Source organism: Aedes albopictus, chromosome 3, assembly GCF_035046485.1.
Source record: "Aedes albopictus strain Foshan chromosome 3, AalbF5, whole genome shotgun sequence".
NCBI classification, from domain to species: Eukaryota; Metazoa; Arthropoda; class Insecta; order Diptera; family Culicidae; genus Aedes; species Aedes albopictus.
The window spans coordinates 226126654-226356413 of NC_085138.1; the positions used below are offsets into that span (position 1 = coordinate 226126654).

General features: G+C 41.5%; 4 protein-coding genes across 4 annotated transcripts; all 4 read left to right on the plus strand.

Annotated features, from left to right (window-relative positions):
• The first annotated feature begins 296 nt into the window (after window positions 1-296).
• On the plus strand, window positions 297-142911 carry LOC109397782 (zinc finger imprinted 3). Its single transcript, XM_062859231.1, has 3 exons — window positions 297-1241; window positions 133313-133634; window positions 141365-142911. Exons 1-3 carry the CDS (start codon window positions 1234-1236, stop codon window positions 142598-142600), a joined length of 1566 nt encoding a protein of 521 aa, XP_062715215.1. The 5' UTR covers window positions 297-1233; the 3' UTR covers window positions 142601-142911.
• Window positions 75093-109252, plus strand: LOC134289397 (uncharacterized). Its single transcript, XM_062855122.1, has 2 exons — window positions 75093-75140; window positions 108446-109252. The coding sequence occupies exons 1-2, from the start codon at window positions 75093-75095 to the stop codon at window positions 109250-109252; spliced, it is 855 nt and encodes a 284-aa protein (XP_062711106.1).
• Window positions 120692-126771, plus strand: LOC134291468 (uncharacterized). The gene is made up of 2 exons (XM_062859230.1): window positions 120692-125404; window positions 125631-126771. Exon 1 carries the CDS (start codon window positions 120737-120739, stop codon window positions 122672-122674), a length of 1938 nt encoding a protein of 645 aa, XP_062715214.1. The 5' UTR covers window positions 120692-120736; the 3' UTR covers window positions 122675-125404; window positions 125631-126771.
• A 42587-nt stretch (window positions 142912-185498) lies between the features above and the next one.
• On the plus strand, window positions 185499-188219 carry LOC134290638 (uncharacterized). Its single transcript, XM_062857813.1, has one exon. It carries the CDS (start codon window positions 185499-185501, stop codon window positions 188217-188219), a length of 2721 nt encoding a protein of 906 aa, XP_062713797.1.
• The last annotated feature ends 41541 nt before the right edge of the window (window positions 188220-229760 follow it).

The window sequence follows — 229760 nt, forward strand, 5'->3', positions numbered from 1 at the left end:
AGAAGGCATCTTGCCGAAAAAGCAAACCACGATTGGCTATCGTTCTTTTTACTGTACACAGCCAGTCTCTACTACATACACACACACTCACCAAGCAACCTGTTGCGCAACATACTGCTGTTCGTGTGAATTCGGAGCCGGTTCCGAATATGATTGATTTGATCACTGGCGGGTATTTTATCCGGATCTTTTAACATTAAAAACTGTAGAATACATGAACCAGTGGTAGCTTTTTTATATAAAAATACGATTTCAAAAACTAAATCATCAAACTCGCTTTTGGTCCACGTGTACAACATGCCGGCACTGATAACGTCGGAATGTAAACAAAGCACATAGACATGCGCGCCTAGCTGTTGGTCTCCCCTCCCCAAAAAGGAGGCATGGTAAGAAGCGACACGCACACACAGCCACATGCGATCACGTCCATCCAGCCAGAATCGGATATGGCACGGACTACTGACTGGCGTGTGCTGCATGGCCAATGAAGAGGACGATTGTCACTTCTTCATTCTTCTGTCGGCTGTCGCAGCAGAAGCACGCGTTTTCGGGGTGACTACATGTGTTTCGTCGTTTGAAATCTATTTTGGGGATTGAGTGTGTTTCGAGTGATTCGAAAAGATTGCAAATCGTGACAATTATACTTTGGGAAATGAGTGCAGTTAATACAGTGATAGGAGTGAGGAAATATCAAAATGATGGTGATGCGCAACGGTGAATAGTTTCTTGATTAGAGCATATCGTCCACGGTGTGGGTGTAGTCTGGTGAAGAAAGAAAATAATACTCATTCATATTCAGCTCGCTTATCCGAGCGACGTGACGGCACTGCAAATTGGAAGAAATTTTCATTATATAGGTGTGCAATACCGAAGAGAATATAAGCGAACAAGTGTACCACTATATACGACGGTGAAGACGACAACAACGACGGACGGTTTGTCCGGGATTCATGATGGAAGCTCGTGCAGGGGCGTGATTTAATTCTAGCGACCATTACCGGCACCGAGACTTTGCCAACGTCGTCATTGGAGCTGCAGCGCAAAGAAGGACGACGTGACGTGATCATTACGGTCCGAAGGTCGGAGGTGATTCAGGCACGGATATTCGATTTAAAGAAACAGCGGCTCCAGTAACCTGTGATCAGCGATTTCCAATTTGATCCGTGCGTATCAGGCGCGAAATTACTTAGCTCGGAGCCGTGCGAATCGTTCAGTCGGCGACCAACTGCTGCAATGAACACGTAAGTGATTTTGAGCTTCAATATCCGACACATGATGTTTATTTTTAACAGGTATTTTTTTATATCCGTGGTTTGGATGGTGATGCACTCACTTCTTTGGCATTGAGGAACAAAACCGCGATGGTTAAATAATTGAACATGGGAGTTCTATGGTTAGTCAGAAACGATGAATGGGTATTGGAAAAATAGGCTTACTCTTCTACTGAGCTAGAGCACTGAACTAAGACGTGGATCCATTCGTGATCAGTAGTTAGATGAGTCACTAGCAGCGTTACGTAACAAGTATACAGTGTGTGCATTATATTGACAGATATTTAACTCAATGATTGCACATAAATTTGACATATTCGCATACACTAAAACTACAAATTACGCTCATGGTTAGGGTGGCCTACATTTTGCCTAGAGTATAAATTTTCTCACAGGCATCGGATCACTTTGCGGTCTTCGACAAAGGGTTTTGGAATATAGACACCTACAATAATACTAAAGGGTTTTATCATTAAACGCTTACAGCGCCACCTAGCGTCAATAATTGAAAACTTTAAATTTCTGCATACATTTGGCCACGTTTTCCAATACAAACTTCAAGCACTTTGAGCGCCCCGTAGCTTCTGGGTGAGGGTCACCCTACTCATGGTACTAATCAATAATTATAACATGATTTAAAACTCAAAGAAGACGTCATCCTGAGCAAAGTGCGATTAAAAATTAGGGTAGTTTTCTGTGTTGATTAGCTCGTACGGAGTAGGGCCTCCGCAGGTGATTTTTCCGATGCGAAAAAGGTGTAACCACTAGCTCCAGAGCAGGCCTCAACGCTGATCAAAGGAGGGAAATTTCCCAGCTTTCCAACGCCAAAGGGGAAGTCGCAAAAATAATTAAGTCTCAGAGCCAACGACGTTAAAATTAGTAGACTCGAATTCATGCAACAGTAGCACTATATGGCATCGGGGAGGCAATCAACAACAACGGCGTTAACAACAACGATGATAACAAAAACGACAACGCCAACAACAACTATAAGAACGACAAAAACAACAACAGTACTAATAACGGCACCAAAAACAGAAACACAAATAACAATGGAAGGGCCAATAACAAAAATGGCTACAACAACAGAAATGGCAACAGCAAAATCAACAACTTCCCATCGGCGACGAAATTACAAAATATTCTGGCATGGCTAGCCGAATGCCTCAGTATGCTGGAGGAATTTTGCGAAGGTTTGGTTGACTCATCCTGCCTGGACTTTTAACGAGTGATGTTCTCCACATTGAAAGAATCTATGCAAGCAGAATTATTTTGGTTGGTGGCTCCGAGAACCCTACACCCAGCGGGGCATAATGGACACCCTTGCATATTTTAGGAACTTTGATTGCATCGACCAGTTAAGTAATTTGCCTACGGAGATCAATACCACAGATATAATACTCCATCTTAGACGAGTTTACATAACATCAAAGTTAATTAAATAAAATTTAGGCTACAATAATCGGATTGATTTTTTCCAAACTCTCTAAAACGCCTAACACTATGCAATGCGCGTACATCCATTCGTAATTGCCAGTAGGGGGATTAAGGGCATAATGGACACCCGGGGCGAAATGGACACCCCTGTTTTTGCCGAAACCGTTGACTTTTATGTAAAACTTTCAATGCATAAGTGTAAAGGAACAAATCATTGTTCTATTTTTCAAAAGTACCATTTATATTCCTTCAAAATAACTTAAATATCATTGAAATTGAAGTATGTTTTTCATATGGTGGATTTCTTATAATTTCGAAGCAGCAGCAAATAAGTTATTACGAGTGATTGAGTGTGTCCACCATACAAACAAGTGAATTGTTAGCTTATCTATATGTATACGAAGATTTAGCAATGGATGAAGTAGGGGGATTAGGGGCATAATGGACACCCTAAGCAAATGAGTATGTTAGGCCTGCATAACAGACAAAAACTTAACATATTATCAGTTGGCTTACAACTTTAACTTGTTTTCTACGTATTTCAATCATTTACAGCTGGTAGAATGTCATTATTGTGAAGAAATAATGAATTGAAAACCGTGTGTTTTTTGGAGCTGGCAGGAAAGGTACGGGGCGAAATGGACACCCATCGGGGCATAATGGACACCCCAGCATATTTTATGCTGTATCTTTGAGAATATCGACCAGTTAAGTAACTTGCCAACGGAGATCAATACCACAGATATAATACTCCATCTTAGACGAGTTTACATAACTTCAAAGTAAATTAAATAAATTTTAGGTCAAAATAATCGGATTGATTTTTTTCAAACTCTCTAAAACGCCTAACAGTATGCAACGCGCGTACATCCATTCATAATTGCCAGTGTTCATTTCGCCCCGAATAGACTACAACATTTAAATTGCTATTTTCAGTAAGTTCTGATCAAAAATATAATACTTCATCCATTGCTAAATCTACGTATACATGTAGATAAGCTAACAATTCACTTGTTTTTGTAGTGGGCACACTCAATCACTCGTAATACCTTATTTGCTGCTGCTTCGAAATTATAAGAAATCCACCATATGAAAAACATACTTCAATTTCAATGATATTTTGGTTATTTTGAAGGAATATAAATGGTACTTTTGAAAAATAGAACAATGACTTGTTCCTTTACACTTATGCATTGAAAGTTTTACATAAAAGTCAACGGTTTCGGCAAAAAGAGGGGTGTCCATTTCGCCCCGGGTGTCCATTATGCCCCTAATCCCCCTATTATATTTTTGATCAGAACACACTGAAAATAGCAATTTCAATGTTGTAGTCTATTCGGGGCGAAATGAACACTGGCAATTATGAATGGATGTACGCGCGTTGCATACTGTTAGGCGTTTTAGAGAGTTTGAAAAAAATCAATCCGATTATTTTAGCCTAAAATTTATTTAATTAACTTTGAAGTTATGTAAACTCGTCTAAGATGGAGTATTTTATCTGTGATATTGATCTCCGTTGGCAAATTACTTAACTGGTGGATATTCTCAAAGATATTGCATAAAATATGCAGCGGTGTCCATTATGCCCCGATGGGTGTCCATTTCGCCCCGTACCTTTCCTGCCAGCCCCAAAAAACATACGGTTTTCAATTCATTATTTCTTCACAATAATGACATTCTACCAGCTGTAAATGATTGAAATACGTAGGAAACAAGTTAAAGTTGTAAGCCAACTGATAATATGTTAAGTTTTTGTATGTTATACAGGCCTAACATACTCATTTGCTTAGGGTGTCCATTATGCCCCTAATACCCCTAATTGCTGTTTTAAGTAAATTCTGATTAAAAATAAAATACTTCATCCATTGCTAAATCTTCGTATACCGTCAAGGCACCATTCACCGTGGATCTAAGAGAATTCGGGGCAAATAAGGGCTGTCATTTGACACCAGTCTTATTAACATTGTTGGTGCCGCTTTTAATTGCCTTCATTATAGGTTAAAATTAAAGCAATATCCACAGAAGTAGAAAAATTTTCACAAAATTTGGTGATATAGTACAATTAGTAAAGGGTAGTAGGGTCGCCTAATTCCGTGGTAGGTCACCATTCACCGTGGTAGTAGGGACCCATTCACCGTGTATGAGAAATTTTATTCTACTTTGTTTAAAAATGATCAAAACAACCCAGCCAAGGAAATTTACTTTGTTTAAATTCATTTCAAGTAATAACTTGCAAGATTTTATTTGAAAACGAATGTTTAAATTTTCGATTTTTTTCTAGATATATGGGACAATATGGGGCACGGTGAATGGAGACCATTGATTTTTAGGATACCCATTTACCGTGCTTTTTTGTTTCAATTAAAAAGTACGAGTAATCGTACTTTCTTGTTAAACTTACTTCGGTAATGCAAAATACATACCTGATATGTGAAATTAATTGCTTCCTGGTGGAATAAAAACGTTACTACATATAGTTTATCGCTTAAATCACCTTAGCACAGTTTTCGTTTTTTCACTATGAATGCAGTGAACGAGCAGAAACCCGCTTCATGTAAACACACTTTAGTGTCAAAATGGTACTTTTAAATGTTTCTAATGAGCGTTTTGACATGGTAACAATACATTAGTGTTGTGTTGGTGAAATTGAAGGGAAATTGTCATATCATTCAATCATAATATGGAAATAATGAAAAAATATTCGAAGACACACGGTGAATGGAGCCCCCACGGTGAATGGCGCCTTGACGGTACATGTAGATAAAGTTCACTTGTTTTTATAGTAGACACACTCCAACACTCTTAATACCTTATTTGATGCTGCTTCGAAATTATAATAATTTCACCTATGTTAGAAGTCCTCAAATGTTTATCACAATCAATGTAAAACAACTGAACAACTTTTAGCCTGTGAATTTTACAACATTTAGCCTGCTTACAGTTCATGCCTTTTTGAGCACGCCTACCTCTCTGTTTGGGAGCAAGTGATTTGATGAATTTTTCGTAATACATACTGTTTGTGGGTAACAAAGCTAATTGGTTTTTGTAAATCTCGCAGCTTTTCTGTCGCCAGCGGAAACGGTTCCGTCGAAATTGGTTTCACTGTCAACCTCTCTCCTTTAGTTTCGACATAAAACGAGAAATTATCTGTATCTGCTTATTTCATATTTATAAAGCACTGTCTTTGGATCATCTGATGTATATTGAAAGAACTGATCTCTCTGGTTTTTATATTTTCTACAGATGAATAAACTGTATTTAGGCTACTTGGGCTGTACCATTTTGCATAAGTCTGCAAAGATTTATCGTTTTTGTTCTTCAATGCTAACGTTTGATCTAAGCTTTCATAAGCGTAGCCACTACCCAAGCTAGGCAATCACAGCACAACAAACAGCAGCAGCAATAAAACCGAATCTATCGATTGAAAAACGCCTAAGGCGGGGGTACACAGAACAGAATACATTGTGAAAATCGCATAATGCGAAGCCTAATAGGTGAAATTTTAAACTAATTAACAACATCTTCATAATCCCACCCATATTTAGTCTCAAGTTTGAGACTAAAGAAAGGCAGCTGATTGCCTCGGAGAAACACAAGGTCCACTGCGCCGCCATTGCTCCGGTTAGTGCAGTAAGGATAAAGTTCAACCAAGCAGCCGCGTCAGAGAACAAAAAAAAATCATTATTTTTGCAAGGGTTCACACAAAATAAAAAGTAAAGTGCCAAAACATTCACTGCACGCACGAGGTTTGACTGATTCGAATGAATAAGAGTTAAACAAGAATAAACAGAGTAGATTTTTGGTTTGCAAATAGTAATTCTGTATTTCATTTGTCACTGTGTCAGGTCGTCACTAGAAGTCAATGCTCTATATCGATATGTCTAATTCAACTTTGTAGTTCAATATGATTAATATGCTAATCTAATAGAGTAGATGACCCGCAGGGAGTGCGTTCAATGTTGATTGTTTGGCACCATCGTCGAACAAATCTCTTTTGCAAGTTGATCACATTTTGGTTTCGCGAAATCAAATTTAAACAGCCCTTGTGAGGGCTACAATTCTGAATTTTCTGCAAGACTTATTACCTAGTTCTCCTAGAAAGTGTCGACATACCAACCAACTACTACGAATGCGCCGTGTGGAAATTAATGATCAACAGTTACTCTTGAGTGAAATCTCTATCGGTAGTTCTGAAAAGGACTGAATGGTAAATTGGTAGGGAACTTGGCATCAGTCTTGGAAAGTTGATGGCCATGGCTTTCCTCTCGCCGATCGGTTTCGAATTACTTCTTCTAATTCTTCTGCCTTTTCACCAACCAACGTGCCCTTATCGCCGAACGCCGTTCTTCAGGCCCGTCTTGCGGTGTACTTCTGTACACCCTGTAGGGACGCCTCGATGCGCTCATTCAGGATTTTAATTGCAGCAACAACAATATCGTTTCCCGGGGAATGGCCTCCGGTTGCCCCAGTCTTTGGAGGCCCACGGTCTCTTGGACTTATCATGGACATCAACTGGGAATAATTATTTACTTCATCAGCGCTAGCTCGGTTCCGCGTGAATTTAAATTTTGACATCGGAGACAGCCCCATCGTCGAACAAATCTCTTCTGAAAGTTGACCAGATTTCGGTTTCGTGAAATCCAATTTGAACAGTTACCGAATTCTCCTAGCAAGTGAAAACACGTGAATACCAACATTTCAAAACCTACTAGTACGAAGGCGTCGAGCAGAAATTAATGATTAACTCTTGAGAGAAATCTCTATCGGTAGTCCTGAAAAGGACTGAATGGTTAATTAATAGAGGACTTGGCAGCAGTCTTGCGAAATTTACGGCCATGGCAAAATTGTTTCAAATACTTATGGAAGGAGGAAGAAACATGAAAGAGTATTCGCAGCAACAAACCTTCGCCGTTCCTACAGTTCTAGGATATAATAACCCTTCTACAAGAACCATCACACTATTGAATCCAAATCATCGCGATCCAACGTCACCCTTTCGTACAACGCATAGGGTTATACCCACCAGGGTGCGATGACGTCACGTTTTTGATTCCCGCATCTTGTACCAATCTTTAGGGAACTCAAATGCATTGTCAATGGGGGAACCCAATTGATGTTGGCTGCAAACAATCCTTTTGGGTGGGAATAGGGATGTCATATACGTGGTTATACCCTTGTAATTTTTAAAATGTTTCAAAAGTACCTAGTGTTAATAACTCGGGAAGTACTAATATACTGCTGATAAACGTTCAAAATTTCATTCAATTCGGTTCTCTGGTTTCTGAGATATGGCAGTTCAAAAATAAGCTGTCTGAAAAATAGTGTTTTACGAAAACGATTCTAGTTTCGTGAAAGAATTACTAATCGAGCTCAAATTTGTTCCAATGCTACACATATAATAGGTTGACAAACAGTCAAAATTTGAAGGCTGTTGATGCTTTCTATGAAAAGTTACAGTATGTTGAACTTTTTTGTGAGAGAAAAAAATGTTGCATATCCCAAACATTTTGGCCACCCCACATAGACACCCCTGCATATTTTAGGCTATAACTTTGATTACATCTCCCTGTTAATCAATTTGCCAACGGAGATCCATCTTTGGGCTTGTTCACAAATTTCATAACGCTGAAATTTGCGTTTTTGCTCACCCACCCACCCCTTCGTTATATGTTTGTAACGATTCGAATACACCCACCCACCCCTTTTCGTAACATGTAACGCAATTTTAAGTACCTATTTTAAAATGATAAAAACATGTACATTTCTTTAGTTTTAGCCGTCCATCGCAGTGTTTATCTGTAAGTAATTATCATACCTATATGGAATCAAACTATTACGTGATCCACGCTATAAAACAAATCCGCATTAGAGTAACTAAGGGCATTATCGGCAGGTTTGTTCTCTTCGTTTCTCAGGTTTCAAAAAAAAACCGTGACGAAGAGAACAGCTGTTGAAAATGCGTAAGTACCCCTTTTACAAATTAAATTTTATGTTAAAAATATATGCGATACATTTAAGCATTCTAGTAGGTACGAAGTTTCTGCATTATATAATTAAAAATAAGAATTAAAAGGAGACTAGACTAATAAAGAATAAAACTATAAAAGTTCTAAATGTATGCGCAGGTGATCCATCATTTGTTTTAATAGAACTGTAGTTTATTTTACATTGCTCTGGTATTTTTTTCAGTAATTATAAGCTAATGTTTGTTTAAAAACGTTGTTTATTTCGTTTGATATACATAGTTCGTTCAGTATGATAAAAAAAAAACTTAACATTTCATAGGCAATTTCTTCAGGCCACTAAAAAAATTCTCGACTCCAGAGTCACTTATGGATAGTTACCTACAACTTCATTCGACGCTTACAAACTCCCATGGATTACTGAAATGCTGCTCCATAGTTACTGTAGGGATGGCATGTGTCTCCTCTGCCGAATCCACGTGCTCAACGTTTTCAAAATCAAGTAACTCCTCGTCCAACCATTCTGCTTCCCATTCTTCATCATCACTCTCAAAGTTGGCGTTTTTGCAATAATTTTCCTTGGCTTTCGTTTATCTGTTTTTCGTCCACCGTGAATCTTTCGGTGGTTTTTCAGCAGTGTTGTGGAGGCGAAGTAAAGTTGACAATCGGAGCAAACTCTGGTCGGTATTTTATCAGTGACAGATGGACAATAGTGATCATATGCCAACTCTGAGCAATCAAATAGAACAATAGACCGGAACAGAGTAGTGAATTTTACATTGGATTCAGATTTCGTTTCAACTGAACCATCTGCAATGTCTACTACTGCAATTTGTGGTTCATACGTCAAAGCAAGTGGAGCTGGCAAAAATCTGTTTGCGAAATACGTTCCGTATTTGCTGCGGAACGGAGAGCAGCAAGACTCATCATTGCATTTAACTATTTGTAGCAGGTACTGAGATGTCCGAACATGATTAGCTCTCCAAACTTCATCAACTGTCTTCATGTCGCACTTGTCAATTTCGGAGCATTCCGGCACGATGTATTCAGTAGAGACCTCGTATCTATCTATCATCACTTCGTTCCATACATCAACCAGCATTTCTCCTGCGTTTTGGAATTTTTTTTCTTTCGGGTTCATCATCAATTGTCTTGCCTTGGGAATTCAAATGTGAGCCATACCTATCGTGGGGTAAAATCAATCCGGATAGTTCATGGCTTAAAAGAGCCACCCTTCTTTCCACCGGATTGAAGGCCGATCTTCCAGGGGCATTTGTTGCAACGAAATAAGCATCAAGGTCATAATTTTGAAAGTGATGTATGGCTACATCGATGCACTTCGTAAAACGTGGGTTTTCGTCTGGGCCACCGTCAACAGTGACAATGCAGATTGGCTTCACAGCTCCTGATGCTGTCTTCATGATGGGGTCGAATGAGGATAATTGAAGAAGATGACTGAAATCCATAGCATGAGCGTACGCGGTTGATCTAAAGTGCTTAGCGGAACGGATTGCAATGTAGGTCGGACCAGAAGCAGTCACAGCATTCGGATCTCCAAATCCATTCTTTTGACGTAGGACTACGTCTCTCTTTTCTATACCGGGTGTCATTCTAAATTTTCAGAAATCGGCCGCGTTACGTTTAAAGTGGAGATTTTGAGCGTTAATAGCTCAGCCATTTCTTGTTGAATTTTCAAAATTTTGGCACCAATCGATTGCAAATCTTTACACCAATTATGTCCAATAATAATATTTGCTGTTTTTCAATAACAAACTATTGAAAAATTGGGAAATGTGAACCCATGTTTATTCCAGCCAATCACGATCGAGCACATTTTGGATGCTCCCGTCGAATATAAAAGCTACTGCTTCTTCGCATCTTCCCTCATTCGTCTTTGTCGTCTCGAGGTGAACGCATCGAACGAGAGCGGCCCGCTTTCTTCGTTTGCGTTTTCGCTCATTATTCTTTGACGGCCGTGTTGGCTCGGCGTCGGTGGTTGTCGGCAAGGGTGCTGTTGCACATTCGCCTTCTAACCGTCTAAAGCGGCAGACGAAGGAAAGAATACGTTTCATCGATTGCTCGGCAGTAGTGGCAGAGGCAGCAAAATCCACAGAAGGATCCGCGATAGACGAATTTGCGAGTTGCGTCGCTGTCCTCGGGGCTCGGCCCTTCACCGATTGATTGGCGGCGGCGCATTGATGATAGCATCAGGAACATCCAGGGCAACAAGCGGCGGGCCAATTTTCGACGGCGTGCAGCATTCAGCACGGACAAATCCAACACGCATTACGTGGCATAATAAATTCATGTCATTTTTTGTCTAAAATCGTCCAATATTCAAACGGTTCTTTTCAGGACCATAGAAAATTATTCATCAAGAGTTGTGTATCAGATAATTATTTCATTCCATCATCGATCGGTAAAAGTGTGGTGCAACCGAAAAGTGAAAGATTGAGTGCTTGGTGGCCCCGCAAGAATGACGATGCCGGCCACTAATGGTTCCATCCGGAATTTATCAACCCTATCCGAACCATTTTTCGTGAAACATCGATAAATTATAACGTTGTTCGAATTAAAATGATCTTAACCTTCCAATATTTTGATTACTTTATTCGTTAAATGGAAATTTTCTCATTTCTCGGTTGATTAACCGTTTCAAGCGTCTGGTGCATGCGGGGCGGGTCATGCAAATGAAATATACTGAAAAGCCAGCCGAATGGGAGGAGCTTCATCTGCTAATCTAGGGGCATAAAAGCTGCTCCCTCTGATTTCTTTCGTCATTTTCGTTGGATCAGTCAAGCAGGGTGGATGTCACCTCCACACCTGAGCAGTACCCAGCGGCGACTCTCGGCTATCGTGCTGATAGCGTCATGAATCTTATCCACGGCAGAAAGCGGCCTACCAATTTTCGGTGGCATCCTGCAGGATTAGCACGGAGAAAACCAACACGCATTGCGTGGCAAGGCGGTTTCATGCAATTTTCTTCCTGAAATCGTTGCTTTATCCAACGGTCCTTATCAGGATCACCAAAAAATGATTCTTCAAGAGTTGTAAATCAGATAATTTTACTCCATCAATAGAGAACAGTGTGGTTCACCCGAAAAATGAATGATTGAATTGCGGCCACTAATGATTCCAACCGAATTCAGCAACGCATTACCCTATCAGAACTATTTTTCGTAAAACATTGTTTAACTCTAACAATTTTCGAATTAAAATGATCTAAATCTTCCAATATTTTGTTTACTTTAACGCTTAGTGAACAAATTTCTCATTTCTGGGTTGATTAATCGTTTGAAGCGTCTGAAGCATACGGGGCGGGCCATGCAAATGAAATATTCTGGAAAGCCAGCCGAATGGGAGGAGCTGCATCTGCTAATCTAGGGGTATAAAAGCTGTTCCCTCTGATTTTTTTCTGGATTCCGCCAGACTGAAAAAATGTCGAATGTCGGGTTAAAGTCGGGTCAATTTTTATCGAATGTTGGGCCACTGTTGGACCAACATCGATCAACTATTGGGTCTATGTTGGGTTTGGTGGCCAACATCAAAATTGGTGAATGATAGGTTGATGTCGGGTTTGACGTCATCAACTATGGTAAAAGCTTTGAACCTACAACACCACAAATTTATGCTTCCTAGCTGGGGCTCAATTGAATGATGTGCCTTGACTGAGGCTGGAGCTGAAAATTAGTAAAAGCTCAGTCTTACCCAACCAATCCCAATCAAGCATAGTTCTGTGAGGCGACACGACGAAACTTATATAAGAGGTGCACACACTCAGTTCGATCATTTCATCGGCACACACAGCAGCGGACGGACAGCGCCGAGCGGCAGCAAGATCCCAAAAAAGATCCGCTTCAACGGATGAGCAAGCGGGTGGCACCGCCCTCTGTCCAATGAAGCCTCGATTCTTTTCGGATCTATCGGCAGTGGAGGCAGCAGCGGAAGCAACATCCAAAGAAAAATCCGCCTCGGCAAACGAAAATTCGATTGGCGTCACTTTTCGTTTGCCGGGGCCCCGATTCTTTCACGGATTGTCGGCGGCAGCAGCAGCAAGATCCCAAAAAAGATCCGCTTCAACGGATGAGCAAGCGGGTGGCACCGCCCTCTGTCCAATGAAGCCTCGATTCTTTTCGGATCCATCGGTGGTGGAGGCAGCAGAGGAAGCAACATCCAAAGAAAAATCCGCCTCGGCAAACGAAAATTCGATTGACGTCACTTTTCGTTTGCCGGGGCCCCGATTCTTTCATGGATTGTCGGCGGCAGCAGCAGCAAGATCCCAAAAAAGATCCGCTTCAACGGATGAGCAAGCGGGTGGCACCGCCCTCTGTCCAATGAAGCCTCGATTCTTTTCGGATCCATCGGTAGTGGAGGCAGCAGCGGAAGCAACATCCAAAGAAAAATCCGCCTCGGCAAACGAAAATTCGATTGGCGTCACTTTTCGTTTGCCGGGGCCCCGATTCTTTCACGGATTGTCGGCGGCAGCAGCAGCAAGATCCCAATAAAGATCCGCTTCAACGGATGAGCAAGCGGGTGGCACCGCCCTCTGTCCAATGAAGCCTCGATTCTTTCCGGATCAATCGGTGGTGGCGGCATGGGTGGCAATGAGTTATACCAAAATGGTCCTTTTAAGGGCCCCAAAGCTTCCGAATGAGTTATTTGGAGTATTATTCTATTATTTCTAAAAATTCAACTAATTCTAATTTTTTATAGTTTATCGATAAAGTTCAAATTTTATACTAAATATACACCGCTGTTTGGGGCCTATATAGCTAAAGCTGTTAAGGCGCGGATATCCAGCATGGCCATGCTGAGGGTGACGGGTTCGACTCCCGGCCAGCCCAGGAATTTTTCGTAAATGAAATTTCCTTGGCTTTCTTGGGCATAGAATATTGATATTTTTGCCCAAATGCCCACGCGGCCTATTGCTTGAGGGAACGATGCGCCGCGGATTTTTCTCCTTTTACCTGGTTCTTATGGGACAATAAAATTGTTGCGTTCCTCAAGCGCGGTACGTCATTAACACACAGCAAGGCAGCATTAAACATTTGGAATACGCCACGCCGGTGTTTCGTATACAAAGGATCTGACAATAGTTCGTGCCAGCCACACGATATACACATGCAAAATGGTCATTAGCAGAGGAAGCTTTCAGTTAATAACTATGGAAGTGCTCATAGAAGAAGTGCTGAGAAGCAGGCTTTGTACCAGTGGCGACGCAACGCCAAGAAGAAGAATACGCCACTGTTTACTGAAATTAATCTACAATAGCCATTACATAATGTTGGTAACGTGTTGAAAAATTCAACAAAATTTAATTTTCAATTGCGATAAAATTGCTACAGACTGATTTTCTAGTGAGTTCCTAACACAGACTTCAATTTCGTGCACCAACCCACAGACGAAAGGAAATTGGCGGCAACTTTGAGGCTATAAAAGAGGCCATCACATTTCGAACGCTGTCCAGTTTGACTTCAACAGTTGACGAAGTAAGTTCGGAAGGATGTCCCAACATCTGCGAGCAAAGTACCGTGCGAAGTATCGCAAGCGGAAGCGTGAGATGGAGAATTCAGACGAAGAAAGTGAAGTGTCAGTGTCGCCTAGACCTGCTATGACGAATGCGGAACGCATGAGGGCATACAGGTTGCGAAAAAAACTTGAGCAGGAGGCTGCTAGTAATTCTGCGGTGGTTAATTCCGGTTCTGGTCCGGTTGTTAATCTTGAACCGATTCCGGGTAGAAGTACCGATCCGGTGAGGTTTATGTCGATTCCTATTCGGAACATTCCAGAGGACGTTTCGCTTCCATATCGCGGTAAGTAACCACAATTTGATCATCGTATATAGTGTTGCCGAGGCTACCAATTGAGCCCCATATAAAAAGTTTAATTTGTGGTGTTGTGGGTTTAAAGCTTTTATCATCATTGATGACGTCAAACCCGACATCAACCTATCATTCACCTGTTTTTATTTTGGCCACCAAACCCAACATAGACCTAACAGTTGTTCAATGTTGGTCCAACAGTGACCCAACATACGATAAAAATTGACCCAACTTTGACCCGACATTCGATAATTTTTCAGTCTGGCGGAATTTTGCAGGGTTTATCGTGTTTCGTGACCAGCTAGTTATTTGAGTGACAATCCATTCAATTGACAAGGATTCGCTTCTCATTTGATAGTTACTGTTGGTTACTGTTCAAATGAATGAGATGATTTTCGCAACACTGGACAATACTGATCGTATGCGTGTTTTCGATTATAATTTTTAAATGTATTCAGTTGTTTAACCGATGTTATCTAAACGGTAACGAAAATGGACAAAAGATTAAAGATGTTTGAAGCTGTTTTGACAAAATGCAAATCAGATGCATGAGGCTCGGAAAATGGATCAAGATGTGGCAAAAGATATGCTGAATATTTTTGTTTATCAAGGGGAATGTGTATAACAAGTGTTTAGGAAGACTAGCTTTCATATTCTTACAGTGTATTTTAGACATATATGATCTAAAGTTTGCGAATATTTATTACCCACATAACAGCAATATTTTCATTGGGTAAACATTAGCGGAAATATTTAGCGCATTCGTGATTTAAACGAATATTTTTGGAATTTCAAATTAGAACTGAAATTTTTACAATTGTAATATCGTTTTGGGATCATTGCTAAAAAAAACTCTCATTTTTTAGAAACGACTCCATCTCTCATTCGAAATGAGGTCGAACTGGGCGTTGAAGCCGAACAATATCAAAACCATGGTAAGTTGCATTATAAATTCAAAAATTTACTTTATGCATTCACCACAACCCCATTCGCATAAACTGTTCGATATAAAATTGATGGAACATTTACTCAATTTTTATAGATATTGTTCAACCAAGTTTTGAAGAGGATGAGTTTGATCAAAATCCTGCTTTAAGTCAGGGTGAGTTGTGTGTGCTTACTATATATTTCGTTGTGTTAACAAAATGTTGTGAATTTCATTTTTAGACGATAACCCGTCTGGTCTTACACAAGATGAACCAAATTTCGATCGAGCCGATCGAGAGTTCATCAAACGGTTTGTTGAAAATAAATTTGGTGTCGCATGCAGTGTGTGTGACAGACTTTGGTTCATCAACGATCTGAAGACTATCTCTGAAGCTGCAGGACAAGTGCTATTACAGGCTGGTCATTTCGAATCGGTTGCAAACTTCAAGGCATGTCAGACGTGTCGGAGTAGTTTGCAAAGAGGGTCAGTGCCGACATTGTCCTCGTCGAATGGTTTCGTGTATCCCTGTTACCCACCAAATCTTCCGCCGCTAGACCCCATCAGCGAGAGGCTAATCTCCCCGCGATTGCCGTTTATGCAGATTCGGCGACTGCGTCAAGCGCAAGGTTTGATTTTTGTTTATTCTATTGTAGTTCTTACGATTTTCAAAAATATTTTCCGAAATTACAGGCAGCTATACGATTGTAGGACAAGTAATTAACGTCCCAGTAGATGTTGATGAGATGGTTAGGGTTCTTCCTCGCGAGCTAGATAACGATTCCGCGTTTAATGTGTGCATTAAAAAGCACTTGATTCATAAATCTAGTTACTTGTCTGGATTTGTCAAAAAGTCTGTAGTAAATGCTTGGCTAGATTACCTCGTTACTACTCCACTATATCGACGAGAGGGTGTGACATTCAACCGGGAAAGATTGCACACTTTTGATAGTGAGCCTCAATCTTGTACATTGCAGGATGAGGATTCGATTCGACTTGATGTCATAGAAGCGCACAATGACACCGAGTTATTTGCCGGTCAGCAACAGCCACTTATGTGGAACGAGGATAAGTGCCTTGAACTTGCTCCGGCACAGAACCGAAGACCGGTATCTATTGTGTACGATGAGAATGCGGAAGAGCTCTCATTTCCAGATATCTATCTTGGACATCCCAGAGTATTTAGAGCAGGTACTCACGTAACACCGTTCATGAAAGCTACTAGTGAGTTGCGAAGGAGTGACAGACGTGGTGCCAAGCCAAGCCATTTGTTGTATATGGTAATGAAAATCTTGCGCCTTCGTGTTACTGAGGGCTTACAACATACATTCAAATGTATGGGAACGGCAAATGTGACGCGACGTCAGCTTAGCGACAAGAGTTTCGTAGAAAGCCTCATGGAACAAAATCTATCGTTCATGAAGTCGATTCCGAACTCAGTTCAGTACTGGTATCAACGAAAGCAGGACCTTTTCGCCATGATACGACAGCTGGGGAAGCCCACAATGTTCCTGACATTAAGTGCCAGTGAAACCCAATGGCCGCTGCTTCTCCAACAACTTTATAAGCTCTCCAGTGATTATAGTGGGATCGACTTGACTGATCCATTGAAAGACTTGAACGCTCAACAGCGGGCGACGCTGGTTAACGATGATGCCGTTTCATGTTGCCTATATTTCAACAAACTTGTTGATGTTCTCATGGCAATTCTATCTTCACCGAGGTTCAGCCCATTTGGAAAGCACTTTGTTGTTGATTCCTTCAAGCGCATCGAATTCCAACATCGTGGCAGTCCACATGCACACATCATGCTGTGGTTGGCAAATGATCCCGATGAAAATGTTTCCGAGTTTATGCCTGCTACGATGGATCTCATCAAGAAAGTTTGCTCTATCAACTCCGTGCACTTGCCGGAAACAATCGGCAAGCAGATCCATCACCACACACGCACGTGTTATAAACGCAATGAAAAGCGTTGTCGGTTCAGCATACCTTACTGGCCAATGAATGAAGAGCGGTCATTGATTCCTCTCACTGCCGATGATAATCGGCGTGATAAGTTGAGGAAGCGTGCCTTAGAAATGAGAGAGATTTTGGAAACTAAGGCATTTGATACATTGGAGGAGTACCTTGCTGACTGTGAGTGCACATACGACTTCTACCTGGACGTACTTCGTTCCTCGATAAAGCGACCAACAATTTTCTTGAAACGAGCCATGAGTGAACTTTGGACGAATCCTTTCAACCCATGGATCGCCCAAAAGCTACGTTCCAATATGGATCTTCAGTATATCCTGGACGTTTACTCCTGTGCATGTTACTTGGTTGATTATGTCAATAAATCTAATCGAGGCATAAGTGGACTGCATCGTGAGCTTATTGCTCTGCAGGAAGAATATCCCGATCAGGACTACACCGCGTTGCTGAAGAAGGTCAGCTTAAAGATGCTCAATTCCGTAGAAATGTGTAGTCAGGAAGCTGCATGGGTACTACTGCGTCTACCTATGTCTGAAGCTAGCAGAAAGGTTGAGTTCCTACCAACGATGTGGCCACATGAGCGAATTAGATCCAGAAAGCATCATAAGCAAATGGACGAAGAGGGAATTGATGAAGATTCAACCGACGTATGGACCAAGAACATCATCCAAAGGTATGAAGAGCGTGAAGACTTGGAGGATGTTTGTTTGGCTGATTTCGCTGCTCGATATTCTCAATGTAGAGGTACGAATAGCTACAAAGCTCGTAGCGTTCCACGGATAATAAGGTGGCGCAACTATAGTATGAATGAGTTGGTTGAATACAAGCGTGAATCTGTACTTCTCTTTCTTCCATTCAGAAACGAGGTTTGCGATATACTTGATGAAAATAAATTTCTTCAACTATATGATGCGCACGAAGCCGAGCTTTTGAGAAAGCGGAGAGAATACGACCGTGAGCTTAATCTAGAGCAGACTGTCGAGGAATACCTACGAACCTGTGAGAACGAAGAAGTCGGCGCACAAGAGAGCACGGCCAATGAAAAACATTCCGAGTTTGTGCGGACAATTGCGATGGAACCGAACAACGACGACATCGAATACTTGCCCACAGGAGCGCTGAATGCAGTGATTCGACAGCGTGCCAACGTCATGTCTAAACAAGACTACTGTTCGATGGTGCGGGCAACCAATGCCGAACAGCGAGATCTAATCTTACACATGATCGATGGACTGCATAGCTACAGCGAAAGCAATAAGCCATTGCAGATTTTTTTTACCGGACCTGCTGGATGTGGCAAAACTTTCACATTGAGAATACTAATGGAAACCATAAACCGCTTCAGTCAGGCTCACAATGCCCAGAGGAATGCGTATGTAGCATGTGCATCGACGGGGAAGGCAGCCGTTGCTATTGGAGGAACGACGGTTCACTCGGCATTCAGGATCACAATGTCACGAAGAAGTAACTCTAAACTCAGCTTTGAAATGCTGCAGTTGTATCGGAACGCATTTACGAACATAAAAGCGGTAATTATAGATGAGGTAAGCATGATCGGCGCGGATGTTTTGAATACTATACACACCCGTCTTCAGGATATTACCGGTAATTATGATGATGCGTTCGGAGGAATAAACATTGTGTTCTGTGGCGACTTACGGCAACTACCACCAGTTAATGCGAGACCAGTTTACAAGCCAACTGGTAATTCTTTCCATGGTGCTGTTCTTTGGCAAGCGCTGGATTTCTTCCCGCTAGTCAAAGTTATGAGGCAGACCGATGTGGAGTTTTCCAGTATCCTGACCAAAATTGGTAACGGTCAGCAAATGACTGCAGAAGAAATTCGATTAATCGAAAGTCGATTTCGGACAGTCGAGTGGTGTAAACAGAATGCACCAAGAGCTATAAGACTTTACCATCGCAATGTGGACGTGGAGCAGTATAATAACGAAGCGCTGAATGAGCAGGATGCACTGGACTGTATCGCCGATGACGTGTTTGCGGGATACAAGGATGCTGGTCAGTTAGCAAGCTCTTAGCTTAGCTTAGCTTAGCTTAGACTGACTGCACACATCTATGGTTGCTATTCCGTGATTGACCCGAATCAATGACAGTTGCACAATGAATCAACTGAATAATTGACTGGGAGTGGTCAATATTCTCACTGTGCACGCTTCAGAGACTCTCTTTAACAGTACAATAACGGCGCCGGCCACGTCCTTGCAGTCAGGTTGGAATAGGGAAGGAATATTAGTAACAACCTTTGTTAAGTGAAGGCCCGCGTTTACCGCTGCGACTCCACCAAAGGCTGCAGGAAGGAGTGTTTGTTAGTAGGAAAGGTATCGTTGGGTCTGGATTCACTTTGATAAGTAATATGACCTTCGTGTCATGCTGGTTGCCGCGCTATTGTTTGCTTTACGCGGAAAACAAACAATCGACCACCCTCTTCAGGTGGTCGCTTAATATTTACTGTAAACGACGCGAAAAAATATTAATTTAATACGCTATTATTCGCTTCACTCGGAAAGCAAACAATCGATCACCCACGTCAGGTGGTCACTTAATATTTCGAATCAAACCGCGGAAGCTAGTCGCCAAATATTTAACTGCAAATAACACGACCGAACATGCAAGCTGACGCATTATTGTTCACTTCATATGAGAAGCAAACAACTGATCACCCACGTCAGGTGATCGTTCAGTGTTGCTACAAAAGACGCGACACAACAAAATGCTCATTTCCGAATAGGGAAAAAGAAAAATCGAACGACCGAAGCAAAAGCGCGCGACACCGGCACCCGGACAAAACCGTATCACACACTGATGCGCGCTGGGCCCACCGCCGTCGAAATGCTCACTTCCGAATACAAAACTTACTAGAAAATTAATCGAACCACCGAAGCAAAAGCGCGCGGCACCCGGACGAAATCGTATCACACACTCGATGCTGGTCAGTTAGCAAGCTCTCGCACCAAACTCTATAAGATGAGTGTCGTGGAAACTGGTGGTTTACCATATTTACTGCGTCTTTGCATTGGTATGCCTTACATGATAACTACCAATGTCGATGTGGAAGATGGCGTAGTAAATGGTGCGATTGGTGAGCTGAAATACGTGGAAAAGGATGATGATGCTCCAGGACAACCGATCGTAAAGCTTTGGTTTAAGTTCGAGAGTGAGGCTATTGGTGCGACTTTGAGAATAAGGTCAAGACCAGCCGTTTATTCAAGACCCGGCATCTTGCAACCCGACTGGACTCCAATCGTTAAGCGATCTGCTAACATCAAACTGAGCGGCATCATAAAATGCAAGCGCATTCAGTTTCCGGTTGCTAGTGCCTGTGCGTTGACAGTGCATAAGTCACAAGGCGGCACGTTTCCCGAGGTAGTTTATCACTACGAAAAGGGTCAGGATCAGCAATTGGTATACGTTGGATTGTCACGGGTTACATCGCTGCAAGGGCTTTATCTGACAAACCCAACCAATTCATTCAAGTTTCACCACGCAAAAGGTAGCAGTTCACCGAAAATGGTAGATTTGCGGAATGAGTTGCAGCGCTTGGGTAACCATCAATTGCGCACGATTGGAGCTGAGCTAAACGAAACATTGGAGAGAAGCGGGAATGCCACAACAGTGATGAGCATCAATGTACAAAGTTTGAACGCTCATGTTGCTGATATCACTAGTGATCGAATTTTGACTAGCGTAGAGTTCCTGGCACTGAGTGAGACATGGCTAGATGATCAAACCACAGTTGCGATTGAAGGCTACAACTGCATCATCCAGTACAAGCGTGTTGGAGTTAGAGCAGGTGGCGTTGCAATTTATCAAAAGGTTACGGCATCCACCATCGCAGCTCCTCACACAATTCGTCAGCTAAGTGAAAAATACGACGAAGAGTTTTCCCAAGTGAACAATTTTGGGGACATATGTGCAGCTGAAATACTAGTAATGGGGTGTAAGACATTGCTTGTATCGGTTTACATCTCACCAGGGACAAGTACAAGGAATATCAAACTATTCATGTTACGAAAGTTGTCCCATTATGTCATGATGGACATGCCCATGGTGGTAACTGGGGACTTTAATATTGACGTTTCCAGACAAGAAAACATAAATTTCCTTGATTTTATGCAGAAACATTTGAAACTATGCCTCGCGACTCTAAGAAATGAAGCAACCACATTTGGTGGGTCTTGCATTGACTTAACATTTACTAAAAGCGTAAGCGTAGAGTGTAAACGATACTGCTCCTACTTTTCATATCATCGTCCTATGTTGTCCTTGCTCGCTATGGAAGAACTTTAACCATCAAACATCAAATTTACTGAATACTGCTTCCGCTTCGCTGACCAAAAATGGAATGACCACATCCGACATCTCTACGTTCAACCTCTTAAACCTCAACAAGCTACATGATGAATGACCAGAAACGCTCATCCAAGGAATGCATCAGCCACAACATACAAAACGGTCCTTTTCAGGACTACCAAACGGTCCTTTTCAGGACTACCAAACAAATCAACAAGAGTTGTTCAGAAAAAGAATAATCCTACATTCGTATAATGCACCCAAGCAATGCATCAGCAACAACATACCAAACGGTCCTTTTCAGGACTACCAAACAAATCCACAAGAGTTATTCAGAAAAATAAGCCAACATTCGTTCGACTTCTACTTTCCGAACATAAAACCATGGATTCGTTACTCTGACCTATAGACACTACATGAAAAGACACGAAATGTTCCAATTGGAATTCCAAATTTACTGTCAATGTCATTCCAATCGAGTAGGATACCTGTCAAATGCGCTTTAAAGACATTGCTCGGCAGCATCATCGTAATGATACGGGAATCATCATCACCAGCAACAATCGCCAGATTTCAAGTCTTTAGCATATAGTGTCTTTACTCTGGCCGTTATTTTTGCTGAATAGATACACGTTTACTTCATCTGTGAGCCCCAAATTCTTTATTATGCGTTAAAAATTAGTCCTACGTCAACACTGCGGTTATGTCTCAGACATTACACACTCCTAGTTTTTTATCTCCAGACCTGCGGGATTTGAGAACACAATGTAATAATGTTTTAATGCGAATTAAAATTTTGTATTCAAGAATTGCAATGTTACTTTTTTTCAAAACAGCGAGTATACAAATAGAGTAACACTATGAAGGCAGAATCATATTATCAGGCTTTCGTACTGAATTCGTGCACAAATTCTACTGAGATACATATCAGGGGTAGTCTATTATTGTTATTTATTATAATTACAAAAATGTACCCCAATTGCGTAGTTTGGTAGTTGCTACATCGTTAGGTCATTTTTTATTATTATGTTTAAATAAATATGTGAAAAAGTTAATCATGCAATATTTCGAAGAATTCAATGGATAAGCTTTCTTTTTTTATCCTAAACCATATTATATAAATACATACCTGCGTAGACAGATGGAATGAGCTTATCCCAAGTAACAATTTCACTGCTGATTGGTTTTGTTTGATTTTTATTAGGGTTTCATTACAGCAATAATTAAAACTCGCAGTTTTATGACTGCTTTCGTGAAAACCATTGATAAAATGTTTTATAGTATACTTGAAGATATCCATAAAGACAGATTTTAAGAGCAAACAAAACTTTCCGATTTGTAAACCTTCTGGCAATCATTATTACCACAATAAAACTGTTAAAACTCTCAACAGATGGCGATCCGTTCGATTAGTAACGACATCTGTTGGTGGAAAAGCAGAACTACAACATTTCTAGGTTTATTGCGGTCATCATAAAAGTAAATTTGCTTTCGTTTTATTTTCGCTGATTATGGTTGTCGCCATATTGAAGAATTAGCTAACGTGAATGTAAAATAGTTAATTTTGCTCAAATTACCAATGAATTGATAGTTTACCACCATTTCCATAACATGCTCACATAAATAAACTCTCTCTACTGAGTTTGCTTGTGATTCGAGATAGTTTTACTGAATAAAGAAATTGATTTATTTCATTCCAAGATGATAATATTCACTATTTTTGAAGCGCATTAATTTTATGATTCTGCAACCCCAATATTCACGGTAAAATTGAATGCGCATAAGTCTACCAACACAATAACAACTAAAATATTACTTTGAAATGACCGCTTCTACTTGATGTATCGTCCTGAACTTTACGTGCCATCGAAGAAGCTTCTCTGCAGCTCAGTATGTCATAGTTTTTGTTAAAAAAAAACAACAACAATCGAGAACGAGAAATTTTTCTACTAGGTTTTTAAACGGTTTTATTGCTACTCTTAATGCGGTTTGCGAATGCTCTCCGAGAGTGGTCCACTTAGCCGGAAGATGCTCTTGAAGAAGTTATCAAGAGGTTTTGATGTATAAATCAGTTTTATTGCAATTTTTATAAAATTGGTCATGAAGATCTCTTGTAGAGCCGAACAGAACTTCAAATGTTACTTGGGATGTTTCTCCGCGACTACCCAATCATGATCTGGAAGACGGACTCGATATTCCATGTGCATCAATATGGGGGCTTGGTGGGTGGCCGCGATAACTCCCAAAGGAACACGTGCCTTATCATCCTGGCTTAAACGTGCCACATCCTCAGGACCCATGAAGCTGGCTACTTCATCCAGTCTACGAATTGTCGCTGCACAAAATTTAGTGTCATTATGATTTTTGTGTGAGTCATTACTAGCTCGTATAAGCCGAACCGGTACAGAGTTGATGTGCTTTTTCGCTTCCGTAGTATTTTTCCTTCTAGGCATCAACCGATAGTAGACATACGACCGTGACATTGTGTATCCAAGCTCCCTAAAAAATTACGCATAATTCAGTGAGAAAATAATCAAAATAGTTGGCTCTTACTTCAAGTATTACTTACTTCAGACTGTTGACCAATTCGTCCAACGTTTTCACTGTCCTCAGTTCATCGAAACGCCGCTTCTGCTGAGCAGCCGCACCATACTGTGCAATATCTATTATTGCTTTCATGTTTTGATCCTGGTCCTGCAGAGGAGGCCGTCCGGGGGATTGATGACATCGTAGTTTCGATGCTTTTACTGGATCGTTGTCCATAACTTCATCCCGTTCACGTTTTTGGCGTTGTCGGTATTTGTGCTGCCGTTATCGTCCTTTCATCAGCTTTTCCAGATCCTTCTCTAGTTGTAGCTTGTCCTTTTTCAGCTGCTTCATCTGGATACACTGGTCAGCACTCAGCATCTCGTTGTCCTTTCGAACTGCCAGGCCTGCGAGATCCGTGTTGACGATCTCCAACTGCTTGCGAATTTCATCCTGTTTTGATGTGGAAGCACAGAGATGACTTCCTGTGGACAACAAATTCTCTTTTGCATCTGCAATGGTTGAACCCGCAGATTCTAGCTTGTCCAACTTGGACTCAGCGCCGAGGTCTGCAACATCAGTCGAATCTGAGCGGCGTTTGCGAGGACCGTTGTCACCAGGGCTCGTACTTTCCGGAACAGACGTGAAAAAACGAAAGTTTCGTTCTTTGAACTTTTTCACCTACTTTTTTAATTCGTCCATCTTCACCGCAAGTAGTTCTGCAAACGATTCTTTTGCTTTGATGCTTTTCCAGAACTCGCTGCATTCTAACTGCATTCTGTTTTATCAAATGGCTTAAAGTGATTGTGTGTTATTGTTATGCTACATGTTCCGGAGTGGCCATATTAGTTGATACAGAATTCAGCGTATCGTTTCTGACTTAGTCATTCGAAATCATGAAGTTTGATAGGTCGCACAACATGTTTTAGATGAAAACCAGAAGTGTTCCCAATGAGGCCCCCGCGGAACCTGTCACGATGATCCGGATGGGTCAACTTATTCAAATCTGATTATTGCAGTTGTGTTTTGTTGTTCGCAATGAAAATTCAGCTGAAAATCGATTGTTCAAACACAATTGAACATGAAATAATCGTTTTTAGCTATTTCGAAAAATTGACGAAATGCGAGTATTTTGAAAATGAGTTGTTGGGGATCGGGTACGTGAAGGTTAATAGTTATAAAGGGTGACACGGTCAAAATTTGGTCAAGGGAAAACGGTGAAATCGTTTATTTAAAAATCAAATTAAATTTCTTTTTCAAGTTCAATTAGTATAAAATTCAGGAAAAATATTCAGTTAGGCTTCCGCTTTTCCAAATCCGAATTGCCGGGCCTTACGCTTGACCCCCTGCCAACAGATTTTGTTTAGCCACCTTGTCCACCTTCTTCGCCGCATAAAGCCAGTTTGCCTTGAACTGCTGCTCGTCCTTAACAGTTTTTTGGTCTTCTTTAGGTTCCGCTTGACAATAGCCCAGTATTTCTCAATTAGGCAGAGCTCTGGCGTGTTGGGAGGGTTCTTGTCGTTGGGAACCACCTGCACGTTGTTGGCGGCGTACCACTCCATGGCCTTTTTACCGTAATGGCAAGATGTCAAATCCGGCCAAAACAGTACAGAACAACCGTGTTTCTTCAGGAAAGGCAGCAGACGTTTGTTCAAACACTCTTTCACGTAAATTTCTTGGTTGACAGTCCCGGAAGCTATGAAAATGCTGCTTTTCAAGCCACAGGTACAGATGGCTTGCCAAACCAGATATTTCTTTGCGAACTTTGACAGTTTCATGTGCTTGAAAATTTCTGCTACCTTTCCCCTTCCTTTTGCCGTATAAAACTCCTGTCCCGGAAGGTGCTTGTAGTCGGCTTTGACGTAGGTTTCGTCGTCCGTTACCACGCAGTCAAACTTCGTCAGCATCGTCATGTACAGCCTCCGGGATCGCGCTTTGGCCGTCGTATTTTGTTTTCCATCACGATTTGGAGTCACTACCTTCTTGTAAGTCGATAGTCCGGCTCGTTTTTTGGCTCGATGCACGGTTGTAGACGATACACCCAGCTTATTTGCGGCATCTCGGAGAGAGTGGTTAGGGTTTCGCTTGAAAATACCGGCAACTCTCTTTGTCGTCTCAGCGGCTTTCGGTTTTCGATTTCCCCCCGATCCAGACTTCCTGGCTGTCGACAAACGTTCCCCAAACACTTTAATTACATTTGTAACGGTTGATTTGGCAACTTTTAGCGATTTTGCCAACTTTGCGTGCGAGTAGCTCGGATTTTCGCGATGCGCGAACAAAATTTTGATACGCTGGTCTTCTTGCTTGGACGGCATTTTGACAACTGAAGAGTGAATTCCAAAATCAAAATAGGAGCAACATTCTACACACACACACCTTCAAAATGAGCGGTGTTCAGGTAGGTTTTTTTAAATGCAAAATTGAACGAAATACGTCAAGTTGATATTGACCAAATTTTGATCGTATCACCCTTTAGTACAAAACTACAAATAAGAAAGAATGAGTTTTCCTATTGGTTTTGAAACCAATAACGAAAACACCATCAGCCATAAAACACACATGCCATTAAAGATTGCCAATTCTCGTTCGAATGTCAGAAAGCTCAACCACAATAATCTCATGCATCACCCCTTCTTCCCATTTGCTGATCCTGATTCCCATTCTGAGCAAACACATACTTAAAATTATTTATGAGTTTAATCCGCAATTTAATAACTTAAAATGCCTCCCCCTGGGGAGGGACATATGCTTCGACCGGAGAGGCTTGTAATCTGGTACACATGATTCAATTCGGAAAAACATAGCACATCGGCGACCACCACCGCCGAGAAAGGGTATTTCGGTCGGCGCCCAAAATCAACCCCTTGTTTTTGTGGTTGTAATAAAAAAGATTTGTATTTTCTCATGAGTGGTAGCCTCTAGGAATCACAAGTAAAGGATTATGTGGGCATTAGGTCACTTGTGAGGGATTCAATCAAATTTAACCCACGAGCGATCGCGCTGTTGTATTTTGTACAACACGTTGAAAAAATCTCGCTTTTTGTACTCAGCATTAGCGTGGTGCTGACGCAGGTAGTCAGCCGCGCGAGTTACGGAAGGTTAAAAAAGTAATTGAATGAAGCTAGGTTTGGGCTGAACCCGACTACAGTTACGCATGTCTACCGCAACCGTTGGTGAAACATCTGCAGCCCCCAAATAGTACCTATTTGGCACAAAATATGCAATTACCTCGAACCGGTCATCGGAAATCATTATGTCACTATTATTCGATCAAACCCTCTAATTCGCATTGCAAAAAAGTAACGTTCCCAAGTCTGGGGCATCATTATCGCCCAAACGGAAACGAAGATTGAGCATCGAAGGAAAACCAGACGAAACAGATTCATCTAACTCCAGTCTGTGCGCGGTGGGTCGATGCAGTCAATGACGACGACGACGACGGTGCGGTGCTGCAGTTGGACCGAGTTCGACAAGAATGCATTTGTGAACCATCCGTGCATTATAGTGGAACTTGCAGTCATCGATACGGTCCCCTCAATCAGAGGGCAGATCAATATAATTAGCAAACATTTTTAGGACCTTGACCAGGTACGCTTGGGTGCAATCATTGCAAAAGTCAGGAGAAACCTCCATTCACAAACGAACGATGATAGGGAGATCAGTTCTGACATTGATCTCTGTGCATTCATATGGATCTTACTGCTAAGAAAGCATTTTAGTGATTCGTACATAGTAGGATCACAGTGCTTATAGTAATCCGATGTTTCCAATTTTAACATATTGGCTAGCAAATTACTATGTGAGTTAATTGGTTGATTCCCATGTTTTTGTTTGCTAACGTCTAACAAAATAATATAAAGTTAAGCAGAATTCTTAAAAAAAAAACACACACACACACAAACACACACACACACACACACACACACACACACACACACACACACACACACACACACACACACACACACACACACACACACACACACACACACACACACACACACACACACACACACACACACACACACACACACACACACACACACACACACACACACACACACACACACACACACACACACACACACACACACACACACACACACACACACACACACACACACACACACACACACACACACACACACACACACACACACACACACACACACACACACACACACACACACACACACACACACACACACACACACACACACACACACACACACACACACACACACACACACACACACACACACACACACACACACACACACACACACACACACACACACACACACACACACACACACACACACACACACACACACACACACACACACACACACACACACACACACACACACACACACACACACACACACACACACACACACACACACACACACACACAAAGAGTGGGTAATGTCTCAGACATAACCGTAATGTTGACGTAGAACAAAGCCAGGAATGAGGTTCCGACTTTTATATCATTACTAGCTGACCCTACGTGGCTAGCCACGTTTTCGTTATTCCGCAAATTGTCTTAATGACTTAATGTTTAAATGTTTGATATGCGTTTTAGGTTTATCTTCAACTTTATTAAGAAACTATATTTATTCCTCTGAAGTGTTCTACTACTTTATTTATCTTTTTCTGGCCGAATTCAAACAGAAAACTTTTAAATGCGCTATTTTTCGTGGTAAATACTGGTTTGGTTCCTACGAAGAATGCTCGGGAATGTTCACGAATCTTTAAATTCATATTCTTATCCTCACAGGAATATTCCTAAAATCCATTCGTATTCGGAACAGATAACTTCTGAATATTCCGTTATTTTTCAAAAATGTTTGGTGATTGTATTATACATCTGACAATGTTTGGGAAAATTCCAAAATCATACGTATCTTCATCTTCTCCGATGAAATTTCCAGAAACTTCTCCGATGAAATTTCCAGAAATTTCTTAAAAGTCGAAGGAAGAAGTTCAAGAACATTCAATTTATATGTCTCTTCATTCCTTCGAAATATATCCTAGAAAATCTTCTTTTTCTTGTTTTTGGAAACTTTGGAAATTTATTCCAATTATGAAAAGAAAGCATGCTCAATTAATTCCTCCGAAGAGTGTTCTAGAATGTTCTGGAAACTTGCTTTTCTTCTTCCGCAAGCTGTAGAAGTTTACAGTTTTTTTTATGCGGGAGATACGTACCGCGTAAAAATAAAACTCAGTTCAAAATTCAAAAAACCACGTAAAAAAGGTCTCACCATTCTCGACGAATCATGCAAAAATAAGACGATGATTTTTTTTGTATGGAGTTTTCATTTACGCGGCCGCGTAAATGAAAACCGCGTAAAAAAAGACCTGACTGTATTGTTATCCAATCTGAGAACTTTCGAATATGTATCCTATTATGCTTGGAATCTTAAAAAAAGAAAAATCTCAAGCACTCGTGGAAAGTTCTGGAACAGTATTTAAAACCTCATCATTCCTTCCTTTTTTGCTTTTTCTTCTTATTATTTTTTCTCTAGTTCATACAATGCTGCTATATGTACGTGAAATATTTCAGTGAAACTTTGCTAAGCCTGGCGGGAGCACAGACAGACAACTCTCTGTTTGATTTCATGCAGCCCTATTTTGATGCAATTGTTTTTGATGTTCTAATATAAATTAAGAAAATTTTTAACCATCAAGGAGATTCTTAAAACTTCTAGAATAACAATTCAGGCCAAACATGTCTAAAGGTCCTATCTGCAGAAGAGAGGTTCTCTTTGGTTTCCCTCTCTTTCGTTAATATCTCAGCTGTTCATTTGAATTATGATTATCTCCTTGCATAGAACGATGTTCAAATCAATCGCCTTTTGATTTGTACTGCAAAAGTAGTTGAAAAGTGTACCATTACATTGCAATAATTGAAAGAGAAAGTGAATAAAGAGAGCCTCTCAAATGCAGATAGGACCTATTGAAATGTTCGGCCTGAATTGAGGAAGCTTCTTCTCAGAAGCCAGTGTATCAATAAATATGTGAAACATTTCACTCAGCACTTGACTTATCAGAAGCGCCAGAATTTATTCTATCATGAATTTACTTTTTAACCCTAGACGACTTTTGTAGGGTTTTTGTTCATTGAATGGGTGAATGTTCTAGAAATGAAAAACGCCTGAAGGTATACTTCCAAGTACACACCTCGAAAATTCAAGAAGTTAGATACTCCACAACATTCCAGAACGTTCTAGGAAGTTTAAGAATTTGTAGGTTCCAGAACATTCTAGAATGTTCTCTTGATTATTATATCTGAAGAGGTCAATAACTTCCAGAAAGTTCTCGAAATTTTCAGAACCTTGATATAGCAATGGTGAAATATTTCAGTGAAACATTTCAGAGCGTGACGGAAGGACAGACAACTCTGGGCTTTTATATATATGATGGGCCTTTTCATTTGACATCTTAAAGCAGCAGATGACAGGTCCTTATTGGCACCTGTTGTTCAATCTTTGTAAGCAAATGCATACACGGATCTGTCACATGAAAAGGCACAGTGTATTTTGTTATGGCAATGTCGAAACCAAGGCACGCATGCAGATACACAGTTCAAATAGGTGAAGTAATGTGTTGAGTAAAGTTGTTATGTGATCCTTTTCGCTAAATGCATTCATAAGATGTTGCCTAGTTTAGGAATTATTTAATTTTGAAGATAAATGTTCAATCAACAGTTCTTTGAAAGAATTTTCATCGAACGAATACAATTATTAGAATATTGAATGGCGTTAGATCATAGCTTCTCAAACATCGTTTAGCGATGCAATTCCAACCGCTTGCAGACACACTTCAACCTGGGGGTCGCAGAAGCAATGTTTGGAAAACGAAACGTTAGATAATTTTGATCGAAGTTTCACGTGAAATGTTCTTTTTCTATAGAATGAGAAAATCTGCTGATCAGATACCCAAGAGGTGGTTCCTCGGGCTATGTAGGTTTCGGCCCACTATAAACACAATAGGCCATATGAATAAAACTGAGTAAATACTTTTTACGCAGATCTTTGTGAAGATTCAAAGAGATTTGCTCTACGGCTTCACAGAGATTTAGTAAAGAGTAATTACTCAGCTTTACCGTAGGGGTATGGAACGGTAGGGGACAGTACATAAGAACTCTCTATTGTTTTGCGTACCACTATCATCACCAACGATATCAAGTTCTTTTTCGGTACTACAGCGTGGCTGGATCGGAACCGACCGACAAAATCGCTCACCTGTAGACTGACAGAAGGACCAAATGTTCGTGAAGGTTCGCTGGCAATTACAATCCGTCAGAGTGCTCACCTGCGGGAGATTGTATATTTTTTTGGTTCCGTGTCGGGGGTAAGCACCAATTTAGGCTTCTCCCAGGTTCCTAACCGCTCTACATCACACTACAGATTAACCACCATTTCCAAAACCACACTGAAACTTATTCTTCCGTCACCAAAGCCATTTTGCCAGAAATAATAATTTACGAGTTACGCATTCAATTCTAGCTAATTTAATTTATTAATCTAATTTGACGCAAACGCGTTTACAAATTAATTTATTATTCTAACAATCGACCATGTGCGTCCTGTTCGCACGAGAAAATTTTCACTTCTATCTTTTCTAATTCAAATTTAAACCCACTTGCTGCGATTGCGGCTCGCGTGGTTCGTTAGTTGCCACGGCAACCTGTTCACGTGGTCGCGACGATTGGGTCGACGTCGGGCGTCGGCAGTGCTCGAGCAAAAATGGTTGTGTCGCAACACTCGATTGGGGACTACGAAGGTGATGATTTTGTTTGCGGTTTTCTGTGAGAAAGTGAAGGAGAGAAGATTTTTTGCTTTTTTTTTCACTCATACTCCCATAAGAAACCCCGTAGGAAGAAAGAGTGTTTCGCGGCTCATCAACCTTCGTAGTCCCCAATATTCAAGTCACGCGATCAGGGTACGAAAAACGGATCACGCCGAAAAACAAACGCTTTGTCCTGAGCGGTGTTGGTAACAAAGGCGCTCCGCAACAAACGCATGTCAGGCGATGAAAGCAATAAAACAAATATCGCTCGCCTTGCGTGTGCCGATGTTCCGGCTTTTCTGCTGAAATTTTCGACCCACATCATCGAATTCATAAGCATTTGGACGAATTAAGACTCCTGCAAACCTCAGAGTCGAGTTTCAGTTGTAAAATAATGCGAAAATCACGATCTGAATAGAACGAGACAAATATTCCTACCGTTTTTGTTGTGAACAAACTCGGGAGCGATTTTGTCATCTGCTAACGAAAAAACAAAGCGTTGTTGCCGTGCCTTCTTTGTTGCCTATTTTTCACTTGCAGTGCCATATTTTGCGTACATACACTGCACGCGATTGTTCCTCTAATGTTGCGCTGAACCAGAAGCAGTGATGGAATTACTCTCATAGTCATCATGAAGTAGTTCGCGAGTGTAAATCCAACACAATGCTTACTCACGATTCCGAGAGGTAACAGTGTGTGAGTTTATTCGCACCCGCCTGCTTCGTGAGTAAGAAGCAAAACAAAAACAGAAACACTCATGAGTTTTTATTCGTGAATAACTAGTGGAGGTGCGGGAAGTGAATTTTATTGTGGTTATAATAGCAAATCCAGTGATCATCCAACATAAACTAATGCTTCATGCTTCATTGTTTCTGAAAAGCAGCACAGACAGTCGTTAAAATGCGTTTTTCGTCAAAATGCATAAAACTCACAAAGCTTCGCGAATCACATGCGAGTGCTTCGTTCACTCACGAATAAAGAAGTGCGAGTATTCTCGGGCCCCCGTTGTTTGTTTTGGTTTGTGTCTGCTTAGCTGCAATCTTCAACATTTTCCATCTCTGACCAGAAGAGCTATATCCGGAAGCTATTGGCCAGGTTTGGTCTGGAAGATGCGAATCCGTCCAGCATCCTGTTGGATCCCGGCCACCTATATCCAAAGGAGGAGACACCGCTGTCCAGTTTGCCAGCTTAATTGGTGGATTGTTGTACGTGGCAATGTGCACTCGCCCTGATGTTGCAGCAGCAGATTCAATTCTTGGACGAAAAACTAGTTGCCCAGCATAGGGTGATTGGGTGGCGGAAAGCGTATCCTGCGGTACTTAAATGGTACTATTGATTGATGAACTGATCCTAGGGGCAGACTCCATTCAACTGGAGTTATTCGTAGATGCCGACTGGGCCGGCGACACCAAGGATCGGAAATCGACCACGAGCTATCTGATCCGGTACGCAGGTGGTATGACCGGATGGTATTTCAAGAAGCAAGAATGTGCGAGTTTAGGAAGTTTAGAAGCCGAATACGTTGTGATAATAGGAATCTGCAAGGAATCATCCTGTATTCAACGCCTTTTCGACGACCTGGGAATCAAGAAGCAGCTACCCGTAACAGTTTATGATGAATTCCAGTGAACGGCGTTCGAAACACGATGATACAAGGTTCCATTACGCTCGTCTGTTGAAGCAGCAAGGAATCATCAGTCCACCATACCTTCCAACAATCGAAAAGATTGCAGACATGATGCCCGGATTGCAGCCAAGATTCTTCCTTCGAGGACTAGTGTTGTCGAAGATGATCTAGATAGCGAGAAAGAATCGAAACAATCACAGATTAATGTTTGATTTAAATAAAATTCATTCCTCGTGTTCCTCGGTGTCATTGATTAGCACCCTTTTCTGGAAGTAGCTCTCCAGTATCCGGCATAAGCTAACCGGGACTCCTAGGTAGTGTACGGCACACTCGATGGCGTCATAGCTGACGCTGTTGGCTGACTGGCTGCCATATTTGAACGTCTGCAACTATGTCCTTAACGTCCAGCGTGACTACCGTGCAATTTCTCGATATAGACCATCAGCCTTGACAGAATGATCCGTTCCGACAGTTTCCCGGCAGTGTCCAGAAGGCAGATAGGTCTGTAAGCCGACGACGGGATGCCAGATGGATTCCCGTTTTTGGGCAGTAGAACCAATCTTTGTATTTTCCACCTCTCCAGAAATTCACCTCTGTCTAGACACATCTGCATAGCCATTCTGAACATGTCAGGGCTAGCTTCGATGGCCGCCTCAATGACCACTGTCAGATGAATTCGTCGTTCGTGACCGGGGCAAAGTCGCTTTGGCCGTAAAGATCGGAGGCCCATGGTCTTATGTCGTGACGCAGGAACAACGCTTCTCTCTACGATCTTCTGCTGCATCTCTAAGGAGCACACAGGAGTGCTGTGACGTGCTCTTCGTTTCGACCATGACAACCCTGTAGGCATCACCCCAAGGGGCCGTGTTGGCTGCCTGGCAGGGATTTTCGAAGCACGCCCGCTTATATGCCTTATCTTTTGGCACCGTTCCTACTGTAGGTTTTTGTCGCCTACGTTCGCGAAATCCACGTTCAGTCTAGCCATGGCTTCAAGTAGAGCCCAGCCTTTCGTGTTAGTCGAGCGGCTGCCCCACTCAACCGTCCAGGCATTGAAGTCTCCACCGATGACCACGGGGCTCAATCCCACTAGTGCGCTTGATAGTGAATCTAGCATAGACGAGAACTGGTCTATCGGGCACCTGGAAGGGGCATAACAACTGCAGTAGTACCGTAATCCGGGGTAACATTGATCAGAATTTTCTATTTTTCTTGAATAACTAGCTGACCCGACGTGGCTAGCCACGTTTTCACAATCCCGAGAATTATGACGATGGCTTAAAAATGTTGGTAGTTATGCATTTTTTGCTTATCTACAACTTAATTCAGTAACCATATTTATTCCTCTGAAGTGTTCTAGAATTTCCTTCTTCTTAATCTCTTTGCAATGTAAGGCTCCAAAAACTTCTCCGAATTCTAAACAGAAAGTTTTCAAATATGCTATTATTCCTGAAAAATTCCTGAACATGTATGTTATTGGTTTGATTCCTACGAAGAATGTTCGAGAATGTTTATGAATCTTCGATTTCGTCTCCTGATTCTCACAGGAATGTTCCTAATTTTTTAGAATTAGAAACAGAAAGCTTCTAAATGTTCCATTATTTATCAAAAATTCACGAACATTTTTAGAATATCCTGAATCAGAAAATGTTCTACAATATTCCAAAAACATGCGTATCTTTATCTTCTTCTCGTTCCTCTTCTCCAACTTCTTCGCTCAGGAAAGTTTCAGAAATTTCTTTTAATTCGAAACAAAAAGTTTACGAATATTTAATTTATTATGGAAAGTTTTGAAATACGCCTGTCCTTCCTTCGAAATATGTCCTAGAATATATTCTTTTCCTTGTTGTAGTTCCGGAAAATTTCTTCCAATAATGAAGAAAAGCATATTGATTCCTTCAAAGAATATTCTAGGATGTTCCAGAAATTTATGTTTCTTCTTGGTGAAGTTTTTTTTTTTTGTATGCCTAGCAGACAATTTTCATTATGTTTGGAAAACTCTTGAGCATTTGTATAAATAGTATTTTCATCTCTCCGGGTAATACGCAATGTTCTAGAATATTGTTCTTCTCTTCTGCTTCTTCCTCTTTGCCCAGAAAAGTTAGAAAAATGTCTATATTTGAAATAGAAACCTCTCGAATTACATTGACGTTCTGATATAAAAGGAGTTTCTGCGAATTCAATTCTTCGACTTCGATTCGACTTCAATCTCGAACACGCAGATCTTATCATGCTGGCCTCACCGAAATATACGTGAAATATTTCAGACAAACTTTGCTAAGTGTGGCGGGAGGACAGAAATGCGAAACATTTCACTCAGCAATGGACTCATCAGAAGCGCCAGAATGTATACTATCATGTATTCAGAAATCAAAAACGCCAGAAAGTATACTTCCATGTACACACCTTTAACTGTTACAGGGTTCTGATCTCTGAAATGGTAAGAAACTTCTAGAAGCTTCCCAGGAACTACGAATTTTTCATTTCATTTCAGTCACCGTGAATTAATGTTCGGAGCGCATACAGCCGAGCACTCGTGGGTATTAAGCAAAATTATGCTGAGGGTAAGAGAACTTCCAGAGATTCCGGGAAGTTCTCAAAAATTAAAGTAGTTTAATAATTCAGAACATTCCAGAACGTTCTTTTTTCTGAATTTTTCAGTAATTACAACAAAATTAAGCTGAGAAACATGCTTTGTTCCAATTGGGACGTTATGCCAAGAAAAGAAGAAGATGTTTCATAATATTGCATCTTTCTTCTGGAGCGTCCAGAAACTTCTAGAAGGTCTTAAATATTTAAGAAATTCATTACTCCGGAAAATTCTAGAACCTTCTTCTTTTTTTCTGAAGATTTCAGTAACTTCCAGAAAGTTATTGGAATTTTCAGAATATTCATGTTCCAGATCATTCCAAAAAAGGTTCCCTTATTATGTCCAAAGTGATGCAACTATGGTGAAACATTTCAATGAAACATTTCAAAGCGTGACGGAAGGACAGACAACTCTGGGCTTTTATATATATGATTCTCTTGTTAAAGCAAACGTTACATGTTTTATATTTTTAAAACAAGTACTGGCCCTCTGAGTATGTGTAAAGCTACTCGAAAAAGTATTGTAAAACTTTAAAACATGTTTAAATAGGTTTTTGAAACTATTTTTATAATATGTTGATTTGGGGTAACATTGATCATGTCAGTGATCAATGTTCATTTGTGTTGAAAATGCCCTTACTACTAAATTCGGGGTCGCTGATTTCGAATATGTTGTCCAAATTCTTACAAATTATGTACTTTTCAAGTTATTTTAGGATTAAAATTCTCTAAACCACGAATAACGCCTAAAGGTAGGCAATGGCTTAAGGAATTGTTAGCCGACTTTTAATAAATCGTATATTTTACTGAAAAATAGCATTTTCATAAAAGTTTCGTTTATTAAATCTAACTCTAGTATATCATTTTGAAGTAATACAGTGGTTTAGAACCTCATATTGTATCTAGTATTCACGCCAAGCATGAATGTTGAACAATGTATCTCATTGCGTTACGAAACACAGTTATGGAAAAATCGTTTCAATTCAATGTTTATGAAATTCAATTTTCATAAATTGCATGTCATTTAATAGCTAAATGATAGCAGATTACGATATACCATTCCATAGCAGAAACTGATTCAATGTAAAATGCTTGTTTGAACATTTCATGAGGTGGGTCAAGCCGATCAATGTTACCCCGCTGATCAATGAAACCCCGGATTACGGTACACCCGTTGAACTTGGCGATTGCAAAGCACTCTTGCGATGTGTATATTATTTCTTGTACCGGAAAACGACCGGTTGTGCAGATCGTGGCTAGCTGGGCCTTATCCGCTACCCAGTTCCCGATATCGAGAGGGATGCGGTATGGGTCCGATAGTAGGGCGATGTCTGCGCTTGACTGCGAGACTGACTATCACAGCAATTGTTCACAATTGTGCGGCTTCACAGTGGTTCAGGTTTAACCTGCATCGCATAGCACCTTCCAGGGCTAGCTTTGCAGGGTTGTTGTCGGACATTCCAACAACACCATCTGGAAAGTGTCCCCTTGTATCGTAACACTGCTGACTAGGCTTGCCCTGCCGTTCGCGGCTCCACCTGCTAGCATGTACTTCGTTTTCGACGCGATCACTATCAGTGCAACCTTCGCTGTTTTACGTTACAGGCGGGTGTACAGTTCCGCAACCGTTCCAAATGTTCTGGCAATGATATCCATATCCTCCGCAAAACAAATTGGTGGAACATGCTGGCAGACGGAGCCGCGAACGGCAGGGCAAGCCCAGACAGCAGTGTTACGATAGACGGGGACACTTTCGAGATGGTGTTGTTAGAATTCCCGACATCAACCCTGCAAAGGGGCTGTTCATAAACCACGTAGACCAAAATTTGACCATCTTAGACCCCCCCCCCCCCCTCGTAGACTTTCGTCCATACAAAAATTTTGAAATTTGTATGGAGCGTAGGCTTTGGCTAGACCCCCCCTCCCCCCAAAAAGTCTACGTGGTTTATAAATGGTCCCAAAGCTAATAGCCGGGTACAATTTTCACGAAATCCGGTCAATTTGTTTGTTTGTTTTTTTTCGGATGGGTTTTAGGGTTGAGATTTTCCATTTTTCGAATACCATGGTTTTCATTTAAATGTTGGCCACCCTACTGAAAGTCTATGCTTCATTCAAATTTTAGAAATATTGTGTTATCAGCTCTACCGGGTTAATAAGGTCGGGTGTTATTCTATTGCCTTTACGTACTGTACTTTCGAATCAGTCGACTCAACACAGCGTTTCCAAAAACCGTTCAACGACATGTGGTAATTTCAATTAACGTCCTTTTAATTTCAATTGCAAATGCGCACTGCTAAACATCCAGACGGAGCACCATACTAGCTCCTGCCGTCCACCTTCGGTCACCTCCGAAACCAGCGGCGTCGGCGGCGGCAAAAATACAATCATCAAATAAATCACCGCGAACCAGTTTTTGCGCCGCAGATCCTCCTGTCGTTTGTTGTTATCATGTTCCACCTTTCCGATCTGAATCTGTTTCTTGTGCAAAAGAGCGCGCAGCTCGTAAGTAGGCATCGTTGACTCATCGCGCGTCCACGTCGCGTCGTCGTCGTCGTCGTCGTCATCGCTCGCTCGCTCGCAGCTTCTGTTGATGGCTCCGTTTTTCATACCAATCACAAGTGCCGGCCCTCGTCGCTTTCGGTTCCGCGTGGTGTATCGTCGTACAAATCTGGTAGCACAGTTGGATCGAATTCCCACTTCTGCGTTCCACGTCGCCACAGAGCGGTAAGCAACGAACCGGGCAACGTGCGGCAGGCAGAGGCCCAATTTCTTGCGGTCACATTACTTGTTCCTTGTAATTTCATAATTATTTCGCACAAAAACTGGCCTACGAGCTCGAACGGGGGAATATTTCTTTTCGCGCTTTGGCACTGTGCCAAAATGTTGCTTTGTTGGAATGACGGACTTTGACGCATTCGCCAAAGTCCGGCATTTGCTGCTTCGCGTTTTAGGTGAGTACTTGGGTGAGTATACAGTTACCAACACAGCTCTGAAACCGTTTGAATTGTTTCGGCAATGTTTATAATTTGTATCCGCAAAGTGTTCAGTCTTTCTCATCGCAAAACACGTTCTACGGGGATGTTGAACAGCAAGCATGAATCAAAATCACTTTGCCGTAGTATCTGGCGAAAGATGAGACTCGAACGAAGGTCTGTTTATACACAATCCTCACTGCTTTGCTATCTATAAATCCTGTAAATCGTTGGATTGATCAGCCTGGTGAACTTCCCGTGAAAGCTGTTCTCTTACTTCATAAACTATAGCTCAGTGCAATCGATACTGTCGCAGGCCACTCTAAAGTCAAGGAACAGATGATGCGTTGGACCATTTCTGTAGAATTTGCCCATTCTCACGCTGTGCGCACATACCGCACTGGAGATGCATCCAGTACCAACGCCCTCTCGGGAGGGGGAAAAATTGCGTCCGAAAGAAACTGCATTCATTTCACTAATTTATTTTTAAGAGATTGTTTTTTCCGTCATTTAATTTCCAATTCAGTGCATTTTTTGCCCATCTTTCATTTTTGCGGTGATCGCTCGGTTCAGATTGTTGGAACATGGAATGCATGTGTTTTGCCGGGGCGGAGGGAAGGAATTTGTGTCTTCTGGTTCGATACTTTGTGCCAATCGTGGCCAGCTGGTGGTGGATGATGGTGGTGGAGGAGTGTGTTTCTGGTTCAGAGCATATGCTTTCGGGTGTATGTTCTGACTGACCAAACCTGATGTTGAAAAGAGTGACCGACCAACCATGAGACTGATCGATCGATCACTTGAACTCGGTTGATTGATTTTGTGAAATCAATTATATGTATCACCGAGGAGGGACAATCTCAGAAGCAAAATTTTTGTTTCTCAGTGGTATTTAACTGGTGTATCAAAGTGTGATACATAGATGGAGAAAAAAAAATGCAGCTCTTGGATTAATCAATTCTTTTACAGGAAACTACGACAAAAGACCTTGGACTTGGGCGGAAAGTCGAAGTTCTTTGTCCTGTGCAACCATTAAAGACCTCCTCTTCCGTAATCGACTTTGCAATTAGGATTGACTGAATCAAGACTATTAAAGTGGAATTTCTGCATATTCTTCTATTGCATACTGTTGTGCGCCTCTGTAATGCCTCACTTCGCTCCGCTCTACCCGCACCGGTACAAGTTATTTACATTCTTCTCCTCTTAGGCGGGATGCGTGTAGCTCCGCGCGATTGCCGGCCACCTCCAGTATACATACTGGCGAGTGCCCGTTCCTGGGGAGGGGTCGTCTTGACATTGCGCAATCGAAAGTTCCGACTAGGCTAATGACGGGGTTACCCTCCATGAGCAATCACTCCACAAAAGCGGTCGATGCGCGTAGTCAGTCATTTGTTTTCTTCCATACACGATCCTGCAACGAACCGCCAGATGGTATCTATGCATGTGCCCATCGTCAACCATCCAATTTGAGTTTGGATCTAGACCCATCCGTCGCATGGTCCCATTCCAATAAGGGGATTTAGGTGGCCAAAAATCGAAAATCAACTTTATTCAATTTTAAATTTTGGTTCTGTAGTTCAAAGTAGACCACTTGGACCAGTAATTCTCAGAATATTAATTTTTTAATCCCTGTACTTATCGAGATATTGGCAGTTGAATGAGACCATTGGCTACTTTTGGTAAAATGAATGAAATGTTGAACTTCGCATATCTTCGGCTTAAATGACAAATGTTGAACTTTCCAAGCAGTTTCTTGAAGATTGTTTATGAATGATGTATCGGACGTAGAAAGGTTGATTGTAAAACTATTAATTGATGCTACTTTAAAAAATCAAATTTTCCCCATACAAACTGTTCCATACAAAACAAGTTTCGTAAAGTTTCGCTCCGTACTACTTCTATGTCAAATTTGGCTGCTACTAGCTGCTATTCTGTAATTCCGACCAAGTTGTCGGCGTTGATTGGGATATTGCAATATGAAATCACCCTATTGGCCATTTAATACCATTTAAGAAACATTTGGTCATCATGCCCGTTTTTCTCGGTAGATCAATCATAGTAGATTCTAAATCTGAACTTGGATCTCTTAGTAAAGCGTGTTTTACAAATTGGGATCCATTTTATAAATTAAAGCAGAAATCCTTATAAACAGATAAAACGCCTAAAAGTATGCAATGCCCTTGTAATTTGATGCTGTTGAAACTGTCGTGTTAAAAACTTGTTTATTTAAATTTCCAAAACCCCTCAATTAATGAGAGCACACCATCCACGGCATATCCAAAAGGCCTTGAATAATATTCAAAGACCATTGTAGATCTTCGCGGACCATTACAGACCGTCACAGAGTTGGACTAAATTCGAAGAAGTTTGGAGACCTAGGAAGTATTTATGACATGTTCAACATATTTTTCACATATTTAAGGCATACACCTTACGAATAGGGGTTAGACATTATGAAATTGACGCTAAAATATATTTGCCCACCTGTTTATATGGAGCCGTCCCATAGTGCATTCCCCGTGAAATCAGACATTCTGATGCCAAGTTGTACGATGTGCTTTTCTTCTCCGCACTTTCTGCAAAGTCTTCTCCTATCAGTGCCTCTACATTCCCACGAGTGCGGAGTGGGTACAGTTGCCAGACCACCCTAGTCTTCCCCTACTGATAGCCTAACCGCGACGATTTGGGCTATATGCCGGACCTTTTTTGCAGGAGAATTGAAACACATGGTATATAAATTTCGCACTGCTATTTGAGAGGAACTGCGAGCTCCTTTGCGCCGACGAGGTCGATGCCGACGTTTTAAAAGGAGTACGCTAGAGAAACTCACACCGCAGGAATTTTGCCCATCAGCTGCTCGAGCAGCTTCAATCGAGCAAGGGCGCACGTTATGCACCGGTGGACGATCTTTCGAACCAAGTTCTAGCAGCCAAGAGGCCAGTACTTCTGGCGGAGGGACGAAAGCTGCAACCCAGGACCAGCGTGAAGTGTCTTCTGGTACTCTCTCGTTACGATCAGGTCGGTCAAACGATGCTTGGCCGGCAAAAGGATTGGGTACTTCTCGTCGTTCGGGATAGAAGCGTTATGTAACCGGCTGCCAAGGCGGATCACACCGTCCACCGACTGTGGATTCAGGAATCGAAGTTTGGATCCGGCTAGTTCTTGTGGCGGAAGCAGTTCTCACGGAACCGACGAATGAGGGTGCCGATCCGAAGCAGCGAACGGAGACTAGAGTAGCGGAGAACTAGATTGCAGGACGGGTCGTCTTCGGCGGAAGGAAGAGAGACGATCTTGCGGACTTCGAGACTGGTAGCTTTCAACGTTGTATACTTGACTGGCCACGGGATGTCCAGTGCACCAAGCCAAACTGGTCCGTGCCACCAAAGAGAGTGCGATGCGAGCTCGTCGAGTGTCATGCCGCGAGAGATGAGATCGGCCGGATTGTCCTTTGACGGCACATGCTTCCAGACCGCGTGAGTGGTGAGTTCCTGGATTTCAGCTACGCGATTTGCCACAAACGTCTTCCACGATAACGGTGTTGCGGCGAGCCAGTCTTGCACTATGGTAGGTGTAGGCGGTCCACAGGTAAACCGTGGCGGAGATCTCGACTTCGTGTCGACTAATGCCACCTTCGATTTCGATATGAGCAGCCGAACAGTGCAGAATCCATCGGAAGCCATGGACTTCCAGGCGTGCGTGACCGGGGCTGAAGACGTGTGGGTGTGGGGATCCGCAGGTGTACAAGACCGGTGAATTTATGTTGAATACTCGCCTCTCACTAGCGACTGCCGGAGGAACTGGTGTGTCCCAGTCAAAGTGGAGCTTCCACAAGCCTTGGGAAAGGATTTTCGCCTTCGAAATGATTGGACCAATAAGTCCAAGCGGTTCAAACAGACTGTTAATCTGCGATAGAATCTTCCGCTTCGTGTCGGAATATTCCTTCCACTTCGGCTGCTTGAAGGCCGGAAGGTCGGTGGCAGGCTCCCAGCGTAAACCGAGTGTGGTCCAAATCGAGCAGCGTATCAGTCTCTCGGACCTCCGGCGGAATGGCGTCGAGCAGAGTCTGGTTATTGGTCGACCACTGCCGAAGCGGAAGCCCTGCATCCTGTGACTTGGGTATCTTGAACGATGAGGGACAGATCAGATTGCGACAGATCGAAGGACCACAATATTGACGCCGGAATGAGCAGGCCTTGAGTACGGCCTGGATGCAGCAATCAGGAAGTGCATAATTGCTGAACTTCTTTCACACGACACGACTTAGTGTGTATTCACTGAACTGCCACTCTTCGCATGACAGTCCCATGTCGTTTTTATTGCGAATCATATTTTTGTCACTCACGAGGTCATTTAAAACAAATTTAATATTTTGCCGCCTCATTTCATAGCTCAATATGCCTCGAAAAGGGTATGCATGAACTGAATACATTTTTTTTTTGAAAATAAGTGGAACTAGGGATATAATATAACCATCTCTGTTGTACCGTATGCGTGATAATGTTTGCACCATCGTACAAATAAGGTACCCATATCACCTGTACATACAATGTCTTGGTTTTTATTGCATGTACGTAAGCTCTAACTCATATCACAGTAGGTTGCGGGTAAAAAAATCCGATTTCTTAAGTTTAAAATTTGCACCATGTAGGGGTAGTAGCGGTAGTCGGGACTTGTCCACGCGCAAATGTTAAAAAAGACATTTCAGGAGTGTTCAGGAGAACCGTAAAACAGTCTTAGACCGAAAAAAAGCAAGGGCAACTATTCCCGAAGGTGTCCACTGGTCGTCCAAGGTTAACATGGATTAAGAAAGCTATCGCTGCCACCAAAAATAAGATTTGGGTGAATTATATGCGCTCAATGAGAAAAATGGCAAAGAAACGCGAAATCAGCGACTTAACGGCATGGCATATCGAAAAGGAAAATTACGGTGGCCTTTATGATCCTTCGACCATAGAAAAAAAACTTACATTATTACCAATGGCATCCAGGAGCTACGAGTAGCGCCATATAAGAAAGTCTTGAATTTGCCCGAACGCAACCTCCGTTTTTTTCGATTTCCAAAAAACTATCGATCCGTACCAAATTCCAGAATCAATAGTTATTATAACTTTTGTTTGTGTGCCAATGTCTACACCATTATGCAATGTCAAAATAAAAAAATAAATTCAAAAATTGTTAATCTTGACTTTGACACTACCACGAATACTTTTCGACATTTGCGCGTAGACAAATCACGAGCTAGGTTGCCACTTAGTCATTATGCAAGTGTAAAACAAAGAAAATCAACACTTTTTATTCACAGCCTACTAGGATATGAGTAATAGCTTAAATGCCTGCAAATAAAACCAATACATTAGGCGAGTTGTTAATTAAACCTATCGTTTGTTTGATGAGTTGCACCGGTGGTGTCACGTTACACGATAAGTTATTGATCTGCAACAACCGAGCAGCTCATCAAAGAGGGCGCAGGCTAATTTGATTGAAAAATTGCAAATGTAAACAACAATAATTGAACAACAATAGGGCACTGCATGAAATTCTCTCCTTCTCTTTCACTCTTACAGAAATTTTGTAAACAACAAGGCCACGAAACGTCAAAGTCCCATACAAAATCAAAACAGTGCAGTGCCCTATTCAATTATTGAAAATTTATTGCGACTTTGCGGCGGCTACTAAAATTTTGTGGATTATTTATCGGAGGAATTATTGGAGCAAATTCCCTTACAGAAATTGCGGATTGGTAGGAATTGCTGGAAGAATTCTCGGACGAAACTACTGGAGAATTCCCTGGGAGAAACTACTGGAAGCTTCTAGGAAGGAATGAAGAACAAGAACCGTGAGCAGGACTGGACTAGCAGTTATTTCCAAGGATGCCTCCAGGAATATTCACGAAGAATTCCTTCTAAGGATTTCTCCAGAAGACCCATTTGGAAATTCTTTCAATAGAGATATTCGTCCAGGAATTTCCACCAATAATTCCTCTAGGAATTTCCACCTAGAGTTTTTCCAAGAATTCCGTATCCAGGAATTCCCACCGAGGATTTCTCCAGACATTTTCACCGCGGATTCTTCTAGGAATCGTCTTGACATTCCTCCACCAAATTTTTCGGGCTTTCTCCAAGAAATACCGCTGGGAATAACTCACGGGATAACAACAGGAATTTCCCTGAGGATTTCTCCATGAATTGCTCCTAGGATTCCTTTAGCAATTTTACAGGGGATCCCACCAGAAATTCCCCCAAATGATTCCTCCAGATATTCTTCCGGTGATTCCATCAGGAATTCCCAACGAGAATTCCACCAGGAATTCCCACCGATTTTTTTCCAGAAATTCCTCCTGGCATTCTTTCAGGATGTCCTTCAGGAATTCCTCCATAGAAAATTCCTAATGAATTTCTCCTGGAACTCCTCCACAAATTTCTGAAGAAATTCCTACATAGATTTTTCTAGGAGCTCCTCCGGATATTCCTCCAGCATTTTTTTCGGGGATTTTCCCAGGAATTCCGCTGCGGATACCTCCAGGAATTCGTTCAGGTATTACTCCAGCAAATTTTTCGGGCATGCAAAAAAATCCCGCTGGGAATAACTCACAGGATAACTAAAGGAATTAGTCTGGAGATTCCGCCAGGTATTGCTCCTAGGATTCCCTCAGAAATTTCCTAGTGGATTCCACCAGGAATTCCAACCGGGGATTCCTCCAGAAATTTCCACATGTAATTCCTCTTGGAATATCCACCGGGAATTCCTCCACGAATTCCCACAAGAGATTCCTCCAGATATTCTTCCGGGAATTTCATCAGGAATACCCAACGAGAATTCCTCCAAGAATTCCCACTGGTGATTTTTTCAGATATTCATCCAGGGACTCCTGCAGAAAATGCTCCAGAAATTCCACTGGGGATAACTCCAGGAATCCCTCCGGAAATTTCTTCAGGAATTCCTCCGGGAATTTCTCCAGGATTTTCTACTATGGATTTTTTTCTTCCTTCGGGTATTCCTACAGCACTTTTTTTTTCCTCCGGTAATTTTTACAAAAATTCAGCCGGGAGCCACTGCGGAAGATGCTTCAGGAATTCCTCGGAGGATTCCTCCATGAATTCATCAGGGGACTCCTCCTGGAATTCCTCTGAGAATTGCTTCAGGAATTCCTCCGGGAATTTTTCCTGGAATTTGACCTGGAATTTGTCCGGGAATTCCTCCAGGATCTCCTCCTTGAATTTCTCCAGAAATCATCAGAAATTCCCAACGAAAATTCTTCCAGGAACTCCCACAGGGGATTCATTCAGGAATTCCCAAAAGAGATTCCTTCAGGAATACCCGACAAGGATTCCTCCAGGAATTCCCACCGAGGAAGTCTCCAAGAATTCCCACCGGGGATTTGTCCAGGGATTTTTCTAGGAAATCCTCCATGAAATCCTTCAGGAATTCTTCCATGGATTCCTTCAGGGATTCCTCTTGGAATTTCTCTGGGAACTCCTCCTGGAATACCTCCAGGAACTCCTTCAGGAATTCCTCCGAGGACTTCTCTTGGATTTCCTCCAGGAATTCCTACTACAGATTCCTCCTGGTATTTCTGCAGCACTTTTTTCGGGGATTCTCCCAGAAATTCCACCGGGGATAACCACAGGAATTTCTCCAGGAATTCCTTCGGAAATTTCTGGGGGAAATCCTCTTGAAATTTCCCCAGATATTAATCCGGAATTGCATCAGGAATTCGTCCGGGAATCTCTCCAGGATTTCTAACTATAGATTTTTTTCAGGAATTAATTCGGGTATTCATCTAGCATTTTTTCGGGGATACTCCCAGAAATTTCTCTGGGGATAACTCCAGGAGTTCCTCCAGGAATTTCTCCAGGAATTCCTCCGAGAATTTCTCCAGGGTTTTCTACTATAGATTTTTTTCAGGAATTCCTTCGGGTATTCCTACAACATTTTTTTTTCGGGGATTCTCCCAGAAATTCCACCGGGAATTTCTACAGGAATACAGCCGCGAACCACTGCAGCAAATGCTTCAGGAATTCCTCGGAGGTCTTCTCCAGAAATTCTTCCGGGGACTTCTCCTGGAATTCCTCCGAGATTTGCTTCAGAATTTTCACCGGGAATTCTTCCTTGAATTTGTCCTGGAATTTGTCCAGGAATTCCTCCAGAGATTTTTCCCGGAAATCCTCCATGAAATCCTTCAGGAATTCCTCCATGGATTTCTTCTGGGATTCTTCCTGAAATTTCTCCAGCAACTTCTCGTATACCTCCGGGAACTCCTTCAGGGATTCCTCCGACGACTTCTCTTGGATTTCCTCCAGGAATTCCTATTACATATTCCTCCAGCACTTTTATGAATTCAGCCTCTAGAAATGCCTCCTGGAATTCCACTATAGATTCTTCCAGGAATTCTTCCGGCTATTTCTCCAGCAGTTTTATTCGAGGATTCTCCCAGGAATTCCGCTGTGTATAACTCCAGGAATTACTCTGGGAATTTCTCCTGGAATTTAATTTCGAAATTTTCTTTTTTTTTGTTTAGAGAGACTACCCTGAAGGGGCATTCGTCTCTACTCGAGTCTCTACTCATTTCGAATTTCTCAGGCAATTTCTATAGGAACTCCTCATTGGATTTCTCCAGAATTTCTTCTGGGGATTCCATCACAAAAATCCCTGGAGGAATTTCTGGACAAATCCCTTGACAAATCCCCGGTGGGAATTCTTGGAGGAATTCTCGTTGGGTATTCTTTATGAAATCCCCGAAAGAATACCTGGAGGAATCTCTTGTGGGAATTCGTGGATGAATTCCTGGTGGATATTCCAAGAGGAATTACATATAGGAATTTCTGGAGGAACCCCCGGTTGGAATTCCTCGTGGAATCCACTAGGAAATTTCTGAGGGAATCCTAGGAGCAATTCCTGGTGGAATCTCCGGAGGAATTCCATTAGTTATCCTGTGAGTAATTCCCAGCGGAATTCCTGGGAAAATCCCCCAAAAAAATGCTGAAGGAATGCCAGGAAGAATTCCAGGAAAAATCAAGAGTGGGAATTTCTGGAGAAATTCGCGGAGGAATCCATGGAGGAATTCCTGACTGGTTTCCTGGGAGAATGCCAGGAGGAATTTCTGAAAAAATCTTCGGTGGGAATTTCTGGAGGAATCACCTGTGGGAATTCCTGGAGGAATTCTCGTTGAGAACTCGTTGGGAAATTTCTCCAGTAATTTCTTCGGGAAGTCCTTAAGGATCTCCTCCTTGGATATCTCCAGAAACTCTTCCGGGGATTCCATCTGGAATCCCCAACAAGAATTCCTCGAAGAATTCCTGCAGTGGATTCCTCCAAGAATGCCCGACGAAAATTCCACCAGGAATTTCCAACAGGGGATTCTCCTGGATTTTGTACCGGGGAAACCTCCGAGAACTCCTATCGGGGATTTGTCCAGGAATTACTCCGGGGATTTTTCCAGGAAATTCTCCATGAATTGCTCCGGGGTTTTTCCAGGAATTCCTCCGAGGACTCCTTCTGAAATTCCCCCGGGGACTCCTCCTGGAATTCCTCCGGGAATTTCTCCAGGAATTCCTACTATAGATTCATCCAGGAATTCATCCAGGTATTCCTCCAGGGATTAATCCGAAGATTCCTCCAGGAATTCATCCAGGAACACTTTCTGGGATTTTTTCAGGAATTTCTCAAGGAATTTCCACGGGGATTTGTCCAGAAATTCTTCCGTGGATTTCTCCAGGAATTCTTCAGGAATTCCTCCAAAGAAACCTCCAAGGATTATTCTGGGTATAACTCCAGGAACTACTCCTGGAATTTCTCCGCTGGGAATTCCTCCGGAAATTCCTCAAGTCATCTTTCGGGGATTATTCTTGGGATTCTCTTTTAGGACTTGCTCGGGGAATTTCTAAAGGAAATTCTACGGGGATTCCTCCATGAATTCCTCAAGAGATTCCTTTAGGAATTCCTCCAGGGGTTCTTCCGGAAATTGCTCTGGAGATTCCTCCAAGAATTGCTTCCTTGGGAGATTCCTCCAGGGATTCTTTCAAGAATTACTCCGGAGATTTTTCCAGAAATTCCTCCCGGGATTCCTCCAGAAATTTCTTAGAGTATTCCTCTAGGAATTTCCTCGAGTATTTGTCCAATAATTCCTTCTGAGATATTTCCAGGAATTCCGCCGAGGACTTGTTCTGGAATTTTTTTCGGGATTTTGTCCTGGAATTCCTGTGGGGATTTCTCCAAAAAATATTCAGATTCCTCCAGGAGTTCGTATGGGATTTTCTCCAGTTCTTCCGGGGATTGCTCCAGGAATTGCTCCGGATTACCTTCCGGAGATTACTCCGAGAATTCCTCCAGGAATATCTCCGGAAAATTTCTCCAGAAATTACTCCAAAAAGTTTTCCGGAAATCTCTACTATGGCGATTCCTCCAGAATTTATTCAGGGATTCCTCCAGAAAGTCGTTCAGGGTTTCCTCCAGAACTTCCTCCGGAGATCCCTTCAGAAATTGTTCCAGGGATTCCTTCTAAATTCCCCCTTCTTGGATTCCTCCACAAATTCTTCAGGGATTCCTCCAGGAATACCTCCGGGGTTTCCTTCAGAAATTCCTACAAGAATTCCGCTGTGGAGTCCTCCAGGAATTCCTACGGGAATTTCCCCAGGTATTCCTATAGGGATTCATTATGAGATTCGTCCTTTAATTCCTTCAGGGATTCCTGAAGGAATTCCCTCAGGGATTCTTACAGAAATTCCTCCTGGGATGGTATTCCTCAGAGGAACTTTTGAAGGACTTTCTGGAGGAATTCCTGGCGGTGTCCTTGAATAAATCTCTGGAGGATTTTTTTTTTTGAAGAATCCTTTGAGATATCTCTGGAGGAATCCCTGGAGTAATCCCTAAAAGAACCCCTGTAGGAGTATTTGATGACATTCCTGGAGGAATGGAAACCGGAGGTATTGCTGCAGGACTCCCCGGAGGAAATTCCTGTAGGAATCTCTGAAGAAATAAGTGGAGGAATAAATGAAGGAATCCCTACATGAATCCCTAAAGGAACCCCTTGTGGAATAACTGAAAAAATCCCTGCAGGAATATCTTGAGGAATCTCTGAAGTAATCTTCTGAGGAATCCATGAAATAATCCCTAAGTAATCACTGGAGGAATCTTTGGCGGAACCTCTGAAGGAATTCATGGAGGTATCCTCGATACAATCCCTGGAGGAACCCTTGCAAGAATTCCTGGAGAAATCCCCTATGGATTACCCCAGATAAACCACTTAAGATATTCCTGAACAAATTTCTGGAGGAACTCCTTAAGGAATTCTTGGAGGAACTTCTTAAGGAATTCCTGGTGGAACTCCTTAAGGAATTCCTGGAGGAATCCTTTGAGGAATCTCTAAAGGAATCCATGAAATTATCCATTTGGAATCCCTGGAGGAATTCTTGGAGGAACCCCTGAAGGAGCTCCTGGAACATCCCTGGAGAAACCCCCAAAGATTCCCTGAAGTAACCCTTGTAGTAATCTCTGAAGGAATCTCTGAAGGAGTTATTGCTGTATTCCTCGGAGGAATCCTGGAGGAGTCCCTGAAAGACTTCCTGGAGGATTTCCTGAATGAATACTGTAGAAATTCCTGAAGGAATTTCTGGAAGAATCCTTGGAGGAATTCCAGAAAGAATTTCTGAAGGAATTCCTTGATGAGTCCTTAAAGGAATTCTTGGAGGAATTCAAGAAGGATTTCCTGGAGGAATCCCTGAAAAATTCATAGAGGAGTCTCTGAAGGAATTTCTGCAGGAATCTATGAAGGAATTCCTAGAGGAATCCCTGAAGTAATCCCTGAAGGAATTCTTGGAGGAATCTTTGAAGGCATTCTCGGAGGAGTCCCTGAAAGAATTTTGGATTTTGTAGAGCAATTCCGGGAGGAATCTCTGTAGTAATTCCTTGATGAATCCCTGAAGGAAGTCTTGGAGGAATGTTTGAAGGAATTCCTGTAGGAGTACCTGAAGGAATTTCGGAAGAATCTCAGATGGAATTCCTAGATAAATCAATGAATCTTATGGAATTCCTGGAGAAATCTCTGGAACAATTCCTGGACGAATCACTGTAGTAATTCTTTGATCAATCCCTGAAGGAATTCTTGGAGAAATCCAAAAAGGAATTCCTGAAGGAATCCCAGAAAAAAAAATTCCTGGAGGAATCCCTGAAGGAATTCCTGGCGGAATCCCAGAAGGAATTCCTGGCGGAATCCCAGAAGGAATTCCTGGCGGAATCCCAGAAGGAATTCCTGGCGGAATCCCAGAAGGAATTCCTGGAGGAATCTCTGAAGGAATTCCTGGAGGAATCCCTGAAGGAATTCCTGGAGGAATCCCTGAAGGAATTCCTGGAGGAATCCCTAGAGCAATTCCTGGAGGAATGTTCGGAGTATTTTTTGGAGAAATTCCTAAAGGTATCCGTGGAGGAATTCTTGGAGAAATCTTTGAAGGAATTCCTGAAGGAGTCCTTGAAGAAATTTCGGAGGAATCTCTGAAGGAATTCCTAGTTGAATCAATGAAGGAATTATTGTAAAACTTCCTGGAGGAATACCTGAAGGAATTCCAGGAGGAAACTCTGAAGCAATTCCTGGAGGAATCTCTGTAGTAATTCCTTGATAAATCCCTGAAGGAGTTTTTGAAGGAATCTATGAAGGAATTTCTGGAGGAATCAATGAAGGAATTCCTGGAAAACTTCCTGGAGGAATCTCTGAAGGAATTCCTGGAGGAATCTCTGTAGTAGTTCTTCGATGAATCCCTGAAGGAATTCTTGGAGGAATCCAAGAAGGAATTCCTAGAGGAGTTCGTGAAGGAATTTTGGAAGAATCTCAGATGGAATTCCTTGACAAATCAATGAATCTTAAGGAATCCCTGGAGAAATCTCTAGCGCAATTCCTGGAGGAATCCCTGTAGTAATTCATTGATGAATACCTGAAGGAATTCTTGGAGGAATCCAAGATGGAATTCCTGGAGGAATCTCTGAAAAAAATCCTGGAGGAATCCCTGAACGAATTCCTGGAGGAATTCTTGGAGGAATGTTCGGAATAATTTCTGGAGGAATCTCCGAAGGAATTCCAGGAGGAATCTCTGGAGGAATTCCTGAAAAAAAAACCTGAAGGAATTCTTGGAGGAATCTTTGAAGGAATTCATGGAGGAGTTCCTGAAGTAATTTCGGAGGAATCTCAGATGGAAATTTCAGATAAATCAATGAAAGAATTCTTGAAAAACTTCCCTGAAGGAATTCCAGGAGGAATCTCTGGGGCAATTCCTGGAGGAATCCCTTCAGTAATTCCTGGAGGAATCTTTGAAGGAATTCCAGGAGGAATCTCTGGAGGAATTCCTGGAGGAGTCCTTGAAGGAATTCCTGGAGGAATCCCTGAAAAAACCCTGGAGGGATCCCTGAAAGAATTCTTGGAGGAATCTTTGAAGGAATTCATGGAGGAGTCCCTGAAGGAATTTCGGATGGAATTCCTAGATGAATCAATGAAGGAATCCCTGTTTAACTTCCTGGAGGAACCCCTGAAGGAATTCCTGGAGGAATCTCTGAAGGAATTCCGGAAGGAATCTCGGGAGGAGTTCCTGGAGAAATACCTGAAGGAGTTCTTGGAGGAGTTCCTGAAGGAATTCCTGGAGGAATCCCTGAAGGAATTCCTGATGGGATTTCTGAAGGAATTCCTGATGGGATTTCTGAAGGAATACCTTCAGAAACCCTTAGAGGAATCTTTGGAGGAGTCCCTGCAGATATCCTTGGAGGTATCCAGTTGTGCTTTGCCTGATCATCATTGTAATTTGTATGCAAAACCATAACCTTAAACCATTTATGCCTTGTTTGGTCCATCAAATTTTCCTCGTTACTAAAGAACGGTGAGCTAAAATAACTCTTCTCGAATCTTACCGGAATTTGCTCCGAAATATTCGCCTATATGCACTCATGCGGTGATTATCGCGCTGCTTGCTAGATTCTAGATGAAAAATCACGGCATTTGAACCGTCATATCGAGACTATACAAGAAAATCTGTATGTGTTCCCTGTGAGTACCCTCCGGAACCGGTTACATGTCCTTCAGAGTTATATCTTTTAAGTAAGCCTATAAGAGATTGTAAATCGGATCAATTTTTTTTTTGCGAGCGTGTGTCGAATAAAATTTGGAACGATCATGCTCATGTAAAAAAATTACAGGGCTCATCAGCTAATTTCATTCATCAGACTTTTTCTGAGATTACCAAAGCCTACCCTGACAACTGTCAGCTGTCAAATTTGTGCCTCCTACCTTTCGCTCCCCTGCGTAGCTCAACAGCTCAGCATGATCCACCTTACGATGGGTTGATGAGCTGCCTGGTTGTTGCAGTTGATCAACTTATCGTGTAGCGTGACATCGATGCGACACCACCGACGTAACTCATCCAACAAACGATGGGTTCAATTGGAAACACCTTTGGAGGATTCCCCAGAGAGAACTCTTGGAGGAATACTCTGAGGGAACTCCTGGAGAAACATCTGGAGGGAATTCCTGGGTAATCGCCAGAGGAAACTCCTGGAGGAATTCCCCATCCTCAAAACGATCTTCTGGAGGAATCTCTAGGGGAAAGAATCGCTTGAGAAAATACCCAAAGGAATCTTCAAAGGAACTTCTGGGAATCCCTAAAAGGAACTCCTGTGGGATTCCCTAAGGGGCCATCATTAAGTACGTCACGGTCTAAGGGGGGAGGTGGGTTTGTGAAAGGGTGACAAGCAATGTATTAGGTATAGGAAAAACCCGTACGAAGGGGGGAGGGGGGGGGGGGGTCGAAAATTCCTAATTTTAGCGTGACGTACTTAATGGATGCTCCCTAAGTGGTTACATTTTACGGAACTCCCAAAAAGGTATCCTGGAGGAATCTTCCAAGGATATTCCTGGCGGAAACCTCAAAACGAATCCCCGTCGGAATCACCATGAGGAATTCCTGGTGGAATCTTCAAAGGAGCTTCTATGGAATCCCCAAAAGGAACTCATTACAACAAAAAATTTCTGGCGGAGTCTGCAAAGGAAATTTCTGACTGTATTTGTAAAGGGAAATTCTGGCGAAAGCCTCTGACAGAATCCCCGCCGAAGTCCCAGACGGATTCGGCTGGAGTTCCCCTACGTAATTCCTGACGGAATCCTCAGATGGGATTCCCGGTGGAATTCCAGGAAGGTATTACCAGAAGAATGCCAGGAACAAGTTCCCGGTTCCTCATAAGGAGCTCTTAACGGAATCTCCAGAGGAAATCATGGCGGAATCTTCAGAGAGAATTCTTTGCCGAATCTCCAAAGGGAATTACCATAGACTTAATACTGAAATTACTGGAGTTACTGTTCTAAAGGGAAATCCTGTTAAAATCTCAAGACGGAATTCCTGACGGAGTCTCCAGAGAGATTTCCTGGCAGAATCTTCTGAGGGAATTTTAGTCGGAATCTTAATAGGGAATTCTTGGCCGAATTTCCAGAGGAAATTTCTTGTTGAATTTCCACAAGAAGCTCCTGGCGGAACCTTCAGAGAGAATTCTTTCCCGAATCTTCAGAGGGATTTTAAAGATGGAATTCCTGGCTGAACCTTCCGAGAGAATTTCAGATGGAATCTCAAGAGGGGGATCCATGACAGCATTCCCGGAGGAATCTCGAGGAAATTCCCAGTGAAATCACCAGAGGAAACTCCATGGCGAGCTCTAGAGGGAATTTCCTGCGGAATCCCTAGTGTATGTATCCTACCAAAACCGAAGAGAAAATCCCAAAGGGAATTCCTATTAACATCAGTTGAAATTGAGCTGAATGGATACTTAGCAGAATTACCAGGAAGAATTACAATAACATCCGTGAAACATCCAAATCTTTGAAGTTTGTTTTTGCTACTTTTCAAAAATGGGTTACCTTGATTTTCCATCCAAGCATGCAACATTTGAATAAATCACGCGCAACAAAAAACTGACAGCGCAACTCATCAAAATTAGTCACCAAAGACGTTTGGTGATTTTACCAACACAGCTATTGTCTTCACAAGTCAAACTGGAATTTTATTTGACGATGGTGCAAACATTATCACGCATACGGTACATTAGTCGGCGTTAAGTCAGAGGGGACCAAGTAACAAAATTGACGAAAATTAGATTTTTAAGACATTTGTTTAAGAATTACTTTAGCTACTTGGAACATTTACCCGATTTTCCTAATGTTACAATTAACGAGAGTTATAGCACAATTTTCTTTTCATTGAACTGAGAAAATCGATAATAGTGTGCAATCAGAGTGGAACAAATGCTTGATGTCAAGAGTCAATCCTGTTTTACAGATCATCGTGTTGAAGCATATTGTAGCATTTCGCGTGCAGACAGAGTGAACCATGTGTCTCTAAGAAAAATAGTTGAAATTACCTTATTCTTCGTAATCTTTTCCAAATCAAAATATGTTTGTTTAGTAGCTGTTAGGCATCATATTGAAATCTACTATTACTCGTTTCATGAAGAAATTGATTTTACCGGTTATTTAAGAATCGTGTACTTGGTTCACTCTGTCTGAACAAATTTTTGAAAAACGCCAATCCTCTAAATAAATTATTATGAACTGTGTAACTACAATATTTCAAAAAACGTACCGAACTATGAAAATACGTTCAAAAGTTGTTAGCTATTAAATGTTCAAGTTAAGAATTCTTAAATAGCTCATTAATTGACTACCCTTTATGATATTGAACTGTTGTACTTGGTCCACTCTGACTAAACATAAAAATTGAAAATGGTAATCATCAGTGTAATGACAGAAATATCACATTCCAAACTTTCTGCTTACATTATACACCACTCTTATTAACTGTTGTCCGGCTTATGCATTATTTTTTCATCAAGTATGTAAAAACTTGAGTGCGAACAGTAGTTGGTTGTAGATTTTTCAAAAATCGTTCAGTCAGAGTGGATTAAGTACAATTAATTACTTGGCAATTTCTCGGTTTCAAGCTTTATTTTACGTTTTTTCGCGATCAATACAGAGCGATGCTTTGATGGATAGTTACTAAGATTTATGGCAAAATTTCAAGAACATTTGTTGAAAAACTCAAAACTTATAGAGTTGCAAACTTTAAAGTCGTTTTTCGAGAAATTAGGTAAAAGACACATGGTCCTCTCTGACATAACGCCGACCAGATGATGATATGATGTCGCATGCAGTGGACATCTGCTTGCACAGTGGAAGAGAATGGTGGTCAAACTACAACGAAACGAAGATAGTTGACGTTTGGCGTGAACATACTCCCCACCTTGAACTCCATTAGGATTCAATTTTGCTTTGCTCCACAGAACCCGCGTACCTACGTAGTTATACTAAACCGCTCACATCGTAGATGTTGCTGATTCGTAGCTGGTATGTTTAGGACTGACAATAGAGTTGTAAAGTTCGTGATTCTGTTGAGACTCTTGTATTACGCTGGTATTCAACAGTCCGGGCTCACAACGGAATGGTGCTTCATGATTTCCCGGCCCTAACGATTTCCCGGAATGGAATTCGTTTTTCTGACTCCGATAACAACGAGCTATGCTGAATGTTGTTGAAGTTAATGGATGTCACAGGAAGCTGTTCGGCGCTAGAATGGATGATCGGCTGAATGACTAGAAATTAAAAGAAACAAAATGGGTGCTCGCCTGTGGTCAAGTCCCATCCGTTATCCAGGGGTTCTGTTTTCCCTGGTTTGGCTAGTTCCTGGATTTTAGCCAGGCGTCAACTACCCTCTAAAAAACGGTCGCATCATGGATCCTATACAGCACACCTCCTGAGGCGATGCCAAACCCGTGGTCATTGAATAACCGATGTTCCCAAATGTAATTCGTAGTTCTGTTACGCTTTACCCAGCCTTTTTTCACCTCAATTCGGACTGGAACTTTAGAGCAAAGTGTGATTGCTGTGCATGATCACGCCATATCGAGTTGGCATTTTACAAGGAATTAAAACTACGAAGACATCAAGACGTCGTCCTTTTGACCTACCTACTTAAAATTTGTGATAGTCAAAGTTGGGGTGAAATCTTCAGTATCGATTAGCTGATATTATTGTCACATAGCGAATGGCACAGATGCAATGAACTAAGGCTTGTATATACTCTCCAAAGCTATTAGCACTGTTCATAATAATAAAATTTAAATTTGCATGACCAAATTGCTCGTCCGTCGTTTGTACCCCAGATGCTACACAAAAAAAAAAAGAAAGAAAAGAAGGAAACCAAAGACGGTGGACAGAAATGGCAGAAAAAGCCTTCCCTCCCCACCAGATCCATTTGTCGGGAAAATTCGAAGGTGACTACAACATTCTCTAAATGTATTTCCAATAAATCTGCATTAGCGTCATTTCGCAGCAATAAGTCGGAATTTTCGAACACTTGACTTCGACGCAGAGGGCGTAAAAAGGGATCGTCGAGCATGCAAGCATTAGAAGACGAAGAAAACATTCCTCCATTCACTGCCAATAAATTTAAATAGAAATTTACATAAAGCAATAAATGCGCTCCGCTACTGTGCGGGGAAGGGAAAAATTCCTATGCAAACGGTTCTTTTTTTTATTGTTGGGACTCTTGGCGGGTAAGTGGCTGTAAAAGAAGTCAAGTGCGTGCTGTATTATACGAAGACTACAACGAGGAGCTTCTGCTGGGTCGTCGTCGGGCGGCGGATGTCCTATCTATTCGGTACAAGCTGTTCTTCGATTCGGGGAACTTTATGCTTTGATGCAAATGGGTTCTCTCGGCTTTCCTTTCTCTCTCGCTCGCTCGAGTCCAGCAGCATGAGCGGGGCCACCAATACGTGACAGCACGTTTCAACAGTCAGACACGTTTTCAGAACAGTCAAGCCCCAGCTACCATACACCGCGCGACTGGGGAAATATGCATTCGTATGGTGTGCACATGGAAAGGCCCCCCAAAAGGCTCTTGCAGCCGAAGGAGAGAAAGCATGCGTATTCGGTTTTTATGATTATTATGCCCCACCCGTCATCGGGCGGTTGCAGTTGTGTGGCAGTCATTCAGTCAGTGTCGGTGTATTTACGCCCATACCCACTCCGCCGAGCGAGCGCGACCAACAGACAGACCAACCGACGGAGAAGATGAGTCCGTGCGGGCGTGTTATGAATACCGAAGCAGAAAACGATCGATCGTGGCGGCCGCACAACAACACCGCACTTGGTTTGGTTTTGTATGGCACATGGCGTGACTTTGGCTTCTTCACACTTTGTACCCGAAGCAAACTCGCGTGTGTGAAAATATGGTGGAATCGAAAACGATTCAAATCAAAGTCAGGTGTATTCAACAGGGCCCGCTAAAAGCGGTTACGTAAAGACTAAAAAACGAATGACAACTTATGCACGTGAAAATGAAGATGTCATTGAGAAGTCTTTTCATTTCAGAACTGCTGTATTTGTTTTTTTTATAACTCAGTCGAAGCCAAATCACATCGTTGACTCAGTAATTTTATGTTTATAGTTGTTTTCTTTTACTGTTTACTTCAAATACTAACTAGAACAAAGTACGTAGTTAGACACTTTGGAAAACAGTGAGCCGCTCACAAAGGTTTTAGACCTCGAACCCCGTAAGTCCCCGGGATAAGAAAGAAAGAGTTTCCCATTTCTTCAGAATAATTGATACATCAGTTGTACAGATAATACAGGGCTAGATTTGAGCATCTCGGCTGGTATACGATCGACCCCGGAGTCGTTCGATATTATGAATGGCTGTTTTATCTCCTGCAACTTCGGTATTGACACGGGGAATGCATTGAACCCTTGGCGGATCATGCCAGGATATTGCTGGTGTGTGTGACACTTGAAAGCAGGTCTCCAAAATGCTCAAACCAGCAGCGTTTTAATTGATCAGCCGGGTTGGTTAACAATTGTTGAAAATTGCCAACTACAGGTCTCTTAGCATTCATCTTAGTCCCACTAAGGCGACATACTAAGGCCGTGGCTTCCGAAGGTAAGGTTGTCGTTGATCATCACACCCTAGTGTTTCACGGAGCACTTCGAAGTGATAGTGCAATCGGCTACACTGATCATCGGTTGTTGATCCGATTTTCGGTTGTTCACAATCACCACCTCAGTTTTATAGTGAGCCAACTCCAGTGTCCTAGATCTTGATCGAGTGGGCAGTAGTCAACTCCACTTCTTCGATCGAACGACGTCAGCGAAGCCGACTATCTAAACCCGTACCGGGAACTCTAACCTAAACACTTCGTCGTACATGACATTTCATAACACCGGACCCAGGATGGAACCTTAGGGGACTCCTGAGGTTATGTGAAAGCAATTCCGACCCACCTCTGTGCCTCTTCCAAACTTTTGGGAAAACACCTTCGTCCAGGCATTTCTGCATAGCAGACATCTCAGGAACCTCTGCAATACCTACTTGAAGGCCAGGTTCAAAACTCCGTCCGGACCTGGGGTCTACGCTAAGGGGCCTACGCAAGTTCCACATCGATGACCCTCTCTCCATCGCCATCCTCAGTCCCCGGCTGTCCTACGAAAGGAGGCCAAGGACTAGGATCACGACGCGGAAAAGGCCCCTCAATGATCCCCTCCAACATCTCTGGAGATTGCTGTGTTGTAGTCATTACACCTCTCGTCTTAGCCGTCACGATCCTGTAGGCACCCCAGGAATTCGCATTGGCACTCTGACAGAGACTCTCGAAGCAAGCCTTTTTGTTTGTCCTTATCTCGGTTTTAAGCGCGGCTTTTACAGCGGCGAACACCACCCGTCGTTCGTTTCGCTCTTCCTCGGATTGTGCTCTCTGGATCCGCCACCTAGCCCATAAGCCACCAGTAAGCCGATGGTTCCCTTTTCTAGGGATGGTTGCATCGCACGCACGCAAGAGCACCGTTACCAGCTTGTCACAGTCTAAACCAAGTAGGTTTCGCTTACGGCGGAGCGCCTCCCTGAATGCCCCTTCGTCGATGTATGATATCTTCCACCTGCGAGGGATTGGCCTTGACCTAGTCGCCTCTTCCTCTACTCGCTGCGTGCTGTTGTTGTAGTCGATAATGTAGCGTAGTTGATCGCTGTGAGTATAGCTATCACCTACTCTCCAGTTCGAAATACTTGTTAGGCAAGATCTACAAAAAGTAACGTAAATAATCGACTACACACTCTTCTTCTTCTTCTTTCAGTCCTGGGCACCCACGGTGGTGCAGAGGGCCAAATTGAAAGATTTCCATCCTGGGCGATTGCCAGCCATCGCCTTGACCTGTGGCCAGGTCAATTTTCTGTCGACTTGCTTGATTTCGTTATTGAGGCTGTGTCGCCATGAGCCTCTGGGTCTGCCTCTGCTGCGATGTCCTGCTGGGTTCCGGCGCAGTATCATAACGTCCGAGGCCATAAAGTCCCAGGACTTTATGGCGCATTTTTTCGGGGCATAACGTCCGAACTTGCAGATACGCCACGAAGTCCAAGGAAAGAAGGCACATAGGATATAATGACGCATCCAAACTTTTGGACGCTATTTCGCAAAAAAAAACGCGACTTAATGTCCGGGACAGTATGGCCTCGGACGTTGTGATCCGGCCCCCTGGGTTCCAGGCTAACGCTTGTTTGCAAATTTCGTTTCCGCCACAGATTTCAGGTTCGAGTTGAAAATTCGGATTTTGGCGCGTCGACTAATCTGGTTGTTTTTCCATACATTTCTTAAACTCGCGAAAGCAGCCCTCGCCTTCTTGATCCATGCACCTATGTCGATCTTGGTGTCACCATCGGCCGCCATTTGGCTACCAAGATATTGGAAGCTTTCAACATTCTCCACTGATTGCCCAGCCACCGTAGAGCTGGAAGGGTTGACCGTGTTTACATCCCACGATTTGGTCTTGTTGACGTTGATGGTAAGACCTGCCGCTGAGGAGTGATTGGCAAGATCATCGAGCTTGCTCTGCATATCAGAGCGCCGTTGAGCTAGGAGAGCAACGTCATCAGCCAGTTCGAAGTCATTTAGGTGCTCCATGGTAATGGGTTTCCACAGCAATCCTCGATTTGGTTCACGGTCAATCGCACCTACCAGGATCTCGTCGATAACGATGAGGAACAGTAGCGGTGATAGTATACATCCTTGCCTCACTCCAGCAACGACCCGGATGGGATCGGACAAAACACCGTTGTGCAGTTCTCTGCACGAAAATGCTCTGTGCTGTGCTTCAATGAGGCCGATGATTTTCTCAGGGACACCCTTGCGCCTGAGGGCTTCCAACATGTTTCCGTGGTTGAGACGGTCGAAAGCTTTTTCGTAATCAATGAACACCAGGTAGAGAGACTCTTGGAATTCATTGATTTGCTCCAGAATGATACGGAGCGTGACAATATGGTCCACACAGGATCGTCCGGCACGGAATCCTGCTTGCTGCCGTCGGAGAGTTGCGTCAATCTTCTCCTGTATCCGGTTAAGGATCACTTTGCAAAGGACTTTGAGAACGATACACCGCCAATTATCGCATACAGTCAGGTCACCCTTTTGGGGTACCTTCACTAAGACGCCTTGCATCCAGTCGGCCGGAAATGTCACGGTTTCCCATATGTTGCAGAATAATTGATGCAGTAGTTGTGCAGATACTACGGGGTCAGCTTTGAGCATCTCAGCTGATATGCGATCGATCCCTGGGGCTCTGTTCGATTTCATGCTCCGGATGACAGTTTCTATCTCCTGCACTGATGGAGCTTCGGTGTTGACACGGGTAATGCGTCGAACCCTTGGCGGATCATGCTGAGGTGTTGATGGCGTGACCGACACTTGAAAAAGGTTTCCAAAGTGCTCGAACCAGTGTTTGAACTGGTTAGTCGGCTCGGTCAGTATCCAGACGTGTCTTTAACGGGCACCGTAGCATTCATCTTGGTCCCACTGAGGCGACATCATAGAGGAGACGGATGTCGCCTGTGTTTACGGCTTTCTCGCCTTCGTCGGGTAGGGAGTCCGCCCACGCTCTTTTGTCCCGTCTAGATGAGCGTTTCACTTCCTTCTCGAGAGCCGATTAGCGCTGACGGGCTACGGCTTTGGCCCTTCGTGTTTTCACTCGCTCTATCGCGGCTTTGGCGTTCCTTCGCTCCTCTATCTTCCTCCATGTATCATCTGTGATCCACTGCTTTCTTCGGGTGCGTAGCTCACCCAAATTATTCTCGCCGGTGACGATGAAGGCGTTCTTGATGGCACTCCATTGATCTTCTACGCTTCCACCTTCTGGAATATTCGCAGCACGGTTCTCTAGCTCCTCGACGAAGGACCTTTTCACCGCAGCGTCTTCCAGTCGGCGTGTGTTGAACCGGCGTCCGATTTTCTCCTCCTGTCGCTGGATCCTGGCTATGCGCAGTCGGATCTCGCCGATTAGGAGATGATGGTCGGATGCAATGTCGGCGCTACGTTTGTTCCGCACATCAAGAAGGCTCCGTCTCCATTTTCGGTTGATGCAGATGTGTTCGATTTGTTTTTCCGTGACGCCATCACGGGAAACCCATGTCACTTTGTGCACTGGTCGATGAGGAAAGAGCGATCCCTTCTTCTTCTTTCTGGCTCGACGTTCCAACTGGAACTTGGCCAGCCTCGCTTCAACTTAGTGTTCTTTGAGCACTTCCACAGTTATTAATTGAAGGGCTTTCTTTGCCTGCATTTGCATGAATTTGTATATTGTGAGGCAAGTACAATGATACACTATGCCTAGGGAGTCGAGAAAATTTTCCCGACCCCGACCGGAACGGGAATCGAACCCGCCGTTTCCGGATTGGCGATTCATAGCCTTAACCACTAGGCTAACTGGAGCCAAAGGCACTAGGATAAAGAGCGATCCCCCAATCACCATATCATTGTTGCCACAAAACTCTGCAAACAGCTCTCCGTTTTCGTTCATTTCTCCGAGGCCATGGCGTCCCATGACGTGCTCATAGTCCGAGCTGTCGGAACCAACCTTTGCGTTGAAGTCGCCCATGAGGATCTTGATATCACCTTTCGGAGTCTTGTCCACGACAGCATTCAGTTGACTGTAAATAGGTTCCCACTTCATGAACGCCGCGTGGGCGTGAGCGCTGAGCAGGAAACCAACTCCACGATGGCGAGGAGTGTGTTCACCTCGTAGACCAGAGTATAGCAGAATATGACCCGACGCCAATCTGTGTTCTCCAAAGTTCGGCCAACGGACTTTGCTCAGTCCTAGGACCTCAAGCTTCATACGGCATGCCTCATTGGCTACTTGTGCCAGTTTACCCTGCTGGGCTAGGGTTAATACATTCCAAGTTCCAATTCTTGTCCGTTGTTTCGCGCTAAAAGTCGTTGCCGTTGAATCAGTTCGTAATCTTTCCAACTCCGCACCGTTCCGACTAAAATCACTCGACATTAGCCAAGGCGACATCTAGTATGGCCAATGTCTCTAGCAGGATCATGACCCCGCTGGTTCGTGAAATGGCTTACTCATTCCACGGCCCAGGCATTTAAGTCACCCGTTATTATCACCGGCCTTCGCCCTGTTAGCACGGTCGTCATACAGTTCAGCATCTGCGTGAACTGCTCGATCGACCACCACGGAGGCGCATAACAGGTACAGAAGAAGGTTTTGTTTACTTTAGCGACCACGAAGCCCTTATAGGTAGTAGACACTAACTCCTGGACGGGATATTTACCCGTCGTCCAGATCGTCGCCATTTTTCTGGATCATTCACAGACACACCACTGGCTACACTGTGGTTGCTAATGGCATACCAACGGTCGCAACCCCTTGTTCCCATCCTTCCGAGATGAGCCAGGCTTTGCAGGCCCATCCTTTCTAGGTTTCCAGCACACCTGGCTGAGGTCCGACTTGCCGGCATTACTGCTGGCCTGCGGGGTAAGTATTCGCCTGGCTTTGCGGGCACCGCCAGACAGCTCCTCACCTGATGGTTGCCTCGATGGCCTACGCTCAGAAACCTTCTAATGGCAAGATGTGTGCAGTATTTGATATATTTGAGGAGTTTAGGACACTTCCAGGTTTTCCCCAATTGGAGCAGGAATCGATCTTTCGCTCCGTGGCTCTCACAGTACGCTTATACGACTAGAGAAGCGGACCTGGTGTGATGGTTAAACCACGTAACTATCACGCCGACGACCTGGGTGGGATCCAATCCCACTTCCGACAAATTCACAAAATGTGAGTAATTCTTTCAGAAGGCAAATAATGCGTGGGTCCCGAGATGAACTAGCCTATGGCTAAATATCTCGTTAATACAGATTTAAAACGGCAATACGACTGGCACAGCCAACAAATATGTTACGTTTATGAGTCGTCTATTAAAGTATTGGCAATCGTTTATCGGAAAGCAGGGAAAGCATATATCAATTGAAATCTCCAGGTTCTAACCGGGTTCCGATGCGCAATAAATCCATCAAGCGGCACGCGATTGACGCCGTGATTGTTTGGATTTTTCATAAATTTGCAATTTTTCTTCTCCGGGAAATCCTCAGGAGATCCATTCGTCTACTTTCTGCTCACGGTGCACATTTTCTTCCTTGGTATCGTATCCCGATTCATCTCGCGCAGACAATACTCTTGGGAGGAAAACCATCACTTCCACCACTTCCACCACCGCCGTCGTCTTCGTCTTCGTGGGGATCTCACCTTCAACGGTGCGGGATAAAAAGTGCAAACGATACCCTCTTGAATAGGCTCAGGGTTCAAACCAAATGGCAACTGGCTTTCGGAAACCTAATCCGGTGGTGGTGATACCGTTTACTTTTTGCTACCGCTACGCCGTATGCCAGTCCGAATCCGATTCAAACAGCAAAGCAGCGAGCTTGGGGAGGCGAGAGGTGTTGGATGGAAAAGAGGACACGTTTTACTTCCCTCATAATCGTCCCATAAAAAGATTACCAAGTAATGCCGTTTTATTGTGCGTCCTGTCGTCGTTGTTGCTGCTCGCTGCTGTAGCACAATGCTTTTAAATCTTGTATGAACGAACATCAAAAGTTACTATGTTGGAGGCAATAGACCATCGAAGTGTTGCGTAATGGACTAGGAGTGACAGCTGAAGTGTTGTAATGTGTTCTCGTTTTGCGATTCAATGCGTTTTATGTGGATTCGAAATAATGTCAGATAAGCATTGTATGGAAGAACGATAGTGTTATTTGGAAGGTTCATATGTGATACAAATGTTCAACAAGGCAAGTTATTGTTTTTTAAGCAATAATGTTATTTAAGTAACATTCAAATACGAAAATTCTCATAGTGGTTATTGCTTGTGATATGGAAAGGTGCTCAGCTGAAATCATTACTACCAATCATGACGAACTATCATTTAGAAACGTTTTGGCTGTGATATTTAAATAAATAAATATATAATTGATTATTTGCTAATTAATTTACCTGCAAACAATATTTTCCTGTTGAACTAGATCGACATGCAAATCGACAAATGCAAGCAGTGCAGTGTAAAAAAAATAAGAGTTTTTTTCGTTACCATGGTTAGCCTCCTTCAGAAACCGATATTGCCCCAATTCCGGCAAGTGTGAATCAGAACCTTGTAGGTACGCGAAACGAACACGACTGACATCACATAATTCACCGCAATCATACCGCGACGGATTTCCTAATAAATTCAATCGATTCAAGGACTCCCAGCAACGAAAATTTGTCTAGATTTATGCTCTCTGAAGTATTGTCCTCCTCTCTTGCAGCACATGTACACCATCATTTGCACCCTCAAATTCCTTGCAATATGTCGAACATTCCGGTCCCCGACTGCAAAGTGCTATTAAATATTTAAAATGAATTCAATAGGAGGTACACTCCTCCCCAGTGGCTGCTGTTGTTACTGCCGTCGCCGGGCCAAGGGACATAAGACTACGCACGCACCTTCCTATGCCGGTCTTTTGCGCGCGGAGGTGGTAGGGCATGTGAGCTGAATAAATCCAATTTAATGTGACTTGTTGCACCCGGGTCCATCAAAGGAATTCAACTTGCTGGCTGGATGGCAGACTGCCCCGGGTGCTACCGGGGAGGGGGTTACAGATTTTTCATGGCCTCCAGCATAATCGGTTGGGAAAGTGGGATGATTTCTTTTTTATATCTTAAGAGGAAAGGAGGTGAAAAAAATCATCAGAACTTGAGCATTTGTTGGCTGCAAAGTAACGGAGCACATAGAAGCAGCTATTATTATGCAAAAGTAAAGTCATTTCTATTTATCACCTCTGAACAAAATTAAAATATCGTTGACACCCGAAACCTTTACAAGTTTTGCATATCGTCAATAGTTGCTGTAATTAATCTGGTGAGTTCTTGAGCACTTAGTCTATGGTACTCTGGGAGCAAGCTACCGATGTAACTGGCAGAAAGGTAAAGCTTTTTGCTTTTTGGCTGGACGCGAACCAAACATTCGACATTTTGGAAATTCTACCAGACGTTACGTAAATGGACTGCCAACCAAATTGGACGTATGTATAATGGAGTTTATCTTCATGTTTTAAGTACTTTTATGCGATAAAGTTACATCGCATAAGATGCAGTAAAAGTACCTTATGAGTACAAAAGTGGAGGCGCTATACGTGCATTGACGGAAAAATAATACCGCTATATGACTTGAAGCGATATTTTATGCGATGCACGGTGTACAATATTGCAACGTAATATAGCATCTTATGCGACTTTATAATATTCAAAAAAAAAAAAAACAATTCTTGTCACCTCAGTATCGAACCTTTTGATTATCGAGCCACATTTCACACTTAACACCAAACACTACTTATGAAACACACTTGCTAATTGTCATGACATTCTAAATGTGTGAAATTCTAACTTCGTCTCCCTGCGTTGTACGTGTTCGGCAGGCTAGCTGGAGCACAAAATAACGAAGAGTGATTTCTCGCACAGTTATCACTATCCCTCTCTTGCTAGCACAACCCATTGTTAATTATTAGGTCAACAAAACTAAAATGATGACTATGTAACTTGTTTTATCACCATAATGATGACTTTTTGGCATTCCAAAAGCATCTCTCTCATTGTTATCACGTATCACATCGCAATATACTTTAACTAACGTTAACGATTCTAGCTTATGCGAGTTTGTACGCACATTTTAACGAGATTATTTTTACTTTTATGCGATTCAGTTTATACACTAATGCGAGATAAACTGACGTAATAAGAAAAGCACTAAGCGAATTCGTATAACCATAGCAGTACAGTCATTGCACAATTATGGGTCACACACAATTATTAGTCACTTTTCACTTTAATAGATAAATGCTAATCAATTGCAAGCTTTTGTTAGCCATTATCATTTTTCGTTTATAAGTTGATTTGTTTTGTGTCACTAAACGTATCGCACACGGGCTTATACGTCCAAACATACATATTTTCGATATATTTTGTTCGGCGCAAAACCATCTGTCAAAGTAACGCTTCGATTGTGAATATCGGAGAGTGCGTGGGCTACTTTCGTAAGCTTTGTAAAAGCGAGTTTCAGTGAATTTCAAGTGCAAAATGGTATCGTCACCAGAACAAAGGTATAATTAACGTTCTAAATGTAGAAATTCATGTGACTGCAGCTAATTACACCTTATCTCAGGCAAAATTTAAGTGACTCATTATTGTGCCAAGGAACACCGAAAATCACACAATTATGGGTCACTTTTTGTGCAGCATAATATTGACAGTTCTGTGTACATGGGCATTGCATACTTTTAGGCGTTTATCGGTGGTTGTTTTGAAGATTTTGTCCCAATTTTGAAAAATTGATTCCAAATCGTGAAAACACGCTTTGTTAAGAGGTTTGAGACCAGTTTTAGATTCTACTATAGTTGGTCTATCGAGAATAAGTGATTATTAAGTGAAAAAAATAGACAAAACATTATTGTTGAGCCGATTCCTCTTGAGTGACCCATAATAGGCAACAAATTGACCCATAATTGTTACACAGCCAATTTTGACCCATTATTGTGGATTTCATTATTCACCAACATTTTAGTAATTTTCACCGTTTAAAGTGAATTTTACAAGCAAATTTTTATATAAAACAATAAAAAGGGTTTTAATGAAGAGAATATAAAATAAAAATAATGAAAGTATTATTTTTATATGTAAAACGATTCATATTATGAAATGATTGTTCCTTGAGTGACCCATAATTGTGCTATGAGTGTACGCAATTATGCGAATTCAATTGACACTTTGCGAGTTAGCTCGGACGCTTTTGCGAATGAGCAAAGTTCGTCGCAATACAACATGTGGGCTTCGTGGTCGTGCGGTTAGCGGCGTCAGTCGTTTAGGCGTTTCGTAAGCCTCGGAGTGCGGGTTCGATTTTCGCTCCAGTAGGGGAATACTTTTCGTCAAACGGAAAATTCTCCATTGGGCCACTGAGTGTTATGTTTGTTGTCCGTTGTCTCGTGTTATTAATGTTCAATCTGTGCAGCCTCTGGCTGAAGACGGTGTAGTGTCTTTTAATATCGTTAACTACGATGAAGTCATACATGATAAAAGTAAATTTGTACTCTTATATGATTTTATCAGATACATAACATCGTTTGCGATGAAAATTAAAGATGAAGTGACTTAAAATAATACTTTATATGAAGTACAGCGTGCAACCTTATGCGATTCCTGGTAGTCTGGATGGGATCTTCTCTGACGCCCTGCGGGCGATGTTCGATGAAACGGCGTTCCACTTCTTCCACACTAGGCACTTGGTTGTGGTCCAGGGCACTTTTCACTTCCCGGCGGTAACGTTGTGCGGTAATATACTTGCACGGAAACTTCGAGGCCGTTAAATTTCGTGGTACAGCTCACTGGCACACCGACGTATTTCGTCACTGTTAAAAAGATACTTGGCACGGTAAAGGCTGGGTATGCTGCGCAATTCAGATCCCATTGTGATCCACTAGCCTCTGCCCAGCAACTCCTATCCCTACCTCCACGCGGTACCGGCCGGAAACTATGAGCAACCTTAGGGAAGATCGGGTAACCAACCCCGGTGGGAACTTTGGTCGTAGGCTGACAGGGAAGGGGGAGGGGGTATGCTTCGGCAAACCTGAGCATCTGTTCTCCAGGAGGAGCGGCTCACAACAGTGTCTGATTCCCATGTAAGGGGCGGCTGATCTACGTCCTAGTGCCAGGGAAGGACTCTAAGCTCAACTGTGCACTATGGTCCTCCGGAAAGGTGGGGGTTTGGTGTCAGGCCCTACGAGCCAGCTGTAAAAAACCATTGTAACGGAAAATCAGCAACAGAATAATACGAACCGAGACCAACGGCAACGACCCCAGCGAACAAAAAGGACTTGCGATTGGAAACTCGGTACGTGGAACTGCCGATCTCTCAACTTCATTGGGAGCACTCGCTTACTCGCCGATCTACTGAAGGACCGCGGGTTCGGCATCGTAGCGCTGCAGGAGGTGTGTTGGACAGGATCCATGGTGCGAACGTTTAGAGGTAATCATACCATCTACCAGAGCTGCGGCAACACACGCGAGCTGGGAACAGCTTTCATCGTGATGGGTGATATCCAGAGGCGCGTGATCGGTTGGCGGCCGATCGACGAAAGAATGTGCAGGTTGAGGATCAAGGGCCGATTCTTCAACTTCAGCATAATAAACATGCACAGTCCACACTCCGGAAGTACTGATGATGACAAGGACGCATTTTACGCGCAGCTCGAACGCGAGTACGATCGCTGCCCAAGCCACGACGTCAAGATCATCATAGGTGATTTGAACGCTCAGGTAGGCCAGGAGGAAGAATTCAGACCGACGATTGGTAAGTTCAGCGCCCACCAGCAGACGAACGAAAACGGCCTACGACTCATTGATTTCGCCGCCTCCAAAAATATGGCCATACGTAGCACCTTTTTCCAACACAGCCTCCCTTATCATTACACCTGGAGATCACCACAGCAGCCGGAATCTCAAATCGACCACGTTCTGATTGACGGATGGCACTTCTCCGATATTATCGACGTCAGGACCTATCGTGACGCCAACATCGACTCCGAGCACTATCTGGTGATGGTCAAACTGCGCCCAAAACTCTCCGTCATCAACAATGTACGATACCGGCGACCGCCACGGTACAACCTAGAGCGACTGAAGCAACCGGATGTCGCCTCAGCATACGCGCAGAATCTCGAGGCCGCGTTGCCAGACGAGGGCGAGCTCGATGAGGCCCCTCTAGAGGACTGCTGGAGTACAGTGAAAGCAGCCATCAACGACGCAGCCGAGAACACCATCGGGTACGTGGAACGGAATCGACGGAACGAATGGTTCAACGAAGAGTGCAGAACAGTTTTGGAGGAGAAGAATGCAGCCAGGGCGGTAATGCTGCAGCAAGGGACTCGACAGAACGTGGAACGTTATAAACAGAAGCGGAAACAGCAGACCCGCCTCTTTCGGGAGAAAAAGCGCCGCCTGGAAGAAGTGGAGTGTGAAAAAATGGAACTGCTGTGCCGTTCCCAAGAAACACGGAAGTTCTATCAGAAGCTCAACGCATCCCGCAACGGCTTCGTGCCGCGAGCCGAAATATGCAGGGATAAAGACGGAGGCCTCTTGACGGACGGACATGAGGTGATCGAAAGGTGGAAGCAGCACTTCGATCAGCACCTGAACGGCGAGGAGAACGTAGGCACGGGAGCCCACGGCAACGGAGGAAACGACGGCGCCAGTGCAGCGGAGGACGGAAATGAAGCAACTCCCACGCTGAGGGAAGTTAAGGATGCCATTCACCAGCTCAAAACCAACAAAGCAGCTGGTAAGGATGGTATCGCAGCTGAACTCATCAAGATGGGCCCAGAAAAGTTGGCCACCTGTTTGCATCGGCTGATAGTCAGGATCTGGGAAACCGAACAGCTACCGGAGGAGTGGAAGGAATAGGTAATCTGCCCCATTCACAAGAAAGGCGACCATTTGGAATGTGAGAACTTCAGGACGATCACTATTTTGAATGCTGCCTACAAAGTGCTATCCCAGATCATCTTCCGTCGTCTGTCACCTAAAACAAACGAGTTCGTGGGAAGTTATCAAGCCGGCTTCATCGACGGCCGGTCGACAACGGACCAGATCTTTACCGTACGGCAAATCCTCCAGAAATGCCGTGAATACCAGGTCCCAACGCATCACCTGTTCATCGACTTCAAAGCGGCATGCGACAGTATCGACCGCGCAGAGCTATGGAGAATCATGGACGAAAACGGCTTTCCTGGGAAGCTGACTAGACTGATTTAAGCTATGAAGGACGGTGTGCTAAATTGCGTAAGGGTTTCGGGAGAACTATCCAGTTCATTCGAACCTCGCCGGGGACTGCGACAAGGTGACGGACTCTCATGTCTACTCTTCAACATCGCTCTGGAAGGTGTGATGCGACGAGCCGGGGAACGATTGTCACAAAATCCGGTCAATTTGTGTGCTTTGCGGACGACATGGACATCATCGCTAGAATATTTGGAACGGTGGCAGAACTGTACACCCGCCTGAAACGTGAAGCAGCAAAGGTCGGACTGGTGGTGAATGCCTCAAAAACAAAGTACATGCTGGTAGGCGGAACCGAAAACGACCGGATCCGTCTGGGTAGTAATGTTACGATAGACGGGGATACTTTCGAGGTGGTGGAGGAATTCGTCTACCTCGGATCCTTACTGACGGCTGACAACAACGTGAGCCGTGAAATTCGGAGGCGCATCATCAGCGGAAGTCGGGCCTACTACGGGCTCCAGAAGAAACTGCGGTCGAAAAAGATTCACCCACACACCAAATGCACCATGTACAAAACGCTAAAAAGACCGGTGATCCTCTACGGGCACGAGACATGGACCATGCTCGAGGAGGACCTTCAAGCACTCGGAGTTTTCGAGCGACGCGTGCTAAGGACGATCTTCGGCGGTGTGCAGGAGAACGGTGTGTGGCGGAGAAGAATGAACCACGAGCTCGCTGCACTTTACGGCGAACCCAGCATCCAGAAGATGGTCAAAGCCGGAAGGATACGGTGGGCAGAGCATGTTGCAAGAATGCCGGACAGCAACCCTGCAAAGCTGGTGTTTGCAACTGATCCGGTTGGCACAAGAAGGCGAGGAGCGCAGAGAGCACGATGGGCGGACCAGGTGGAGCGTGACTTGGCGAGCATCGGGCGCGACCGAGGATGGAGAGCGGCAGCCACGAACCGTGTATTATGGAGAAATATTGTTGATTCAGTTTTATCTTGAATTTGATGTAATACTAAATAAATGAAATGAAGAAAATACTTATGTGGTCTACTATGAACTGATATTACTTAAGAATTTCGTTACCGAATAAGAGAGGGATCCATCCATGCATCGGGTTTTTATTCCAGTCGATGTCCGTCGGGATCCATGATGGGATGACGTTGCATTCATACTGAGTATGGTTGGTATGAATTGAATGGTCGTTTGGTGTCAGGGGGTATTGGATCGTGTGGATTGTGATTTTTAAATTCAAATTTTTATAGGGTTGTAAAGGGCATCTGACACCAAGGAAAAAGAGAAGGAAAGGTGATAGGGATAGACTAAATTTAATTCAAATAATTTTTCAATTCATTTTCTTAAGCTCTATTTTTTTATTCAATATTATTTTAGACTTTAATTATATTAACACGAATTCATTTCCATTTACTATCTACAAAATATTTACATATTGGAACCTAGTTGACAGGTTACAACCTCGAGTCTGTAAGCGTCACTCAACTGGTTCGTATTACCACACTGACACATACAATGATTGCATGCCTTTTTGCTTGCCCATATCTCAGTTTTTGAGCGCAATTTTGGCAGCGTTCTCAATAGTTTGAGTTCACTAGTAAACCCGTGATCTCTCATTACTATGATGAACTGGACACTCGACACAGATCGAGTAAGTTTCGCTCACGGTGGAGTGCCTTCCTAGGTACATCGTCGTTGAAGTATGATGACTTCTACGTACTATAGGGATTGGCCTGGTCTCATCATCTTCCGCCAGAAGCTGGCTGTTATTGTAGTCGTAGACTGTAGCAAACCCCAGGTGGTCGTTGAGTGTAGGCATCATGTATTTTCGTACTTGAACAACTTAGGTTAGTCTACTGAAGTTACTTTTTGTACCGACACAAGCCAAATTGATATCGAGCAGCGCCTATTGCAGAATCTTACACCGCTGGCGCTGGTACGTGAAACATTGGCATTGAAGTCGCCTGATATTATCATCAATCTTTGCCCTGTTAATTATGCCATCTTGCAGTCCATCATCTGCGTGAACTGGTATGTTGACCACCGAGGATACGCCTAAAAGCTATTACAGAAAAAGACCCCATTAACCACAAAGCCCTCGTGAGATACTGACACCAACTCTGTCCAGGAGAATTTTCCTGTCGGCCATATTGCCGTCATTTTGGAACCATCCAAAACCCAATGACTATTTCCGATGGGTACGTGGTATGGCTCCGTAATAAAGGCCACCTGTGTACCTGCCGGGGTTTTCAGTAGCCGATGTCGTCGATGATGTCGTCCAGGTTTTTGACATTTTTCTGTTCTTCTTCTGACTAGGTCCTGCCCTGACTTTCTGATTTCCACTATGGTCCAGGGGACGTGCTTCCCTTAACCCATGCTGGCTGAGGACCTTCAAATGGTTGCAACCCCTTGCTTCCTACGAACAGGCCTACATTCTTTCCAGCTTTCCGGACCGCCTGGTCGGGGTCCGACTTACTGGCATTACTGCTCTGCACACTGAGGGATAATAAGCTCCTGGCCTTTCTATACCGTTTTTAAGAGAAAGTTAAAACCCCCTGGCCTTGTGAGCGCCTTAAACCTCCTAGCATATTTTGAACCTCCTCGAACAATTATCCCTCGGTACGGGTAAAAAGACTCCTTGAATTGAGGTTTTCTGTTTAGTGAGCCTCTTCCCCCGAAGCAGATGGACCGCAGTGCAATTCTACGAAGGCAACTACACAGCAAACATTAGATCGTATATACCACTGAGTCTGCACGAAATCATGCGGACGTCGAAGTGTATTAGGTAAATGGTTGTGTGGCAGAGGTTACACGTTGGTGCGTGGATGCCAGGCGTGAGGTGATAGATTATATATGTATTGATAATGCCGAAGATGATGCGGCACAGTTCGCTGGTTGCAAGACTTGGAAACATGATATGACAAATTGACTATGTGCTATGAAATTGGAAGAAAGGGAAACGACATTGTCAACCCATAAGCAATGGCTATGACCATATCATTTCACATGAGTTGAAAATGTAGAGAAGAAGGCGAAAATATGTATATAAAAAGATTCAAAATAACAGAAAAAAGACGGTAAAGGATTGGAACCCAGGACATTCTGCATACGAATTAGAAGCGCTGGCCACTGGACCACCACGTCCTTCTTGTATGTTTTATCATGCATGAAATGGGGACAAACTTGAAAGTGAACGCCATACCTACGAAGTTTATTTTTCAAAATCAGCAAGGTAAATGACCATGATGCTTTTATAGTTTTCTTTATCAATGCATTCTAGAGAACTGGCGATATCATTTTTTTTTTTCAATGAAACGTAACAATGTTTCCAGATCAATACAGTTGCTAGTTGATGAAGCACGTTGACGAGCACGGATCAAAATTGCCTAGTCACAGCGTGAAATTAGATGTAAATAGGCTTTTGGGGATGAAAAATGGACACAGCTCAAGTTGCGAATACTTCTCACTGCAATGAAAAGGCTTCCAAGTCGATAGTCGGTGGTTCCATCGGCATAGGCCAAAGAAATCTGCACACGAAGTTGAAGTTGACCGATAGCAGATGGAAGTTCATTTATCACGACGGGTTATCTCGATTCGGGCGTGCAAAATTCATTCAAATCACGTAACAGATACATATATTGTCGGTGCGGCTGCAATATATGGTTGACTTTTGCCGTTGGCCCGAAGGAAAACTCATCAATTATTTCTATACGGACCAATGGTTTCGAGCGATGCTGCCATTGCCGTCGCCCACCACCACCCGAACGTAAGGGTAAAAGTTTCCTCACATGCCACGGCACAAGAGAACAAATTTCCTGTCTGATTCCTTTCGGCATTGTCTACCGATCTTGAGAAACTGCCGACGGGAAGAATTTGTTGATTGTTGCTTGCTGGAATCATCTTCAAGTATCTATGAAGGGAAGTTAGAAACTTTCTGCATATTTTAGAAAAAATAAAGTATCACGAATGGAAGCATGTGTTCCGAACGATTCAAAAAATCGAATCATAATTTAGTAATGCAATGTAATTTTTCCCCAACCTTACCCGAACATTTGATATTGGATTGTGTGACATCGAATCATCCAACTTCATAACGCAACTCTCATCCCCAGGCCTCGGTTTAATGATTCCACACCCCATAGCAATCAGCCTGTACGCGCTCAATTTAAGTTACGACGGCGAAAAGTCATGTTGGCTATAATTACGTAATTAAACCGTAGTATTACACAAATTGGGTATTTATGAAAATAAGTTTTTCGCACGCTGCCAACCACTGCCGAACGGAAGCAAACAGCGAACAAGAGGGAGCCATCAAGTTATCACGATCAACCTACAACCGAAGACTGGGCCGAGCCGCAGAGTACGCTAGCAGCGAGGTGCGGGAAATTGACAGCCATCAAATCGCGTATTTAGAGAACGGTACGTGCAGAGCACATGTTCTACGATGTTGGTAGGAAAAAACTGGGGGAGAAACAAAACCGATGAAAATATGATGTGAAATTGGTAGGAAGCGTTTTACGAGTGCGGAAAAATTAAAAAGTTTTTGGTTTACAATTTTATTGTGTCACTCACTCTGTTTAAGAGTCATGTGAACCGTGGGGTGAAAAATTCGGAGTGTTGACTTACAAATGTGAGATTGCTCTGCGGTTTGATATGAGGGAACATTTGGGTGGTTTGACAGCATGTGGAATTTATAGGCTCAATTGAACGGTTGAATTTTCAAATTTAGCATGGCCCTACATTTTTGCACATTGTTTAATGGTGGGGATTGGCACTGCATTTATACAACCTAATTTGATTAAATATTTGCTCCCTTATGTCCTAGAGCAACAAAGCGATTGCAATCATCACTTCCCTCCCATTGCACCACATTGACAAGCAACTTGACGCAGCAGACGCCAAGGACTAACCGATAATAAGATTTAAGATTCAAAATTCCACCGCTAGGCGGTGCTAGTGAGCTAAAAAATTTTGTTTTGACGTAAACTACGTCTAAGGGGAAGGTACGGTACTGTACCACGGCACTGGGTGTAAAATGAAAATCTAAAATTTTGCGACCGTCACGAAACAATGATAGGTTTTGAGCGCTAATAACTCAGCCGTTTCACGATCGCGGTTAAATGCGCTAGCAGTTTTGCTAGCGCTAGCAAATTGCTTGCGCAAGTGAACACCACTGCAGATAGGGCACCATGCTGTGCATCGGTACCGCTGTATCGCGCTAGCAAAATAAAATATTTCTACCCACACCACACCAACATTTTCGTACCGCTGAATTGCGCAAGCAAGCTTTCTTGGTACTGCGGCACGATATCCCTGGTATAATTCTGTATACATGACACGCATGCACGAAAATAACTCGTTCATCCGATGGAATCTATGTTTCAAATTACGAACACCATCCGATATTATAATTGATATGTTTTGAGTTTTATTGTGTAGCAGATAGATGCGCTTTTCTTGGCCAAACTATAGTCAGAATAATTTGCTTCTGCATCTTCTGACGCACCAAAACACCATATCCGCATAGACCTCCGCCCGAGATTTTGCAGGAGTTGCCTTTTTGGAGGAGCGGTGCAGTGATTACAGGAAAAAAATCCTTGCCCAACTAGCGACAACACGGCCAGGTTTAAAGTCAAACATGTGAATATCGTTTGCGTGACTGACGGTAACATGGTAGCATCTTCTGCTGGCGTATAGCAGGGGAGCATTTTAAAACTAACAGTAACAATTTTACAGATCTGCCTCTTATGAGTTTATTCGGATGTGATGCATAATGTAGCTATGAGTTGTATGGATTTGTAAGAGAATTTAAATCCAGTGCTATTTTTTTACTGAAATGGTCAATAAATTTAGCACGGCTTTGGCTTCATATAGAGTAAGTGTGCCCATCATTGTGGTAATAGTGTAAATTTATTTTAAAAATTCGATCGTACCACCGAATGAAGTGTTTCAAAACGTTAGTCGGTAGTTTTCCATCCAAATTTGTTTTCGATATTTATTAAATCGCTTGTACAAACATAAGGCACACTGTTCTTATTACGGGGATAACATTTAAGTTTGGTTCCTAATTTAGCGGTATCCCATTGAAATCAAATGCGATTTTGAAGAGCATCTCTGTGCGGTGAGCATAGAAAAATGATTATTTTTGAAGCACTATTTCGAAAAATTCAGAGCCTGACTGGCAAAATGGCACCCATGGGCAGCTAGCTGGATGTCTACCATCTGAGAGTTTTCCAGAGAGGTATTTTTTGAAAAAGTGGAAATTTTTGAAACAGTTGGTATAGAGCACCTTTGTGCGGTGAGCATAGAAAAATGATTATTTTTGAAGCACTATTTTGAAAAATTCAGAGCCTGACTGGCAAAATGTTACCCGTAGGCAGCTAGCTGGATGTATTGTCTACCATCTGAGAGTTTTCCAGAGAGGTATTTTTTGAAAAAGTGGAAATTTTTGAAATAGTTGGTATAGAACATCTCTGTGCGGTGAGCATAGAAAAATGATTATTTTTGAAGCACTATTTCGAAAAATTCAGAGCCTGACTGGCAAAATGGCACCCATGGGCAGCTAGCTGGATGTATTGTCTACCATCTGAGAGTTTTCCAGAGAGGTATTTTTTGAAAAAGTGGAAATTTTTTAAATAGTTGGTATAGAGCATCTTTGTGCGGTGAGCATAGAAAAATGATTATTTTTGGAGCACTATTTCCAAAAATTCAGAGCCTGACTGGCAAAATGGCACCCATAGACATCTAGCTGAATGTATTGTCTATCATCTGAGAGTTTTCCAGAGAGGTATTTTTTGAAAAAGTGGAAATTTTTGAAATAGTTGGTATAGAGCACCTTTGTGCGGTGAGCATAGAAAAATGATTATTTTTGAAGCACTATTTTGAAAAATTCAGAGCCTGACTGGCAAAATGTTACCCGTAGGCAGCTAGCTGGATGTATTGTCTACCATCTGAGAGTTTTCCAGAGAGGTATTTTTTGAAAAAGTGGAAATTTTTGAAATAGTTGGTATAGAACATCTCTGTGCGGTGAGCATAGAAAAATGATTATTTTTGGAGCACTATTTCCAAAAATTCAGAGCCTGACTGGCAAAATGGCACCCATAGACATCTAGCTGAATGTATTGTCTATCATCTGAGAGTTTTCCAGAGAGGTATTTTTTGAAAAAGTGGAAATTTTTGAAACAGTTGGTATAGAGCACCTTTGTGCGGTGAGCATAGAAAAATGATTATTTTTGGAGCACTATTTCCAAAAATTCAGAGCCTGACTGGCAAAATGGCACCCATAGACATCTAGCTGGATGTATTGTCTATCATCTGAGAGTATTCCAGAGAGGTATTTTTTGAAAAAGTGGAAATTTTTGAAACAGTTGGTATAGAGCACCTTTGTGCGGTGAGCATAGAAAAATGATTATTTTTGAAGCACTATTTTGAAAAATTCAGAGCCTGACTGGCAAAATGTTACCCGTAGGCAGCTAGCTGGATGTATTGTCTACCATCTGAGAGTTTTCCAGAGAGGTATTTTTTGAAAAAGTGGAAATTTTTGAAATAGTTGGTATAGAACATCTCTGTGCGGTGAGCATAGAAAAATGATTATTTTTGAAGCACTATTTCGAAAAATTCAGAGCCTGACTGGCAAAATGGCACCCATAGGCAGCTAGCTGGATGTATTGTCTATCATCTGAGAGTTTTCCAGAGAGGTATTTTTTGAAAAAGTGGAAATTTTTGAAATAGTTGGTATAGAGCACCTTTGTGCGGTGAGCATAGAAAAATGATTATTTTTGAAGCACTATTTTGAAAAATTCAGAGCCTGACTGGCAAAATGTTACCCGTAGGCAGCTAGCTGGATGTATTGTCTACCATCTGAGAGTTTTCCAGAGAGGTATTTTTTGAAAAAGTGGAAATTTTTGAAATAGTTGGTATAGAACATCTCTGTGCGGTGAGCATAGAAAAATGATTATTTTTGGAGCACTATTTCCAAAAATTCAGAGCCTGACTGGCAAAATGGCACCCATAGACATCTAGCTGAATGTATTGTCTATCATCTGAGAGTTTTCCAGAGAGGTATTTTTTTGAAAAAGTGGAAATTTTTGAAATAGTTGGTATAGAGCATCTTTGTGCGGTGAGCATAGAAAAATGATTATTTTTGGAGCACTATTTCCAAAAATTCAGAGCCTGACTGGCAAAATGGCACCCATAGACATCTAGCTGAATGTATTGTCTATCATCTGAGAGTTTTCCAGAGAGGTATTTTTTGAAAAAGTGGAAGTTTTTGAAATAGTTGGTATAGAGCATCTCTGTGCGGTGAGCATAGAAAAATGATTATTTTTGAAGCACTATTTCCAAAAATTCAGAGCCTGACTGGCAACATGGCACCCATAGACATCTAGCTGGATGTATTGTCTACCATCTGAGAGTTTTCCAGAGAGATATTTTTTGAAAAAATGGAAATTTTTGAAATAGTTGGTATAGAGCATCTTTGTGTGGTGAGCAGCGAAAAATGATTATTTTTGAAGCACTATTTTGAAAAATTCAGAGCCTGACTGGCAAAATGGCACCCATAGACATCTAGCTGGATGTATTGTCTATCATCTGAGAGTTTTCCAGAGAGGTATTTTTTGAAAAAGTGGAAATTTTTGAAATAGTTGGTATAGAGCATCTCTGTGCGGTGAGCATAGAAAAATGATTATTTTTGGAGCACTATTTCCAAAAATTCAGAGCCTGACTGGCAAAATGGCACCGATAGACATCTAGCTGGATGTATTGTCTATCATCTGAAAGTTTTCCAGAGAGGTATTTTTTGAAAAAGTGGAAATTTTTGAAATAGTTGGTAAAGAGCATCTCTGTGCGGTGAGCATAGAAAAATGATTATTTTTGGAGCACTATTTCCAAAAATTCAGAGCCTGACTGGCAAAATGGCAGCTGGATGTATTGTCTATCATCTGAGAGTTTTCCAGAGAGGTATTTTTTGAAAAAGTGGAATTTTTTTAAACAGTTGGTATAGAGCATCTTTGTGCGGTGAGCATAGAAAAATGATTTTTTTGGAGCACTATTTCCAAAAATTCAGAGCCTGACTGGCAAAATGGCACCCATAGACATCTAGCTGGATGTATTGTCTACCATCTGAGAGTTTTCCAGAGAGGTATTTTTTGAAAAAGTGGAAATTTTTTAAATAGTTGGTATAGAGCATCTTTGTGCGGTGAGCATAGAAAAATGATTATTTCTAAAGCACTATTTCCAAAAATTCAGAGCCTGACTGGCAAAATGGCACCCATAGACATCTAGCTGGATGTATTGTCTACCATCTGAGAGTTTTCCAGAGAGGTATTTTTTGAAAAAGTGGAAATTTTTGAAATAGTTGGTATAGAGCATCTTTGTGCGGTGAGCAGAGAAAAATGATTATTTTTGGAGCACTATTTCGAAAAATTCAGAGCCTGACAGGCAAAATGCTCCCCGTAGCCAGCTAGCTGGATGTTTTGTCTACCATCTGAGAGTTTTCCAGAGAGGTATTTTTTGAAAAAGTGGAAATTTTTGAAATAGTTGGTATAGAACATCTCTGTGCGGTGAGCATAGAAAAATGATTATTTTGGAACTCAAAATAAAGTGCGAAAACTTAGCAATTTTATGTTGAAAAAGCATATTTATTGCCGCCTCAAAATTAGATCCCATCGCAAAAGCGTCTAGCCAATGACTGTTTATTTTTTGCACTTTTGACATACTATGTCATAATAACATAACATAATATTATGTTTTCTCTCATAGAATGGTTCAATAATCATCAACTGATAAGAAGATAGAGCTAATCGTAAAAGAAAGCAAAGTTTCAGCTCTTAAGTGACAGAACTAGTTAGTGGTCCGTCTTACCCCCACCCCCCTACCTTTCTTGCAAGCCCTGAAAACACACGGTTTACAATTCCTTATTTCTTCAACATAAAGACATTATATCTGCTGTAAACGATCAATATTATGCTGCACAAAAAGTGACCCATAATTGTGTGATTTTCGGTGTTCCTTGGCACAATAATGAGTCACTGAAATTTTGCCTGAAATAAGCTTTAATTAGCTGCAGACACATGAATTTCTACATTTAGAACGTAAATCATACCTTTGTTGTGGTGACGATACCATTACGCACTTGAAAATCACTAAAGCTCGCTTTTGCAGAGCTTACGAAAGCAGCGTACGCACTTTCCGATATTCATAATCGAAGCGTTACTTTGACAGATGGTTTTGCGCCGAACAAAAAATTATTGAAAATATGTATGTTTTGACGTATAAGCCTGTCAAGTGTATAAGTGACACAAAACAAATCAACTTATGGACGCAAAATGATAATGGCTAACAAAAGCTTGCGATTAATTAGTATTTATCTATTAAAGTGGAAAGTGACAAATAATTGTGTGTGACCCATAATTGTGCAATGAGTGTAACTCATGTTCCTGTATACTTTTTGAGTTCCACTTTGGTCCCATATCAACCGTGCAAAATTTCAGATCGATCGAAAAAACTATATTTTAGCGCCCGCCATTCTTAGTTTTTCATACGATTTACTATGGGGAAATTTTACTCCTGCAAAGAAAAATCGATAGTAGTCACCCTTAGATCCCTAAAAATAAGTCTACGAATGATTTCTGTAGAATACATTACTAGGAATCAGGCCTCCGAAGACAGCAAATCGATGCGAAAAAGTGGAAATCGTGGAAAAAGTTATTAGGCATCACCCGATCGATAAATTAACGAGATTTTATTATTTATTGTTATTCCTTACATGTTAATGGTAGATTCCTTACATGTAAATGGTAGATAATACATCCAGCTAAATACCTATGGGTGTCATTTTCTCAGTCAGGCTCTGAATTTTTCGGAATAGTGACTCAAAAATACTTATTTTTCTATGCTCACCACATATATGTGCTCTATACCAACTATTTTATAAATTCCCACTTTTTCAAAAAACACCTCTCTGGAAAACTCTTAGATGGCAGATAATACATCCAGCTAGATGCCTACGGGTGCCATTTTGCCAGTCAGGCTCTGAATTTTTCGGAATAGTGTCTCAAAAATACTTATTTTTCTACGCTCATAACACTTAGATGCTCTATACCAACTATTTTAAAAAATCCTACTTTTTCAAAAACACCTCTCTGGAAAACTCTCAGATTGGTAGATAACACAAGTTTACAAAATAAAACGAAAGTCGTGAACTTCTGTCAACGACCAAAATTTTTGAAGCACAATTTAGTGCTGATTTCGAAACCGACCTTCAAAAAATTTAAAGTAGAACAGTTTTTGAGTTTTAGCACACCATCGAGTTTTGTAACTTTTCAAAATATGTAATTTACTAAAATTCAAATATATTGCGTTTTGTTCAACCAATTTTAAATCTTTTTCCATAAATTAAAAGCTGAATACAATACCATTCGATCATCTGAATACAGGTTTTGCGTCAGATTGATGAAATTCAAGATATTGGCGGGTTTTAGGGACGATCTTCTTAAATTTTAGCAAAATTCTTAAAATTTTTTGAAGAAATGTATTTTTTTCAATAAGAAAAAAACAACTTAAAAATTCTTTCTCGACGTTTATTTGATATATCATATGTAGGCGAGTTACAGTAAAAATTTTAGCTCAATCGGAGCATTGATTACGGAAAATGGGATGTTTGAAGTGAGTGACCTTGCTTAAAAATAGAACAAAAATCGATTTCAAATCATCAACCTTGTATGGAAAGTCGAAAAAATTTCCGCTCTACTGGAATTTTTTTCCTTCGCGTTTTCGAACTCAGGGCATGATTCTACACCAAAAATGATCATCAGCTTACCGAGTTCAAAAATGCTGTAAACTAGTGTAATACATCCAGCTAGATGCCTACGGGTGCCATTTTGCCAGTCAGGCTCTGAATTTTTCGGAATAGTGTCTCAAAAATACTTATTTTTCTACGCTCATAACACTTAGATGCTCTGTACCAACTATTTAAAAAAATCCTACTTTTTCAAAAAACACCTCTCTGGAAAACTCTCAGATGGTAGATAATACATCCAGCTAGATGCCTACGGGTGCCACTTTGCCAGTCAGGCTCTGAATTTTTCGGAATAGTGTCTAAAAAATACTTATTTTTCTATGCTCACCACATATATGTGCTCTATACCAACTATTTAAAAAAATCCCACTTTTTCAAAAAACACCTCTCTGGAAAACTCTTAGATGGTAGATAATACATCCAGCTAGATGCCTACGGGTGCCATTTTGCCATTCAGGCTCTGAATTTTTCGGAATAGTGTCTCAAAAATACTTATTTTTCTACGCTCATAACACTTAGATGCTCTATACCAACTATTTTAAAAATTCCCACTTTATCAAAAAACACCTCCCTGGAAAACTCTCAGATGGTAGATAATACATCCAGCTAGATGCCTACGGGTGCCATATTGCCAGTCAGGCTCTGAATTTTTCGGAATAGTGTCTCAAAAATACTTATTTTTCTACGCTCATAACACTTAGATGCTCTATACCAACTATTTTAAAAAATCCTACTTTTTCAAAAAACACCTCTCTGGAAAACTCTCAGATGGTAGATAATACATCCAGCTAGATGCCTACGGGTGCCATTTTGCCAGTCAGGCTCTGAATTTTTCGGAATAGTGTCTCAAAAATACTTATTTTTCTACGCTCATAACACTTAGATGCTCTGTACCAACTATTTAAAAAAATCCTACTTTTTCAAAAAACACCTCTCTGGAAAACTCTCAGATGGTAGATAATACATCCAGCTAGATGGCTACGGGTGCCATTTTGCCAGTCAGGCTCTGAATTTTTCGGAATAGTGTCTCAAAAATACTTATTTTTCTACGCTCATAACACTTAGATGCTCTATACCAACTATTTAAAAAAATCCTACTTTTTCAAAAAACACCTCTCTGGAAAACACTCAGATGGTAGATAATACATCCAGCTAGATGCCTACGGGTGCCATTTTGCCAGTCAGGCTCTGAATTTTTCGGAATAGTGTCTCAAAAATACTTATTTTTCTATGCTCACCACATATATGTGCTCTATACCAACTATTTCAAAAAATCCTACTTTTTCAAAAAACACCTCTCTGGAAAACTCTTAGATGGTACATAATACATCCAGCTAGATGCCTACGGGTGCCATTTTGCCAGTCAGGCTCTGAATTTTTCGGAATAGTGTCTCAAAAATACTTATTTTTCTACGCTCATAACACTTAGATGCTCTATACCAACTATTTAAAAAAATCCTACTTTAAAAAAACACCTCTCTGGAAAACTCTCAGATGGTAGATAATACATCCAGCTAGATGCCTACGGGTGCCATTTTGCCAGTCAGGCTCTGAATTTTTCGGAATAGTGTCTCAAAAATACTTATTTTTCTATGCTCACCACATATATGTGCTCTATACCAACTATTTAAAAAATTCCCACTTTTTCAAAAAACACCTCTCTGGAAAACTCTTAGATGGTAGATAATACATCCAGCTAGATGCCTACGGGTGCCATTTTGCCAGTCAGGCTCTGATTTTTTTGGAATAGTGTCTCAAAAATACTTATTTTTCTACGCTCATAACACTTAGATGCTCTATACCAACTATTTTAAAAAATCCTACTTTTTCAAAAAACACCTCTCTGGAAAACACTCAGATGGTAGATAATACATCCAGCTAGATGCCTACGGGTGCCATTTTGCCAGTCAGGCTCTGAATTTTTCGGAATAGTGTCTCAAAAATACTTATTTTTCTATGCTCACCACATATATGTGCTCTATACCAACTATTTAAAAAATTCCCACTTTTTCAAAAAACACCTCTCTGGAAAACTCTTAGATGGTAGATAATACATCCAGCTAGATGCCTACGGGTGCCATTTTGCCAGTCAGGCTCTGATTTTTTCGGAATAGTGTCTCAAAAATACTTATTTTTCTACGCTCATAACACTTAGATGCTCTATACCAACTATTTAAAAAAATCCTACTTTTAAAAAAACACCTCTCTGGAAAACTCTCAGATGGTAGATAATACATCCAGCTAGATGCCTACGGGTGCCATTTTGCCAGTCAGGCTCTGAATTTTTCGGAATAGTGTCTCAAAAATACTTATTTTTCTACGCTCATAACACTTAGATGCTCTATACCAACTATTTAAAAAAATCCTACTTTTTCAAAAAACACCTCTCTGGAAAACTCTCAGATGGTAGATAATACATCCAGCTAGATGCCTACGGGTGCCATTTTGCCAGTCAGGCTCTGAATTTTTCGGAATAGTGTCTCAAAAATACTTATTTTTCTATGCTCACCACATATATGTGCTCTATACCAACTATTTCAAAAAATCCTACTTTTTCAAAAAACACCTCTCTGTAAAACTCTTAGATGGTAGATAATACATCCAGCTAGATGCCTACGGGTACCATTTTGCCAGTCAGGCTCTGAATTTTTCGGAATAGTGTCTCAAAAATACTTATTTTTCTATGTTCACCACATATATGTGCTCTATACCAACTATTTCAAAAATTCCTACTTTTTCAAAAAACACCTCTCTGGAAAACTCTTAGATGGTAGATAATACATCCAGATAGATGCCTACGGGTGCCATTTTGCCAGTCAGGCTCTGAATTTTTCGGAATAGTGTCTCAAAAATACTTATTTTTCTACGCTCATAACGCTTAGATGCTCTATACCAACTATTTAAAAAATTCCCACTTTTTCAAAAAACACCTCTCTGGAAAACTCTCAGATGGTACATAATACATCCAGCTAGATGCCAACGGGTGCCATTTTGCCAGTCAGGCTCTGAATTTTTCGGAATAGTGTCTCAAAAATACTTATTTTTCTACGCTCATAACACTTAGATGATCTATACCAACTATTTTAAAAATTCCCACTTTATCAAAAAACACCTCCCTGGAAAACTCTCAGATGGTAGATAATACATCCAGCTAGATGCCTACGGGTGCCACTTTGCCAGTCAGGCTCTGAATTTTTCGGAATAGTGTCTCAAAAATACTTATTTTTCTATGTTTACCACATATATGTGCTCTATACCAACTATTTCAAAAATTCCTACTTTTTCAAAAAACACCTCTCTGGAAAACTCTCAGATGGTAGATAATACATCCAGCTAGATGCCTACGGTTGCCATTTTGCCAGTCAGGCTCTGAATTTTTCGGAATAGTGTCTCAAAAATACTTATTTTTCTACGCTCATAACACTTAGATGCTCTATACCAACTATTTAAAAAATTCCCACTTTTTCAAAAAACACCTCTCTGGAAAACTCTCAGATGGTAGATAATACATCCAGCTAGATGCCTACGGGTGCCACTTTGCCAGTCAGGCTCTGAATTTTTCGGAATAGTGTCTCAAAAATACTTATTTTTCTATGCTCACCACATATATGTGCTCTATACCAACTATTTCAAAAATTCCTACTTTTTCAAAAAGCACCTCTCTGGGAAACTCTTAGATGGTAGATAATACATCCAGCTAGATGCCTACGGGTGCCATTTTGCCAGTCAGGCTCTGAATTTTTCGGAATAGTGTCTCAAAAATACTTATTTTTCTACGCTCATAACACTTAGATGCTCTATACCAACTATTTAAAAAAATCCTACTTTTAAAAAAACACCTCTCTGGAAAACTCTCAGATGGTAGATAATACATCCAGCTAGATGCCTACGGGTGCCACTTTGCCAGTCAGGCTCTGAATTTTTCGGAATAGTGTCTCAAAAATACTTATTTTTCTACGCTCATAACACTTAGATGCTCTATACCAACTATTTTAAAAATTCCCACTTTATCAAAAAACACCTCCCTGGAAAACTCTCAGATGGTAGATAATACATCCAGCTAGATGCCTACGGGTGCCACTTTGCCAGTCAGGCTCTGAATTTTTCGGAATAGTGTCTCAAAAATACTTATTTTTCTACGCTCATAACACTTAGATGCTCTATACCAACTATTTAAAAAAATCCTACTTTTTCAAAAAACACCTCTCTGGAAAACTCTCAGATGGTAGATAATACATCCAGCTAGATGCCTACGGGTGCCATTTTGCCAGTCAGGCTCTGAATTTTTCGGAATAGTGTCTCAAAAATACTTATTTTTCTACGCTCATAACACTTAGATGCTCTATACCAACTATTTAAAAAAATCCTACTTTTTCAAAAAACACCTCTCTGGAAAACTCTCAGATGGTAGATAATACATCCAGCTAGATGGCTACGGGTGCCATTTTGCCAGTCAGGCTCTGAATTTTTCGGAATAGTGTCTCAAAAATACTTATTTTTCTACGCTCATAACACTTAGATGCTCTATACCAACTATTTAAAAAAATCCTACTTTTAAAAAAAAACACCTCTCTGGAAAACTCTCAGATGGTAGATAATACATCCAGCTAGATGCCTACGGGTGCCACTTTGCCAGTCAGGCTCTGAATTTTTCGGAATAGTGTCTCAAAAATACTTATTTTTCTACGCTCATAACACTTAGATGCTCTATACCAACTATTTTAAAAATTCCCACTTTATCAAAAAACACCTCCCTGGAAAACTCTCAGATGGTAGATAATACATCCAGCTAGATGCCTACGGGTGCCACTTTGCCAGTCAGGCTCTGAATTTTTCGGAATAGTGTCTCAAAAATACTTATTTTTCTACGCTCATAACACTTAGATGCTCTATACCAACTATTTAAAAAAATCCTACTTTTTCAAAAAACACCTCTCTGGAAAACTCTCAGATGGTAGATAATACATCCAGCTAGATGCCTACGGGTGCCATTTTGCCAGTCAGGCTCTGAATTTTTCGGAATAGTGTCTCAAAAATACTTATTTTTCTACGCTCATAACACTTAGATGCTCTATACCAACTATTTAAAAAAATCCTACTTTTTCAAAAAACACCTCTCTGGAAAACTCTCAGATGGTAGATAATACATCCAGCTAGATGGCTACGGGTGCCATTTTGCCAGTCAGGCTCTGAATTTTTCGGAATAGTGTCTCAAAAATACTTATTTTTCTACGCTCATAACACTTAGATGCTCTATACCAACTATTTAAAAAAATCCTACTTTTTCAAAAAACACCTCTCTGGAAAACACTCAGATGGTAGATAATACATCCAGCTAGATGCCTACGGGTGCCACTTTGCCAGTCAGGCTCTGAATTTTTCGGAATAGTGTCTCAAAAATACTTATTTTTCTATGTTTACCACATATATGTGCTCTATACCAACTATTTCAAAAATTCCTACTTTTTCAAAAAACGCCTCTCTGGAAAACTCTCAGATGGTACATAATACATCCAGCTAGATGCCTACGGGTGCCATTTTGCCAGTCAGGCTCTGAATTTTTCGGAATAGTGTCTCAAAAATACTTATTTTTCTACGCTCATAACACTTAGATGCTCTATACCAACTATTTAAAAAATTCCCACTTTTTCAAAAAACACCTCTCTGGAAAACTCTCAGATGGTACATAATACATCCAGCTAGATGCCTACGGGTGCCATTTTGCCAGTCAGGCTCTGAATTTTTCGGAATAGTGTCTCAAAAATGCTTATTTTTCTATGCTCACCACATATATGTGCTCTATACCAACTATTTCAAAAATTCCCACTTTTTCAAAAAACACCTCTCTGGAAAACTCTTAGATTGTAGATAATACATCCAGCTAGATCCCTACGGGTGCCACTTTGCCAGTCAGGCTCTGAATTTTTCGGAATAGTGTCTCAAAAATACTTATTTTTCTACGCTCATAACACTTAGATGCTCTATACCAACTATTTCAAAAATTCCTACTTTTTCAAAAAACACCTCTCTGGAAAACTCTTAGATGGTAGATAATACATCCAGATAGATGCCTACGGGTGCCATTTTGCCAGTCAGGCTCTGAATTTTTCGGAATGGTGTCTCAAAAATACTTATTTTTCTACGCTCATAACACTTAGATGCTCTATACCAACTATTTCAAAAAATCCTACTTTTTCAAAAAGCACCTCTCTGGAGAACTCTTAGATGGTAGATAATACATCCAGCTAGATGCCTACGGGTGCCACTTTGCCAGTCAGGCTCTGATTTTTCGGAATAGTGTCTCAAAAATACTTAGTTTTCTATACTCACCACATATATGTGCTCTATACCAACTATTTCAAAAATTCCCACTTTTTCAAAAATCACCTCTCTGGAAAATTCTCAGATGGTAGATAATATATCCAGCTAGATGTTAGTGCTACACATTTTTGAATTATGGCCCTTGCTTTACGCCAGCAGAACATGGTTGTTATCATTGTTACCATCAGCCACCCAAGTGACATTCACAAGTTTGGCTTTAGAGCGGGTCGGTTTGTTGGTAGATGCGCAAGGATTTTTTTTCCTGCAATAACTACACTGCCCAAACGCCAAATAAACTCGTGCGAAGTTCCATACGAATATGGTGTTTTGGTGCTGCAGATTGTGCAGCAGAAACAATTTATTTTGCTAGCGCGATACAGCGGTACACATGCAGTTTTCTTCATTCACTCATACATCTCGATATATACATTCAGTGTGCAATCAGAGTTCTACGTCGTTTTTTACAAACATTTTTGATTTCCAACCGTTTCAATACTTTTTGCCAAAACCTAAACTCTCGGTGCTTTGGAAAGTCAGTCATATACATGGTATTCGTAATTGACACATTCTACCGTGACGTTACAACGTTTTGACGCATTCGTTGTCAGATTTTCTTCTATAACTCATGAAAACGAGCGTAAACCGCAAAATATTTTTTCATATTCGGATTCCTTGTAAAATTTCTGATATATTTGACCTATTGAACATTTAGTTTTCATTAGAAAAACGTGTTCAAAATGCGTATTTGTAGCGTGACGTTACAACGCGCTGGAATCCGACCCTCTCTAACGCGCTACCCACATCTTAAAAAATCTGCTCGGATTTTTATGATATTCTGAATTTTTTTTCCACCATTGAAATTTATTGGTTTGTTCTTCAATTCAATGGAATAAAACATTTAAATTTCGGATTTGTTTTTGAATAATCGACTTTTACATTTCGTGACGTTACAACGCCCGTTCAGTTTCAAACAGGGTTCTGCTCGCGTTGTAACGTCACGAAAATGCACATCATGTTAGAATCAGCATAATCAGCCAAATTTACCCGAATTTGTTAATATATCATTGCATTATCTTCACTGCTGCAAGGGGAACTTTATTCTATTGAAAATCCGTTTTGTGATAAATGGCTCGGAGGGCCAAGTTATTGCTATCAATAGTATGAATACTCCTTCAGGATGGTTAATGACACCGGCACCCATCTTTGGTTTAGTATCACCCATATTCTTCTAGTTTTGTTCCAAAGACTAACGCGCTTTCGCACCGCCAGATATTTAAATTTTTCAGCATATAACTCATCACGCCGTTGAGATAAGGCACATTCTACCGTGACGTTACAACGTTTCTACGCATTCGTAGTCAGACTTTTCACTATAATTCATAAAAACGACTGTAAACCTCAAAATATTTTATCGTATTCACATTTCTTGTAAAATTCCCGATAGGTTTGACCTATTTAACATTTAGTTTTCATTAGAAAATCTTGTTTAAAATGCGTATCTGTAGCGTGACGTTACAACGCGCTAGAATCCCCCTCTACCGCGCAACCAACATCTTGAAAAATTTGCTCGGATTTTTATTTTAAACTGAAAATTTCTCCCACCATTGAAATTTATTGGTTTGTTCTTCAATGCATTGAAATAAAACATATACATTTCGGATTCGTTTTTGGATAATCGACTTTTACATTTCGTGAGGTTACAACGCCCGTTCATTTTCAAACAGTGTTCTGCTCGCGTTGTAACGTCACGAAAATGCACATCATTTTTGAATCAGAATAATCAGACAAAATTGTCCGAATTTGTGAATATATTATTGCGTTATTTTTACTGCTCCAAGAGCACCTTTATTCTATTAAAAATCCGTTTTGTGATAAATGGCTCGGAGGGCCAAGTTATTGCTATCAGCAGTATGAAAACTCCTTCATGAAGGTTAATGGTACCCATCTTCGGCCTAGTACCACCCATATTCATCTAATATTATTTCAAAGACTAAACCGTTGATATTTATTACTTTGCACCGCCAGATATTTAGATTTTGCAGCATAAAACTAATCACGCCGTCGAATTAAACATTTTTTCAATAATTTATGCAATGTCATTGATTCAATTAAAAACGCTTTAAGATGTGGGAGCAGTTATTGAACCAAAGACATACCTGAGGATCTGCATACCACTTAGGGGTATCAATTCCTGTGATCCAGAGACAAATAGACCTAATTCTGACAAAAAAATCCATCCTGTATATGTCAGAGTCATAATTACTTAGAGAGTTAGTGTCTTTGGCAAAGTTGTTTGATAAGTCAAAAACTTACATCTGATTTACTATTTGATGTGAGATTCAGACACACTGGGCGACGCTTATTAAAAGTTTACAATAGTTTCCTCCTCTCTCTTCTTGGCGTAACGTCTCCACTGGGACAAAGCCTGCTTCTCAGCTTCTCTATGAGCACTTCCACAGTTATTAACTGTGAGCTTCCTCTGCCAATGACCATTTTTGCATGTGTATATCGTGTGGCAGGCACGAAGATACTCTATGCCCAAGGAAGTCAAGGAAATTTCCTTTACGAAAAGATCCTGGACCGACCGGGAATCGAACCCGTCACCCTCAGCATGGTCATGCTGAATACCCGTGCGTTTACCGCCTCGGCTATATGGGCCCTATATTACAATAGTTTAGAATTTTCCAAAAAGTTTTCAACAAATTTTGGTTAGTTGAGCAACTATTTTTTGGCAAAATCTTTGGGCACATTATAAGAAGTTACAACATGTTGAATATTTTCTAAATAAATATAAAGTGCGTTATTTTTCAAAATTTCAACTACCACTAGTCAGTTAGAAACTTGAACCAAACGGTCTTTAAACTGAAAATTCTTGACAAGATAAACAACTTTTCCAAAGACATCAACATTCTAAAAGTCTAAAGTCTAAGTAATTAGACTCCCGAGATATATGAGTTTCAATTTCGTAGGTGTTACGTCTGTTTGTCGGTGATTCATGTTATATCAAAAATAGATGTAACACTGACGTAATATCCATCCCATATATTTCAAGATCCTAACTATTTAGACAGTTGGTGTCCTCGATAAAATTGTTTGGCTGGTCAAGAACTTTCAATTGATGGGTCGTATGATAAGGAGGCGCTAGAGGGCATACACATTATTAGTTTTACTTATCTTATCTCGTGATTAATTGGAAAGATGGTTGCTTCATTAAAGTTGTTTGGTAGATCACTAGACTTTCAGTTTAATAGCCGCGTGGTATTAATTTCTGCCACACAGTGGTAGCCGTTGCAAATTTTCAAAGGCATGCCACTTTTAATAATTACCCAAAACACATTCAACAAGCCGTAACTTTTTATAGAATACATCAAAAATTCTCAAATTTTGACTGATAGTTCCTCATTTTGTTATCTGTAATTTCTAGGTTGATTAGCTCTACACAAAGATGGAGCGCTTTAAGCAGAATCATATTTTGACTGTGTTCTTTAAACTCTTATATCTAAGGAATAAGTGAATCAAATCAAATTAAATTTTAAAAGTTAAGAATTATATATTGATCTTTGATTACAATTTGATTTGAATACAATATGTCCAAAGTGAAAAAAGTTCCAGCTTGTAGAATACTTTTCAAGAAATTCTAACCCCTTGCCTGCTTTTGCAAAATGGAAACCAACGTCTTCTAATGGCTAAATCCCACATTTATTGGTAAATCAACTGCAAGTCCTTTACTTACCAAACAACGTTACCGAAGAAATCGTATTTTTATATAAAAGGGATCCTGAGATGTATGAAATTTAAAATTTGTAAGTTCTCTAGCGCCGCCTGTTGGTGGAACTTTAAATCAAACTGTCCATCAACTGTAAGTCTTTGACCAACTCAATAACTTTGTAATTTCGTCAGTGTTTCGCCTGTTGGCCACTCATATCACAGAAATTTTCGGTTTTATGGTATTAGATGACGATTAAAAATTTTTACAATATTGCAGATTTTGGCCAAACACCATCTCCCCCGTCCTTCAAAAATCTACGTAGTTTATTAGCCGGCAATGGTACGCAGTTTATAAACGATATCTCGAAAAAGAGCTCATACATAACGAGAACGAAACTGTTTTGAATATAGAACTACGTTTGTCCAATTCAGAAGCCGTCCAAGCCAGAAAGATTTGGTCTTTTCCACAGAACTTTTTTTCGTGACGTTACAACGCAAACTTCAACCAGGTGAAACTCAGGCTTCCGTGAACCGATTTTCTTTTTTTTTAGCTCATTTGAAAGATCTTTTTGAGTACAAAGAGCATACAAAATTTCATATTTGTAACGTTTTCCGTATTTGAATAAAATTTAAAAATGTTGATTTTTCGTGACGTTACAACGCAATAAAAACCCATACTATGATCAGCCATATTTCAAAGCTGTAAAGTCTTCCGATTAAAAATCTTTTTTTGCTAAAAAATCTACATACGTTTATCTACAAATGATGGAATACTTTTAAAAAATCAGTGTGTTGATGTTTAAAATACTATAGTTTGGATGAAAAGTGTGCCTAAAAGACTTAAAATCACGATTTTAATGTTAATCTTAATCGTCGTTCAATTTATATTTATTGTCATACTAATATCATGTCGAATAAATTTTTGGATGACAAAAGTAATGTAGAATGTGATAAAAATGTCAAATATGTCATTACTCAACTTTGAAAATTTGGTATTGATGATACGGGGCCCGTAGAATGTGTCAATTATATAAATAAACATCACCGGATGAATGAGTCAAAAATTTCCTCAGAACAGACATTGGACTTATTTGTGTAAGACTCGGATAAATATTGCGGCAGAGTGCGGACTATAATAATATCAGCTCATGTTATTTGCTCTGTGTAGACGAATTTGAGCGTGCAGTGACTTTTCCATCTTGAAGTACCGCTGTATGAACTATTTCTCAGTGATGCCCTATCGGAATAACGGATAATTTTGCTAGCGCGAAAATCTGCTAGCGCATTTAACTCAGGTCGTTTCACGACAGATTTTCAAAATTTTTGCACAGATAGGTCGGAAATTTATCTACGCATTGAATGAACTATTGGTAACTATTGATTTTCAACAGTAAACTATTGAAAATTTGGAAATAGTGAACCCATGTTTTCATTTAATTCAGCCAATCACGTGCGAGCACATTTTTTGGGTTTTGTTGCTTAGTATATAAGTTATTGTCTTCTTCTCATCTTCCATCATTCTTCCGCGACACCTCGAGGGGAGCGCATCGGAGGACTGCTAGCCAGTTTCTCCGTTTGCTTCTCCCTTCAGTATGCTTTGGCTAGCCGAGCGTGGTGGTCGTCGGCTGCTGCCACTTGCCAGTCGTCGTCGCATCGCCGTGCGCGGTACCAGTGGGGCCGCCAACCAGTTCACACCGGATCAGCTCTGCGAAAATTTTCATCATTCTGGCTTCATCGGGCGTCCGGGCAGCGCAAACCAACATTGGAATTAACAAAATTACACCGCTGGACGCGATTGCAGTAATACTGCACGTAAATTAAAACAGCTCTTGAAAGGGCTACGAAAATGTCCCACGAGAGTGAACCGAATAATTTTCTCAGGAGGAAAGCCTCCTTCAGTATGTTTTGCCTAGGCGGGCGCGGTGGTCGTCGGCTGATGCTAGTCGTCATGGCAATGCCGCGCGCGGTACCAGTGGGCCCCGCCAACTAGTTCGCACCGGATCAGATCTCTGCGAAAACTTTCTTCATTTTGACTTTATCGGGCGTCCGGACAGCACAAGCCAACATCGGCATTAACAAAGTTATAGAATGCGCTTGCAGTAATATTGCAAGTAAATTAAAACAGCCCTTGGGGCTACGAAAATGTCCCACGGGAGTGCCGAATAATTTGCTCAGGAGGAAAGCACTCATAAGTGTGAAAATTGAACAGCGCTTTGTCGCAACAATGAGACATTCAATTCAAATTTGTTAAAAGTATTGATTGGTAATTGGAAAACATTTTCTTCAATTCAGATGATGAAGAAAATTTCATTTTGATGATATGTATTACTCAGTGTTGCCATATTTCAATGTGTAAGTCTTCGCAAAATTCTTAAATATTCTTTACAATTTCGCCGATAAATTAGCATAATTTATATAAATTATTTGTTAAACATTATAATTGTGCTGATCGATTTGCAAAAGTTCAATGAGATAATTATTATTCGAAAGCATTTGGTGTGCATTGTGCAAAAATCTGTATGGCATCACTAATTTTCACCCCTCTTTCATCTAACCAATCACCTGCGAGAGGGGAATTTGAACCTCTTTGCCGTCCAGCCGTCTACTCTAGTATATAAGTTATTGTCTTCTTCTCTTCTTCCATCATTCTTCCGCGAAACCTCGAGGGGAACGCATCGGAGAGCTGCTAGCCAATTTCTCCGTTTGTTTCTCCCTTCAGTATGCTTTGGCTAGCCGAGCGTGGTGGTCGTCGGCTGTTGCCACTTGCCACTCTTGCCAGTCGTCGTCGGATCGCCGTGCGCGGTACCAGTGGGGCCGCCACTCCAACCAGTTCACACCGGATCAACTCTGCGAAAATTTTCTTCATTCATCGGGCGTCCGGGCTGGCTTGCGCTGGATTGGAATTAACAAAATTACACCGCTGAACGCGCTTGCAGTAATACTGCGAGTAAATTAAAACAGCCCTTGTAAGGGCTACGAAAATGTCCCACGAGAGTGAACCGAATAATTTTCTCAGGAGGAAAGCCTCCTTCAGTATGTTTTGCCTAGGCGGGCGCGGTGGTCGTCGGCTGATGCTAGTCGTCATGGCAACACCGTGCGAGGTACCAGTGGGCCGCCAACTAGATCGCACCGGATCAGATCTTTGCGAAAACTTTCTTCATTTTGACTTTATCGGGCGTCCGGACAGCACAAGCCAACATCGGCATTAACAAAGTTATGGAACGCGCTTGCAGTAATACTGCAAGTAAATTAAAACCATTAAAACAGCCCTTGGGGCTACGAAAGTGTCCCACGGGAGTGAACCGAATAATTTTCTCAGGACGAAAGCCCGGACACATAAGTGTCAATCACTATGAGCGCTGTGTAAAAATTGAACTGCGCTTTGTCGCAACAATGAGACATTCATTTCAAATGTGTGAAAACTGTGCTAGTTGATTGGCAATTGGAAAACATTTTCTTCAACTCGGATGATGAAGAAATTTTCATTTTGATGAAATGTATTACTCAGTGTTGCCATATTTCAATGTGTGTAAGTCTTCGCAAAATTCGTAAATCTTCACAATTTTGCCTAAACATTTGCATGATTTATCGAAATTATACAAATATTCAATGAGATAATTATTCGAAAGCGTTTGGTGTGCATTTTGAAAGTGTCGAAACCACCGAGAATTTAAAATCAATTGCATCAAAAGTGCGGCGCGGATATTTAACCATGTTTTGTCGTATAGGAGCTCAATTTTCTGTAAAATTGGTTCGAACAGTTCTTTAGAGGGCCAACAATTTTCTGAAAGAGGGTACGGTGAATTTTCCGAGAAAGTTGCTACCGCCAAGAATTTGAAACCAACTACATCAAAAGCATTCTGTGGAAATCAAACCGCATCTTGTCGCAGGAAAGGCAACATTTCTCTAGTGCGCCCATTGCACTATTGCATTCCTTTTCATCATAACAAGTGTTTGAACCAAACCAATAATTCCTACAAAGCCTATCATTGTCGCTGTTCTGACATTTGCTGGCAAAACAACGAAATTATTAATGACACATGCAATATTTTTAACAAATTCTTGTTCAAACAGCCCTTTTGAGAGCAGTTTTAAGAAAGAATAAACGGTAGATTTTCTGACAAAGTGACGCTGGTCACATAAGTGTCAAAACGGCCGAATTTCGAAAATTACTCCTAAACTAAATGCAACAGCTTGTCTTATCACCTGGTCGTGTCACCGAATCTGGCGAGTACGCTTTCTTCTTGTGTGTACAGTGCATAGTTATGAAGGAATGTCTTCAGGCTTTGCTTATGTTTCAAACTTTGTTATAATTATTTCAACACAAATCCCCATAATCCACCAAAATCTTGTAGAATTTACATAGTTAAAATTAACGATTTTCAAAACCATTAGCCACTACAAATTCTATTATTGATCCAAATAAATTGCATAGTAGTCCTTTGTCGTTCATAATAAACTGCTTTACGTAGTTTACGTCATGCGGTTGTGTCTTGTACACACCTCTCTGATTTTTCATAAATATCAGTAAATAAAAAGAAAATCGGGTTCAGTACGGTTCTTTTGAATTCCACTAAAAATTTGCATCCTTTGACAGATACGTATTTCGACCTCAACTGTAAGGTCGTCTTCAGTGTCTTGTACTTAACTCGACTCGAGTGGAGAGAGATGCTGAGATATGCGAAATTCAAAATTTGTTTGCTCTCTAGCGCCGCCTAGTGGTAGAATTTTAAATCTTAAGTCTTATTATCGGTTAGCCCTTGACCAGCAAAACAACTTTGCCGAAGACACCAACTCTCTACAGTATGACCCATAAAAAAATGCGACAGTTTTCAAAGTCATCGTTCCCCTACTTCGAACTAATTAACCTTGCATGCATCTATTGGATAGTATAGTAGAGCCACTAATCTGATAATGGCAAAGGAACATAGACTGATTTCATGCACATACATTTGGAAATATAATGTTGAACATATGGATGTCGAAATGGTCCACGCGCCAGAGGCCGTTTTTTAAAGATATAATTTTCTTTCAATTGCTTTCAATCACATTCAATAAAATTTTATTTTCAAAATAGTACTTTTATGGCTGGTTAAGGTCTTCAGGAGTTCGTTGGTTCGTCGGACAAGAACGAAAAAAATATTACCTTATAAATTAAGAGACATTTTCTAAATTGTTTGACAAATGATAATTTTAGAAAATATTATGTTTTAAGCATGAAATTGTTATTAAGTACTTAGTATTTGTACCTATCATAAAGGCAGGTTTATATGCCTTCATCGACAAAAAAATATTTTGAAAAATGTTCAAACAGTGTTAAGTTTTTTATTAATTTATCTCAAATACGGTTTTTAATATGTAGCACCTGTTTCCTAAACGTTTGAAATTATTTTTAAAATATTTTCCAAACATGGGCGTATTAAAGAGTACATATTTCTTCATGGTTTCCATGTGTTTAAATGTTTTTGGCTTAGTTCATTTTGCTCAGAAAATTAGAGGAAAACTTGATTTTATTTAGAAATTGTTAACAATTATAAGGTATCCCATATACGTAACCCATGAATATTTTGACAAACATTTTAGAGATCCTGTATGCCAATGACCTCTTTATTGTATCGTAATCCAAAAAAGTTTAATTTATTAGGATTATTTCATTAAAAATCATCAAATACCGCAAAAAAATTTAATGTCGCATTTTTTATGGGTCATACTGTAAGTAATCAGGATCATGAGATATATGAGATTGAAATTTCGCTAGTGTCACATCTACTTGTCTGTGATTTATGTGATATCTTAGACAAGCAGATACAACACTGACAAAATTTCCATCCCATATATCTCAGGAACCTGATTACTTAGAGAGTTGGTTTTTTTAGGCAAAGTTGTTCAGCTGGGCGGCGCTAAATAGCGTACAAATTTTACATTTCACGTATCTCAGCATTCTGATTCTTTAGAAAGATGGTGTCTTCGGCAAAATTATTTGGTAGATCATGGGCTTTCAGGATAATTATCGTTTGGTTCGAGTTTCTGCAGCTAGGTGGCGCTAGTTGCAATTTTTTGCAAATTTTCCTGATATATATGAAAAACAAAATTTGTTAGCTCACTAGCACCACCTGTTGGTGGAATTTGGAACCAAAATATTCATCAACCGTAAGTCCTTGACCAGCTTAAGACGTCTGCTTGTCTCTAATATCACAGGATTTGATACCCCTTAGCGGGTTTTGGACTTACTGGCATGCTTTCGGTTCACCAAATGCTCAAACAACACTGACCCCTTTAACCCTAAAAGGGACACCTGGGGTTCATTGGACCCCAGGCGCCATTCAGAGCCCGTCTTTGATGGAACACACTCAGCGAGGTGACGAAACTGAGGCCATGAAGGTATCCCTTTTAGGGTTAAACGCAGTGTGCACTGAGTTCTGTTTTTTTCTGTGTGCGCGCAGAAATTGCGCACTGGGATTATGATCTGCGGGCTCTCATTGCTCTCACGCAGCACTCTAATCACCCGCACAAAAACTCTGCGTGAGAGAAATTATGTACATTTTATTGTGCGTTTTTTCTCTTTCTCTTTTGTAAGGTAAATGAAACTGAGAAGTTCAGTGAAAGATGAGCGAAAATGGGCACAATTTCTGCGTGACATGCCATGCAAGGAATATTTTTTTCCATATTTAACCTTAACTTACTTAACATTACTTTTCATCATTTATGGACATCTATTTCGAATTGCAATGCGGTAAAAATTGCTGCATATAAGCTATTGCAAGTTTTAGAAGACACTTTCCTATTTTTCAATAATGATTGTTTTGAAGTTGTTGAATAATTGTGCTATCACTCGTTCTATTTTTTAATCGTCGTTTTTCTGTCGAATTCTGATCACTTTTTCATGTCTTCCAATTTGTCTTTTGGCTATTTAACCTCTTTACCCTTTTAGACGTTTTATCCATTCGACCTTTTGTCCCATTCGACCTTTTGTCCCATTCGACCTTTTGTCCCATTCGACCTTTTGTCCATTCGACCTTTTGTCCATTCGACCTTTTGTCCTTCGACCTTATGTCTTTCGAACTTTTGTCATAGATTCGTTTTAGCCTTAGTAAAAAGATCCTCGATTATCTGCTGGAGATAATCTCAGAAGACTGCTTTATAGGAGCCTTCTCTTGTCTTGGCCATCTGTCAGAGACCCTCTTGCACTAGCCCAGAATGAATGCGACCTTTTGCATCAGTTGCATGGAGTCGCATTATGTAGCCATCCAAACATACAGGGGATACTCAAAATAATTGGAACAGGTAAAATTTTCACTTTTCAAAAAATGTTCAACTCGCTGTAACTTTTCGAAAAGGGCATCAAATATTCTCAAATTTTTACTGTAAGTTCATCAACTAGTTGTGTATCAGTGGTCAACTTTGAGCTGTTATATCTCCGGATTCAATGGACCGAATGCAATGAAATTTTGATCATTTATGACTAATATAATGAACATTGAAAAACAGTTGACTTAGTTTGAAATTATTAATAAGAAAAAAAGTTATAGCGATTTCATTTATTCTATGTTTTTTTAGTAAATTTAATTATTTGTCAAATGTGTCCTATTACTTTTTCAATTTAATGCTGCATTACTTTTTCAATTTAGGTTGCATTCCTTTGAAATATAAATATATTCAAGTTCATTACAGGTTATTTAAAAGACCTATAATTACTATTTCGAATTTTGAAATGATGATGAAGTTTTGAATAAATTGGTGCTATATTAGAAAAATAATCTAATCGTTATAATTCTCTTTCGTGTAAAAAATGTTAAGTTTAGTCAAATGTTTTTAATAGCTCATTATATAAGTCATAAATGATCAAAATTTCATTGCATTCGGTTCATTGAATCCGGAGATATAACAGCTCAAAGTTGGCTATCGAATAATTATAACTTTTCCTAGAACCTTTATAACTTCGTGTAGAATAGTCCGAACTTTCCCAAATTTTGACCACTGATACACAACTAGTTTATAAACTTACAGTAAAAATTTGGGAATATTTGATGCCCTTTTCGAAAAGTTACAGCGAGTTGAACATTTTTTGAAAAGTGAAAATTTTACCTGTCCCAGTTATTTTGAGTATCCCCTGTATATCTTGCGATCTGAATGCTGTATCATGGAAAAATTTGGGCATTTCGTCAAACAGCGTCAGCATTTCGTTTGATGATAAATATAAAATTGGGAAGCTTCAAAACAAGATTCCTGATAATCGAGGTTAGCCTGTAGTTAGTTACTCTTTTTATCAATATTGAATGAAATCGAAAACTTCGCTGCACCTACCATTCCAAATTACTGGTCATTCAAGGATTCAAATCTGCACACACGGTTTGATCCATTTGGCATTGTAGCTGGCCATTCGACGAGTGCCCCCTGCTTCTCCGAAGGATTATCATCTAATGAATAATTTATTTCACTTATTTTGACATAACGAACAAAAGGTCCCGATCAATTCGGGTCAATTTTCGTCAAATCAATAGGCCGTTGGATAAACATTTGTATTCAGCACAATTTCCTCCACACAATCAACATCCGCCGGACCGAGGCGCTGAATTAATTCGGCTCTGACAGGTCTTGACACCCCCTGCACAGTGACTGGCTGTTCCAAAGTCCAGCATCGCCTCTCGGACCTGCCGACTGCGGATCCGTCTCCGCTACAGATTGAAATGTCTTGAGCCTGAGGCGACAAGCAGTCTACAAGTCAGTTCAGTGCACAGTGTTGGCTCGGGTGCACGTGATGAAGGGGTTGCTCGCTTGGGGATGCCATCTTTACGCACTTCCAATCACTTGCGGAGGGAGGACGAAACAGAACAAGTTGGTTGGTTTAACCCCTCTTGAACAGTTGTTAAAGCGAATCTCAAGAGCGGCTCATGTTTATTAGCACAGCAGTTCATGATTTCCCCAAAAGGGGGAAAACTCGCTATTTCTTTGCCTCCTGATCAATAGAAAAGTTTTCTCCAGAAAAAAATACCATGCAAAGAAGGGTGATTACGGGAAAAGTTGTCCTCTTTCGGGAGACCGCAGGGAGAATGCCAGAAACGGCGATAGTCCCAATCCCGACAATTTTTCATATGCGATAAACATCTATATGTAAAATACGGGAGGCGTATGCCACACGTGTCTCCGGTCTGGAGACAAGGGCACAAGTGTTCCAGTCGGTGTTTTACATGTGAGAATATCGGCAATCGAAATCCCTAACATTAGTATCAGTCAGTAATAATAATAACAATAATGGTAGGTGGGCGAAATGCTTGTTGAATGCCCCTCGAGTCAAATATTATTTCCAATTCTGTCGCATTTTTTCCCGGCTCAGAAGGTCGTCGTCTGCGTCTTTTGCATGCCAGGTTAAACCGACGACGATGATCCGATATGGATGGGAAAAGCAATAATCTCCGTCGGGTCCATTCATGGTCAGCCAACGGAAACGGCAATCTATTTTTATCGCATCCAATCATCTTAATCGATGCCGGACGATTAACTATCTAATGGGGGTCAATTGCGAACCATTCCGGTGATGATGTGAGGGAATGCGTGCAAAGTGAGACGTACCGACGACGAGTTAAGGGGTACTATGGTAGAAAGTTTGCAATTAAGGTGATACGAGACGACGTCAAATTGAAGTCTCTTAGTTCATGGTCGTGAGTCAGAGATACTGGCAGGGCAAAAGAAATAATTGAATATATTTTACATACTGGGGATAGCCAAAATGTTTGGAATAGGCAACTTTTTTTCTCACACAAAAAATTCAACAAGCTGTAACTTTTCATAGAGTGCATCAAAAAACCTAAAAGTTTGACTGTTTCTCAAACTATTATATGTGCATCATTGGTATAAATTGAGCTTGATTGGTTTATTATTTAGACTTATTTTTGAACTGTCATATCTCGGAAAACAGTGAACCGAATTGAATGAAATTTTCTACGTTCATCAACAATATATTGATACTTAACTCCACGTTATATAATCTAAATTTTCTCACGATGAATAAAGTTATACTGGTTTGAGGTTTCTATTTCAATTGAAAAGGCAGCCAATGTTCAACTTTTCTTATTGGTATTAACAATGATAATTTAAAACACTTTTCAAGAGTTTAATAAGATTTTTATTCGACTCGCAGTAATTCCTTTACAACATAGTTTAATGTGTTTTTCACAAGTCAAATAAGCGCTTTCGTTTCATCATACTTCGACTCAGAGCGCATGATGAAAAACACGTGTTTTTTACTGAACAACAGCTGAATTAATCAGTTGCTCAGTCGTTAAGCATAATGTCTGTGCTTATTCGCCACTGCTGAATAGGAGTCGAAGTCTGAGCGCTGCAATTCATCATCTCCAGGATGGCGCAGATAGGAAGGCACGCGGCTGGTAACACTAGTTTGCAGCATTTTTGAACTCGGTAAGCTGATGATCATTTTTGGTGTAGAATCATGCCCTGAATTCGAAAACGCGAAGGAAAAAAAATACAGTAGAGCGGAAATTTTTTCGACTTTCCATACAAGGTTTTTGATTTGAAATCGATTTTTGTTCTATTTTTAGCAACGTCGCTCACTCCACACATCTCATTCTCCGTAATCAATGCTCCGATTGAGCTGAATTTTTTACTGTAACTCGCCTACATATGATATGTCAAAAAAACGTTGGGGAAGAATTTTTTGTCTTATTGAAAAAAAAAATACATTTGTTCATATATTTTTGGAAATTTTGCAAAATTTAAAGGAGAACGTCCCTAAAACTTGCCAATATCTTGAATTTCATCAATCTGACGCAAAACCTGCATTCAGATGATCATATGGTATTGTATTCAGCTTTTAATTTATGGAAAAAGATTTAAAATTGGTTGAACAAAACGCAAGATATTTGAATTTTAGTAAATTCCATATTTACAAAAGTTATAAAACTCGATTTTGAGCTAAAACTCAAAAACTGTTCTACTTAAATTTTTTTGAAGCACGGTTTCGAAATCAGCGCTGAATTGTGCTTCAAAAACTTTGGTCTTTGACAGAAGTTCACGACTTTCGTTTTATTTTGTAAACTAGTGTAATCGACGAGTCTCGAGTTCAAATCTGGATTTAGGTAAATTTATGTGTAGTTATTGTTTCACAATAATTGCTCTCGGCCTTAAGTTCCAATCATATAAACTCTCGTGGAAATTGAAAAAAATGCATTTTATTTATTTCTAATCATTTTTGCTCAAGCTGAATAACAGCTTTACTATATAGTTTTAAAACGATTTATCAACAGTTGGTACACAACACTATGCTTTATAGTTTCTCCAAATTTGTGTGTACAAAACCCGAACAAAGGTTGTGCCTGAAAATTAGTCAAATGTTATTCAGAATCATGCTGAATCAATTCGTTGTAAAGGTGCTTGTAAAATGAGTGATTGTTAGTGATTGATGTAAAAAAAATACATTTTTTCGAAAAAGGTCCAAAAAGCGTCAATGCATCAAATTTTTTTTTAACGTTCGAAAAGTACCTATGTTTTAATGAATCGTGAACTATTAATATGTTGTTGAAAAACAATCAAAATTTCATTCAAATCGTTTTACTGGTTTCCGAGATATGACAGTTCAAAAATAAGTTGATTCAATAATAGTGTTTTACGAGAATGATTCTTGCTTCGCGAAAGATAAACCAATCAAACTCAAATTTGTACCCATGATGCACATATAATGGGTTAACAAAATTTGAGAATTTTGGATGCACTCTATGAAAAGTTATAGCATGTTTAACTTTTTTGTGAGAGAAAAAGAAGTTACCTATCCCAAACATTTTGGCAACCCCCCTGTACATCTGGACGTCTGGCATGCAGTTACAAACACTTGACTTGTTTGTAGATTCATTTTCAATGGGGATTAGTTCAATGTTGTGGTCGATAGATGAGTTGACATACCTGTTCCTTGTGTATTTCCCAGTGAGCCGGCCGTCAGGAAATTGACCCGGTATACATTAATAGGACGCGACATTTCCGGCCGACTGCATGCAAGGCGTCTTAGTGAAGGTACATAAAAAGGGTGACCTGACTGTATGCGATAGTTGGCGGGCCATCATGTTACTGTGTATCGTTCTCAAAGTCCTCATCAAAGTGATCCTTAACGGAATACAGGAGAAGATTGACGCAACTCTCCGACGGCAGCAAGCAGGATTCCGTGCCGGACGATCCTGTGTAGATCATATTGTCACGCTCCGTATCATTCTGGAGCAAATCAATGAATTTCAAGAGTCTCTCTACCTGGTGTTCATTGATTATGACAAAGCTTTCGACCGTCTCAATCACGAAAACATGTGGGAAGCCCTCAGGCGCAAGGGTCTCCCTGAGAAAATCATCGGCCTCATTGAAGCACAGTACAGGGCATTTTCGTGCAAAGTACTGCACAACGGTTTTTTTTTTTCGATCCCATCCGGGTCGTTGCTGGAGTGAGGCAAGAATTATACTATCACCGCTACTGTTCCTCATCGTAATCGGTGGGGGCGATTGACCGTGAACCAAATCGTGGATTGTTGTGGCAGCCCATTACCATGAAGCACCTAAATGACTTCGAAGTGGCTGATGACTAGCTCAACGGCGCTCTGATATGCAAAGCACGCTCAATGATCTTTCCCATCGCTCCTCAGCGGCAGGTCTTACCATAAACGTCAACAAGATCAAATCGATGGATGTAAACATGGTCAACCCTTCCAGCTTTACGGTAGCTGGGCAATCAATGGAGAATGTTGATAGCTTACAATATATTGGTATCCATATGGCGACCGATGGAAGGCCAAGATCGACATAGGTGCACGGGTCAAGAAGGCGAGTTTAAGAAATGTATGGAAAAACAATTAGATCAGTCGACGCACAAAAATCCGTATTTACAACTCGGACGTGAAATCTGTGCTGCTATACACCAGTGCAAGGATGTTTTCGATCATCTGGCAATCATTTGACTCATTTGTCTATAACTCAGTTTAGAAGCCTTATATTAAAATGTGATGTTCGACAAACTTGTAGATTATTGTTTTCCTACAATTATCACCAAGGATGCCATATTCTAACTCTTATATTTACGGCGTAAAAGTGTTAGTACCACCTACTCATACTAAACGATCGGATTTTTCGATCGTTTAGTATGAGTAGGTGGTACTAGCGCTCTCACGCCGTTTATATGAGAGCTAGAATATGGCGTCCTTGGCGATAATTATAGGAAAAACACTTATCTACAAGTTTGCCGAACACCTCTTTTCAATATTATGATTCTGAACTGACCTGTGGATGAATGAGTCAAATGATTGCCAGGTGATCGAAAACATCATTGCACCAGTGAAACCTGGTGTGTATCAATGGAGTACACTCAACGGCTGCAGGTCTTCATCAATAGATGCCTGCGGTATATAATTCGCGCATGGTGGCCTCACAGTTGGATCTCCAACGTGGAGCTCTGTAACCGTTCGGTTACAAATTGTTGATTTTTGTTTTGTATTATATGTTGAATGTCGGACCCTTCACGTTTCTTGTGTAAGAACAGTAGAAGTACCACAGAAGCGTTAGGGTCCTGTGCCGTTGTAACTGTGTAAGTGTTGTTTCTTGTTTTTATAAATATTTTAAATTGTTTGTTAGACATCCACGAACCGATGGCGGCCGAAGATGACTTGAGAGAGTAGATTGAAAAAAAAATGCAAAATCTCTTCGTGCTTTCGCATTTTTTCATCGGGGTGGTGGATAGTGTAACCGTTTGGTTACAGGATTGTGGATTTTTGTTTTGTATTTGTTGTATGTGTCGGACCCTTCACGTTTCTTGTGTAAAAACAGTAGGAAAATACCACAGAAGTGAAAGGGTCATGTAGGTACCGCTGTAAATGTGTTGTCGTTACCAATCGAGAAATATGGCTGGCTGAAAAATAATATTAAAAAGTGGAATGGGAGATGATGAAAATTGAGCTGCCATTGCCCAAATTAGGCAGCTTTTGTAATCAGGCGTCTGTGTGCTAAGACGTGTTTGAAATAGTGCAGTGGTTCTAAGATTTGAATCTCGGAAACCGACCCCCCCCCCCATGGCCCTTAGCAGGAGCTAAGTGGGTGATTGGGAAGAATACCGTTCAGGTAAATAATATACCCTGCACATTGCATAGCAATTGTTTTTAAAATGAACTGTCCTTTAGGACCTCTTTTGTATGGACCTTTAAGGTCTCCGTCCAGCACACGGTTCGGCCCGCGGAACCGGGAACGGTTCCCGCGCCTAATCGTAAAAGACCGTGAGTCCTTGTACGAGGACCAATAGCTCGGGCCGAAGTCCCTAAACGTAAAGGAGCTTTCCCCTCTCGGCCGTCCAAGGTGGCCATGCCACGACCGGCCGATTGCGCCTAAGAGGGAAGACGCCTGCATCCCCCCCCCCCCCCCAGCAACGCCCGCTGGTCCTCCGGCCGAGTACCGGCCCTAGACACCGCTCGCCTTGCCATCCAGCGAGATTTCCGGCCGCACAGCTCTACTGGAGTCGCTGTGTCGGCCACCGAACCCAGCACCATCAACGCAGCGGTATGTACCGGTACCACCGAACATAGAAATAGGCCACACTTAACAAATTAACACAAATTTTTTTACACAGAACAACACGCACACGCCACAATTAGGATTTCAATAAAATTTATATAAGAAATGTGAAAGTTCTCTGTGTAGTGTTTTTGTATCGCGAAGTGCCCTTGATTACCCAGTAGCTAGCCGACCCTGGGATTGCCGGAGAGTCTCTTGTGTCTTGAGTCGGCCCGGCACTGTAGTATTTATCGATTCGTTTCACTTGGCACCCAGCCAAAAGTCCGCGAAAGGTAATCAAGGGACCGAAGTAGCATACAAAAATCTAACGATTTTTGCCGACGGGAGGTGGCAGGGATACGTGCTTGCACGTATGTCTCCCCTTATGCACGATCTGCCACTTTTGGTGTTTAATCTGTGATAATCATGAGGCTTTTGCCTTCAAAAGAGGTCCTGAACACACATAGGACACATTTGCTTTTGATTGTCGTTTTTACCGTTTGAAAATTCGTCGATGTTGGCAAATGTTGTTTTTTCGCGTTTCGATTTTATGTTTCATGTCCATGTATCATAATTGAACTTCACTGTTTTTATGCACAATCAATCATGACAACAATAGCGCACTATTTATTTTAACATGTTTTGGTCCGTCTCATTGTTTTGCGATTTTATTTCTTACTCACAACACACACCACTGATTCTCATACCGTGTCATCAAGCGACGAGAAAAGGCTGAAGCCAATTATCATCCAATCAATTGGCAGCCGTCGACGTACGATGCGGACGAGTCGGACTTAGAGGAATGGTTTGAAATGCCTCGTCCGTTGCTCTCGACGCATCCCAACTACCCGCTAGAGGAGTTAGAGCTGGACCTCGAAGAGACTTTGTCGACCATACGGGAGCAAAGGACTTCGGGGGTGATGATGCCAGCAGACGTCGTTAAAATTAAACGAATCATTTACCTATTCATGCGTGACATGAACATCGTCACATGCGATGTAAATTCTCGCTATTTGCCCCCCAGCGCGACTTGCGAATACAGGGCACCGGAATCAGAACCAGAGGAAGAGATCGAGTTGATCATCCCTAGTTCCGATTCCGAAGACTTAGAAATGTCCTTCAGCGAGCCCGAATCTGATTCAGAAGACCTGTTTCAGGTAGAAATGGGAAAGAAAAGGAGCCCGATGTCACGCTACTCTTCCGGTTATTTCACTCCCAATTTTGACACCAGTAAGTCGGTGCTTAAATCTTCTAAAATTCCCCGAGACTTACCTGGCGAAGCTTTCCATTCTTCAAATTCACAAACTTCGAACCCCGAATCCCTCCGAAAGCAGACCCGGTCGTTCAAGATCCGGAAAAAGGCCAACCTAAATCTTCAAGCGGAACCTACGGCCAAAGAACTGTGCGAAAACCTGATTTCGATATTGGCACCCTACCCTTCAACGAACATTCCCCGTTCCGGACGCACACCTGGAACCCCCCAAAAGGTCTTTTCAGTCAATAAAAAGAAGAATAAACATGTCTAGTTTCTATCTACGATAATTTTTATTTTCTTTTTAGGTTCACTTCTAATTAATCCGGCAGTTTGCCATCGATCCGGTGAGGTGCGGGAATAATTACCTTTCCCCAGTTGCCGACGGCAGACATCGCTGGATGGAAGTGATCTGTAAAAGAGTAAATGAACCACTTTTTAGCAAATTTAACACCGAAGGACTATGGAATTGTTAGTCGATTGTGTTAGTTGTTATGAGAATCGTTAGCTGTTAGTCCTAGATTAGTCAGACCGACGGATGAAAGACTCCGGGCGGTCGTGCAGAAAGGCTAACATGCAAGAGAAAATAGATCAAACTTACCTTGATTTGATCGGGGATCCATACCAACACTGGCAGGACCGGAGGAGCTTGCGAGGGATAACAAACTCGCCTTCGCGTTTCTCCACCTGTGAAGATGTTGGAAGGGGATCGCCCAATTTGTTCAGGTCGGCCAAACCTGTAATCAACATCGATCATTTAATGAGTCGATCCTTATAGTGTACACTACGGTTTACTTACCTACTTTCATCTTGCAGAGTCAAGATGATTTTTACGGTAATCCCGGCATAAGTTTGGGAGCAGCAATGGGCCAATCTTTCACGAAAAGATTGCCGCCGCATTGCAAAACAGCCCGCCACTGTATCGTGACATCGAGCTCATTCATCTAGAAGTAAACACATACATAGATAGAGCTTCGATATGTTCACTGACTGTTTGTTTATACGTACGTATTACTTACCGAGACGTTTCATTCATCCTGGCCAGTTTTCCTTCGAAATTTTGCACCACGAACTGCACGACAGAACATAAACAACATGTAAACAATAGATATGCTGTGTCAGTTCACTTTGACAGATTCATGACATTTCGCAAACTGTCAATGTCACCATTGTGTCAAACAGTTTGCCCGCCGGCGAATCAATCCCGCCAGGGGATTCGGCCGTGCTGATCGAATGTGATCTATGTGTTGTAAATATTTGTAAATAGGGTTGTAAAATTGTTTTTCGATGCGCATCAATGTAAATATTAATTAAGAGTTGTCTACCCATAATACGGGATGTTTTAAAAGATTTTATATTATTTTGTGTACATATTTTGCATGTCTTAATTTATTTCATTTTTCAATTTTAAACTGTTTATTTGTGCACGTACGTAAAGTTGATTTTAGCATGTTTTATTATTTATATTTTTAATTTGTTGTAAAGTTCTATTATGATATCGCGCGATAGTAGTTAGTAGTTTTTAATTTGTTGTTGCTATGTTTTTGTAATTATTATTTTGTTGTTTGTTGTACATCCACGAACCGATGGCGGCCGAAGATGACTTGAGAGAGTGAATTGAAAAAAAATGCAAAATTTCTTCGTGCTTTCGCATTTTTTTCATCGGGGTGGTGGATAGTGTAACCGTTCGGTTACAAATTGTTGATTTTTGTTTTGTATTATATGTTGAATGTCGGACCCTTCACGTTTCTTGTGTAAGAACAGTAGAAGTACCACAGAAGCGTTAGGGTCCTGTGCCGCTGTAACTGTGTAAGTTCGCTACCAAAAATCAAACATGGAAGGAGTCATAAACAGTTGGAGCGAAATATTGCATACTATGATGGTACAAAACGTAGAATGACGGAATGAGGGAATAATTCAACAGAACGGCCATTGCCTAAATTAGGCCACTGTTAACCAGGCGTCCGTGTACTAAAGGACAAGTTTTGTGCAGTAGTGAGTGAACGAAACCAAACCCCCCCCCTTTCCCTTATTTCCCTTAGCAAGAGCTGAGTGGGAATTTGGGATTATTACACGTTCAGGTAATTAAAACTATCTGCACATATAGGCGGTAAATTAATACCATTTGGTTCCAATAGGACCTCTTTTGTTTGGACCTTTAAGTCCCACCGTCCAGCACACGGGTCGGCCCGCGAAGCCATCAGGCTTCCGCGCCTAACTCGTCAAGGAGTTTTACCGTCCTTTTCCGGACGGGTCCTCAGGCAGATCGCCTTAACCGACAAGGAGGATTTCCCCTCTCGGCCGTCCAAGGTGGCCATGCCACGGCCGGTCGATAGCGTCTAAGAGGGAAGATGTCTGCATCCCCCCCCCCCCCCCCCCCCCAGCAACGCCCGCTGGTCCTCCGGCCGAGTACCGGCCCTAGACACCGCTCGCCTTGCCATCCAGCGAGATTTCCGGCCGCACAGCTCTACTGGAGTCGCTGTGTCGGCCACCGAACCCAGCACCATCAACGCAGCGGTATGTACCGGTACCACCGAACATAGAAATAGGCCACACTTAACAAATTAACACAAATTTTTTTACACAGAACAACACGCACACGCCACAATTAGGATTTCAATAAAATTTATATAAGAAATGTGAAAGTTCTCTGTGTAGTGTTTTTGTATCGCGAAGTGCCCTTGATTACCCAGTAGCTAGCCGACCCTGGGATTGCCGGAGAGTCTCTTGTGTCTTGAGTCGGCCCGGCACTGTAGTATTTACCGATTCGTTTCAGCTCCATCGTTGATGTCATCAAAAGCCGATATCGACAGAAATTTGGGAGCGAAATTGGAGGTGGGTCGGCCACACTCTACGCAGGGGCGGAAACAAAATCTGCAAACAAGCGTTAGACTGGAACCCAGCCGGACATCACAGCAGAGGCAGACCCAAAGGCTCATGGCGGCGCAACGAACAACGAAATCAAGCAAGTCGACAAAAATTTGACCTGGTCACAGGTCAAGGCGATGGCTGGCAATCGCCCAGGATGGAGATCTTTCAATTCGGCCCTCTGCACCACCGAGGGTGCCCAGGACTGAAAGTAAGTAAGTAGTATACGTTGATGGGTTGCTAGTGTGTTTATGGCCTGCCGGCGAGGATGGATGGGCCTTTCTGCTGAAGCGCTCTGTGGAGGACGAGTGCGAGCGCCTAATGTGCCATAGCACCTTCCACCGGATGGTGGCGAATCGTCGGGCACCCTGAGCCGTCGGAACACCAACGGGTCGATACTAATAGACCACGGCCGGAAAGACAGTCGAATCAGACGCCAGCGAAGTCGGTTAGTAAAGTTCGGTCGCTCACGAGGCGAGTACGATTCCAGTCGGATGGTCACGTCAATCCAATCGTTCCAGGAGGTGAGATTGAATCGCTGAGTCGAGTCCTAAAGCGTGCTGCTCAAAGCAAGAGCGGGGCGAAACGGAGCGGAGCGGGTTCGGATAGAGTTTCGATCTTCACGAGGCCACTGGTGGATGGATGTCGGTGGCACCTAGTGAAAAATGACCACTCCTTTTGAGCCGGTTTCACCAGCGTGTGGTGCATGCAGTTTCTTCAAGATGGGACATCTGTGACGCCGTATGGTCTGACCTGTAAACTCTATTCGGTTTTTTGAGAAGAAAGTGTCATGCTTATATGGACGGAACCAAAAAGCATGGGCGAGCTCTATTCTATTCTATTCTAGAGCTTGCACAGCCAGTATTGAAAAGCATCCTGGAAATAACAGAATTTCTTCTGTTATTTTCTTATCAGCATTAATATTTGCATCATATCATCTATAATATGATACAAATATTAAAATGGCCAGGCCCACTATGCAGACTAATGGGTTTGAAGATAATTCAAAAGATTACGGCAATCAGGTTATCCACGTGCAACGCCTAAATATTCCCACGCCTTCCGATATTCAAAGTCAATTCAACTGAAACAAAAATGCATTTTTTTCACCCCACATTCCCAACAGCTGCCCGGGGGATTTTAGATTCAATTTTCATCGTAGGGTCTACCTACCTCACGCGCGGTATATTGGAAGCAACGGGAAACATACCATTCGTTACTGACTTTGTTTTTATGACCCATCATCGTCCGGTGGTGGCCGGGTGCGATCGTGTTCGAACACGTTGGGCCTGGACCGGGGTAGTGCAGATTGTTACTACGCTTGGTGGGCCGACGACAAAGATGGGCAATAAACCCGAAAGAATGTTCTATTAATCGCGGTTGCACAAAGGTGACATTGGCTTGGGTTGAACCTAGGTGAACCTAAAAGGAACGTTTCGAAATCGAGGCACCGAATTGGCCGTCTATGGTCTCAGGTAGCCTGGATTGTTTTGCACCTGATTCGTTTTGAACTCAGGTAAACTTTAGCTGGAATGTTGCGAAATCAAGGCGCCGTATTGGCCGCCTATGGTTTCAGATAGCCTAGATTGTTTTTTTTGTCACAAGATTGAGGCGCCGAATTGGCCGCATGTGGTTTCGGGTAACCGCAATTGTTTTTGTTTGTCTCGAAAATCGATGCGCCGAATTGGCCGCGTAGCCGTGGTTGGTTTTTTTTGTTTTCACTGGGTTCGCTTTGAACTCAGGTAAACCCTTGCTGGAATGTTCTGAAATCGACACCGTATTGGCCGCATAGGGCGCCTGGCTTGTTTGCACTGGATTTGTTTTGTCTTCAAGTAAACCGAACGAAAAGAATGTTGGAGTACAATTTCAACCAACATCCGTGGCCGGGACCCGGCTAGGGGTCATTGTGCGCAAGCAAGGTTACATTTGAATAACAAGGCGGTTGCTTTGTTTTGAAGAATTGGGTGCCAAGTCCGAAAAGATGATGGGGCTAAGAATGATAATGATGATGATAATGATGATGATGATGGTGATGATGATGACGATGATGACGATGAGGACGATGGTGAAGATGACGATATGACACGCCCAAGCATTGAAGATGCCCAAGTGAGGCGGGGCTAGACGATGTAGGCCTTCGGGTAAAGATTCTTAGTAGGGGTTTTGCGAACACGCCCAAGTCAGGCGTGGTTAGGAAATTAGGTTTTTTTTTATCAGAACTAGGATTTTTGGTAGGGCTTGGGATACGCCCAAGACACGGCTAGGCTTGGGATACGCCCAAGAGAAAAGAGATTTTTCAAGAAGAGAAAGATGTAAAACACGATGTGGACAAGTAGGAAAGGTAGAAGGTTTTGGGACGTTTTAGTATTTTTTTTAGGTTTTTTGGACACGCCCAAGATGGGTTGGGCAACGTTAGGAATTTTCGTGACTTCTTCGGGTATTGCTAGGAAATTCAGGCTATAAATACGGAGGTTTTGGCTTCAATCGGGGCAGTTGTTGAAGAACAGAGTAATCGAGGAGAGTTCGACGTTAGAGTTGTTGAAGAACGGAGTTGTTGAGTTCAAAGACAGTCAGTGAGACAGTGGGTCAGTTTCAACGCTAGAGTGTTCAATCTTGGTTCAGAAAAGACAGTAATTGTAAAAGTTCAGTTTTTCAACGTAAGAGTAAAAGTCCAGTTCGGTTCAGTTTTTTTCAACTTCGGTGAAGAAATACAGAAAGGTGATATAAGAAAAAAATTGAATCATTGTAATATAAGTTAAGTGATGGTTTGTGATATTTCAATATAGATTATTAAAAAGATATCGTCGGACTGTTATGAATTAAAAGATATCACATTCCGTGTAGTGTTTAGTTGAGCCCCTGGACGGTACAGGGCGCTTCATATGGTGACAGCGAAAACTGTTCGCTAATCAGAACATTGGAACGCCAAATTTCTGACGGGAAGAAGAAATCAGTGCCGAGACTAAGTGCCACGTTGAACACTAAAAAGTTTGAACAATTGTGAAGAGACCGTGTGAACAAAGACCAATCAGTTAAGTGGAAAGCAGTGACAACATCGCAGAGAGCGGACGAAAGGGGAAATCTGACGGAATTTTCCTATCAGCAATGCTGCTACAATCGATATCAGTTATAATTGGGTGAGTAAACAATGAAAAAATTCATGTAAATGTCAATTTTGGGCGAACCGACGTCGACGACTAGAATCGATTTTGAAACACTGGAGGAAATCAAGGACTACATTTTTAAAGAATTTGAAAATTTAAATAAAAACAAAAATAGGCCAAGATCACAGCAAGGAATTTTTCTTAAAACAGAATTACTAAATGATGCATTTTTGAAATATGAAACAATAGTACAAAAATACGAAAATTTGAACGATACCAACACTTGGAATACCTTGACTGATAATTTGGAAATCGTCAGAAGAAAGTACGAAGAGTGTTTAAAAATTTTAAGCAAAACCAAACATACGGGAAAAACTACAAATAATCAACACTTGGAATCAGGAAAAGTTATCAATTTACGAAGCAGACGAGTTACAGTCTGTGAAGATTCATTTACTGAAAATTTTGATATTTCTACACTTAACGTTTCCATTTCTGAAACCGATTTATATTTTGGACCAATCAGAGATCCTAATATTTTGTCATCAACTTTATATAACGCTGACTATAGCGACGAAGAATCTAAAGTCGAATTAATTAAAAGTTTACACGAGTTTAGTACTAAATTTGATTCAACCTACAAATCCTTTTTTAACAAAATGGCATACGTTTTTCCAACCGAAAAAGCAATTCAGGTAATCCCTGAATTTCGCGGTGCAGCAGCAGAATTAGATGCTTTCATTTACCAAATTAAGCATTTTGCAGAAATAATTGAAAAGTTAGGTGAAAATGATGCAGCTAAAGAGGCAGAAACGGAACTTATCCATGTTGTACTGTCAAAATTGAAAGGTCCAGCAGCAATAAAATTCAAAAATATTCTTGCTGACACTTGGGAGGATGTCAGAGATAATCTTCGGAAGGAATTTGGAAGTAGCTTCAAATTAGAGGAATTATTTCAAAAAAAATCGAAACACTTGAACAAGGTCAACAGGAAACATTTCAGAGTTACAAAGATCGAGTTCTTCAATTTAAAAAGCATATTGAAGAATACGAAACAGAGAACTTTAAAGATCAAACATTTGAATCTTATGCTCAAAGAAGTCTTAGAATTCACTTTTTAGCAGGTTTGAAAAACAGGAGTCTGAAGAATTTGGCAAAAACTAAAAAAGACGAATCATTAGAAGATTTAATCGATTATTTGGAAGAAGAATGCATCGATGTAGAACAAATTGAACAAATCGAACGAAGGTTGCAGGATTCACATATCGCAGAATCCCAAAGATTACGAAATAAAGATCAAAATTTCCGACCTCCCCGAAGAAACTTTGATAATAGGAATAAGGATTATGATCCAAGTCCAAGGAATTATCAAAGAAGGTTCGAAAATAACAGAAATCAAGGATTTCAAGAAGATTTTAATAATGACTATCGGAGGAATTTTAATAGAGGAACACAGGGACCACAAGGCGGTTTCCGCAATGAGTATCGAAGGAACGACTACAGCAGAGGACAGAACGACTATAGAAACTTCAACAGAAGTAATAGTGACAACTATCCAAGAAATGACAGGAATCGATACGAAGATTCATACAGAGACGATAGAAATCGATTGAACAATAACACTCAATACAGATATGAGAGAGACCATTATGACAACTGTCAACACAATCGAAATGACAATCAAAATACTCGAAATGAATATCAAAACACTCGTAGAGATTTTAACAGAAACGAACCCCCACGACAAGAGAACAGAGGCAGAAATGACTATTATCAAAATTCAAACCAGAAAGTTGGAAGATTCGACCACCCTCGCGAAAACAACTGGAACAACCGGAACTTTGGTAACAACCAGGAACGAAAAAACTAGAGCATGGGGGTTTGGATAGGAAAAAGATAGACGAATCCCATTGTTTTTACATAAATACACATGCTGACGATAGCAATGAAAATCCACGAAAGTTTTCCAATAGCCCAATGTATGGAGGGTTTTCTACAGGATTTTATTGGAAATTATCAACATGGGAAAATGTTGATTATATTGGAAAATATTACCTTGATACTAGCATTAACGAAAACTTGATTCATAAAAGCGTAGCGTTAAAAGTTGGAGCAACAAAGATTGTTCCACAAGACAAACAAGGAAATGATAGAATAAGTATGGGTTTTCAGTCGTTAGGAACTATATGGATACACTTAGCAATAGGAGAATTAAGCTTACCAATAAAGTTTTATGTAGTGGATACATTGGAAGTTCCCGCCAAAGTTGGGTACAAATTTGTAAAGGAACATGTTGACTCGATACATAAAAACTTTGAAGAGACAACGTTTAAATTGGAAAGAACGAGAAAATACAATGTTGCATACGATTTAGTTAGCAGAGATCTACTGGAATATTGCAACAAACACAAGTACGAAAAAGACATTGCAGTAATTTTAGATCAAATGAACGATGATTATGAGTTTGAAAGCGATACTGATTCAAACTCATCTGTTATAACAGAATCTGAGCAATCTGCAGGTTTAATATATTTGTCAAAAGACAACGAAAGGGTTACAGATGAATCTGGTAGACTTGAAATATTTGAAACACCACAAATACCTCTTTGGAACCCACATATGGATGGTCTAGAAAATATTGATTTTAGCCGAGATGAGAAAGACGAATACCTAAAAGTCTACTCATTTGAAGATTTTTCTAGAAACTTTGCAAAATATGATCCAGAAAAAGTAAAATTCAGCGATAAAATACTTCAGAAACATGAGGTAGATGGGACATTCGTGATAGCTAACAGCCGGTCTGTCTATAAAGAATTGAACGATTTGGTAGATCTCCCATACGGATTGAAACAGCACTTGAATGGCAGAATATTTTCTATTCCACAAGAAAAACTGTGGGGACTGATAATGAACGGTACGAGAAAATCAGAGCACGATTCAGAAGTACTCAGAGAAGGATTAATCGATGGATTTCACAATTGCCCAGAGTTTGTTCTCTCGGCCAAAACTATTCAAATTGTCTCATACAGAAAATTAATGGATATATTGGGATTGAATATACTGAGATACATAGCTTATAAATTCAACAAAACTCTCATACTGTATGCTCCAGATGAAGAAAATAATGGTGGCTATTTTTATGATGAAAAATTAGACAAATATAACAAGGAATTAGGTATGGTATTTCTTGCACAGCCAAATTCAGAACCACCTGCAAAAGGGGATAATAGTACCGCCGATAACGTATCAAGTCCACAAACGTTTTCAGAACAGATGGTTTTTACCAATGACAAATTTTTCGTTGAACTACCAACAGCAAATAGCTGTAAGAACAAAATAAAGTTTTTGATTGACACAGGTTCGTCGATAAATTTGCTAAACTATGATCTACTAGATTATGCGGGGATAAAATCCTATGATGCATCAGAAACTATAACCCTGGTTGGAATTGAAAATGGTAGTAAAGCAACACTGGGAGCTGCGAAACTAGAATTATTAATTCAAGATGGGAAATTCCCAGCTACATTTCACTTAGTAAAGGACCTAATAGTTCCTGGAATTATTGGGATTGAATTCCTGTGTCAACATGTTGCGACAATAAATGAAGGTTTTAAGTCCATAACTTTTAACCGAAATAAAAATGACAGTTTTGCGTTAACACACAAAACATCAACAAATAAATATGTTCACACGATTAATACAGTGCGACATCGAGAAGACTCATTTAGTCGATGTGAAGAAATTTACTATGATTATGACGAAGGAAATTCGGTCAAGTCAGAAGATCTGGGAAAAGAAGATGAAAAACGAATGCTCAATTTAGATGCTGATACCGACTGTGATGTAGTCGAATATAAACAATATAAAACATTGATGGGTTATGAACGAGAAGAAAAGCTTTTAAAAATAGTAAAGCTTGATCACTTGGAAAAAGATAATTATGATGAAATTAAAAATATCATATGCGATTTTAATGATGTATTTTTCATAGAGGGCGATAATTTGACCTACACACATGCGGCAGTCCACGAAATTGAAACTTCAACAAATGTGCCAATTTACAAACGGCAATATAGATTTCCCGAAGCTACTAAACAACATATAAATGAACAAATTGATGAAATGCTTACTCAAGGAATCATCAAACCAAGCAAAAGTCCTTGGAATGCTCCAGTATTATGTGTACCGAAGAAACCAGATGCTAACGGAAATAAGAAATATCGGATAGTGGTGGATTTCAGAGAACTCAACCTTATCACAAAACCTTTTGTTTATCCGATTCCATTAATAAACGATTTATTGGACAGTCTTGGAAACAGTAAATACTTTTCTACCTTGGATCTGAAATCTGGATTTTACCAAGTACCAATACATCCAAAGGATGCCGTAAAAACCGCATTTTCTACCCCAAAAGGACATTTTGAATTCACGCGAATGCCTATGGGACTTAAAAATAGCCCATCGACTTTTCAAAAATTGATGAACACGGTTCTTTACGAGCTTGGAGACGTGAAAATTGTAGTTTACCTCGATGACGCTATTATTTTCGGGGACACTATTGAGGAGCATAATGAAAATCTATGCAAAATACTCAGTGTGTTGAGAAAACACAATTTAAAATTGGAACCAGGAAAGTGTCACATTCTCAAAGAAAAGTTAAAATACTTAGGCCATCTTGTGGATGAACACGGAGTCAGGCCAACAGAAGAAAACGTCGAAGCAATCAAAAATATGCCACAACCAAAAACAGTAAAAGATGTTCGTTCATTTTTAGGGTCCGTAAATTTCTATGGGAAATTTATTCCAAATGTAGCAAACATCAGGAAACCTCTGAATGACTTATTGAAAAAAGATCATAAGTTTATTTGGACGAAGGAATGCGAAGATTCATTCAACAAACTGAGACTTTGTCTCACATCCGAACCACTTCTGGTCAGGCCGAATTACGCCGACACTTTTGTGATCACGACAGATGCTAGCAACTACGCTATTGGGGCGGTTTTATCGAATGAAAAAACGACAGAACATCCAATTGCATATGCAAGCAGAGCCCTCATTGGAGCTGAAATACGGTATCATACAATCGAAAAAGAATTACTGGCCATTGTATGGGCAGTAGACTATTTCAAACATTATATTTTTAATCAAAAGTTTATAGTGTACAGTGATCATAGACCACTAGTTTCACTATGGCGATTAAAGGAAACGTCATCAACCCTTACTCGATTAAGACTCAAACTGCAGGGTCTAGATTTCGAAGTTCGTTACAAAAGCGGGAAAGAAAATGTAGTCGCAGATTTCTTATCCAGACTCCCTAAACCTGAAAATCATCCAGCCGATGAAAGTAATACCACAAGGTCGCAATTAATTGCTGTGGTCACCCGACAGCAAAAGAAAAAAGCAGAACAAGAAAACATATTCATTCATCCAAACAAACAGCTGATGGAAAAAGACACCGTTCCGTGCCGCAGTAACGGGGGCGCGATCGCTGACCGTGACCTAGAAAGCGAAGGAATCAAAACAAAAACGCAAACCATGGGCCGTATGAATGATAGCGTAAATAATAATTGCACGGGTTCCGACCTACACGGCATAAACAAGGTGTCAAATTCACCTCCAGCAAGTACGAGCGCAGTATCGGACGAGGCTGAAATTGAGGAATCCATTATGGCCGACGTTTTCGATTTATGCAATAACACACATACTAATGACACATACTAATGACAAAATCAATTGCTGATGAGACACCGAATTTGTATCTGGAGAGGTTAGGCCCCACACAAATTATGCGTGGAACTTTCGGAGCAAAAGTCAAATTGGATTTTGGTATGTTAAACAACAAAATAATTTCTTTGGAAAGGGCATTTTCGCTATACAACGAATCTTGTAAAATGTTAGGAGACAGAGTCACCACAATGAAATGCGATCATCTAAGCACAAATCTAGAAATCGGAGCGACCAAAATCCGATCAAAACAACAATTTATTAGAAAATTCTTTCAAAGACGTGTAAATAGAGGATTTTGGACCTCCCTAGGAGCAATGGACTCTGACGACAGATCTAGGATTGATACAAATCTAGATAAAGTAAGAAAAAATGAGGAAACATTGAAAAACAAGCTAGATCATCAGGATTATGTCGTAGACTCAATGTATCATTTACTAAACAACGCATCCGATAAAGTAGACAAACAAACAGAATGGGTTAAGAAAAATGTTAATCTAATTAAACTCAGCGTTGAGAAGGGTTTAAATTTTACCAATGACGTCAAAATAATGATTTATCTGGAATCTGAATTAATAGAATTAGGACTATGGATTGTTCACTTATCAGATAACATAAAACAGAGCCAACAAAACCTTATCAACATTTTATTACACAATAAATTGGACGTTAACGTACTGCTAGATCTCATTGAACCTACCCATTTCTTGATCGAATTGGAGAAATATGAAGTCAATATCTCAGACGAAATTGGTTTCCCTAGAGGAAACAATGGGGAAATTAACCCAGGTATATTCAACATTATTGAATACGGGTTTATAATTAACAACAAGGAGGAAGTAGTAATAAACCTATTAATTCCCTTAGTGGAGAAAATTAAATACGAGACATTTAGAGGCACTATTTCACCAGGGGTCAATGGCCATATAATCACCCTTATAAATATAGCTCAAAACATATTATTAATGAACAGAGAGCACGAGATGGAAGTAGGGTACCTACTAAGCTCAAAAGAGTTTTTGGAGTGCAAACACTTGGGTAATACAAGGATTTGCGATATCAAAAAGGTACAAGAAAATCTTAGAGAAAGTGATTCTTGTCTTACAGAATTATTGTACAGGAATTCATCGTCAAACTGCGAGACGAAAGTTTTAAAATTAAATCATGAAATATGGTTAACAACTCTAAAACCAAACATATGGATGTACGTGGCCCCGACTTTAACTAAACTGAATATTTTACATGGGCGAAATTCGACAATAGTTGAAATATTAGGAACGGGAAAAATTCATATCGAACCAAACATGAAAATCTCAACTAAACACGTAACAATTTACTACTTCAATACAGAAGTCACAAATAACGATATACTTGTATATCAGCCGGAACTTAATTTAACCAGTTATAATAAAAATCACCCGGAATACGATAAAATTCCGAACTTAAACGAAACTAATCAAGTGTATTCTTTTATGAATAAAAAACGTTTATTTGATATAGGCATTGATGTTAAGGAATTGAAAGATCAAAGAACAGTTCTACAAAATATGATTTATGCTCCTTTAGAAAACCCTTGGTTTACCACAACAACTATAGCAATTATAGGAGGAATAATTGGAATATTTTTCTGCTGTTTTAGAGGAGAAATTTCGTGCTGTGCGCGAAAACTTGAATTCAGTCCTCAGAAACAAATTAAAGTGGTAGAAAAACAGAAGAAATGCGACAAACAAAATAAAGAGAATCGAAAACCCAAACAAAAGAAAACAAAAACAGAAAAATTTCATCCCAACATAACGGAACAGGAATCATTTTGCACAAACAGTCCCAAAACTGCAGATAAAGAGGAGAATATAACAAAGGAAATTATTAATAAGGAAAAGGAGAATACTAACACAAAGAAAGGCAACGAACCTCATACAGAAATAACAATTGAACATGAAAAAATCAAAGAAGAAAAGACTAAAACGAAAACTAAGCGACAGGGAGGTGCGTTTTACTGAATCAATTTCCACGACCTTAGGCATGACCAACGTACGAAGAATTGACGTCACAATGCACAACAATTTTGAATGGACATCCATCAAAACCTTAGCATAAGACGAATAGGTATCCTACGACGGTTAAGAAAAGGTAAATGTGTAAATTAAACGAAAGAAAAGGACTTGTGACAAAAACGCGAATTAACAAAACGGCAAATTAACAAAGAGAAACAATATGGAGTATAAGGGAAATATATACAAACGAGACAGTTAAAAGAGTAATGGCGAAAAGTGTATGAAAATGCTTGAATTAAGGTACAAATATAATACAATCTTTTAATAATTATATATATTTTTTTTCTTTTTATATCATCTCGTTTTAGTTTTTTTTAGAATAACCATAATACATAGTATTTTATTACAGAAGTAGATCCCTCATCAACCAACCGTAGCAAAGCCTTCAAAAGGGGGGAAAGGAGGAGTGATTTTGTAGCAAAATCTCAACCGCAAGCCTTACCCACGGAACCGGAAGGCGCAGACAGGAGATGCGTAAAGGAAAAGCAATAATGACACTTTTTATTCCGCACAGGTAAACAACAGTAACAGAAAACAATGAATTTCTTCAATTTAAGCCAGCCCCAACTTTTATTCAAAAATCTGAAGTTTGCAATTGAATTATTCGGTAATTGCATCTCAGTAAAATTCCAGAGGATCTACCTCACAATATTATAAATGCAATAAAAAAATCTATTACAAGAGTCATCATCAAATGGGTTAATTTTGTGGTCCTATGAGAAATTGAAAAAAAAAAAATGTAATTAAATGAGTATACTGAGCAAGAAACAAAAAAAAAAAAACAACGATGTTATTAACGATCTTTTTCGATGGAATTTAATGTCATGTTTGAATAAATTATTTTGACAAAAATCTAAACATAACTTCCTCGAGAGATGACGCGGGAGGACAAGACGAGAAGGCAACATCCGGCGAGAGCAACCAGAGGAGCAGTTTCAACGGTACCTCTATGAAAACGTACCACAGTCAAATTGGTACGAAGACGAGAAATAACAGATCGAATGGAAAGTTGAAGGTCAAAGGTGCTGGTATGGCAGAGGAGAGGATTCAGCGAACATAATTTTTTACCGGAGACGATTCAAGGTCAACTCGGGTGGCACATCGAGACAAATATTATTGTACATCTGCGAATCTGCTAATATGAACCAACACAATGCAGAGCATCGGGAAAAACTACAACAACAACGACAACAACAACAAAAACAACAACAACAATTCATACAGACATATGATGAGAGAAGGACGTCTTCAAAGTTTCCCAAATTAACCGACATAATGTAATGTTCACCAACCGCATTACATTCACCATTGAGAAAGCACTTACCCCGTGCTTCTTACAACAACAATTAACAGTAACCATAACCCGGAATGCAACATTTCGACATCATCAAAAGGTTTGGAATTTAAGCCATCTAATTACAAACTCTTTAAAGAATGTGCAACAGTTCCACAATTTGCACCAGGTCAAAGACAACAATATTCGCATCACTATTGAGATTGATCCAATACCAACAAAATTCAGAAGGCGGGCGATAAGTAATCAACCATAACACCGTAAATGACAATGATAAACAATCCAGTTCGGAAGGCAACTTATGACACTATTTCGAGAAACAACAGAAAGCAACAGTAAAACCAATTCTTCTGTCTGCAAACGACAGCGCGGGAATTCCAAGCAGGGAAATACGATTCAACCGAGGTAATATCCGGATAACAAAGCTTCATGGTCACGTTCCCACAGGAGACGACATCAACTGAATCAACTACATCATCTTCAAGACAAACCAGTACAACAGAGAAGCAACGATACCATTCATCTGAGACCTAAAACTAACCAATTGATCTGGACATCTAACAAGAAGAGGTAGAAATCAATGGCAGGCGAACAAACCCTACGACGAATCAAGAGGAGCAGCAGCGAGTACCAAGGAAGTCAATCTCTTGAGGAAGACTGTAAGAAGGTTAATATAAAATTTAAAGTTTCTTTGGGATATTCAGATCAATCAACTGTAGTGGAAAATATTGTAAGACACTTACTGGGAAGATAAAGATTAGTTTAGCAGTCTCAGTTTAGAAAATTAACGATCATCGTTAACGTCATCATCTAAATGAAGTTTTGGGGGATACATTTTACCCACATCCTTACATTTGAACGTGATTTTATACACGTTCAAACTCCGCTAAGTGGGAGGGCATGCAACGCCTAAATATTCCCACGCCTTCCGATATTCAAAGTCAATTCAACTGAAACAAAAATGCATTTTTTTCACCCCACATTCCCAACAGCTGCCCGGGGGATTTTAGATTCAATTTTCATCGTAGGGTCTACCTACCTCACGCGCGGTATATTGGAAGCAACGGGAAACATACCATTCGTTACTGACTTTGTTTTTATGACCCATCATCGTCCGGTGGTGGCCGGGTGCGATCGTGTTCGAACACGTTGGGCCTGGACCGGGGTAGTGCAGATTGTTACTACGCTTGGTGGGCCGACGACAAAGATGGGCAATAAACCCGAAAGAATGTTCTATTAATCGCGGTTGCACAAAGGTGACATTGGCTTGGGTTGAACCTAGGTGAACCTAAAAGGAACGTTTCGAAATCGAGGCACCGAATTGGCCGTCTATGGTCTCAGGTAGCCTGGATTGTTTTGCACCTGATTCGTTTTGAACTCAGGTAAACTTTAGCTGGAATGTTGCGAAATCAAGGCGCCGTATTGGCCGCCTATGGTTTCAGATAGCCTAGATTGTTTTTTTTGTCACAAGATTGAGGCGCCGAATTGGCCGCATGTGGTTTCGGGTAACCGCAATTGTTTTTGTTTGTCTCGAAAATCGATGCGCCGAATTGGCCGCGTAGCCGTGGTTGGTTTTTTTTGTTTTCACTGGGTTCGCTTTGAACTCAGGTAAACCCTTGCTGGAATGTTCTGAAATCGACACCGTATTGGCCGCATAGGGCGCCTGGCTTGTTTGCACTGGATTTGTTTTGTCTTCAAGTAAACCGAACGAAAAGAATGTTGGAGTACAATTTCAACCAACATCCGTGGCCGGGACCCGGCTAGGGGTCATTGTGCGCAAGCAAGGTTACATTTGAATAACAAGGCGGTTGCTTTGTTTTGAAGAATTGGGTGCCAAGTCCGAAAAGATGATGGGGCTAAGAATGATAATGATGATGATAATGATGATGATGATGGTGATGATGATGACGATGATGACGATGAGGACGATGGTGAAGATGACGATATGACACGCCCAAGCATTGAAGATGCCCAAGTGAGGCGGGGCTAGACGATGTAGGCCTTCGGGTAAAGATTCTTAGTAGGGGTTTTGCGAACACGCCCAAGTCAGGCGTGGTTAGGAAATTAGGTTTTTTTTTATCAGAACTAGGATTTTTGGTAGGGCTTGGGATACGCCCAAGACACGGCTAGGCTTGGGATACGCCCAAGAGAAAAGAGATTTTTCAAGAAGAGAAAGATGTAAAACACGATGTGGACAAGTAGGAAAGGTAGAAGGTTTTGGGACGTTTTAGTATTTTTTTTAGGTTTTTTGGACACGCCCAAGATGGGTTGGGCAACGTTAGGAATTTTCGTGACTTCTTCGGGTATTGCTAGGAAATTCAGGCTATAAATACGGAGGTTTTGGCTTCAATCGGGGCAGTTGTTGAAGAACAGAGTAATCGAGGAGAGTTCGACGTTAGAGTTGTTGAAGAACGGAGTTGTTGAGTTCAAAGACAGTCAGTGAGACAGTGGGTCAGTTTCAACGCTAGAGTGTTCAATCTTGGTTCAGAAAAGACAGTAATTGTAAAAGTTCAGTTTTTCAACGTAAGAGTAAAAGTCCAGTTCGGTTCAGTTTTTTTCAACTTCGGTGAAGAAATACAGAAAGGTGATATAAGAAAAAAATTGAATCATTGTAATATAAGTTAAGTGATGGTTTGTGATATTTCAATATAGATTATTAAAAAGATATCGTCGGACTGTTATGAATTAAAAGATATCACATTCCGTGTAGTGTTTAGTTGAGCCCCTGGACGGTACAGGGCGCTTCACACGTATGAATAATATGATGGCCGCATGTTTTTGAATTTGATAATTGAAGAAACGGGGACAACCGTACCAGCCGTTTCATTTTTTGGGGAATGGGTTTTGTACGAAGAATCGGTGGAAGTGGCGTCGCTAAGAAAGTTAATGCACACTCCATACCATCGCGATTTCCAGGGATGGGGCATTGATATTTACCTCGAGTGCCCTGGCTCTAATGCCTAAGGTTTAAGCGCCTATACTCGCTCTAAAAAAGCGTGGGCGAGCTCTATAATGAAAATGTCGATATCTCACATCATCTTAGTGGGACTAAAATTAATGCTACGATGCCTGTGAAAGAAGGCAATTCGGGACAGTTGATAACTGACTCAGCTGTCCAGGTGAAATGCGCTGGTTCTAGCATTTTTGATTTGATGATTCGGAAGAGATGAAGCCAAACAGAGCCTCGGGGGTCCATCGCAGGGCAACCGAGATTATGTTTTATTTGTGAATTTTAGCTGAATGCTAATTTTTCACTACATTAACCGAGATGGTCAAAGCTGTCCTAGTAGTATCTGCACAAATGCTACATCAATTTTACTATAATATCTGGGAGCCCACGACAATTCAGACTGAATGATGCACAGGATGGCTATTTTATTTTCACGGTGGTTCTTTGCACCATCATGACCAGGTATTTAAAAAAAAAGACAGCATGAATCAATCGAAATTCATGCTTGTTAACCAAGAAATAACCATTAAAACCTTTAAAAATCCATAAAATGCCGAAATAATTTCGTCTGAAAACTGTATCAAACTTGTCCATCTAGTTGCAATGTATTGTCTTTACATAAAGCCGAACGTTTTTTTACGATTCTACAACACTCCAAAGATTGCTCCACAGCATTGCTTTCCTTGATCTTTTTCACTCTCCAACATCCCTACAAACGAAACATCAGTGTCGCGGTATCAAAAATTGATTTAGCATGATTTGCATGTGAAAAATGTTTCTACCGCTGCACGCTGGTGCTCTTTATTGGCTTGACGTTGCCACTACTATAGGTAGCACAAGCATAATCCCTCCCTTTTCCCGGTTTGTTCACACTTTTCCGTCGGGGGAGGGAAAAAGAGTGCAGAAGACAGCAGCGAGAAAAAAAAAACTCAACCGAGACCTGATCTGCATCCCAAATTGCACCTTCGTGCCCACCACCTCCGCCAGATGGAAAATTTATGGGTACATCTTTTTCAAATAAAACAAGTGAAATTTATTTTCTTCTCCTTTCTCCGCAGTGCAAATATAACGTAGATGTACGTCAAGTGCGCAGCACAACAAGATGATTACAGTGTTTATTATAATTGCTTGAGTTGTGTACTTTGCAGTTTATCCGTTTGTCGCGAGGGAGCAATTTTTCCACGTAGCACTGCAGTCAGTTATTTATGAGGAAAGAAGGCAGGCTCGCGCTTCTTGGGTTGACAGTTTTTCGAAAAAAATTAGCATCTCTTTGAAAGGTATAATTTTGTGGAGGGAAGCGAAAGAAAATTCGGCTCTGATGGCTGAAAGGTTTGCCGAATTTGTCCGGCAAAGAAAAAAAAATTAGAGGTTGGTATTTTTATTGCCCAGCTTTAATCGAATTTACATTTTTACAACATTTAATTCCAGCGAAGAACAAAAAAATCCAATTCCTCACACTGGTACTTCGCATTTCATTAATTAACGGAAGGCTGGACTTTTAACACCATCTCATGAAGAACGTCTCAGAATTAAAAAGTAAATGCCAAAAAGCAGAGGGAAAAACATATTCTACTCCGTTCACCAGTTATGTTGCAAGGGTTGAAGATGCCCTCAGAAACTCCCGTGAATAACGGTGAACCCCCTGAAACCCCCCTAGTAACCATTAGCACTATATTTCGCCACTTTTGGTTCACAGGGCTATTAAGCGGCCGATATAGAGCGTGTCAGCCCCTTAATAGCATTATATTTGCCTCCAGGTGAGTTATAGTGCTTCGTGGTTACTTGGGCCATTAAACACATTGCAACGACTTGAAATCCCATTTGAAACTCCTCAAAGATCTTTGTCAGCTTCCATTTATTACGTAACGTTAAAGTCGACATTTACCCCCCCCCCCCCCCTCCATAACGCTTTTTTATATAAAAATCCTATTTTTTGTATGGGCCGTAACGTTCGGTCGTAAACCCCCCCCCCCCCTTAAAGCGTTGCGTAATTTGTGGACAGCACATTTATAAACTTCGCTAAAATACACCCAAAACACCTTGAAATCCCTTTAAACCCGCTGACACCTTCTAAAACGCCTTCAAACATCTTGAAACCCCTGCAAAACTAGCCTACAGACCCAAATAACAGAGATAGCCAAATTACAGTTTCTTAAGATGAAGTTTGCTTAAGATTTGTTTGTTCAACTCTTATGCAGCCAAAATGTTTGTTGGGGACTTCTCTTAAACCCTTGGTAATCCCCTGCAATTCCATGTAAACCCCTGAAACCCTCGTAAACGCCTTGAAATACTTTGGAACAATTTTAAAGCCCCTCTGAAACCTCCACAACTTCTCTCAAACTCTCCTCAGGTTCCCTTAAATCTCCTGAAACCTCCAGAAGTACCGGAGCACCCGCACTTTTCCCGCAATGAAACTCATTTAAAACTTTCCAAAGACCCCCAGAAACTTCTCTTAACCCTCCTAAGGTGACCACGATAGCGCTGTGCACGTTCAGCGTGCCTGTCTGGATCATATAGACTTCAATATCCTACTAGGGTTAAATCTTCAGGAACCACCGGAATCCTCCACACAGACTGAAACGCCATTAAATCGCCATAACCCCCTTGAAACTCACTTAAATCCTCCTGATATCCCCAGAAATCCCCTGAAGCTCCTGAAATGCTTTCAAGCACCTTAATACCTCCCCTAACCCTGAACTTCAGTTAGTCAGTTAGTCGGCGGGTTCGATTCCCGTTCCGGTCGGGAAAATTTAACCGACTCCTTGGGCATAATGTATCGTTGTACTTGCCTCACAATATACAAATTCATGCAATGGCAGGCAAAGAAAGCCCTTAAATTAATAACTGTGGAAGTGCTCAAAGAACACCAAGTTGAAGCGAGGCAGGCCAAGTCCCAGTGGAGACGTAAAGCCATAAAAAAATAAGAAGAACCCTGAACTTCCACAGAAGTTTCCATTAAAACCCCAGGATCCCTTTTTGAAACTTCCAAGAATACCTCCCTGAAGCTCGCGAAACCACCTGAAAAAAAAAAACAACAAACTCTCAGAAACTTTTCGCAATCCCTTTGAAACCCCCAGGAGTCCCCTGGATCCCACACTCTGCAATTCACTGAAATTCCTTGAAATCTCTCCAAACCCCCCCCCCCCCTTAAAGCTATTCTGAAAGCCATTGAAGCCCCCCTTAAATCCGCTTAAACTCGTTTGAAACCCCGCAAGTCGTAACTTTAACATCTTCTAGTCGGACACCCTCCTTAAAGTCCCCATGCAGCCTAGAAATCTATTAAGATAATAAAGTAATTCCATTTGGCTATCGATGACCCTGCTGTGGCGGTTTTCCTCAACTCTGTTCCGAACCACCTGGTAGTTTCTGCGTTTGTACCCATCGTCGACTCTTCAGTCTGAGTTAGGGTTTAGACCCAGACTACAACAGGTCATATCGATAATGAGCTCTGCACCGGAATTTGTGTCCCCTGCGTTTATGACACCCAAGTGCTGCCTGGCCATAGATTAGAGCAGAGCCAATCGTCTTGTGTTGGTCAAGCCGCTACCTGTATGCTGGATAGTGAATCTAGCATAGCATAGACGTGAACTGATGTATCGGCCACTGAGAGGGCTTAAGCATAGTAACTACAGTAGGACACCTCGTTGATTTTCGTTATTGTGAAGCTCTAGTTTGACGTGTAAATTATCTTCTGGACAGCAAACTCACTTAGTGCCGAGCTGCACTCCCTGAAGATATGACCATCTTCTGGTTTCTATCGGAGCCTTTACATGCCCATGATTTGTGGCATTGCAAAAAGCACTTGAAGCACGCCATTAGCGGCATATCAGTTCACACTGACCAGCTAACAATGTCTTCCCGACTGTAGTCTACTGGGAGGTACCGTAGCGATCTGCATGCCTGGCGGGCTTTTCGCTGGCGAATTGATGCACTTGATACATTTACTTCGCATTGCTGCTTAAGGGCGGCTGCAATCTTTTTGATGTCGTAGTTTCGTGCATTTCTTTCAACTGGAGAATCGCCTTTACCTGCTGTTACCTACATCTTCTCGCCCAAGAACTTTTGATCTACAGTGAGGATTCGCTCGTTGGGTCACGACTGCGCCCCGATTAGCGAATCGTGTTCGTTCGTTGGGGCAACTGACAACTGATCAAAATGCTCTAGACACACGCAAGTGACGAGAAATACGTCACGAAACACTCACATACTTGCGCAAACGGTCTGTATACAGGAGCTGCGATGCGACGACGATCAGACGTCAAACTCGTTTTGACATCGATTTTGACACTGACAGTGCTTTTTAGTTGGGTTTTGCCCCAGCTAGCGAACATCCAACCATCGAGACAGCCCATCTAACGAGCCGCCAACGAACGAATCAGGACTGTATTGCTTTGTAGGAGGTGCTTTTTTGGTCGCCCTCTTCTTCTGCGCATGCATCAGCTCTCTCGTCCTCGTGCGCCAGATGTTTTCCACATCCGAGCCCATCGACGAAAGTTGGTTTCTCCTCACATGGCCCTCAACACAGACCAGCGCGCTTGTGGACTGGTATGACTTTACTCGCCTTCGTTTTCCCTATCGTGATCCAGGAATTCCATTCGGTCTCGGTCTTCAGCTTCAAGAGGTCAACTTTCTGGGGCCTACCTTTATTCCGGTTTCCTCTAGCGCGTTTACTTAATATTTGAATGAACCCTAGCAATCTATTTAGGTGAACCTCTTCTCTACGCGGGCATCGACCGTCCTTCGTTCCTTGTTGGCCAAAGCACCGACTTGTGAAATTTATGCTCAGCGATTGCCTATATCTTCAATTGCTCACTTCTGTTGCGGTCCTGTTGCCCTTCCTCTACTTGCGTTATACCATCTTGTGCCACACCTGGTTGATTGCTGGAGAATTATACAGCTTCTACTCACCTCTTGTGATGGAAATCTCATCAGGTCATATCTCAGAAACGGGTTTACCATCGGGCACTTTACTTACTTCAACAACAGCACTCACGTTTTAGTTGAATATCTTCACTTCTGTTGGGTCCTTCGTAGAGTCACTACCCCTACCTGCCAATGAAGTTGTCGCCAGTGATTCTATTGGCTATCTACGCAAGCAGGGAGGCCATCTCTGTTGCACCTTCTGGCATCGTTCCTGACGTGCCCGAGGTACTCTTAGCTGAGCTGAGGCCCTTTGGAAGCGATGCCTGGTCCCTTGTACAGAGTTGCATCCGGATGTGGGAATTTCTGAAGGGGCTTATCAGGGCCCATTGATATCAATGAGAGTATATTATTAAAAGGATTAAAAAGATATCCTAAAATACAATCTAACACTCGTAATGAACGGTTTTTATCGTCAATTACCCATTTCGCAAAAACAAGCTTATTTTATTAAGAAAAAAAACTCCTTCTGTTCTCAATGGCCCACCAGGCTACACACCTATGGCCGGGCAACAACGAAGAAACGTTCCTGTCCTTCCGAACTAAAAGGACAAATTATTGGATTTGAACCCTCCGGTGTGCGTGTGACTAGAATGAGTCGAAAAAAATCGCACCCTTTGGTTATCTGCGCGAGGGTTGCTACAGCGGATGGCAAAGCCAAAGAAAAAAAAATTAAGATGAAAAATTCCTCCATAATTCAGGAGGCCAGCTAGCTAGTGGTGTTACGCACCACCACCATCACCACTTTCAGGAATGTAATATCGACAGCAGTAAATTATGTATCATTCTCGTTCCATTGCCACCAAACGCCTCCGATGTTGGACCATAAATCATCGCTCAAGAAGGAAGAGGAATGCCTGCTTGCGATGTAGGGAAAATTGGTCTATTTGTCGATTTCGGGTGGGGGGGATCGAATTTGGGATGTTAATTATGATGGGTGACAGAAGGTTAATTTGTACCAACAAATTTATTGCAAATGGTGTAAATGTTGTCATTGTTTGACAATCAGAATCATCAAGCGATATCAATGTACAATTAGAAAGTATTCAATGTTTCTTTTAAATTTTGATTGAATTGAACACAAATTCCATGAAACCATCCACTCCACATTCAAATATAATACTAAAAATCAATTTGAAAGCAACGTCGCAGCGTGTCAGACGGGATTGGCTTTCCCTCAAGAAAGCAATAATGCAATTTAGCAAGCCCTGTCCCGAAATAGATGGCAAAATTATACGATTATTCCCAAAGCACTAACGATTTCGCCCACACCGCATGCGATGGACTTTTCTCCTCCGTAATCCGAAGCCAAGTCTAAAGTCATCCGAAATGATATTAAACTTACCCTTAAATGCTTTCTGATGGTCATTTATATGTGTCATATTTCATATTTCTTCCCTCTTTCCCAAAACCATTGCAGGCTCTACCTCGTGTACGTGCCCCACACGGTCGAACAAGGTACACCTGCTGTCCAGCAGCTTTCTACGTTCGAGTATGCCACCGTGGAAATTGTCAACGGCATCCGAGTTCCACTGGATCCTGTTGCTTCGATACAGCAACAGCCGGGACCGACGACGAACGGGAATGTGGTCCAGCAGCAGATGAAATTTGGCAGAAAAGCTGATCGCACACATCTGTATGCCGACTCGCCGACAATCGATCCAAATAAGGAAATCCTGCTATCGGAACGACTTGCAAAGGAAAATTGGGTCGATAAGGATCGATTCTTGGAGTCGAAAGAGGTGCGTAGCTCGTTTCTTTTTTAAGTTCATAGTTGTATGTGTGTTTCAAATAACCTGATATAGTCGTATATAATTATCAACAGTGCACGCTATGACTATAAGGAATTATCATGAAACTTGTACCTCCTCATATTTTATTCAATAGAACCGTAGTTTTGTACGTCTACATTCAGAATATGTACCTCACTACCCATTCATCTCAAGCAAGAAGCACTTTCTTGCACTTATCGTCTACGGGTACTCGGTTTATTAGAGGAAACTCCTGTGAACCTCAGTTCAACACACACTTCGTTGTTTCCACTTTTGCTGAATTTGGACAAAATTGTCCTTGCTCCAAGTGATCTTACAATTGCTTGTAATTTTCCATATAGGAGATTTTCCACGAAATTCCCTTCAGGAAGAGTGGATACATCTGGAGAGAAGTAGGCATCGTATGATACACTTATGACTCCCTTCTCGAAGGTCGAGCAGGTGCTGGTGTCTATTCTCGTGTGCTAAGGCTACATCAGTCTTACTCACTTACTTGATAGACACTGCACTGTTGTTCAGGCCGAAATCTTTGCTCTTATGTACGGAGTGTAATCAACACTTCAGCAACACGTAATGGGCAAAATAATATAGGGTAAAAGCCCCCTTCTTCGGCCTAGTACCTATATTCATCTCATTTTGTCTCAAGGACTAGAGATGTGCGCCGTCGAGATTTATTACTTCACGCCGCCGGATGTTTTGATTTTCTAGCACGCCGCCAGCTTAAAACTCACCACGCCGCCGAACTTAGAATTTCCCCAATAATCTTCAGAAAATAATCGATTTAAGTTTAAACGCTCCCAAAATGAATGCATGTCATTCATTGCCGAATAAACAAAATATTTCGTTCAATGATCCTGTTGAGATTTTAGTTACTTTTTAGTCACTTATATATCATCATATAAAAATCCTAGCAAATATCATATTCTTCACACAAGGTGTATAAAGCATGCAATGACAGCATGCATGCTTTTCCCCGCGTGACGTAATAACGACGTTCGTTTATAATTGAGGGGGTCAATTTTTCATTACATACATACAAAATGTGAGGAATTTCAAAATCAACCCAATTTTCTCCGATGTAATGAAATCTGAAGAATTCAGGTTCTAATAATTCAATTCATGCCATAACTTAAGAATTATTTAGGCAGCATCCATTTATTACGTAACGCTAAAATTTATATTTTTGCGACCCCCCCTCCCGCTCCGTAACGCTTTTTTGTATGGAAATCCAAAATTTTTTGTACGGGCCGTAACGCTTGGCCATACTACCCCCTCCCCCAAGAGCGATACGTAATTTGTGGACTGCGCCTTATGGATTTTTTTTATTTATTATGGAACGTTTAATTGTCTGCCGCACTATATACGAGTGCGCAATTACAAGTTACTACACTAAAACCTCAATTTATGCACATGGCTGGGGGTGCATAAATTAAAAAAGGCATAAAATGAGGGAAATTTGTGCATAAAAAAACGCTTCCGTAACGCCTCTGAATCCCGCCGAAAATGCTCTGAAACTTCCTGAAATGGCTCCAAAATTCCCCTTAAACCGCCTCGTACCCCATGTAACGCACCTGCGACGCTCCGAAACCTCCGAAAACGCCTCCATAAGGCCTCTGAATCCCGCCAAAAATGCTCTAAAACTTTCGAAATGCCTCCAAAATCCCTCTAAAATCCCCTCGGACCCAATGTAACGCATCTGAACCCCCAAAAACGCCTGCCTAACGCCTCCGAATCCATCTAAGACCCACTTGCACCCGTTTAACGCACGTGAAATCCTCGGAAACCCCCGAAAACGTACCAGTAACGCCTCCAAACCCCGTCGAAAATCCTCTGAAACTCTCTGCAATGCTTTCGAAAACCCCCTCAGACCCCCGAAAACCCCCCGGAGATCTCCTGGTACCTCGGGGAAACCCCTGGGAACCCCCTGAAACTCCCCTGTGACTTCCATTTGCTCATCCTTATAAACACCCTTTAGCCGCCGTTGCAATAGTTACCGTCATTATTAAATATTCTTATGCACAATATTGGTTCTGAGTAGCTTTCCCTTAATTTATGCAGGTTAAATAAATTAAAAAGTGCATTAAAATAACATGCATAAATTGAGGTTTTAGTGTATTTACATTCTCATATGCAAAGTATAGTTTGTTAAAATGTTTCGCTATATGAGATTTAAAGAGCGAAATATTGAATTCTCATTTTTAACGCCGCCGCCGCCGACGACCAAAAATGATGTTTTAACCGCGGCGCACATCTCTGCCGAAGCACCAAAGCAAGCATCACAGCGGTGCCAGACATCAAGAAACAAGTAGTTAATTGAATGAGATTTGGTCACTACAAATACGATGTTTTTTCAATCAGAATATGGTCGTTTCTTGGTTTAACATCTTGGTAATCGAACTTCTACGCAAATCGATCAATAATTTCATTTTCCAACGCCATTTCTTTCAAAATATTTGGTTTGGTTTTCATCTAAATATGCTGCTACCGCTCAAGCTTTACGAACTATCATCCAGTTCGGCAGCACTGATTTGCCAATCAGCTGTGAATGTATGCGAGTGCAAAACGTGGGGAGCGAGCATAGACGATTCGTCGCGCCGCACATTGTTATGACTTCTCCTTTGCGAGAGAGGAAAACAATCACAATGAAACTGTCACCTGCTAGGGAAAGGGAGTGCGTTAGTGGGTGAGTGCAGAATGCTCTACGATGAGAAAATGTGAGAGTGGTTGTGGATTTGCTGTAAATACTGTTGAGATGAATAAGGGGCCACCCGGTGGACCGCGATGAGATGAAAATTTTACGGTGTGCTGAAGATAGGTGCGAGTGGCTCGCGATTTGTGATCGCAATTAAATCAAATATTGAAGGTAAATCCCACTCTAGTGCATCGTAAGATCAACAGTGGAAGTGAGCACGTGTGTTAAAGGTTTGTATCATTAAGTTTGAAGCGTATACATTGCGCTGTGAGTGATTTTTCATGTTGCACATCCTTAATGAGACTAAGATAGGCACAAATACCCTACTTCTGTTCAGATAGCCAGGCTGCCATTAAAGCACTTGCTTCGGCCAACGCTAGGTCGAAGGTAGTTATCGCTTGCCGAACTCAAATCGAGAAGCTGAATTCTAGGCCATTCTTCCATTGCTGAAAATAAATTGGCTGAGTTCGCAATGGAAATTCACATGACTTTATCGGTCCTGAGCCAGCTATTCCGGTGTCGAAGTGTTGGGTAAAGCTTCAGATTAACACCTGAGCTGTCACTCACCACAAACAATACTCGAATAGTTTGGAGTCATATCGTCAAACAAAATTGCATTGTACTGAGTCATCTTCAAGGGTGGCGAAGTGTCTTACAAATCTGTCAAAGCAAAACTGCAGCATGCTGGTCAAAGCATTGACTGGCCACTGCCGACTCAGCTATCACATGAGGAAATTTTTGCAAGCTGATTCATTTGTACGATAGCTGTGAATCCGATTATGGAACTTCGTATGATTTGATATGTAACTGTCCAATTTTTGCACAACTGCATTTCCGAGTACTCGGTAAACACTTATTAAATGAAACTGACTTCAGAAGCTTGGACCTTCAGGATGTTCTGTTGTTGTTAACCCGCTGTGATAAAGATTTATAGGCTCTCTTTCGCTTTATGCGTTATTACAGTGCCCTTTTCATGGCGCTGTTTCAACCCATTGTGGTACGCTTATGCGGAGTACTCTCTTCCAGGATATGTTTTCCTATTTCCCTACCTGTCCCTATCCCAATCCTTATTCTCGTTGCCTTCCTTTTCCCTCAGGTAGATGATGAAATAGGCTTTTACTATGGCGATAGCACAGAATTTCACAAATGGAGGATAACGTGCCTCTGGAGCCGGCCTTCTGATACCTGATCATGAAACCTGTATCTCCAATTGTAATCATTAGAATCGTAGTTTTGACGTCTACATTCAGAATATGTGCGGAGGAATTCCTGGGAAAACCTCTGAAGAAATAAAAGCATTTTTTTTAGAAAAATCCCAAGACGAATCGCAGGAAGATTCCCAGGAGCAACGTCAACTAGACTCTCTGGAAGGATCTCGGGAGAAAAAAAAATAGAGGAATCCTTTGAGGAATTCCTCCAATATTACTTCTGTGATTCTTCCAGGTTTTTTTTTATTCTTGGGATTCTTTAAATTTGCGCGTTGAGATGTAGACCTTTTGCAGCTGGAACGATATTAAAAAAAAAAAAAAAGCCATCAAGAGGTGTGTTTCGTCGCATAGCACAGCTTCGTAGAACATAGGTACGAAAATTCCCAAAAATGAGAAAGTTGTGACGACAAAACTATTATTACACATAACTCCCAAAATTGAGAAAACTTTCCAACAACACATTTTCCGGCAGCTTTGCAGAAAACATCCATACTTTACTCTTGTTACTGGCAACCCTTCCACTGAACAGTCTTTCAGCTAATTTGAGTAGTTTGCGTGTGACTAATTGAAGTTATGATAGATGTGTTATTCAATTGTCAGATAGCTGTCACCGATAGATTGGAGATTCAAAGTGCAGAATCATCAAGCGAGTTTTAGAAAAAGCTTCTTCTTCTTCTTCTTCTTTTTGGCTCTGTCCCAACTGGGACTTGGCCTGCCTCTCTTCAACTTAGTGTTCTTTGAGCACTTTGAGAACAAATACCAAAGGGCAGCGGCGGCGATCAAAAACAGGAATTATGTCAACAACTACCTGAAGCGTTGGCACCGAGGAAGAAGGAGTCTCCTTATGAGGATCCTTTGGGAATATTGGATTCACTGGTTATCCAAGGCAAGACATCTGAACGTCTGGAGAGAAAAAGTGAAGTGGGATGAGCGGATTCCTGAAGATATCTTCGGGCGGTGGAAGTTGTGGTTGCATTAGCTCTGAAGTACGGTGACCCCACAATTTATGAATCGGAAAAAATGACCACAGTTTCTGGATCACTCATTTGATCAACATGGTGATTCATAAATAGTGTACAAAATTAAGGTGATTCATCGGTGTGGGATCACTGTATACCTTACGGACTGCTACGAAACATTGAAGCTGCATATTTTTGTAGACGGCAGCGCTCAAGCATATTCTGCGTCTGCGTACAGTCATTGCACAAATATGGATCACTCTGTCACAATTATTAGTCAGTCAGTTCACCATGCAATTCAAATGGAATTGACCCATAATTGTGGGTGACCCTTGATTGTACTATGACTGTACTTTCGCGTCCGTGACAAAGGGTTGATTCGTTGCGCTTTGGTTGCCTCCAAGACAAAGGTTGATCCTCTCCAGCTGTTATTAATTCCCCATATCGAGTTACAGACGACGGTTCTCGGCGCATGGTTGCGCAGAACAATAGTACAAGGACACTCCATTAAAATAAAGCGAACGTGTTTCTGAGGCGATTCGTGCAACGTTGTCTCGTGGATTAGATTGGACACTAGACGCTACCGAACATACGTAGCTTCCGCGTCAACAAGATCCTGAGTCTGTCGACGGTTGAGGATTTTTTACTTGGTGACTTTAAATGTATAAATAACGAACTGTAAGCCGACCAGCAGATAGTTTCGTGGTCTAGTGTTTTTGTATGAAGAAGAGAATAGCTGACCAAAGGATATAAGCCGAATACAGTGAACGAAACAGAGGAAGAGTAGCACCCGTGACTTCGTGACTTACGTACACCATTTTTGTGACATCGCACAGCATCGAGCAAGAGTTGATCACCGAAGTTCTGCAGGTTTACTGACAAGCGAGGATCTCCAGAAAGCTGAACGAAGTTTATGACCTATGGCGCAAATAAACCAGTACCCAGACGAGGTGGCAACATTGATGAGGAATGCCGAAGTAGAGGCTGGTCAGCGGAAGGTATTGAACATGTACAGCTCGATCTCGAAGCTGCCGCCACGGCTAGATGGGCACGCCGTCTTACGTAAGACGTAAGACGTACGTTTCGATAAGCACATCGCTGCGGCTGAATGCTGTTTCTACGTAGGCTACACCAGTTCCACAGAAGATGGCACAACTTTCGAAGATCACACTTCGATCACTGATCCTTCACGTTTGTGGGGATTGATTATTTTGGACGTATAAGTAGGCCGCAGCTCATTTAAGTGCTAGGTTGTCCTATTTACTTGTTTAACTGTTAGGGCAACATTGAGCTAGCGTACAGTTTAACGATTGAAACATGCAAAAAAGCCATCCGGTGGTTCATTGCCCGAAGGAGAGCACCGCAAGAGATTTATGCAGACAATGGAACGAATTTTGTTAGCGCAAGCTGCGAGCTGCAAAAGAAACTCCAGGTGATCAACTCTATGATGAGCAGTACATTTACGGATACGAACACCAAGTGGCGGTTCAATCTCCCTGCGGTGCCCTATATATGCGGCTGTTGAGAACGCATGGTCCGTAAAGACTGCACGCACATGGTCCTGTTATCCGAAGCTGAACATATGATCAACTCGCGACCGTTAACTTTAGTGCCACTGAACAACGAGCAGCAGGAGTCTATAACTCCGAACCATTTTTTTATGTAGAGTTCGTCAAGCAGCGTAAGCACCAATAGACGTAGAAAAGGCTCTGTCAGATGGATGGACTTTGATTCAGCACATGTCGGACGTATTTTGAAAGCAATGGATCCTCGAGTATCTACCGGTGATCTCTCGGCGAAGTAAGTGGTTCCAGGATGTCGCTGCAGTTGAGGAAGGAATGTTAGTGTTGATAGCCGACAAAGGCAATCGCAATGGATGGATACGCGGCCGAATGATCCGTACGTATCCAGGCAAGGATGGAGTTGCGCGAAAAGCAAACGTAGAGACATCATCAGCAGTACTGAACAGACCTGTCAGCAAACTGGCAGTCCTTGATATGATTAAAAATAGTGACGCCGAGATAGACCTCGGTCGCCACGTGGGGGAGGGTGTTACCAGCCACCCTTCCACTGAACAGTCTTTCGGCTGATTTTAGTAGTGTGCGTGTGAATAATAGACCTGTTCATGTGACAAATCCGTGTAGGCATTTGTTTGGTTGAACAACAGCTGCTAACGAGGACCTGTCATTTTCATAGAAGAACTGTCAAAGACTTGAAAAATCAGCTGATTTTAGACGTTAAATAAAAAGACCCATTAAAGTTATGAGAAATCTGTCATTCAATTGTCAGATAGCTGTCAGCGATAGATGGAAGACTAAAAGTATAGAATCATCGAGGTGACTTTCAGGAAAACTTATCCACTATTGCTGGGTGATTGAAATTGATTTTTGGTTGTTATCAATTTCTATGGTGTTTTGCTGTACATTTGGAATTCAATGATGTAGAGGGTAGCTATTAATGTTGAGACTCTGATAGGTTCCTGGGTACAATTCCCGTTAACAGCATCTAGAACACGATGACTGGAAGGTTGAGTATCGTGGGTAGAGCTTAGAGATGTTCATATCTATATAATAAAACACTAAAATATATTTTAGAGACTCTTACTCTGCAATGTTCTATGCACCTTAAGTCGAAGAGGGATTAGTAAAACATATAAAATACTGGAAATGGTTCACGTTTTTGGACTCTCAAGGCATTTATTTAAACTTTAACGAACGAGACAAATTAAACTAATGCATTGCCTTAAGTGCCAACACTTTGTCAGTGTTTAGATTACGTGCATAAGCTCATTTTTAATGTAAGTCAAAACTTATATCCATTTTCATTTTTCTTCAATTACAGATTGACGCTCGGTTGGAATCGCATTTCTATCCACCATTGGATTACTTTACCTCTGATCGCCTGCCAATAGTCAACCCAGATACAATAATTGAGGATTCTACTTCGAGCCTCGACGAAGGAATTGGCCTCAGTGCGACAGATGATTCCGGTGACGATCAGAGCCTACCGGATGACAACAACAACAACCACCACAACGACAGCAATAATCTCCATCCAGATAGCAAAGACGACGACGACGAAGACAGCGAAGAAGTTGGAGTCGATGGAAGGGACATTAATTTTGCGCTTATCAAGAGCAAGAAAAAGCGGAAGGCTAGCGATAATAAATCATACAAATGCGAAATCTGTGAGGAACTGTTTCCGAAGAAAAAACTGCTCCGTGACCATCTCGTCGGGCAGCATCCGGGCCAGAATCTGAACCGGTGTCACATCTGCGGCAAGACGTTCAAGTTACGGTCCAATTTGCGCCAGCACTCGAGAATCCACACCGGAGAGCGCCCCTTTCGGTGCGACATTTGCGGGAAAACTTTCGTGCAGGGCAGTGCGTTGACCGTCCATAAGGAGCTTCACAAGGATAAGAAAGAACACAAGTGTGATGTGTGTAAGAAAGACTTCAAGTCAAAGTTTGCTTTCAAGAAGCACGAAAAAGTGCACAAAGGGCTGAGGCCTTTTATCTGTGATGTCTGTGGGAAGTCCTTTACTCAGTCATGTAATTTGAAAGCACACCTACAGTTACATAACGGGACGCATGCTTTCAAATGTACAACCTGCTTCAAGACATTTCGGTTTAAATCGCACTACGAGGACCATCTAATGACTCACACGAAGGACAAGAAGTACTCGTGTGGCAAATGTGGCCGTAATTTTGCCTATAAAAACTCCTACCAACGCCACATGCAACATATCCACAGGGATGAAACGCCACACCAGTGCGGGGTTTGTAGCAAAACTTTCGTAAAACTAAGCCACTTGACGTTCCACAAAAAGTCCCACCGAAAGGCCGGCTCGTTAATATGTGAAATTTGCGGTTTGGTGTTCGAGAAGGAGACTACCTTCGCCAAGCACAACGAAACTGTTCACCGCGATGAAGACCAACAGAGACTGTTTAAATGTGTCATATGTAGCAAATCCTTCGAGGAGGAATCCGACCTGACGACTCACTTTATGCTGCACGAGGCAGATGACTGTCCCTTCCAGTGCGGGATGTGTGGGATTTTGAACCTGAGCCAGGCGTAGGTAATTAGCAAACGAAGCAAGGGGACGGAGAACCTTTTGCACGCGCCCCGAACGGTGGTTCTTTATGCATTCCTAGATAAGCAAAAGGAAAAGTGTTGTGATATGTGGAAATATTTAGGACTCTCTTGTTGTACAACATTTAGATTAGGATAAGATTATTTTTAATTATTCACTCGTAGGGATCCCCAAGCAGGGCAAGAACAAGCTGAGTAGAAAGGCTAAGAGGGATAAGAGAGTTAACTCTTCTGGGGCAATAATTTCATAAATTTAAATTACAATAAAGATCGTATTAGTCATATCTGGAAACCGTACCTTTGCTCTGGTTTTATTTTAATTTAATAAAAGCGTGTTCCTTCCGAAATCCTTTAGTAGTGAAATTAGGAAACAGGTCTCTCATCCCATTTGATGCTTATTGCAGTCCCTTCATCCGTCTCGCTGAAAGACGCTAGCCGACCACAAAGGAATCGTAGTAGGAACTATAGTGCTCTCTCCCACAGGATTTCTACCACCGTCGTTCGTCGTCTTGGAAATGTCTTTAGAGTTTCATATGCGAAAGCCGAGCACACGCGTCATAGGTCATAAAATGTTAATGGCGTCTCATCCATGTAAGTAAGATACACACTCTGACGAATACACCACACCCTCCTTCCCACAAACCAACATCCTAATGATCCATGCCTTCGCTTATGATGAAGGTCTAATAGAATAATCGCCGAATATGGGCGTCTAGGGGACGTCACCTAGTGGGATGAAGCAGAGGGTATGGAAACAGCAAGTGAAATAAGAAACCTTGTCACCGTTAATTATTTCTGTCACGGAAAATTGAGGTAAAAAGATGACAAACGTTTCCCATGATATTTGAAAGAAATGAATGCAAGTGAGTCGGATTGCTAATTTCATTATAGTGACTGGTAGCTAGCAGTCCCAGCCAATGGACGACAAGTAAACGTTTTATTACATAATATTTACAGGACTTACCTACCATGATGGCTACAGCGAAGCTTAACTCCAGCGCAAATATTAGCAACACTCGTATGTGCATTTGAAACAACAACTGATTCAAACGTCAGCGCTGCACATTTTGCTCTGGTTTCCCACCGAGTAACATCCGTAGCACTTTACGCTAACAAACTTATCGGTTTTTTTTCCTCTAAGTACAGTGACCCCACAATTCATGAATCGGCAAAATTGACCACAGTTTACGGATCACTCATTTGATCAACATGGTGATTCATAAATAGTGTACATAATTAAGGTGATTCATCGGTGTGGGGTCACTGTAATGGGGGATAATCTGCTCAACAGACGCCTAAACGGCCAAGGTCCAGGTAGTGAGGGGTTGGAGACCGCCTCCAACAGACACAGTAAACACTTTTCCATTGCCGCCCTACACCTCTCCGAGACCATCAAGAAGGCACTGATTCGGAGAGATACTAGTATCGCACCCTCAAGGTTAGCTGCAAAACCATTCAGCAACGAACATCGATGACATGCTGGGAGTCCACCAAGGTAGCGTGCTTGCACTATGACAGCTTCCCATGTGGCATTACCACTTCCTTTGTATGTAGCCGACTTCGAACCCTTGCATCCCTTTTTATTTAGCGTCTGCATTGGCCACTGCTAGAATCTAGGCGCCATCTCCTCTGTAGCTCCAAGACTCATCTTCATACATTCTCTGGACAAGATTGTCTGAAGTCGTATGTCCACCGCATGTGACAAGCACGTTTACTTACCTTACCGACCAGACTAAGGCCTGAGTATCCACTGCTGTACGTAGGAGTCGCCTTCAGTCTACTCGGTCCATGGCTGTGTGTCTTTGTAGCTCCACACTTCGCGAAGGGTCCGCAAATCGTTCTCCCATTGAACGACAAACGTCATTCGACGTTTTGTCCCTCAACCTGGCACGTAGAGTCTATGTACCATGTAACATTCAAATATTCGGTCAAAGCGACCTCCGTAGTCGCCAAGACCTAATAGTCAAGGACCCTCAAACCTCTGGCTGGAGGGCCTAGGTTACCTATAACTAGGTTACCTATAACCTGCCTTTTTTCCTTTCCTTACTTCTTCGGGGACCCTTCTGCTACCACCTTCCACAAACTTTCACCATTGCGTCGCAACTTCCTATAGCGCGAGGTGGCCTAGCTATCGTCGGTCGGATCTCTGACAGCTTTAGGGTGGCAACGGCGACTATCGGGCTTATTGTTCTTTCAAGAGCGTCTGGTTTGGTTTACGGCGGTGGGTTTTGGAGCTTCATGTATGGTGGCGCCAACAGGGTGCGATAACGTCACGTTTTCGATTCCCGCATCTTGTACCAATGTTTAGAGAACCCAAATGCATGGTCAATGGGGGAACTCAATTTATGTTGGCTGCAAACAATCCTATTGGGTGGGAATAGGGATGTCATCTACGTGGATGGCACAGTATGGTATACTATCCTACTATTGCCTGACAACCAACTGCACAACACATACATACGAACACTACCTGCACAACGAGAATTTACCCTGGGATTCCTTTATGAATTGCTTCTGAAATTTCCCAAGGGGTCCCTTCGGAAATATAGAGATGTATTCGTGACAAATAGTTAATAGAGTGTGCTTACTGGTTGTGCTGTATTTGCTGCCGAACGATCTTTCAATACGAGTAGTATAGGTTTGTACCGCTATCTGCTTGGTCACCTTTTGTTGCAATTCTGCGGTGTTAAATAAAAGTAAGTGAACCCAGAATGTTCAACTTTATTACGATGGTCTCCGAAGAATACTTTCCAAACCAAATCTTCATGTTGCAGATGATTTCAGAAAATCTTCCCTGTGTTCTCCAGAAGTGTCACAAAGAATTCCATTACGAAATCTTGCATGAATTGCTTCACCAACTCCTCCATGATTATTTTTCACAAATCATATCAGAGATTGTTTGAAAAATTCGCCCAGGGATTACTTCAGAAATTACTCTGGATATTTTTTTACAAAATTTCTCTAGGTATTCCTTTGGAGAATCTATTGAATATTTCTTAAGAAAATTTACCAAACAATTTCTTCAAAAAATTTTAATAAAAACCTCTTAAATTTTTGTTTTGGAAATTTGTCCGAGTATTCGGCAAAAATTCCCTCATGGATTTTTTTTTTAATCTACCATGGATTCATTCGGAAATTTTCTTCAGGGATTTGTTTAGAATTTCTTCCTTTGCTACATATTCCACCAAGAATTCTTTCAGAGCATCTTAATCTACTTCTGGAATTCCTCATTTTTTAAAATTATCAATGAATTTGAGCAGAAAGTTTTGTACGAAATTCTCCTGGGATTTATTTAGAAAATCCTTCAGAGTTTTACTCTATTTTTTCGGGGCATTTCTAGATTTTTTAACGATCTTCCAAGGATTAATTCCAAAACTTCCTTCGGGGTTTTCTTTAGAAATTGCTTCAGGGATTTTTCTTCTTTTAATAATCTGATTTTTTGTCAGAAAATCTTCCTGGGATATCTTTTCTGTTAAAAAAAAGGTGTGATCCATTCGGAAATTTTCCTCAGGGATGCCTCCAGAAACTGCCCTAGGGATTCCTTCACAAATTTTTCGAGGGATTCATTCAGAAGATTTCCGATGGCTTTAAAATTCGTAATCGTAATTTCTTCCAAAATGGAGATACACTGTGGTGCATAATTGATCGGACAAACGCCGATTTTCATACAAAATGGCCAAATTTGAGATGCTGTAACTATGGTTTGCTTTGATGGATTGAGCTCAATTTTTGACACGGAACTACAAATATGCTGAATTTTGTGTATATAAAGTATAAAATGTTCTCGTTCACAGGTCTGGGCGTGGCGAGGCGTTGAAAAAATTGCAAAAGTGATCGGACAGCGGCACGCGTGTAAATCAAAGGGGTACCGCTGTCCGATCACTTTTGCAATATTTTCAACGCCTTGCCACGCCCAGACCTGTGAACGAAAACATTTTATACTTTGTATACACAAAGTTCAGCAGTTCCGTGTCAAAAATTGAGCTCAATCTAACAAAGCAAACCATAGTTACAGCATCTTAAACTTGGCCATTTTGTATGAAAATCGGCGTTTGTCCGATCAATTATGCACCACAGTGTATTTCTGATTTTCCTCCAGAGATTTTTTTCACAAATTTCTTTGAGGATTACTTTAAAAAAAACTTCCACAGCTTTAACGATACTTCTTTCATGGAACCTGTCCTCGAATTAATTTCCTGAAAAAAATCTCCCAGGGATTCTTAAAGAAATTCTTCCAGAGACTTCTTTGGAAACTTCTCGCAGATTTACTTAATCATCCAGGAAAGCCTAAAGAAATTCAGTCAGAAATTATTTTACAAAATCCTTTAAACAGTAAAATGTGCTTCAGAAATTTCTCCAAAAACTCCTTAAGAAAGTCTTGCACAGATAGCTTCCAAGAATGTTGCAGATTCCTTTAGAAAATACTTCATGAATTCCATTCAAAAAAAGCATGGATTATTCCAGAAATTCGGCTATGAATTCTTTAGATTTTTTTCTGGAGATTCCTCCAGAAATTTTTGAATGCATTCACCTAGAAAACCTTCCATGAACTTTCAAAAGAATTTTCTCCAAGAATTGCTTCAGACATTCTACAAGAGGAAATTTCTCAGATTTCTTCACATTCTACGGATAGTGAGTGTCATTGAGAGTGAAACCACGCTACGCCTTATCGCTCTACAAAACTGAATTTCATCATAAAACTTAATGCACAAAAAATCAAGAAAATTACGTCTTGATGTAAAATTGTTAGAGAAAAATCGTCAGAAAGTGTCACTAAGCTGATATTATTATTAGTTGGTTATTGAATCGATATTAACACTCGGTGCCTCAATGTGAAGGCCATTACGTTGACTCTATTGTAATGAGTGTCAGTACAGGTCGCAACAAAAGACTGGCCATGGAAGAGTGTCACACCTGCCATAGTGAAATCCAACAGGATTAGAAGCAAGTGAAATGTGTGTGCTGTAGTAACTCTCTGCATCTGAAGTGCGCGGGAATCTCTGAATCTCGTTACAATAAAGTACAGAAAAGTCACTCCTACTATTGTTCAAACATGTGTGAATCTTCTCATACCACCAATAAGAAGATGGATGAACTGTTAGCCACTATGAAGGGCCTGCAAATATCGATCGAGACGTTTAACGGAAAGTGTGATGAAAATTGGACTGATTTATTTATTTATTCCCCATCATTCATCTGACAACAGTGTCTACATGAATAAAACTTAAATTAAAATTACATTAACGCATTTGAAATTAACAAACGTTGCTTGAAACAATTTAAACTAACAGAAAAATCAAACAAATCATACACACGATTGAACAAACAACACATTACACGAATTGGTTCATTCTGATCATAATTGGTGCGTCCTAACTGTAAACTAATAAAATTAGAGCGTCTTAAGCTACGAGATGCTACATTGATATTGATCTTGCAAAGAATGTTAGGTGCATCTATACTACCGACAAGCACTTTTTGCACAAATAATACTCTCTCCAGCTGACGTCGCCTGGCAAGTGTGTCCATTCCGAGAAGTCGGCAGCGATTCTGATATGGGGGCAATTCTATAGGATCACGCCAGGGAAGAAACCTCAACGCATAACGAATGAACCGAGATTGGACGGCTTCTATTCTCGATATCCAGGTGCCAGTATACGGACTCCATACCACAGCAGCATACTCAAGAACGGAACGCACCAGCGAGTAGTACAACGCACGTAGACAGTATGGATCTCTGAATTCCTTGGAGATCCTGAAGATAAATCCAAGATTCCGATTCGCCTTTGCAATAATCACGGAGTAGTGCTCTCTGGAGGAGAGTTTGGAGTCCAAGTGAACTCCAAGATCCTTTACCACCGAAACTCTTTCCAGCTGTTCACCACCAATGTTGTAACTCCAATTGATTGGATCTTTTTTGTGCGTGAAGGAAATTACCGAGCATTTACTCGTACTGATCGTCAATTCATTGATCCCACACCATTCAGCGAACACGTTGACGAGTCTTTGAAGTTCCCGACAATCCTGAGCCGAGTTCACGATCAGGTAAATTTTCAGATCATCCGCATATAATAGCCGACATCCTCGAGGTAGTACAGCACACACATCGTTGAATAACAGAGAAAAAAGAAGTGGGCTAAGGTTGCTGCCTTGGGGAACACCAGAGGGGTTTGAGAAGTATCTGGACTGAGCTGTTCCAATTTTGACACACAGACGACGATCTACCAAATACGATTTAAGCCACTGAACAAAACTCGATGCAGCACCCATCCTTTCCACCTTCGCAAGAAGCAACGCATGGTCAACGCAGTCAAACGCAGCTTTCAAGTCTGTATATATGGTGTCTACTTGAACCCCGTCTTCAATGTTTCGTAAGCAAAACGATGTGAATTCAGTGAGGTTGGTTACCGTTGACCTACCAGCATAAAAACCATGTTGGTCGCATGAGATGTGATTTTTAACTTCGTGGAACAAAATTTTGCTGACAAGAATTTCTAACAGTTTGGAACCGGCACATAGCGATGTGATACCACAATAGTTGGTTACATTTCCGCGGTCACCCTTTTTATGAACAGGAAACAATACTGACTCTTTCCATTCATCCGGGAAAGTCGATTGGGCAATTGATTGATTGCAAATCGAAGTCAGAGGAGCGCAAAGTGCTACAGCACATCTTTTGAGTACGATCGGTGGAATGCCATCAGGCCCTGGCTGACACGAAGACTTCAGTTTATTGATGGCATCGCTAATGTCCGCTTCTGAGAAGACGATGTTTTGCATTCCCAGCACATCCTGTGCAACATTCCTAAGGGCAGCGTTTATGTGCTGCGAAAAGGCAGTGTCCTGTTTGAATACGCTCGAGAAATGACATGCAAACAATCTGCATATATATGATGAAGCCGTTAAGAGATTGGCAGCATCTATTAGTGAAGTGCCTAAGTCCCAGAACGAAATCAAAACTTCAGTGGAAGACGTGAAATCATCTCAAATGTTCATCTCCGCTCAAAACGAAGATATAAAATCGGTGCATGAAGATATGAAGAAGGAGTTTTCAAGTTGTCTGAGTAAAGTGAGTGATCACGATGTACAGATTCGTTGCCTCAACGCTCAATCGGTGAACTAAAGAAGCGACTACGTTTGGCCGAGCATACTGGGCTGAAAAATGAAATTATTATTAAACCTGAGGATCTCGCAATGGGCGAGTCGACCATCGTGACTAAAGTTGCTGCCGCCGTTGGAGTTCAGCTGCTGCCCACCGACATCGAGAGAGCTCAACGCACCAGAAATAGAATGATTCAGGTTGAGTTTAGCCATTCCAAAGTTCGTAACGACGTTCTCAACGCCCGCAAAGGAAAGTCAATATACTTCGACGAGATTGACTTCTCCAAAAACTCCTAGCCTAGATCTTCACCCAACAAAAAACGTGTTCACACTAAAGTCTACATCAACGAAAACCTAACTAGAGAAACCAGGCAGATTTTCGGAGAGGCGAAAACTCTCCGTTCATCTCATGGTAGTGTGGTGCAGTAAAGGAAACATCTATTGCAAACGCGATGATACTACCGAAGTCTACGTCATCGATTCCGTTGAAGATATAAAAAAGTTACGCTCATCTCCAAGGAAGGCTTGATCTCTCGGTTTATCTGTTTTGTTGCTGTTGCTGCTGTTGGTGTGGTTGCTCTTGCTGGTGTTAATTCCGTACCTACCGTTTGCACATTATCATCATGATGAATCCCCCAGATCCAGAAGACTTTATTAGTAATGTTTAATTGCGAGACAATCTGAATGTATGTTATCCACGCTTGGACAAAATTTTCACAAATACAAAAATTAATATTCTTTATGTGAACATTAACTCAATTCGCAACAAAATAGATGATTTGATAGTATATATGTCCAATTGCCAATCAACAATTTATGTCGTGTGTATTTCGGAAATGAGATTGAGTGCTGATGAGTTACGTATGTGTAATCTGCCTGACTATGATGCTGTTTGCTGTCCTAGGTCGAACAGGTCGGGCGGTGGGGCTTGCATATTCGTGCACAATACGGGTATGACGTATGACGTCATCAAAAATGAAGGGTTTTTGGAAGGCAGTGTTATCATCTTATCTCTAAGAGAAACAAAAATGAAAGTAGCAGTCATCAACAGACCTCCACATGCTCCGCTTATAGAAAGTTTAGAATACCTTGACACTCTGCTAGAATGTAATGAAAAAATGCTTTGCGTTGGCGATTTCAATATTAATTTGCTACAACCCAGTTCTCAACGCTATTTATCAATGCTAGATTCAAACAGCTTCGCGTGTTTAAACCGAATTGATAGAGAATACGTTACTCATGGGCAAGGGTCATCAGGATCAATAATAGATCATGCTATCACAGACTTATACGGCCAAAACTTCTCGGTTAACCTTGACGATGTAAGCTTCACAGATCATAGAGCTATGCTTATCAGTTTTGGTCCCAGCCCTCGTCATGTCGATGATCGTACGCTGACCCGACATGTTCGATACAATTATGATCGTATCTTCAATAACATAGAACAATCTCTAGACAGAATAAATTGCTTCAGTAGCTTAACCGAAGTCATTGTAAGTACAATGAGCAGATTTTCGTATGAAGTAGTCATCGATAGTCGGAGACGTAATAAAAGCCCGTGGATAGATGAAACTGTTTTAAGAGAAATAAGAATAAGAGAACAATTATATAAAAGAACTGTTCAATGGCTAGAGAACGATCTCATTGGGCGAAACTACAGAAGTAAAAAAAATGGGTTACTAGGCTAATTAAGCAAAAGCAAAGAATGTATTACCAAAACTTGATTGCTCAAAATCACTGTAACATTATAATGGTTTGGAAGATACTTAATCAGATAGTTTTCTAAAACAACACTTAAGTTCAGAACAAAAGCATCAATTAATGAGATTTTGTATGATCACATGATTTTGAAAGATACTCTTTAAATAAGAAATGCGTTCAATAAGTTTTTTGTACGTTTACCACATAAATTAGCGAGAAATTTGGAATCGATGTTCAAAATGAAGAGAAAAGTTATAAATTAGGCAGTACTATTCAAAGTTCCATTGTATTGTTACCGGTTACTCCCAACGAAATGAGTAATTATATACGAGAACTCAACCATTCAAGCGCTGTAGGTGTAGAAGGAATCCTTATAAGACTCATAAAGCAGAATGCAGTGACAATAGTCCCGATTTTATCTTGTTAATGCATTTCTAGAAGAAAGTAACTTTCCCAACTGTCTAAAAACCGCTAAAGTTGGTTCAATTTACAAAAATGGCCTTAAAAATAATTAAATAAACTATAGACTATAGACCTATTTCCATACTTCCCGCGTTGTCCAAACCATGCGAAAAGGTAATTCACCACAGGCTAAGTAGTTTCTTTGCAAGAAATAAACCCTTTCGTGTAAATCGGTATGGCTTTCAGCCAAATTCAAGTACTCTTAGTGCTAAAGTTAATTTAGTCAATGAAATTCAACAAAATATTGATCGTCGTAGGTTATGTTCTGCTATTTTCATCGATGTATCTAAAGCATTTGATTGCGTGCCGCATAATTTACTACTTAAAAAATGCAAAGCTATGGAATTAGAAGCGATGCCATTAGGTTAGTAGAATCCTATCTCAAAAACAGGCAGCAATGTGTCATCGTTGATAAAAGTATAAGTTCATTAGAAACCGTGCAATTTGGCGTCCCGCAGGGATCAATATTAGGCCCACTATTCTTTATTGTTTTTATAAATGATATTTTTGAATTAAAGGAAAACTACAATTGTTTGCGGATGATGCGTCTATTGTTTATAAAGGAAATAATATTGGTACACTGTTTGAAGACATGCAGCATGATATGAACTTAATCCAAAGATGGTTTTATAATAATGGATTAACTATTAATGTAGCCAAAACTAAGTTTGTGATTTTCTCAAGTACTGATCGCTTTAACGATGTTACCCATAACCTGTTCCTTGGACAAGAACGAGTTGAAAGAGTTGAGAATGTAAACTACCTAGGTCTAATGCTTCAACAGAAACTTAAATGGAACATCCATGTAGATCAAGTTTACCGAAATATCGTAAAATTTCTGGGAATTTTAAGACGAATTAGTCACATGCTTCCTGAGAAAGAAAAGAAGAGCCTTTTTTATGCTCAGGTGCATTCGTAAACTGAAGCACAACCTGATCAAACATAACCTTGATTTTCGAAGTTATAGCGAGCTTCATCGTTATAATACAAGAAACGTAGATAATTTCAGTTTAGCTACACCCAGGACTAACTATCTTAGACTTGGATGCATCTACTAAGCAATAAATAATTTCAACAGTTTGCCATTGAATTTGAAACAAATATCTTCACTCTACAATTTCAAAAATGAACTCAAACAATTTGTAATGGATTATATTGTTTAACAAATTTGGTCTAAAGCTTATAATTAGCACTCATAGGCACTAAACGATCAAAGAAGAAGGGTCTCACTTTCAGTCTCTGGACTGCACAAGATCCATTATTATGAACTATTTGTGTACTAGGTTAAGGGAAAGAATCAAGATTTGTAATTACTATAAGGAATTTGTATACCACTTATGATAAAAGGCGTTTTTACGCCTGGGATTGAAGCATGAAAGTTGACAAATGCTTCCATCTTGGCTTTTCCCCTTCCTGAAGAAAATGAATAAATAAAAATTCAAAAATTCATATTCTTTAACATTCCAATTTTTCTACAGATTCTTTCAGAGATTCTTATGAGGATTCCTATGGAAAGGCTGGAAGACATTCTTGCAGAGATTCCTGCTGAAATTCACACAGAGATTTCATCAGAAAATCCGCCGGGTATTCCTCTATGTATTTTAGAAGAAATTCCTTCAGGATTTTCTCCAAGCGTACCTCTGGGAATTTCTCTATGGACTCCTCCAGGAATTCATTCAAAATATTGTTTAGGATTTTATTAGGAGATTTCTCCATGATCTTTTTTTTCTAAAAATATGTCAAGAGGTTTTGTTATTTTACCAGGGATTTCCAGGTAATTTGAAATTTCTTCAGAAAATCCATTTATATTCCTGATTTTTTTTTCTCACAAATTCTTTCAGGAATTGATTTAGAGTTTTCTTCAGAGCTTTTTTTTTTTAATTCCTTCTGAAATTTCATTAGTGATACTTTCGGAAATATCTCTAGAGACTTCTCCAATATTCCTAATGAGAGATCAAATTATAGAACAGGTCAGTTCTACACTACCACTGCATTAGAACGCAAAACGATCAATAGTGCCTAATGGTTACTTGGGTAGCTCTAATTTTACCATGACAGCTCTGGAAATAATTTATCACACATCTTGTCAGTAATCAGCCGAAGCATTACAATGACCTTTTTATGAAATTTGCTACAAATTTTGGAATTCAATCAGCTGAGTACACACCAAAATAGTACATATCATTTTGATGTAATGGTGGACAGTGTAGTTTGTTTCTGCCGTGCAGCTTCAAATTTAATTAAATTACGTGTGAAATAGTGAAAGTGCCGCGGGAAAAAAGTGTTTTGCCGTGTGGCCGAAAAGTGCATTAACGCGACGACGCCAACAGACCAATAGTCAGTGGGGGTTGTACGTGTTTAATTAATGATTTTCTGTCACCCCAGCAGCAGTAAGTGCTGGCGGGCGGCAAAGCAAATTTGGCATTTTTTATTGCTTCTTTTGTGTTCTTCAAATCGGCGTATGATACAATCGATCGAGAACAGCTATGGCAGATTATGCACGAATACGGATTCCCGGATAAACTGATACGGTTGATCAAGGCGACGATGGATCGAGTGATGTGCGTAGTTCGAGTATCAGGGACACTCTCGAGTCCCTTCGAATCTCGCAGAGGGTTACGGCAAGGTGATGGTCTTTCGTGCTTGCTGTTCAACATTGCTTTGGAGGGTGTAATAATAAGAGCGGGGATAAACACGAGTGGGACGATTTTCACGAAGTCCGTTCAGCTGCTTGGTTTCGCCGATGATATTGATATTATTGCTCGTAAATTTGAGACGATGGCGGAAATGTACATCCGACTAAAGAGTGAAGCCAGGCGAATCGGATTAGTCATTAATGTGTCGAAGACAAAGTACATGATGGCAAAGGGCTCCAGGGAGGAATCACCGCGCCCGCCACCCCGAATTCATATCGACGGTGATGAAATCGAGGCGGTTGAAGAATTCGTGTACTTGGGCTCACTGGTGACCGACGACAACGACACCAGCAGAGAAATTCAAAGGCGCATTGTGGCAGGAAATCGTGCCTACTTTGGACTCCGCAGAACTCTACGATCGAATAAAGTTCGCCGTAACACGAAGTTAACCATCTACAAAACGTTGATTAGACCGGTCGTCCTCTATGGGCACAAAACATGGACCCTACATGCAGAGGACCAACGCGCCCTTGGAGTTTTCGAACGGAAGGTGTTGCGTACCATCTACGGCGGAGTGCAGATGGAAGACGGGACGTGGAGAAGGCGAATGAACCACGAGCTGCATCAGCTGCTGGGAGAACCAACCATCGTCCATACCGCGAAAATCGGGAGGCTACGGTGGGCGGGTCACGTCATCAGGATGTCGGATAGCAACCCGACTAAAATGGTTCTCGAGAGTCATCCGACCGGTACAAGAAGACGTGGAGCGCAGCGAGCTAGGTGGGTCGACTAAGTAGAGGACGATCTGCGGACCCTACGCAGAGTGCGGAACTGGAGACAAACAGCCATGGACCGAGTGGAATGGAGGCGGCTACTATGTACAGCAGAGGCCACCCCGGCCTTAGCCTGACCGGTAAGGTAAGTACACCCTTTAATGAAACAACACAGCGCACGAGTAACTTTCACGCAGCGAGCAAAAAGACAAAGGATTTTTCACGCAGATTTGTGTACGAGTGGATCAACACAAAAAATGTGCTGATCCAGGGTTACACAAATCTGCGTGAAAGTTCTTTTGTCTTTTCGCTCGCTGCGTGAAAGTTACTCGTTGCTCTGTGTGCATCGAGCTCTGCGTGTAAGTGTTCTGTGTAGTGTTGGGTGCATGGTTTTGAATCTGTGTATAGGCTCCAGCGATGGTAGAGTGTAGTCTATGTGGTGGTAATGTGCTTCCAAGCGATTTACCCTTGTGCTGTTCGGGATGTGGATGTGCAAAAGTAGTCCACTACAAATGCACATCTCTGACCAAAGCGATGGCAAAGGTAATTACGGAGAACGAAAATGTAGCGTTCAAATGTGATGATTGTTTATCAAGCCAGTGTTTGTGGTGAGCAGAATGTACTGCTTTCTAACGCACAAAACTTCGAAGAGGAGATGAAGAAGATTTCTTCACTCGCCGATTCGCTTAGGGGCGATTTCTTCACCCTGGCTTAAGCGTTAAGCCAGGTTTAACTGTATGGGTAAGCCTGGCTTACCGGTTAAGCCGAGGTGAAGAAATCGGCCCTTAGTGGCGTTCGAGAGCACATTGCTGCTCAGATAAACGAGACAATGAAATGCGAAATTGAACAATTGGGGAGAAATCTAAATTGTACATTGGAGAAGGCAATTTCTGGACTTGGGGTATTAGTTAATAAAGAAATGGAAAATATGAAATGTTCATTTTCTCAATTTAATTCGGGAAAGGCTGCAATGAATGTAAGACAAGGTACTTCTAGCACGGCTTCGGAGCCGAAATTTAATCCCAGGGGTAAAAAGCGTAGAGTTCAGGACGACGGTGCCGATACGTCGGATGATGTTTTTATCGAAAAAGTTAGTTTTGCGGATATTGTTAAGAACAACTCTGGGAATCAAACTAACGGTAAAACTAGTAGAAAGAAAAGCGTGAAGTCTAATGATGCTGATGTCACCAAGAAGGTTGAGGTGACTCGTAAGGCTCGTCCAGTCATTGTGATAAAGCCGCAAGAGTCCAACCAGAGTAGCGACGATACTCGAAAATTTTTGTATACTAAACTGGATCCAAAAATACACAAGATCAGTAACTTTAGAAACGGGAAAGATGGCTCTATTATTGCTGAGTGTGCAACAGGACACAACGTAAATGTTGTTAAAGATGGCATTCAAAGTGAATTGGGTGAAAGCTACAAAGCTGTTATCAGTTGTCAGTTTATCCGGGAATCCGTATTCGTGCATAATCTCCCATAGCTGGTCTCGATCGATTGTGCCGATTTAAAATCGAACAAGTGATGAGCAAAAAAGTTTTTCTTTGTTTTTGAACAGTACTTGAGCAAAATGAAAAATTAAGTTTATGTTTAACAAGAAAACACGGTTTTTGTGGGGGTCCCCAATATGTAGAAGCCCGGGGCCCTGGCCAACTGGATCGTTTCGTGAATATTGGCTGTTTATATTTTTCAACGACTAAAAAAAAAAAGTTGACTGATTTTGAGTTGTGACTTTATTGCGGAAAATTTGAAATAATGCGTAAAACTCGCGTTTCTTAACAAATTTCGTAACGGGTCTTTGTGAGGTAAAAGTCCACATAGTTTTTCATCATTTGGCATCAAAATCTAAAAAATAACAAATTTTGAGTTGTGCCCCTAATACAGGAAACCGGAGATATTAAATCTACAAGCACCCTTTAGGACAATATTTATAGAATTCATGTCTGAATAAATACATAGAAAATATTTATAACAAGTTTGTGACTGCTACAAGTTCCAGTCCATTTTTTTTTCCTATTCTAACTACTTCCAACATTAGAGATGCATACAATGAACGCAAGCCAGACAACAAAAATGCTTTCTAATGCTTGTCTGATGCAAATAGCGATTTAATTTTAATGGTTCTTACAAATCCTCCAAAACCGCCGACAGGCGAAATTGCCTGTCCCATGGAAAATCCTCAAGAAAAATTCGCTTCTTGCACTTTGGCCTGTACGAAGCAAAGAAAGGCAATACACTTGCCTCCATCTATTCTATATGCCATTCATCCGGAGTGGATAGAAACGGCAAAGGTGAGACACGCTTTGGGGCTTATTTTGAATAGATTAAACAATTTGGGTGTTTGTAATCAGATTAGCCAACCCAGACTCGTTGGTGGCGTCCCCCTGGAGAGAAAAGACACTTCTTGTCCCAATAATGAACTTGTGTTCAAATCTTATTATCTATGCTATTCATCTTGTTTCCCCCTGTTGAGTTGCTGTTTCTCTAGTTGCTTTACAATGACACCTCACTTGCGCGGCGCCACCGAACGGTCGGAAATGAGTATGCAAATTTAAATGTGCTTCCTTACGGCAAGGATTTTCTTTCGATTTTTGATCAAACTCAAGATTTATGAATACATTTCCATCGATTAGGCGGAACGCCTTACGGAACGTCTTCGTCGTTGTTGTTTCGGGCGTTGAAACGAACAACCTTCTTGGCGAACGATGTCACATGTGTGATTGTGTAGAGTGTTCATTCCATTTTCATACTGATTAAAATTTCTCCAAAATGACAGGGTAAAAGTCATTCCGAAGCACACTTGAATTTGCATTTATGTTCAAGATAGCAAGTAATACATGCAGACTATGGAGCCACGTGGATGTTGTCCTGAATGACACTCATCTATAAATTATCATCGAAACAAAATGTGCATATCCTCTCACCCTGCTCAAACGGAATGATTGGGCTTATTCTTGTGGCAAAAGACCGTTGCAAAAAAAAGAAAACAGAATTTAAATATTTGATCAGGAACAATACCAGTAGACGACCTTCGACATGAGGACTTTCAAGATGATTAGGGGGTTTCGACTCTCTCTTGATGTGCTGTTTCTTCGTATGATTGGGGTGTTTCCCTTCTGGTCTGTCATCGTCGAGACTGATTGTGGCAGTTTTAATAAGCGTGTATTTATCCGGGCGAACCCCTAATTTCGGATTCTGAACGAATTTCGATTTCTAATCATCTGTTATTGTTGGATTTTGCGACAGTTTCCGGCCACGGTTCACCGATTATTCTATTTACCCGACTGTCTCGGTTCGGTTCTGGAGTGATGTTGGCATTTCAATCAAAGTTTTGCCCAGGATGTCACTGACTTTCTGATTTTGATTTAAAAGTAATCACGAGACCTCACATCAGGAAAACGATGCTCAAACGAAGAGTGAGGCATGATTCAATCCATATTTTGCAAATTTTGTGCTTAGAAATAAAAAATATATTAAGTTAAGGTTTCTGTTTAAAAAATACTTGTTCAACGAAATCAAAATTTAAATAATTCCTGTGAGTAGTCATAACTTTCTGAACTGTGCATTATGCAGGTTTGAAAATGACACTGATCACGCTCTTGCAGTAGTTTGGGAATTGGTTACGTTTGGTGAAGTACACTAAAACCTCTTTTTATGCAAGTAATTTTTATGCACTTCTGGGAAACCTACTCAGAACCAATATTTTACATAAGAAAATTTAATAACACTAGTTTACAGCATTTTTGAACTCGGTAAGCTGATGATCGTTTTCGGTGTAGAATCATGCCCTGAGTTCGAAAACGCTAAGGAAAAAAAATACAGTGGAGCGGAAATTTTTTCGACTTTTCATACAAGGTTGATGATTTGAAATCGATTTTTGTTCGATTTTTGAGCAAAGTCGCTCACTTCACACGTCTCATTCTCCGTAATCAATGCTCCGATTGAGCTGAATTTTTTACTGTAAATCGCCTACATATGATAAGTCAAATAAACTGTAGGACCGTACATAAACGTTGAGAAAGATTTTTTAAATTGTTTTTTTTTCTTATTGTAAAAAATACATTTCTTCATATATTTTTGGGAAATTTGCTAAAATATAAGGAGATCGCCTCCAAAACTCGTCAATATCTCGAATTTCATCAATCTGACGCAAAACCGGCAAACGGGCGTTACAGATACGTTTTTGGGGGTTTCCGGGGAGTTATGGAGGCGTTTTCGAAGCTTTCAAAGGGTCTCCAGTGCATTACACGGGGTCCGTGGGGATTTTGGAGGCATTTCAGGAAGTTTCAGAGCATGGCGTTACGGATGCAAAACAAAAGAGTTTTCGGAGGTTTTGGAGCGTCTCGGTATGTTACATGGGGTCCGAAGGGGTACTAGAGGAATCTTTGAGGCATTTCAGGAAGTTTCAGAGGATTTTCACAATATCTTTAGAAACGCCCCTGAAATGCCCTTTGATTGATGGATATTCTTGAAACTCCCTAATACTACCCTAACCTGAAATGCATCGAAACGCCCCTGAAACATCCGTAATTCCATTGAAAAGCCCTTGAAAACATCGTAATCCCATTAAAACGCCAATAATACCTGCCAGAACGACATTAAAAGGCTCCTTGAAATCCCTTGAAATTTACCTCTGAAACGTCCCTGAAGTTCCTTGAACCCCCTTTTTGGGATGTCTGGGAACTTTCTGGAAACTTCCTTAGCCCTTTGTCACAGCCCTTGCGACATTGAAAAATTGCAAGTGCCGGAGCTGGGATCGAACCCATGACCATCTACTTACAGGGGATGGCAAAAATGTTTGGAATAGGCACCTTTTTTTTCTCTCGCAAAAAAGTTCAACATGCTATAATTTTTCATAGAGTGCATCAAAAAATCTCAAATTTTGACTGTTTGTCAACCTATTATATGTGCATCATTGGTACAAATTTGGGCCCGATTGATTAATCTTTTGAAAAGTTAGAACCGTTCGGGTAAAACACTATTTTTTAGACTACTGATTTTTGAGCTGTCATATCTCGGAAACCAGTGAACCGAATTGAATGATTTTTTAAACGTTTATCACCAATATATTGATACTTAATACAACGTTATAAAATGGTATTTTTTTTGTCAAGGCTAAAAAAGTTATACCAGGTTGAAATTTTTACCCATATAGAGGAAAATAAGTCAAATTTACAATACCACACAAAAATTACTAAATGTGTTCTTCCTTTTGTTTACATAGGCTTTAATATATCTGATTAAAGATAACTTGAGAACAGAAGTGCAAAATCTTTGGACATCAACACTAAAATGTATTGACATTGACTTCAAAAAAATGCATTTTTTCGAGAAAAATCCAAAAAGTGTAAATCTATGATAACTCTTTTCAACGTTCAAAAAGTATCGATGTTTTAATAGTTTGTGAAGCACTTGTATATTGTTAGTATACGTTCAAAATTTCATTTAATTCGGTTTACTGGTTTTCGAGATATGCTAGCTGAAAAATCAGTAGTCTAAAAAAAGTGTTTTACCCGAACGGTTCTAACTTTGCGAAAGATTAATCAATCGAGCCCAAATTTGTACCAATGATGCACATATAATAGGTTGACAAACAGTCAAAATTTGAGATTTGTTGACGCACTCTATGAAAAGTTATAGCATGTTGAAGTTTTTTGTGAGAGAAAAAAAAGTTGCCTATCCCAAACATTTTGTCCATCCCCTGTATGAAGTGAACGTGTTTCCACCACGCTACGGGCCCCGGCCTGGAGATGTGAAATTGTCTAGTTTAGTCATTGATTCCATGGTAGAAATTATTTTCGATCAGCTATGGATGGACATGAAAAAGTTGAAGCACAGACAAACAGGCGTAGGGGTAGTCGGGGTAATTTGGCCAATGGGGCAATTTGAGCACCACTGGAAAATCACCTAAAATCTAGTAATTTTTGAAAATCCATCTAGGAGCTCCAATACTGGTCTGATATTGAAGCGATTGAAACATTAGAACTAAGTAATTTGGTCTCATAGTAAATTAGAAAAATAAAATTTAAAATCGTTGGCCAAATTACCCCGACGAGGGCTGAACAAAAACACCTCATAAGACTACTCTTGTTAAAATACCTTAGATAACTTTCAAATTAGTTTCTTTTCTGTATACTTCAAGTTGATACTATATGATTCAATATCAACCGAAGCATATCAAGTTTGTATTGCATTAGGCAATATAAATTCTTCATTGAAAATAGGGTGCTCATATTACCCCGATGGTTTAAAATCGACGCAAAAACAACACTTTTTTCAAAAATCATTTTTTGGAATTTAAACACGATTAGTCTATGATGTTTTTATGCAACTAGTATAGTATTATCAGAAACATTCTGACCATACGATATGCGAGAGATTCAACGTTGTTTTCTGCATCTTCAATCGACTTTTGCTTAAGGTGGCCAAATTACCCCGATTTACCCTAACACTTCAAACATTTTCCGATTCAAATCATAGTTACGGTCTACGGAAACATATTCGCCCAATACAAGTAGGACATAGTTTGGCCAACCATCAACTAGGTGGCGGTAGTGGGTAAACGTCAAACTCGTACAAAAACGATGCGAGCGCCACGGGTGGGCAGTTGGCCAACTATCAAATTTATAAATATATCGTGAGGTCGGTGTACGATGGGAATTATTTGTATTTGTATTTGTATTTGCATTCTTCAATTCCATCTGACACAATTCTGTGTTAATGAAATACTTACTCTATCGTTCACTTAAAACATACACATAACCTAAACTATTAAATTTCTGAAATAATTAGAGAAATCGTTTAAAATAGTTGATGTTGACAGATTAAAATCAAACAAGTGAGCAGCACTGTTGAATCGACGCATCATACACCTTAAAAAATCGTGTTGACCATCTAGGCTGCTACGCGCACTGAGATGGAAGAAGTTACGCTTTCGGAGCGGTCGTTCGGGAGCATACAAATCCAAGTCAGCCAATAGTGATGCGGAGTCAGTATCGTTCTTCAGGAGTTTGGCGATGAACATAGCTTGCGAAACATTGCGTCGAGTTTCCAGTGTGTCGATTCCTAACAACTGGCAGCGATCCCGGTAGGGTGGTAGGTTCGCAGGATCGTTCCAAGGAAGCCTGCTCAAAGCACGACGAACAAACTTCTTTTGCACGCTTTCAATACGGTTAATCCATGACGAGTGATACGGGCTCCACGCAGCAGTCGCCAATTCGAGTATTGAGCGAACTAGAGCACAGTACAGTGATCTTAATCAGAGCGGATCCTTGAAATCAGCAGTCACTTTCAGAATAAAGCCCAATTGTTTGTTCGCCCTCGAAATGATTTCGTTATAGTGGAAGCTGAAAGTTAACTGGGCAATGCCCAGCAATTGTGCCAAATTAGTAACAACTGATCGTTCAGGAAAACAGCCATGCTGATCCGGAGAAATATATTGTTTGCAGCTGTTCAAGAGTGCGAGGTTGCACATAAGCTGGTAATTCTACGATAGTTGCCAATATTCAGTTTGTCACCTTTCTTGTAAATCGGGAAGAGATACGATACTTTCCAGCTCGAAGGAAAAATTCCGCTATTCAAGGACAGGTTAAACAATTTGTCCAGAGGTTTCAACAAAGCTGAGCAACACTTTTTCATCAAAACCGGTGGTATTTCATCAGGCCCGCCCTCGTACGATGATTTGAGTTTCTTTATAGCGCTGGCCACATCTTGCTCGGTTATATGCAGACAACGAAAACTCAGAACATCTTGTGGTGTGTCTAACATAGCCATGTCAACCTGCTCTAGGGATGCCGTGTAGTCATTAAGGTGAAACATCACACGAAATCCCATTGCAATTTTGCATACAAACGTTAGAGGCACAAATCTGACGAACGAAGCATCGAACCAAGCCGCACTTGTTTATCCTGGCTTTTCTAACTTGCAAAAAGAGGCAGCTTTTCCAAATCGAGCGCATTTGTTTTCGATTTTTTGAGAAAATCGTGAGTAGGGGTCCAAGTCGGCCATTGTGGCAGCCATATTTGTATTCTCTGATGTTTCTCCTTAAAAGCATACTGGAACTGCTTGGAGAAAAGTTCACTTTTAGCGGATGCGAATATTTCCCCCAAAAACATAGACGACGGAAGGCCGCCCTCATTCATTTTCGACTTGACAAATGACCAAAACTGTTTAGGATTTGTGCGTAGACTTCGCTCTGCACGAAGCTTATGACGTCCGTACAGATAGCTGTTATAGTTACGGTACTGCCGGCTAGCTCGATTGAACAAGGATTTTGAGTGTGGTGTGCGATACTTGCTATAAAACCGTAGCGCTGAGGAGCGACGTCTTTTAAGAAGGCGAAGTCGATTATTGGACCATGGAGGTTTGCTCGGTGGCCGCTTGATCGGGACGTTCTCAAACATTATACGATGAATTGCTTTTGTGAGCAAATCCACAGCAACATCAACATCACAGGTAGAATCCAAAAAAATCCAGTCAATGGTCGATAATGCCGCGCCTATACCATCAAAATTTGCACGTCTGAAATCGTAGCCCGTGAAGTCGTCGGTAGATTCATGCAGCAATGGTATCGCGCTAGAAATGGTGATCTCAATTGCCGGGTGGAAGCCGTCAAATCGGGTGAGAGGTTCTGCGGCTTCGTATACTGAACAGCTGTTAAGGGCAACGTCGTTGACCAAAGCTAGGTCAAGAATGCCCCCCACACTGTTTGTAATAGTGTTAAGTTGCGGAAGGCCATGAAAGCTGATACCGTCCAGAAGAGTGCTGGTGGCTGTCCTAACATAGGAATGGTTGATATCGATGGACGCGTATCCATCTTCGTTTTTCCTCCAGCAGACATCAGATAAATTGTAATCACCAAGTTGCAGAACAGCGTCGTTTGGATGGAGATTGCTTCCCAATGGAATCAACGTGGCAATGAATATCAGAGATGCAATTTTTACGGTCAGGAGGTAGATACATCACACCGATGCTCAGCGAGTGGTCAGCTAATTCAATTTTAACCCAGAGTTGCTGACAGGAGTAGGGTCTTGGCAGCAACTATACCGAGAGGAAACAGCTATAAGGACACTACCACCGCGAGATTTATTGCTATTGTGGGCGTTCCTGTCAGTCCGAAAAACCGAGTTTTTTTTATAAAACTTTATTGTCCAGTTTTAAAGCTATTTACATATTACATTGCTTGAAGAATTCATACTCATCGATAGTCTTGGGTAACTTATTATCAACTAAATATACTAACAAAAGTGACATGGTTTTGAGTAAAAAGGTTCTGAAGTGTCTGTTTTCGTTATTTAGAACAGGAAACATCCATTCTTGTGGACGAAGAGTTCGCAGTTGGTATTTTGCTCTTACAAATAGGTCTCGTTGATAAATCCAAATATGACGAGTTCTGCTACAACTAAAAATAAGGTGCTCGATTGTTTCCGGTACTCCAGGACAGCTGTCACAAAATGGATCCTGTCGCCTATTTCGTTTGAAAAGCAATTCATTTGTTACCACCTTCCCATGCACAATTTCATACCATATTGCTCGATGAGACGAGATCATACATTTAGAATGAATGTTTTTAAATATTTTCTTCCAATCAAGATTTGGTGATTCCAGGATGATCTTTGGGTTTTTCAAACGGCTCAAAAAATGGTGGTATAGTTCACTTGATGTTGGATTTCTTGCAACGTTATCAGGGAGGAAAGCTGTCTCTAGTATCACTGTCCTGATGTGATCATATCGCCGAGGAACTGCGATGTTCGGGGGGTTCGCGTTGTTTTCAAGGAATGACCATAAAAAGGGCAGATCGGCACCAAGATGCATCATCCTGTTGACCAGCAAAGCTTTAGCTTTGATTGGCGGTGAATGCAGGTTCAGACCGCCTCTTTGTTTGGGAAGGATGAGAGTTTCGAAAGCAACTCTCGTCCATGGTTTTCCATACCACAAAAATGAACCTATTCGCGATATAAACTTTCCAGCAAACTTTTTCGGTAGAGGCAGAACTGAAGCAGTATACCACAGCTTAGAGGATACGTAAGTATTGATGAGGATGATTTTTTGAATAAGATTCAAATTTCGTTCATTGTTCATCCATAGACATTTCTGGAAACCACTTAGTACGTTGCTCCAATTTTCTCGAACAAGGACATCGAAATCCTCATAAAGAACAATTCCCAAAATTTTCACTGAGTTCGTCAGCTGTAACCAATCACTTTGTACTGTCAATGGGATATTTCCTATCATCATCGCACTGGTTTTCCTTGTGTTAAGAATTGCTCCCGATTCGAGGCCGAATGCCTTGAAAGTCTCAACTACCAAAGATAGTTCTAATTCACTTTCAATGAACATAGATATGTCGTCTGCATACGCGTTTAAGACTGCACGCGGAAAGGTGGCCGATAGTCTATCCAAAAGTGGTTGAAGATATATTACAAAAAGAAACATCGACAATGGATCTCCTTGTCGCACGGATTTCTGGATTTTGATTTCTTCTGATAGTTTGCCATTGATCAAAACTTTTGAGCAGCTATTTCGAGCGAAATGCATCAGCAAGTTGATTAACTCTTGATTAAAGTTCATTCTTTCCATAGTTTTGGCAAGAAAACTGTGTTCCACCCGATCGAAAGCGTGATCAAAGTCAAATGCTACTAAAATAGCATTACCGTTACCGTTTTTTAGTTCACACACTTTATCAATGATTTTTGCCGTTGCCTCGAAAATGTTTCGTCTACCATTTGAACACTTTTGTTTTTCCGATAGAACGAGAGGTAATAGGTTGATCATACGATTTTTGATAACTTTTGAAATTAGTTTATAGTCAAAGTTCAAGAGCGAAATAGGGCGATAACTGTTTACACTATCACTGTTATGCTTCTTCTTCACTAGAACTATGACTCCATCGAAGAAAGATTTCTCAGCCCTTCCAACTAACACATCATTCATCACAAACGTGAACTCTCTCCAGATGATATGCCATGCTTTACTATAAAATTCTTTCGGCAAACCGTCTATACCAGGCGACTTTTTAGAAGGACTGGTTTTGATGGCGTGCAGGATTTCATCCGAAGAAATTTCATTCAGAAGGTGTTGATTTGTCACGTTGTTCTCGGGAATCCTACGAGATGGTAGAAATTGGTCGTTTTCAACTATCTGGGATGGCGCATAAAAATGTTTGAAGTAGTTAAACACGTTTTCCTGGATGACTGTTGGATTCGTTGTATCTCCAGTATCTGTTTGAAGCCGCTTAATGGACGTATTTGCTCTTCGTTTCTTTTTGCTTGCGATGTGAAACACTGATGTATTCTCTCCTCCGATGTATGTATCGTTCCAGCGTTGGTTTTGGAGATTATGTTCGCGTTGGAATTTGATCATTTGACCTTTGAGCTGATTTATCGTTTGCAACTGCTGGTGATTTCCGTGATAGCGATCGTATGCCGCTCGAAGCATCACATGGTAGAGTTCCATTGTGTCACAAAAACTTCGGTGATGAATTGAGGATTTCCATTTCAGAAACGAGATAAGTTTTGGTTTGGCGAAACCTATCCACCATCCGTACCATGAAGTATAGTTTCGTCTTGCTCTTGTCCAATATCCCCATTTGAAACGGAGCTCATTCATTACTTCTGGTTGGTCTAGAATTTTGGGTTGCATGCGCCAGATTCCACGTCCCGGTGCATTGCCAAGAGTCGGTAGGACAGTTCGGATAATGTAGGCTTTATGGTCAGAGAAGGCAGTTGCTACAAAGTGTGCAGTCCGCAGCCACGGAGTTGCGTTTTTGGTGATGAGAATCCGGTCAATGCGAGAGGCAGCGTCCGCTCTAATAAAAGAATATTCGACTCGATCACGATACAAGAGTTCCCAACTATCAGCAACATCGGCTGTGTTCATGAATCGGCGAAGCATCGGGCTATTCGAATTGGTTCCTGTTGCATCCTTCTGATTCACAACGCTGTTAAAATCTCCACCTATCACTACTGTATCGTTTTCATGATTATCGTAGTGCGGTAGAGTTTCATTGTAGAAATTTTCACGTGCTGCTCTGTTTTGTGTACCGGGCGGTGCGTATACATTAATGAACGTGACCCCATTGATGCACAGACTTATGAGGCGTGAGTCTATGCTGCGATTAACCCTACTGCAATTGAAGTAGCTTTTGAAGGCAATGGCTGTTCCCCTCCGACGTTCATCCACGTTGTACTCGATTCTGTAGCCTGGTATATCGATGTTGGTCCGCGCCACTTCTTGAAGAAAAACTATATCGAGTTCGCCAGAACGGATGAATGTTGCCAAAGCGCTGATTTTTGTATCACATCGGACAGCATTAATGTTGACAGTAGCAATTTTATAACTTATCAACTCTGCCATAACGAAGAACATATAGGACGATCTGTAAACATGTTGAAGACGAGACTTAGGTGCGCAGTATCATGTATCGCTTCGGCTAGACATACACTAGCTCTGCTCATGCTTACCACAGAGAAAAACACGCGAGACATCCAAGAGAATACCGTGGTGAAGGTGAGTAGGTGAGAGAGTAGTCTGCTCGCAAACTTTGCGAATGATGATCGGATTTGAGTGAACAGTTTTATCAGTTGTTTTTGCTGCGAGATGACTGCGATCTTGTTTGTCTTTTGTCGGTATTTTTGATGTCGGCATCAAGGGGAGATCCAGGCCTTTTGATAGTTGATGTGTTGGTAGACTGTATGGCAGATTGTGACATCGTCGAATGTTGTTTACCTCCGTGGCTTGATTCATCATCGAAACTTCCAGAAAGTTGCAAGGAGCTGCCCGTGATCGCTACTGGTGTCGAGTCTGCTGTTTCACCCGCTGAGCTGGTATCGAGATTCGCGCTATGTGTTCCGTCCAATGCTGGGAACTCGGTGTCCATGTGCTCCATCGATGACACCGATATTTCGCTGTCGGCCAGAGATATGTTAGATCTATTGATCAGATGACTTTTCCCTAGTGCATTCAGTGAGCTGGTAGTCTTTCTTCCCTTTTTTCTTGGCTCGATGAAACCGTCGTTGGTGTCGTTTTGCTTCACAGCCTCCGCCATGGTCAACCGGGCGTTAACGGATGTTTTTATGGATTTCGCATACTCGGAACATTTCTGTGCGTAGTGAACATTCCGATTACAGTGCTTGCATGTAGCCACTTGACCTCTGTAGGTTACCAGGGTCATTTCAGTGTCGACTTGCACATATGATGGAATCGGCTTAACCAGCTTCATCCGTAGGATCCGGACGCCGTTCGGTATTCCTGGCAGATGATCCTTCCACGTTTCTTCGCGGATCGAGAGTATTTCACCGTATTCCCTCATCCGTTGTGCCAGCATTCGGTGTGTGGTCCTTGGCCGCAGATCATGGACTCTAACCTCAATTGAACCGTCTTCCATTTCCAACGGAATGTTGTATGCTTTGCCGTCATGGGAATATTCGTGTTTCATGTTGTGCTCCTGCACCATGTTTTGAGCGATTTGGGGGGATTCCGTCCCGACATAGACTTTTCCGTTGCTGATTTGTAGGTGCTTCACTTGGGAGAGGTCAAATCCAAGCTTGTTCGCGATGAAGTCGAAGACATCAGCGTACTTCAGTTTTCCGGGTAGGGCTCGGAAGTTCAGAACGAAGGTGCGTTCCGTCAAGGTATCCATTACGTAGGATGCTGGTTCCGATCGACGGAAAGTAGATTCGCGAGCGAAATAACGGACAAAGTCCGAAAACTTTTTATCGAAAAAAAAATATCCAAGCTTTTGTGGTTGTTTTTCGTCCATCCAAAACAAAAGCCAGATGTCAACTGTAGCAATTACTGAATAACTGCGGGGAGGGTATGCATGCAGTCATCCAGCCACGTTTCGGTGAGAACTACTACGTCAAAGTCCATCTCGCGCACTGCTAGGGCAAAATCGTCGATTTTGGTTCTCAAGCCGCGCACGTTTTGATCATAGATGCGTAATTCGTTGAAGCTGGAATTTTTAACAACATCAGGAGGAGAACCATTCGGTGAGCTTGAGTACTTGCCTGAATGCACACTGCACAGGCTGGAAGACCCCATCACCGGACCCAAACACAGGACCAGGAGGGCTGTTGTGCGCAGGCAGGAAGGGCTCGACTGTGGTGGGAGGTTCAGGGGCTTCCAATGTGCAAGGTGTGGTGCCTCCTGGGTGATGTTGTTACATTTGTCAATGTCCCATTAAAATAAAATAAAAATTAAATGTATTGTAATTTGTTTGCACGTTAGGAGCTAGGAATTTTGTATTATAATTAAATATTTTTTTGAATTTGTACCGCCCATTGGCACGCCGTCCGCTACCAATGCAACCGGGAGCTGTACCCGCTACCACGATGAATGCAGTTGGCATGCGTGGTAGGCAGGAAATTCCTCAACTGCGAGAGAGTAAGGTGAGAGAAAGCCCCAACGATGGGGCTTGAGGAAAGAATAGCTTCTTGGTTGGGGCTATTCAGTTTCGAGCCAGCAAAGAAGTCGGTCTCGGTAAAAAGTTTTGTGAGATTGAAAAATTGTGCTGTGCGGTGGGTGGCCAATTCAGTTAACCCGGTTCGGGAAGTGCGCGATCATTAGGGGGACAGAACTTCGGAGTTCTAGGCTGACCATACGTCCCGTATTCAACGGTACAGTACCGTTTTTATGACCTTTTAGGATTGTCCCGTCGTAAAAAGGAAAAAGGTCAAAATGTCCCGTATTTTTCGGAAAACGAGCATCTTACTGTTAACAGAAAAAAGTTAAGTTTGAATTATGAAGTTAATGTTTCGAAATATTTTCTCATAATTATTCTTTTTAAAGAAACAGAAATGTTTCCTAAGAGTTTACTGAAATTCACAGGTTTTTCGTGCTTTTATTCAAATTCTCAGCAAGTTTAAAATGTAGATTGTGAAGTGTCAAGCTACAAATTACATTAGAATATACCCTTTAGATTATTCAGAAATTCTACAGAAATATACTAGAATAAAATGTTAAATCAACAAATCATTTTTAATTGAAATTATTAAGTCATGCAGAAAGGAGTTGAAGATAAACAACATAATTATTCCAATAATGTGATTTATCGGAAGCTTTGATGACATCAACACTTTTTACATGATTAGGGATTTCTGACTTTAAATACGAAAAATGAAAATATTTGTTGAAAGAATCTCATACATGTCCCCTAAAATAGTTGCCCATAAATATGAAGAAAAAATAAAAATATACCTAACTACAACTAATCTAAAATAATTACATTCAAAAATAAACATATGTACTGAGTTTTTAGCATTTTTAGTCATTCTTCAATTGCAAAAAAAATAATAAAACAATAAAATATTATAACTTCGAGACATACTCTTATGATTGTTTTGGTGCGACTTAAATTTCGAAAGTTTTTCAGATTTGTATACTCTTATGATTCTAAATCACACGAAAATGGCTTCTCCAACTTTTAGCCAAAAATAATAAAATAAAGAGACGAACAAAATGATGAATAAAAATGAATAAAATGTGATTTGGACTTGAACTAAAACAACTCTTATTTTCTAACCAGTTATGAATCATACTATCTTCAATTGGCTTCTTTAGTGGTGTTGAGATAATTCCATATTCTGAATCTGCATGCCAACCTGAGCCGAAATCCAAAATTTCATCAATTTTGGTGCCCGGGAACCTATTTAAAATTCAATTTGAAGTTTGTATGGGAGCGATTTGTCAAATCACCCCTCGTCGCATTTTGTACTGAGCGGAGCTGTCAAGCAGTGGCCCAGCTGTCAAAAGGTGATTTCATAAAATCTGTTTGAAATTGATTTTTGGTACCAAAATAAAGTTCTACAAATCTGAAAAAAATCATAGCGGCTCAGAAAAAGGTGCTCTTTCGTTTAAAAATAAAAAATCATTGATTTTTTCTTAATTTAAGAACCCAATTGTCTTCAAAATTAAATTTCTGAGAAGTTTGTTGAAAATGACTTTTTAATGCTGCGGAAAAATATCTAATATCTTTGTTTTATAATTTTTTAACTTTTGAACGCTTTAACTTTTTAATTGTTCAATTGATTCCTTCTCAAGTAACAATAACAGCTGAATAACAGCTTATTCAACCAAAGTTTTGAAAATCAAGTTTAAGAGCGGCTTATTCATCCGTAGTACAGCAATAATGTTGGTTGCGTTATCTTTTACCATAATTTCAAAGATATCTTTGGTGGTCTCAAAACTTTGTTTACACTCGCGGGTTTTCTTATGTATTTTTCTTTTATTAGAGTACACGAATTTGTATATCTGAGAACTTTTGGAACATAATCGTTCCCTAATGTGTATATGAAACAATTTATTAATTTCAGCCTTAAACAGTTTGCATGTCCCGTATTTTATGCCCATATGTCCCGTTTTTATCTTGTTACTATCTGGTCAGCCTACGGAGTTCGCATGGTTCAGAAGTACCCCGCGGAGCGCGACGACAGTGCGATTATGTTATTAGCTCCACCGCTAAGAACCTTATTAAAATTGGTGTAACGGGCCACCCTAGTGCGGGAAGTGGATTTCCGAAACTAAAATCCGAAAAGACGGGTAGCTCCACGCGTGTATCAAGACCACTTAGATCGCGTCCTCGACCTAACCACCCCTTCCGCGAGTGTCCGAGTGCTGAAATCCGTGAGTAATTTGAAAAACCGACGCTTGCGAAGCTCTCCACCGCGTGTGCTAAGAAAACCCTCTAGATCTACACTTCGGTATCGGCGCCCCCCATCTTCGGCGTCGGAGGTGACGACGCTGAAAGCGGAGCGACGGTGCGGGTACACCCTAAGATCATCTCGAACGGCAGAGTAGGCAGCCCCTGAGGTTAAGGTAGGTTGCATGCTAACCTTTTAATGTTATAATGTATAGCAGTGCCAAAAGAGTGCGATGCAGAACAAGTTGACGATGGAGTTGCTGCGCTGCGAAGTGTGACGTTTTCAGAGGAAGTAATGTTCTTGAGTGAATTGTACTTGCCTGGAAGTGTGGGCTGGAAGACTCCGTTGCCAAATCCGAACACAGGACCAGGACGACTGAAGAGCGCTGGCAGCGGGGTCTCGACTGTGATGGGAGGCTCAGGAGCTTCCAAAATGCCAAGTGTAGTGCGTCCTGGGAGTGCTGAAGTCAGCTGCTCTGACTTATTGGAGCTGCAATGCGGAAGAGCATCAGGGCGGGTAATGTTGGCATCAAAAGGGTACTTGCCTGGAAAGGCAATTTGGAAGACCCCATCTCCAGTTCTGAACACAGGGCCGGGATGACTTGTTGAAACATCTGAAGACTCTGGATTCGGCGCGACTGTGTCAGGTGGATAAGGGGCTTCCAAAAAGCCATATACGGTGCGTCCCGGGAGTAGAGAAGCTTGATGACTAGATGATGAGGTGGTGCATATCACAGCTGACTTGGAAGACGTACAGCTGTCCCGTTTTTTTATTCGGTTCAAATAAGCGAACCGCAATTCCTTGGGGCCAGTACCAGGAATCCCCAACAATATTGGAGACAGACGAGCTTGGTAACTTTTACTAAAGATGAGTGGACATTAGAAATGCCAACGACATGACGCATAACGTCATCTTCGCTCTGGTCGGGATCAAACGGTGTTGCATAGAAGGAGTCCATATCGGATGAGGTCTGGGTATTGTTGGCAACTTTCAACACAGGTTGGTGATGATCAGCATGTTGGTCTGTTTGAATTCCGGTACTCTCAACTTAGCTCGCTGCCTGAACTGTAGAAGGTTTGCTAGCCAGGATTGCTGGTCGATAAGATTGATTACCGGAGACAGCAGGAATAGAAGCATTCAACCGAGTAGGACTATTTTCAGAATTACTCTTGCTGCGTGATGCTTGATTTGGAACAATCTGCACGCGCTTATTGGCACCAACGACGAACTTCTCGGGAATGCGTGTAATCGAGCCATTAACTTTGTCCAGGACCTCAAAAAATGATGTATCATAAGGGATCGTCCATAAATTACGTCACGCAAAAATCGACCATTTTCAACCCCCCCTCCCCCCTATGTCACACTTTTTGTATGGGACCTCCAAAATTTTTGTATGGGTTGTCACACTTTTCTGAACCCCCCCTCCCCCCTCAAAGCGTGACGTAATTTATGGACGTTCCCTAACAAGAATGTGAACGATTAATCGGGGCATCACTAGAATCGTCGAGCGTGAGTTGATCAATTTTCTGTGAGAAAGTCGTTTGTTGCGTAGAGTGGCTTGAAGAAGGTTTCGGTTGTTGCGAACCATAAAGCGTTTTGTTGATTTTTCGAATGTTTTCTCCGTAGTTGCCTAGTCTGGTGTCAATTGAATCCGTTCGAATTAAAAGCTCGCGCAAAGCCTTCAAAATAATCCTCTCTCGGTCGTCTACACCGGGTTCAAAGTTCAATCTGCACGGTGCACAGAACCAGAACATTCCAACTTTTGCGGTCCACGATGCGAAGTGGGATTTCGTCAAACCCGCGCACGTCTGTTTGTCTGTGGTTGAAGTGTACTTCGGAACGCACCGTCAAACACTTGGGCGTGATGATCGACGATTAGCTTACTTTCGGCAGTCACGTTGATAATGCCTGCAAAAGAGCCTCCACAACTATAGCGGCACTGTCCCTTGATGATGTACAATAGCTCGGCGCGGTGTATGCCAGTAAGCGCAAGCAGCTGTCTAATGTCGCGCCTCGTCAGCACTAAAGTATGGCGAACCGGCGTGAGGCATTGCGCTAAGTGCTGAAAGCTACCGTGGTAAGCAGGAAAGTATTAAAGGCTGATGTGCCTGAGGGTTGGGAGCGCGTACCGTACCGAGTCACACGACGCGCTCTGCGTCATCACTGGTATGGTGCCTATGGGCATCCTTATCAGGGGATTCGAAATACGCCGCACAACAGGCATATGCAGGACTATCAGGATGGCCTCCATGGAAAAATGGAATCGCGCGTGGGACAGTTCCACCAAGGGAAGGTGGACCCTTAGGTTGATACCGAGGGTAGATAACTGGATTAATAGGCGCCATGGGAAGTAGCATTCTACCTGGCACAGGTCCTTTCAGGCCATGGTTGCTTCCGACAGTATCTACACCGTTTCGGGCATGTGAGTTCTCCCGAATGCCCTGTTTGTGCAGGTTTATAGGAAACGACGTAACACGTTTTGTTCATGTGCCCGCGTTTTCGCACAATGCGTGATCGTATGCTTGCCACATGCGGAGAGGACACAATTCCGGATAATCTTGTCCAGAGGTTGTGTAGGGACGAATTTGGCTGGAATGCCGTTTCAACGGCTATCACCCACATCGTCTGGGAGCTGGGGGATCCGAGCCCGCGGTTGAATAGGGGTCCCCGGTAAGGGCCGAGGCAGGTGGACACACTGCCTTCTGGTGCAGCTGCTAGCTGTGATACCCTTCCTTACGGGCAGGTCAAACCTAGTTGCACGTAGACATCAGTTCTTGATGTCTACAAAACAGTTAGGCACGGGCGGGGTTGACCCTGCCCGCCTTCCGAGGACAAAGGGATTGGCGAGGACCACTCGGGAAATTGGCTAAGTGCCAGCATGCTACCGAGATGGACTCTCCAAAGCGAGTCATCGATGTTCGTTGCTACAAGCTACGCAGCTAACCTTGAGGGTGCGATGTGCACTAGCCCCTCTCTGCAGCATCGATTTTAGTAGAATAGGGTATTTTTTTCGTCGAAAAAATTTCATGTTTTTGGTGACCTCATACAATTTTTGAGAACTTTCCCCGTGGGGGACCACTTAGCCTTGAGATATGGACTCAAAATTTTGGCCTGATTGTTTTTTACCTAAAACGATCGTTTTGCAATACTGAACTTTTAATATTTCCAACTTTTGCAAAAATAGGGACAGCCTACCCATGAAACAGAACTAGCTCAATAACAGTTTCTTAAGCTAAAGTTTGCTTAAGAGTGGTTTGTCCCACTCTAGTACGGCACAAATGTTTGTTGGGTAATACACGGGCTTATACCGAGAATGTCTAGACGAACGAACAGGCCAAATGGCGAGTTGAACTTTTAATTGACACAATTTCTGTCAGACCAGGGGTGCTTTAGGTGATATCTGCACAGATTCGGACACGCATTCTCTTCCGCATGTCCGAATGCAGACTGCAACGAGACCACGGAGCATGTGCTCTTTGAATGCCCACGCTTCGTGAAGCAAAGGTCGAGTGTGCAGAATATATGCGGTAGATATATCACTCCGGACAACATTGTTGAAAGGATGTGTATAGGGGCGGACAAGTGTGATTCCGTTACTTCCATCGTACTTACTCTCGAATCGTACTTGAACTACAGAGAAAATGGCGGGCCGATCAACAGCATGTTGAGTTACATCCCCCCTCCCTTTTTTCATCCAGGGTCTTGAATCCAGCGGCTAGTCCAAGTACTAGCCGGAATCGGAGCCTCCAGGCGAGAACGAACAACTTAAGGCGGTAGCTGGTGCAACGCATACTATTATAGTGTACTCAGGTACGGTTCCTTGAAGTCATCCCTAACGGGCTAACAAAGGTAAGAAAGATAGAGAAAGAGGTTTTAGTGAGTCGAAACCCACATGACCCGAGGACCCACCTCTAAGGTATCTGATCAGTAGATTATCTCTTTCTATAATAAAGAGGAAGTGTAAAGACGAGCTTGTGTGAACTCAAGGAGTGGCTAGTTCAGACGCTAAACAGGAGATTGTCCACGGATTCGTAGTTGGCTATGTAGGTCACACAGGTGCTCTGCGGTCAAACTCGACCCCTATAGTGAATAAGTGGCCGCGGAGAGAACATCCTGGTAGCGTTGCTGTCGTGGCTTTGATCTACTGGATTGGATCCGAGCCCGTGGTTACAAAGCGGTCCCCGGTAAGAGCTGGGGCAGGCGGTGGCCACATATCGGCAAGTCGTTTTCTGCTAGCGCAAAGAAACTCAGCCATCATCACGCTGCCATTAGTATCTGTTATTGATACTTACAAAGTAGTTAGAAGCTCGATGTTCATTGCTGTATATCCTAGTAACATTTTTTAGTCAAATAGACTAGAAGAGGTTCCTAAAACCATAATAAAACCAAAATAAAAGGTATTAGGTTTTATTACGGGTTTGAAAATCTCTACAAGGTAATCAAAATGCTACATGGGTAGCTATGCAGCTAGCCTTGAATATGCGATGGGCACTGGCCCCTCTCCAGAGCAATGCCGTCTAGGTGGTCCCAGAGCAGAGACACGTAGGGTTTGGCGGCAATGGGAATGTGTTTAGTAGAAGTCTCGTCCAAGTGTCTTAGAGAAGGAGAAAAAGGTTTCTTACTTAATCAGTAGACGACAATGAAGTCTCCCAGTTGACATTACTTGAGTCTATTTGCACCGCCTCCACGAATTGTTTTGTAAATAAAGAATACCATTCGACATTCATTCTTTTAATTAATCTTCTTATGATTCAAAATAATTGTTATGCCGCAAGAGTAGCAAAGCAATGTAAATAAAAAGGGGAGAAATCCAAGCCCACACAGAAACGACGAATGATTGAAGAGTGATGAAAAATTGCTTCGCCGCTTTCTCAACCCACTGTGCCCTGTGCCTGCTGATGGAAATGACAAAGTTCTAGGCAAAATCAAATTAAATTTAATTCACACAAATTTTCACCCAGAAAATCTAATTAGCTGTGTATGATTTGCCGGATGGCGGAGGGTCGAACGAAGAAGAACAACTTGATTAGAGACAATCAAATTCAAATTGTGTAATACGATACACCGGACGGATTCGTTAAGCGACTTGGAACTTTGTTTAATCAGGTATAATCCTATTAATTCATTGGAAACTCCTACCAAAATGAATCGCACATTTGCTACCGGGTTGGATTCACCTCGGTACACAAACAATTCCTGCGGTTTAAGGCGTTTACTCGTTGCGGTCAATTTTGTTCCGAATGCTTCCGTTTTATGACTTTATCCACTCGGACTCATCTGCTTTTCCACTTTCACGCTTCTGCTCAATATCATAAAGATTATCGATTCCATTCGTTTCGATAGCACACATTACGACTTTTTCCCGGGTGATCCCTATCGACGACTACGACGACGATGACGGCGACGGGTCGAGTGGAGAGTCCGGTGCCAGCACTTTTGGTCCATTTCGATACATCATACCGAGGTATAAGCATTTATGGGTCGTTTTATTTACCTCTGGGAATTTTCTCTGGCCTCATATTAATCCCAAAGTTATTCCTACCGGATGACCAGTGCCGGGCTTTACGGACCAGTTGCGAATCCCCTGCGGAGACTGCAGAGGCAAACCTGGCAAGCGGAAAGCCAATCGTCCCTGGCAAGGCGAGGGTTCGATGGTAGGGATCAAGGAGGGAAGTGTTTTCCTTCATCGAATGAATGGTCGGCCGCATCAGTTCAAGCATCACCCGCCAAGTGCAGCGAGCAAATGTTCGTTCGCTCCTCTCTGGTTTCACGGACGAATGCCGCATGGGCGGAAAAGTGGTTGAATTAGAGCATGGTCAATTTATTTGTTTACCATTCAAGCGTATGCCGAATTACTGCTAGATGCTGATGGTGATTCCAGGAGTCTGTCTTGCTGTTTTTATTGTTATTAATATGGTGGCACGTTCTTGAGACTGGATAAAAAAATGTTTTCTCGATGTAGACTCCCATCAGTACGTCAACGCTTTTGTCGTATACGTCGTATATATATTTTGTTGTATACATACCATTTTTGCAACTATTTAGTACATAGTGTGCGAGTTAGACAAACGTCGAATCAAAATCCATCATGGCCGATAGTGTCTCGCGCGGTTCTACCAGTAGGTGGCAATATGCTCATAAAAAAATCGGGCAAAAGTTTTGCTGAATGTCCTCTAAGCGTTACGTCTGTTTGTCTGTGCTTCGACTACAATTTAGGAGAACCTGTAGGCTTCATGCAAGAATGCAGGTCAATAACCCTGCAATCTTGTACTTCTTCCTACTTCATACTCTGTCATGATCATTGCATGTATATATCGTGTAAGGGGCTGTTCATAAACCAAGTAGACCAAACTTTGGCCAACTCAGACAGCCCCCCCCCTCCCCCCACGTTGACTTTTGCCAATACAAAAATTTTGAAATTTGTATGAAGCGTAGACTTTGGCCAGGCCCCCCCTCCCCCCAAAAAGTCTACGTGGTTTATGAACGACCCCTAATAGGCACGATAAATGCTATGTGGCGAAAAATTCCTTTATGACAAGCTCCTGGACCGACCGGGATTTAAATCCGTCACCTCCAGCATGGCCGTTATGCTGGGAAGCCACGTTTTTACAGCTGTGGCTGTCGGCTATATACACCAACACTGTAAAATTTTACATTGCTTGCTCCTGGTTCCAGTGTTTGAAAATGATCAGTGGAAAACTTCTTTCGACATAATAAGGTCGAGCAAAATATTCAAACAATTACATCAGCGATCCTCAAGCCTATTTTTTCAACTGTTTGTATTGCACTTCCTAGATCCATTTGTGAAACATTCAACACGTTATTCTAGGTTATTTTGGGAGTAGAACAACCTCCTTAAGAAACATTTTAAGAAATTCTACGGCAACATAGAGAACTGGGCGTCACGTGCGGCCCGCGGGCCGCACATTGGTGATCACTGAATTACATCAACAAATCTACAAGAGCTCAATACATATCACTGATAAGTACAGAAAGATAATACCAGAATACCCTAGCAAGCGCAACAGCAGCGGTGAGTTTCCGTCCTTTAATGCCAAAGTGTGACTTTTTTATTATCCTTGACGTAAGCAGAAATTCATTTAACTTTTATTTTGCACCTTTCCGACACTACCGTCCTGCCACGATTTAGGTTGATTCTCCACTCTGTGGACGGCTACCTACAACGAACGCAATCGGCGGAAAAGCAGAGACAATCGTAGAAAAAAAAAAAAAAGCCCAGGTCATCGCGTTGCTCTCGTTTATGTCTTTTTGGGATGGGAGACTCCGAGGGTAGGAAAACATCTTGTCAATGCCCAGAATGAGGCGTGTATTCTCGTTTCATTATTGGATTTGGATTGATTCGTTTTTATTGTCTTTTGTTCAACAAAGTTTTTCCATTAGAAGTTGGGAATGATCTTTCTGGTAATTATAGCCCGAGAAGAAATAATTTATGCATAGCGGTTGATTTCTTTGCGTTACAATGCCAAGAAAATTTTCATTTTAGTTTTTTTCTCAAACCACTACATAACACGAAAACCTCATGAAATCATGTCCGTTACTTTGATTGGGATCGTGGCAAAGGCACATGCATTATTAATAAAGAAATTTATTTCAACTTTCTTTTACATCCCTTTTTTATGTGAAACGGTAGACGACAATTGATATACAGCTCGACGAGAGGTTCTTAAGATAAGCATCAGTCAGTTCAACTTTCCGGTAGGCTTGGGTTTGTTTTTATACTCAATTGGATTAACCTACTGATGAAAAGCTGTGGCATCTGTTTGAAAAATTAACCCAAGTTTCTCATGAAAGCATATAAAACACTTTACGCAATTCGGTATCTTCATTTCTATTTTATTTAACTTATTTTAATATTTTATTTAACTCGTTGAATAAATGCACGACTCATGCTAAAAAAAAACAACTTTTTGCAACTCGTTACATGAATAACTATTTCAAAAGTGACATAATGGTTTTGACGATGATTTTGCATTTCATTTAGTAAATAATATTCGCGATTTTTTAAACCACAGCTATGCCACGTTTACATTAATAAGTTCACAAATTTCAAAATTTTTGTATGGACGAAAGTCTACGAAGGAGATGGTGGAGGGGGTCTAAGATGGGCAAAATTTGGTATACGTGGTTTATGAACAGCCCCTTACTGAATATAGAATGCTCACAGCAAAATATAGTCAACGGAAAAGAGGTGTTATTAAAAGAGACAAATGGATAAATGATCAGTAAAACGTTTTTTCTAGCTTATTAACCAACAAAGATACAACATATAACATTTTAGTAAATTCAAATTGCTGTATTGAAATGCACGTACCTTTCGTTTGACACATTTCTCGAACTTTTGCATAGTCATCTGAAACTGATTCTGCAGCATATCATTATTTACGCAAGGAGGCCATCTTGGACCACTGATATTTGTGTTATTCGTAAATGACCTGAGCTACCGAATAAACTCGCATCACCTTATGTACGCCGACAATCTTAAGATATACCGGATCATTAGCTCGCTGGTGGATTGTGCAGCCTTGCAACAAGATATCGACGCTGTGGCTGCTTGGTGTACCTCAAACGGAATGGAGCTGAATGCGATCAAATGTAAGCTAATAAGTTTCAGCAAGTCGCAAACGCTCTTGACTTTTGGTTACAGAGCAAATGGGATAGTGGTGGAATTAGTTAACTCCATCCAGGATCTAGGAGTAATTATGGACTGCAAGTTAAGTTTTAACAACTCCACCAAAAAAAAATACTCAAGAGTAGGTAAACTCAACCCAAACGTAAGTTTTTGTAACCCAATTTTGACATAAACGGCATTTATCCAAAATTGGTTTATTGGGCCAAAGTACCCCCAGTGGGTCGATGAAGCTTGCTTTGTTTTTGACAACATAGGTAGGAGAAAAATAGTAAATAACCTAATTTTGGGTAGAAAGTTCAAACGATATACTTACTTTTGAGTAAAATAGACTAAAAAATAGGTAGTTTTAGTTCTCCGTGAACGATTACTTTCCAGGGTGCGTCCTCGTACTGATTAGATAAAAGTAGTTACGATTGTTTAGAGATACTTATGGATATGGATTCATTCAAATATTACGTAACGCAAGATTTAGCAGTTTTAGATCCCCGCCCTCCCCAACGTAACAACTTTTGTATGGGAAATATCGAAATTTTATGTGAAGCGTAATACAGCGAAAAACTAACTCCCCCTCCCAAAACGTTTGCGTAATTGAATGAATCCTATGTAACTCAATTCAGAAATCATAGAAAAACTGCAGATATTTTTTGTAAAAAAAATTTAAATCATACCGATATAAATCTAAACTGTTGGAAGACAGTATTTACTATGACCAAGAATGTTTACCTACGCGAAGTTGTAAAGGTAACAACAACATTATGAATGTATTTTACAACATAGCATAGCATAGCATAGCATAGCATGAATACTTGCACAAATCTTGGATGGAGTTGCAAAGTTGAATATTTCCATTGACATTGCTGATGTCGCTACTATCTACAATGTCATAGATTCACTCAGCTCCACACACCTGGCCAAGTCCTTGCAAGCATTTATAAATCCCTTCATCAACTTAGAAAGAGCCCAGAACTGAAGCATCTTCCAATAGATGAAAGGATGTTGAAAATAGCGAATTTTCAACTTATATGCAGTTATAAAGTAAATATACTGAAATAGAAATATTTATAAATAAATAATATTGGAAAGATCTCACCAATTGTTGTGGGGTTTATATGGTTCAATGCCGATCATCTAATTGTCTTGATTAATGTTCTTCTCTGTAAAGAACATGACAATACTCAGCAAAGAACAACACAATACTGAACACTAAACACCCGCGCATATTGTTAAGATTTTCACTCGAGACAATAGCGAACGCGATCGATTATGCTGCCATACTCACCCCTTACAGGAGCGATGCATGCACAGCAAAGAACAACACAATACTCATTATGAATGTATTTTACAACATGTCCAGAAAATCATAAGGAAAATGTAAAAGATGTTATTACTCAATAAACCTTGATATAAAAAAAAATGCTCAAAAGCTTTCAGATTCAGATATATTATTTGCGGGGCTGATAAATTTCTTGCATTATTCTAAAAATCAACCTACGAGATAAAATTCAATAACACATTCTTGAGAAAATGTTATCTATAAACGTATAGCAAAGAACAGTTCTGACTTTTATCCAAAACCTCCTTCTTTTAAAAAAAAATCCTGATCACATTATTTGCCAGAATAAGATTTGTAATGACACCACAGATGATTTACAGTGCAAAAACCGATGATACGGATGGAATAGAGACCACCGGTGCGCAAAGGCGACCGATAATTATTTTACTCACATGGAAACGAGCGACCGGTGCGAAAATGGGTGGGTAACGGAATTAAAAATCGTTAACGACGTGCTGTTTCGTATGTAGTATGGAGCCCACGCGTGGGCTGAGTCTTAACAGGATTTACTGCCCGGAACTTCTTCAGCAAGCGCGGTTCTTTGTACCTGCACGCCGATCACGCCAGCGAACTTCATTCATTACTGCTCGACATCATACAGTTTACGGCCAAAACAATCCGCTAGAGCGATGTTTTAATGCACTTAACGATATTGAATGTTTTGACTTTAATATAAGTAGAATTCGTTTAAGGAAAAATATTAGAAATAGTATGAAGTTTAGTCTGTGCAGCCCTGCTGAAGACGGTGGAATAAATAAATATTTCTCGATTTTGTACATCCAGTCATTCGACTGGAATCCCTTTTACGTCATATTGGGACTTCTTTATACTGGACAGACGAAGCAGGTCATAATGAGTGATCCATAAACTGTGATCATTTTTGCCGATTCAGAAATTGTGGGGGCACTGTATATCAGTAGGTCAACTCCAAAGGCACTTCTCCGACATTATCGACGTCAGGACCTATCGTGGTGCCAACATCGACTCCGACCACTATCTGGTGATGGTCAAACTGCGCCCAAAACTCTCCGTCATCAACAATGTACGGTACCGGCGACCGGTACAATTGACAACCGGATATCGCCTCAGCATACGCGCAGAATCTCGAGGCCGCGTTACCAGACGAGGGCGAGCTCGATGAGGCCCCTCTAGAGGACTGCTGGAGTACAGTGAAAGCAGCCATCAACGACGCAGCCGAGAGCACCATCGAATACGTGGAACGGAATCGACGGAACGAATGGTTCGACGAAGAGTGCAGTACGGTTTTGGTGGCGAAGAACGCAGCGAGGGCGGTAATTCTGCAGCAAGGGACCCGACAGAACGTGGAGCGTTACAAACAGAAGCGGAAACAACAGACCCGCTTCTTTCGGGAGAAAAAGCGCCGCCTGGAAGAAGCGGCGTGTGAAAAAATGGAACTGCTATGCCGTTCCCAAGAAACACGGAAGCTCTATCAGAAGCTCAACGCATCCCGTAACGGCTTCGTGCCGCGAGCCGAAATATGCAGGGATAAAGACGGAGGCCTCCTGACGGACGGACATGAGGTGATCGAAAGGTGGAAGCAGCACTTCGATCAGCACATGAACGGCGTGGAGAACGTAGGCACGTGAGCCCACGGCAACGGAGGAAACGACGACGCCAGTGCAGCGGAGGACGGAAATGAACCGACTCCCACGCTGAGGGAAGTTAAGGATGCTGTTGGAGAGTAGCTCACCACCAACTACAACCCTGACAGTTATCTGTTTTACCATCGACGAGTTATTAATAGACAGATGAGCACGAGAGATTACAATAGGTTCCACACGGCTGATTCCCATTATGAGGATGAACTCATGCCTCTCTCATCTCTTTATCTCCTGATCGGGAAACATCGCATCGGGATGCTGCTTGAGAGATTGAGGGAACGAATTAGATTGTAAGGCAATTTAGGTTTAGTTAATCATAAGCATCCAAAGAGTAGGGCACGCGTGTCAGTAGTTTTTTAAGGAATAAATGTATATCTTTACGTAGTCTTTTCAATATATGTGCAGTGTGTTTTAAATCGTGAATTCGTGTATTGTGTGTGAAAACCAAGCCGGAAACCCCTCTGAAGCTCCCAGTCGTCCCAAGGAACCATAAGGTCTTCTGGAGATCGCCGTTAGCAGACGAATAGCCCATCACCCAGGAATTCGCCATTTGCACCACCACTGATGTTGGGTACAGGAATCCCCCCACATACAGTCCACTAATACGAGGTACGTTGGATCCCGACATCAAATGGTCCTTCGAGCCGGATTCGAAGACCCTCCGGAAGGACACGATTGGAACCACACCGTATTTGAAGAGCCAGGACAATAGCCATTGTCGAGTTGCCGGTACAAAGGAACCCCAATTCAATTCGACGAACAATTGGAAGCACTACGCCATTGCACGTTACCGCACGCCATCGCACGCCATTACCACCGAACAAAGGAATCTTCTGGAAGGACACTGGAAGCACAGGACATTGAATATTACGTCGGACGTCATCTGGAATGCGCGGACAGGGACACTAATCCCGCCGCAAGCTCTGTTTTCACAGGTAAGCTTGAATAGATTAGTGTATGTCTGGCCGAAGCCATGGTTTCTGTTATCTAACACCCACATTTCGACGTTCTCTCCACTGTGCTCTACACCGGACGGGCCGGTCGGATCCGGTCAGTGAAACCTACTCTTTGGATCTGGATGGTGTGTAGCCAACACACATCAACAATAAGGACAACCCGGAATCGTTCGACGATTTGGACGATTTGGTCAACCCCAATTTGGCCTACTCATACTGGTGAAGGATCACTGGTGTGTACAACGAGGTCGATGACCTCCAGCTAGCAGCTCTACGTTCTTGCATGGGAGCAGTCGCATGAAGAGGCAGCGTGATTTATTGCCCGGTGTGGTGAGTGCTATTTAGAATAGTGTACTGCCGAAGCTAGCAAATAGATATTGCTCGTTTTTAATGAAATTTAAACCTCTTCGACACTTATTTTGCTACGAATCCCTGCATACGAGAACTGTTCGTAAGAACAAGTCCGCTATCTGCAGTTCGGATCTACCTCGATGTCGGATACCTAGCTCGTAGGACTGGTGCAGCTGTTTTTTCTCACGGGTGAGTTAGAACAGTGTATGTCCTCCGAAGCTTTGGTCTCTGGAAACTACATAAGGGTTTTCTCTTCCTCCTGTTCCTTCGACGTACTTTGAGCTGACGTGTGAATGACGATTACTTGAGCGAGTGTTCTACCGATTGACTGAGCGTGCTGTGTACCACCTGCTGGTTACGTTATATAGTTTCAAAGGTGAGATACACGGTATATGGCCTGCCGAGGCCTAGGACGTCAGATATTACATGGTATACCCTCCTTTTCCCGCAACTTTGATTTGACCTTGAGCTGTTATTCAACGAGTCTGTGACATCACAACGCTGCTACTGGATTGCTGGTGAATTGTTGGAGTTTTCGGTTTAGCACCTGCTAACTGTTCAAAGGTCAGTTAAGACAGTATATGTCCGCCGAAGCTAGGCTCTTCGGATTTCTACACCAACACATTCGTTCTCTTACCGGTTCTACGTGACGTCACACCATTATGCCATCGAGCAAGAGCACACCAACGTTGAAGGCATTGAAGGCTCAACTGAAGGACATCCAGTCTTCCCTCTGCGATATATCTCGCTTCGTGGAACAGTTCAAGGAGGAAACATCTACCACGCAGATAACATTACGTTTAGATAGGGTAGACAGGTTGTGGGAGAAGTATTCGGAAACTTTAGTGCTAGTTAGGGGTCATGCACAGTTTGAGGATGAAGACGATGTATACGATAAGGAGAGACAGGTAATCAGCGATCGTTATTACGAAGTGAAGGCGTTTCTTCTTGATAAAGCACGGGAGCGTCAACCGCCACGGGAACAGGATCAATCCATTCGCGACACTTCTGCATTCGGAGGATTAGACCATGTTAGGCTTCCCCAAATTAAATTACAAACATTCAATGGAGCCGTGGACGATTGGTTAAGCTTCAGGGATCTGTTTACATCTCTCATCCACACCAAGGCGGAACTTCCTGAGGTAGAAAAGTTCCACTACCTAAAGGGTTGTTTGCTAGGGGAACCCAAAAACCTGATCGATCCGTTACCCCTCACCGAGGCAAATTATCAAGTTGCTTGGAATTTGCTCTTGAAAAGATACGATAACTGTAAGGTGCTCAAGAAGCGGCAGATCCAGTCTCTGTTCAAACTGCCAGCTCTTCAAAGGGAATCCGTGACTGAACTGCATGGCCTTCTTGAAGGATTCGAAAGGATAGTTCAAACTCTGGATCAAGTAGTTCAATCTCGTGACTATAAGGATCTTCTTCTCGTCAACTTCCTCACAACAAGGTTGGATCCAGTAACGCGAAGGAGTTGGGAAGAACAGTCGGCCTCTAAGGATCAGGATTCAGTGAAGGACCTCACAGATTTCCTACACAGACGGGTAAGGATACTGGAATCCATGCCGTCGAAGCCAACGGATAAAAACCCTTCTCAAGTTCAAGCACCCACAAAACCGAAGGCTGCATCGGTGAAATCTAGCTATAGCACGGTACAGAGCTCAGCCGGACGCTGTGTGCTCTGTAAGGATAGCCACCTGTTGTATCAGTGTACTGGATTTCAAAGATTAACTGTTATGGAACGGGATACAGTTTTGAAGGCTAATGGTTTGTGCCGTAACTGCTTCAAGCTTGGCCATCAGGCAAGGGATTGCCAGTCAAGGTACTCTTGCCGAAAATGTAAGGGAAGGCATCACACCCTAGTATGCTTCAGGTCGGATCAGGATGGTAAGGTTATACCACCTACCAAGGTCAACAATACCAACCCAAAGGAAACCCAAGGATCATCAAACGGCGCAAGTACCTCTCAAATGGCTAACCTGGCAGCCACCGACACTGTGGTGTCTAACGTTGCTCAACAAATCTCATCACAAGTCCTGTTAGCGACGGCGATCATTCTACTGGAGGATGATGAAGGAAATCGGTTCCCAGCAAGAGCTCTCCTAGACTCAGGGTCAGAGAGCAATTTTATTACCCAATCGCTCAGCCAACGCATGCGTGTACAACGGAACAACGTGGATGTATCAGTTCTTGGTATTGGTCAATCTGCTTCAAGGGTCAAGCATTGCATCTTGGCGACGGTGTTGTCCAGGAATACTGAATTCTCTCGGCAAATGGAGTTTTTGGTCCTGCCTAAGGTCACTGTCAACCTACCAACAACGACAGTGAATACGGAAGGGTGGTCTATTCCAAGCGGATTTGTGTTGGCGGATCCTTCATTCTTTCAACCCAACACGGTGGATGTAGTTCTAGGAATCGAATGCTTCTTTGATTTGTTTCACACGGGTCGCAGAGTTTCGTTAGGAGAGCGTTTGCCAACAATCAGCGAAACTGTGTTCGGTTGGGTGATTGGCGGAGGAATTTCTAATTCGCAACATTCTCTACGGGTGAACTGTAATGTCTCGTCTTCGAACAACTTAGAGGACCTTATCGAAAGGTTTTGGAAGTGTGAGGAGTTGGAATCTTCAAAGGCGTATTCGAAAGAGGAAAGGAAATGTGAAGATCTGTTTCGGAACACGGTTCAACGTTCAGAGGAAGGTCGTTATACAGTAGCACTACCGAAGAACGACGAAATGATTGCTCGGATTGGCGAGTCGAGGAACATAGCATTACGGCGGTTGCTCGCTACGGAACGTAGACTCGCAAGGGATACCAGCCTAGCCAAACAATATTCCAGTTTTATGGAGGAATACCTTTTGTTGAGTCATATGGAGAAGGTTACAAACGAAGATTCTACAAGCCGGTGTTATCTTCCCCACCATCCTGTCGTAAAGGAGGCGAGCACAACGACAAAGGTCCGGGTGGTATTTGATGCCTCTTGCAAGACGTCCACCGGGATTTCTCTCAACGATTGTTTGCTGTGTGGCCCTACTACTCAAGAGGATCTTCGTTCGATAATCCTGCGGTGTCGCATGAAGCAAATAATGATGGTGGCTGACGTCGAAAAGATGTTTCGGCAAATTCTCCTACGCCAAGAGGATCGACCTTTACAATGCATCTTGTGGCGGTCGTCATCAACAGAGGATGTTAGTGCCTACGAACTATGTACTGTTACATATGGGACCAAATCAGCGCCGTTCTTGGCAACCAGGACACTAAATCAATTGGCTTTAGATGAAGAACATCGCTTCCCACTAGCAGCGAAGGCAATCCACGAGGACACTTACGTCGATGATTGTGGTACGCTTGCTTTCATGCACTTCGGTGGTCGCATGGAAAGATGATCGTGGATATGCGAAATGTTGAATGGTGATTGATCCAGTGGTTAGGTGGCTCGTTGGTTGGTTGAATTGGGATGCTGGCTGGCGGGAGACTCTTGCTTGACGGACGACAAGCGTGACCTGACTACGCCGAGTGGAAGGTCAGAATTCCCGGATGCCTGCGGATACTGCCAGTGGTCGAGTCGGAGGTGAAGCCCATGCTTCGGAAGATCCACGCCGCCGGTGGATGGAATGCCGTTTGACTCGCCAGTAGGATTGGGGTGGGTATGCCGTCGGTCTGATGCGATCAGTCCGAGTGTGGACGCGCCGGTCCGGAGGGTGGTTGGTTTGGCTTGAAGTGGACACGCCGGTCCGGAATTTGATACGGGTGCGGATGGAATTTGCACTGGTCCGTATGGAGGATTCGCCGATCCGTGGAATGGACACGCCGGTCCGGGTTTTGCTTGGATGAGCTCGCCGGCTCGGATGGACACGCCGGTCCGGAGATGGATTCACAGTTCCGTTGTCTTCATCGTCGCTTCTTGAGTCCCGTTGGATTTGAAATGATGTCCGCGATCGCTCCCTTGCGATCGGTCCTGGGAATGGTCGGTTCGCGGTCGCTCCCTGGCGGCCAATCCTGGTCACGGCACCATGTTTCGTCTAGAGTTGTGGATACTGGGGGGGACTCCAGGCGACGAAGAACAACTGGTTCAAAATTCAAACTAACTCGGATTTTATTTGCCCCCGAGAGGCACACGCCTGCTCGGAGGGATCTTCACTTACTAATAAATTGTGCACAAATGTAAAATATGCTATCGAGCGAAGCCAACACCTGTACAACAATTTATGGGGGAATTACCAGCGTCTCGGATCACCGTGTCTAGGCCCTTCTTGAAGACTGGAGTAGATTTTTTCGGACCCATCTACGTTCGGCCTGCTCCACGGCGTCCTGCTGTTAAAGCTTACGTTGCCATTTTTATTTGCTTGTGTACGAAGGCCGTCCACATGGAACTTGTGACTGACCTGTCCACTGATAGGTTCCTCCAGGCACTTCGTCGCTTCGTGGCTCGAAGAGGAAGGTGTGCTGTTATACAATCCGACAATGGGACAAACTTTGTTGGGGCTCGAAACAAGCTTCAAGAGCTCTTCAAGTTATTATCCGATGAGGGCCACAAGGAAGCGGTAGCGAAATTCTGCTGCAATGAAGGTATGGAGTGGCGGTTTATTCCACCAGGCTCACCACATTTCGGCGGCATATGGGAGGCAGCTGTACGTTCTGCTAAGCATCATCTGCTGAAGATTCTCGGCGAAAACCCTGAATCCCCAGAAGATCTAACAACGCTACTTGCGCAAGTTGAGGCATGTTTAAACTCGCGACCTCTAACTGCGATGTCAGATGATCCGAATGACATGGAACCGTTGACTCCAGCTCATTTTTTGATCGGGTCATCTCTTCAAGCTCTACCAGATCTTAGTTTTGAGGACATTCCTTCCAATCGCCTCAGTAAAATACAGCAGATGCAGCAGAAGATGCAACTATTTTGGACGAGATGGCGCAGAGAATATCTGCATACTCTACAGGCTCGTACAAAGCGATGGAAACCACCAATAAAACTTGAATGTGGTCAGCTAGTAGTCATTCAGGATGACAAACAACCACCGTCACGTTGGAAGATGGGACGAATCTACGAACTACATCCTGGGACTGATGGCGTTGTTAGGGTGGTGACCTTGAAAACCGTCAACGGTATGCTGAAACGCTCGGTAGAAAAACTTTGTTTCTTGCCTTATTTGGATGGTGAGGAAATTACCGTTACAGACAAGTAGTCAGATCCTTTCCCAATTCCCTTTCCCTGTCGAAGAGGATTTGTATATTTTCAGAAATTGGACATCTCTGGGTGGGTGAGAATGTTGGAGAGTAGCTCACCACCAACTACAACCCTCAACCCTCACCAGCTCAAAACCAACAAAGCAGCTGGTAAGGATGGTATCGCAGCTGAACTCATCAAGATGGACCCAGAAAAGTTGACCACCTGTGTGCATCGGCTGATAGTCAGGATCTGGGAATCCGAACAGCTACCGGAGAAGTGGAAGGAAGGGGTGGGGCAGATTACAAGAAAGGCAACCATTTGGAATGTGAGAACTTCAGGGCGATCACTATTTTGAATGCTGCCTACAAAGTGCTATCCCAGATCATCTTCCGTCGTCTGTCACCTAAAACGAATGAGTTCGTGGGAAGTTATCAAGCCGGCTTCATCGACGGCCGATAGACAACGGATCAGATCTTTACCGTACGGCAAATCCTCCAGAAATGCCGTGAATACCAGGCCCCAACGCATAACCTGTTCATCGACTTCAAAGCGGCATACGACAGTATCGACCGCGCAGAGCTATGGAGAATCATGTACGAAAACGGCTATCCTGGGAAGCTGACTAGACTGATTAAAGCAACGATGGACGGTGTGCAAAACTGCGTAAGGAGTTCGGGTGAACTATCCAATTCATTCGAATCTCGCCGGGGGCTGCGACAAGGTGATGGATTCTCATGCCTACTCTTCAACATCGCTCTGGAAGGTGTGATGTGACGAGCAGGGCTCAACAGCCGGCGAACGATTTTCACAAAATCCGGTCAATTTGTGTGTTTTGCGGACGACATGGACATTATTACCAGAACATTTGGAACGGTGGCAGAGCTGTACACCCGCCTGAAACGCGAAGCAGCAAAGGTAGGACTGGTGGTGAATGTCTCAAAAACAAAGTACTAACCCACGCATCAAATGCACCATGTACAAAACGCTAATAAGACCGGTGGTCCTCTACGGACACGAGACATGGACCATGCTCGAGGAGGACCTGCAAGCACTCGGTCGAGCGACGCGTGCTAAGGGCGATCTTCGGCGGCGTGCAGCAAAACGGTGTGTGGCGGAGAATGATGAACCACGAGCTCGCTGCACTTTACGGCGAACCCAGCATGCAGAAGGTGGCCAAAGCCGAAAGGATACGGTGAGCAGGGCATGTGGCAAGAATGGCGGACAACAACCCTGCAAGGCTGGTGTTTGCAACTGATCCGGTTGGCACAAGAAGGTGTGGAACGCAGAGAGCACGATAGGCGGACCAGGTGGAGCGTGACCTGGCGAGCATTGGGCGCAACTGAGGATGGAGAGCGGCAGCCACAAACCGAGTATTGTGGCGTACTATTGTTGATTATGTCTTGTCTTAAATGTGATGTTGAACAAATAAATGTATGTATAATGTTGTGCTGAGTGTCAATCTGAGTCACTTCGATATCGGAATAGCTGGCTCAGGACCTATGAAGTCATGTGATGCTCCAGTGCGAGCTAACTCATTAGCGATGGAAGTATGACCAGGTACCCATACAAGGTTCACCGGCATTGCATACAAGCTTTCTTGATTCTGAACTCAATACGAGGTGTCCAGGAAAGCTTGGAATCAAGAATTACTTCAATGACTTTACCTGATAAGTCACATTGATTTCAAAATCAAAAAGACGCAAAGGCCGAACGCTATGACGGTTTCACCATTCCGTGAAAAGAACAACAGATGTTTAATTCGGATTTACCGAAAGGCTATATTGGCGACACCACCCCTCAACTACCTGAAGGGCGCTATTCATCAGGTCGATATCGACTAAAAATTTTAGGTAGTCGTCGGCAAAACCATAAGTAGGAAAACCGCTATTATTGAGTTGCCTCAATAGCGTATCTGCTACAAGATCACACAAAAGTGGTGATTAAACTCCCCCTTCGGAGCAACCACAAACACTCAATTTCCTTATCGCTGCTTGACGCAATGTCGAGAAGAGATGTCGGTTTTTGAGCATTTGGTGAATTCAATTAGAAATCATTGGAGATATACCATGACCCCGCACGGCTTCCAATATGGCATCGAAAGCCACATTGTCAAAGGCACCATAGATATCTAAGAAAACACCCAAAACACGATTGCCTTTGAGCGAATGCCTTTTCGATATCGTAAACAACTTTGTATAAAAGAGCCACAGTGGACTTACCAGATTGGTAGGCATGTTGGTTCTCATGAAGAGGCACGTTGGCCAGATGAACATCACGGAGGGTATCGCTCCACTTGGGTGGTGGCTTCTATATTCGTCTGTTTTCCACTATAACTCATTCAATTTTGAATCAATTGACTTGGAATGTTGTACACGGGTAGATACTATACCTATCTCACCACATTCCAAAAGTTGTGTCAATTGGTTCAAATTTGACTGAGTTATAGTGGAAAACAGAAGAATATGGAAGCCACCGCCCAAGTGGCGCGATTCCCGATGTGATGATCCACAATGCGTTCTAAGCATTTCAGAAAAAAAGTTTAATTATCGGGCCCACCAGCTTTAAATTTGTGGGTATAGAGCATGACCATACTGACGGTGACGGGTTCGAATCCCGGTCGGTCCATGAACTTTTCGTAATGTAAATTTCCCCGACTTCCTTGGGCATAGGGAATCTACGTGCCGTCCATACGATAAACGAAGGCAAAATGGTCATTGACAGAGGAAGCTCACAGTTAACCTTCCGTAACTAGCGCGGCTGGCTAGTGGCCACCACCACCGCCAGTACCACGCTTATACTGAACACAAAAAGCGAGATTTTTTGAACGTGTTGTACAAAATACAACAGCGCGATCGCTCGAGGGTTAATAACTGCAGAAGTGCTCATAGAACACTAAGGCTGAGAATCAGTCATTGTCCCAGTGAGAACGTAATGCCAAGAAGAAAAAAAGAAGAAGTTTAATTATCGTTGTGTTGAAGCTTAGTATTTATTTGATTGAGTTAGTGGGATGTATTTAGTTTTTCCAAATTATGTTGACATTGTATGTGTCTCTTGTTTTTCTATTTAAAATACGATAATTTCCACAAGTTACTATATATTGCCTTCCGGGTGGATTAGCTGTTTTTGTTCTTATAGCTTGTGTTCGGCTGCTCAGGTTATTTGTCGCATTTCGATCAAATGTGTTTATTTTGTTTCCCTTTTCCAACGACTTTTCTCTCGCCTGTGCCTCTTATCTTGTTGGTCATTTTACGCCCGTCCCTGGTCTATTCTTTCCACGCACGATACGGTTTACACGGCAGCAACATAAGGCGCCTCTCGTCAAGGTTTTGTTTTTTTTTTCTGGGCTATGTGTTGGAAATGTTTTATTAGCCCATGGGGATTGTTTCTCGTAAGTAGGAAAGTTATTTTACCCACAGAAATGAATTCTTCTCTGCTTGAAAATAGTTTGAATCTTGCGACTTGTTCAATTTATCTGCTAAAGTAAATTAAACGCAACGAAAACGCCCAATAATTGCAGTGCAGTTGGAAATTTCATTACTTCTCATTGTTATACCGGCACATGTGACTTGAATTCATTATGCATCCGATCTGAACAGAGCGAAAAAGGTTGGACGAATTCAACTGGCACGTACGTAATAGCCCTCCATCGGAACCTGTTTCACTATCAAAGCCGTTTGCTGCGTCGGCTCGGTACACATAGGTACGTGATGCGTCTGGTCGCATATTTCACGCGCCCGGTGGAGGTCCCAACAAGGAGCAAAAGGACCGCAAACAGCAGCAACAACGAGGAAGCCTTTTTCGCGCGCCGTCGTCGTCGACCCAATTATTCCTCTTCCCCAGCGCTGTCGTGTGTACAACATGGGTATTGGCTACCGTACCGCCCAGCTTCCCAGTTTCGAAATGAGCCGCCTCATCAGAACAGCCATCGCATCCGTTTGTACGTGCCGTCATATTTCGTTCATCTACGTGATTGGAGTGAACAAAATCTTACCAAATGATTGGACTCGGGAAAAGGTTCTGATGAAATTCACGCTTCTGTAGCGGCACGTCACAGAGAAATCGATTGGAAGGTAGTTCTGTGATTATTGATTTTAAGAACAGAAATGTTGGTCTTTAGTATATACCAGCTCTGAACTTGCTCAATTCTGCTACATACACGATTTTACCAACGTTTACGTTTAATCAGAACTGTGCCAATTATTACACTAATACCGAAGTGCAAATTAAAAGATGTGCGAGACATAACAGCGGGCTGAAAAACGGTGAGTCGATAAGGAGAGCGTCCAACATAGCTGTGTTCCTCACAAGTCCCTACCTCATGTTTCCACGGGTCAATCAATGACAAAGACCGCCAGCTAAAGTTGTGTGCTTAGCTAGTAGGCCATATTGACCACTGTCTGTTGTCCTTCTGACTTCAGCTAGATTGAGGATGTACGACCCGAGCGCTTGTTCATTAAGGAGGTGCAGCTCAAACAGTGTGCTGCAGCGTCTGTTCTGGCATCCAGCGGCTGGGTATGAAAAGCTCCTTCACCGGAAGCTAAACTTTTAGAACTTTTAGCGCGAAACAATGGACAAAAATTGAAGCTTGGAATGTGTTAACCCAAGTCAAACAGGGTAAACTGGCACAGCTAGCCAATGAGACATGCTGTATGAAGCATAAAATCCTAGGGCTGAGCTAAGTCCGAACTTTGGAGTACACAGGTAGGCATTGGGCAAACTCTGCTATACTCTGGCCTACAATGTGAATACGCTTCTCGTCACCGTGGAGTTGGTTTCCTGCTCAGCGCTTACGCCTACGCTGCGCTTATAAAGAGGCAACCTATATAATGAGTGGATTATTGTGATGTGTGATTATCATAATCCAATGTCATGTTACGTGTCAATAGATGCTGCTGAAATGCAAGACAAAGAGTTCATTTACAGCCAACTGAATGCTGTCGTAGATAAAATTTCAAAAGGTGATATCAAGATCCTCCTGGGCCGTTTTAACGCGAAGTTCCGACAATTTGACGTCATGGGCTCGAAAAAATGAGCGAGAAGAGACAGTTGTTTGCAGAGTGTTGTGGCAACAATGACATGGTAATTGGGGGATCGCTATTTCGTCATAAATCAGTGCACAAAGTAACATGGGATTCCCTTGATGGAGGCACGGAAAATCAAATCGATCACATCTGCATCAGCCGGAAATGAAAACGGAGCCATCTTGATGTACCGAACAAACATAGCGCCGACATTGCGTCCGACCATCATATCCTAATCGGTGACATCCGGCTGCGTATTGCGAGGACCCATCGACAGGAGGAGAAAATCGGGCGCCGGTGCAATACACGCCGACTGGAAGACGCAGTGGTGAAAAGGTTCTTCGTCGAGGAGCTGGAGAACCGCACTCGAATATTCCGGAAGGTGAAAGCGTAGAAGATCAATGGAGCGCCATCAAGAACGCCTTCATTACCACCGGCGAGAATAATTTGGGTGAACTACGCACCCAGAAAGAGCAGTGAATCATGGATGACACCTGGAGGAAGGTAAAGGAGCGAGTGAATGCTAAAGCCGCAGTAGAGCGATCGAAAACACGAGGGGTCAAAGCCGCAATGCCTCGTCAGCGCTATTCGGCTCTCGAGAAGGAACTGAAGAGCGTGGGCGCACGCCCTAGCCTTCGAAGGCGAGAAAGCCGCAAACATCGGCGACATCCGTCTCCCCTACGATGTCTCACATCGCCTTAGTGGGACTAAGATGGATGCTACGATGCACGTGAAAGACAGTCTGGACAGCTATTGACCGATCCAGCTGACCAGCTGAAACGTTGGTTCGAGCACTTTGGAAAGCTTTTTCAAGTATCGGCCACGCCATCAACACTTCAGCATGATCTGCCAGAGGTTCGATGCATTACCCGTGTCCATCAGTGCAGGAGATAGAAACAGCTATCGGTAGTATGAAATCAAACAGAGCCCCGTGGGTCGATCGCATATCAGCTAAGACGCCCAAAGCTGACCCTGTAGTATCTGCATAACTTCTGCAACATATGAAAAACTGCGACATTTCTGGCCGACTGGATGCAAGACGTCTTAGTAAACGTACCCAAAAATGGTGACCTGATTGTATGCGATAATTAGCGGACCATCATGTTACTGTGTATCGTTCTCAAAGTCCTCTGCAAAGTGATCCTTAACCGGATACAGCAAAAGATTGACGAAATTCTCCGACAGCAACAGGCAGGATTCCGTGGTGGATGATCCTGTGTGGAGCATGGAGCATATTGTCACGCTCCGTATCATTCTGGAGCTAATCAATGAATTCCAAGAGTCTCTCTACATGCCCGAGCAGAGGGGAATATCAAATTAATAACTACGAAATCACAAAACCTGTTTTTAAATCTTGTTGTGTTATTATTGAATTATCAAGGTATTACGTTTCCATAACATGTTTTGTTGGACAATCTTATTTTGTTATGACCAAGCTATTGGTATACAGCAATTAAATAACATTTCAATATTACATTTTGTTGTGGAACAAGTTTAGTTATTATTGTATTATTGAGAGTGTACAAATACTTTATTCTATTGCTATCAAAACTAAAACAAGTTTTGAAAAAAAAAACCTACGTCATTCTACAACGCTATTTACAGCATTTCGTGAGTGAGGGGAAAAACTGCATATTATTTTATTCTTAATCACTTAACCTAATTTACAGCTCTATTGTTCACTGGGGCACTACGTGAGCACTTTCAATTGACAGCTGCACTTACATTTTGTACAGCGCCTAGATTCTATTATTCTTTATCGAATTGGTTGCCTTTCTGCTGGTTTCACTTTTTCTACTTTACCCCTAGTAGAATGATGATCACAAGGATGATGATGGATGGCCGTTGTTCCTTTCCAGTCTGATTGGGGGTCCATTATGAGTAGCAGTTCGCTGATGTCCAGGTATCCGGGTCCGTTTGAGAAATGGGGCTCAGAAGAGGGTCAGTGTCAGTTGCTCTCGGGGGAAAAGCAACTGACGAAAAATTGCAAGTGCCGGGGCTGGGAATCAAACCCATGACCATCCGCATATGAAGCGAACGTGGGACCAACTACGTCACGGGCCCCGGCATCAACTGCATATTCTCTCATCGATTTGTCTTCCTCTTCCATTTTTTATTACATCCTAACTTTGACAGTGTGCAAGCAAACTTTTTCCCACGGAATACTAGCTAGAGATAGTATTCCGTGGGAAAAAGTTGGCCTAATGCTCCAGCAAAATTGTTGAACGATTTTTTTAAAAGTGCGCAAAGTTAGGCCCTTGGTGCGCAAAGTATGTTACGCTTACGGTATCACATTTGATACGAGGTGTGGTGTATTACGTGACATGGAGGTACTGTAATGTGTACAAAACCAAGTCCCTGCTGGGCGGCGCGAGGTTTGAAATTGACTGAGTTGTAGCTGAAAAGTATCCTACATACATCAAAACGAGAACATATCAAACGATATTGAAGGTGGGGTTTGCAAGGGACGTTTCAGATTCCGCCTTTGACATGATTCTCATGATTCGCTGATAAAAATGTCAAACTTATTGAGTAAACTTGTTTGAACGAATCTAATACAGACAGCTGAATCCAAAATTGTAGATGGTTTCGAATGGGATTTTTCAGAAATATTTTGTATTTTCACATGTTTTCCCTATCTTTCCAGAGGATGAAGTCGGATATACCTATTTGTGGTAAAAGATTACACGAATAGTTGAAAATACGCCTATGAGGGAAGAGAGAAACTGAAGTTCGCAATGACTGTTCCGCCCATGATGGTATAGATATAGCATTCTCGGCCAACACGAAGTCAAATATGTTGTAGAATAGGATGCTAAAGTGGAAGCCATATGCGTAAATGCTTCCATTTAAACACGGTAAAGTGTAAGCATATCGCCTCCACTTTAGCATCCTATTCAACAGCATATGCGATCGTTTGATATCATAACTAATTTTGCTTACGGAATGTTATCAATAACTCTTTAAAATCAAAATTTGTTATTGAAACATTTCCCAAATTCACTGTTATTAAGTTGTTATTGACACTAACAAAACATGTTATTGAATTGATTTTCCAGGAACAAACTTTTGTTATGTGACTTGTTATTTTGCCGCTTATGACAGACAAGTTTATAACTCAATATGTTATGTTAATAACATGAAAATTACTAATTCCATTATGCAGTTATTTTGCCAAAATAACGCATTTTGTTATGCTGTTGTTATTCTCTTCTGCTCGGGTGGTGTTCATTGATTACCTAAAAGGTTTCGACCGTCTCAACCACGGAAACATGTGGGAAGCCCTCAGGCCTGAGAAAATCATTGGATTCATTGAAGCACAGTATAGGGCATTTTGGTGCAGAGTACTGCACTGCACAACGGTGTTTTGTACGATCCCATCCGGGTCGTTGCTGGAGTGAGGCAAGGATGTATACGATCGGCGCTACTGTTCCTCATCGTAATCGACGAGATCCTGGTGGGTGCGATTGACCGTGAATCAAATCGTGGATTGCTGTGACAGCCCATTACCATCTTCTTCTTCTTCTTTATGGCTCGACGTCCCCACTGGGACTTGGCCTGCCTCGCTTCAACTTAGTGTTCTTTGAGCACTTCCACAGTTATTAATTGAAGGTCTTTCTTTGCCTGCCATTGCATGAATTTGTATATTGTGAGGCAAGTACAATGATACACTATATGCCCAGGGAGTCGGGAAAACTTCCCCGACCGGAACGGGAATCGAACCCGCCGTCTCCGGATTGGTGATCCTTAGCCTTAACCACTAGGCTAACTGGAGCCCATTACCATGGAGCACCTAAATGACTTCGAATTGGCTGATGACGTTGCTCTTCTGGCTCAACGACGCTCTGATATGCAGAGCAAGCTCGATGATCTTGCCAATCGCTCCTCAGCGGCAGGTCTTCCCATCAACGTCAACAAGACCAAATCGTTGGATGTAAACACGGTCAACCCTTCCAGCTTTACGGTAGCTGGGCAATCAGTGAAGAATGTTGATAGCTTTCAATATCGAGATAGCCAAATGGCAGCCGATGGCGGCACCAAGATCGACATAGGTTCACGGATTAAGAAGGCGAGGGCTGCTTTTGCGAGTTTAAGAGATGCTTGGAAAAATAACCAAATCAGTCGACGCACTAAAATTCAAATTCTCAACTCAAACGTGAAATATGTGCTGCCTTACGACAGTGAATCCTGGTGTGTATCATAGGGAGAACAGTCAACAGGCGCAGTAGCATAACGTCCGAGGCCATCATGTCCCAAGACTAACATAACGTCCGAACATGCAGATAAAAAAAAAACGATCAAATCTGACTATACATGTCAATGGTTGCTACTCCGTTATTGATCTGAGCTGTTACCAATTGCACTGAGATCCAAATGAATAAGAGCTGGGACACTCCACTTATTTCCAAAGTGCAATTCTAGCAGCTCATACATTTTGGATCAATACCGGCGCCGGCCACGTCCTTATAGTCAGTTGGGAAGGGAAACGAATGTTAGAGTGTGCTGGTTGTTTCTACTAAAGACCGATATCACCTCTGCATCCCCACATCCAGCACGGACTGGGGTATTTGTCAGACGGAAAGGATGGAAGATCTGGGAGTCACCGTTGGGTCGGTGATGCGATCCATGGATATGGGGTTATTTATAGTGTTCGTAAGGTGATAGATTGCGTGGTGAATGAGGTGAATAAGGTCAAGCGGCACAGCACGCTTTGGTTGCATAACTTGTAGGCGTTATATACACTGTGCTGTGAGTGGAAATTGGAAGGGAGGGAAACGACTTTTTTCCAATTCGTTTCTGGTTCTAGCGAAGGCTATGAACATATGAATATAGCAATGATATGTTGGCGGCGTAGCAGTCTTTTCACAAATCAAAAACTAATTTGTTTCTATGTCCGACGTTTCGATATATTTAACATCTTTTTCACGGATTAGAAACTTGATCCTTGAAAAAGATGTTAAATATATCGAAACGTCGGACATAGAAACAAATTAGTTTTTGATTTGTGAAAAGACTGCTACGCCGCCAACATATCATTGCCAGATTCCCTCAGTCGATACTATTCCCTCCATGTGAATATACATGAGTTGTATACAGTCAGGTTTTTTTTTACGCGGGGGATACATACCGCGTAAAAAAAAACCGCGTAAAAATAAACCGCGTTAATTCAAAAATCCGCGTAAAAATAAACCGCGTTAATTCAAAAATCCGCGTAAAAATAAACCGCGTTAATTCAAAAATCCGCGTAAATGAAAACCATGTTTTATAAATTTAACTCAATAATTTCCTTCTTAATTTTATATTAAAAAATGAACTCAACGAATTATTTTAAGACAACATTTTAAGATTTTTGCCTGTCACTCAAAATTTCTACAAGTTACACAAAATGCCAAGCTATTGTTTAAAGGTTTAAAGCTTTTACCATCATTGATGACGTCAAACCCAACATCAACCTATCATTCACCTATGTTTATTTTGGCCAGCAAACCCAACATGGACCCAATACTTGGTCGATGTTGGTCCAACAGTGGCTCAACATTCGATAAAAATTGACCCAACTTTAACCCGACATTCGATATTTTTTCAGTCTGGCGGAATTTTGCAGGGTTTTCTCGTGTTTCGTGCCCAGCTACTCATTTGGGTGACAATGTATTCAATTGACAAGGATTCGCTTCTCATTTGATAGGTGTCCTGATTGAATGAAATCGTTTTGAACATGAATAGAAGGAACAATGTTTGAAAAGATTTGTTGGTTAATGTTCAAATGAATGAGATGAAGTTTTGCAACACTGGTTGTTAAGACTCCAACTCACAGTTGTCGCATAAGTATCGAAGTACAGGCAGTAAATCATGTTCACTTAACCTTCCATAACTCGCGCGGTTGCCCACCACCGTCAACACCACGCTAATTACTGAACACGAAAAGCGAGATTATTTCAACATGTTGTACAAAATACGACAGCGCGATTGCTCGAGGGTTGATAGTTAAAGGTCACATAGCATTCTTAAAAAAAAAATGGGATATTCCAGATAATCCTAAGTGTTCTGGAACTCAGTTTTTAAAGTCTATGGCTATGACAGTAGTTTCTCAACCTAAAAATAGTAACTATACATAATTAGACAGGGTTTAAATCAATAATTATTCCAAAATAGTTTTAAAATATTTCAAATCAGCCAATTGAACAGCCAGAAATAGACATAATAGACATAATTATCTGATAGATAGATACAATATTAGATATAATAATAATCTCTGGACATAATAGATTACAAATCGTAGATTTGTTCATGTAATCTCAAGAACGGTTTGGATGTCCTTAGACATCTCAACAGATCTGATGCTGTCTATTAAACTTTGAGATGTTCAGTAAGTCATGAAAGATTACAAGTCGTAGCTTTGTATTATGAATGAAGTTACCGGTACACCCGTAGACTTTAGGATCTAAACTCCAGAATAGTTTGGATGACCTAGGATATCCCGACTGATCTGAAACTGTCTATTGAACTTTCAAAAGACTTACTGGGCTTAATAGATTACAAATCGTTGCTTTGTATAATGCAAGAAGTTACCGCTGCACTCGTAGAATATGGGATCTAAATTCCAGAACAGTTTGGATGACCTAGGATATCCCGACTGATCTGAAACTGCCTGTTGAACTTTTATAAGACTTACTGGGCATAATAGATTACAAATCGTTGCTTTGTATAATGCAAGAAGTTACCGTTACAGACGTAGACTTTAGGATCTAAACTCAGAACAGTTTGGATGTCCTTGGATATCCAGAAAATTACTCTGCATCATATTCTACCTTTTTAATGCTGTTAAGCACCAAAACTACAGAAATATGTAGAAAAAACTCTATAATAATGCTTGGAAAAATTCCGGCCTAAAATTAAAAATCCACGTAAATGAAAACCGCGTTAATTCAAAAAACCGCGTAAAAATAAACCGCGTTAATTCAAAAATCCGCGTAAAAATAAACCGCGTTAATTCAAAAATCCGCGTAAAAATAAACCGCGTTAATTCAAAAATCCGCGTAAAAAAAACCTCGTAAATGAAAACCGCGTAAAAAAAAACCGCGTAAAAAAAAACCTGACTGTATGTTGAGAAAAGCAAGAGAGAGAGAGAGTGGAAGTGGAAAGAAAGATACAAAGTAGGATGAAAAGGGACGGGCCAGGGATTGAAGCCATGATCTTCTGCATACGAATCAGAAGCGGTAGCCACTAGACCACCAAGCCCGTGTCATAACGTCCGAACATGCAGATACGCCACAAAGTCCAAGGAAAGAAGGCACATACGATATTATGACGCATCCAAACTTTTGGATGTTATTTCGCAAAAAAAAAAGTGACTTAAATAACGTCCGGGACAGTATGACCTCGGACGGTTTGATCCGACCCCCACTCAATGGCGGCTACTGGTCTTCATCAGTAGATGTCTGCGGTATACAATTCGTGCATGGTGGTCTCACCATTGGATCTCTAGTGTGGATCTCCTTCCGTCGATGTCATCAAAAGCCAATAGAAACAGAAATCGGAAGTGTGAGGTGGGGGTGGGTTGACCACATTCTACGCAGGGACGGAAACGAAAACTGCAAACAATCCTTAGATTGGAAACCAGCATGATATCGCAGCAGAAGCAGGCCCAGAGGCTCATGGTGACACAGTCTCCACGAAGAAATAAAGAGAAATAAAGGAAGTCGACAGGAATTGATTGCCCGCGATGCCGGGCAATCTCCCAGAATGGAGATCTTTCAATTCGACACTCTGCGCCACCATGGGTGCTCAGAACCGAAAATATTAGAATTTTGACCATTGAAACAAGCAAATAGGTACCCGTTTTATAATACGTGACTAATCCTGAAAGGTTGATATAAGGTTTTATCACACACTGTATCTTGCATAAACTGACTATGAATGATTCATTCATAAATAGACAACCGTACTCGCAGCTGTTCCACATAGTCTAAAAAAAGGTGTAAAGTTAAACCATCTAGCTTTAATTTATGCGCCATAAAGTAAACCTGTCCAGCACACTTTCCTGATAGTATCAGAGTTTCGTGAGCGGAAGATCTCTTCCCCGAATTACACGGTGCCACTATCTAGATGAATATCAGTTTCCAAGTATGACACACACTAAACTCTGCCGGAGCATCCAAGCTTTATTTGGCGACCCCGCATGCATTTACACATAATTAAAAATCTTTCATCGAACATCACGAAGGAAGACTTCGTTCTTATCGCAATTCAGCGTGTTTATTCAAGGAAGAAGCGCCAAAAAATAATTTCTTCGGTAATTTCTTCATTCCACACCGACAATTTGTCATACCTGTCTAGCGTCTGTCCAAAGGGTAGCTCATAAATTAGGCCACAAAAAGACGCACGAAAAAGGAACAGGCATAAACACTGGACAAAAACAAAAAAACCAACGGACTCGACTCGAAATCCCAACCAAATCATAAAAATGTCAAAATATGATGAAAACGTAATGATAGCGAGACACGTAAAGAGATACAGAGAGAAAAGGCCAGTCGCATCGCAGCCGGTTGCAGGCAAAAAGAATAAAACACCAGAAGTCAGTAATTCATTGGACACTGGATTTATTTTATGGCGTCTCCTGGTGATGAGATGACTGCCGGCGAGAGTGCGTGTATTGCACCGGAATATATGTGTGCAAAATGGATTTGGGATGGTGAGTGGTCCCACAGTTTAATACGATTTTGGTGTTCATAAATTTTCTTTGGGATTGAGATGCATTGTTCTAGGAAGAGAAAGCATAACCGATTAACGATGCTACAGGTTAAGGTTTCACAACGCACCATAACAGGCGCAGTATAAATAAAATCAGTGTGTGACTACCCGAATAAAAAATACAGTAGAAAAACCGAATGTTGTATTGTAACAGTACTATTTAGAACCATATTGTTACAATAAACACCACTGTAAAAATAAAAAATACAAAAACAATAAGATGTAATGTAGACACCATACAGAGGATTGTAAATAAGATTTTAACAATATAATATACGGGTTGTTAAGTATCGTAACAATATAAAAAAATATTTTTCTCCATATATATTTTTTTACAAAACCATACGTTTTAATGTAAATGAATTGTTAGAAATACTGATACGTGGGCTTTAATATACCGTACATTGTATGGTACACGTATGGTTTCAAACAATAAAATGTACCGTAAATATATTGTTTTTAATTGAATTTCACTACTGGTTATAAATTTTATCATGGTTTTGGAATGGTTCTCTTTTGTTATGTTGTATTGTTTTACATTAGATAAATCATATAATGTTATATTATCTCGTCATGTTCCTTCGTTAATGGCAGTTCTAGTCTGTAACCGTAGGTTCCAAGTTTTTAGACTTTCGGCTCCTCCTCAAATATCCTTCGCCTTTAAACCCCACCTGCCAGTGGGCACCTAATGCCTTGTCCAAATATAAAAACAAAATAAAATCCCAAAACTGACAGCCTCACTGGTGGCGTAATCCTAGCTGTCAAAACTGAGCCAAGTTGTTATTATAATAACACACGTTACTGGGCCGTGTCGTTTATTTGCAGCGGTTTGAGCTACCACCCAAGTAACCACAAGCATTATAACATTGCACGAATTAGACTGAATATCAACCTTTGCAATGCGAAATGCAGTAATTCCACACTTGTCATGCAATAATCCTTTAGATTGGCATTATCAATGTGATGATGCATTGCATTTTTCTTTACATTCGGGTTTATTAAAAGGTGATATAAAATAATCCAATAATTCAACACTGCAAAAACTGAATAAATGCAATGTACAAACTAGCAAAGTTTGCTCTAACAATACAATTATAAAAGCTTGACTCTAATGGTAAACAAATAAAATCAAGAAGATTGAACAACTTTACGGTCAACTCTAGCGGTCTTCAACATTTCTGGTTCGACTCCCGACCAACTTAATCCCCGTTTGAGCCACCGATCGACGACAGCAAAAGCTATTTAGAGATGAACTTTTCTCTTTTCTGTAGGCTGCAATCACATGCCAATAACGATAGAAATCACAATTAGCATATGAGCAATGTGCGAAGGGTGTTTTAGTCGAGGTTTTTTTTTTATTATGTTGATTAAATATCTTCTAAAATGCATTATGTAATTTTCAGTAATTTATCGGAATGTGATAGTTTACTGTATTCTATTACATATGACATAGTCGTTTTACCCTCTACTACAATGTTTGAGATAGAAGAACATTTTCCTTTTAGTTAATGAAATATCTGTTGTTATCACTGCAGCAGAAACGGTCCAAGGTGCCAGCGCGTATGGAACTCATCTAGCGGTCTTCAACACTTCTGGTTCGACTCCCGATCCGACTACAAAAAAATAATGGTTAAAACATTAATGTGTGAGGGCATCAGTACCGTCGATAACGAAACGGTGCTAAAAATAGATTTTTGTTTTGGTTTTTCGTGTTGCACGTATCAAGCATGTCAAATGCAAATGTACAGCACATGCATTTATATTACTTTAGCAATGGCTGTCAGCGTGCTGCAATATGTGGCACTAATTTGATTTTAGTGGGGCCCTTTTCGACTTTAATATTGCTTCAATGGGGTGTTTAAAGTAATGCAGCATTATATTCATAATTTTAATTATCAATATATGGCAAAATTGATGCACTCATATACGGCTTTGTGGTTACTTGGGCAGTCTATAAAAAATAGTCTCTATAGAAATTGTCGGCCTAATTAGATCCCTGCGAGGAAGGGTTGCCAACTATTGCAAACCGAGTTGTCAAACTTCGTAAAAGTTATCAAACTTCGGATATTCTCTGCGATTTAGCCTTAAACGTTAATCATCAAGGAATTATCAATTTCATTCCGTCCGTGACTATCCCCGATAGTTGAAGTGCGCGTCGGGTAGTTAAAAGTAAAGTGTTTGTTTTAAAAGTATAAGGTGTATATAGTTAATATGTGGTTTTTTTTTATAGATCTTAAAGCTAGTTAAAACTTAAAACTAGTTAAAACTTAGAAGGCTAATAGTACGGTTTTGTGAATTAGTACGATATGTAGTACGGTTAGTAAGAAAATGTGGTTTAAAAGAAGAAAGGTGAATAATGCGCTTTTGTTAACCCTCGAACGATCGCGCTGTTGTATTTTGTACAACACGTTGAAAAAATCTCGCTTTTTGTACTCAGCATTAGCGTGGTGCTGACGCAGGTAGTCAACCGTGCGAGTTACGGAAGGTTAAACAGGTTACTTCAATAGAACCATTCAACTAGAGGTTAATTCGCCCTTAACAAAAGGAATTCTCAAGAAAAGGTAGGACTGTGAAAGAATTTGTGAAGTGGTGAAGGAAGAGAGACGGTGACATTTAGGTGTACTAATCCCGGAAATAGGTCCACTTCTGGGCCTTTTCTGTTCTACCTTCGGTGTAAAACCCGGAGGGCTCTATTTCGTGTTCTCGCAGGACCGTCCACGTACATCAGGTCGCTTTACGTTGGTTCGTCGGTCACGACCCACGCTAAGCCGTCGCCATCTTGAAAGCCACGGACAAATGGAATCCAACAATAGCCTATTCACTGTGACGCCGGGTGGAACAATAGACCGTCCCCGACTACGCCATTTTGGGGATTGGTTGCCCACCTACCCTACTGGGGTCAAGAAGCTCGTCGTAGTGTCCCATCGCACCCCGGCGGTCATCTCGAATTGCCGATTGCCCTGCCAACCCCGAAGAAAGTTGTCCGCTATCGACCGAGTAAAGGTCATACGGTTGAAGGACCGTTAGAAGCCCCCCACAATACCGGCCGAGGGCCCTCCGATGCATGCATGCCACCGTGAACCACCAAGCTAGCCACCGATCCGCACCACCGCTGTCCACGCCACCACCTTCTGCACCACCGCTGTCCACGCCACCACCGTCTGCACCACCGCCGTCCACCGTTCCGATGTAAAAGCGCAAGTACACCTTATTACTAATGTCACCTTTCTCTCATTAGGGTCCCAATATGGGCCGAATAAATGTAAATGTAAGATAGTAAAATTGGTGGTTGATTTCTACTAGAAAACCCCGCATTTAACATATATACGCCCTTTTTGAATATTGATCCTTTCCCGTGCCCAAAAAGGGGGCTTTCATACCTCGATCTGGGTAGTCCGCTGGTTGAAATACGATTTTACCTTGTTTTGGTTAACTTTGATCGCATAACGTTGTTGGTTTCCTCCCCCTCATACGGATTTGACAGCTGACCACTAAAATCCTGCTCCTGCTAAAGGTGAGTGACCAGTCGTGCTTATGTAACGGTGCTATTAGAAATAAGCGACCCCGTGCTCGAATACTTCCCACCCACTATTTTCCCACTGAGCAGCCGAGGGGCTACAAGTCAAACTAACCTAAACTCGTCTAAGTCTAAGTAGCCTCTGATTGCATTAACAGTTGAAGCTTAGGCTCCCATGTCCCACCAGCCAGATAACTGGGTTTTGCAAACTAAGCATTATTTGTGGCAACACTTTGCGCGGCATGATGGAACTATGCCTAGCGCGCTAAGTGTTATTAGACCACTAATGTAGTTGCATGAAGTGGGTGACGAGGTACATAAGTATCATTACAGCGTGCTTAACCGTTATTGCAATATTGAGGCTCCAGTTAGACTGAACTATGAAATATGTACATAACAACTCATGAGTAAACTGTCAAGTTCGATTCAACTATAAGTTAGGTTAAAAAGCGAAGACGAACTTATATCAGAAGTAGTTTCAGTGTCCAGTCCAGTCCTTATGTTAAAAATGGCTCTACGTCAAAGATAAATTAATCCGGTTGTGGTACAAGGCAAGTTCACATAAAAGAAGAAGAGAAAGAATAGTGTTGAACTCATCCACTGATTTACGGTAATCTGACCTGCGTCTTTCCGGGTTGACCTACATTCGTATTCCTCTCATCGCACTCTACATACCTAGTCCGCCATATCTCTTGGATATGCAGTCCTTAGGACACCTGGTTTACCACTATTCAAACATTTTATTGATTTTAAATAGATGTTTCAACTTATTCACTTTTTTCTCTTTCATTTCCTTTGCAGCAAAAATGTCACGAACATGAACAAAACAAAGCACGGAAAAAATCATAAACTGAATAAAAAATTAAAAATGCACGGAAAAAGATTGTTTCGGAATAGTGAATGGCTCAAACGTAAGAAAAACAGTATAATATATTGTTACATAAAGATCGGATGTAAATGTATAGTAGCTACCAATGTGTACAGCATTTAGCAAACCATTCCATTACAATACACTATATTGTACACAGAGAAAAATATGTAATTAAATTTCAGCGAGAAATCATGCACATAAAGGGAATGCTAGAGTTAGTGCACTTTTACATGAGATATAATGTAAAATTACATTACCATCGTGTAAATTTCCGCCAACCATCGCGTAAACAATCATGGACTCCAACCGGTTACGCGACTATTGGCGGAAATTTACATGAACGTAACGTAATTTTACATGATATCTCATGTAAATATGCACTAACTCTAGCATTCCCTTTATGTGCATGATTTCTCGCTGAATTTTAATTACATATTTTTTTCTGTGTAGCTGGTACACTGTAGGGGAGACTGGGGAGACTTGATCCCTTTTTCTTAATTTGCCTGTAACTTTAAGAAAAAACACAAAACTAGATCCATCTTTCGTACAGAATGGCAGGTAAACATCTATTGCAAACTAATGTGTCTTTCGGGTTGGGTTCAAACACTCGGGTTAGGATGGTACTTACTATTTATTCGTGCTGATGTTGTTGGCTCGAGGAGTGAGCAATAAAAGAGAATAATACAATGGTTGATTGGTCTTTTATACCATTTACAATAGTCTAATAAGGGGATCGTCAGCTTTGACCTTTGTCAAGCCTATCAACAAGTAAACGTTATAAATTGGATGTTTTCAAAGGTTTGCACATCTAGGTATACTACAATTTCCCCTTTTTTGAATACAAACTACAATTTAAAAAAAATCAAAAATCTTCAAATCTAAATCTAACAGGAGGTTTGCTCTCTCTGGTTGATCTTCTTAGCATAATATCGTCACTCATAGACTCGCTTCTTCTTTTCAAATATTTAGGTGTAGGCACCTGAGTTTCGCCTTCTGACTCACTACGTCTACGCTTAATTCTAGGTTGATTTACAATTCTTTCTGGAATTTTAGTCAAATTTGGTTTTACAAAAGAACTTGGACGCCGCAACTGATTTACATGGACTATTCTGATGTTTCCATTTTCGATAAACCTTATCTTACACAAAAATTTCCCTATCTTCTCTACAACTACAACTGGAATCCACCTAACTATTTCCTTCAAATGGTTCCTGTACATTACTCTTTCTCCTTTTTTAAATTGTTTCTCGGGAATATCTTTATCAGTTGCGTCCTTACTGCAGCTTACATCGTACACAATTGTCTCGTTTTTAGAATCATCAAATCTTACCTGTCTAGTATTTCGGTTTGATTGTTCATTGGGAATTGGCTTTCGGGTTGATCACAGTTAACACTGTACGAGGTCTGTAACGCAAAATCAATTCACTGGGTGACAAGGATGTGACGATTGTTGGAGTACTATTATACCAAGCGAGTATTTCATTTAACTTCCGCGACAAAGTTCTAGAATTCAATTGTTGATCCAACAGACGTTTTTTCAAAAAACTTTTTACAGTTTGTACCCCTCGCTCAGCTGTACCATTGGACTGAGGATGATACACTGGCGATTTAGTCACTTTTACGTTTCGCGTCTCCCAGTGGTTCACAAACTCAAACGAATTGAACGGAGGTCCGTTGTCGGACACAATCTCCTTAGGCAGTCCAAAAAACTTGAAAAATTCTTCTAACTTTTCATTTACATGATCAGCATTTGTACTTGTCATCAACTTTGCTTCTATGAGCTTAGAAAAAGAATCTACTATAATCAAAAAGGTTTTACCCTCGAACGCAAAGAAATCAATGTGGATCCTGTCCATCGGACAACTTGTTTTTGGCCACTTTGAAGTAACCGTTTCAGTTGGAACATTCCGCCTCTGATCACAAATCTCACAATTCTTGAAGTAATTTTCAATGTCGCTTTGCATGTTTTTCCACCAGAACAAACTTCTACCTAGCATTTTACCGCGCACAATTCCATCATGATTCGAATGTAACATCTTCAACACGATTGACTGTAGCAACTCCGGTATTACTACACGATCACCGTAAAACAAACATCCGTCTTGGGAATTCAGTGAATTCCGAAGATTATAATAATATTTAAGATGTTCCGGTATACTACGCGGCCATCCGCGCATCACGAATCCATAGACTTGAGAGAGGGTTTTATCTTTCGCGGTAAAATCTGCAACGTCACGCGTTTTCAACGGCAGATCTGGATAGTTTTCCAGTCTATTAATCGACAATTCTTCAATTTCCGTATTTCCCGGAACCGGTAACCTCGATAACGCGTCCGCGTTTGCCAAACACCGATTTGGCCTATACTCAAATTCGTATTCGTACATGGACAAAATAACCGCCCATCTCTGTAGACGCGATGTCGCTTCAATCGCCGTACCCTTTCGTGGGTGGTATATTTCTTTTAACGCCTCGCAATCGGAAATAAGCTTGAACTTATGACCGTAAATGTATTTGTGAAACCGTTTCACTGCGAAAATGATCGCCAAACCTTCCCGATGAAGTTGCGAATAGTTCTTTTCCGCCGAAGACAACGTACACGGCGCAAATAAGACTGGCTTTTCTTCGCCATCAACGATATGCGACAAGACTGCTCCCACACCATATGGGCTAGCATCTGCCGCGACGACAATAGGTTTCCGCGGATCGTACAACTGTAACACGTTATTATTGAAAATTAATTGCTTGCTATTCGCGAAACTGTCCTCACATTCCTGAGTCCAGATAAAACGTTCGTCTTTCCGTAACAACCGATACAAAACTCGCAATTCCGATGAGATGTTCGGTATGAACTTTGCGTAATAGTTCAACAATCTGAGATACGACTGCAACTCAGTCACGTTTTTCGGCGCCGGCGCGTTCACAATCGAGCGATTCCAAGCAACAGCATCAAAATTTAGGACTTTTTTTAATTCATGATTTTCTATTGAGCTGAAACTTTGCACAGTTTTTCAGTTCCATCTAAATCACCATTTTTCGATATCATATCTTCATGTTGAGTCACGACTAACTTTTCAAAAGGGTGTATATGAAAATGGTTGAAAAATATTCAAAAAGCTGCACAGCAAAAACGGTTCGTTCGATTGTTATGATTTTTTCAGCAAAGTTAGATAACTAAATGGTGATTACTAAAAAAATATACACTGTAAAAAAAATATTTTTTTTGCATTAAAAAATATAATTTTTGTCACAAAAACTTAAATATCTCAAAACCCTATCTTTTTACCAACGTCATTTTTTTAGGGAAAATGGTCCGTTATATTAGCTATCTACCATAAAAATTTGGTGATGGTAAACTAATAAACAAAAAAGTTATGACATTTCAAACATTTCACAATTTTTTACATTTAGTAGAAAAAAAATTTTTTACCGTGTAAATTATTTCGAGAATCACAGTTTGGTGCTGTTTTTTTTGTTAAGGGTCTTGCGGGAGTTAAACAAGTTGTTTTTACGATATTCAATATTTGTGTATTCATTTGTATTATGTATATTATATGTATAAATATTATATGTATTTATATTATATGTATATACATGTAATATATATACATATAATATATATACATATAATATTTATACATATAAATGAATTCTCAAATTACACAACAATAATCATAGATTTGACTAAATAGGGGTAAGAGAGGGCTAAGAGTTTTGGGTTTGGATTTTATTATGGGTTATGAGATCATGAAAACAGTTTTACTTATTTTTTATTTGATTTTATTTATTTTTTTACAATATCGAACACTTTGGCATTATTGTCAGAACAGTTTGAGTATAGTTTTGCTTTAATTTTATTTTCTGACAATGGAATGAAACAATGGAATTTTTGGGTTCCTTGGATCGTTTTCGCGTTATTATATTGCTCGCTGAGCTCTGAAGCCTTTATTTCGTACTCTTCCGTAGTAGTAAAACAAAATGATAATTTGGTTAAATCTTCTTCTTTTCTACGATTCGCCCATTCAAAAAGTTCTTTCGCAGTTTTAATTGGATGCTCACGTTCTTTGGCTAAACTTGCTCTTGTGGCCATGCGCTTTATTGTTCCTCCAATAGCATCACAAGGACCTTTGCCATGTGACGTAGCAAAAAAATGCCATTCTGCATCAATTCCGTACATTGATTTAAATTGACATAGGCTCGAAAAAATCTTACGGTTTTTGTACTGCGACGCTGCTCCATCAGACATAAAATATATCTTTTTGACTTCTTTATGTTTATCAACGCGTAAAAAGTTAATCATTTTGGCAATGAACAAGTTTACGGATATTGAATCGTGCCTTAAATCTTCGGAAATTACAATGAAACTAAAGTGTTCAATTTGCGAACTTCCATTAAAATAAATAACGAATGGATGAATTGTAGCTTGTTGCACGTTCCAGTGATGGGACTGAACTTCATCTTGCAATACAAAACTGTAATTTTCAGAAAAATCACAAATGACTGAAAATTCACCATTTTGTAACGTATTTTTCGTATTTTTTAAAAAGCTGGATTGCTCTGTTTTAATGAAATCGTGAGGGATTAAACTTTCTAATTTCAAGCAAAAATATGACACAAACTCATCTACAGGTTTTACAATTGTTTCTAGGTCACACCTATCCGTGGTTACCCATTGCTCAAATGATAACTGATCAATATATTTTTCTTCAAACTCACCGAATAAAGTATTTTCCAATAATGAAGAATCTGGACAATCCGAACAAGATCGTAGATAGCAATTTGATGTTGTATTTTCACACAAAAGACTACCAGTTAACATTTTAATATCCTTTGTTAAATTTATTCTTTTCAAACTATGTAAAATAAGGTTAATATTCTCATGGGTTGTGCACACACAAACATTATGTGTTCCTGAATTGGAAAGAAGCTTGCATTGCCTTGGCCGAAGGCTTGCAAATGAGGAAAAACCTACTTTAATATTATTGTGAATTTCCTTGAAGCGTGTGTAAGCTTCTTTCAATGTCGTCATCATTAATCGTTTTTGGATTGCTTGACGCTTTCCATCTTGTTTTACTGATACATAATCTTTCTGGCCAGGCATAGCTCGACTTACTTCATCATCTTCAAAATATTGAACTACTATTTCTTTTGCCTCGTCTGTTAACGCATTACTAGACCTAGTATTTTTGGTTGAAAGACAGTTATTCTTAAATAGTTTTGCCTCTTTTACTGTATATCTATGGGTTTCGAACTCATCAATGGCATCTTGAATAGACCACGAACTTGGCAGCATCGACAAAATCAATAATTTTTCTTTCCTTGTCGTGGCTGGATTCGAGAACCTTTCCTTCATATTCATAATTACCTCATCGTAGTCTGTATTTTCCACATCCTCAGGTCCTAATTTGAAGAGGTTTCTACGTACAGCTTCGTTTATTTCACGGTATTTTTTCTCTGGATAATAAACGTAGTCCATCTTCGTCCATTTAATCGGAGTCACTTTTATCCCAGCTATGCCCTCGTTAAAGCGTTCGATGTTTACCTTTTGAATACACTCATCTTCCGATTGATTTGTTGAAACAGATGTCGCTGATGGTACGGTGGCAAGGCTCTCTGCACTTGGAACTTCTAGTAATTCCTCAGTTGTTGTCGTTTTCGAACTTCCTGCGCCCTGCTCTTCCGATGATATACAGATTGCTCGTTTGTCAACGTTTAGACGGCAGGACGTGCAAATGCGTAAATTTGTATTCAATGTGGACATTGGAGCATAACCTGTCGCTTTCAGTTTATCTATGGTGCTTTCGGTGAGATTTCGTAACTCTTTTGAGCACTTTTTTTCTGCAAACGGCCTACAACAGTTGAGAAAGCGACTACTCATGTTGTTCGTTAGATTTTAATAAACAAAATCACTTTCAAGTTTTTACTGACTAGTTTGGTGTCGTTTACTTGACTGAAGAAAACTTTTACTTTACAATCCTTAATAACCATAGCGGTAGTAATTTTTTGCTTTTTCGTGAGCATTGTCATGGTACCTATCATGCATTTGTTGTTGTTGAAGTTACTCGCTTCCTCCCGATATTTATGATTCTATTCTCTGATAGGTAAATTTTTGCAGGTAAACTAGACGTCTAGAGCATTGTCGTGGTATGCACCTATTATGCATTTGTTGGTGTTGCAGTTACTCGCTTTCTCTCCATCATAAAATCTATTATCTAAGAGGTAAGTTTTTTGCAGGTAAACTAGACGCATTCGTCTATATAAAACTTTTGTTTTGCAGCTTTTATCTTAAAAATAATATTACTTATGTTTCTTATTATCAACAGGTTTTAACCCTATTAACAGAATTTTTCGCCAGTCACGTACAATAAAAATAATGACACTATCAATACTTTTGATCACTACACTGGATCGCGTCTAAGTTTCTAATAGATGCTATAATAGTTATGAATAATTAAATAAAAATATCATGAAAATAACTTGTTTAATTAATGCGGTAGCCTTAACAATAAAATCAGCATCATAATGCGATTCTCTGAATAATGTACACGGTAAAAAAACATATTTTTTTTACTAAATGTAAAAATTGTGAAATGTTTGAAATATCATAACTTTTTTGTTTATTAGTTTACCATCACCAAATTTTTATGGTAGATAGCTAATATAATGGACCGTTTTCCCTGAAAAAAATCACGTTGGTAAAAAGATAGGGTTTTGAGATATTTGAGTTTGTGTGACAAAAATGATATTTTTTTAATGCAAAAAAAAAAATTTTTTACAGTGTATATTTTCTTAGCAATCCCCATTAAGTTATCTAACTTTGCTGAAAAAATCATAATAATCGAACGAACCGTTTTTGCTGTGCAGCTTTTTGAATATTTTTCAACCATTTTCACATACACCCTTTTGAAAAGTTAGACGTGACTCTATATGAAGATTTGATATCGAAAAATGACGTTTTAGATGAAATTGAAAAACTGTGCAAAGTTTCAGATATTTTTGAAATGGTCGCTCAGGATCGACTTGCGTGCCTCCGTGGAATCCCTTAATCGCGTCGACTTTGTCTTTGTTCGGTCTTAACCCGTCTTCGGAAATCGTATGACCTTAACAATCCACGGAGGCCTCGAAAAATCTACTTTTATCAACATTAATCTTGACATTGTAGTGGTTCAAATGCGCTAAAACGACATCCAAAATTGCCCTACATTTCTCGTAGCTGTCGGCTCCAATGAGCGCATCGTCTAAATAACATCCACAGCCCTCAATATCCCCCAAGATCTGATCCATTATACTCTGAAAAATCGAGGGCGCACTCGCCACCCCAAAAGGCAATCTCAAATACTGGAACAATCCAACGTGAGTGTTGATTGTTAAGTACTGCTGAGAGTTCTCTGAGACTCTGAGCTGTTGATATGCACCCCGAAGGTCAATCACACAAAACACTTTACAGTTCGCTAATTTTGCAAAAATATCATCTATCCTCGGCAACGGGTAGTGCTCTGAGCGTAAAAACGGATTGATCGTGACCTTACAATCAATACATAACCTCAATTTGCCATTTGCCTTTGGTACTACAACAATCGGAGAGGCCCATCTACTGTGTTGCACTCTCTTCAAAATATTCTCTTCACAGAGATGATTCAGCTCAGCTTCGATCGCTGGACGCTGTTGAAACGGAGGAGAGTATGCCGCATGGAAAATAGGAGTCACATTGCTCTCAATAACGATCTCGGCTTCAAATTCGCGAATGGGAGAATTGATATTCGATACTGTATTGGGGTATTTAACGCGTATTGAATCAAAAATTGAAAGATCAAAAGAGTTTATACTCACATTACCTTGTTTAAGCGATGTTCTCCAGCTCGGCCATAGTACGTCCATCCAGGTCCGTCCAAGAAGAGGTCTGAAGGATTTTTCGCTCTCGATCACCACAAGCACTAATTTTTTGCTCGGACCACTTCTATCCTTAGCCACCTGTGCACTGATTCCACCGATAATATTTAACCCTTCACCGGTCACGGTTGAAAAATCATTCTTCACACCAAACAACGGTAAATGAGACAATTGCTTCCGATACAAGCCACTACTAATTACTGTCGCACAAGCACCACTATCAACTTCAAATTCTATAGCCTGGCCCTCTACAAACAAGGTTTCACTCATCACACCACTACGCTCCAGTAAAAACGACTTATCCTGGAGAGAATTCAGCTGCATCCGCAAGTTAGCCAGATCCAAGGCCAACTCATCTCCGGAACCTACCGTCCCCACGGTCTGGTTCTTCCGGGGCTCCTGACTCGAACTACGATTCGGCTTCGACACTTTCGAAAAACACATGCTCGCTGCATGGCCCTGTTTCCCACAGGAATAGCACTTCCAGTTCTTCGCAGGACACTTCCCAGGTTCGTGTTCACGACCGCACTTATCACACAGCTTTCTTCTTCCGGATTGATTCTTCTTGTCATCATGGAACCGCGATCGACTTTTGCTTCTCGCGCGCCACGGTTTGTTCGACCTCATCACGTGAGCACTAAAGTTACCTTCGCGCACTTTGTTGTCCTTTTCGGCTAACTCCCACGTCAATGCCTCTTCAACCGCCTTGTCAAAGGACACGTTCTTCTGTTTCAGTAGGTGTGTACGCAGCCTACCGTCGAAGATCCCGAACACAAATCTGTCCCGCAACGCTTCTTGCAAAAAGTCACCATACTCACACTTTTCTACCAACGCTTTCAATTCCACTACATATTCGGTCACCGATTGCCCAGCTTTCTGATCGGCTTGATGAAAACGATACCGTTCGGACACTTTGTTCACTTCTGGCCTGAAATGCCTTTTCAAGGTCATAACAAGCTCATCGTACCGTTTTGCACTCGGGTTCACTGGTTGTAGTAATTTCTTCAGGATCGCATATGTATCCATCCCCAAATGGGTCAGCAAAAATGCCACTTTTCTCTCTTCTGGCACATCGTGAAGGAGAAAATGCTGGATCATTCGTTCTTCGTACACTTCGAAATCATCACCCGCGACGTAATTCTCGAATGTACCGAAATTGCACGTTTTCGACGTTCGCGCTTGCGTTCCGGCACCCGACTCCGGATACTCTTTCACTCCGCCTGTAGCCATCCTAACCTCAACCGAATCACGTGTTCACTCGCGTCGAACTAACGATCGTTCTGCTAACGCCGCTACTGTTTTCCGCACGATTCTTACCACGTGTTCTTCTATCGCACTTACGAATGCAAAAATCACTTCCACAACTTCGTCGCCAGAATTTAATGTGTCTTTCGGGTTGGGTTCAAACACTCGGGTTAGGATGGTACTTACTATTTATTCGTGCTGATGTTGTTGGCTCGAGGAGTGAGCAATAAAAGAGAATAATACAATGGTTGATTGGTCTTTTATACCATTTACAATAATCTAATAAGGGGATCGTCAGCTTTGACCTTTGTCAAGCCTATCAACAAGTAAACGTTATAAATTCGATGTTTTCAAAGGTTTGCACATCTAGGTATACTACACAAACTTATACACAACAGAAGGACTTTAAATTATTGTTTAAGTTTTCAAAACTGTGTTTTTATAGCGGCATGTCTTATGATGTATTTTTCAAAAATGGGTCACAATTGATCCCCTTTTGAGCACATGATTATTTTAAAGAGAAAATAACTCCAGAAGCTTCCTATTCATTTTCTTTTCAAGTTTTCTTGCATTTTTGATGAATATGGTGTATTTGAAATTATAAGATTTACTTAAATTGTTAAGGATATGCCGTATTTTGAAAATGGGGAGACTTGATCCCCTTTTTGATGGTGTGTAATAAAATAATAATTATCTGACACGTTTTATCAATGAATATACTAGAATTCCGAGTTAATAGAGGCTTTCAAATAGAATTTTATTTTTCACATGTATAATGTGTGTGTTATCCTTGAGGGATCAAATCTCCCCATGTCACTGTTGTATACACTAAGCTACATTAATTGAAATATTTATATAACAGCCTTATTTGGACAAATAAGGCTGATAGTATGTTATTTATACTATGTGCTGTGAAATTTTGTCACGATTTGGTTCAATTTTCACAAAGTTATTGGGATTTTTCGGAATCGCCTAGAAGATTTCTGAAGGACTGAAAACAAACCATCAGCCATTAAAAAATAATGCAATACACAATTTAAATCAATTATAGCCAAAACATTGTCGTCTGTCCAGATGTTGTTTTGGAAAAAATATGCTAGAAGAAAACTGTTTTTGATTCCGAGAAAATATGGGGGGAACAAGTCTCCCCAGGGATCAAGTCTCCTCAGTCTCCCCTATGGTACAGGAATGGTTTTCACCAAATACCCTATGGTTAGTTTTTATCCGGGTAGCTTGGGTCACTTTTTTACATCATCGATCATTCAACATCAAAACCTGCATCTAAGCTTAGTATTCTATGTGCTTTTCAATAGTTATTACTTGGAAACATCCTCTGCCAATGACCATATCTGATGATCATGATGTATATCTTGTGGCGGCCACGAAGATACTCTTTGGCCAAGTAAGTGAAGTAGATTTCCAATACAAAAAGTTCCTGGATCGATCCCGTCACCCTAAGTATAGTTATGGTGAATACCTGCATCTTTACAGTGACCAGCATAAAAAAGATCCACCATATCCCTTTCGTGACGAACCATTACAATTATGCTGTTGAGCGTTAACAGTTTTGCGTTTTTTTTCATCTGTTTAGACTTTGTTTTATGTGATGTAAATTATTTTAATAATTCAGTGATTCAGTCATTGTTTATACTTGTATGTGTGCAAACAAACTTTTGTTTACGTTGCCTCTGAGATTTCCCACAAGTTGAACAAAAAGTGGATAAAAACCGTAAACAGTTTTATCTGTCGCATATTTTTTATTTTCTTTTTATGTAGGTAGTCAAAGCTAGAAATCGAAAGATAAAAAGTAGTTCTTTCAAATAATGAAAAATAATTGTTGATTTCTGGTTTTTGGTTTTTGCAGAATAAAGTGAATTTCAGATAGGATTAGGAAAATTATCCTAAAATTAGATATGACACTCCACTTAGCAATTTGGGATTGCGATTATATTTCATTGTGTAGTATAATTTTTTTTTTTATCTGTATTGACGAGATTTTTAGCCCTAGGCTAGTTCATCTCGGGACCCACGCTTTACTTCTCTTCCGAAGGAAGAACTCACATTTTGTGAGTTTGTCGGGAGTGGGATTCGATCCCAGGTCCTCGGCGTGATAGTCAAGTGTTCTAACCATCCAACCAGGTTCGCTCCACATGTAGTATAATATGTGCACGGTAAAAAATCTGCACGCTCGATGTAAGGGAAAAATCCATTAACTATTCAACATCCCAATCAACATGATCACCAATGTTTTTCCCTTGAAATTGCAATGCTGTCACTGTTGATTTCAGAACCAAAACAAACCCACCAGAGGAATTAACTGAAAATCACTTCGATTTGCACTACTGTATAAAGCAGTACGATCCAAAGTGAAAAGCTATTGGTTTGGTAATGACTGTTTTGGACATGAAAGTAAATATAGATGACAGGTGGTAGAAAGTGTTTCGCTTCGATACGCACCTCTCTAACAGATATGAAGTAGTGTAGTGAGGAAACAGATGATTGTGAATCTCAAGGTCCTGGTATCGAATCTGGGTGTGGTGAACGCTTTTTTTTTTTTTTAATTTTAGGTTTGAAATCAAAACATTGTCAACAATGAATTGAAGTGAATTTCCATTAAAATTGAAGAGGCATTGAATGTTCTTTTTCGAATGATATTTAATTGATAACAAACAGATAAGACAGCAGTGCGAATTCAAGTGCCAATCAGTTCATATCAGAGTGCAGATTTTTTACCGTGTGGAATATTCCCTAAACTAAAGAAACTATCTGTAAGCAAGAATGAATGCTATTAATCTACAATATAACAATAATTCAGCTTGCAGACATACAGGGATGCACTTTTTTGGACAATTTTGCAAAGAAATGCACATGTTGTGAAAATTATTAAAGATTATTTGATAACTCAAAACATTCTCACGTTTATGTATCACAATGATCACCTCCATCTGCTTGTGCTAAGCGTGCTGGAGGTACATTCTATCATATACACTTTGATAATTCAAAATTTTCAATGTATTACCATGTATTGCTCACTTATAATGTTAACTTTCAAAATAAAATCACACTGGTGTTAAATTATGCGCACACATGAAATGATTAAAATACACATGCCTGAATGACTTACTGAATTCCACGTGTACCAAAAATCATTTTATGACGTATGACCCGGGCACGTGTCGCTGCTATGATCCGCTTGTTTTATTCATATCACATCGTCCTCGGATGCAGCGCTCTTCTGCTTCTTGTAGTTAGGGGAACTGCGGCCATAACGCCCATAGAGGGCAAGTTGCGCCACCCTTGTTTTAGGCAAACCACGTTATTTTCAGCACTTTTTTCAACTGCAATCGTTAAAATGAGAATAAAATTGCTTCTTTACATTCGAGTTTACATATTTTTACTAAAAAAATTGTACAAAAACTTCAAAAACAGATTTTGGTTACTTTTGATGTAATTTTAGCCTGTCCAATTGTTGCACTTTTTTACATCATTTAAAAGAATTTTTTTCTCGCTATCCCCATAAACTGTTTTGCACACTCCCATTGTCTGTGTACCAAGCGGAAAAAGTATCGAATTTGCCCCTTATAACTTTTTTACAAGGGTCCAAACTTCTGAGGCATGTGTGGGGTAAAATGCCCACCCCTAGTTATTTACATTAAAATAGCCATTTAGATCCAAATTCTGGCATAAATTATGTAGAACACAAGTAAGAACCAAGCAACAGCACATTTTTACTATGAATAGGTTCACTAATCACACATCCAGGTGTCATTTTGTAGTATTTATTGATAAAACAGCTCACTATGACGTTTAAATGGAATTGACCCATAATTGCAGGTGATCCATAATTATGCAATGACTGTATACCATTCACGAACAATAACAGTTGAAAATAAACCAGGCGCGCAAGTATATGTACACAATTTGGCATCCTGGCGTTAGCTGTGGCTAGTGGCGCGTTTTACCCCGCATTGAAACTAAAAATCTGAAAATCAAACTTTTTTTCAAATTTGAATTTTTCAGTAGTAAAACATAAAACTGGTTTATGGTTTCTTCTTTTTGAAAGGAAACATGTTGGTGCTTCATGTTAGTGCCAAAAAAGTGTGTATTATGAAGTGTTTCGTGGTTAAAATTGGACGCTTCCTTAACGTGGGCGTCTTACCCCCAGTTCCCCTACTGGAAATGCCTTCTATCCGCCGTCCGTCGGGGTGTCATCACGGCATTCCACAGTCAGTCAGGTGCGCTACGTTTCATGTGGATGGACCACTTTGCTGCCGCGCCAGCCTTTGTAAGGAGAATACCACAATTAATAATAGATTGATCATCATCAACATAATCAGTTTGTACCGTCTCGTGGATTGCTGCTTTTGTTGACTTCCGTACTGATGAGAAAGACTTTTGTCGCCAGCCTCTTTGCCCGATATGGACGGGACGGTGCCTGTCCGACTTCTTGCGCGGGAGAAAAACTCCAGACCAGTGCTCAGCGGCCTCAGCTTCTTGACGGAGTCTGTGTCGAAAATAAATTATTCATTTCGTGTTGGCCTTTGTGTGTTTTCCTTGCATTCTGAAGCTTTTTACAAGGTGTTTCCACATGTTCTACAGATTGATGTGCCAGCACAAGTGAAGTTTGACATAATACTCTGCACGGTAAATATGCTGCTATATATCTTGTGGTGAAGAGGAGTAAGTCACTGTTTTACTTTTACATATTATTTTATTTGTTCCTCTTTCAAAGCTTTGAATTTAACATGTATCACTAACTTTTGCAATATTAACTATTCGTAATAGTTGGGAGCATCGCCTCTGAAATGATAAACACCTATTGACAGCCGCATTTCATTTGTGCAGCCTCAATGCTGAAATATGTATTTATTAGTTCATAAAATTTAAACCTTGATTACAATTATCCTTACTTACATTTACGAAACGCGCAAGGGCCAGGGAAACCAAGCCCCAGGAGGCCACCCCTAAGAGAAACGGGGGCTGACCGGACCAAGGAGAGGAGAGCCCTTGGATTACGGTTACTAAGAAGGAGTTTAGGAAAGTGAACCAACCCGCAAGCGCGAACAAAGCGAAAGCACTGGTTTTCAAAACTTAGGCGGATACATATGCCGAGGTGCTGGGCGCCATGCGAGCCGGAAATCGTCTCTCATCGCTGAACGCGGATGTAAAAAGTATTCGGCGAACCAGGACTGATGGTGTTGAAGAAGGAGGCGACCAAGACAGGCACCTCCTACAAGGCGTTAGCTCATTGGGCATTGGGCCAAAAAGTACAGGTGAGAGCCTTAACGGCGGAGGAAACTCTTCAGTGTAAAACCCTGGACGACGCGACGCAGAGGAGCTCGCAGCCGCACTTAAGCAACAGTGCAAGGTAGACTCACCTAGTGCATCGATCCGAATGAGTCCAGCAGGTACGCAGATCGCCATGGTAGGTAAACAAGGCGACTGCTTTTGGCAAGATCAAAGTAAACTGGACAGTGTGCCCGCTCAACATCTACGAGCCGCCAATGGCGTGTTTTAAATGCTTCGAGCAGGGACACAAATCGTGGATGAATAAAGCCCTCAAATGAGCAAACTCTGCAGGAAGTGCGGAGTGGAAGGCCACATCGCCAGGGAGTGAAACTAGGCACCAAAATGCAAGAACAAGGGTTACACGATGGGTAAGCGTAAATGTCCAGGCACGCGAGCAGGCCGAACCAACCGCTAAACACAGCTAAACATGAACCACTGTGAAGCCGCACAACAGTTGCTGTGGCAGTCAGTCGCGGAATCATGCACATACATCGCCCTACTATCGGACCCATACCGCATTCCTCCTGATAACGGAAATTGGGTAGCGGATAAGGCCAAGCTAGCGGCGATCTGTACAACCGGTCGTTTTCCGGTCAAGGAAACTACATATTTTCACGTCGCACGAGGGCTCAACGGGTTATCCTGCTGCAGTTATAATGCCCCTCCCAGGAGGCCGATTGACTAGTTCTTGTCTATGCTAGATTCGCTATCAATCGCACTAGCGGGATTGAGTCCCGTGGTCATCGGTGGAGACTTTAATGCCTGGGCGATTGAGTAACGCTTGACTAACGTGAGAGGCTGGGCTCTACTCGAAGCTATGGCTAGACTGAACGTGGATGTCGCGAACGTAGGCGACAAAAAAACTTACAATAGGAACGGTGCAGAGCCCATCATTGACGTTACCTTCTGGATCCCGGGTCTTAATCGTAGCTCGGACTGGAGGGTCGACGATGGATACACGCACAGTGACCATTTGGCGATTTGATACAGGATAGAACACGAAGGAAGACGGCCACAGCCGAAGGTCATAGACCATCATCGGGGATGGCTGACCTCGCGCTTCGATAAGCCGGCATTTGTGAAGCGATTGTTTATGGAAGGTAACAACGATTAGGTAACACCGTGCATGTGACGTCGCAATACCAAGGCGATCCTTACCCAAAAATGGACGCAATTGGATGCAACTAGTAGTGTCCAGAAATCTCAGAACTCCGCGCATCCTGCAAAAGAGCTAGAAGGATAATGCAAAGGCCTCGCACCGATGAGGGATTAATGGAGCGAAGTGAGGTCCATCGGGCGGCTAAACTGGCGCTGAACAAAGAGATTGAGGCACGTAAGCGGGCGTGCTTCGAAAATCTCTACCAGGCAGCTAACACAACCCTTTGGGGTGATACCTACAGAGTAGTCATGGCCAAAACGAAAGGCGCGTCAGCACCCCCAGAACGCTCCCCCAAGATGCTGTAGAAGATCGTGGAAACTTTGTTCCCGTGGCACGATACACGACCATGGGCTCCCGTCACCTATGACCAAACCGGCCAAACCGAGGTCGCCCCAGTGACGACCGACGAACTCATTGCAATAGCGAAGTCGCTCAACTTGAACAAGGCTTCGGATCCAAACCGTATCCCAACGGCCATCGAGGCTAGCCCTGACATGTTCAGAATGGCTATGGAGATGTGCTTGAACAGAAGCGAATTTCCGGAGAGATGGAATAGGTAAGATTGGTTCTACTACCCTAACCTGGGAAATACACCTGGCGACCCGTCGGCATACAGACCTATCTGACTTCAGGATACCGCCAGCAAACTGTTGGAACGGATCATTCTATCGAGGCCTTTCCATACCGATCAGGCTAAAGCCGAGAAGGCCTTTGCTGTACATAGTAGCCGTCTCCATTCCACTCGGCCCATGGCAGTTTGGCTCCAGTTCCGCACTCTGCGTAGGGTCCGCAGATCGTCCTCCACTTGGTCGACCCACCTAGCTCGCTGCGCTCCACGTCTTCTTGTACCGATCGAATGACTCTCGAGAACCATTTTAGTCGGGTTGCTATCCGACATCCTGATGACGTGACCCGCCCACCGTAGCCTCCCGATTTTCGCGGTATGGACGATGGTTGATTCTCTCAGCAGCTGATGCAGCTCGTGGTTCATTCGCCTTCTCCAAGTCCTGTCTTCCATCTGCATTCCGCCGTAGATAATACGCAACACCTTCCGTTCGAAAACTCCAAGGGCGCGTTGGTCCTCTGCACGTAGGGCCCAAGTTTCGTGCTTATAGAGGACGACCGGTCAAATCAGCGTTTTGTAGATAGTTAACTTCGTGTTTCAGCAAACTCAATTTCATCACCGTCGATATAAATTCGGGGTGGCGGGGGCGGTGATTCCTCCCTGGAGCCCATTGCCATCATGTACTTTGTCCCCGACACATTAATGATAGTCCGATTCGCCTGGCTTCACTCTTTAGTCGGATGGGCGTTTCCGCCATCGTCTCAAATTTACGAGCAACAATATCAATATCATCAGCGAAACCAAGCAGCTGAACGGACTACGTGAAAATCGTTCCACTCGTGGTTATCCCCGTTCTCCTAATTACACCCTCTAAAGCAATGTTGAACAGCAAGCACGAAAGACCATCACCTTGCCGTAACCCTCTGCAAGATTCGAAGGGACTCGAGAGTGTCCTTGATACTCGAACTACGCACATCACTCGATCCATCGTCGCTTTTGTCAATCGTATCAGTTTATCCGGGAATCCGTATTCGTGCACAATCTGCCATAGCTGTTCTCGATCGATTGTATCATACGCCGATTTGAAATCGATGAACAAGTGATTATTGGGCACGTTGTATTCGCAACAACAGCATTTCTGCAACACCTGTCGAGGCCGAGGAACCAGATAGCTCGGGGCTCTCGAATGACCAGTTTGGCTTCCGGAACGGTCGCTCGACGGTGAACGCTATTAGGGCTGTAACCAAAATGGAGGAGATAGCGCTTAAAAAGAGGCGAACAGGAATCCTCTATTGTGCGGTCGTCACGCTGGACGTAAAGAATAGGTTCAACAGCGTCAGCTGGGCCGCCATCGAGTGCGCCATACCCCACCTGGGGGTCCCGATTAGCCTATGCCGGATACTGGAGAGCTACTAGCTAATGTATGAAACTGAGGAAGGTGAGAGGAGCTGCAACATCACCGCGGGGGTACCTCAAGGCTCCATCCTGGGTCCGGTACTATGGAACGCGACAAATGATGGCGTATTAAGCCTCAAATTTCCACCGGGCGTATAGCTGGTCGGCATTGCCGATGATATTACCCTCGTGGTATGCGGCGACTCGATAGAAGAAGTGAAACTGTCAGCAACGCACGCAATTGGTCTAGTGGAAGAGTGGATGAAGTCGAGACAGTTGGCACTAGCGCACCACAAAACGCAGGTGGTAGTGGTAAACAACCGCAAGTCTGAGCAATAGGCAGTGATCACCACAGGCGACTGCATTTTAAACTCTAAGCGCTCACTGAAGCAATTGGGGATCACGATCGACGATAAGCTGAAATTCCGAAGCCACGTGGAATATGTCTGCAAAAGGGCAAGCATGGCGATAGCACAAATGGTGGCAGAGGACGAAGCGACTCGGCATGAAAGGCGCGAGACGGATCGCCAGAACATCGTTTATGTTGATGTGGCAGTGGGGATGGGATTCCTCCAGCAAGGGTAGATGAATACACAGGCTCATATATGCCGAGCGTGTCTAAATGGACGTGGTGAACTTTCACTTGACCGAATCTCTGTCTGGGTGCTTTAAGTGGTACTACACTCATTGCCCAATTATGGGTCACACAAATTATAAGTCATATTCGTGCAATGAGTGTATCTGCACAGATTCAGACGTGCAGTCAGCATGTCCGGAATGCGCAGACTGCGATGAGACCGCGGAGCATATAATTTTTGAAGTCACACGCTTCGTAGTATGCAAGACAACTTTGTTGAAAGGATGTGTACGGGAGCGGACAAGTGGGATTCCACGGTTTCTCGAATCGCACTTGAACTACAGAGAAAATGGCGGGCCGAGCAACAATAAGTAGAGCTGACCCCCCTCCCCATCCAGGAGCTTGAGTCCAGCGGGTAGTCTAGACCCAAGCCTTAAGGCAGTAGCTAGTGGAACGCTTACCATTAAAGCGTGCTCATGTACGGTCCCCTCCCCTTAACGGTACATCCCTAACGTGTGTACCGCGAAGGTAAGGAAGAGAAATAAAGAGGTTCTAGTGTGTCGAAACCCACATAACCCGAGGATCCACCTCTCGGCCTTATAAAGGTAAGAGACTAAAGAAGTAATAGAGAAGTGGTGTCATTAGTCGTATTTTTCACTGTATTTGCTTAGCAAGAATAACAATAGTCTTAACCCTTATCCTTCCCAATTAGATCGAAACAAATATGTCCAATGGTTACAGATAAATTGGTATGCAATGAATTTATTTTAATTTCCAAACACAACAGTGGCTTCATTAATTCCCTCCCTAATGAACATCACCGGCAACAGTCGAGCCGAACGCAATGACGACAGTCACTTTTCATCGCGTACCATCCACAAATGTTGCAGCATCCTCGCCGTTGAACAGGATGAGATCACCCTCCTCGTCTAAACATTGGATTTCTCCCGGCAACATGAAAAGAACAAATTTCATCTCCCCTTGCTGCAAACTGCGACGATATAATGAAACGGCCTTGGCATAATAATTGTTATACATTTACAGATGATTAATTAACCAGAGTTTGTGAATAAATAAAAATATCACCATCAGATTAGACGCCTGAGACAAGCAAAGTTATTTGAAAACAGCTTAGTCTCAAGTTTGAATTATGCGCGTGGGAGTGATACGATTTCAGGTGCAGAACAGTTGGAAGGAGAGTACTCGTAGAATCACCAGGAAGTGGGATGAGTAGACAAGACATAAATTGTTGAATAAATAAAATCCTTTATCCAGAGAAGCGGTTTATCTGCGTCGCACTTAATAAAAATATTTGCTCAATATATTACACCCCAATTATAGTTACTCTGTATTTCTGATCAGAGAGAGATTATCTTGTGCACCTTTGCCCAGGAACGTTGTTCCGCTAATATAAGACAAAGGATTAGGAATTCTTCCAATATCAGCCACTGAATGAGGTTGTAACCTCCCACAATCCCGGAAAACCAAAACGACTCTATCTAGCATGGTGCCACCAGAAATCTCTTCCTCCGCAGCTAATATGGTACGGTCGATGTCTTCGGGGCAACAATAAAATAAATAAAGTGAGATAATTGTGATAGATAACATTATGTGGAAAATAATTATGCGCATACCTTATTAGATGTGTTGAATTTACTTCCACCCTTGTCGTTCGATTCATTTGGAATCGATCCAGTCGTAAAAGCAGCAGCCGATATGCTGCTGAACCTAAAACGCAGAAGAAATCTCATCAGCTCCAACTCCACACTCGTTAGATCTCAATCAGTGAGAAAAAAATCTTCTCGTCCAACTTGGTACTTGCAAGCACTGAAATTCTCAATGAATTCAATTTCTACCAAAGTTCTCGCTTGCAGGCATCCCACGTCACGTCGAGCGATGCTATCGTATTGTGACGCTGTTCGAGAGGTCTGATGGGTTTTTCATTGAACAGCAGCTCAGGCTGAGATTAGACCTAGCCAAAGAACCATGTTGATGCTTATCGACCAGCCGCCGGATATTTAGAAGCAATAAAGTTAATGTTTGCACTAAACGTCAATCAAGCGGTGGTGGTCAGCCAGTCTTGCGGCAGAAAATATAAGGGAACAACTGCACTAATGGGAAATGAGCGAGGTACAACGGACCGATCTGTGGATATGTGTGTAATGAAAGTGGTCTCAGTGGAATACGGTCTAATGCGATTGAATTAATTACCACTGAGCTGATAGTAACTTTATTTTCCAAAAGAGAATATTCTTCGGAATGTGAGGGCTGTGACGAGCAAAACTTGTAAAATGGAAAGACTTGCGACTTCATTTGACCTCCTCGTGGCCCCGGTTGGGTTGCGAATAATCTACCCGTACCCCGGTGGGAACTTTGGTCATAGGATGACAAGGAACGGGTGGATTTACTTAAACAAGCCTGGGCTTCCGTTTATAAGGCTATCAGGACTTCCTCTCCATGGCCACTTAATCGCTGTAAGGGAATTCGACCGCAATGCACCGGTATGACCTACGAAGCCGACTCCGAACTCCTGGACCAGCTTTTGTACCGCATCTAAACTAGCCATTCTCCGAGTCCACGCGCCACGTACTCTGTAGCTCCAAGACGATGTGGATGATACCCGTTTAAACGGCATTTCAGCCAAACTCATCCCTACACATCCTCTGGGCAAGATTGTACGGATTTGGGTCCTCCCCGCATGTGGCAAGCATGCGGTCACGCATTGTGCGAAAACGCGGACACACGAAGAAAAGGTATTCCACCGTTTCTTCTAAACCAACCAACACAATCAAGACATTCTGAAGAAACCGCATGCCCGAAACTATAGATTCTGTCGGAAGCAACCATGTTACTTCCCCATGGCGTCTATTAATCCAACTATCTACCCTCGGTATCAACCTATGGGTCCACTTTCCTTTGATAGAACTGTTCCACGCACGCTGCCATTTTACCATGGAGGCCATCCTGGCAGTCCTGCGTATGCCTCTTCTGCGGCGCGTTTCGAAGCACGCCATGTCCTCCCTGGTAACAATGCCGATGACGCAGGGCGCTTCGTGTGACACGGCACGATTGCAACCCTGAGATACATCAGCCTGTAAGTACATTCCAGCTTACCACGGTAGCTTTCGGTACTTAGCGCAGTGCCCTACGCCAGGCCGCCATACCTTAGTATTGACGTAGCGACACTAGTCAGAAGCTTGCGTTTACTGGCCTACACCGCAGAGCTATTGGACATCATCCGGGACAGTGCCGCTATAGCTGTTGAGGCTCTTTTACATGCGTAATCAACGTGGCTACCGAAGGTGAGGTTATCGTCGATCATTACGCCCGACTTTCGGTTGTTAACATCCACCACTTCAGTTTTGTGATGAGCCAACTCCAATTTCCTGGACCCCATCCACGCCTCCACAACCTTGATCGAGTGGATGATAGTCAACTCCACTTCTTCAATCGACTCACCGTAGACTTCGAGCGTAA

What these genes read in the sequence shown, in the direction of transcription:
- LOC109397782 (XM_062859231.1), top strand. An exon ending in GATTCTTGGAGTCGAAAGAG is followed by an intron (nt 133,635 to 141,364) that starts GTGCGTAGCTCG and finishes CTTCAATTACAG; the next exon opens with ATTGACGCTCGGTTGGAATC.
- LOC134290638 (XM_062857813.1), top strand. Translation starts at nt 185,499, where the DNA reads ATGCCATCGAGCAAGAGCACACCAACGTTGAAGGCATTGAAGGCTCAA.
- LOC134289397 (XM_062855122.1), top strand. Translation starts at nt 75,093, where the DNA reads ATGGTTTCGAGCGATGCTGCCATTGCCGTCGCCCACCACCACCCGAAC. An exon ending in TCGCCCACCACCACCCGAAC is followed by an intron (nt 75,141 to 108,445) that starts GTAAGGGTAAAA and finishes CGTGTCATCAAG; the next exon opens with CGACGAGAAAAGGCTGAAGC.
- LOC134291468 (XM_062859230.1), top strand. Translation starts at nt 120,737, where the DNA reads ATGCGTGGAACTTTCGGAGCAAAAGTCAAATTGGATTTTGGTATGTTA.